General features: G+C 43.4%; 1 protein-coding gene across 1 annotated transcript; it reads left to right on the forward strand.

The window, feature by feature from the left end:
• Positions 1-13119: 13119 nt before the first annotated feature.
• On the forward strand, positions 13120-221138 carry LOC148029357 (uncharacterized). Its single transcript, XM_087688149.1, has 19 exons — positions 13120-13837; positions 51130-51388; positions 51985-52261; positions 52390-52489; positions 52610-52723; positions 60584-60839; positions 60974-61038; positions 65746-65841; positions 66008-66081; positions 66195-66236; positions 118336-118408; positions 121400-121536; positions 195005-195071; positions 203231-203296; positions 218954-219033; positions 219113-219200; positions 219270-219380; positions 220273-220390; positions 220627-221138. The coding sequence occupies exons 1-19, from the start codon at positions 13250-13252 to the stop codon at positions 220773-220775; spliced, it is 2760 nt and encodes a 919-aa protein (XP_087544275.1). The 5' UTR covers positions 13120-13249; the 3' UTR covers positions 220776-221138.
• Positions 221139-288358: the final 67220 nt, after the last annotated feature.

Consider the following 288358-nt stretch of genomic DNA (forward strand, 5'->3'; position numbering starts at 1 on the left):
AAGGTTGTGATTGCTGTGGTCCTTGATTGGAAGTAGCGGTGGCTAGTTCAGTGGACTGGCTACCATTGGAAGATTGCGGTGTCAAGTCCTTAGGCAGATCAGAAGCGATCGTGTCTTTTGTTGCCCTTTGCGCATTCACTTGTGCAGATTGAGCAGCGACACGAGGTTGTTGCTGCCGTGCCTCCCATGTCCATTTAGGTGAAGAGGATGTAGGAGATTTAGGACTCCTACATGGGCTTGGCACTAACTGGAGAATTTGCTCATGATTGTTAGACGATTCTATCATTAGCTTTGTTGAGCAATCAACCTTATCATGAGCAATGTTGTGCATGTGGTGCTCATTATCCTCTTGGGAAGTCAAAGGCTTCTTGGGCACTAGTGGACCTTGTGCATGCTTGATAGTTACCTCTGATATTTGCTTGCTAAGCACGCTAGACTAAGGATCTAATTTTTGATAGGTCATGTTTGGTTTCTTGATTTCAATCCTGAGGGGCTCAATCACTCCAATATTTTTGGTTCGAGACTTGGATTTTTGTTTAGGTTCCCTCCTACGCCTCTTTGCTTTTGACATAACTTGGGCTTCTGACAGAGGTGGTTTAGCAGGGGGTTTTGGTATCCAAATCCATCGGTTGCCTGCATAATACCCTTGAGCACGAAGCAACGCCTTGGATATCCATCATGGCATTATGCTAGCTCTCCATCGATGCCTTCTTCTATAAGGCTTGGGCTTCTTTCATGGTCTTCTACGATATTTATAAGTCCAAACCCTATACTTGGCCTTTTCTCCTAACCTTTTTGTTTCAAGTATGGCCTCACTCACTAGTTCTCTCCGTTCAACCTGCGCTTGTATCAACTCTTTCAACAACTCCTTGCTCTCGTTACTAGGCTTGCTTGGTATGTCAGAATGCTCCTTGCCCTTCCCTTGAGGTTTGGTGAGGTCACCCTTGCTAAAAGTCGTGATTATCCTCACACCTGGTAGTGTTAGGTGCATCCTCTGTGCTATATAGTCTGCTTCACACTTCGTTGCCTTTTTGAAGGGCCTTCCTAGGAGGATTTCCTTTCCACAATTCTCGCTATTTGGAGAAACATAGAACAGGGCTGGCAAGCTTTCTGTTTCAATAGTTACAAGGATTCTGCACTTCCCTAGAAGTGCTTGTGGGTGTTCCTTGTAAGGATTAAGAGTTGCATTAGTCGGTTTGAGCTCTGGTTGACCTAGTAGAGTCCATGCTTTGTAAGTTAAGATATTGAAATCTTCTCCTTCATCAATGAGAGCATCAACACTATGCTCTCTTTTTGCGGTGAGTTTGACCCTAAGATAAGCAGGTGCACTATGTCTTCATCTTCCGAGTCTTGGTTAACAGCTTCAAGCCTTCAGATACATGCCTTTGAGTCCCTAACTGCACAATCAGATGTGGATTCTCTATTGAGGTCTTGGGTCATCTGTGCAGTGCAGCTCAAGGTACATCTATCGTCAGGACTGTCATGTCTAGTCATCCTCGCATTGATAGCTTGATGATGTTGCATTCTACTTTGACTAGATGCAGTTTAAACACAATGTACATGTGTTCTTGTGGTGTGGCATTTTTTCCCTTGATGGCTAGATTGGCCCATTGAGGTTCTAGGGTCTTTGTTTGGGTATGGGCTTTTGTTTGCTGCTTTGCAAGTGAAGATCTATGCTTGTGTAGAGCCATTACTACACTAGGGCCTAATCCGGAGGACCTGTTGCGGCGCGCGTTTTCTCTCCTACCTACCGAGGGAGGTGCGGAGGAGCCCCCTCTACAGGGGTCCGGGGGGGGAGGGGGGGCAGTCCCCCCCCGGTCCGAAGGGCCGCTATAGTAAATACCATACATGATTGGGATGACCTCTTGTAGCTAATTTTGGAACTATTTGCTGTGGATTTTAGACTAGTGATAGATCTATGATGTGCCTTTGGCTCTATACGATTTCTGGAGTCTATTTTGGTGGTGGCAACTTAGTTTCTGGCCAAAATGGAATTCTAGAAAAATTGCAATTTTTGGGCCGAGTCCCAAATTCGGTTGGCCAATGGCCAAGGGTCGAGTGGGCCGAGGGCCGAATTTGGATGTCTGAGGGCCGAGTGGGCCAAGCTGAGGGCTGAGTGGGCCGAGCCGAGGGCCGAGAGCCGAGTGGGCCGAGGGCTAAATCTTGATGTCTAAGGGCTGAGTGGGCAGGGCTGAGGGTCAAATGGGTGTAGGCCGAGGGCCAAGTGGGCCGAGTGGGCCGAATGGGCCGAGTTGGCCGGGCCGAGTGGATCGCTCGGACAGGCTGAGTCGATGTTAGGGCCGAGTTGTCCGGGCTGAGGGCCGAATGTGAATGGGCCGAGTTAGTCAGTCGGGGCCGAATGAGTTGTTGAGCCGAGTTAGTCGGGCCGAGGACCGAGGGCCGATTTTGGGGTTCGGCCCAGAATGGCCGTCACTTGGACGGGTCGAATGCGGCACAGTTTTGGCAGATTTGACAAATAATACTTCGTTTTTTATGATTTTGGTCTTGAGGGGTCACACAAACTTCCAAAATGTAAGAATATACATGAATGAAGGATTCTATACCCCTGGAATAGCAAATAACCTCCAAAGTACAAATCGGCAAGCAAATCAAACCCTCTTTCCTTGTTTTGACAGCAGAAACCCTAATGCTTATTTTCTTTGTTTTTCTTTGTTTTCTCCTACTCTAATGCATCCAAATCACAAAGTAAATACCTACACTACTCCATCTCACAACATAATTCTCAAAAAAGCAAAAAAAATTTACTTGCCAAGGAGATCGAATACCATCTTCAACCCCCTCACTTCCTTCTTATCTCAAGCACCGGTTCGGGGAAAACCCTACTTCAATGCTCGATGTGGAGCGGGCAAGCACTGAAGGCTTGAATTCGTTGGTCTCGCTCAACCACCAAGTCCCACGGACCGCTTATTACTTCAAGCGTTTCAAGCCAAATGCTAATGGTTACCTCTCACATAGCCTACGCGCTCTCATGCCTATCGTGTGTAGTGAGCTTACCTTCATGCCGATCGAGTTGCCTCCTTTCTCGCACACTCCGGTAGCTCCATGATCCAAGTGCAAGCTTCAAGCAAGCTCAATCCTCCCGCTCCAAGCTCCAAGCTCCATCACCACGAGCAAGATAAGAGAAGAGAAGAAAAGAGAAAAAGAGAGGAGAAGATGGAGAGCTTCTCCACCCCACAGTCCCTCACCCTCACACACTCACTCCCTCACACTCTCACACTCCCTCTCTCGAGCACAAGCTCAAGCAAGCAAGAAGAAGAAGAAGAGAGCTACTTTTGGCCACACACAAGAATGAGCTTCTCATTCACTTTTCAACTTTATATACAAAACCCTAAATCCCTTTTGGGCAGTCGTCCGGCAATCGTCCCCTTTTTACATGACTGGCCATTGGCCTAGGTCCTCTTTTCCTATTTTCCTTCCTATCCTTCTTGCTTCTTCTCCACTGCCTGTCTATCTTTACAATTTGCACAGGAGAGAGCCTGGCACTCTTTTACAAGATTTCTGGGTGCACCTTTTTATTTTAAAATGCACCTTTCCCCTTTTGCATTTGCCTTGGACTTTTAAGGTTGCCCTTGCGCTTTTGGCCTTTCTCCTCTTCTTTCTTCAGTCGGGCTACCTTTTTTCCGCCTTTGCCCTGTGTCTTTTTTTATTTCCTTTTGCTTTCTTCGTGTTGGGGTTAACACTCACACTCACTCCCTCACACTCTCACACTCCCTCTCTCAAGCACAAGCTCAAGCAAGCAAGAACAAGAACAAGAAGAAGATAGCTACTTTTGGCCACACACAAGAATGAGCCTCTCATTCACTTTTCAACTTTATATACAAAACCCTAAACCCCTTTTGGGCGGTCATCCCCTTTTTGGTCCGCCAGGCTTGGCCCATTCCTCCAATCCTTCTCCTCCTTTTTCCCTATTGCCATGGCCTCAATCCGTGCCTCTAACCATTTACAATTCGCACTAGTGAGAACCCGTCACTCTTTTACTGAACGCCTTGTGCTATTTTACAAAAGTATTGACTTGCACTTTTTCTTCTGTGCCTCTCTCCTTGATTTAGGACTTTTTGCACTTCTTGTGTTTCCAGATTTTCTTGGCACGCCTTCGTCTTCCGTTTCACTTTTGCCTTGGCATTTTCTTCTGCTTATATTTTTGGGGTTTCCACCTTGTTCATCTCAGGGTTAACATATTTCTCTACATCTTTGTTGATGCTGCAGGATGCTAGCTATGGTGAATAGTGAAGGATGTTGGCTATGGTGGATGGTGCAGGTCAGCATGAGTTAGTACCCTCTTCTCTCTCCCTTTTTGTAGAAACCTCTCTCTCTTCCTCAAACTCTCTTCTAGATAGTTTCTTCCCCCTTCTCTATCTCTCCCATCACAAAGCAGACAACACATCATGGTATCTCTTTATCCATCATGATGTCTCTCTCGCGTGTTTGTGTGTCCCATAGTACAGTGTGTTATCTCTACATAAGGGCTCAAACAATGTGATACATTGCATAATGGCTTTGCATGCCAGCGAGGCATAAATACCAGGGTGCAGATTGCATGGCTACAAGCCACTATGGTAGCACGACTCTTTGCATGGCAAAGCGCTCAACTTGTTTGTCATTTGATTCAAAAATCTGTACAACATGGTGCTTCTACACATTGTGGCAACATGCCAATGTGGCTCTCTGCATAGGGAGTGGCATTGTGGCTCTCTACAATGTCTATCAATGCCATAATGTGGCAACTTGGTGTACACATTGTGGTATCTTTATGCACTAGCTCTACATAGAAGCATCCAACCACATGCTCATTGTGTGTGGAGTTTGTGCCATATCTATTAGTGACATAGCGTGCCAACTGATGCCATTTCTATGCAAATAGCCTACCACATTGTGATAGAGCATAGGAGAATTGGTGTCATCTCTTTGTACCATTTTTGTATGTGGGTCTCACTAAGCATGTCTGTGTGTGGGTCTCTGTCTCTGCAATGCACGTGGAGTCATTGATGTCTATTTGTGGCATATTTGTGGTATGTGTGTACGGCTCACGTGAGTGTAATTACAACATGAATGCATCTCTTTGCGATGTCACTGCATGTGTGCGGATCTCTATAGAGAGTGTTAGACAGAGTCCTTAATCACGAGCAAGTCTGCTTATCTTTGCAAGCTAAAACTCTTGTAGCCTCTGTTGTGTTGCTTTTCAATCTCATCCCTTGCAAATTAAAACAAAACATGCCATGATTCATGTGTGTGTGTGAGATAGCCCACATTTGGTCTTTCGTAGATGTGTGTGTGTGTATATATATTATATATCTCATATATACATACATACATATATATATGTATGTATGCATGTAAGTAAAAAGACCAAATGCGGCCTATGAGACAAAAACATTTTTGTCCAATGTCATCTCATGAAAGTGAAAGAAAAAAGCATCCTGGTATCAGGCTAATATCTAAAGATCTCTATGTCTAAAAAACTGAATATACAAAATGTCTAGCTATAGTAGGTCCTCTCTAAATATCAAGATTAACACATGATTCGAACCATGATGTGATCCATGGCTGCCCTGCTAATGTATCGAGGGGTGAGTCTCCCGTGTCTCATAATGATTTCTCTAATCTAACTATAGTATGGGCCTGTTAGATGTCAATTGTGTGGTTGAGGTTGTTGTGCTTGACAAAGTGCAATGGCCTTGTCTAGTGTGACTCCATGGCACGGAGTACGGGTAGTCTAGCGAGATGGATCTATGTCTACTAAGTTAGTAGTGCATGTGGGCTTTGATGAATTGATACATAAATTGGGTCACCCATGCTACCCAGGTGTTGAATACCATGATTTTGGTTTTTGCAAGATTCACTATGAGATCTCTATCTTTGCAAAAGGTATATAGTGCATCCAAGTGACATTGTAAGCCCTTCCATGACTCTAGAATGAGCACAATATCATTGGCATATAATAGTATCGGTATTAACACTCTAGCTAGGCTAGCTCCACCTCCACTCCTCTATCAATGTAATCAAACACCTCATCTATGTTTAGTCCAAATATAGTGAGTGAAAGTGGACATCCCTATTTTACTCCTATGGTGCTATTGATCCTCTTAGACATCCCCCAAGTGTGCACATATGGCTCGTCGCTTTCTCACATACAATGTATAAATGCTCCACTGTATACCTTTTGGCACTCAAAATTCTTAAATTATGCTCCCCTACCTTGCATCTCAACCCATGCACTAAGTTCATGCTCCAATATCGATCTGCATATCTTAGCCAATGAGTGACCAATCATGATGGTCCTATAGTTATTGGGAATCAAAAGGTCAACACCCTTAAAGAGTGGGAGTATAGTATGGTTTGACCATATTTATGGGAATCCCTCACATACTACTTTGTTGAACATACTTGCCAATATGGGTGCCAGTGTGTCATATGCATGTGAGACGTGCTTTGCCACTAGACTGTCCTCATCGTGTGCCCTCCCATTTTGTAGTTTGCAGATCACATTTTTAACGATCTTACTAGCGAAGAAGGAAAACTACTTTGGTTTGTAGACCAATGGAGGTTGTATGGGTGTCTCTCCTAGTACATCATTTAATTGTCTCCCATAATGGAACCAAGCATTAGGTGATGAAATCTATATAGAGGGCTATCTCGTATGAAACATTCTCCATGTTTTGCTATCCTGTCTAAAAAATAGTTGGTATATCTCTATCTCAATTTTTGCTAAGTAATCTCATTTCTTCTTCCACACTAGGTGTTTGAAGAGCATCCTTGCTTGGCTATGTGTCTGAGTGCCCAAAGCAATCTCTCTCTGTAGCAATGTACAAGTGTCCCTACACTCATCATCATACCATCCATTCTAGGGTGTCGTAGAGCATGGCGGTTTGCATGGGGGAAAGGTGTGTGAGAATGCATACATAGTTGAAGTATGCAAGGCATCCCAAATCTTTCGTGCGTTATTCTCATGATGTACTCAAATCTAGCATCTGTAATCTATTAGGCACAAAGCAACCATATATATGTGAAGTCTCCTCTCCAAAGTGTTATCTAGGGTGCTTGGGGAGCTATGGTGCAATGTCTATCATGTATCTATAAGAGACTATAAAGATCAAGATGGCATGATCTAATGCTATTCCTATCAGTCTCCTCGAGATCTCAAAGTTCTTAATGTCTAGTATTAATGATGGTGATCCTATTAGGTAATCCACTGTACTTGCCTCTCACTCATGGTGTCAAAGCATCTAATCCTAGCCAACATGATAGACCATTGAAGATGGCTAATCTATGTGCACTTCCTAGAGCTACTAAGTGCATCCCATAAGTATTCACTTATTTGTCCTAGACCATCCTATGTAGACCCACCTCATCTATATTAATCTCTTTGAACATGCTATCCTCATGCATGTAAAAGTCGCTTTGCCTGGCTCCAGTGCATTAAAATCCCCTAACAAAAGGACATCCCCTTTGACTTATTATATGAGAGGTCTAGCAAGAGTAGCTCGACATCTAGCAAATGCGTACATGCTTTTTTTAAGTTTGCACAAATGAATCATCATGAGAAAGTGCCTCTCATGATGATAATTAAAGCCTAAGCACACACAATGTGCATGCTAAACTATTTCAAGTGCAACAACTCTACAAACCCTACAAACATCTGTTTGGAATTCTAAGGTGCAAAGAACAATATCGCGATCATACAATCCATTCTCCATGAAGCAAGTTTGACCACCAACCATCATTAAAGGAGGTCTGCATTCCAACATATTTTTATAATAGTTAAACCGTAACATCATATCATGTTGCATCACAAGATAATAAACTCATAGCAAACAATTTTACAAAATTTATATGCAATATGAACAATTTTCATAAAAGATAAGCATATATTCACATGATTTCACAAATTGGAGAGAGAGAGAGAGAGAGAGAGAGAGAGAGAGAGAGAGAGAGAGAGAGAGAGAGAGAGAGAAGAACAAACAATTAAACATTAAAAAACATGCGAGGAGAGAGGATTAATAAACAACCCTTGAATTCCATCACAAATAGAAATGTGACATCTAGTAACAAATGTGTTTTCTTAGGGTGCTAAGACATGACATTAGTGTCAATGAACTTGTGGCCCATTTGTGAGAGTAAGGCATTCAAGCTTTCCCCAACCACTTTCAAATATGTAACCTCCCCATGCATGGTATCCACATTACTCTTGAATTGTGAGAAAGGCAAAAAACAATCTGCATGGTAAATAATAGGTCCTCGCTCATGGACTTCCTCAAAAGAAATGTCCGAATATCATTAAAAATCGTATGTGTGAAACCATTTGTCTCCTTCGCTATTGTTGCGAAAACCCCTATAGATTGTTGCAATTCGGATGACAATTTATTGTGTGAAATATCTACATCCCAACAAAGGTCCCTATTCTTCACACTGAAAGCATCCATTTGCTTTTGAATGGCTTTCACCTCATGGATGCACCGAAGGCTCCCCTTGCAATTATTACCCAATGGCTTAGTAGAATGTGCAAAGCACAAAGGTTTCTTTCTTTTAGCAATGGCTTTCATCTCTCACACATTGTTACATGCACAGGTAGAGGATGCAAGCACCTTAGCTACATCTACATGGTCTTTTGTATTGGACACTTGCCCTTTCACCATTTGATCAACCTTTTGTATAATAATTGAATGCATCAACACACAAATGAATCAATAAACGCTATTTTTAAACAACTATGTTAATATCGAAACACCACATTGAAAATGTTGAAGAGAACACTCACATCCATGTTGAAGTTAAAGAAAAGTTTTTATTTTTTTTCGAAGTGGCAAGGCAATTTGAAGAACAATCGATGGGAATGTTAAGAATGTTTGGAGTATCAAATAACATACACTTGAATTGTCTTTGCAACATGAAAGGAGGCGCCCAAATGATTATTTCTAATGTTATAGATCAATGACTTGGAATGGAGCAAAAGATTGACTATTAATTAATCAACCATAGACACATGACTCAATATATACATTGATTATCCAATTGATTATTTATTGGCCCAAAGGTTTCCTCGAGGCTTTGGGCCTAGCACGAAAGGATAGCACACAAATAATGCTACGAATTAAAATAATGGCAACAAATAGGAAAAATGGAATCCACAATTAAGATTTCCATTATTTTGTATTGGAAAACAATACAACATATTGATCAATGTTTTTTGGTGCATGTAGGACTCTTTGTAGAGAGAGAGAGAGAGAGAGAGAGAGAGAGAGAGAGAGAGAGAGAGATGAGGAGCCCTTTTGCTTCCTATTGTGCAAGCTCTCTCTCTCTGTCTTCATCTCTCTTTTGCTTCCTATTGTGTAGTCTCTCTCTCTGTGTGTTCATCTGTCTTTTACTTCTTATTGTGCAGTAGCTCCTCATATATATATATCCCCACTACTTGTGCTCATGTTTCACCATGTCTAACTGTTTCTTTGCATCTCTGCTACTGCAAGATGCTCGCTATGGTGCATAGTGAAGGACATTGGTTATGGGGGATCGTGCATGATAGCATGAGTTAGCACTCTCTTCTCTCTCCCTTTCTACATAAACCTCTCTCTCTCTCTCTCTCTTCCTCAAACTCTCTTCGAAGTAGTTTCTCCCCCCTTCTCTATCTCTCCCATCACAAAAAGTAGAAAGCACATCGTGGTATCTCTATGCTCATCATGGTCTCTCTCTAACATGTGTGTGCGTGCCATAGCACAGCGTGTTGTCTCTATATAGTGGCTCAGACAAACTATGTGGCTTTTAGCATGGTAGCATGGCAGCATGGCATCACGACTCTGTACATCTAAATATCTCTATGTCTAAAAAACTAAATATACAAAATGTCTAGCTATAGTAGCTCCTCTCTAAACATCAAGATCAACACATAATCCCAACCATGATGTGATATAGGTCCACCCTACTAATGTATTGAGGGATGATTCTCCTGTGTCTCGTAATCATGGCTCTAATTTGATTTTAGTATGGGGACCTTAGTCATCGGTCGTGCGGTGAAGGTTGTCATGCTCGACAAAGTGCAATGGCCCTATCTAGTGTGACTCCATGGCATGGAGTAGGCATAGTTTGGCGAGATGGATTTGTGTCTGCTAAGCTAGTAGTGCTTGTGGGGTTTGATGAATTGATATATAGATTGGGTCACCTATGCTGCCAAGGTGCCATACACTAAGCTCGTGCTCTAGTATCGATCCACATTATCTTAGCCAATGTGTGGCCAATCATGATGGTCCTTAGTTACTAGGAATTGGAGGGTTGCCACTCTTAAAGAGTGGGAGTATACTATGGCCTGACCATATTTTCTAGAATCCCTTACACATACTGCTTTGTTGAACATACTTAATATGGGTGCTAGTGTGTCATATGCATGTGAGAAGTGCTATGTCATTAGACTATCCTCATCTTGTGCCCTCCCACTTCGTAGTTTGTAGATTGCCTCTCTAACCATCTTACTAGTGAAGAAGGACCACTACACTGGTCTGTGGACTTGTGGATGTTGTATAGGTAACAAAACCAAGCATCAAGTGATGTAATCTGTATAGGGAGTTGTCTCTCATGAAACATTCTCCATGCTGTTTTGCTAGGTATATCTCTGTCTCAATTTTTGCTAAGTGGTATTGCTTCTTCATCCGCACTAGGTGTTTGAAGAGTGCCCTTGCTTGGCTATGTGTCCAAGTGCTCAAAGCAATCTCTCTCTGTAGGCATGTACGAGTGTCCTTGCACTCATCATCATACCATCCGTTTTAGGGGGTCGCAAAGCATGGGGGCAAGGTGTGTAGAAATGCATGCATAGCTTAAGCATGCAAGGCCTTCGCCAAATCTCTTATGCATTCTTCTAGTGATGTATTCACATCTAGCATCTGTAATTTGTCCCGAACAGAGCCACTATATATATGTGAAGTCTCCTCTACAAAGTGATATCTGGGGTGCTTGGGGAGATACGTGCAGTGCCTCTCATGTGTATGCAAGAGACTGTAAAGGTCAAAATGGCACGATCCACTACTATTCCTACTTAAGATCTCAAAGTTCTTGATGCTTGGTATTGATATTGGTGATCTTATTAAGTAATGCATCATACTTGCCCCTTTCTTGTGGTTCCAACATGTCAAAGCATTTGATCCTAACCAACACGATAGACCATTGAAGATGGCTAATCTATGTGCAATTCCTAGAGCTAGTAAGTGTGTCCCGTAGGTACTCACTTCCTTGTCTTGGGCCATCCAGTGTAGACCTACCTCATCTACTTCAATCTCTTTGACCATGGCGTCCTCATGTATATAAACGTCACTTTGCTTGGCTCAAGTTTGTACATTAAAATCCCCTACCAAAAGTACATCTCCCAAACTAGCATATCTCATGATATCCTCGTATAATGCATTAAAGGGTGACCCATCTCTAAAAGCATAGCCTGAGTTTGCAAGGATAAAAATATCACATGATCACCTTGTGTGGATCCTTATCCACATGTATAATGTGTCTTCATCTTTATGCATCACTTGCACGATATCTTGGAGACCCTCTCCAAAAAGTATGGCCATGCCCCTAAATCCCCTAGTGTCACCATCCTTTCTAGCTTGTGGAGGGAATTGACTTTCCCATCTAAACCCTTGAACATCTAGTAGATGGCTCCCTTTGCATTGATGTGGCTTTGTATACATGGCTATGCCTATTTTTCTAAAACCATGCTCAAAATACCTCACATCCAACCAGAGTGCTCCATTGCGATTCCATACAGACATCCTAGGTGTCTCATAGGCCACACACCGTCATTGCGATTGATGTTTAGCAATAATCACCCTACCATCTCTGTATACTACGTAGTTTCCCTCCTTATGTGCCTCCTAATATATTGGGAGAGAGAGAGAGAGAGAGAGAGAGAGAGAGAGAGAGAGAGAGAGAGAGAGAGAGAGAGAGAGAGAGAGAGAGAGAGAGAGAGAGAGAGAGAGAGAGAGAGAGAGAGAGAGAGAGAGAGAGAGAGAGAGAGAGAGAGAGAGAGAGTTGACTTACCTTGTACATGTAGGTTGTTAATAGAATTCTATGCGATTGGCTCCATCTCTTATAAAGGCTTATGGATGTCAATATGTTTGGCCAGTTGAATGATAGCAACATGGAAGAAATAGAGGAAATCATTGTTGTCAATGACAATCATTATGCCACCTTCCTTATTTGGATGTTGGTCAACTGGCTACACTTTACACTTTTGCCCTATTTGGGATGTAAAATCTTGTTGGTCCCCATTTTTAGGTTGAAGAGAACTCGGCACTCTTGAAATACTTTGTAGACTGAAATTATTGGAATTTCACAGTTGGATATTTGATATAAACACAACCTTTTTTTGGATGCAAGATATTAATGGTCCCCTTTTTAAGGTAGAGGACTATTGAGCACTCTTCATGTACTTTGGAGAGAGAGAGAGAGAGAGAGAGAGAGAGAGAGAGAGAGAGAGTTAGTTGACTTACCTTGTATATGTAGGTTGTTAATAGAATTCTATGCGATTGGGTCCATCTCTTATAAAGGCTTATGGATGTCAATATGTTTGGCCACTTCAATGCTCGCAACATGGAAGCAATAGAGGAAATCCTTGTTGTCAATGACAATCATTATGCCACCTTCCTTATTTGCATGTTGGTCAACTGGCTACACTTTACACTTTTGCCTTATTTGGGATGTAAAATCTTGTTGGTCCCCATTTTTAGGTTGAAGAGAACTCGGCACTCTTGAAATACTTTGTCGACTGAAATTATTGGAATTTCACAGTTGGATATTTGATATAAACATAACCTTTTTTTGGATGCAAGATATTAATGGTCCCCTTTTTAAGGTAGAGGACTATTGAGCACTCTTCACTTACTTTGTAAATTGAAATATTTGAGATTGAAGGGTGGATCTTTCATTTATCTTCATTTAAATGCAGCCTTACATTATAATATATTTTTCATCTACTTTTAAATATTACAAATTGAAAGGTGGTTTGCTCGGAGGCAGCCATGTAGGCTTGGGAAGAATGTGGTGCTTGGGTGAGGTACCTTGGGTACCTACTTGTTAAAAGATGGAAAGGGTGTAATAGATTGCCCATTAAACGTTCCTCTTGGCGCCAAAATTTCGGACAAGTTCAGGATACGAGAAACAGGGCTCAAGAAATCTCCTTATTCCTGGGCTCATTCAACCGTCAGCTGCAGAGGTGTTTGGGAAACATTTGGATGCATCATTTCTTGATAGAGTGATGAAGCTTGCTCCTCATTCTGGTCTTCATTCTCCATTGGTTGCTTCACAAGGTGAGACTCTAGGCAGCTCGAAGCTCTTTCTCAATGGAGACCATCCCCTCAGCAGAGCACCCCTGTCACGCCCCCTCAGTCCAAAGAAGCAGAGAATTGCCCACCTCAGAGCTTGCAGCCGTCTAAATCCAAGCTCTAGTACAGTGTATAATCATGAATTGGCCGCCAAGTTGCAGTGTTTGGAGCTAGTAAAACAAGGGGCCTTTGGGAACTATCCGGATGAGGAAACCCTTTTCACCATTGCAGATTTGCACTTACACCATCTCACAGAGGCGGCTTCTATGGTTCGAGATCGAGGTGTCTACCCCCAAGTCATAAGCTTCTCCCCTAAAGTATTTATTCCTCTGACTCGTGCATGCAGAGATGCTTGTGGATATTGCACTTTCGCATTAGCACCCACGCCCGGCCGGGCCATCTATATGACTCTAGATGAAGTATTGGCGATTTGCAGGAGAGGAGCAGATGCTGGATGCACTGAGGCGCTTTTCACAGTTGGTGATAAGCCTGAGCTTCTCTATCCTCAAGCAGCTAAAGAGGTTGGCTCTTATCTGCACTCGCTGTTTGAATATGGACATAATGAGGTTCCCAATTCCGATCTTGTCTACTTGTTGACAATTTGATTGGCATCTTAAGAGCCCCAGAAATATATAGTTATTCTTAAGTTCTGCACAGTTTTGAGCTTTACTCCAGTCAGTATAAGACCTGCCAAGCTTTTCTTATGTGAAGTTGTTATAAGGACCCCATATTGTCTACTTGTAAAGAGGTTAGCTACATGTAACTGCAGTCAGAGCTACTTGTGTGATTTGATCGCTCATAGACGGTTCAGGGAGAGCATCAATGTACTATTGTGAATACATACTGTTTTGTATAACCTTCAACGTGTAATGCACAAATCATTCTCATGCAAGAGGACCAAAAGTATAACGTTATGAGCCCATATCGGAGTAGTAATTCCACTGATCTGCTTGACTGCAAGGTGCTCAAGCTGTAATAGCATAGAATAAGGCTTTTTTGTTTGCCTAATTCACAATTGTGGACTTGATCTCTTGAGTCTGTAAGCCGAGGTTAGGTTACATATTAATGCTTCGCTTTCTCTCTTGTGATTCTTTCTCTGACTTTTCTTCTTTGGATTGAGTGCAGATTGCAAAATATGAGGTGTCCTGCTGGGGCTATAAACAGATTTGGCAGGAAAATGTACCCTACCTCTCCAAGTCTAGGATGCCATGCTACTAATAGCTTGTGGACACTGCATGATGTGCAAAGAAAAAAGTACACTGGATCCATGTAGAAATCTGGAAACATAGGACCTGGCAGTAGCGTCCAGGCTCAAAGCCTATGCTGCCAATGGTAACAACACTATAAAGTGGTCATTTGCAAACAGAAGTAGGCTGACGTTGCATCACGCTTGAGTAAAGACCGTCTAAGAAGCTAAATGTGTGATCAGATAAAAGTTGCTCCAGTTCTTTCTTTGAAGTGGTGCATTAAATGGTACCAAGCACCAAGATGTCAAGTTCAACGAGCTTTCAATAATCGGTTTGAAACGGTCTTGAAAGCACTGATGTAGGTGGATGCATCTTGGCACTGTGACAAACAAGAAGCTGACCAGCAATAGTTCAAATGACATGCAGACAGTTTCTCTACATTTTCACTGTATCAAGTGGTAAGCTGTCAGAATGCAGTGAAGGCGGAAGTGTATGACCTGACTGAAAGAAAGAAGCAAACACGGAGAGAGAGAGAGAGAGAGAGAGAGAGAGAGAGAGAGAGAGAGAGAGAGAGAGAGAGAGAGAGAGAGAGAGAGAGAGAGAGAGAGAGAGAGAGAGAGAGAGAATGCAGTGAAGGCGGAAGTGTATGACCTGACTGAAAGAAAGAAGCGAACACGGAGAGAGAGAGAGAGAGAGAGAGAGAGAGAGAGAGAGAGAGAGAGAGATGCAATTTATGGGGATTACGTAAATCCCGGTCATGGTGGAGGGAAACTGTGATGGCGGGCTGGTTGAACAAGACACCCTTCAAATGTAAAGTTTTTCTTTGGAGAATGATGGTTGGTGGTCTTCCGCTTGCTTCGGCTCTCTCCAAGCGACGAATCTCCAATGGCCACTGTTTCTTTTGCACCACTGCTGTGGAATCCGCCCGCCACCGATTTATTTCTTGCCCCCTCGCAAAGAACGTCTGGTTATTTATGTCGGCTGTTTGGCAAGGAGTGGTTGGTCCCACCCTGCGCCCCTTTGATTGGGTTTTCGGGCAGCCCAAATACCCCGCTCCTGCACAGCCACATATGAAGCTCGTGTTTCATTTTCTTCGATATTGGGGCTGCTGGCATAACTGGACCGTCCGGAATGCTTTTCTTTTTGACTCCGCCTATAATATTCAGCGGCATATTGCCAGGCTTAAGGGCCTCTTGTATTGGCAGTTGGATCTTCTCCGGCATTCTGATTTGCTCTCTAGGGAGGACTTACGTCCCTGGCATAGGGCAATTTCCTCTGCATCTTTGCCATGACGTTGTAACTTGTAGCACTTAGAATCTCTTCACATGATGACTTAGATTGTCGTCATGTATCTTGTAATCAAGTAATCGTGTATTTTTTTCGTAATTAATATAATTACCTTTTACGAAAAAAAGAGAGATGCAATTTACGAAAAAAAAAGAAGAAGAGAGAGAGATGCAAGACCAACTCCCTCAGCAGATGATTCAGAGGCTCGTAGTTGATCTTGAGCAGCTTTCCCAACATGGTCGTAATGAAGGCAGGAAGGATGTTTCCCACGGTGGTGGAGAGCGTGGTTCGTTTGCGGACGGGTGGAATTTGTCTCTTCGGGAGGATTCATGGATTATATTGTGGTTTGTCGTAATGCCAAATAAGATTCTTGCTCCGCTCTTGCCCATCCTCCGCCGCCCCCAAACACTCAAACCTTTCAATGTAGAGGTAGGGGGTTTTATATGAAACCCCAATCTTCGTGTGCTCCGGCAATAGAAGATAAAAAGCCTTTTGATTTTGCTTTGCGCTTCGATGCGTGTGGGAGGCTTATGCCTGAGGTGAAATGGAGAGATTCCAGGCTGCCAAGACTATTGATGTAAAAGGGAAAGGGAAAGCGAGGGTTCAACAGTTTTTCTCATTTGTGATTAATCATGAAAATTGATCTGTGAAATGTGAAAGGTATGTCTTCGAGTAGAAGCTTTGGCTGGATCTTCATATGTATATAAGGATTATGCAGTTTTCTTTAGTGGTCGTTCCCCGCACGGATCGGGAGTTATGTTGGCTGTCAAATCCTCCCTACAACCATCGTTGGTCTCTCAAGGTCCTCGTGGCCGATTTTTGATTCTTGAAATCATTTATGAGGGTGACGTTTTATGGATTGTAGGTGTATATGCGCCTTCTAATGCAAGGAAACGTCGTCAACTTTGGGATGACTTGCACTGCCTTGCCATGGCCCGTCAAGGTTTTGTTATGGGTGATTTTAATGACTATGTTTTTGCAGATCAAGCGACCTCTTTGCATTCGGTTATGGATAGTCTTGAGAGACAAGCTTGGGACGCTCTTGCAGCAGCATCTTTGAAACAGGATATGTGGTCCTGGATGTATCCATCACAAGCTAGATACACTTATCATTCTTTTCAACATCTAAACACTTGGGCCAGATTGGATAGGATTTACATCTGCCAAAGTGACTCCTTTCTTCTTGCAATCATTGATATGCGCATGGAACAACATGTTTTGTCAGATCATTACCCTTTGGTCTTGGAAATGAGCCATAGACCTATTCATGCATTTAAGACTCCTAGCCTGTTTGCCACTTCAGTTTAATTAATCTTTTTTGCGGCAAAATCAGTTTTTGAAAGGTGTTCAATAACTGATAGCCTCTTTTAGCTCGAGGGTTCTATCTACAAGGATGGAAGTATGGGTGGTTTTTAGGGATAATGCGAGTGTTATCCTGACAATATGGTATTCAGCATGCCTCCTGGTTTCGAGCTGAATTGTAGCATGCTCAATCCTTATTAGCTCATCCGTTGTCTCTGTGTCAAACTGGGGATTCCAATGATGACTTGTTCATATGCATTGAATGTCTCAAAGATAGGGTCTAATCTCTTCAGGAAGAGGAATATGTAAAATACAAACTGTTGGCCAGAGTTGAAGCTTTATATGATAACAAGTGTCAAGCTCATCAATTTTTTGCTCGTCTGCATTAGAAATATGCTCGTGAAAATATTGTGCGCTTAAAGGATGGGTAAGGTGATATGGTGACCGATCTTGCCTCTATTATTCAGACGAATGTTGACTTTTATAGGGCCTTGTTGGGTCTGCAAGAGATTCTTTCCGATGTCGTTTTCTCTGCTCGTGCATATGTTTGTGACCTGGTTAATAATCACGTTAAACTAGAATGGGTGAATTTAGTGGAGATTGATATATTTAAAGATGAAGTGGAAGACGTGTTGTCTCATTTGCCTCGAAGGAAAAGTCTAGGCTGGGATGGGCTTCCTAATGAGCTGTTTTCAGCCCATGTGCAACTACTTAAGGGCCCATTAATTCGCTTGTGTCAGCAGGTGTGGAACTTTGGTATGATGCCTTCAGATTGGAAGATTACTGTCATTAGGTTGTTGCCCAAGGTTCCTTCTCTGACCTCTTTGAAACAATGGAGATCCATTTTTTTAATGGGATCGTTATATAGAATCTTCTCTAAAATTATTTCCAACAGATTGCAAAAAGTTTTTCCGCATCTCATTCATCCACCTCAATATGGTTTTATTAAAGGTCGGAATATAATGCACAACATTTTGAATGTTCAGCTCGGAATTGACTATGCCAAAGCTTCTAGCCAGCAGGTTGCTATGCTTCAGTTGGATATTGGGAAGGCATTTGATCATGTCAACTGGTCTTTCTTGTGGCAATTGATGTCCACAATGGGTTTTGAGCCCAGTATGATTTCTCTAGTTGATATCATTAGTGAGGGTGTTGTGGCTCGTATGGCTCTTAATGGAGAGATTGCGGAGGAAATTGCCTTGTCTCGGTCCCTTCAGCAAGACTGTCCTCTGAGACCTTTACTGTTTTCTTTGGTAACTCACCCCATGCTCTCATTATTGGATAAGTTGGCAGCTCAAGATGAGATAGTTGGCTTAACTCTTCCTTGCGGTGACCAGCTTGTTGGTCAATCTTTGGGAAATAATTCTTTTATGTTCCTTAAGGTGGATCGTATTAATGTTAATCGGGCAATGGTGGCTTGGAATCTTTTTGCTTTGGCATCGGGTCTTCACATTAATACTTAGAAATCCACCCTTCTCTCTTGTACGGAGAATGATTTGCAGGCCTTGGGCTGGAATGGAATTGTGATCACAAGGGGTAATATAATCAAACACTTGGGATATCCTATTGGTGTGGAGGTTGCTCCTCGTGCCTTGCTGGATGGGATGGCCTTCCGAATTCATGACAGGTTTATGTACTGGAAATCTCAGAGTTGGCCACTACATGTTAGACTAAAAGTGGCTTAATGGATTATGATCAGTATGATCTCATTCTTTTTGCCATTGCTTCTTTGGACTAAGAAGTTTATTTTGGATTTGGTTTAGCCTATTAGATTTATGCTTTGGAAAAAGAAAGGCAATTGTTTGGGGCATGTATGGATCTCATGGTAGCATGTGACCACTCCAAAAAGGATGGGGGGTGGAGCTTTGCTAGATGTCAATTTGCATATGGCCGCTTTGAGGCTATCCTTGTTGTAGAGTCTATGTATTCAGTGTCATCCTTGGTCAAATATTGTCAAATTCTTCATAGAAAAGACTGGCATCGCTCATGGTAGCACGGTTATTCATCCTTCATGGTGGCATGCGCTTAATTTTACGAGGCCTTTGAAGGTCTCCCAGTCTTTTCTCCTTTCTCACTTGATAGCTTTCTAGCAAGAGATGCTTCGTTTTGCAGTTTGGCGTTCCTCGAATATTCGTAAAGAGAAAAATTCGATGCAAGGAGAAATACTGGCTTTCTCAAGGTTGGATTGGCCACAAAAAGATTTGCATCGAGACAAGTTCAATTGGATGGCTAGGTCGGGGTTAAAGATAGTCAGTGATGGTGTTATTCTTGGGCAACTTCGTCTTTATTCCTTTAGGCGTATTCATCAGTATTTTAGGGTGCCTCGTGGATACAGGGACATTTGGTCGTCCGTAAAAGACAACCTTCAGAGGTTCTTTCCTTTACTTGCATTACGGCCATTGGATCCTTGGCGTGATTGGATGTTTGTGCTTCTTGATGATTTTGAGAAAAGGTCAGCTAATCAGATATATCATCAGATGGTGGAAGCCAAGAGATGGGTCATGGGGAAAGTGAGTAGCTTATGGTATCGTAGGGATAGTAAAAAGAAGTGGCGGGAAAGATTTATCAAGCTTTGGAAGTCTAAGGTCTTGTATCAGGACAAAGCGTTCATGTGGTGATTGCTCATTGGGGGCCTTCCAATGGGAGAAGTGCTTTGTGCCCGAAAGATTTCTGTTGGGCGTTGTGTTTTCTGCACTACGTGTGATAAGACATTGCTTCACCTCTTTGTCTCTTACCTTGTTGTGTGACAGATCTAGAATTTCATTTCTTGTGTGTGGTCCTCGGTGACTCAGCACTGCCTATTAGTTCGCTCGTGGATTATGGGAAATATGTCCTCCATGTCCTCTTTGAGTTCAGATTGTTCTTGCCTATTTCATTTCTTAGATGGACAGCCATGTGGCATATATGGCGTACTCGCAATGCCTTTGTGTTATGGCAAATATCCTCTATGATGCCAACGGACTTGGTTCTTTCAGATATTGCTGCTACCTGGCTGGCGATTGTTTGCTCTACTCTTGTTGTTCCTTCTGTGTAATCTATTAGTACTGTTCATGTAATAGGTTGTTTTGTGAGCTTGCAGGCCTCATGTAAATATTAGTTTTAGAGAGAGTGAGAGAGAGAGAGAGTACGCTGACCTGATGGTATGATGTAATAGAAAGTAAGAGATACTGAGAGAATGTTGACCCGATGGTCTGATGTAAATTTTCACTTCCTAATTCATTTATCTTTATGGAGAGAGAGAGAGAGAGAGAGAGAGAGAGAGAGAGAGAGAGAGAGAGAGAGAGAGAGAGAGAGAGAGAGAGAGAGAGAGAGAGAGAGAGAGAGAGAGAGAGAGAGAGAGAGAGAGAGAGAGAGAGAGAGAGAGAGAGAACAATAGCTGTGATACTCTTCTTCACTGGTCGAATCCCGCTGCTTTCCCGTATTCGCCAGTGGCTGCACAGTCTGCTACAAGGGGAATGTGTTGAAGAGATTTTTGTTGGGTCCCGAGGTTTTTTTGAGGTCGTGTTGAAATCGGAGACGCACCGTGCTGCTCTCCTATCTAAACTGCCTTTGTTTTTTGATCGCCGGTTGGTTCATGTGGTTCCATGGCGCCCAATGGCAGATTTTCAGCGTCTGCTGCAACGTGAATGCCCTGTGTGGGTAGAAGTGAAAAATTGTCCGGCTGTTTATTGGCCACTATTGAAGGATGCTATGGCCGCTGTGGGCACTGTTCTGGTCCCTTCCAATCTCAGGGCTGTGAATCGCAACCGCTTGTGTATGTTATGGGACATTGCAAGAAAAAGGTCTACTTGGTTACGCCTCAATTGCTCTGGCATGCATCCGTTACACTTTCGTTTGAAATGGGGCAATTTTGCAGGACATTGCTTTTCCTGTGGACAGTTGGGGCATTTTATGGCCGAATGCCCGGAACAGCAACACACTTCAGATGTTGGCCATGTTGCGCCGCCCATGGAAGATATGGTGTGTGATGCTCCGTCGCTGGATACTATCCACCAGCCCCAAGTTCTGGCCAAAGGTAAACAACAGGTTTCGGGTCTGGATTTCCGTGCCACTGATTGGGTTGAAGTATGTGCAAAAAAAGGCAACAGGGTTGTTGCTGGCATGGAGAATACTGTGCCTACTACCTCATAAGATTCCATGCGTACATATATGCGCAGGAAGGAAACGTTGTCTTCCGAGCGCTTTGCTCCTGCTATTGTTTCCTTTGCCCCCCGTCCTCAGCCCGCCAGGAAAATGTATTCGGATCGTCCAAAGGGTCCACCTGCTAAGCTGGCTTTTGATACCAGAGGCAACGTCATTACCCCGTGGGACCGTCGTTATCCCCGTTCCAACCCCAAGCCAACAGATATGTCGTCTATTTCCAAATCTGGTCCTCAGAACTCTTTTGCGGTGTTGGCGGCTTTCTTGGACGAGGGAGTCCTGGACATTCTCGCCGACAAAGTCAAATCGAGGCAAGCTGTGCCTCGTACCTGATTTTGTTTTGAATACACATGAAAATAGCCACGTGGAATGTGCGAGGAATTTGTTCTCGACACAAGCAACATGCCATGTGGACTGTATTGTATGAGAATCAGTGGGATGTCCTGTGCGCTGTTGAGCACAAGAGTCACGGTGAAGCCGGAAAAGTTGTGGATTGCCATGGCTTTTGTTTGTTTTATGCAGGGACACAGGCCATGCATTATTCGGGTGTGCTCATGATTGTACATGACAAATATCAGCCTGTTCTTATTAAAAATGATGTTCATGGCCGCTTTTTAGTGATTGAAATTTTATTCGAAGGGGAAATCTTATGGTTACTTGGCCTCTATGCTCCGAATGATTCGTTATCTCGTCGGGAGCTTTGGCAGACTTTGCAGACCTCCTTGTCACTTGGCAGACGGGGCTTCTTCATGGGGGATTTCAATATGTGTGTTGATTCTTCCCAGTCCATATCGGAGCATTTGGTAATGGATGCGCCGGAAAGTCGTATATGGCATGAGCTGGCTCTTGCTGTTCTTAAGCAAGATCTCTGGTCCTGGCTACACCCGTCTTCTACAAGGTTTACTTTCCATTCTGCCCAGTATGCAACAACATGGTCGCGATTGGACCGTATATATATCATGCAGAATGATGATTTTCTTCTCGAGATGCTCGAAATAAAAGTGTTGCAGCAATATGCCTTGTCGGACCATTTCCCTCTGCAGCTCGAGCTGCTTGCACAACCCATTGTACATTTCAAGCAATTTCTGGAGAGACTCCCTTTGCGTTTCAACTCGTCTTACTTGAAGCATGCAATCTTTCAGGGCTATATGCAGCAATTGATTGACAGATTCTTCTTGGACTTCTCCTCTCAGGGCACTGCGTCATTTGAAAGATTGCTCTCTAATGTGCAGTGAGTTGCTTGGCAGTATGGGATCTATCATGCCTCTCTTTGTCGGCGGCGTCGCCAGGCAGCGGAGGACCTGTTGGTTTTGGTTCGTTCTCTGCTGGTGGACACTCCGGATGATGCATTTCTGCTCGCACTGGCCATGCGGGTGGCTGATCTTATTAAAGAGTTCCAGTTGAAATTATATCAGCAGGCCAAACTGCGACATCTGACGGAGACTTTGCAAGATAGTGCATGTCAGACCCATAAGTTCTTTCGAGCTCTCCACGCCTCTCCTGCTCAAGAGAATATGACCAGACTCGAGGATGCAGAAGGCCACCTTATCCTGGATCCGCAGACTATTGTGCATATGTGTAGGAATTATTTTCGTGACCTTCTCGGTTCCACTTCTCCACCTTCAGCCCAAATTACTCAGGCCCGTTCGGTTTTTTATGACCTGGTGCGCAATCAGCTTCTGCAGGACATGCAAGCTACTATGGAGTCAGATATTTGTGAGGCAGAGGTTATGGATGTCTTGTTACACTTGCCCAAGGATAAAAGTCCGGGTTGGGATGGTCTCACCAATGAGTTCCTTGAAGCTTTTGCTACCCAACTGGCGAAACCATTGCAGGCTTTGTTTCAGCAGGTGTGGAAAACGGGGATCATGCCTTCCTCAATGTACAAAATCTTTTCCAAAGTAATGGCGAATCGGCTCCATAAGCATCTCCCTGTCATTGTGGACCCTCTACAGTATGGTTTCATTAAGGGCCGAAATATTCTGCACAATGTATTGAATGCTCAACTGGCAATTGATTATGCAAGGCATTCTAATCAGGAGGTAGTACTGATTCAACTGGACCTGGAAAAGGCTTTTGACTATCTGGACTTGTCTTTCGTTGCTGAACTTATGTCTGCTATGGGCTTTGGTGCTCGGATGTCTCGTCTAATCTACACCATTAGCGCTGCAGCGTCTTCGCAAGTCATGCTGAACGGGTGTTACTGAGCCATTTGTCCTTGCCCGCTCTGTCAGACAAGGGTGCCCTTTGAGCCCTCTATTCTTTGCCCTTGCGACACATCCAGTTCTTTCGATGTTATCTCATATGGCAGCCTCTTCTCAGTTGGCCGGACTGTCGCTTCCTACAGGACAGCACTTCATTAGCCAATCCTTGGCAGATGATAGTTTTATGATTTTGCGTGCGGACAAGGATAACCTTCGAAAAGCATTGGATGTTTGGGGTCTCTTTGGTCAGGCGTCCGGCCTTCGTATCAATGCGCTCAAATCAACCATTCTCAGTTGCACGGAGTCGGATTTGTAGTCCTTGGACTGGCAGGGTCTGGTTGTTCCTCGTGGCTCCATTGTCAGCAGGCACCTTGGGTATCCTTTGGGTGTTGATGTTCCCCCAAAGCAGCTTCTGCAGTGGATTTCTCAGAAAATGGTGGCTAAGTTTATGTATTGGAAGTCTCAAGCCTGGCCCTTTCATGTTCGCCTCAAAGTAGCCCAGACAATTATGTTGCCAATGTTCACATATTTCTTGCCATTGTTGCCCTGGACTACTACGACTCTGAATCCTGTTACTCAGTCTATTCGTTTCATGCTATGGAAGAAGGATTCATTGCATGCAGGTATTTCCTGGATCTCTTGGTCGCATGTGTGCACCCCCAAACGCATGGGTGGCGGAGCTATTTTAGATGCCCAAACTCACATGCAGGCACTCCGTTGGTCTCTTTTCCGCGCCATGTGCTCGGATCATCATCCATGGGTCGATATAGCCCGTTATTTCCTTGAGGGCCATGGACTTCTGCATGGCAATACCCAAATCCGGAGTTCTTGGTGGCATGTTCTTAATGCTGATTCGCGATTCTCTAGTTCTTCTTCGTCGCTGTTTACTCATTTGGTATGTTCCTGGAAACATGTCTTCCAGAAGGCTCAGTGGCATCCAACGGAGGATTGCTTAGCTACTAACTCTTTTCAATTGGAATTGCTGGCAGTCTCGCGTTTACTTTCATGGGAAGGTAAACATGAGCTTAGACCACAATTCAACCGGATGGCACGTTTGGGCTTGTCTTTAGTTGCGGATGCCACCCTTGCCAGTCGCAATGCGCTTATATCGTTTCGTACAGCTAGGAGGCTTTTCAGGATCCCTCGTGGATATAGGCCTTTATGGGAACAGCTTTTGAGGGTGCTCCAGAGCAGACAACCCTTTCCTGCCCTTGCTTCGGATCATCCCTGGCAGGATTGGGACCTACAAGGCCGGCTGAATTTAAGCAAAGCTTCTGCTAACCAAGTGTATCATCTTCTGATTAAAGATCATCAATGGCTAGTTACTAAAGCGAATGCTTTATGGGGATTGCGTAAATCCCGGTCATGGTGGAGGGCAACTGTGATGGAGGGCTGGTTGAACAAGACACCCTTCAAATATAAAGTCTTTCTTTGGGGAGTGATGATTGGTGGTCTTCTGCTTGCTTCAGCTCTTTCCAAGCGAGGAATCTCCAATGGCAACTGTTTCTTTTGCACCACTACTGTGGAATCCGCCCGCCACCGATTTATTTCTTGCCCCATCGCTAAGAAAGTTTGGTTATTTTTGTCGGCTGTTTGGCAAGGGGTGGTTGGTTTCACCTTGCGCCCCTTTGATTGGGTTTTTGGGCAGCCCAAATACCCCACTCCGGCACAGCCACATATGAAGCTCATGTATCATTTTCTTCGATATTGGGGCTGTTGGCATAACTGGACCATTCGGAATGCTTTTCTTTTTGACTCCGCCTATAATGTTCAGTGGCATATTGCGAGGCTTAAGGGCCTCTTGTATTGGCAGTTAGATCTTCTCCAGCATTCTGATTTGCTCTCTAGGGAGGACTTACGTCCCTGGCATATGGCAATTTCCTCTGCGTCTTTGCCATGACGTTGTAACTTGTAGTACTTAGAACCTCTTCACATGATGGCTTAGATTGTCGTCATGTATCTTGTAATCAAGTAATCTTGTATTTTTTTCTTAATTAATACAATTACCTTTTACGAAAAAAAGAGAGAGAACAACACTGAAGGCCGGATGTGAATATTCCAATATTAATATACACTCATTCATGAAGAACAACACTGAAGACTGTAGAGAATGTATGCTGAATACAAAAGGCAGTATGTACAAAGGGTCGTAAGAGTATGAACAGCTGGAGCACTCTTTCAATCTGCACAACCAAAAGATGAATGTGATTGGGGGAGGCATGTCTAAATAGGCAAAATTAAATGCTAAAATATGATCAGATTGGCTTGTAAAAATTTGCTGACTGCTGCATAAAATGGCCAAATAATCAGCCTACTGCTGATCTGCCTGTACAGGCTGCCACGTGGCACCTGCCTGCTGTGCCACTATTGCTGCACCCTGTCCTACCTATCTTGCTTGCTCGGAACACTGTCTAAAACGTTGGCAACTGCATATCTCCTGCCAGACCTGATCCCCTATACGGTGCGATTGCATAAACTGCTGTAAACTGCCTTGAACATGCATATGCCTATTTTGGAGGTGACTAAATCTCCAACACCCCCTCTCAAATCTTGGACGTAGCATAAGGCTTAGGGATGCTGGATGTTGAGGATGAACGGCTTGAGAAAGTGTCCTGGTAAACAAATCTGCCACATTATCATTTGTCTTACAATACTTGACATCAATGGTTCTGTCCAAGATCTTCTGATGAGTAAAGTGATATTGTATTTGGATGTGCTTGATCTTAGCATGAAATACAGGATTTTGTGCCAATCCTATGCAACTCTCAATTGTTGTATACTAGTGTGGTGGCTTGTGTTTTGAACAACCAAGCTTCTCCAACAACCTTCGAAGCCAAATGGTCTCACAAGTGGTAGAACAAGCCGTTCAATACTTGGCCTCTGTGGATGAAAGGGTAGTTATAGATTGCTTCATGTTGCTCCAAGAAATCTCACTTGTATCTAGAAGGAAGCAATAGCTTGTAGTCAATGCCCTGTGATCAACATCACTAGTTTAATTTGAGTCTATCCAACCTTATAACACCAAAGCCGAACCACTTGTACCTGTTGGATAGAATAAGTTGAGAATCGAGCGTCCTTCTTGGGCTCACTTATGAAATTTGCAAGTAAACCTATTGAAATGCACGAATCAATCCGAGTAATTAAAAGCCTAATCAAGGACCCAATCAATTGTCAATATTTGGAGATATTTACCATTAGTGAATCAACATGAGCTAAAGCCTTCTAATTTGGATCCATGGGAGTAGAAATGGGTTTGCACTGTCATCTCAAAGGTAGTCAAGAGCTCTTGCATATGCTCTTATCAAGACAGAAAGATCCCCCTCAATCTACCATATCTCATGACCTAGGAAGAAATGAGGAAGCCTCATATTTGTCATTTGAAACTTTGTAGAAAGTGCTTCCTTAATCTACTTGACCATTTGGGAATGGTCACATGTTAGAATGTAGAACGAGATCATCCACATAAAGCACAAACATTGTGTTGCCCCCTCTAGTTGATGTGTGGACATACAAATTTAGGTCAGAGGAGATAGATCTTTGATACGCTAACCTCTCTCGAAGAAAGGAGTTGATCTTCTCATTTCACACACGAGGAGCTTGTTTGAGGTCATAGAGGGTCCTTTAACTTGTAAATCTTACCATCTAAGGAAGAAAAGCTAGGAGGTTGCTCAACATGGATCTTCTCTCCTTATCTCCCTCTGCAATTGGAAACTCCATGAATTGTACATCTCGGCTTGTATTAGATATCTTGTGAGATGGGATCATAAAGCTTAGTGTAGTCAAAGAACACCTATCTCCAAAAGCTGGTTCGAATTTATCCTTTGCTACTTGGGGACATGAATGTAAGTGTCACACTAGAACACTTTGAAATAAGAAACATTTGGTTTAGTTCCAAAATATGCCTTAAAAGAAGTCATATTGCCAACAATGAATGTGGGCGACCAATTTAGGATATTAATTGTGGTGGCCATTGCTTTGGTCCATAGACATCTAGTTGTTTATCGATGCTCCATGCTCCAATATGCCATTCTCTTGAGAAGTGCGAGTGTTGGCACGGAACCGAGCTAGTTCATTGGAGACAAACCCTCCATCCAGATCTCATAGTCTCAAGCTTCCATGTTGAATGGTTCTCCTCGAAGATAAGCCAATCTTTAAAGTGAGAGAAAGCTTTTGATTTTAATACCAAAAAATACGTCCATGTCATCTTACTCCACTATCAACATAAAGTAAAGACTCCTTAAGGGACTTGTCCGTATAGGTCCACATGGAATCGCATCTCTATGCTATTCACCTTAGATGCAAGATACACATGGTGGGTGGCTCACCCCAGCTCACCCCAACATCTAGCAATCCATACATGAGGTGGTCGCAAGTTGCCTTCCAAAGGTACTTGTAGTTGAGGTAGTCGAACTGAGCATGCCACAACTCAGTCTAAAACTTTGGAGAGAGAAGTAAGGAAGGAAGGGCTATGGAACTGTGCATCTTGTTGATACCATTTTGCTCATGCCCTTGGCACAATACCTATCTAGTCTTGCGATCAAGAATTTTGAAGAAATCTACATCAAACTCGACCATAAAGCCAAGTTCATAAGTCTTATTGATAGAAAGAAGATGATAGCCCAAGCATTGTAGATAAAGAACCTCCAAAGTGTGGGCATTGCCATGCCCATCTGAAATAAGCTCCATATCAGCTTTAAAAGACATGGTCACTCGAATAGCTTGCTTAAGAAAATGGGTAGCCCCCTTTGACTTCAAAAAGATAGTGTGCTAGGGCTTCCTTCACTCGTCTTGAACATGTCTTAATTGTCGGAGGTGATTAAAATTTGTGACCTCTTGCAAAAGGCCGAAGACACATCCTTTCCTCCTTAGATAACAATTCTTGCTCAAAAACAACAAATTAACTTCCTTCTCGAACGTCTTTGCTCGCTTTAGCCTTGTGTTGATGTGCAGCCCTTCCTCTCGCCTTGGAACATTCAGAACACAACCTTGGTCTCGTGTTAAAATCTCCTCGTCAAGTTTGTTACCCCTTGAACACTGCTCTAATATCATGTAAGAGTGTAGTATATGCAAAAGTGTATTGAAAGAAAGAAGTGAACACGGAGAGAGAGAGAGAGAGAGAGAGAGAGAGAGAGAGAGAGAGAGAGAGAGAGAGAGAGAGAGAGAGAGAGAGAGAGAGAGAGAGAGAGAGAGTGAGCGAGTGAGAGAGATCGAGAGCCACAGAGCGCGAGAGAGAGTGAGAGAGAGGATTCGTCGCCACAGCCACCATCGGACGGAGCAGCCAGGCCTCATCGCGCGATACACGCAGAAGACTTCCGTCGCATTCCAGGTCGCAGCTCGCCTATCCCGCCAGGACGTTAAGGGGCTGGACACGAGGCTCCTTCTCCCCGGTTGCTTCGAACGACAGAGACCCTTGCCGTCGCCTTGATCTGTTGATCTGCGTCAGCGCTGCCGCTGGTCGCTGGTGCTGCGCCAGCGAGCAGCGCCCCTCCAAGCTGCCCCTCGACGCCTGGCCTGCGCCTGTCCCTCTGCCCCCTTCCACGCTGTCCCCTCGACGCCTGGCCTGTGCCTGACCCTTTTACGCCTCGCCTGCCCTTTCGACGTTTGCCCGGTGCAGAGCCCTCTGTTTGTGGTCGGCTGCACTGCGTCAGCGTGGAAGCCTGTTGCAGCCGCGTTGAAGTCTCACTGTCCTGTTGCTGCAGCCTGGTGGTTCCCTGATTTTGCAGGCCTGCGGGACTTGCATAGAGAGAGAAAGAGAGAGAGTAAGGGAGCGAGCGAAAGCGAGAAGCCAGCAGTATGGCTGGCCTGGATATGGATTTTCTCGACCGGACGGTGGCAGCCCTTGGCCCTGATTCCGATGCAGAGGAGTCGAAGGACATGGTACCATGCACGGAGGAGCCGCCTCCGGGTTCTGAACTGCCGCCTGCAGGCAAACGCTCCAAGCATACTTCAGACGAGCCAATGGGTCCTCAGGACCGTTCCTATGCGCAGGTTGCCTCTGAACCTCTAGATTCGCAGGAAATTGACTGGGAACATTTGCTGGACTTTGCCAATACTCTGCTTGGCGATTATGTCCAGCATAATAATGAAACTTTCTTTGCTGCGGCTGCGGATGATGTGCTGGAAGCCACGGTGGACCCAAAATCAGTCTTGCGGTCCTTCTCGGTGTTTTATGACCGGGCAGTTATACTTTTTTTCACTGGCAGGATCCCAGTGCTCTCACATTTCACCAGTGGATGCACCATTTATTGCAAGGGGAGTGTGTTGAGGAGATCTTCCTTGGACCTCGCGGCTTTTATGAGGTGCTGTTGAAATCGGAATCGCATCGAGCTGAGCTCCTGTCTAGGTTGCCACTGTTCTTTGATCGCCGCCTGGTCCATGTGGTACCATGGCGCCCTATGGCTGACTTCCAGCGTCTGCTTCAACGAGAATGGCCGGTGTGGGTGGAAGTGGAAAATTGTCCAGCGGTATATTGGCCATTGTTGAAGGACGCGATGGCGGTTGTGAGCACAGTGCTGGTTCCCCCAAGCCTCAGGGCTATGAACCGAAACCGTTTATGCATGTTATGGGATACGGCCAGGAAAAGTCTTGCGTGGCTTCGCCTCAATTGTTCTGGCATGCATCCTTTGCATTTTCGCCTGAAATGGGGCAATTTTGCCGGCCACTGCTTTTCATGTGGTAAATTAGGGCATTTTATGGCCGAATGCCCGGACCGGCAACCGTCCTTTGAGGCGCCGCAGGTTGTGCAGCCCAAGGATGACATGGTACTTGATGCCCCGACGCAGGAGACCCTTCAGCCACCTACTGCCATAGATAAAGGCCAACAACAGGTCCAGGGTTTGGATTCCCCTAGCACTGACTGGATTGAGGCACGACAAAAAAAAGGTAAAAAGTTGGATGCAGGCCTGGCAGATCCTGGGCCTAATGCTTCCCCGGATTTTGTGCGCACGTACACGCGCAGGAAAGACATGGTCACCTCACAGCAGGCTGCTCGTACTATGGCCTCGTCCGCCCCCCGTAATCCGGCTTCAAGGAAAGTCTATTTAGAGGGCCCGAAGGGCCCACCTGCTAAGCTAGCGTTTGATGCAAAAGGTAATGTGATTACTCCTTGGGATAAAGCAAGAAATGGTGCTGGTTTAGTTGGACCTAGAAAAAGCCTTTGATCATTTGGAATGGTCTTTCCAAGGTCAGTTGATGCAAGGCATGGGTTTTGGTCCGAGAATGTCTACACTTATCAATACTATCAACATAGATTCCTCATCAAGAGTTTTGCTCAATGGTGGTGCCATGGCACCCTTCCTCCTTTGTCAATTGGTTAGGCAAAGTTGCCCGCTAAGTCCTTTGTTCTTGGCCTTGGCCATGCACCCCATTTTGATAATGCTATCTCGCGTAGTAGCCAATGGTGGCGTGGTTGGACTCTCTCCCTTTGCAGGTATTGTTGGTGGGCCAAGCCTTGGTGGATGACACATTCATGTTTCTTAAGGATGATTCGGATAACATACAAAGAGTGATGGCCACATGGGACTTATTTGCCCTTGCCTCGGGGTTACATATTAATGCATCTAAGTTGGCCCTTACTAGTTGCACTGAGAGTGACCTCCAGGCCTGGCAAGGCGAAGTGGTGCTTAAAGGCTCTGTTTTCAGGCACTTGGGCTATCCTTTGGGAGTGCAGGTTTTGCCCAAGATTGGATCTCCTCAGGCATTATGGATAAGTTTGTGTATTGGAAATCACAAGCTTGGCCTTTCCACATGAGATTGAAAATAGCTCAAATAATCATGATATTGATGGTTTTATATTACCTTCCCTTGCTCCCTTGGCTGAAGTTTTATTTACAGGAATTCACTCAACTTGTTCGATTTTTGCTTTGGAAAAAATATTCTACTATGATGGGTATCTCTTGGATTACCTAGCACCATATTTGCACTCCCAAAAGAATCTCTTGGATTACCTAGCACCATATTTGCACTCCCAAAAGAATGTGTGGTGGGGTTGTTTTAGATTTGGAGACACATATGCTTGCTCTTTGTTGGTCATTGTTCCAAACCTTGTGTGAGCGTAGGCAACCTTAGTCCTTGATTGCAACATTTTTCCGTGAGACTCAGGGTATCAAGCATGAGAACACCAGGATTATTACCTCACGATGGTATGTGCTTAATGCCGTGAAGAGCCTATCCATTTGAAGTCTCCATTGCTGTTGAATCATTTGGTTCACTCGTGGAGATCAGTTCTTGCTAAATCTTCTTGGCACCCACCTTCGGATCGGGAGGTGGCCAACTCCCTAAGAGCGGAAGTGGTGGTAGTTTCAAAGCTGCTCTCTTGGCAAGGCAAAGAGGGACAAAGATGGATGTTGAATAGGATGGCGCACTTGGGACTTGTCCCTATTGCCAACACTCTCCTACTTGTCAATGGGGTTGCTATGCCCTTCAGGTTGGCTCGACGCTACTTTCATGTCCCCTAAGGCCATTGCAATTTGTGGAATGCCATCTCCACCTCTTTATTGGCCATGTAACCTCTCCCTTCTTTGGACTAGGAGGCCCCTTGGCAGGACTGGTTGATTAATGGTAGGCTCCTTTTGGGTCGTGCTTCTGCGAATCAAATATATCATTTGCTTATTCGTGATAAGGAATGACTTCTTCAGAAAATCAATGCCACCTGGGATATCTAGAAAGGCCAAGTGTGGTGGAAATATATGGTGATGACAGGTTGGCTTAACAAAAAGCCTTTTCCATTGAAGGTTTTCATTTGGGGAGTGTGGATTGGTGCGCTTCCCCTTGCGTTGGCACTATCTGTCAAAAGATGACGTACCAGCGAGACAGTAGGGTTGGTGGGGAGGAACACGGAGTGAACTTGGCAAACATGGAGAAGAGAAGAGAAGAGAGAAGAAACTCTGATGAACGGAATGATGAAGTTTTGAATCATGGAGTGAATGCGATACAAGGGAACAAGGGTGCCGTAGCACAAGGAAGATGATGAAGACAGCCACGAACCACGAACCGCAATGTCCTCTTGAAGGGGTGTGAGGGTATTGGAGAGGCTGGAGAGAAGAGGTGACGGACTGAATGAATCAGCCGTGAGGAATGAATGAGAGTGTGGCCTATAAATAGACATAGTCAGTCTAGGATGGCACCCCTTTTTGGGGCTGCAAACCCTAAATGCAAAACGCAGAAACACAAAAACGCAAACTGCGGGTGAAGGGTTTCTCAACACCCCCTCTCAGGCCCAAAAAGGGGAACAAGAGAAGAGTGAGGTGGAGATGCAATGTTACATGTTGAAGAATGCTCATGCAACAGGTGCCACTTGGACAGTGTCCCTCGTGGGGAAATTGTTCACTTGTCCAAGTGCCCTAGTACAAAGATGATGAAAATATGCAATGCGTAGGAGGAATGTCGGACTTTGTGTGGTGCCGAGAACCATATGCCTGTACTCGATCTTGGGAGGTGGCTCCATGCTAAGCAAGTGACCAAGGCAAGAAGAGAAGAGGAGGAAGAAGATGTAGAGGATCCCTAAGATCGAAGATTTCCACCGGAAAGGGAACCTGTAGTAAAGACCAGTAGCCAGAGTGAATTGGAGAACCCGAAACACAAACTTGGGAGAGATCCCTAAGATCCAAGATTTCCACCGAAAAGGGAACCTGTAGTAAAGACCAGTAGACAGAGTGAACTGGAGAACCCGAAACACAACCTTGGGAGAGAAGCCACGAGCTCCGTGCATCCATGTTGGAAGGAATACGAAGGCCTTGTCACCAAGTCGCGGTTGAACCTTCGAGGTCTTGATCTAGGTGGTACCTGAAGATCCTGGGTATCAGTAGAAGAGATGATTGGTCGAAGACTGCCACTCCAAGAAAGTAGAGGATGGGTGAAGAACTTCATGTGGAGTAGGTTTCCCCTCTGAGGTGGGAGGTGGACGGGTCCCCGCTGAAGTTGAAGAAGTAGGTGCCCCCTCTGAGGGCAAAGAAATAACATTCCCCTTTGAATCTCCCTTCGAAGTAAATAGGGAATCCAAAAACTCATGGATCACGGACTCCGAAATGTCTAATGACAAAGGAAGTGCCGCCGGTCGTGCTGAAGAAGGTATATGGGGTGCTAAAGAGTTCCCAGAGGTAGCCTCTCGAACTTGAGTAGTCGAGGGTGGGGAAGGGTGGGGCTCAGACTGAGCAAGAGGTGGGCAACAGTCGCTGTCTCTCAGTGGAGCAAATTGGGTAACCGAAGAAGAGGAAGGAGTCAAGGAGCCACTGTCTCTCCAAGGAGCAGACTGATGAGGAGATAGTATCAAACAATCATTGTCTCTCGATGGAGTGGATTGCAGATCCGTAGGTTGTGGAAGCCACTGTACGTGAAAATAAGTGGGAGAAGACTACTGCTGACATTGCGACGATCTCTAGGAGGTCGTAGTGCCAATCAATCCTCCATGTGCTCGAAAGGACTTAGTGCGCATCGGATGCGTCTTATTGCCTTGAGTATAGTACTTTGATAGCCGATGCAAAACGATCTCTGTGGCCCAGAAAGAAGAGGTGGCACAAGGAGTGCGTGGTGAAAGACGCATATACTCTGGGGGGGTGGGGAGCAAAGGTCGAAGTCGGCAAGCATCGGTGGTGTGTCCGGTGATGCCACAGTAGGAGTACCTAGTAGTCTGGACATCTGTTGGTAAAGAAGCCATGGATACCAGTGTGCCTTGCTGAAGAAGGAAGAGGTCAGCATCCACGAACCACGAACCGCAATGTCCATCTCAAGGGGCGTGAGGGAAGTGTGAAGCACGAATTGCAATGTTCGCCTCAAGGGGTGGGAGGGTAGTGGAAGGGCTGGAAGTGAGCTGCCAGTGGGAGGAGGATGTGATCAACAATAAGAGACTGCAACCAGTAGGAAAATGTAGGTGAGGAGAGAGAAAGACTAAAAACGTAGGCAGGACAGCCTGCAGGAGAGAGAGACTAAAAACGCAGGCAGCAGGTGAGAGAGACTAAAAACGTAGGCAGGACAGCTTACAGGAGAGAGAAAGACTAAAAACGTAGGCAACAGGATTGTGGTGACGTGGTAGGCTGTACGACAACAGATCTGCACAGGAGTAGCAATCGCCTAATTGAAATCAGCTCCAAACTGCGTGAAGAGGGTTGGAAACCAGGCGCCAACTGATGAAGACAGCAATGGACAGCTTCGGCTGAGATGTTCTCCGCGAACGGGGTATGGGCAACAAGCTGAAACACTTGAAATCTGCAAAAACGAGATTTCGATGTAGCAGAAAAAGAAGAGAAGTGGATGCCGAACTTGCCACCGATCTTTGCCTTCACTGGAGTGGAGGATCTTTGCTGTTGTTTGAGCAGATCCAACTCTGATACCATATCAAAAGATGACGTACCAACGAGACAGTAGGGTTGGTGGGGAGGAACACGGAGTGAACTCGGCAAACATGGAGAAGAGAAGAGAAGAGAGAAGAAACTCTGATGAATGGAATGATGAAGTTATGAATCATGGAGTGAATGTGATACAAGGGAACAAGGGTGCCGTAGCACAAGGAAGATGATGAAGACAACCACGAACCACGAACCGCAATGTCCTCCTGAAGGGATGTGAGGGTAGTGGAGAGGTTGGAGAGAAGAGGTGACGGACTGAATGAATCAGCCGTGAGAAATGAATGAGAGAGTGGCTTATAAATAGGCACGGTCAGTCTAGGATGGTGCCCCTTTTTGGGGCTTTAAACCCTAAACACAAAACGCAGAAATGCAAAAACGCAAACTGCGGGTGAAGGGTTTCTCAACACTCTCCAAGCAAAGGATTTCCAATGGTTGCTGCTTTTTTTTGTCAAATGTCGGTTGAAACTCCTTACCATTGGTTCCTTACTTGCCTGATCACGCAAGGAAGGTTTGGTCACTACTATTGGCCATTTGGTTATGAGTGGTTGGGCTACCGATGCTTCTAAAATACTAGGTCTTTGGACATCCCAAGTTTGTGGATGCCGCACATGCAAATATGAAAGTGCTCTTTTCTTTTTTGTGCTTTTGGGGTTGTTGGCATATATGGACCATGAGGAATGCATTCATATTTGATGCTTCATTGGGCAGAGTCATATAGGCCGCTTGAAAGGGCTTCTTCATTGGCAGCTAGACTTAATTGAGTTAACATATATTCTCCCTAGATAGGATCTACTTGCTTGGCACATTGCAGTTTCCCTCCCTCCACCCCCCCCGAAACAATCATTCTGCTTCCTTTGTACCTTCACTATAACGTCTTTGATTTTACGCATGACGGCCTAGAGCCATCATGTATCTTGTAATGTACTTTTTTCTATAATAAATACTACCTTTTATCGTGCGGAGAGAGAGAGAGAGGCAGCCCCTTGAAAATGCAAAATTTGGAGGGAGGGGGGGGGGGGGGACATTCTTACTTTACCATCTTTGTTCGGGTTTCTTATACCTAAATTTTGATTGCTAGTGAAGCTTTAATGTGAGCTACTTCCTTTCCTTGTGGACACGAAAGACCACAATCCATGGAGACACGTAGACTCTGCACTCCCAAGGAGGTTTGTCATGGTGCATGTGCAGGTCGAAACTATCGCAGACAGGTTGTGGTGAACATGGCATGATAAAGTTGCACACAACATGTGAGTAGGCGTAGGCAGGGAGATGTCATGAGCAGGGAGGCCCAAGTAGATTTTTCCATGCAGACAAAGAACAAATAGGGTTTGCATTGCGAGTTCAAACTTCGTTTCAAGTCGTGGTTGCAGACTTGTCTTGTGCACCCTAGCATAGCTTTGCAGACACACAAGTCTTCGGATGACTTATAGTAGACAAACAAAGAGGGGGAAAGAATGAAATGGCTGTTGGAGGATCGCCACCCCTCAAATAGGTTTTCATTGCAAGTTTTGACACGTTTTCAGGTTGTGGCCGCAGGCTGGGACTACAGACCTGTCTTGTGTGCCTTAGCACAACTCTACATACACGCGGGTATACAATACCTCCTTCAACGACACTAGCACATTGTCAACTCTTTATATTTTAGGTCATGGAGTTTTCAAGGGCTACATGACCTAGCTGTTGGAAAGGTTTTCATGTGATTTTCCACCACACGGATGGGATTCCTTCAATGGCGGACTGATTTCAAATGTCCCGAAGGTGTCAAGACAATATGGTATCTATCATGCTTTGCTTAATATGCAACGTTTGCATGTTGCGGAAGACATGTTGGCCTTGGTCCCGTCTACTATTGCTCGATCTTTCGCATGATGATTTTTTGATCTCATTGGCAACTCGATTGGGCAAACATAATCAAGGCTTTCAATTGTGGTCTTACCAACAAGCTATGCTAAGGAATTTGACTGACATTCTTCAAGATAGTTCTTGCCAAACTCACAAATTCTTTTGGGCCTTGCATACACCCTTGATGCGGGAAAATGTGGTGAGATTGCAAGATGTAGAAGGTCAAATGGTCATAGATCCCAGATCCATTGTGAGTATGTGTAGGGAATACTTCGTAAACCTTTTGGGTTTGCGATAGATATCTTCTTTGCAGGTTGCGCGAGCTTGTTCGCCTTTTTATGCCTTTGTAAAAAATAAGGTTTCCCATGCCATGCAAGACTTCTTGGAAGTTGATATCCATGAGGGCAAAGTTATGGAAGTCTTATTGCATCTGCCAAGTGATAAAAGCCCTGGTTGGGATGGCATCACCAATGAAATCTTTGGCACCTCCACATCCCTTTTAGCAAAACCCTTGGTTTCCATGCGCCAACAGATTTGGGCATTCGACAACATGCCTTTATCGTGGAAAGAAGGGGTTGATCAAGTTGATTCCCAAAAGTCCCCTCCCCGTCCAAACTTAGCCAGTGGCGACCCATTTAATTGATGGGCTCCATGTATAAGATGTTCGCGAAGGTGTTGGCAAACCATCTCCATAAACACTTGCTTGATCTTGTTCATACTCATCAATATGGGTTTATTAAGAGCAGAAATATTCTTCATAATATCCTCAATATACAGATGTCCATAGACTATGTGCGGCGCACGCAGTAGGAGGTGGTTTTGGTGCAATTGGACTTGGAAAGGCCTTTACTTCTTGGAATGGACTTTTGTTGTATATCTCATGGAAGCTATGGATTTTGGACCTTGCATGTCAAGGTTGATCTACACCATTAGTATGGGTGTCACCTCCTGCGTCATAAATGGTGGAGTCACAAAGTCCTCTTCCCTCGCACAATTGATCCAACAAGGCTGTTCGCTCAGCCCACTTTTCTTTGTACTCGCTACTCATCCCATTCTTTCCATGCTATTGCATCTTGTAGATATGGGGCAATTAGTAGGTCTTTCTCTACTTTTGTAGTGACCATTTGATGGTTAGGCACTAGTTGATGATACTTTCATGATTTTGAAAGCTAATGCTCTCAATCTTTGGTCAGCCTTGGATGTATGGGAGTTATTTGGGCATGCGTCGGGGGCCTTCGAATCAACGCTACCAAATCTTTTCTTATTGATTACATGGCCTCCAATCTGCCAGATTTAGGATGGCAAGGTAAGATTGTACAACATGGTGATATAGTTAGGCATCTTGGTTACCCATTCGGGGTTGATGTGCGGCTGAAAGTCTTGCTGAAATGGATATCGCAAAAATTGGAAGCCAAGTTTGTGTATTGGAAATCTCAAGCTTGGCCATTCCATGTGCGTCTCAAAGTAGCCCAGACCTTTATGCTTCCTATGCTCACCTACTTCTTGCCACTGTTGCCTTGGAACCTTAAAGGATGTCACCCACCACTTCTGTTTCATGCTTTGGAAGAAGGATTCTTTGTAGGTGGATCTATGTTGGATATCGTGGAGTCATGTTTACATTTGAAATCCATGGGAGGTGGGGTTGTTTTGGACATGGGGACCCATATGATAGCCCTTTGTTGGTCACTATTTCAGGCATTGTGTATTGGTCAACAACCTTGGACTCTTATTGCTTGTGCTTTCCTTGAAGAACGGGGCTTGTGGCATGCCAATACTGTGAACATATGCTAGGGTTTGCACTGAGGAAACACAACATGTACGACCAGGACTGAAACACAAAGACTTAGATAGAGACACAAGCAAAACTTGAACCTAAACGCAAAAACTCAAGACTCAAATATAGAGAGAAAGAAACTTTAAAGTGAATGAATGCTATAAATGAATGTAGGAGTGTACAAAACGTCCAAGGATAGAGCAATACAATGTCGGAGAGTAATGTCCATTGAAGATGGATCCCAAGTGTTGTGACCACTAGCTGAAGCGACGGAGTGAGAGAAACACTAAACGCTGATCACTAGAGTGTGAGGAGATTGAGGTGGTTGTAGAGGATGATGCTTGATGATATGGGCGAAGTGGCAAAATGTAGCAGTAGAACGCTGCAATAAAACACGGTAGTAAAACGCAGCAGCAGAATGCCGTAGTAAAATGTGACAGTAAAACATAGCAATAGGGTGCCATAGTAGAGGAGTAGACAAGGTGATGGTAGTAGTCGTGAAGGTTGGATTGCCACATGGTGGGAGACTAATGGTGGAGAATCTGCACACAAGGGTGAGAAACCTGCATGGAATAGATAAGGCTAAATGGTGGGCAACCTATCTATTTATAAATGTTGAAGGGTGCTCCAAAAATTAGGGTTTTGGGGGATCAGTAAAACTCTCTTGAACTGTGTATCGAATTTGTGTTGTTCATTAATTGAGTGTGTTTTAGGGTTGTTAAAAAATGCTACTTAGTTGTAAAGCGTGATTTAGCTCAACACCCCCTCTCAAGCCCAAAACTAAGTCTTAAAAGGAAGGCCAACAATGTTTACCCTAAGGCGTCCAACCTCAAAGCAGCTAGGGTATCGGACAAAGGGTGCATATTGGTTGCCTAGTGGCCTATCGGTACTACAGAGATGATGGCTATCTTACCAAGGGAATCCAAGTAGTCACCCTAGAGAGAACAGGGTATTGGACAAAGGGTACACATCAGCTGTCTAGTGGCTTACCAAGCCCTACAAAGGCGGATGTAACCACATTTAACTTTTTTTTCTTTTGTTTTTTTGTTTTTTTTTTGGTTGGTGGTGGAAAGTTAATATTAGGGGTGGCAGCCGATTAAGTAACAGTGACCCAGAAGACGGAAGGAGTAGGGATGGTACACTCAACACATCACAAAACAATACAAGCTTACCCATCCACTCAAGGATGTCGATGATGAGGGAAAGAGTGGTGAAGTATCATGGGAAGAAGGATGGTGGTGTAATTAGTTGATGGAAACAACTTAGGATCCATCCAGTGGTGCTCTGCACAATGGGATGCATAGTATGCTATATGGTGAAGAATGCTCATGCAGCAGGTGCCACTTGGATAGTGTCCTTTGTGGGAAATTGTTCACTTGCCCAAGCGCCCTAGTACAAAGATCATGAAATCGTGCAATGCATAGGGAAAGGTATAATAGGGAGAGAAGGGCCAATGCCGAAGACAAGTGTTAAAACTTGTAGAATACCAAGAAGGATAGGAACCCCCTCTCGACCTAGATGTCGATGTCAAAGAAGGAAGAGGAGCCTGAGGATGTCGGTCTTCATGTGGTGTCGAGAACCATGTGGATGAAGATAATGAAGCATCCCTATTGCAAGAGCAAGGATAGAAGTAACTGCCATGGTAGCATCAAGAGAGATGCTGTACGATCTGTTGCGAGAGGGGAAGCCTCCATGCTAATAGAAGAGCAAAACTCCAAGTAGATGGAATCATGAAAGAAACAACGCTCATCTCCTTTCTCCAACTTAGGAAGGGTTGGTGCAAGCTTGTATATTAGCCCTGCATTGAAATAAAAAACACTGCAAAAGAGAAAAACATTTGCATGTACAAAGATTTGAAAATAAAAGAAAGCAAAGCTAAGTGCAATACAATGAGCATGTAAGTATACAATGGAAGTCTAAAAAGGGAAAGGCTAAGTGTGTGGCCACCATCGTGTACAATGAGGTGGGAAAGTGGTCCTAGAAGGTGCAGTGGATGTCCTATGAACGAATACATAAAGTGCAATAGGTGAGCCACTAGCAGACCAATTAGCCAATCCTTCACCACTTGGTTGAACTTCATGCAATAAGTACTTGAATCTTAGGGGCTCTCCATTAGCTCACCTTAATCACATCCATCAATGGAGAGTCCGTACAAAATGCCCAAGGGCAAAGCAATGTAGTGTCAGAGAGTGATATCCATCAGAGATGGATCCCAAGTGCTGTGACTACTAGTCGGAGTGACAGAGTGAGAGAAACACCAAACGCTGATCACCAATGTGTGAGGAGACTGAGGCAACTGTAGAGGATGATGCTTGATGATGTGGGCGAAGCAGTTAAATGCAACGATAAGACGCCACAGTAAAATGCGATAGCAAAACGTAGCAGCAGGATGCCGCAGTAGAGGAGTAGATGGAGTGATGGCAATAGTCATGAAGGTTAGACTGACACGTGGTGGGAGACTGATGGTTGAGATCTGCACACAAGGGTGAGAAACTTGCATGGAAGAGATAACGTTGAACGGTGGGCAGCCTGTCTATTTGTAGATGTTGAAGAGTACCCTGAAAATAAGGGTTTTAGGAGACCATTAAAATGCTCTCGAATCGCACACCAAATTTGTGTTTTTCATTAGTTAACTGTGCTTTGGGGCTGTTAAAAAATGCTAATCGGTTGTAAAGCGTCTTTTAGCTAAAAAATTACAATGATTCAAGGCTCGTGGTGGTGGCACATGCTTAATGCTAAGGCTCACGTTTCTATGTTTGCCTTGGGTCTTCTTGACCATTTGGTGTCTTCATGGAAAATCGTCCTTTCCAAGGCTCGTTGGCATTTAGCAAAGGATAGACAGGTAGTTTATTCATTGCCAATGGAAATTCTAGTAGTCTCTTCTATTCTTTCATGGGAAGGTAAATCGGAGGAGATACCTAAAATTAATTGCATGACACACCTTGGATTGACCTCGGTGGTCGATGCCACCCTCTTGCCTCGAGACACCTTGATGTCCTTTCATACCATCAAAAGAATCTTTCGATTACTACATTGCTACAATAATCTTTGGGGTAGAGTCCTTGAGCTCTTGTAGGATTGGCAATCTTGTTGTGTTTTGGATTCTAATTGTTGTTGGCAGGATTGGGATCTTGCAGGGTGTTTGACCCTTTAGTCCTCTTCAGTTAATTAGATCTATCTTCTCATGATCAAAGATTGCGTATGGATCACCACCAAAGCCAATTCTCTTTGGGGATTGCTCAAATCTAAGCTTGGTGGAAATTAACAATAATGGAGGGATGGCTCAATAAGATGCCATTCAAAATGCAAGGTATTCATTTGGAGAATGTCGGTGGGAGCCTTTCTCTTGCATCTCCTGTTATAAGGACGTGAAATTTTATTGGTTTGCTTAGTATTTGATTAAAAGTTAATCAAATGTGCTAATGTGACTCACACATGTGAGATGCATGTCAATTATTTCTTAGTGTTGGACCTAGGACCTTGAGATATCAGTTGCCAAAGGCAAAAGTTGTAGTAAGTTATGCTTGACAGGTACTAGGTAATACTCGGTGTCAGATTTTGGCCTAGACCAATTTATTAGCTACTAATGTCGGTGGTGACATTAGAGACTAGGCATTAATTAATTAATTCATGTTGGTCTAAGGGCTAGTAATTGCTTAGGGATACTTGGAACACAAATTAGCCTAGCCAATTTAATTATTGGTTGGTGAAATTAATTTTTTGATACTAGAATAATTATTTAACTAGTTTTTAAAATTATTATTCTAAAAATTAATTTAATAAGTTGGATAATGTTGGAGAATGGGATTAGAAGGTTGCTACTTGGTAAAACTTACCCATGTAAGTGGAAAAAACGTTTTCAGGGACGGATGGAAGTCTATTTCAACCATTGTGAGGGAGGAGGTTGTTAGAGAGCAAGGAGAGGTTGCTGATGTGATTTGCAGCCACCAAGGATCAATCCTACAGCAAGTGACAACAATCAGAGCCCTCCAAGAGTAGGTGATAGCAGCCCAAGGTCCTTTTAGTATAGCTGATAGCATATTGGAGGGGGCAACAGTCTTTTTGGTGGTCCTAAGCTATAGATGATAGATTTTATGGCTGTTTGAGCAGGGCAACAGTTGTTTTTCAGCATTTCTCATAATGAAACTCTGAATTTTCTCTCTCTACAACATTTTCTCTCATCTCCTAGCCATTTCTCAAGTTATCTTAACATTTTTCATCAGTTTGAGCCATCAAAGGAAGAGATTTCAGTCAATCTTTGTTGTAAACTTTAATTTACAATAGAAATTAGGGTTTTGGTAGCTGCCTTGGAATGCATACTTAGAATTGAGGGCCTATAAATTTCACCAGTTGAAATTGTGAGAATTTCAGGGAGATTCAAGAGGTCAGCCAACCAATATTAGATTTGGGACTGAATTTGTCTTTCAAGGAGCGGGGAGAAGGCTAATCCCCAAGCAAACCAAGGGGCAAATTAATTTGGTTTGGAGGCTTGCTGGCTAATTTTGATAGTAAGAGGCACTTGGATTAGTGAAGAAGATCAGAGGATCTCACTTGTACTCCTTTCATTTGCAATATAAGATAAAGAAATACCGCAAGGGGCACCAATTTTTGGGGCTAACCAAGTGTCCAATGTCTAAGATCAAAGTGGTAAAGTGTACATTTTCAGTTTATTTGAATTTTGTGCTTCTTGTAATTTGTGTTAAATCAGGTTATCTACAACCCTATTCGAGGAGGAAGGCCGGTTTCATGGTTCCATTGTTGTGATACCATCAATTCCCTTGAATTGGTGGGCCGGGAGGCACCTGATTGAATGTCAGAAGCTTTGCTCTAGTGTTGAGATTGTATTCAGCTGAGCATTACAACAATAATGTCTTCAGATAGTGAGATGGGGTCAAGCAGGGATTCTTAATTTGAAAATTCATAAAGTGTTGGGGGAAATGCAATGCGTAATCTTGAACAAGGCACATAGCATGGACAACAAGTTGATAATGTTGGTTTAGACCCAAATGTGGGTCTTTCTAGACCTTCAGAAGCTAATGACTAGCAAGAGCAAGAGGAATTCAATGATTGTTTAAGAATTAGCTAAGGACAGCAATTGAAATGTTTATGCAATTGGCAAATGATCCTTAGTTCATGTGGTTTTTTGTACCCTTAAAAGAGGGCAGCAAAGGGAGGAAGAGAAAATTGTCTTCAAGAGCTTCATGATAGCAAGATGCTTGGAAAGAAGAGCCAATACAATAGCATGATGTTCTTAATGTGGGTAGTGAGCATAAGCAAATGATACCGGTGGGGCAATTGATGCAATGTAAGGCCAACTTGGAAGTGCCAATCCAATGTTTTTTTGACAGCAGGGCATGCATGCAATCAAGGGGCAAGTAGGTTACTTTGGTGGTCTTTTTTCATAATAGGTAATTGTATTAATTACGAAAAAGCACAAGATTAAATGATTACAAGATATAGAATGGCTCAAAGGCCATTGTGCATAAACTCACTTTATAAAAGATCAAATAACTAAAGGAGTACAAAAGTCACAACAAAGAAGCAACAAAGATAAGACGCAGAGATAGACTAACAATTTCTTGCTAAATATTTGTCAAAAAAGTCCAAAGTTTCCTAGCCAAAGGGCAAGAAATAAATCTATGATACGGAGATTCCACATTGGTTGTACAAAAAAAGTAGTTGCCTGTTGAGATTCAGTGCTTAGAAAAGACCGAAGAAAGGGAAAGGCCACCAACGATCACTCTCCAAATAAAGACCTTACATTTGAACAAGATCTTGTTCAACCATCCTTCTATCATTGACATTTTTTTTGGAGTATTTGTTTGGTTATTTTCCCTCAAGAGTCAAAGGGCCACCCTAGAGAGGCCAAGGCATTGAACAAAGGGTGCTTGTTAGCTGCCAAGTGGCCTACCATGAGTACAAAGGTGATGTGTTAACCGCTTTGAGCATTTTTTTTTGGAGTTTGTTTCCATTGTAGGAAAGGGATTGTTGGCTCACAAATCACAAAATAGAGAGCATGCAAATAGTCATATGCAAGGTTGTCAATGATGAAGTAAGGGGGAAGATATATGGAGATGGAGATTGCCTGGGATCCAATGTGAATAAGTTGCTCACGAGTGCTTTGCACCATGAGATGCATAGACTAATGCTACATGATGAAAATGTACATGCAACAAGGTTCCACTTGGACAATGTTTCTTGTGGGAAAATTGTTTACTTGTCCTAGTGCCCGTTTACAAAGATGATGATCATGCAATGCAAAGGGGAGATGTGATGGGGAAGGGATGTGGTTGTCGAGGACAAGAAGGCAATGCTGAAATCTGAAGATAACAAATGAAGGATAGAAACTCCCTCTCAAACATGGATGTCAATGCTAAGTGAGGAGGAGGAATATAATGTTGGACTTTGTGTGGGATTGAGAATCAAGATAATTGATGTAGCCTAGTGTAAGCTTATGTGAAGGTAAACTTGACACCCCTCAGTTTGGAGGTAACCATCCGGGCACTTGAAACATGCATGTGCTTGACCTTGAGAGAGGGATCTTGTGTTGACTAAGTGGCATAGGCAAGCATGAATCTCAACCTTGAAAGATTGAATCAAGAATCGCCCAAATAGTTGTCCACCATGCAAATGGACCAAGTGGTTGAAGAAGGAAAACCTAACACTCCCTGATAAGTAGAGCTAGTGGGAGAATTAGCCACCTAGGTAGTCTAGATGTACCCGTACTCAATCTTGGGAGATGGCTCCAATGCTGACCAAGGTAGACATGCTTGAAACTCGACCTTGAGAGATGGCTCTCGTGCTAGTCAATAATGCAAAGGCACAACCACTAGGGTAGTAGTCCACCCAATATGAAAATAAACAAACTACCGCTATAGTAAGTGATGTCAACTAATAAAAACATCATAACTAAAAGAAAAGAAAGCCGGCAGCCATGATACATGGCAATGATGCCCATAACCCAATCTTGGAATAGAAGATACCATCTTCATGTGCATATTGGTCAATGATATGGAGGCCATCCTCACCAAGGTGTAATAATAAAAAAACCACACCTTCAGCATAGTTGGGATTGGTAGATACATGCAATGTTAGTCCCGAACCGAAATACAAAACCCAACATACAAGTATTAGGAGAGAAACTGGGTTTGACGTACTAGTTGTTTCATATTGAGATGCTTTTGGTACTTTGCTTAAAGCTCAAAATGAACTTGAGTGAGTGTATGTGCAGCGGAAGTAAATGAAGCATAAGTGAATAATTGTGTAGTGGAAGGCAAATAAAAGAATGCTAAAGTATAGCTTAGTCTTTGTGGTCTAAAGTGGCCAAGGTAGCTATTACGAGGACGTGAAAATTTGATGCTTTGCTTATGTTTAATTGACATTTGATTAAAGGATTAATCAAATGTGCAATTAAAAGATGCACATGTGTTGCACATGTGAGGTGCAAGCTACTTTTTCAGAGTTGAAGGCCAAAGGACCTTGTGCAAAAGATGGGTGTCAAAGGCAAAAGTTGTAACAAGTTACACTTGTTAGATTCTAGGTGAATTTTGGTGTCAGTTTGCCCCTAGGATCATTAATTGGCCATTAAGTGTCAGTGGGACACTAGGGACTAGGCATTAATTAATGGATTAATGCTTTTGTCCAAGGGTCAATTAATACATGGGATCACTTTGGGTTGCAAATGGCCTAGGCAATTGATTTTTGGATGGGCAAGGTCAATTTTTTGGGCATGGATTAAGGGCTGAATTAATTTTCAGAATTAATTAATTTTGAAAATTAATTAAATGACTGGAAATTGCTGAAAATGGATTAAAAAAGCTGCCACTTGGCAAAACTTTCCCATGTAAGTGGGGGAAAGGCTAAATAGGGCTGAAGGGAGGGGGAAATCTCGTTTTTTCATTTTGGAGCTGTTGGGAAGAGGTGTTGGACTGTTGTTGTTAGCTTTTGGGGCCAATTCCCAGCCATTGGAGACCATTTTGGTGTTGGAGATTGCATATTCTTGAGCTTGGGAAGCTGGCAATTGCTGCTGATGCACTTTCTCTTGAAGATCACAATCTCTGATGCTCCTATTGCTGTTGGTGCATCTGTTTGGGGCTGGTATAGCAGGGCAGCAGCAGATTTTGATCAGTTCATGACAAATCTCAGAATTTTCTCTCTCTACAGCATTCTCTCATCTCCTTCAGCCTATGCTCAGCCATTCTCAGTAATTCTTAGCCATTCGGAGATCTCAGCCATTTTTGGTGGGCTGATCTGTAATTTCTGCAGTAAACCCTAATTTACAGCAGAAATTAGGGTTTAGGAGTCACCTTGGGATCCATGCCAGAGATTGAAGGCTCAAGGGACTGAAATCAGCAACTGATAATTGAAGATTATCAAGGGATTTCAAGAGCTAGCCCATCCCGAATTGATTTGGGGCAGCATTTGGTCAGCCAAGGGTCAAATTGGAGAGAAGTCGTGGGTGAATCAAGGGGCAAATGACCCAAAAGGCTTGCTGGTCATTTATGACAGCAAGAGCAATTGGTTAGGAGGAGGAGATTGAAGAATCTCAAGTTGTACTCCTTCCAATTGAATGAAAGCTAAAGAAATACCGCAAGGGGCGCCTGTTTTGGGGCCAACAAGGAGTCTACTATCCAAGAATGTTATGGTAAAGTGTGTATTTCATTTTATTACATTTATTTATTGCTGTAATTAACTCTTAAATCAGGTTATTACCACCCATTCCAAGAAGGAACTGTGTTTAGGATCAAGGAGGGGGTAAGACTAGGTTTTAGTGTCTAGATGATTGCTTTCCATTTCCAATGTCCCTCAAGGAAGGAGGTGATGCATCAGCACAAGAGTAGGGTGTTATAGTGTGCGGGAGGGGGATGTCCCAAATGATTGGACTAGAGGAGAGTATAAATCACTTGCGGGTAGGTGGGAGGTGCATAGTGTATGGGTGGGATTCTTGCAACAAAGCACAAGGGTGAAAAGTGGTACATCTTTGAGCATCTAATGATGGCCTAAAGCCTAAATGTGGACAAAAACATTACGTGCTAATATTGGGTACCCTTTAATAGGTCTAAAGTAGGATCCTAAGTTTAATATAGATGAATCTAAATGTTTATTGAAATTGGAACACTGGAATGGAAGGGTGGAAATTATGAGAAAAGCACCGAACTCATACTTGACTAGGATTATCTTTTGAAGAGCTTCTATGATCATAGAGTTTTCTCCATATCTATATTGGTATTGATTAGGGTCTCTATGGTGATTTATAGATGATTCTTGCATAACAGAAGGAGCGTCATAGATAGGATCAAGATCGCTCAAAATGGATTGTACGAACTTGCCATTGGGCTTGACTGCGATGAAGACTTTGGACTTCCGGTTGTATCCCAAGTGGATTGTCTTTCCTCAATTGAGAGTTGATGAATTTTGTTAGTTGAGTTCCCCAATTGAGATGCACCTTGTGAAAGAATATGAATAGAAGAAGAGTTGGGCTTGGGTAATGATCCCTAGAAGAAAATAAGACGATGATGGTAATGGCGTGTTATCCTCCACATCAAGACCATAATGCCTCAACAACACCTCTATTGAAGGAGTGGCCTAAGAGAACATCAGAGGATCCCAAGATGGAGTGCTTAAGCCTTTGCGGGTCAATGGGTGACAATATGTACTCAAGAACAAACTAAGCAATCCACAATAGCCTCAAGATACTCTTTAGAAGAGCATTAGCTCCGATGCTATGTGGAGTTACACTAGAGTTTGCAAAAGAAAACACAGAGTGTACGACTGTGATTGAGCCATAGTGAACACAAAAATGCAAATTGAAGAATGAAGATAAACTGAGTAAATGAAAACTGCTGAATAATGAATGAATAAATGAATGAATGTGTATACAATGCTCAAGGGCAGAGTTGTCCAACAGCCAATGGCTCTTGTGGGAGCGGGCTGAGGGAAGAGTCATTCCTAATCACAATATTTTTGTTTGCATCAGCCTGCTAGGGGATGATCTAATAGTCAATATGGCTTAATATCAGCTTTTACTTGATGAGTTTGCCACCATTGACTTGCCAAAGTCAGATGATGATTGTGTCATATTATTTTTAAATAAGCTTCCTTCTAAAAATTTCTACTTTACATAGGTGGAGTTTAACATTTTGGTACTAGATTGGATCTTATGCATGACTGAAGGAGCCTATAGCTTGAGTCGAGGCCAAAATTGAAGCTAGGATTGTTTGGCAATAGTTGTTAAACATAACTAGACATTGCTTGTGAGATAGGAGACATAGGCCTGCCCAGATACATGGTGGACTCAATGTTTTCAACATCCATTTTTATGTGGAGGCTAGAAAAGCAACCATGGTGGTCATTTTCTTTGCTGAGGAGCAGTCTTGGAAAGTTGTGAGAGGTACTAGGTGCTCTATTCTGAAATGAATGCATTTGGTAATTGAAATTGTAATTGCTTAAGAATTATCATATTGGTTAAGCTCATTGTTAGGCATGTCCTTTCAAGTGAGGAGCCTTGGAAGGTGCTATGGAGGCTTCAGTCTATTACACCTACACATGGAGGACCATGCCAACTTAGTCTTCACTGGATGTTTCCAGAGGCTAGGACTAGAGACTTAGGAACGAGTTTTGATGTCAAATTTGCAGCTGCTAAAGCCACAGATCTTTTTGTACTTCTTCACCTAATTGCTTTTATTCTTTGATAGTCTCAAGTATGTGTGGTTTGATTCTTTTGATATCATTAGGACATGGAGATCATCCCTCTCATTTAAAAGTGAATTGAGAGGTCCCTTGAGTGCATAGTGAGGTGAGTTTGGGGGGTGGAGTGGATGAGTTGGGGATGATAGGCAACAAATAAAAAACTACAATGCTTCTTTCTAATGCAGTGCCCACAGCACCTCCTACCCTGACTTAGAACCCAGCATAGAGATCTAACTATTCCAAATGCAAAGGGAACAAATGACATGAATGCATCGATAACAGTGAAAAAGTCTGCCAAATGATAAATCCTCTTCAATCTTTGATGATTGACAAGGATGGTGGATTCTGGGGTTTCAACTTTTGAGGCCGGTCTAGTTTCTGATTGAAGTGGAGCAGTAGTTTCAGATTCACGACGCTAAGGCCTGTCTTGAAGGGCTTGTTGCAATACTCCATAAAAACTTGACGAGGACAGGTGTTACTGAGGAGCAAAGCTATCTCCTTGGGCCTGAGCAAAATTAAGGCCAGTGAGATGGCCTGTATCCATTGGCAGCCTGTGTGTTGTGGTGGCAAAACTATTTTGGCAGTAACAATGAACATAAATCCTGAGATGTGTTTTATTTCATGGGATTTGTTAGGATTACCAAAGATATTAGGTCTAGGCTCACATCACCCACTAGTTGACTGAATGATGTCTCAAATAATGTGACCAGCATTCAACCAAAAACTAATCCATGTACCAATGCTATGAAGACTGAAATTTCCATGCTACTTGAAGATTTGGAAGAAGCGGATCAGGATTAGTCCCCATATTTTAGCAGTCATATCTGGAGAAAAGATTCCAAAACTGTCCAATTATTTTCACTATGACAATCCAAGCATTGTTCTGCACAGGATTCCCTAATCATGATGTAGAAGATTTTACAAGGGATAGGGCGGCCTTTTCCAGACCTACGTTTAGACTCATTTAATCTCAGTTCTTGTTAATGAAGTTGTAGTCTCAGAATGATTCATGCTACATGCCATTTCTTGCTTTCTTACATGATGTATGCTGGTCGTCCATGATCCTTTCTCATATGAGGGTAGCTGCTTTTCAGAACCAGATTTCCTCAAGTAGCATAAGAAATTTGTGTCAAATAAGTGGCTGTCATTGGAGCCCAATTTGAAGATGAAATGGTTTGGGCTAAAGTATTTCTGAGGAAGCTATGTGGGTTTTTAAAATACAATACCAATTTTGCATGATTACAGGGTTGTGGAATGTCTGTTAAAGGACACCATTATGCAAGATAGAAGGAAGCACTTGATCAGACATCATGTTCCTGGTTTTATCCTGCATATGTCAGTGTTTGGTTCATATGCAGCTTTGATTGTCAGTATAGTCCTAACCATGTTGACATAGTTGGCTAAGTTGCTTGCAATATCAGTCTAGTCCTTGCCTAAGCATGGACTCTGCTTATTGCTGATTGCATTGTGGCAGCTCAGCCTTTTGTATTGCTGTGTACGGTGCTAAGGCATGACAAAGCTTTGGTCTTACAGTTGGTGGACTAAAAGGTTGACTTTTGCTGTTTGCATGTTGTACATATTCCAGATCTCATTGTGAGTCCTGCCAATAGCGTTGTATGCAGCCTACTGTAAGCATTTGCTGTTGATCCAGAATTCATCTGGATGCTTCTACTACAATCCTGTGCATTTGCCATGTAGTAGTTGCATCTGTTGGCATTGTGATGAGGTCAACTGCCTGAATCTTTGCTGCAGTTTACATGTTCAGGTCTAAGGCTCAACTCTTGCTTGACAGCTAGTTTCAATTGGTTTTCTCAGCATTCCTTAGCTAACCTTCTAGCAATGGAAAATTCAGTTCCATGCAGATGCTCAGTCCTGTACTAGAAATAAGTGCCAAAGGCTGTGACTTTACTGTTTGATATTCATGTTCTTAGAGCTGAAAAATGGTTAGTTTAGAGGGGTTTATCATTTAAAAAAACTGCATTATGACTGTTTTATGCTGTTTCACCTGTGTCAAGGTTTTTAAGTTACATTTTTGCACATTCTCAGCTTGCTATGCTAGGCCATTCCACAACAGTTTCCTATATAGCTGAAGTTGCAAAGATAGTATACCAAGAGACAGGATTACTTCCACATATCAACGCTGGAGCAATGCCCCAATCAGACATTGCCTGTCTCAGGCGTGTCTCTGCCAGTCAAGGTTTGATGCTTGAAACTACGTCTGAAAGACTTTTAAAGCCTGGGGGTGCACACTACATGTGTCCAGATAAGGTCCCATATGTGCGAACAGCGACAATTTCTGCAGCTGGTAAGTTTCATCCACTGGAAACTTTATTGTCTTAAAAGTGCTTAGGATATCAGGCTGCCTTTGGTCAAGAATGTGTAATGCAATGCTTTACTAAAGATGCCTGGGCTCTTATGGTATATGTAGCTGTGTGCAATATAGGGCAATCTTATACTATTATCTCAAATTCTGTATAGGTAATGCTAAAAGTGGGCAGTGCAGATTATTACTGAAGTTTTTTAATAGAATCTCAAAAAAAGGTGGCAGTGCATAGTTTTGAGGAAACTTAGTTCTTTATGTTCCTTACACAGTCTCACACAAGGCTTACATAAGAGCAAAGTTTCTCCCCTTCCGCTAGTTAGGTACTAGCTAACACATCTGATTATGTGAAACTAACTGTTCTGCTATACTTCACTTTCCCTGCTTCATCTGCTGCCTTGATCTTCTTTGCTTTGGGATCTTGTAAGTTTTGTGGCTACATATTTAATATTGCATAATCTTGAGCTCTCCTTTCCTATTTCCTTGTATTTTCTAGATACTGCTATTCATGACACACTTTTCTGGTGTTTTTGATCTGTGAGTAACCTTGTGCAATCTGGAAATTTTGATGATGGTTGCAGGGAGAGAGTATGTACCATTTACGTCTGGATTATTAATAGGAATTGGAGAGACAAGAAAAGAAAGAATCAGGAGTTTGCTTGAACTTCGCAGCCTTCACAAAGAATATGGACATTTACAGGAGCTTATTATACAGAATTTCTGTTCAAAAGTGGGAACCCTAATGCAAAATTTCCCAGAACCATCTTTTGAAGATGTGCAGTGGACTGTAGCTATGGCACGCCTGGCCTTTGGACCCTTCATGAATATTCAAGCTCCACCTAATCTCTCTCCTACACTGTAGGTTACATACTGAAGGAAGGAAAACAAGATCCAAACTGTTGAGTTCTGTTGTGGTTCCACCATGTCCTTTTTCAATTCGATGTATTGTATATTCTCATCAAGTCATTTGCATGAATCCTTTGCAGTGGTTGTTGTAATGCTGAGGTGTGGATAGCACTTATTAAAGCTGGCATAAATGATTGGGGCGGAATCTCACCAATCACAAAAGATTGGGTCAATCCAGAGGTATCATGCAAGGACTGATGATTTTGGTGCTCTGTTTGTAATTTATATTTGAAAATGTATTTGCAACTTTTCATCTCCCAGCAGAAGCAGACATCCTGTTGTTTTGTACACTTTCTGCAGGCTCCATGGCCACATTTATCTGAGTTGGCTGCTGCAACCTTAAAAGCAGGGAAATTGCTTGTTCCAAGGCTACCAATATATCCAGAATTCGTTCGAAATGCTTCAAAGTGGCTGGTATGTGCATTTAGTTTTTTTAAAAAGGTTGACAAAAAGTTGATAATGAGAGATCTTTCAGAAGTCCCTTATGGTAAATCTTGATGACATGATCCTTCTACAAATATTTTGTCACCCTCCTGGTGGCGGGGCTGGCAGGTGGCCCTGCTGATGGTGTTGGCAGGTTGGGTGGCTGGTGGGTTGGTGAACCTGCTGCTGTGCTGCCAAATGGAAGAGCTCTTTGCTTGAAGGAAAGAAAACCCAGAAATTGAGAATGTACAAGGGTATCATACCTATCTTGTATCAAGTCCACTTGTGAGCAGGACTATCATGCCAGATTTCTCACAGGCAGTATGGACTCAATGACATTGTCATAGATGGGAACTCATAGCTAGCATTGTTGCTTGGTACATTTGGACGGCCAGATGTAGCTAGGCTATTGATTTTTGGACATATCTACTGCAGAGACTCTCTCCACGATCTGGACAGAGATTGTATGTATCCTTTGTGGGAAATGGGAGAGACTACAAGGCAGTTTGGATATTATGAGGAGGAGAGATGCTTTTTTGAAGACATGGGATTCTGACACTTTCTCCTTTTCCAGATCCACATAGTCTGGCATCATAGACCTCGCAACTGGTTATTCATTCAGGCTTTGCAATAGACTTTCCCTTGTTATATGTGTTTTTTGATATGGAAGTCCTTTACAGGGCTGCTTTGTATTCTGTATTTTGCCTTGGGATATTGTTCCGAGGAGTCTTATTATTAAATTTATTTCTTCTTTGGGATAAAAAAAGAAACCCAAAACTTAGATGAAGTTGTATTCCATTCCTCTCTCTAATCATCTCCTTGAGGAGATGATCAACACAATACACTTGGGGTTTTGACTTGGTCATGGCACAATGACATCCCCTTAAGATTTCCCTTATTAATCTCTAGCCTCTGCCAATGTCCCAACTCAATTGTAGGCACTTGCCATAGACTTACACAACATCTAGCTGTTGCCCTTATGTCTTGGGCATCACTCGTCTTCCAGCTGGTGCACATACATTAGCTTCTGTTGTAATTCGTTGCAAAAAAACATCCATTAATTTTTAAATTTTAATTGGGAGTCGGTCAACTCAACTTCTTTTTAACTTCAAATCATTTTTGTTACACAAGAATGTACCAATGCTTTTGAGAAATCTTCTTCTAACTCTAGGCCCTAACAGTTTGGATGCTTGGATCAGCAAATCCTCAGCTCTTAAGTAACATTAGGATTAAGATGACTTCCCACTTTCCACCCTTGGGCTAGGGATTCAAGTTTTGAATTGGGTATGGTGAGTTAGGCCTTTTACGTATATTAAGCTGCTAAGAATAATTACGGTTTCTCGGGTTTTAATTATATATCCTAGTTGATTTCCAAAGCCTTTAATGCCTATTTGGCTGTAGATTCTTGTAGGGACCATCTCAAGGAATGCTTCAGTCATTCAAGCTAATTTTATGGATTAAGCCTATTGATGTAGTAACTCAACCATAAAATTTACAGGGCTTATAGCAAAGCTTAGACCAGCCTTTAACTTCAAAAAGGCATTAAATAGGGACCACCAAACATAACCACGGATTGACCATGAAAATAATACTCCATTAGTAATTAATAAAGAAGAGGATCCTAGACATTTCAGGAACCATTCGCCATTTTAATAAAAGTGTGGATTAGATGTGCGAATTCCTATGCTCAATATTGATTGGCATAGGCCTTATCTCTATGTCTATTTGTTCCCAACTTGAATCTTTTATTGCAAATGACATGAGTCCTCTTTCTATCCAACAACTTGGCGCCTAGAGTTTTACTTTGTCCATATGCAAATAAACAAGGCTTCACATCCATTATCACTAATTCTTGACTCTTTGTGCAGTTGTAAGCCATGTAAAGTTTGCATTGTCTTTTGGCTTGTGGCTTATTAGAGCTTTGGAATACCTAGTTGGTAAGAAATGAGCTCCCTCTCTAGTTTGTTAGACAATCACATTAGGTTTGGTTTTGCGTAATTAAGGTCTTTGTTTTTGAGTGCATGATATGAACCATCTTTGATCAATCCAAATTTACCACATGTCAAAATAAAAATTGGGACCTTGCAATCATGTATCCCCAAAAACATTGAGCCAAATCTAGTGTCATTGTCTAGTGATAGGTTGGAGTGTTGGCTTGCTTTGACCAGCTAGTTGCCAACTAGGGCATACCCAATGTCACAACTTGGCATACTTTGAGATTAAGAGATCATGTTGTTGTGTGATGTGTGACCATCAACCTATCTCAAGTTGACACTCTTTGAACTTGAGTAGCTATAGCGCAACTTTAGACGTTGAAAGGATTCTATTATATCCTTGGACATCTGGATGGGTGCTAGCAACATTGGTCACAGTGGTCATAAAGTGATCTACTACTAATGCATTAGGAGGACTTTGGGTCTAGGGCAAATGAGTCCTCTCTCTTTCTCTCTCTCTCTCTCCATACACAAGCTTTATCTCTTTGATCCTCATCTTCTCTCACCATGACATTTCATTTCTCACCTTGACACCTTTTGCTCAATATAGGTAGTAAAACGCAAATATGAGTGTCAGAGTTGTCAAACGTAGGGAGAGCAGCCTAGATGCTGATGCTAGGTAGATAATGATGATGCTAGATGATGGAGGATGAGCCGAGCTGCAAAAAGGCAGGTCCCAATAGCCATTGTGACATACGAGTGACATCAGGTGATGGAGGAGGAGCTAGGTTGCAAAAACGCAAGTCCCAATAGCCTCTATGATAGACGAGTGTGCTAGGTGACGGAGAAGCCAAGCTGCAAAAACGTAGGTCCCAACAACCCGTGTGATAGACGAGTGATGAAATAACTGACACTCGGTGATGGAGACTATCGCCAGAGGCTAGGATGCTGACGCCAAGTTGGAGATGATGACGCCAGGCAAGGAGGTCGTCTCCATGCTGAAAAACGCAGGTGAAGGTGGAGCTTGATGGAGAAGGGTGCTAATGCCAGGTGAAAGATGCTCCAAACGCAAGGCTTAATGATGGAACAAGGTGCCTGAAGCAAAAGAGAAAGGGTAAAGGCAGCCACGAGCCATGAACTGCTATGTGCTCTTGAAGGGGGTTGAGGGTAGTGGAAGGGGCTGGTGAGAGAAGGGAAGTGTGGTTGACCGAAGAAGGTGGTGAAGAATGACTGAAGAGAGAGTGAAGAGTGAATGAAGGGATTGCCTATTTATAGGCATAAGCTGTCTAGGGTGGTGCACCATTGTGTGGGCGCCCATTGAAAAAGTGGCCAAAATGTGGACACCAGCCCTTTTTGGGGCTGTTAGTGTGAAATCCTAAATGGAGTGTGTAAATTGAAGAAGTGGTTTCTCAATAGGGGGAAGTGTTGCATCGTTGGATATCTAGATGGGTGTGACCTGGTTATAGAATGACCTAGTGTGAATGCACTAGGGGCACTTAAGGGTTAATTAAGTGTTCAGGTAGTCGAATCCTATTTAAAGGACTCAAGGCCCATTTGTGCTTGTCATTGTGTGATCACTAGTTTTGGACTTTAGGTCCCCTTGGTTGACACATTTACATATTGGGATGTCTATAGTGGTTTTCATAGTACTAGATTTTCAAAGATGCACAATAGGTTACTAGTTAATACCACATGCCGAAGGAAGAGGTTTGGTGATTAAATATGCTGTATGCTGAAATTACTGATGTACGAGTGAGGACTTCTAGGTACAATAGGTGGCATAATTGATGCATAGTACGGGTGATGCAAGGTAGGTACAAAATAAATCGCTGCACTTGACATGGGATTTTTCGCCCTTATTGCTGAGCATGAGTTCTAGGTAGCCAAATAAAGCATTCATTAGGGGCAGCCTTTTAGGCACCATGCAATCCCTTGAATATCCTTTGTTATAGAATGTACATAACCAATGTGGCAAATTAGGAAGCATGGGGGCTTAAATTCGAGTAATGATGTGCATATAGGACATGCTTATTCCTATTGAAGCTCTCTCACAACAAGATACTGTTTTGCCACACCCCTCCCCCCTCCCCAAAGTGGGGAAAAGAGATTTCTATTAATAATACCTTGAAGAAGTCCCCTTGAGGTAAATTTTTTTGTAAAGAGTGTCTAAGTAAATCACAAATACAATGGTTGTGTGAACCATCAATTTGGTGCTACAATGCTAAACCATGTGAGGGGCCATATGAAAGGTGTTTGAGTCTCGGGTCCATAGGAAGGCCTCTCTCTTGTTCCTCATCCTCTCAGTGTTGCCTTGCATCCTCTCCCATCTCTTGCAAAGAGTGTGGATGATCTCCACTAAATCCTTGAAAGATTCTTTGCTCTGGATACATCCTGAAGGTTTGTGGCATGATTGCACCTTGTGGTCGAGATATACTAGGCTATAATACTAGCAATCAGCCCCCATCTAAATAGTATCTATGATAGTATCCTTGGGTCCAGTATGTGTTCGAGTAGTATGGAATGTGAATCTTGTTCGGATGCTGTCCAATGATGATGAAAAAGAGGCTCCACTAAACATCTTCATAACCATATGCTAGACCTCTATTTGTGAACCAAGCTACATTTCCCTATGTTGCAACTACGGTCTCTATTGTGGTGTGGAATATCCTCTTGAGGGCTCTCCTCCATACCTCCTAAGCTTTAGGACAATCCCATAGGCAATGTCTTTGTGTCGCACTAGTTCACCACACCTCACACATGCCACTAGGTCCTTGCCATGCTCATGCCATGTGCCAACTACTAAGCTCTTGTGAGCTAGTAGGAGGGTTGTCTCCGTACGGTATGGTATAGTATGTATTCGTATGATTTAGTACAAAAAATATGCACTTTTTGGCCACTCTCCTTCAAGCCTACAACTTTCTTTTTTTTCTTTCTCCTTTTTTTTTTCTTCTTCTTTATTTCTTCTTATCCCCCCCCCCCCCCCCCCTTTCTCAAGCTTGTTACACCCTCTTTCTCAAGCCTCTCATCTCTTTCTCTCTCTCTCTCTAGCCTCTCCGTCTCTCTCAACCTTCTCTCTCTCAAGCCCACACTTCTCTTATTTGTATGATCATTCATGTATGAGTATCCACTACCATCTATGTAGTTGTAAGTTGTAGGTAGTAGTAGTGCATGTTGCACATGCAACATCGAGTTTTGGCATGTTACCCTCAAGTATTCATCTTATATACTCTAATAGCATTTCTATTTAGACTTGAAACATCTATTCTATTATCTTTAGTCCAAAATGATCAAGACAATTTTTTTTCCATACTAATATCATATTGTACCTTATAAAATCTTAAGGTACCATTTAGTACCATATCTTACCGTAACGTACCGTATTGTATCTTTTGTACTTGACAAGTATGGCTAGTAGCTAGCCTCCTCCAAAATTTTGATAAGAAATGGTTTGATATGTCCTATTTGTGCCAATGGGAGGTGGTGGCTGGTTGTGCCTTGATCTTGCTCATCTGAATCCTCCTCCCTAGCCTAGTACTGTAGCCCAAGAGGGCCACATCACATGGCCTATCAAGAAATGGATCCCTCCACACCTTCTCTTCTAGATCCCACTATGATCTTTTGTAGAGGCATCCTCTTGATAAGCCCAATACCTCTATTCGTTTGCTAGATAGGTGGCTAGGTTTGAGTCGATGTACCCACTCCCTCTCATAGTGTACCGCTACTATGATCCTCCCTCTGGTGCATCCTATGAACAGTGGTGTCCAAGTCTTGTCATTGGAGACGTCCATCCTTTTCAACCCAAAAAGTGAAATGTAATGCCTTTGCTAGTTGGGATGATTGCTAGAAGGATATCACCTTTGGATAGAGACCAGCCTAGGTCTTACAAGTGTTTGCATCTGTCCTCCACTTCTAAGATACTCCCTTTGTCATAGCCTCAATCATAGGTATGGCTTCCTTGATACCCTATAGTCTCTGCCTTTGAATCTTTGGTAGTAGCTGCTGGAATGCAAACCAGTCTCCTATTGAGGTTGCAACATGTATAGAGAATCTTTCTCAAGATAGGTAAGTTCTTTGTCAAATAGTGTGCCTTGACGCTGATCTCAAGTAGTGATCAAAGAGAAGAGGCTGCCTCTACTTCTCTTTGGCTGCTGTGGTCAGTGGTAGCTGATGAAGGCCGGATGAAATAGATCTCCATGCTTTGATAATGGTCAATGCAAATCTGACCTCATAGTTCTTGCCTAAGTCTCTAGTCTTCATCTCTTGAAAAATCAACAAGTGCTGGGTTGCCATGGCCCTCCATGTATGGTGTGACAGATTGAAGCCTCCTTTCAGAAGCTTCTTCCAAGGCTCCTTGCTTGGAAGAAGACCCTTGACAATGAGCTTAGCCATGGGTTGCCACGGTCCTCCACGTCTAGGTTTGATAGATTGAAGCCTCCCTTTCATAAGCTTTTTCCAGGGCTCCTCACTTGGAAGAAGACCTTGGCAATGAGCTTAGCCAATAAGGCGTTGCTTTGGCAATCTAGGTTTATGATCCCTATGCCCCCTCTGGATCTGGGTTTTATGATAACATCCCAAGCCATCTTTACTCTAGTGAAGCTCCAATCTCCTCCTGACTGAATAAAGTTCTTGATAAGGTGCCTCAGTTGGCCAATGCATGACTTGGAAAATGCCCAACAGGAAGTGATTCACCACATGGTTGCAAGAAGAACCAGGTTGGTGACCACCACTCTCCTTGCTAACGAGAGCCTTGCCTAGCTCCAATAAAGGAGTTTTTGTTTGATGCTCAGAAGAACAGGTGCCAACCGCTACTCTAAGGTAATGTCAATCCCTGCATGGCATCCAAGATACCTCACTGCAGTCAGGTGGGGAACCCAAGTGAACACCTTGTGTGGTTGCCATTCTGGCTGCCTAGTGTCACATACCCAAAAACCATAGGATTTGTGCCAGTTAATTAGGGCACATGCTGCTCTGCAAAATATCTCCATGGCTGCTACAAAAGCTCTGAAGTTACTCTCATCCCCGCCCAAATAAACAGCCATGCCATCAGCAAACTCCACATCAAGAAGCTCCTCAAACTCAAGGATGGGTAACCTGATGCTTCTGATACTTGTGGATCTTTCTCTCAAGAAGGAGCTCCTGGCATCTGCACCAAAAAGCAGGCCTAGAAAGAATCAATAGTCAGGCTTCCAAAAAGTATAATGTAGAATGCTATCCGGTTTTTTCTTAATGCAGTTTTTATTGATTAATTGTGCATCATGTCCAGACTTTAAAAGGTTTACAGTTATCATTTCTTATCACTCAAACAATCTGTTAAAATACCATTGCATGCTGTATTTTGAAGACAAGTATGAATGGAATTGGTGGAGGTACATGTCTTAGACATGGTTGATATCAGAAAGTGTTTCTGTTCCTGACTTACCTTTGGCTTCTTCTGATTAATGTGGTCTTTAAGAGTTATATGCAGTATCCTGCATCACGGTAGTCACTCCACATTTAGCCATGCTAGGAATAAGACATCCTGCTGTGATAAAATTGTATTGATGCAGTCACCTTCATCATGGTAATCTTCACAAGATTATTGAACTTTGCCTTGTTTTGGTGGTCAGGTGAACCTGTATCTTTGTCCATTTTGTCACAATTATGGTGGTTATTGGCACTAATGTGTTGAGCTTGTTCCTCACTCAACAAGATTCTTCTCTGGCATGCAGCACTTTTAATTTAGGATTGGAACATTCATTGACCTTAAGTTCTGCAGTATGCCAAGTTTCACAACCATTGTTTGATTAGGCTTACAACTTCTTTGTCATTTAAGTGCAATTTTCAATTCAACTTCTATGAAGAATCTGTGTATTACAGGGAGGGAAAGTGTTCTTTTTACCTAACGTCATGTCAAGGACAGGTCAATATGCTTTTGTAGGATCCAGGTATTCTTAAGTGGGTTCTAGAAAGTTCAAATAGTCTTGGCTATGGGCGAGGAGAGTTATGGTCCCCAGGAATGGATTTGCAAGATGAAGAATCAATCCAAGAATTATGGCTGTCAAAAGCTCTCAATAGTACTGCTGACAAAAGAACTGTCACTTCACTGTTTTGTGCTAGAAAGGAGGCAAATAAGGACAAAATTTGCATTGGAGTAGATGGAACTCTATCATTTCAATGTGCTGCACCTATCAAAGGTGAATGTTTACTTACTTTTCTATTCAAGTTTGCTGAAAATAGTCTTCCACCATTGTGGAAGTCACTTGTTGCAACTGTGGATCACTAAAACTGGTCTAGCAAATCATCTTGTTACAATTGTTCTTTTTTGCAGTGCCATTGTCGACACACACAGATGCTATCTTACAGAACATAACGGCGGAAAGGACTCTGAAAGAGGTACGTGGGTTGCTGCTTTCCGCATATGGCACATGAAAATGCATCCATAAATGTTGCATCTAGGCAAGTTCTGTTCTAGAAGGGGTCTCTCTGAACCACAATGTTTTCATCCACACCATGCTGCAGTGGCACCCACCATTGGACGTGATCAAGTGGCTGCTAGCTAGGCTGCTTGATAGCATTAGGTATTGAAGGCTCCTGTGACAACATGACTCTCGGGGAGGCACACTCAGTGGTTCAGCTTGTTTGGAAAATCTTAGAATTTCCTGATAAGCATACACCTAGCATCCTAGAACATGAACAACCTCCACATCATGGAGCATTAGGTCAAAGGAAGATAATTGTCTGGTAGGATTTGCAACAAGCAATTGCAGGTTGCATTGATATCCTTCTTCAAGAGCATAGGCTTTCCCCACTTGTTGGGCCATCAGAGTTAGGAAGGTGTTTCCCAAAGGGTCATCTTTTGGGAGTACTCTATTGGCACCCATGGTTGGATTGGAGGAGCAGGTCGCATTGACATCCTTCTTTAGGAGCATAAGCTCTCCCTACTCAAGCTAGTAGAGTTAGGAGGGTGTTTCCCAGAGGGTCAACTTTTGGGAGTACTCTATTGGCAATGGTTGGATTGGAGGAGTATGTACCTTGATGTTCAAGCTTATTATCTTGTTTGCAAGATCATGGGGCTATTGCTGCACATAGAGCCTTATAGGTGAGGCTAGAGATTGGGAGTTTTGGATTGGAATCCTCTATGTCTATGCACCTACGGATGGTTCAAGCACATGCCAGGTTTTGAATAGAGTTCGTGCTTGAATTGCTTGGGGTAGGCTCTTGGTTTGTTGGAGGAGACGTGGACAACTTGGGGGCTATTGAGGATTAGTAGGTCAAAGGCATGGACTTCCAAGGTATAGTGGATGATGAGTAGGAGGCTTGGGAGGTCTTCATCTTCACAATATTATGTTTGGAGGGACCCAAACTTTTGCAGATGCGATGCCTCATTGCACTTCTCTTAGGGTAGGTGGTTGGGGTGGGATTGGCATAGTTCATCACAAGAGGGCAGATTTGACAATTGGCAGGGACCACTTGTTGAGCCAATAATGCATCACAATTCGATTAGGTCTTTAAAACAACCCCAAAAAATGTAAATTACCAAAAGTGTCATGAAACAGGGAGCGGTTCTAGAGAGTTTTTGTGTCCCACATGCAAAACCCTGATTTTGGAGTATCCTTCTGCATCTATAAATAGACAGGCTGCCCTCCATTCAACCCCATCCTTGTCTTGTAGGTTTTAACTATCAGTCCTTTTCCACTAGCTGTCCAGCCTGCAATGCCTACTTCTACAATTGTTGCCCAGCCTCCCACTGCTGCCGATGATCAACTGCCATCATCTTTAGGTTGTTACATTGTTGCGTTTACCAATTTCAGCCCCAGAGACTGCTGCATTGTGGTTTTCAGCATGCTGCCCTTCCATTTTCCGCATTGGCCTGATTTGCGTTTGCATCTATAGTAGGTTATTTTTGTGTTTTCAACACTTTTCTTCATCAGCCTTTGTTCCAATTGGTGGTTATTGCACTCGGGATTTGTCTTGGGTGGATGACGCGTATTGACACCTCCCTTAGCCGGCTCCCACGAGAGCCATTGGCTGTTGGACAGCTTTGCCTTTGAGCATTATGTACATTCTCTCATTCATTTACAGCATTGATTCATTCACTTTAGAGTTCTTTTTCTTCTCTATTTGTGTTTGTGTTTTTGCATTTTGCATTTTGCATTAGCATTTTGTATTTCACATTTTGTGTTTAGGGTTTGTGTTTATTGCGTTACTGTTTGAGTTATTGTGTTTCAATCATGTTCATAGATTCTGTGTTTTCTTTGTGCAGACCCTAGCATATCTTTGCATCACCTTCTCACCTCCTTTCTCTAGATACACTTGCTTCAACTCTTGACCCTTGCTCATGTTAGATATTGGATTTGGATTATGAGCATGAGGAGATGCAGAGACAGATCGGACAACTTTGGTCCAAGGATTGGGTGCAAGGTGGAGGGATTGCAAAAGTAGCATAAACACTAGGAGAATCGAATAGGATTTGTTCAATGGGCAGCCCTCTATGTGAGGCAATAGTGTGGGGTGGATGAGAGCGCCTTGTAATGAGATTTGGCATCCATTTGAAGGTTGCTATAGGAGTCCCTTGGTGACTACACCCTCCTTGCCCAAGGGCTATAGGTATGGATAAATGTAGTGAGCTTAGAGAATAGGACGAAGTCTCTTTTCGCATCTCAACCACTTTTTGGGCATGGAAAGGGGACACCATGTGTAGAGAGTTGTTCCAAGTGCACTAGTCTTACACCTCGGGAGATTGGATCTAGAATTTGCATGGCCAGTATGGGAGAGTGAGATTTGTTAGCCTACCTATTCTATGTATGTTAGTTTGTCATCTCGTGGTTGTGAGCCTTGTTAGAGTTTGATAGAGACATTGGAGCTCTGGCTATGTTTTCTTCCAGTTTTGTGTGCATTTCTTTCACCTGCGCACAATTAGTGTGCATTATTTGTATTTGCTAGTTAGTGTTGCCTTCACAGTCAGCGATTTTGCTCTAGGATGTTGTGAGTTTTCCTAGAGTGTCCATGTCAGCATTTTTCACATTATTTTATTGCTGTCGATTGCATTAAATGCAGTTGGACTATCCAAAAAGCTATAAAGGCATGTACTTGACACTCATTTCAATATAATGGAACTATCAATTTGAGCTACTCAAGATTGTGTTTATGAGTCCAAGCTAATCTATCTTGGAACCTCATTCACTTGAGTTACAATCTCTAATTCTGTGCTTTAAATTGCCTAACATGGCATGACCTGTTCAACTGCTTGTTTTCCCTTCTTTACCCAAAGAGGACTTGCTAGATGGTTCCAAGTATTTGCTTTGGTCCTGTAAGGTCGGATGCATACTTGACACCTTCGATCTTTGGGAGCTTGTTACCCTACCTATAAGCTCATGAAAAGGAAGGATCAGACTCGAGAATTGAGCTAAACTTGAGTTACAATCTCTAATTCTGTGCTTTAAATTGCCTAACATGGCATGACCTGTTCAACTGCTTGTTTTCCCTTCTTTACCCAAAGAGGACTTGCTAGATGGTTCCAAGTATTTGCTTTGGTCCTGTAAGGTCGGATGCATACTTGACACCTTCGATCTTTGGGAGCTTGTTACCCTACCTATACCTTGTCCTGTGAAGGATCTTTGTGAAGGAACAACAATGGATCACACAACCCTATGGAATTAGCTCAATTCTCGAGTCTGATCGTTCCTTTTCATGAGCTTATAGGATTTTGTCCTAGTGCATGTTCGCAGGTTGAAGACAATGGTGGAAGTATGGCGTCTTTGTAACATCAAAAGATGTTTGCCCACAGGATTTCTCTCGAGAAGAAACTTCGGATGCTCAGTGTTGATGACTTCCCCTTTCTTGAAGGATCACATCAACAAATTGGAGGACATGAGGGATGAGCTTTTATCCCTTGGGAGGACTACATCTTCAGACGATATGGCAATGATTCTCTTGACTCAGCTGCCATCTCCAAAGTTTGATGTGTTTTATACGAGTCTTCGTATCTCTGAGTTCTCTCTTTGTAGTGTTCCTCTATTCTTGGCAGTCTATTACAGCAGTCTCTTACACTTCTGTTGTTGCAGCCAATTTTGACAAGGGCTCCCATTTACAGTATGAGATTGAGGGGCATGATACAATCTTCATCATTGAGGTTGGCCCATGTGCCTTGGCAGGCTTAGAGGCTTTTATTAGACGCTAGATATTGGAGCCTATGACAATACAATCAGAAATTTGGGAGTTAATTGGGAGTCTCACAGGGTGGCACATCTGGAAGGCATGTTGTCAGATGATTTTTAGCAGTGAGAACCTTTTGGCATACTCTACTTTGGTAGAGTTTTGGTCTTTCATGATCCATTCACTTTGTGGCTCCTTGAAGCAGCTATAGGGTAACTTTGATGATGGATGGGAGGTTCAACAGCAGTTCATGGTGGCCATGGCCTATGTTTTGTGTTACAGGATGCCATCCTATGCGGTGCTACATTCCTCCTCCATGGCTTCTCTCCCTAGTCCCCATCCTCCCCAAACCACATTGAGAGGTTTGTACATATGAGTGGCAAATGGGGGCTATATTAGCAGCAGTAATAGGCTGTGTAAAAGGTTGCACATTTTTACCAACAGATTTGATAGAGCTGTGTTTTACCTAGGTGGGGAAGTAGGTCTCAGGAGGCCGCACATTCATCAAACAGGACAGCAGATAGCTGTGCATTTTGAAGCAAGGTGGCAAACAATTGGAGTTTCATAAGCTAAGTGTGAGCTGTGTTTCGCCCACTCAGGTGTCAAAAGGTTGCATTCTTACTTCCGGCTATTGTTCGCACAACTGTGATTGTCACCATACTAGTCTGTGATGATGAAGGCAGTTATGACCATCACACCCTCCAAAAGCACCATTTGTCTAGCACAGTCATTGTTTTGACACCAACTCCTTGATGAAAATAGGTATTTCTATGGGATTTTTTTTTGGGGGCTCATAATAAGTATGTTTTAGATATGCATACACATCCAACTTTCTTGGATCAACAGTCCTGAGCTGGTTCTACATAGTATGCTAAAACATTCCACAATCTGACCTCAATATAACTAAATTATTTTTCTTTAGTCTCATTGGAACATTGACTGCAGGCTGAGATTGTGCAGCTCTTCAGATCAATGGGACATGAATTTGAGCGTATATCTGCCGCAGCTGATGAGTTACGTTCATCTGTAAATGGCAGCAAGGTGAGCTAAAAAAAATCTTATTTTTCAGTTTTCAGTTGATCAATTTATGGAAATGTGCAGATAATATGTGAAACGATTTTATTTTGGGAGGAACAAAACCCAAGAAATGCACTGACAAAAATAGATACATTTTATAACTTGATGTTTGCTGAAACTCTCGTGACAGGTGACATATGTTGTTAACCGCAACATTAACTATACAAACATTTGCAGTTACAAATGCCAATTTTGTGCATTCAGGTTGACTCATATGTAAAAGCTAAGAAATCTGTGAGAATTGTAAAGACTAAAGTTTTACCTGGTCACTATGGGCTCAGAAATATCTGACTATGTAATAACTGCATATTTTTCAGCAAAGGGAAATCCAATGAGGTATTGCGAGGGAAGCCTTACTTGTGAGTCGATCCCATCCTGGTGCCAGTCTTGATTCTATGCGATATTTTCTGAAGGTTTCATAAAGTTACATCTCTGTAAACATAAAACACAGGGGTATCCTGCATTTGTGGCTATAAAACTTAAGGCATACTTGCAGTTGTGTGTTTCAAATGTGTAGTTGAATTTTCCTTTCAAAGTGCAGATCTTGAATGGCAGTTGTAATGGCTCAAGTGGCCTTGGCCAGCTGCATGGCAGCTCATGTTTATGAAAAATATCTCAGAATGGGAAGTCTTTGATGAAAGGCAGAAGTATCTTTCTTGCTTAATTGAGGAAAAGGAGCAGATTTTAAACAAGGATGTGTAAGTTAACAGATACTAGGATTTAGAGCATACAAGGATGCGAAAGTAAACGGATACTAGGATTAAGAGCATGGATGCACTTATTAAGAGTTTGAATGGCTCATCAAACCGAAAGTGTGCTGCAGGATATAGGAAGAGCTAATTCGAAAAATAGTTGAGTAAAGGACTAATTACAAAGGAGAGAAAGGAGTACATTGACATGCTTCAGAAATTTCCTAATCTATTCATTACCTTGTATGAGGAGATTAGCAGATTCGCTGAGAAGAATATATTCTCAAAGAGGGTTTCAAGGTGAGGATCACTATTCAAAAAAGGGAGTCAAACGTCTGTGGTATCATAGGGAGAACTGCAGACAGAAGCATTAAAACAAAGAAATAGAAAGAGTGTGTAAGGCAAGCTTTATCTATCCAATGGAAACTTCATAGTGGGTGAGGTCTTGTTGTCATACTTCCTAGGGATTAAAATCCTCCACCGTTCGTGGATCAGATCTTGGATTGAAGGGCTGGCTGCATAATGTATTTGACGGCCATGCAAGTTTCCAGCTTTCTATAGCTCTAGAGGATCAAAAGAATAGAGCATTCATTTCACCTTGGGGATGTTGTTGGCATAAAATGCTTTCTTTTTGGATACTGATGGCCCAACTTCTTTGCAGAGAGGGCATAAATTGAATTTGTACTTGGGAATCTTTCAGGTTTTTCTTGATTTTTTTGCATCTAGTAAAACGTTGGAGCATTATTCTCTTTGAATTGACTTGTCCAAAGAACTTGGGGCCAGTTTGGCTAGCAAAGAGTGAAGCTTCTTGAACATTTGATTTCAGAGCATGTCACTGAGGTGGACTCAGACAAAGTTAAGCCTTGCTTGCACTCATTTATTATGGACCTGAAGACACCAGGCAACTTATTGACTCGAAGAGCTGAAGACACAGCAAATTATTGACCATTGCCCTTACTTTTTCTGGATCCATGTTGATTCCCTCTTTCGAGATAATATGCCCCAAATATTTGACCTCTTGTGCAAAGAATTCACATTTAGTTTTCTTTGCATAAAGGGAATGTGTTCTTAACGGTTGGAATACTGATTGTAAGTGTTCCAAATGTTCTTCTCTTGATTTACTAAAGATCAAGATATCATCCAAGAAGACTACTACAAAATGTCCTAGATAGGGCCGTAAAACATTATTCATCAGCTTCATAAAGGTAGCTGGTGCATTAATGAGGCCAAAAGGCATCACCAAAAAATCATAATGCCCGTATCTAGTACGAAATGCTGTCTTGGGAACATCTTGTGCCTTAATTCTTACTTGGTGATAGCCTGATCTTAAATCTATCTTTGTGAAGAATTTTGCCCCTTGTAATTGATCAAAAAGATCTTCCATTCTGGGCATAGGAAATTTATTCTTCACCGTTATTATATTAAGTGCTCTATAGTCTACACAAAGTTGCATAGAACCGTCTTTTTTCTTTACCAATAAAATTGGTGAAGCCCAAGGTGAATTAAAAGGTAAAGTACATGCTCATTTATTATTTTGACTCCATGGCGGTTGTATGGTCTTTGATGAACACTAATTTTTACTTGGAGAGGATGATGTAGAACTTGTTTTAGGTGTGGATTCAGTGGTGCAACAAATAGCTGCCTTTCATGAGAGTGATGCCCATTTCTAATTGACAGGTCGGGTTCCCATGCTTGGGTGTGTATATGGGCATGGCTTGCGGGTGACTCGGGTGTTGGTAGTGAGGAAAAAGTTGTACTAGAAGATATCTTTGTTGGTCCTAAGGATTTCTTTGAGGTCTTGTTCCATATATCATAGTGAGAGTTATTTGTTGGAAGAAGTGATCCATCTCATCTGTGGTGTTTGCTTCCACTAGTTTGGGATCTGTTCAGTAGCTGTCTCGGTCAAGCTTCAATTGGCTTCCTGCAATAGGAATAAGGCTTGATTCTCGAGATAAACTTGTGATATCAAGAGATACTTCTCATTGTCAGCTTGATATGTATATCCTTATATAATTTAGCTCTAGGGGGGTTAGTTTGCAAACAATATGTTGGGAATTGAGAAATTTGAAGCTTGGAAACAAGCTCAAGATACAGGAAAGGTCTTGTAGACTCCCATGCAAGCAGATCTCAGAGATGAAGATTACACCACAGAATATTCAAGGAAGTTTATTCCCAAATTAAGCAATACAGGATGCGGTAAGCTGTCATTGAAGGAAATTGGGATGTTTTTGGTGATGTTGAGCATAAGGAACATGGTTTTTGGAGGCAACACTTGTGCTCATAAGGATTAAAAGGTTTTAATAGTGGCAATGCCTTCTATTGAATGGGGGTTATGATCATCATCCAATCATTGTTGCAGCCTTCTTTGATGTAACAAGATATCGATGTAGAAACTAGATTTGTCAATGGCCTAATCTCAAATGTCTTGCTTTGGCTTGTCTGGGTAGGTTTTGGGAGACTTTAATATCTGTGAAAATTTAGACCATGCTATGTTGCCTGATTTGTGATGGATGGCTTGGAGTGCCAAGCATGGGATATATCGCAGCTTTATGTTTGAAACAGGACATGAGGTCCTTTTTGTACCCCTCAAAGTCTAGGTATACTTACCATTTTCAACGACATACTCATGCTTGGGCTTGTTTGTATAGGATTTACCTATTTCAAAATGACTTTATCTTCTAGAAGTGGATGGAAAGACAACATGTTCTTTCTGATCATTATCCAGTAGTACTGGAAGTCTTGCATCAACCATTGAGGCTTTAAATCTTTCTTGGGGTGTTTACCATTATGCTTCAATCAGATTTTCCTCTAATTGGTTCTTTAGTTCAGCAAGATACATCTAGAGGGCTTAGATGTTTGGCGAATTTTCAATAAGAATGCCCAAAAGCTGGCCTATGAGCATGGAACATACTTCAGCGAATAGAGCTCATTTAGAGCATTTCTAGAGTTTATTGGCAGTATTACAAGAATTGGTCGAGGCTGGTGCCTCTTGTTTAAATTTAGAAACTTGTTGCAATGGTTGACATGCCAAGTGGTCTCTATGTAAGAAGTTAGAATGACAATACGAAAAATGTAAGCTGTTCGCATCACACAAATGCTTTGAGAGATAATGATTAGTGCTCTCATGATTTCTTTGCCAAGTTGCATTAGAGGTGTTCGCTAGAGAATATTGTGCACTTATTCCTAGGATCTAATGGTCATGTAGCTACAAACAATTCTTAGTCAACATGGCATTGCTATTCACATGGCCTTGCTGTTCTTGCAATAAGAGAGAAACAAGTTATTTGAAGGTATAGTTGACTCAGTTTCCCATACTCACTTACCTTAGGTAAGGTTGTTGAGAACGTTATATACATGGGTTTTTCCGCATTGATTGTATGGCTTCAAAATGGTTAATTATCTTCTCAGGGGAAGGTAGGTAACCTTAAATATTAAGTGAGTGGTAGCAAAACCTTGATAAGGTTTGGGCAAACCATTCAATATAGTAGACACAAGCTGATTATTAGGAACAACTTTCACCAATATTAAATATGTGCTCTCTAAGATCCTTAATACTTGTTAGATAAGAGTCAGTATTACTACTTTCCATGCAAAGGTCTTATAGCTGTTTATAGAGGTAAGCAACACGTGCCTCATTTATGCGCCTCATAAAGAGAAGCAAGCTGGTCCCAAGTTTGGTTAGCTGACTTGCATGACTTGATATGAGGAAATACTTGTCTCTTCATTGAAAAAGCAATCAATGCATGTGCTTGGCCATTAGGACCGTCCCAATGAACCTATTCTTGAGTAGGAGGGCCTGAAGTAGAAGAGGAAAATTCAGCATCATGAGTACCACCTCTTGATGTGAAGCTGAAAGTGGATGCTAGGGTAAGTGTGGCAGACATAGGCTCCACCTCAGTGCACATAACAATATTCCATGGATTCATGACCATGACGAGGAAATGCCTCATTATATAAGCCCACACAAGGTAGTTAGAATTTTCAAGCTTCTCATCAGCCCCAAATATTCCCAATAGATCACTATTATTACTGGTCATGATGACGGGTCAGCAAATAATGATGCCAATAGGCGAAGAGAGAGAACATAAGCACATTGGATAATGGGGGTGGCCAACCATGAACAAATTGCTGCCCATGAAGGATGCTAGATCCAAATACATGTGAAGGTATGCTAAAGTTTGCAAAAGAAAACACAGATTCAATACATGTGAAGGTATGCTAAAGTTTGCAAAATAAAACACAGATTCTACAACCATGACTGTAACATTGTGAACTCAAACACTAATGCAAAAATGTCAAAAAACACAAAATGAAGATAATTGAATACTGAATGAATAAATGAATGGAAATGTATAGAATGCTCAAGGGGAGAGATGTGCCAAAAATGCAAAAAGAACTTGCTGCAGATGCAAACACAGATTAGGATGATGTTGAAAAGTGTTGAATGTTGAGAAACCGCATCATTCAATATAGTTTCCCTTCATTCCCATTTTTGGTTTTCGTTTCCAGCCCCAAAAAGGCTTTCTAGGGCCTTCCGAGAGAGTTGGAGTGCCTCTTGAGAGACTTCAGTGGGCAAGACTTGAGACTGTTTGTGCCTATATATAAGGCACCACTCATTCATTCACCACACATTCTTTCATTCATTCATGAGACCTTCATCTCTCTGTCCTCTCCTTACATTATCTTCATCTCCTGCTATCAAGTGCTAGCCTCCACCATCTCTTGGGTTGCGTTTTGGTGGCAGCCACCCTCCTCTTCAACTGGTGCATCTTCCCTATAGTTGGTGATAGCACTTCTCTCTTGGCATTAGTCCTCCATAGCCAGTGACCTCATCCACCTAGCAAGCGTCACCCTTCCCATAGTGTTTGGCAGCTTGGTGGAGTTCTCTCTTGCAGTAGCTGGCAGCCTCCCTCCATTGTGACATCAGCATTCTTCATCAATCTTCATTAGAGTGAGTTGGTAGCTGTGTTTTGCACACTGGCTGCCTCCTCCATCATTGGCGTCACTATCATCAATCGGTGTCTTCACTATTAGGCCCTTGCTTCTTGCATTTTGTCGGCTTTTGGCTCTTCCATTACACTTGCATCACTCCTAGTAGTTGGCGTTAGCTCATTAGGCCTACGTTTGCAGATTTAGAGGCTTCTTCGGTAGTCTTCATGCTCTAGAAGACAACAATCTTTATCCCTGCGGTGCAGATTCAGAGGCTCCTCACCCTTTGATGGTAGTCTCCTTGCTCCAAGCCACACCTCACCATCCTTGCGTTTGTAGACTCAGAGGCTTCTTTGGCAGTCTCCTTGCTCTAGGGCATCTTTTGTGCTATGATACCCTTGTATCAGATTCACTTTATTATTTCAGTCCTTCATCATCTTGTTCATTTGAGTTTCTCTTTTCTTCTTAGTGTTTGCCGTACACACTTTGTGTTTCTCCTTGCAAAACCCACTGTCTCTCTGGTTGCTCAATCATTTCTTGACACTCAAGACGACAATTGACAGCAAGGTAGCGTGTAGGGAAGAAAATGCAGCAATCTACCATGTTGTAATGATTAGGGCAGTAGTTGAGAACACTCAATTGGGGGTTGTAGTAGTAGAATAGAGGGTTGGAGTGATGGTGACAATAGCTGGAATTAAATGCAAGTGTGGGTAACCTTTGGATAATCACAACAACAATTGGAGATGATGAGGAATGAGTGGACAGCAACAAGAGGAGCTGGCGGCCACATGATGAATTGGGGTAACTTGTAAAACAATGGATGCAAATGGCTTAGCACACTCTCAATCAAGTTATAGATGATAAATTGACCAAAAATTGGGGAGTTTGCTTATGGAACATTGAAACATATTGAGTGCATTTGAGTTTTGGGGTTGTTTAATGAGCTAATGAAGGCTTAATGTATAATGTGCCTTTTTTAGCTTAACATCCTGTCTCAATCCCAAAACTGGAACTAGAAAGAGATTGCAAGCAAAGCTCATCCCGTGTATACCTTGAGACGCCTTGTCCCAAGAGGGTCCAAATTATTGGACAAAGGGGTGCTGTTGTTAGTTACCCAATGGCCTACTATGACCTACAAAGGTGATATTTAACCACTTTGAACTTTTTTTTTGGATGTAATAGTGGCCATGGGGGGGAAAAAGGGATGGTTGGCTCACAAATTACAAAACATAGAGTTTGTACAAAGTCACTCGAAAGGGTGTTGATGATGAAGTAAAAGTGAAGAGGTATGTAGGTGGCCATGGGGGGGAAAAAGGGATGGTTGGCTCACAAATTACAAAACATAGAGTTTGTGCAAAGTCACTCGCAAGGGTGTTGATGATGAAGTAAAAGTGAAGAGGTATGTAGGTGGCTGAACCATAGGTGGAGATTGCTTGAGATATGATGTGAGCAAGGTGCTCATGGCTGCTTTGCTCAATGAGATCCATAGAGTAATCCTACATGACGAGAATGCGTATGCAACAGGTGCTACTTGGACAGTGTCCCTCGTGGGGGAAATTGTTTACTTGCCTAAAGTGTCCTTTTACAAAAATGATGATCATGCAATGCAAATAGTAGGTACAATAGGGGAGGTGGATGTCGAAGACAATGCGGGAACTTGTAAATACCAATGAATGGTAGAAATCCTCTCTCAACCATGGATGTTGATGCCGAAGGTAGAGAGGATCTGATGTTGATGAACTTTGTGTGGTGCTGAGAACTAAGATGAAATGATGTATGCTGATGATGAAGGTAGACATGTTACCCCTTGTAAAGAAATAGTTGTTTATAGATAGCAAACACAATTGTAAAACAAAGCATAGACTAGTAAAAGAACTCACTAGGGTTAGGGTAACACAGAGACAATGAACACAAAAGTTGAATAAAGAATAATGAATGAATACAATGCTCATGCAATAACACACTATGCAGAGTGAATACAAAATCTCAAACTGACTGAGGCAAAGAGAGTGAGGTGGAGAGAGTGTCATCCTCTTTACAGATCTTGAAAACATAGTAGACAGCCTTTGAAAGTGTACGATAGTAGCAAATGCAGATCTAGAGAGTTTGGATCAGTGTCGCAGATAGGTCTCAACAGCTCAAAAAGCGGCCACAGCAGGCTGTAATCAATCAGGATAATGCAAGCAACAGCTGTATAAAATGCAGATCTGATGACGTGGTTGGCTGTATGCCAGTGCTGGATAGTAAACATAGGTGTAGATGATAACATCAACAACATGTGATAGCTGCATAGTGGTGAATGCAGGTTGGAACAGGTAGACAGCAGCCAAATGCAGCCTGTGGATGATGGCAGCAAGCTGGAAAACAGTCATTGGCAGTTCAGATACAGGTACTAGCTGGTGGATAGCAGCCTTGAATTATGATATCCATTGGAAGGGCTGTGGACAACAAAGAATAGGTGCCAACTATCTGCAAAACAAGGATGGCTGAGTGATGGGCAGCTTGCCTATTTATAGATGAGTGGATCCTTCTACATTAGGGTTTGGCTTATGGAACACAAACATTCTCTATGAATACATTTCTTTTTAATGGAAGTTTGATGATAATTAGGTTTTGGGGCTGTAATAAAGAGTTAATTAGTTTATAATGCATTTTTAAAAGCTCAACAATGCCCACTTAGGCCCAAAACTAAAACTGAGAAGGGGTTGTAAACATAGCTCAAGCCCATAATTACCCCAAGGCATCCCACCCCAGAGCAGCTAGGGATTCGGGCCAACAGTGCACATTGGCTGCCCAAGGACCTACCAAGACTATAGAGGCGATGGCCATCTTACTAAGGGGGCCCAAAGGGTCACTTCAAAGAGGTCAAGGCATCGGACAAAGGGTGTTCATTGGCTGCCAGTGGCCTATCGGGACATGCAGAGTTGGATGGAATCACTTCGAACTTTTATTTTGCTTTGCTTTTCTTTTCTTCTCCTTTTTTTTGCCTTTTCTTTCGGGAGTGTTTTCTTCCTACCAAGCTTTTGTGACCCAAGGGAAAATGAAAGGGATGGTTAGATCCAACACATCGGTGCCACTTGGACAGTGTCCTTGTAGGAGAATTGTTCACTTGCCCAAGTGTCCTTTTACAATCATAATTATCTTGATGATACAAATAAGGATAGGAAGTATAATAATAATGTCCGTGAAGCAAAAAGTTGTAAAAAACTTGTAAACACCAAGAGAAGAAAGGTGCCCTCCCTCACTACTAGATGGTGGTCTCAAGCTCCTTTTCCATGGCCTCTCGCCATTGGGGATGTTGTAGAGCCTTCTACTAAGAATTCGGTTCAAAGTGCGTGATGTAATTGCCGTAAAGATAGACACAAATGAGGCAATAGATGCAAGATTGGCAGATCTTCTTGGGCCCTCCAAAATGGAGTCTAGTGGAAGGATCCTTAAATCTTGCATGGTCTATTGACACCAATGAGGTAATGGGTCCCTTAGAGGAGGCCTAGGAGTGGAAGACTTTGTAGGTGGATCAAGAGTGGGTGATAGACCTAGTCACCTGGCTCAGATGGCACGATCTCAGGCAATGTAGGGCAAGGAATTGGCTGGGAGGCCAGTGTAGTAGGTTACACAATATCCCTCTCATCACCTACATCTCTTTGGGCAATAATTTTGTTTGTCCTAGGATCAAACAAGCGGTATGCTTTTGCCTTGGAGGAGTAATCTACAAAGATCAAGAGATCAACTCGAAGCTTGAGATTTCTAAATTTATGATCAAGAGCGTGCGTGTAAGTACGACTCTCAAAGACTCTAAGGTGGAAACGAAGAGGCCGAGTGCCAAAGAATACCTCGAGGGGTTTTTTTTGAGGGATTGCCACGATGCGAGCACCAATTGAAGATGCACACTGAAGTGTTAACATCCTTAGTTTTCCATAAGCGCTTGAAAAGCTCTGCTATGATCAACATAGAGCGAAGAAGCGTGGTCAGGCAAGCCACCTTCATATGCTCACTTGGGAGCGTTTGGGTGCGAGGCATTTGTGCACATTCGCAAGGAAGAACGCAACAAACTTGAGCCAAAGTCCTGTAAATGTATTTTTCTAGGATATGGTGATAAGGGTAAAATGGGGTATAGGTTATGGGATCCCGAAAAAAGAAAAATTGTACCCAGCAATGATATTATCTTTTGGGAAAGTCGCATGCACAAACAACCTGAAAAGATTGAGGAAGTGAGAAGGGTTGTATTCTAGGAAGATGTACCGATATGACAGAAGCAAAAATACTTGCTGTAAATGGCCCTGAAAATGCGGGGAATAATGCTAAAAATGATCAACAAGATATTGCCCAAGGTGTACCACAAATTCAGCAAGAATAGATGCCTTTGGAACAACCAGAACTAGGTGTACAGCATGCTGAATCTACAGAATAACAAGTTGTTAATGCAGATTTGCACGGTGAACAACCAACAAATCTTGATCATTGGGTCCGTAGGTCGATTAGAAGGCAAAGAAAGCCAAATAGGTTTGGTCTTGGTGTGAATTATGTGGCTGATTGTGTCATGGACAGATTATAGTGAGCCGTCATGCTTCAAGGAAGCAACGGATAGAAAACATAGCCAGAAATGGCATAAGGCTATGCTATTAGAGATGGAATCTCTTATGAAAAATGACACTTGGGATTTTGTGCATTTGTCTAAAGGGTAGAAAGTGCTACTATACAAATGGGTTTACAAAATGAAAGTCACTTTGGTTCTTTGCCAAAGTACAAGGCACGAATGTTTGCTAAAGGGTACAAGCAAGAACATAAAATTGATTTTGATGAAATTCTTTCTCCTGCAGTCAAAATGATTACTTTGCGAACCATTTTAGGCTTGGTTGCATCTGAAGTATGGAGCTCATACAGATGGATGTAAAGATAACTTTCTTCCATGGTGATCTGTATGAGGAGATCTGTATGCACAGCTTGAGGGTTTTGTTGCGTAGGGGAAAGAGCACATGGTATGTAAACATAGATCTCAAGTTGATCATTGCTTACACACCAAGAAGGCAGCAGATAACAGCCTTATTCTCTTGGTTTTGTATGTGGATGACATGCTGATTGCAAGTAGGGATGTTCATGCCTTGGATTCCTTAAAACAAAGCCTACATAGTAGTTTTGATATGTTGATTGCAAGTAGGGATGTTCATACCTTGGATTCTTTAAAATACCCGTCTCGAATCTATGCGTCCATCTGATCTTCAGGATGCACTCATTCGAGTGGCGCCTATAATTCAGGAGGTGCAAGCTAGACCAAGGAGTAACAAAACTTGGTCTTATAACAGAGGAGCATTCAGACCTCAAATGAAGAGAGTTCAAGGTCATAATCAGGGACAAAGAAAGAAAGCAAGGACAAATAACGTCAACAACTTTGTTCCTACTCAAAGTAATGGTCGAAACCTCCGTTGTTTCCACTGCAACGAACCCGGTCACTTCAAGAGGCAATGTCCCAAGCTCAGCGGAGGACATCGCCAAGCGCCTTTCCAAGGAGCAAGCCGTGGTCAAGGAGTCGCTACCCGAGGAAGAGGAAGAACCGCATGCATAGCTAATAGGCAAAGATGCGAAGAAGAAGAAGAGGAAGATCCGACCATGGAAGCAGAATTCGAAAGAGCGACAGTCCATGCCGCTTTACACAAGAAAGGACCGAATCGCCAGTTCTCGGTGATTCAAACACCGTCGAACTATCAAGGTAAAGGTTTCAAAACCTTGATTGATTGTGGCAGTACACATTCCTTTATCTCACCAGCATGTGCAAAAAGATTAGGAATAGCCACAGTAGAAGCACCTACCCTGCTTGTGGAATTGGCAAATGGTCGTGAGGTAACTTGTACCAGGCAAACTGCTAAGGTGGAATTCTTTCTGGGAGAAAAGAAGACTTCAGTTAAATTCAGAGTTATGAATTTAGGTATCCATGAGTGTTTACTCGGAATGGATTGGCTTAAGCCCAATGATGCCCACATTCACTGTGGAAAGGGTCAAGTTTCCTTTCGAAACACTGAAAGGGAATTTGTCACAACTCAAGGTAAGGCAGGAGTGCGAAGAATCCAATTGGCCAAAGTATCTTGGATCATAAAAGGGGTTAGAAAAGGATTACCCGTTTACTTGATCAAACTCAACAAGTTAGATCAAAAGCAAGAGTCTCATGAAGGACCTCCTTGGCTAAAGGAATACGTTGACGTATTCCCTGAAGAATTGACCGAACTTCCGCCTCAGAAGTAGATCATGAGATTAGGTTAGTACCTGGAGCTGCGCCAATTGCAAAGAGACCTTATAGAATGTCCATACCAAAAGCAATTGAGCTGAAGGAACAACTCAAGCAACTCTTAGATCAGGGCTATATCCGGCCTAGCAATTCACCATGGGGAGCTCCAGTGTTATTTCAGAAAAAGAAAGATGGGACACTTCGACTATGTATTGATTACCGAGGGTTGAATCAATCAACAGTCAAGAACAAGTATCTTATTCCTAGAATAGATGAGCTTCTTGATCGTCTTCAGGGTGCAAAGATCTTTTCCAAGATTGATCTCAGGTCAGGTTACTATCAGATAAGGATCAAGGAAGAAGATATCCCAAAGATGGCCTTCAATACAAGATATGGGCACTTTGAGTTCCTGGTTATGTCATTCAGCTTACGAATACACCTGCCACCTTCAATAGATTAATGCATGATATCTTTAGGCCATATCTTGATGATTTCGTGCTTGTCTTCTTCGATGACAGTTTAGTCTATTCTAAACAGGAAGAAGATCATGAACCTCAACTGCGGATTGTCCTTGAGACAATGAGGTCACATAAGCTGTATGTAAAAATGAAGAAGTATGCATTCTTCAAGCGTCAGATTGAATATCTGGGATTCATAGTATCATCAGGAGGAATATCAGTAGACCCAGCCAAGGTCAGAGATGTGCTTGAATGGCCAATACCAGTATCCGTCAAAGAGATACGTAGCTTTCTTGGATTGACAGGATGGTATAGGGTCTTCATAAAAAACTATGCTTTGATTGCAGCACCTCTTACAGACTTACTAAAGAAGCAGACTTCCATTACATGGTCAACTTCCGAACAAAATAGCTTCGACAGATTGAAGCAAAGTTTGGTATCAGCACCTATTCTAAAACTTCCTGACCTCAATAAGGAGTTTGAGGTAGTAACTGATGCTAGCATTCTTGCCTCGGGGTGTGTACTTATGCAGGAAGGTCATCCAGTAGCATACTCTTCAAGGAAATTGAAGAGTCATGAAAAGAATTATGCTACGCATGATCTGGAATTACTAGCTGTCATCCATGCTCTAAAACTTTGGAGACACTACCTGTTGGGTAACAAGTTTACTCTAGTAACCGACCATAAGAGCCTCAAATGGATCTTTACCCAGAACGAGCTTAACATGAGGCAACGTCGGTGGATTGAAGTGTTGGAGGAATATGATTTTGAAATCAAATACTGACCAGGGAAAGAGAATGTAGTTGCCGATGCACTTAGTCGCAAGGCATTTCTAAATTCCCTAATCTTGCAGAATCCATCAACGGCCAGATCTCTAGCTACAAAAGTATCTATGCCAAACAATCCAATACTTGAATTAGCTAGAGAGGAAGCATGCCATGATTTGGCCTACCAAGCCATACTAAATGAGATTTCTACCAAGGAGCAGAATCAAAAGTTGAAAGCTAAATATCAAGAATTTTCCATTGATAATGGACTTGCCTACTACAGAACAAGGCTATGTATATCAGCAAGTCAGTCACTTAAGCAGAAAATAATGTGGGATGCTCATGATTCTCCTTTCGCAGGTCATCCTGGCTATTCTAAGACTCTTAATGCAGTTAGGAAGAGCTACCATTGGGAGAGGCTCAAAGGTGACGTTCTCAAATATGTCACTGAGTGTTTGTCTTGCCAACGTATCAAAGCCGAACATGTCATGATGCCAGGGAAACTGCAATCGCTTGACATCCCCCAAATGAAATGGGAATTCATCAATATGGATTTTGTTGTAGGCTTACCCCAAGTCCAGGGAGGATACAACTCCATCATGGTTGTAGTTGACATGCTTACTAAGGTTGCATACCTTATTCCAGTAAAGACAAACTATAAGCCTTCGACATTGCAAGATTGTTTATCAAGGAGATATTCAAGCTATATGGTTTACCTAGAAGAATCATTAGTGATCGAGATTCTCTCTTCACATCACACTTCTGGAGAGCTATCTTTGAAGCTATTGGGACTCAACTCTGTTTTAGCAACGCCTACCATCCCCAAACGGATGGCCAAATATAGTGAATAAATCAAGTCATTGAGGATATGCTTAGGGCATATTGCTGTCGAGAGCCGAAAATGTGGATTCAATACTTGCCGTTGGTTGAATTTGCCTACAATGCTTTTTACCAACAGAGCATTCGGATGACTCCTTTTCAAGCATTGTATGGTCATGATTGTCGAAGTCCTCTAAACTTTTCTGATCCAACCCTAAGGGTTGAAGCGTCAAGGCAGATGTTGGAAGAGATGAATGATCAAATAAAGTCAATAAGACAAGACATACAGGCGGCCAAGGATAGACAGAAGGCATACGCGGATTTGCAACGTCAAGAAAGAGTCTTTGAAGAAGGAGACATAGTCTTCATTCGCGTACGCCCTAAAAAGAGTTCTCTATCCCTAGGAGATTGCAAGAAGCTAAGTCCAAGGTATTGTGGGCCGTACAAAGTCCTCAAATGCCTAGGACCCAATGCTTATAGATTGCAACTCCCTGAGAACCTAAAAGTTCACAATGTATTCCATATCAGCCTATTGAAAAAGTATGTACCCAACCCTAACCATATACTTGATGACCAATAAATTGTAATGCCTAGCCAAGGAGTCCTTGAGTTAAGGCGTGATAAGATCTTAGATGTTAGGGAGAGACAGTTAAGATGCAGAACCTTGAGAGAATGCCTCGTCCAGTGGAAAGATTATCTCGAAGAGGATGCCACTTGGATAGATGAAGACACTCTCAACCATCAATATCCCCAGTTTATCTCGAGATGAGGACATCTCGATTCTTCTAAGGGGGAGAGGATGTAATGTCTCGCCCTCATTCCGCCCTCACACATTCCAAGGAAACACATTTTTTTTGACATTGGCGCTCACCTCCGAGGATCGGAACTAGTAGTGGTAGTCAAAAAATTAGTAGGCGTGTTAGTAAGGTGAGATCGAAGGAGTTAGTTGATTAAGTAAGGTTAGTTAGTTAGTAAGGGTAAATTAAAATGTTAGAAATTTAGAATATGTTAGTATAGGTTAACATTAGTAACATACTATACATTAGTAATATACTATAGTATAGTATATAAAGCTTCTAAGACGGGTGAACCCGCCACCTCCGCAACGACTGAAGCCGACGTCCACATCATCATCATCGTCGTCAGTGCCAACCTCATTCTCATCCTCGTCATCGTCTCGAGCTGGCCGTCCATGCGAGAGGACACGACTGCAAACCTGTGTACTCATGCCACCCGTCGGGAGCATGAGGAAAGCAACCCTCCCCCCCCCCCCCCCCCCCCCCCCCCCCCAACTATATAATAATCCTTTTCCCCCCCGTTGCAGAGGTGTTCTGACCTCCATCGCCTGTGCCTTTCGCTTGTGGTAGGCAGCCGTCAACAATCCTGGGCCTCGGCTTGCACTTCATTTTGTTCCCTTGCAAGGTCTCCAGTGTCGCCATCTCCCTGCAGCTTCGTACGGGTCTTTCTTTCCCTCCCCGTGGACTATCTGCATTGGCGGCAGCCTGCCGGGACGCTCCGTCACCTAGTCCACGTGTTTTCCCCCCCACTGGGTCAGTCTGCGGCGGCAGTTCTACGGGCCGCTCCGCCACCGAGCCCCGTGATATTTTCCTTTCCCCATCATCTTGACGCAGGCCACGTAGGGCTTCTGACCCTGGTCAACCTTTTTCCCCCTATCCCGGGCGTCACGGACACCCCCCCCCAAGGCCCCAATTCAAACCACCATCATGGACCTCGGATATTGTTCCGTGAGGAGTAAGAAGGAATAGGGTGGGAGAAGATAAAGAAGAGTAAGGAGGGAAAGAGAGGAGTGAAGGAGGAAGAGTAGAGTGAAATAGGGTGGGAGAAGATAAAGAAGAGAAAGAGAGGAGTGAAGGAGGAAGAGTAGAGTGAAAGAAGGAATAGGGTGGGAGAAGATAAAGAAGGTAAGAGAGAAGGAATAGAAGGAGGTAGAAGAGTAAAAAGGAGGTAAGAAGAGGGGTAAAGGAGGAAGAGTAGGGAAGAAGAAGGAAAAAGGCAGAGGAAGTGCAAGAAAAGAGAATAATTCCCTTTCTATATCTTTTGCCCCAAGCCCAAAGTTCTCCAAAGGTTCATGTGGTTGCAAAGCCACACTCACCCATAACCTTTTTGCCAAGTATATACCCTATAGGGCCTTCTTAGGTTTTCTAAATCTTTCCTCTCTTCGAAGAAGCTAAGAACCTAAAGGTCTTATTATTCCTTCTCGCGATCAACCATTTAAACGGCCCCTTGCCTCGAAAGAGAGACGGTGGAAATCCAGAAGAAAGAGTAAAAACTGCCTTCACGTTCGAACTGCGATGCCGCCTAAGAAAGTCCAAGGAGTAGCTGCGGGAGGGTCATCTCTCGGTATCCATGTGGATATCTCACCCCAAAACCAGGTTTTTCCTTCTTGGTTTTATATGGGTTTTAAGTTAATCATGCAAAGATGAATTGTTAGGGATAAGATATATTTTTCCGAGTTTATTTACGATGAAGGAGTTTAGTTTAATTGAACAAATGATAATGTATAGAACATAGTTTCCTTCGAATAGTATCATGCGTTATAACGAATTACGAACAAGATTATCTACTTACTATAGTAGTATATTTCAGATAAATCTTGAAGGTATAAAAATTGCATCTTGCACCATTAACCTTATTTTTTTTGCAACAAATCATCATGAAATTCATGAAAGGTTTTTTTTTACGTTGCTCAAATTACTAGGAAGTTATCATTGCTAATTGCATATCTTAGCAAGGAAAAGATTGTTATTTGGCATAAGTTTCGTTTGTAAGAAAAAAGGAAGATTAAATTGAATTTACCGACTGAAAAATCAATTGTCAGAAGGATAATAAATCGTGACGAGGTGATCAATATTACCTTCCAAAAGATAACCAAACCAATCTAAACTTAGAAATACCATGTTGTAAAAATATGCCTTGGAAATGATTTAAAAGACAAAAAACATTTATACCTTAAGCACTTGACTACCTTCCCTGATTGTAGGGTCAATAAATTCGTAAAGGTAAAAGAACTAGGGTTTGCCCCTGAGGTTCTTAAAAAGAGACCTAGGTCCGACAAACGTCAGCTTAAAGAAACTAAAACGGATTTTTCATCGCAGGACTTGCGCAGCAAGTACGAAGTCATATAGTCTTATGATTGATTCACAAGAAGAAAGGGTAAATACCCTCAACAAGGATGGCAGATCCTTACGCAAATTATCTTGCAAAAGGATGTATTCTGGGATATCCTTCTAAATAAGGAAAGTTATAAACCGGAAACTAAAGTATCCAATGAACTTTAGGGTTGACCAAGTTGGGCTAATAAGGTACGCCCTAACCCGGAATATAAAGGATCTTGCCAAGTTGCAAGACACCTTGGAACGAGTGTTGATACATTTGAAAGGAAAGAATAATTCCTTAGCAGTTGCCAATCAACAAGGTCGATTAATGGAAATGTTTGTGCTTGCTAGAGATTTTAGAGCACTGTTTGATTTATGAATTACAAATTAAATGAATACCTATACTTCAGGATGAAGGCTTGAAGGGAGAGGCAGTTTCAGTTACTCTCGACTGCCTGCCTAACCCTAACCAAGGGGGTTGTTGACCGCGCTGGGAACGTGAGGTCTCTCCATTGAGCTCCACTTGGAGCAAGAGGACGCTTGGGTGCCAGGGGGGGCTCTGGCCGTAAATCCCTCGCCCTCCGGGTCTTGCACAAGAGGCTAACGTGACTCGGGATTGGATCTCGAGGCCCGCATACTAGTCTACGGGCAGAAGCTTGAAATAGTGATCCCTGTGGATTACTGGATAGCCTTCGGGCAGATTATGGACAAGCCTACGGGCGGAAATCCTTGTATTTCAAAGATAAAATGATGAAATGTTAATAAAGAACTTGTTTGATATTGTTTTTCTATGTCACGTGATAAGATTATGTGAAGGAACCAATGCTTAACGGATTAATTAAAAAAGCTGATTGTTATATGTCAAATTAATGTGTTAGATAATTACATAACTAAAACAAATCGAGGAAAGTGCGGAGGATGGGCCATGGGTCCGTCCTATGGTTGGATGGTCCCGGTTAGCCGGGAACTTTTCTCAAAATCTCGAAGAACAGCGGAATGATTGTCAAAGAAAATGAATAACGAAAGCAATGACCTAGAGTTATGTGTTAACCGATTTACGCTGTTTTAGGGGAACGGAATGTGACTATGCCTTATGGTAGAGAGGTTGAGCTTTGCATCCCTCTCGTTTCCCATTCTCCTTGAACTAAGTGCAGCGTAAATCCGCTTCGGATCTGGCGTTTCTGCGTAAAGTAGTACGCTTGGGTTTGACGCTAGTTGCTGTTAGATAATGACCAATCAGGATAACCCTAATTCCGGTCGATCCTAGGTGGGAACGGCCAGGATACTTCCGCTACGTGGCAGACGCGGAAAGACCGAGATCGCAAATCCCGTAACATTCCATGGGAGTGCCGGGCAGAGCTTTCTAGACATCCTTTTCGATGGACTGCTAAGACGTGTCTTGGATGATTCTAGTGGACACGTCAGAGAAGAACAGTGAGGCGGATGTTGTGGCCTCAGAATAGGCTTTTGTGGCATGACAGAAGTGCAAGGGCAGTCTAGGAATGCTCCATAGAGTTTTGGAAGTTCAGGCACTTCATAGAACAACAAAAAGCAAGGGGGCACGCAAGTCAAGAAGGGCAAGTGCCATTATTATAAAAATCTTGGTCACTTCATCATAGAATGTAACAAACGCATTGCCAAGGAGAACAATAAGGTATTTGGGATGTTTGTTTCTGATGCATCTTCTATTGCTATTGCTACAGAGTCCGCATCGTTTGTTGTTGACTGTGACTACTATTTTTACACTTGTAGTCATGATTCTTCTTGGACTGTAGAGCATTTAGCTCTAGAGAGAATGCTAGCACTTGGTTCTTTGACAGTGGTGCTTCTAAGCACATTACATCCTGCAGGGATTTGTTTAACTTTGTCATAGAAACATGAAACGGGGAACGGGGAGAGGGACGGTGACGAGGATGCCAAACTTAGGAAATGGGGACGTGGGAATGGGAACGGTATTAAAAATTTTAAAATTATTTTAAAAAATAATATTTCATTCATAACTCATGTGGAGTATTAAAGCCAAGGTCTATAATTCACAATGACAAATTAATATTTCAATCAATTCATGTAGTGCCGTGGTTAGAGCTAAGACAGGCACATGAGTGCAAGACAGGCAAGCTACAGGTGAAGTTGGCGGGAGATAGGTGTATGATTCGGTAGGTGGTAAATTGGAGCAATCAACTGGTCACTTTGCAGGTAAGCTTTGTGCCACGTTGTCATATTTGATGATGACAAATGCATGGTCAGAGATAAACAATTCTTGACTTTGGTACTTAGTGGCACATTATGTCATGGACTCCATGAGTTAGATGCTCATTCGATTGATTAGTCAGTCTATTTGGCATCTATTATTACTCTTGCTATGCCACAGGTAGAGTTATGACATGCTTGCACGGGGCATGTTAACTATGGCAATTTTATACAGCATACTTAGATATTAGATGGTTTATCTCTCTTGGAGAGGCCTCTTGAGTATATTTATGAGGGATGCATTTTGGGAAAAATGCACCGACTCTCTTTTTCTTATGATGTTGCTTTTAAGGCAATGGCTAGGTTGCAGGTTGTGCATTCGGATGTATAATCACCTATGCAGACAAAGTTATTGGGTGGATGTTATTATTTTGTCACCTTCAGATGACTTTGTTGGCTTTTGTTGGGTCTATATAATGCATTTTCGGCTTTTATTGCACTTGTGAAAAATCAGTTTGGTTGTCGGATAAAGACTCTCCGTTCAGATCGAGGGGGGGAAGACATGTCTCCTTTGCTAAATAATTTTTTGAAGCAAGAAGGTATTGCCCATTAGTATACTACTGCATATACTCCATAGGAGAATAGGGTGCAGAAAGGAAGAATTGGTTGCTCATCGAGATGGCCATATGTATGCTGAAAGCTAAAAATCTACCACATGGTTTTTGGATGGAAGCAGTTATGCGTGCTTGTCATGTTTTGAACATGTGTCCTACCAAGGCATTGAAAAATGTCACGCCTTTTGAGGCTTGGAACAGCCGTAAACCTTTAGTTGGCCAGTTTCGTACTCTTGGGTGTCTTGCATATATGCTCATATTCCCAAAGTATTGAGAAAGAAGTTGGACAAGAAGGCTGTCGAGTGCATATTTGTGGGGTACAATAGTGAGAGCAAAGGTTACACATTGTATTTTGTTTCCAAGAAAGTCTTTGTCGGTAGGGATGTGATTTTTGATGAAAAATCAGAATTATCTCTTGTTGGTTTTGACACACGTCAAGCTGCAAATGATGTGTTTGAAGGGCTGCTACCTGTTTCTTTTGATGATATAGCGGGAGCCTCATTAAATGAACAAAGTATTCAGCCAGCTGCTCCATTAAACAATGCAGAAATTCAACCTATGGCTGATCTGAATATTCAGCAAGATGCTGAATTTCAGGTTCATCAACAGCATGTACATAATTAGGAGGCTAACATTTGCCTAGATGGTACTTGCAGACTGTAAAAGTTAGTCATTTGGATGCTCCTCTTGCTGGTTGTACTAGAAGACAAACATGTCCGGACGATCATGCTAATTCAACGGAGCTTGTTATGGTAGCACACACTCGATGATGAGGAGCTTGATTGTTTTGAGGATGCACAACAGAGTGCATTGGATGGCAGCAATGCAAGCTGAATTTGATTCTATCATGAAGAAGCTAACATGGGATCTAGTTACATCTTGTTGGAAAGAAAGCTATTGGTACTAAATGGGTCTATAAGCTGAAAAGAAAAGCAGATGGATCCATTGAGAATTACAAAGCTAGGCTTGTGGCAAAAAGCTATGTGTAAAAGAAGGGATTGATTATGAGGAGACATTTGCTCCTACATCCTGTATGACCATCATTAGGTGTATTGTTGCTTTGGCTGTCCATTATGGTTGGATTGTGCCCCAACTTGATATTAAAACTGCTATTTTAGATGGGCAACTTCAGGAAGAAGTGCATGTTCAGCAGCCCATGGGTTTTTACAGTCGAAGGATCTGAATACTTGGTATGCAAGCTGAAAAAGGCTTTGCATGGTTTAAAGCAAGCTCCACGAGCTTGGTATGCAAAAATTGATGCCTTTTTACTTAGCCAAGAGTTCATTAACAGCCCATTAGAGTCTACTCTTTACATATGTAAAGAGGGGGGATCCTTGCTGGTCATTTGTCTTTATATGGATGATTTTCTACTCACAGGGACACATGTTGATCAAATTTCAGCATTCAAGAAAAATTTGCAGCAAACTTTTAAAATGTCAGATTTGGGGCCTTTACATTACTATTTGGACATTCAATTTATTCATGATGCTGGAGGCATTGGATTGTCACAATCGAGATATATTGATAAACTCCTTGAGAGATTTGGCTTCCAGGATCGCAAGCTAGCTAGCACACCGATGGAGATTGGACTCAAGCTATCTTTGCATGATGAGAGTGATCTGTTTGACATTCATACATATGCTCCATTTAGCACACCGATAGAAATTGGACTCAAGCTTTCTTTGCATGAGGAGTGTGATCTGTTTGACATTCATATGTATGCTCCAACAATAGGATGTTATTTATTTATGCAACACAAGGCCAAATATTCAGTTTGCAGTTTTAGTCCTGAGCAGATATATGCACAGCCCATGCATGGCACATTGGCAAGCTGTAAAGTGTGTTTTTCGTTACTTAAAGGGTATTGCGACTTTTAGATTGCTGTATGCCAAGGGGGGACCATTGCGATTACATGCTTAGAGTGATTCAAATGGGGTTGGTGATTTTGATTCACGTCATTTTGCAAGCGGAAACTGTTTCTTTCTTGGCTCATATTGCATTCCTCAGCTTAGCAAGAAACAATCCACTATTGATATATCGTCTTGTGAAGCTTGAATACAAGGCAGCCCTAAGGTCTAAGGATTGTACTTTGTGCTTTCACCCACACATTGGGAATTGGATTGTGTGTATACTCTCACTCTCTCTCTATTGTTCACTTTGTTTTGAGTTGATAGTTGCCATCTTCATCTTCAACTCTATAGAGATGAGGTGGGCGTGTGGTCTAGTAGGCCAATTAGACATGTTCTCTAGAGTTGAGACTGATATTTATTGTGATGGCTGACTAGTGGTAGTGTGGATATAAGTCTACCATTGTTGCTGATTTTGTTTGTTGCCACTACGCTACGTCCCTTGTGGGGGTTACTTAATTGAGGGGCGGGGGACTTGATTCTTAGGGTTGGATTGTGTGCCCTAGTCTTAGAATGAGACTCATTCAAAATGGCCAACCTTTTGATAGTGTTGGCAATACCTATTTTTCTTAGGTACATTTTGCCACGTGGGTTTGAGAGATGACTAGGTGTTTCTTTGTGATTCACTTGATTGATTCTAAGTTTGGTTTTGATTTGGATTTTGTGCCTTCTTACCTTTCCCTTGATTCCCCTTTTGAAAAGTGAAACTTTAAAGAGTGAGTGGACGTGCTATGAAATTGGTCGAACAATTGAGCATAACAAAGTAGTCAATACTCCAATTTATAGCATATAGGCATGGTGAGTTGTGAAATCACTTGTTGAACAAAGTGAAATTATTTCTTGGGAAGCATGTTCAGAAACAATGTGACTTGGGTGTCAGGGGATCTAGGATCCCCTATAGTGGAGAACTCGCTAAGCAATCACTTATATTCAACCTGCTTGACCTTAAGGTCATCCCGGTCTGGGATACTAAGTTCTTGGAGCTCATAGTTGAGATTGATGTGTTACAATATAGGCATGGCAATTCACCCTAAGAAAGAGTCTATGAGGGCAAATGGATGTGAATGGCCTTTAGGGGCAGGGAAAACCCTAACCCTAGCTTGGCAGAGGCTATATAAACAACCTATGGGTCACTATCAAGTGTGAGATAGAGTGTACCCAAGTTGTACTTTGAGCAACTTAGTAAGCAAGATTTTGTTCTTGTACTTTGAGCTCTCACCTCCCTCTTGTGCACATTCTTCTTGTTGCAAACTCTGATTTTCCACATGGTATCAGAGTCTCCTCTGATCCTTTTAGCTTCTTCTATCCTCAGCTTCACTAAGTACACAAGAAAAGCTTCATTTTCTCATCTTGGATCTTCAACCTCCATAGCCAGCTTGACCCCCTGACCTTGGAGGACCTGGGGAAGCCAAAGGAGGGTATTTCAGCTCCTGATTCCTTTTGGAGATCTTCTTTTCAGCTCAAGGCGCTTCATCATGGGGCATTTAACGCAGGGATTAGTCGATGTGGAGGGCAGCATAGCTCAGTTCTAGAAAACGGCACAGTTTTAGGCAGCGTGAAGTTCTAGAGCATGGGGTGATCTGCAGGTGGCGCAATCTTCCTGGCCACCATAGGGCTTTCAAAGCCCCCCAGTGGGCTATCTCCCTCTAAGAGGGTTTGGTGAAATTCCTCCTGTGGTGGTTTCAATTAGTCAAACGCTAAGTGTCTGTTTCTTGGCAACCATAGCCAGGAAGCTTCAAGCTTTTCCATTCTTCAAAATGTTCAATTTTTGAGCACTAATAGTGATTCTAATCACGGATTAATCTTCTCCAAAGTTAGTTGAAGGTTTGAAAGCTCTATTTCAAAGTTCTTACCCTCGGTGGATCTCTTTAATTCATCAAACAATCCACATCTTACATCTCAAGTGGCATAAACCTTGAGATGAGTGCTTGTAAGCACTAATGTTGCATTTTACAATCATGTTGCTAGTTGGATATTGACTCAATCTGGTTTCTTTATCTGAAAAAATTAAACCCATGAAGTGCTTTATAACATTTATCTCTTTTTGCCTGGTTGTAAGGCTATGTATACAACTATAAACATACAGACTATATCCCAATATTAGTCTGTTGGTATATCAGAGATATGAGTATTACTGTACTCTCCTCTAATTTATCCAAGAGCATAGTCTATAGAGTTGATCGATAAGCTGTGCTCCACCAAGAACCCCTCTAATAAGCCACATTATCGAGAAGAGCCTGAAGTCCAGTCAAAGCTCACCTCGTTGAAACCTAGAAAAACAGTAAAGCCTAAATCAAGGGTTATTTGAAAAACAGGACCTCCTAAATCCTATCTTGAGATATTGCATATGTACGATTTCCAACCGTTTTCAACTCTACAACTTTAAAACTTGGCTATTAGTTTTGTTATTCGGTTGTACTTGGCCACGTGTAAAGGACTAGACACTTCCTTTGTTTAAGGGAAATGGTAAGACCTTCCTATAATGGCCATGGCCTATGCAGATGTAAGGCGTCAAATTCACAAATTTAATGGAAAAGATTTCCATCCTTGGCAAGTCTTGGTAAAATACAAAATGATGGAAAGAGGCTACTGGCCCTTCATAAGAGGGACCAAAGTAATTGACCCATCCAATCCCCTTGATGTAGAAGATGATGAATGGGCTTAGGCCATCATCATGCTTCATTTAGATGAATCTTTAATTTACCATATTGACCAACTCTCCACCGCCAAGGAAAAGTGGGATGAGCTTGTAAGGCTCTCCGGTGCTACAAGGAAGAATTCCAAGATATTTCTCAAGATTGAGTTTTTAAGGTTGGAATACAAACAAGGAGAAGATCTAAGTAAGTTTATTTCATATATGAAGGGGCTCATGGCATAGCTTGCCTCCGTTCAAGCACCCATTCATGATGAAGATGCCATTGCTATCCTGCTAAAGTCTGTGAAGAAGGTTTTTCCAACCCTTGTAATTATCCTAACTAATATCCCAAACCCAACCTTGGCAAGTACCATCCAGTCTTGCCTAGATGAAGAAAAGAGAAACCATACTGAAGGAATGCCAGCAGTCACTTCTCTGAGCAAGTGTTAGTCCATACCACCTCTACTAAGTGCTCCTTCTGTCACAAAAAAGGGCATATTGTAAGCAATTGCTGGAAGAAATACCCTGACAAAATGAAGTGCAACAAATGCAAAAAGACCGGGCATATCACCAGTAAGTGTCCCAAGGGTCCACCTGCATCTAAGGAATTTGAGGCCAACTTTGCCTCCCAATCCACAGATGATGGACTCTTTTGAGTCTTGTAACATCCTCTACCTATGAATATCCTTGTAGCCTGATTTATAAAGGCATCCCATTTGATTGAGGGGGGAACTTTAACATGTCTTGTGATGCAATGCCACCCTGGCATTGAGGGGGGGTGTTACAATGGAAATTCACCCTAAGCAAGGGTCTATGAGGGCAGATGGATGTGAATGGCCTTAAGGGGCAGGGAAAACCCTAACCCTAGCTTGGCAGAGGCTATAGAAACAGCCTATGGGTCACTATCAAGTGTGAGATAGAGTTTACCCAAGTTGTACTTTGAGCAACTTAGTAAGCAAGATTTTGTTCTTGTACTTTGAGCTCTCATCTCTCTCTTGTGCACATTCCTCTTGCTGCAAACTCTGATTTTTCCCAATATGACGGGTTCTCTCTCCAGCCACATAGTGGTCAGTCAAGTGTTCCCATTGCTTGGATGCAAGGTCAAAATGCTGAAGTTGTGAGTGGAATTTAGGAAGCAATCCTTGCATTAGCTTAATGATGGTTGGAGCATTATGTGCCTTCCAAAAATGGACAATCTTATGTGGAACAAGGCAAGGATCTTGTGGGGGTGCTAGCCCTTGTACAACAAGTTCAGTGAGTCTAAGACATGTCTTGTTAGTGAATGCATGCTTGGCTGATGAGGACAAAGAACTGAGGTATTGGGTAAGAGGGGTAAGGAGGATAGGATGGGTAGGTAAATCTGGGTTGAGGGTTTCCATAAGTTGCTCATGGAGGAGGCACTAGGACCTAATAACCTTGACCTACTATCTACCGGGGCACCAATACATAACGAGAAGACCCAATAGGTATAGCCATATGGGCAAATTGTGGTACCAAATGGTCTACAATCAGGAATGATTGGGAGGATATCCTATGTGATGAAAACCCCAAAAAGTGTGTAAGATGGAGGATGAGCCTCCCCCATAGGTGCATTTGCACCACCCAGATGTGTGAACATAGAGTTTTAAAGGTTATGCCTATGTTTGAAGAACCCCTTGGTGTGATGTTAGATGTCAAATGTAGTGTGTGAATAGGAGATGTGAATGCAACGGAAGAGAAGGTCGGGATGGGTGGCATTTGAGATGTTGAGGGGATTGTACTGAATGGTGATAAAGTGAATACATTAAAGTGATATTCTCATTTTAATGGTTGAAATTGAAATCCGGATGATGATGGAAATGAAGAACAAGATAATGTACCAATTCAGATTGACCTTAAGAAACTAAACTTGAAGATAAAGAGGGTGAAGGAAAACTTACAGAAGGGTTCATTGATTTTTTCTTATATGCACCTCTTCTTGTGTTTACATAAAGATAACAGTTCTCTTTAGGACTTAGATAGTTATGAATAGATTGAAGAGTCCTTGATTATCACCAAAATCTTGCAATGAAGTAGAAACATCCACTGTTGACATAGGAGTAGATGGAGGAGAAGCGAAAGTAGGCTTGTACTCCGTGTTAGTTTTTCCAATAGGATGGCTAGTTCCAAGTGAAGGTTCCATCCTTTGCAAAATCAACAGGTTTGTGCAATGAATCTACAGGGGAATAATCAATATTACCTTCTCGTTGTTGTTGGGCTCTATGCATGAGGATGAAGTTGAACTCAGCCCATGAAGTCTCAAATGGTTTGTAGGCTTCATGGTAGTTTGATGTCTCTCTAGTGTTAGAACCTCGTAGTGCAAGCTATGAAGCCTAGTCCTACTTAGTTCATGGCATAGGCTGCTTTGGAGATTGCAATGATGAGAGGGAAATCTTATTTTTGATGATGAGCTCTCCAATTAGAATCCTAGGTTTCTTTAGTGTGAGTACTTAGCTCTAATACCATTCAAAGAAATACTCGTTTCAGATAACAAACACAATCGTACGACAAAGCACAGATTGATAAAAGAACTCTGAGGATTAGGGTAACTCAGAGACAATGACCACAGAAGATAAATGAATAATAATGAACAAATACAATGCTCATGTAGTAAACACACTATTGCTGTCTCTAGAACTAGGTGAGAGAGTGTGAGCTCGAGTGTGTGTTGTTCTCTGTATGGATTTTGAAATGCGGCAGATAGCCTCCGGAAGTGTACGGCAGCAGCAAACACATACCTAGAGAGTCTGGGTCAGTGCTGGAATAGGTCTTAACAGCTCAAACAATGGACAGCAGGCTGTAATCAGTCCAGGATGATGCAAGTGACAGCTGCTGCAGTCAAGCACAGGAGATTTGATGACACAGTTAGCTGTATGGCAGTGCTGGACATAGTAAATGCAAGTGTAGATGATTATGTCAGCAACGTGCAACTGCTGCAAAGTAGTGAATGTAGATTGGATCAGGTAGACAGCAGCCAAACACAGCCTGTGGATGATGGTAGCAGGCTGCAAAATAGTCACCAGTAGTAGGAGATAGTTTACATGTAGGTGCTAGCAGGTGACAGAAGCCTTGTACTGAGATATCCACCGGAAGGGGTGTGGACAGCATAGAATAAGGGCCAACAATCTGCAAAACAAGGATAGGTGGGTGCTGGGCAGCCTGTCTATTATATATGAGTGGATCCTCCTAAATTAGGCTTTGGCTTATGAGAGACATACACTCTCTAGGAATGGATTTAAAAAAAAATGAAAGTTTGGTAATAAGTGATTTTTGGGGCTGTAATATAGACCTAGTCACTTTAGAATGCATTTTTAAAAGCTCAATGCCCCTTAGCTAGAAGAGCGAAAGGAAAATCAGCCATCTGGGATGCAGAACATGCTCATACTCAATGGATGGAGAAGGACGACTTGACACTCCCCAATTGGAAGAGTAGGAGAAGAGTCAATCATCAAGGTGGCCGAGACCGGCATGTCTTGGGATATGGCTCCAATGCTGACCAAGCGTTGTAGGCTGCCTAAGTGTTAGTCCACTTGACATGGAAAAAGAAACAAGCTAGTAGTGTGTAGTAAATGATTTTAAGTGGTAAAAACATCTTAGTTGAAAGGAAAAAAGACAGTTGCCATGATAAGGGAAAAAGATGTCCAAGACTGGATCTTGGGAGGGAAGATACTACCTCCTTTTGATGAGCATAACTATTGTCAGGTGGTTGGGAAATTGCTATGGCTCATTCACATCGGCCTCAATCTCTTCGATCTTGTTTGTGTACTAAGCAATAGTTCAACGCACCTAAGCAATCTTATTGGGATATTGATATACATGTGTTGTGGTAGACTCATGGTACTTTAACTAGAATGCCATTGCATTAGTTTGGTAAACATATTTCTTCAAGAAAAACAAACATAGAGTCCATTACCATTTCACTAGAGAGCAGGTGGAAAAGGGTGACACTTGCATTGTGTTCATGTCATCAATGGAAAATCATGCTAACTTGCTTGGGAAGTTAGCGAATTGATTGATTCTCAAGCATCTTTGACATTGGATTGATTTTGGTCCACTCTTCTCATTAACATCTTCATGATGGGGAGAAGGGGCCACATAGCTTTCTCCTTCACCTTTTTGCAGTGAGAGGGGGTGGCTCATTCTGTTGGTACTTATAGAAATTTAGTCATTGTATGTATGTCATCATGTATTCACATAGTTTTCCATTTCCTTGTTGGATGGAGGGACTGGATAGCTCATTCTCTTGCTACTCCTAAGAATTTGGTCATTGTATCTATGTCATCATGTATTCACATCATTTTTTGTTTGTATCAGGATGATCATCTTTGTAAAAGAGTGCTTGAGTAATTGAAGAATTTCCCTTTGAGGCCACTATTCAAGTGGCACTGTTGCATTATGTAGACCCATTTTTGCATCACACCTTGCATCAACTGTGCATTGCATTGCATTGTGTTTATGCTAAGTAGGACATTTGGAAGGGATGAATACCTATGAGGGTAGGCTCTTCGAAATGAAAACCCTTGCATTGTGTAAGTATACACCCTTTTACCTTGTCAACGAGCGGTCATTGGATACCCATGCATAACAGTCGCATTGGCAGTTTACATTGTTAGTTACCTTTTCATTACTTCTTGCAAACCTCTTCAATGACACCCTTGCTGCATGGTTCTTTACGGGGGATCCTACCAACTATATATTGCCTTCTAAAAAGTGAAAGAAATGTAAGATCCATTAACTTGGGCTATCCAAAATAAGATATCGATAGCCTTTGCGATCTTGGTAGGCCGTATGAAGATATGCTAGGTTTTGCATTGAGGAAACATAACATATACGGCCAAGACTAAAACACGAAGACAGAGAGAGATTGAGACAACCAAAACTCAAATCCTAAATGCAAAATGCAAAATACAAAAAACGAGAAACTCAAACACAAAGACAAACACAGAGAGAAGAAACTCTGAAGTGAATAAATGTTGTGAATGAATGTAAGAATGCATAGAATGCCCAAGGGCTGAGCAATGTAGTGTCGGAGAGTGACGTCCATCGGAGATGGATCCCAAGTGCTATGACCACGAGTTGGAGATGAGAGAATGTTGAAAAATGAAGGGCAACAACAAGTTGGCCACCAAAACACAGTAGTTGGAGGCTGAAATTTGGTAAACGCAGCAGTGTACCACTAAAGGAAGGTTGAAAATTGATCACCCGAGCATAGAAACATGAAACGGAGAATGGGAACAGGGACACCAAACCTAGGGAATGGGGACGTGGGAATGGGAACATCATTTAAAAAATTAAAATTCATGAAAAAAATTTAATATTTCACTCATAATCCATGTGGAATGTGGAGTGTTAAAACCAAGGTATATAATCTACAAGGACAAATCATTTTAAGTTTTAACATTAAGATATCATGCATCATTCTAAAACTACTCGTTAGAAATTGAATTGCAACTTACAAGGCTCAAGAGGTAAGCTATTCAATTACAAAATGCATAATACATATGCCATAAATGATAAATCAATGAATAATGAACTAAACTTTAAAGTCTAAGCTGAAAGATCTTCCTATGGTCCCATTGCCGAAAAACTTTAAAGATTACAAATATAAAGTCTAATATTTGAAAGAACATGCTCATTGCTCCAAAAAAGACTACAAAGATAAAGCCTAATCTCTAGATTGAAGAAAAATGCGGCATGCCAAAATAGCCTAAAGGGCAACTGTAAGACTACAAGTACAAATATAATATTGGCATGGCATAACAGTCCAAGTGTCACACTGTCATCAATGATCATAATATCATATACAATGTACATGTGTCATGTATCATGAGACTCATGATAAGTAAACTAAATCAAAGATCATCATTATGATCTGAGACTGCTCTAGCTACTCCTGAAGTGCTAGCCTCATGATCATGTGTACCATAAATTGTTGCATCTCCCTCAACATCAACATGTGTCTCCTATTCTTGTTGCATCTCCCACTCTGTGAATGGATCGGGCTTTGTTGTTATACTATTATATCAAATCCTCAAATCAACACTAATGAATATTAGATCGTTTGCTCTCTCCGCACCAAGACGGTTCCTCTTCTTCGAAGCAATATGAGCGTATGAACTCCATAATTGCTCCAAACAAGAGGAGCTAACTGACTGACTCAAAATACTGATGGCTAGTTGCTGCAACTCAGGACCATCCAAACCATAGTCCTCCCACCACAAAGCTGCCCCAATCTTACAGTGATCCTCTTGTGCATCCCCACAACCAAAAGAATCCCAAAAGATCTTATAACATGAAACCTAATCTCTGATCTTTCGTCTAGTGCCATGATCAGGCACTAGACGAGACAATGTAAGTCTCCATGCATCCATAATCTTAGTGTCATTCTCCTGTCCCTTGCCTTGGAACTCAAGATCCACAACAAATGCAGTTGCATGCATGGGTGAGCTATAGGAGTTCCACCTCGTCACAACTAAATGGTGTATCTGCTCATACACCTCATCATTTGGTGCCAACTCCTGCAACTTTTTATTCAGCCTATCCATAGCCTCATATACCTTGCCAATGCAAGGTTGCATAGCATCCATAACCCTCAATAAATGCACAATAGGTGATACCATAACATCTATCTGCTTTACATCATCCCAAAAAGTGAAGTTATTTACTTTCTCCAAGCATAAGATACTTGTAGGAGTATTTGCCAATGTTGATGAGGTGAACTCATCAGTAAGAAATAACTGCCTCAAAGCACCACTGCATTCTCTTAATTTGTCTAGCATGAAGAAGTTAAAAGGAAAATCTAGTATCAGAGTATTTTAAAAGTGTCTTCTTCGACCGCAAAGAGAAGTGATGGCAAAGAAATTGGTGATTCAAAACAAAGCGAACCATTTGAGCTCCTTGCTCTATGACAGGTGCAATCCATGACAGGTTACCAATATCCTTTAGTAGGTTGTTCAAGCAATGAGCCATACAATATGAAACTATGATATGCGGATAATATCCCTGGATAATAGCACATGCTGCTCTATTTGCGGGCTCTCCATCTGCAACAAATGCCACAATATGCTCTGGGCCAATAAGCTCAATACTTGTAATCCACTCTGCTGCAAGTACATCTGCTGACTTCCCTGTCCCCGATGCATCATGTGAAGATACAAAATATACTTTCCCATGAGAATAAGCAACCTACCATGAATGGATCGCTTGTATGTATCACTCCAACCATTAGCAATCAAAGAAACTCCATTTTTAGCCGACAGGCTCTTTCCAGTCACTGCTGCTTGCTCAACGAGGCGCTTTTTCTTGTCGAGCAAAGTGGTGCGTAAGGTCTCTGATGATGGAGGTACATACGAAGGGCGATACTCACCAATCTTCTTGCATATCAATTTAAAATACTCTGACCTGATTGCACGAAATTGAATGTGGTCATGATAAAGAAAACGTGCCACTGATGTATCCACCTCTTTCTTCTTGGGATCCCAACTAGCATCAAGTGTGCTCTGTCTACGTGCAACATGTGGCGTTGTTGATGCCATAGCTGATGCAATGCTTGTAGTAGGTGTGGAGGTAGCACTTCTTGATACTGACCGTGCTCTAGACACATGATGGGGATGGTGTCACAAAAGTTGCACGGTAAATTACAACACGTCGTGGTCTAGATGCAAGATAAAGTTGTTGACTTGCTACACAGTCATGAAGCTCCCTTTGCTTCTCCAAGGTCACATGCGGACAAAACTGTACCTTTGAATTTGGCTCATGTAGGAGATGAGCTCGGACTTGATTATGCATAAAACGGAACAAGTGACAATTGGTATTCCATATTCTACTATTAAGTAGCTTTGAAAAATTAAAATTAAAAAAAATTCAAAATACAAATGCTCGGCTCAATGGATTACCTTGTTTGCTCCACTAGTTCGCTTGTATGGGCAAAGCTTGCAAGTCTATGGTCAAGATCCTCCACTACTCAATGAGCGGTCAATATTTACTTCTTCCCACTATGATCAATCATCAGACCTTCTTCCTCGACCATCAGCCCGGTGAGTGGGGCGGGAAGACGAAGACATTTCAGGCTGAAAATTGAAATAAAAATGGCTCGAGAGAACTAGTTCAAGAGAAGGGAGAAGGCTCAAGAGTCAAGAGTCAAGAGTCAAGAGAGAAGGGAAAATGAGAGAAGGGAGAAGGAAGAAGAGAAGAGGAGAAGGATGGAGAACTTGGAACTTGGAGAAAAGGAAAGACTCAAGAGAAGAGGAGAAGAAGGAAGAGAAGGGAGAACGTCCAAGGAAGAAAGAAGAAGAGAAGGGAGAAGTAAAGAGAAGGAAGAAGCGAAGGAAGAGAAGGAAGAAGAAAGAAGAGAGGTTGGAGGTAGGAGGAGATTGGAGGATTGGCGGCTGGCCACTGATGGGGGAATAGGGAACAAGCACCGTGCAGGCTGGTCACTAGGGGCGGGAATGGACAGATGATCGGGTGGGAGCAGTAGGTAGGAGAGAAGCGGGCGGAAACGTGCAGAGTCGTAGACGATCGGACGAGAGTAGCGGCTGGCCGAAGGTAAGTGGGTGCCATGTGGTGTTTCTTGTCCCGTTTCAGACAGGGAATGCAACAGGGACTAAAATGAGACAGGGAACGTTCCATGGAATTTGCAATGCGTTCCATGACAGCTTCGTGCCAAGGACAATGATTCCATGTGCCGGGGGGACTGTTCCGGCCGTTTCTTGTTTTTATGCACTCGAGGCAGAGAACTGTCAGGTGACAACAGGAGAGATGTTTACTGATGTAGACGGCTTGTTGGACAGCAAAAACGTAGATACTACAGCAGTTGCTTGGTGGGAGAGACTGTAGCAGCCTGTCACGTGGCACTAGATGTTGAAAACGTAGGCTAATTAGGTGTTATGATGACGCAATAGATGAAGATCTCCAAACAATAGGGCGATGGCTGAAAACAGGCGGCCTAGGATAGCGATGGGTTGCAGTCGATGATGGTTGGACATTAGATGGTAGGTGGTTGATGACTGAAATTTGCATGGTAGAGTCACAAGCTTGCATTTAAGGATGAGGTTGAATGGTGGGTAGCCTATCTATTTATAGATGTTGAAGTGTGCCCAAAAAACATTAGGGTTTTGGGGAACCATTGAAATTTTCTCAATGAAACTTTTTGGAATCGCACATCAAATTTGCGTTTTTCATTAATTGAGCATGTTTTGGAGTTTTTTAAATATGCTAATAAGTTATAAAGCGTGTTTTAGCTCAATACTCCCTCTTAGGCCCAAAACTGAGTCTAAAAGGGAAGGCTTGCAATTGTTATCCGAAGGCGTCTGTGTCCAAAGCAACTAGGGCATCGGACAAACGGTGCACGTCGGTTGCCCAGTGGCATGCCAAGACTACAGAGGTGATGGCTATCTTACCAAGGGAGTCCAAGTAGTCACCCTAGAGAGGATAGAGCATCAGACAAAGGGTGCTCGTTGGCTATCCAATGGCCTACCAAGCCTTAGAAAGGCAGATGGATTCACATTGAATCTTTTTTTTTTTTTGGATAGAAAGTTAATTTTAGGGGTGGTGGCCGATTAAGTAATAGTGATCCATAAGATTGTAGTAGAGATGGTGCACCCAACACATCACATAATACCTAACCACTCAAGGATGTCAATGACGAGAGAAAGGTAATGAACTATCATGGGAAGAAGGATGGTGGTGTAATTCGTCGATGGAAACAACTTAGGATTCGTTTAGTGGTACTGTGCACAATGGGATGCATAGTATGCTACATGCTAAAGAATGCGCATATAGCAGGTGCCACTTGGATAGTGTCCCTTGTGGAAATATTGTTTACTTGTCCAAGTATCCTAGTACAAAGATGATGAAATCATGCAATGTATGGGGAAAGGTACAACAAGAGGGAAGGGCCGATGTTGAAGACAAGTGCCAAAACGTGTAGAATAACAAGAAAGATAGAAATCCCCTCTCAACCTAGATATTGATGCCGAAGAAGAAAGAGAAGCTTGAGGATACCATATGGATGAAAATGATGAAGCATCCCTATTTGACTTTGGGGAGCTAGTAGTGGCAAACTCGGTGAGTAACCATTGATATTGGAGAAACTTGGCTTTTAGATCATCCCCTTTCTTAATGGAAAACTCCTAAAGCTCAAAATCGAGATTGATACATTGAGTGCGATCTTGAGCCACATAGTGGTCAATGAGATGATTCCAATGCTCGGATGTGAGGAGAAAATGCTGTAATTGAGAGTGAAACTCAGGAAGTAGCCCCTACATTAACTTAACATTGGTTGTGCCATTGTGGGTTTTCCATTGATGGATGTGAGCAGGGTGAGCTAATCGAGAGGCCCAGTACTAATGATAAGGTCTTGAAGTCCTTGAGATTCAAGCACTTGTTGCGTGAAGTTTGCCAAGTGGTGAAATTTAACTTGTTAAAAGGAGTCTTATCCATGAAGGCATTCTTGGCCGTTGCAATAGGAGTGGTGCTAGGAGTTCGAGAAGATGTGTAATGGGGGTAGGGTGAATAGAGTGCATAGAGTGGGGGAGTGGAGTACACTTGGAAAGGAATCCTAGAGTGCCCACTATGAATACAAGAATTGTGCAGAGCGGGTCCAAACGTGGGCAAGGGCAGATTGGATATGGGCATGGTAACTGCGTGTGGAGCCCAAGATAGAGGGATAGGAACATGGGGAGCAGAGGATGGAAATCCCTATGTAGGGATGACCCAAGGGATGTGTGACGATAGTCCATAAGCAAAGGATGGATATCCCTACGTGTGAAAGGTTGTGTGAGGGGGTTGCGAGTGTTCAGGGGTAGTGAGGGGGATGCCCATCACAGTCCTCCCAGCGTGTAAGGATGTGGCAAAGCCGGGGTATGTGGAAGGTAGAGTATTAAAGGGTGGCATTCCGCTTAACGATGCACCAAGAGGTGGAGTGAATGAAAGGTAGGTAGATTGTGGGATGGTGAATGAGAAGGTGCTAGGAGTTGAGATGGAAGATCCAACCCCTAGTGTGCTTTGAGTAAAAGTGGAATGTCATCCTAGGCTTTGGAATGAAGATGTGAGTAGATTAGAATGGGAGAAGATAGTGGTGGGATGGGAGGGAGTTGAGAAGTATGGTTTACTTGGTTAAATGAAATAGATGGCAAAGATATACCTGATGAAGGGTATTTGCTTTGAGAGCCTCCTCTATTAAAGTTAACACTGGAAACCATCCAGATCTTGCACACCAAAAGGAGAAACATAAGAGTTTTGGCTCATATGACTCAAAAGGGTTATAAGAACCTAACACAAGGCCTGGTCGTGATGAAGGAGACGGATCACCAGATGCGCCGAATGTTGTGGTCTCTCCAAGATCAGGGAGATGACCAATCTCACCAATTGGTCCAAACGGAGTAGTAACACTCATTGGAGGAGTGCAAACCAAATTGTACGTGATGTGCAAATACTTCTCAAACTCTTCATTTGTAAGATGACCAAAATGAGAAGAAGAAGATGCTAAAGGTGAAGGTGTGTCTATCTGCTCCTAAAAACCATAATTCCTTCTCAGAGCCTCCAACGATGGAGAACCCGAATAGGGCATCATAGGATTCCTAGAAGAAGGTGCATGAGACATTATGAGTAGAATCGAGTTGCCTATGAGTCTCGCACAAAGACTAGCCTTCACAATCACCGTTGGGTACTCTTTAGAAGAGCATCGAATCTGATACCATGTGAAGATATGTTAGGGTTTGCATTAAGGAAACACAACATGTACAACCAAGGTTGAAACACAAAGACTTAGACAAAGATAAGCAAAACTCAAACGCAAAATGCAGAACACAAAAAACTCAAAATTGAAACCACAAAGACAAACATAGAGAGAAGAAACTTTGAAGTGAATGAATAGTGTGAATGAATGTAAGAGTGTACAAAATGCCCAAGGGCAGAGCAATGGAGTGTCGGAGAGTGGCGCCCACCGGAGATGGACTCCAAGTGCTGTGACCACCAGTTGGAGATGAGAGAGTGCTGAATAATGAAGGCAGCAAGCTGATCACCAAAAGACAATAGCCGGAGGCTGAAATCTAGTAAATGCAGTAGTGTACCACCAAAGGAAGGCTGAAAATTGATCACCTGAGGCAGAGAACTATCAGGTGACAATTGGAGAGGTGTTTGCTGATGTAGACGGCTTGCTAGACAGCAAAAACACAGGTACGACAACACTCTCTTGGTGGGAGGGATGGTAGCAGCCTATCACTTGGCACTGAATGCTGAAAGCGTAGGTTGATTAGGTGCTATGATAGCTAGAAGATGGAGACCTCCAAATAGTAGGGTGATGGCTGAAAATAGGCTGCCTAGGGCTGGATAGTGATGGGCTGCAGTTGGTGATGGTTGGATAGTAGGATGGTAGGTGGCTGATGGTTGAAATCTGCATGGTAGAGTGAGAAACTTGCGCAAAAGGATGTGGCTGAATGGTGGGCAGCCTGTCTATTTATAGATATTGAAGGGTGTCCCCAAAAATTAGGGTTTTGGGGGACCATTGAAACTTTCTTGAACTGTGCACTAGATTTACATTTTTCATTAATTAAGCGTGTTTTGGGATGTTTAAAGATGCTAATAAGCTATAAAGTGTGTTTTAGCTCGACAAGCCCTTGGGGAGTCCATTGTGACACCCTTGATCTTATGACTTGGTCTCTTTGGGGTGGGTTTGACGGTGGTGTAAGATTGTTTTTCCTCATGGATCCTTTTAGGCTTGAGAGGGGGTGTTGAGCCAACAAAATTAAGGCATGCATTAACACAAAATTGTGATGCATTAATGTTTGAAGGCTGTCCCAAAAAGATTTGTTTGTGAAAGAGCTATTATTTTTAACAACAGAATGAATGTCTACAAATTCTCTATAAAGGGACATGTTGTAGGCATTTAATCTCATTCCTCATTGTTTTGAAATCAAAGTGTATAGATGGAACAAGATTGCCTTTTGGAATGGGAGCGAGGGTACAAAGTATATTTGGAAATGCCATGTCACTGTAGCATATTGATGAGCTTTGCAGCATAAGATGATACAAATGTATAATTGTTTGGATATAGCATTGCATGGCACTCATGTGATTAGGAAGTGATTCAAGTTTTTGGATCTCCATATACACTCTAAGATAGCTTCATCACAATATGCTTGTTACTGGACAAGGAATAGGAATAATGGCATTTATGGAATAGGCTCACCATGGAATGGAGTTCCGCGTGGCTAGCCATTGCCCTCTCCTCAGCTGCCCATACGCCATTTAGGAGGTGCTGCCCTACTGTCTAGAGGTGCCGTCCTATTGCTTGTAGGTGCCACCTTTTTGTCTAGCTTGTCCTATAGCTGCTGAATGTTTTTGCCCTCCCTTGGGATCGCTAGCCATCTAGAGGTAATTGCCATCTACAGCCCGGCCTGTCATCATCATTGATAGGTGCTGGTTAATGTTTGCCACCTGTACGACCTGCTGTAGGCTGCATTTTGCTGTGTGTAGCATGCGTTTTGTGCACACAATGGACAACCAGCTCACAGCATCATTTTTCCCTGATTTGTTGTGAAGAATTACCCTAATGTAGAAACATAAATGAAAGCATACGACAAAACATAAACTCAAAAGAACACAGTCATGGTTAGGGCAAGTCAGAGACAACTAGTATAGTGGAAATTTGAATGAATGACCGAATACTGAATATACTGAATATACAATGCTCATGTAGCAAACAAACCATGCAGGAATGAAAACTATACACTGAACTCTCGTGTCTTGTGGATTGAGGTAGAGGTCTTGAGCAGGAGAGCATGTCCTATTCCTAATAGATCCCAAAACACAGCAAAGGCAGCCTCTAGATGTCAGACAGGAGCAAACTCAATAGTGTGTGGGGATAGGCAGGGGAGAGAGAAAACAGCAAACATAGATTTGTTGATGACATGGATTGTCAGGCGGTAGCAAAAACTGGTCAAACACAGCAAAATGATGATGCAGATTGTAGGATGGCAGCTGGACTGGTAAACGCAGTGTGCGTGGGAGTATAGACAGCAAATACAGCCTATGATCAGGCACTGCTAGGTTGGCTGCAGCATGTCTAGAGAAGGACTCACAGTTGGCGGCGGAAAAGAGGGTTGAAGACGTGCATAGGGGTTAGAAACAGGCCATTGATGGATGTGGGTAGCAATGGGCAGCTTCGACTGAGATGTCCTCCACGAATGGGGTGTGGGTAGTGAAGCTAGAGGCCTTGAAATCTGCAAAAACGAGAATGGGACTGAATGGAGGGCAGCACGCCTATTTGTAGAAAGCTTTAGGACCTCGTACCGTGCAATGGTTTTAAAACTCTTTCGAACTGCGCATATTTTAGGGTTTTCATTAATTAAGCATTTTTGGGGTTGTCTAAGTGGCCAATTTAGCATGTAATGCTTATGGTAGCTCAACACCCCCTCTCAGGCCCAAAAAATGAGCTAGAAAGAAAGGCAAACCCAAAGTTGTGAGTGTCTTTGTTTTTATGTGTTTTTACCCCAAGGCGTCCCACCCCAAAACAAACAGGGCATCAGACAAAGGTGCACAATGGTTGCCTAGTAGCCTACCAAGACTACAGAGGTGATGGTTATCTTACCAAGGAAGTCTAAGTGGTGATCGTAGGGAGGCCAAAGCATCACACAAAGGGTTATCGTTGGTTGCCCAGTGGCCTACCAAGTCTTGCAAAGGTGGATGGAACCGCAATGAACTTTTTTTTTTGGGTGGTTTAATAAGGATTATTTCAAAAAGTAGAGGTGGTGGTCAATTAATGGATGAGAGACTAGTAGACAAGCCCAAAGGCTTTCATGAAATAAGCAAGCTATCCCTATCACTACTAGATATCTACGACGAAGAAAGAGGCTAGTGTATATGTAGCCGATATAGTGGGTATGTGGAGAGGCAAAAAAGATGCGTGGATTTTGGAAGCAAGATAGTGAAGCTAAGCAAGCAAAGGAGACATCCTTGGAGATTGCCATGTGCAATGTCACGAATATGGTGGATTCAGAGTCAACCACTCAGAAAGACTGAAAAGTGATAAATATGCATAGATGCATGTTTACATAATAGAATGCCAATGCACTAGAGTTATGTAAAAGGTAGTGCGGGTGTGATCATGCTCATGCAAAATGCTATGCAAGGGTCCTACTTGGACAATGCCCTCGCAAGGGAATTGCTCACTTTGCCAAGCTCCCTTTTACAATCACGTCATCTTGATGATATGGATGAAGCTATAAAATACAGTATACATAATGTCTTTAAAAAAAAACATAAACAATATCTTGTCACCACTAAGAGAAGAAAGCCATCCCCTCTTGAATTGGAAGGGAAAGTTGGAGGGAACACCCTCTCCCCATCAATTTGAAGTAGGGGAGGGTGTACCCAAGCCGATCTTGGGTAGAATATGTTGCAACATTGGCCAATTGATAGCCTTGGTCAATATCTTTGTAAAGTTGTTAGAAGAAGGCACAAAATCTAGGTGGATGGTGTCTATCTCAACCTGCTCTCTAGTGTCGTGGAAGTGGACTTCCATATGCCGTTTGTGGTGTAGTGATTTGATTCCCCGCAAGGGCAATGATACTCTAGTTGTTGCAATAGACAACTGTGGGAGAGTTGCATAGGAATTGAAGTGTTGCCAATAAGATCCTCAAATAGGTAGCCTCCATTGTACCATTAAAAGAGCCCAATACTTGGCCTTGGTTGTGGAAGGTGCCCTGTCTCTTGCTTATAGCTAGCCTATGAGATGGGTGTTGTGCGTAAGGTAAAATGGTAGCTACCATGGGAATGATGGGTGTTAGGATCTCCTACCCAGTCAAAGTGTGTACCTTGACAAACATAAACCAGATTCATAAGTTAGGCCATAAGAATAGGTATAGGGCAAATATCTCAAAACACAAAGACATGCTATCTAATGTGACATCCTAGGTGCAATGAACTACTAACTAAACAAACTAATTGAGAAAGTTAAATTTGGCCTAGTGTGGATCAACCAAAGAAGCATCTCTACTATAGATCTATAGGTGTGCTCATCGAAGGGCTCACCTAAGGTATCCTTAGAAAGATGGATAGTGCAATCAAGGGGTATGGCCACAGGCTATGCCTGATGTGGGTCCACTAAACTGAAGAGCATACTTTTGTTGTAACGCATTAATACTACCCAGATCGAACTAACTCCATCCCTAAAAAGTAAGACAATAAACCAAGGTTTGTCATCTTGAAAATTAACAAAGCTGGACCTTTATTTCTACTATGGCAGCAGAATCTAAGCAAGTGATAAGTAAATCATCTACGTATGATAGAATATAGTTGACCCTCTCTGAAGTAGTACGGACATATAAGTTCGGGTCATAAGGGGTAGAATGGTATCCATGAGTTCTTAGAAACTTATCCATCCTTTGAAACCAAAACCATGTTGTTGGCTTTAGTCCGTAAAGGGCTTTCTGCAAGCGAAAGACCTTATCTTCTTGGTTAGTAGAAGAAATCCAAGAGGTTGTCCCACATAGACTTCCTCCCCTAGATAACCGTTCTGAAAGTCACATTTAATGTCCATTTGATAGGTCGGTCAACTGTAGTGAGCGACTAACTCAACCAACAGATCAAAGGATGTCAACTGTGCAGTAGGAGCAAAGGTCTTTTCATAGTCCATACCTTGCTTCTGTCAAAATCCTTGCACCACAAGGATTTGTCTAAAGTCCCATCAGCCTTTAGCTTAGTTCTATGGTTCGGATGATCCACCAAAGTCCAAGTCTCATTTTGGTCAATACTCGCTAACTTCTTTTCCATGGTCTCTCGCCATTGGGGGTGTTGAAGACCCTCTTGCCAACTCTTTGGCTCAGAATGCACTGTGTAATCAGCTGTAAACAATGACGCAAATGAGGTGTGAGGTGCAAGCCAAGTAGATCTTCTAGGGCCCTTGAGAGTAGAATCCAGTGGAAGGATCTCTGAATCTTGCATGGTTTGTTGGTACTAGAGAGATAATGGGTCTTGCGTAGGGGGTCAGGAGCGGGTAGTAGATTTGGCTCAGAAGGCACTATCTTTGAAGGAATAATGTGAGAAAAGGGCACGGAATTTGATATAGAAGATTGCACAATATCTCTCTTGTCAAACATTATATCTCTCCCAATGATCACCTTGTTTATCTGAGGATCGAATAGACGATAGGCTTTTGTTTCAGAGGAGTATTCAACAAAAATCAAGAGATCAGCTTGGGGAGTGAGCTTGTCTATTTTATCATTAGGGGTGTGTGTGGAAGCACGACTCCCAAAGACTCTAAAGTGGGAAACTACAACTCAGAGCCAAAGAATGCGTCATATGGAGTTCTCTGAGGGATAGCTGTAGTTGGACACCAATTGAGGATGTACATCAAAGTGTTAACAATCTCGACCCAAAGACACTTAGGGAGCTCTACTATGAATAGGATAGAGCGTGCCATGTTCATGATGGTCCAATTCCTACGCTCTATGACTCCATTCTGTGAAGGGAAGTTGGTAGAGATAAATTGGCATGAAATATCATGCTCTTATAGAAACTCGAAAAACTTATGGGAGGTGAACTTGCCCCCACTATCACTCCTCATATATCCTACACGACGACATGTTTGGTTATGTACCAGCAGCACCCAAGCAGAAAAATATGTGAAGGCATTGGATTTATGCTTGAGAAAATACACCCACATATAAGAAGAATGATCATCCACAATTAAAAAGAAGAACAATGTGCCATTCAAGGTGGCGGGGGATGTTGGCCCACAAAGATCAACATGAATCAATCTAAGAGGCGCCTAAGCTCTATGTGTAAATTGTTGAGGGAATGGGTTATGGAGCTCCTTTTCGATTTGACAATCTTTATAGACATCCCGTAATAGCTTCATGTATGGAAGGCCATCAACCATCTGTTGGTACGACAACTCATAAAGAGAGTTGTATTTGAGATGTCTTAAGTGAAACTACCAAAGATGCTTAGTACTTGTAGGCTCTTGTGTAGTCGCTAAAGCTTGGAAGCGGTGGGACTCAAAGCCCTCAGCTGTCAGCTTGGAAAGTAATTGTAACATGTAGTACATGCTACCAGGCTATGCCTTATTGCGAGCAATTACTAAATGAGTCTAAGAGTCAAGGATCTCTATTGTGGTTGCTATGAAGAAGATTGCTTGACCAATTGGCAAAGCTACTAAACGGATGATAAGTTAACCCCTAGTTGGGGAACATAGTATACATCATCCAATGTGGTGCAATTTGTGCCTTGGTTAGTGCAAAACTAATGTGACTGTAAGCTTGAATCATGAGCAAGGAATTGTTCTCAAGCTGGACGTGTTCGATTGCAAGGGCTTAGAAAATGGAAATGTCCTCGATGGGGGTGATATGATGGGTAGCTCCATTGTCCACAATCCAAGGAGTAGTTGAAGTACTCAACTTTGTGACAAGTGGGCCTTTGCAATCACCTCATTAGGAGGCAATTATAGATGTGGATGAGACTCGCATCCTCAAATGTCTCTAAGAAGACAAATGTCTCAAGTGTGATGAGTGGGCCTTTGTAGTCACCTCATTAGGAGGCAACTCGTAGATGTGGATGAGACTTGCATCCTGAAATGTCTCTATTGAGACAATGTGGGCCTCTGCGGACTAGTTAGACAAGCCCTCTATTGTCGAGAACATTGTCGACAGTGATGGCGGATTGGTAGCAGCGTGGGTCTAGCCTCGTCATTGCCCTTGTTGAGGGTTGCTACCACCTTGCCTTCCGTGCTGGGGGTTGCTTGATTGAGGGGCTGAGACTGAGTCTTAGCTTTTGGTGCTATGCCTCTTGCCTTTGATTGACACTCATCAAAGTGGCCAGCCGTTTGAGAATATTGAGAATATTGATTTTCTTTGGTACATTGTGTTGCGTGGCTTTTAGAGATGATTGGGAGTTTCCTTAGGTCTCACTAGTTTGATTGTGATTTTGATTTTGAGTTTGTTTTGACTTTGATTGGAATTTTAATTTTGTTTACCCTTCCTTCTCTACCCCTTTTGAGAAGAAGCAACAAGAGTCCCCTTTGTAGAGATCAAACTATGAAACTGATTGAGTAGCCGAGCGTAATGTGGTAGTTGACACTCAAGCTCATAAAAAAGTGGGCAATGTGGACTATGAGATCACCTGATTCACATAATGGAAGTATTTTCTTAGTAACTTGTTTAGAAACAGAATGGTGAAGCATCGACGACTGCGACGTAGTGAGACTGTTGACGGCCGCCAACCTTGCGTTGACCTTGGGGAGAATTGATGCGTTACCTGCGAGTCCTTCCGCCGCCTGTTGGCCCTTCAACCTTGCCTCATCAACCTTTATGTTCCCCCTTTCGCCTTGCTGGTCGACTGCCACTGCCGCCAACTCCCTGTTCCTACTGCCGCCTCACCTTCCGCCTCCTCTATGCCACCATAGCTGCCTCCCTGGCTCAGAGCAATCACCCTACCTATCATGCCTCAACGTGCTTTGCCCGTACTCTCTCCTTGCTTCGCAGCCATGGACACTTCCTCAGTCTCCTCATCCACCCTTGCAACCTTTGTAAGATTCCTTGCACAAGCAATATCCATCTCCCCTTCCCTCGCACAACCCCAATAGGCAGACCAATGGCTATACCTTGCACCAACAAACTAGGAAGCAACCGCAAACATGGAGCTAGCATATCGCTCGATATTGCAGCCGGTCTTCCACCATCCCCAGGAGGTTTTTGTGCAGCCCCCTGCATACACTCGACCGATGCCTTCCCACCGATCCGCTTTGCTCCGGACACAAAGCTCGCACTCAGGGAGAGAGTGACATCCCTAGAAGCATCATCCTTTGCTGGCAGAATGGTTAGAGATCGTCCACCTATCCACAGTCTTAAGGACTCCATCCAGTTTGCTCTTACCGGCACCCCATCCAAGATCACACGAGTGGTGCCCCTTGGAAAGGGATGCTTCAGACTCTAGTTCAACTCACCCGAGCAGACGGAGGCAGCGCTTGCTGCCAGCCCGCTTGATGTTAGGACCTCAGTAGCATACTTCGATAGATGGATCGAGGGCCAGGATTATTCATTGCTTGGAGATGGCACTGCCATCACCATCTCTTTTCTTGGCATTGACGAGTATTTTACACCATACCTTTCTAACATTGGCAGTGCATTCGGCCACGTCATATAGAGGGATAGGACCTTTGCTGACGCAGTCTCAGAAGGCCCATATAGATACCCATCGGTTCGAGTGATAACGCCCACAGAGTCTTTGCAATGCCTTCCCTAGAATATTAGAATTCCCTCCATTCATGTGGGCTTTCTTATCCAGCTAGTCTCTTATACAAGCCTCCTTGGTTAGTGCTTTGCTTGTAGGATGATTGGACATCTTGCAGCTGAATACCCAGGACATGCTGACGCTAGAACTCCTTCAAGGATGAGGGAGATGGTAGACCTGAGATGCATCAGAGGAGTGATGTAGAGCGCCAGAGACGGCACAAGGCTAGACAAAGGAGGAGACAACACCAGTAAAGAGAGCACGTTGATGAGAGGCAGAGGCACGAGGGCCTAGAGTCGAGACGGTGGAGAGTGATTAGGGACCTCAGGCTGCCAGCCCATGCAGATCCAGTGCATCCCCACACTGCTCCCATAGACGCTCCTCTGGATGCTCAAGAGCCAGAGGTCCCACATCTACTGATAGGGGCAGCATTGCAGATGGATGTGATTCAGCCCACGGAGGCAGCAACACTACTAGCTTCTTAGGAGCTACAATAGGCTTCAAATACGTCAGAGTCCGCTAGACCATTTCTCCATCAGGTTGAGCTTCTCGAGCTTAGCCCATCTTAGGTACCCAACACACAACAAGTAGGGGAGGCCGTGATAGCCCAGGACAATGAGCAAGAGGTAGAGGACTCAGATGCCTACTCTGAGGACTTCCCCCCATTACACCCCGCACAACAGAGATAGCGGAGAGGACACATGATCGGGTATATACTAGGAGGCAACAGAGGGAGGCATGGGCTATACAGCCACGCCGGTCCGAGAGGTTGAGACACACTCCATGAGGATACTCTCATGGAATGTACGAGGCTTCAAAGGTCGTCAGTTTAGGCAGGGCCGGAGCCTCATGCGACAAGATTTGCACAGAGCTCTAGTAGGAGGATCGATTGATTTTCTTATGTTACAAGAGCACCATCTTTCTGCAGACAGGATATCCCGATGTTGCGGGAAGCTATTGCTAGGTCAGAGTCACACTTATTGGGCAACAGTTGTAGGAGCTACCGAGATATAGATTGGAGTATGTATATGTGTTGGGGAGTAGTGGACTCAATTGGTACATGGCTGGGGTATTCTGATTCCAGGGAGAGCCATGTGGGTCTCTATGAGAGTGGAGGAGGCACTCGTTGGTTTATTGGCCATTTATGCCCCGAATGGCCAACGAGATAGGAGACAGTTTTGGACCACCCTCAGTCAGTCTCTACCACAGGTTGATCACTGGATGGCTGCTTGGGAGGAGTTCTTATTTTAGATTAGAGGCCAGGACCCATGGTTAGCAACAGAGTTTGGCAAGACCACATGCTCACTTTAGTTCTCGAGGAGAGACAGGGCGATAGGAGGCAGGACTTTCTCCAGGATTGATCAATTTTATGTGGATGACTTGGCCTACGACAGAGGTGGCCTTACAGGCATCATACTTGGCGCGACCCTCTCGGACCACTCACCGATTCAAATACTTCTTCTTGAGAGAGTAAGGGAACCCCATTCTAGTGTTAGGATTCCAGAGCACTTGTTTTATGAGGATGATCTTAGAGAAACAGTCACATTTTGTGTTTCTGATGCACCTTCTATTGCTACTAGTACAGAGTTCGGGTCGTTTGTTGTTGACCGTGACTATTGTTTTTACACTTGGAGTTATGATTCTTTTTGGGCAGATAGAGCATTTAGCTCTAGAGAGCATGCTAGCACTCGGTTCTTTTGACAATGGTGCTTCTAAGCACATTACATCCCACAGGGATTTGTTTACATTTGTTGTTGTAGCTCTTGTTGGCAAATCTGTGCAATATGTCAACCATGCATCTTATCTTGTTAGAGGTGTTGGAGAGATTGTCTTGAAAGCCATTGATGGCGCTATTCTCTGTTTACAGGATGCATTATATGTGCCACACATAAAGAAGAATTTCTCGTCCATTTCTTCTTTAGCCAAATGTTGAGTGTAGGTCACATTTGATAATAACAAATACATGGTCAGAGGTAAAGAATTCTTGACTTTGGTACTTATTGGCACACTATGTTTGTTACGGGGATGTGAAATTTTTAGATGCTTTAATCTTGCTAGTAATATTTGATTAAGTTACTAATCAAATGTGCAAGGTTGTTTAGCACATGTGATGCACATGGCAGTTATTTCATGGGAACAGGCCAAGGGCCCCGAGGATGCAGTGGGTGTTAAAGGCAAAAGTTGTGTTAAGTTATGCCAACTGGGTTTTGGTGGTCAGTTGGTGCCAGGTTGGACCCTAGGACAATTGTTTGGCCATTAAGTGTCAGTGGTGACACTAGGGACTAGCATTAATTAATTAATTAATGCTAGTGTAAGGGTCAACAGAGGTTGGGAATCACTCCAAGTTGCAAATGGCCCAGCCAATTTCATTACAGATGGGCATGTTTAATTTTGGGCAGGGTCAAAAGGGCTGAAATTAATTTTCAGAATTAATTAATTCTGAAAAATTAATTTAATGGCTGAAAATGCATTAGGAAGGTTGCCACTTGGTAAAACTTTCCGATGCAACTAGGGAGAAGGCTGTTGGAGGGTGGTGGAAGTGGAATTGCAACCGTTGGGAGCTTGAAAGAGGGAGAGGATGCGATTTGATTTGACTCTGAGAGGTGACGATGACTGATCGCGCGCTACGACAGGATAGGGGGCATCAGGATTTCTCTTCTGCCTCAAGAGAGGCGGCGGTAGAGGAGGAGGGCTCGCCAATTGAGCTGGTGTTTTACCTCCCTTTTGAAGCTGTTGGTGCTATTAGATTTGTCATCAGAGCTACGAATCAAAAGGTACATTTCAGCTGATTTTCTCTCTCTCTACAGCATTCTCTCATCCCCTCCAGTCTATGCTCAAGCATTCTCAGTAATTCTCAGCCATTGGTAGCAGAGTACAGCCAAATTTGGTGGACAGCAGAGAGTTTATTGTTGTAAACCCTAAATTACAATAGTAATTAGGGTTTAGCAGCCACCTTGGGACCCGTGCCATCAGTCAAAGGCACTGTACACTGAAAGCAGCATCGGAAATTCGTGGAATTGTGAGGATTTTAGATGCCAGCCCATCTATTGTGAATTTGGGGCAGCATTTGACCAGTTAGGGTTCCATTAGAGCAAGTCCTGGGTGAAAATCAAGGGGCAATTTGCCCAAATGCTTTGTTGATTATTGGAACAGCAAGGGGCTGTTGAATCAGCCAATGAGATCGTGAAATCTCGGCTTGTAATTTATCCATCGTCAATTGAAATTAAAGAAATACCGAAAGGAGCGCCAGTTTTGGGGCCAACAAGGTGTCCACTGTCCAAGTGTATGAAGGTAAAGTGAGCATTTCAGTTTATGTTCATTTGCTAATTGTTGTAATTAAGTGCTTAATCAGGTTAAACCACCCTATCCGAGAAGGAAGGTTGGTTACAATGTCACAGACTCTATGAGTTAGATGCTCGTTTGATTGATTAGTTAGTCTACTTGGCATCTACTTTTACTCTTGCTATGTCTCTCGCAGAGTTATGGTTGGCTCTCATGGGGCTTGTTAACTATGGTAGTTTGATGCTTATGCAGTGTACTTAGATGTTAGATGGTTTACCCCTCTTGGAGAGACCTGAGCATATTTGTGAGGGATGCATTTCAGGAAAAATGTGTTGGTTCTCTTTTCCTCGTGATGTTGCTTTTAAGGGAAGGGCTAGGTTGCAAATTTTGCATTCGAATGTATATGAACCTATGCAAACAAAGTCATTGGGTGGATGTTATTATTTTATCAGCTTCATTGATGACTTTACTTGCTTTTGTTGGGTCTATTCATAGGTGAAAAAGCAAGAAGTGTATGATGCATGTTTGCTTTTATTGCACTTGAAGAAAATCAAATTGGCTGTCGGATTAAGACTCTTTGTTTGGACTAAGGGGGGAATACATGTCTATTTTGTTGAATAATTTTTTGAAGCAAGAAGGCATTGCCCATTAGTATAATATTGCATATACTCCACAACAGAATGGGTTGGCAAAATGGAAGAATCAGTCACTCATGGAGATGGCCAAATCTATGCTGAAAGCTAAAAATCTGCCACATGCTTTTTGGATGAAAGCAGTTATGTGTGCTTGTCACGTTTTGAATAGGTGCCCTACCAAGGCATTGAAAAATGTCACGCCTTTTGAGACTTGGAATAGCCATAAACTTCAGCTGGCCAGTTTCGTACTTTTGGGTGTCTTACATATGCTCATATTTCCAAATTATTGAGAAAGAAGTTGGACAGCAAGGTTATCAAGTGCATATTTGTGGGTATAGTAGTGAGAACAAAGGGTATAGATTATATGATCTTGGTTCCAAGAAAGTCTTTGTTAGTAGGGATGTGATTTTTGATGAAAATTCAGAATTATCTCTTGCTGGTTTTGACATGTATCAGGCTGCAAATGATGTGTTTGAAGGGCTGTTGCCTATTTCTTTTGGTGATATAGTTAGAGCTTCATTAAATGAACGAAATGTTCAGTCAGTTGCTCCATTAAACAATGCAGAAATTCAGTCTATGGTTGATCTAAATATTCAGCAAGATGTTGAACTTGAGGTTCATCATGAGCATGTACATAATTAGGATGCTAGACAAATGCCTAGATGGTACTTGCAGACTTTAAAAGTTTGTCATTTGGATGCTCCTCTTGCTGGTCGTAGTAGAAGACAAGCACGTTTGCATGGGCATGCTAATACATCGGAGTTTGTTATGGCAGCACACACTCCATGATGAGGGGCCTAATTGTTTTGAGGATGCACAACAAAGTGTGTATTGGATGGCAACAATGCAAGCCGAATTTGATTCTATCATGAAGAATCAAACATGGGATTTAGTTACATCGTGTTGGGAAGAAAGCAAGTGGTACTAAATGGGTCTATAAGCTGAAAAGAAAAGCAAATGGATTCAATGAGAATTACAAAGTTAGGCTTGTGCCAAAAAGCTATGTGCAAAAGAAGGGATTGATTATGAGGAGACATTTGCTCCTACATCCTATATGACCACCATTAGGTGTATGGTTGCTTTGGCTGGTCATTATGGTTGAATTGTGCACTAGCTTAATATTAAAATTACTTTTTTAGATGGGAAACTTCAGGAAGAAGTGTGTGTTCAGCAGCCCATGGGTTTTGCAGTTGAAAAATCCGAACACTTGGTATGCAAGTTGAAAAAGACTTTGTATGGTTTGAAGCAAGCTCCACGAGCTTAGCATGCAAAAATTGATGCCTTTTTATTCAGCCAGGGTGTGGATGATTTTCTACTCACAGGGACACATGCCGACCAGATTTCAGTATTGCAAGAAACTCTTGAAATGTTAGATTTGGGCCTTTGCATTACTATTTGGGCATTTAGTTTATTCATGATGCTAGAGGCATTAGATTGTCATAGTCTAGATAAATTGATAAACTCCTCGAGAGATTTGGCTTCCACAATTGCAAGCTAGTTAGCACATCGATGGAGACTTGACTAAAGGTGTCTTTGCATGATGACAATGATTTGTTTGACATTCATATATATGCTCCAGCAGTTGGATGTCTAATTTATATATGCAACACAAGGCCAGATTTTTAGTTTGTAGTTTCATCCCTGAGCAGATATATGCACAAGCCATGCATGTCACACTAGCAAGCTGTGACGCATGTTTTTCATTAGTTGCAGGGTACTAGGACGCTTGGATTGCTTTATGCCAGGGGGGAACTGCTACAATTACATGCTTACAGTGATTCAGATTGGGTTGGTGATTTTGGTTCACATCACTATGCAAGTGGAAGGTGTTTCTTTCTTGGCTCGTCTTGCATTTCTTGGCTTACCAAGAAACAATTTACAATTGCCACATCGTCTTGTGAAGCTGAATACAAGGTAGCTTTCACTACTACAATTGAATGTGTATGGCTCAAAGATTTGTTGATGTTTGTGAAGGCGAATACAAGGCAGCTTTCACTACTACAATTAAATGTGTATGGTTGAGACGTTTGTTGACTGATCTTGATGTATTTTTTATGGAGCCTACTCTTTTGTTTACTGATAGTCAGAGTGCCATTGCAGCGGCACGAAACCCATTGTCTCACGCATGCATGAAACACATTGAGATCCACTATCACTTTGTTAGAGAGAGGCTACATGCAAGAGATATTAGCCTTGTCTACTATCCTACTAACAACAATGTGGCAGACATCTTCACCAAAGCTCTTCCTTGTGACAGATTTAACAACTATAGATTAGTGTCGGACATGCAAAGCCAGCAACAATGATGACGTGGACTGTAGTGCAGCAGCTATAGACTGGTTAAATGCAGCCTGCCTGGGAGTGTAGACCACAAATGCAGCCTGTAATGAGGCTGCTGGGTTGGCTGCAGCCTAGGGCTGACAGCTGGAGGCAGTAAATAGGGCTGAAAACTCATGCAAGAGGCTGGAAACAGGCCACTGATGGATGTGGACAGCAATGGGAAGCTTCTGTTGAGATGTCCTCCATGAATAAGGTGTGGGCAGCGAAGTTAGAGACCCTGAAACTTGCAAAAACGAGATTGGGACAGAATAGAGAGCAACCTGCCTATTTGTAGAAAGTTTCGGGACCTCCTATCAGACGCAGATTTAAAATTCTCTCGAATCGTGCACCATTTTAGGGTTTTGATTAATTAAGCATTTTTGGGGTTGTTTAAGTGGCTAATTTAGCATGTAATGCTTATATTGGCTCAATATTTGTGACCTGATTGGGCTCCATTTTCAGCTTTGCTCACTTTGCATTGCTACTCATTGTTGACATCTTTCCGACCAGAAACACTGTGTTTCACTCCCTCCATTGATACCCACATCATCATTAGCCTTGGTGGCCTATGACTTCTGTGTCTTAGGTCCGTCTCAAGTATGACACACTCTTGGAGCTGTTCTCAATGTCTCTAACACCACGCTTAGCTTACCTCTACCTTGGTCCTTGAGACAGGTTCGAGGTCCCCTTTGTATCATTTACATTCCTATTAACTGGACTTCATTGAGCATTCATCAGAATGTATTCATTGTGTTGTCTAATTGTTTGTGTGTCTTTGTGTTTGCCATAGCATTTCTTTACAAATATGGTCTGCAAGTTTTCTAGTAGTGGTAATATTAGTGAGCATGAGGCTTATGACATGGAGTTTGTAGATGAGGAGATGGCTGTGGATGAGGATCTTGATGCTGACTCTTGAGGCTTTGTAGGACTTTGAATTAGGGCTGTAAATCTAAGATTCATTATCGTTTGAACATGTTTACCAGCAATTATCATGTGATATGGATTCATTTTGATGTCTCACAAAGACATGGATTGTTATAACTATTTAACTTGATTGCACTCTGCATGTTTGAGCTATTCCGTGTTTAAAGTTATCGTTGGTCATAGATGATGGGTGGTAGAACATGGTGCATGTAAATTGCTGGTCTACTGGATGTTACCAAAATTTATAACTCTCTTCTTGAATGAAACCCATCTTTTAAATTTTTGAAACTCGTATATGAAATCTTTGAACCCCGTTTCACACCTACCTTTTTGAAGCCCCTGTCAAATATGGACTCAGGCACCTTCTTCTACCTAGCGATTCTTGGGATGGTTTGGCATTTCAAACTGCCATACTGGTTATTTTGCTAGTCTTTGTATTAGGTACTTTCCTTGAGAGATCTAAGCTGGACAACGTCTGTTCCCTATGCTTATGTTTGTTTCATGTCTTTGGGATTTTGTATCATTTTTGCATTCAAGATGATTGATTGATTACGGCTTTAATGTAAAGTCTCGTATCTTGAGACAACATAGACTGCATGGTCATTTAGGAAGAAGATATGTTCAAGCAGACACATTGTACTTGGTGCTATTGCACTTGCTGATGTGCTTAATTTAACACTGCTTGGGTAAATGAATGTGGTCTTTAGGTTATCTTTAGAAGAAATTGCAATTCGTGTCAAAGAAGCCTGGGATAGGGGTGCTACAGAGGTCTGCATGCAGGTATGATGAGTGTCTTTCTTAATTGTTCTACTTGTTTACTGTTCATGTTTTAGTAGCTGAATCTGCCACATAAACTCAACTGGATGACAGATATACCTTTTTTTCCATAAATAAGGTTTTGTTTAACATGAGGTGTTATCCGTTGCATTATATCTGCAAACAAGACCATCCCATCTGATCCATCCAGTGTGGTTGGATCCGTCCGATCCGTCCAGACTAGTCTAAAGAAGTGGACATTGCCTGTTTTAAAGCACTTGTTTTGAAAGCCATCCATTTCTAGCTATTGGCAAGTCTGTTTCTCCCCCTTTTTGGCTGCTTGGAGTGTAGGGTTGGGCTATTCTTTCTCCAAAAGTCATCCCTTGCTCTCATCTTTCCATCCTTAAGCACCACCATACTCTATTCCTTAAATCTCTCAACTCAAGTGAGCTCCATCCTCCGCTCCTCAAGCTTTCAAGCTTCATTCTCTACCTGTCAAGCAAGCTCTTCCTCTTCCTCTTAAGTCTTCCTCTTCCTCTTCCTCTTACTCTACTAGGTTAACCCTTAACTTCGCATATATTCTGTAATGATCATACGAAAGACAATATCTTTTCTGAAATTTTTTTGTATACGTTCAGTACCATACTAAGTCTGTGGACTGGATGCATCAGATGGATCGTGCCTGACTACCTTGTATGGCTCATTGGTCTTGAGTCATCAGAAAATCCAGTATCCTGTATATCCATTCTTCGTTATGATATGTTTTCCAGGCCTTAAGCTCAGAATACCATGCATTGTTGGCAACTTGGTATGTATTGGCATCCTTTATTGCACAAGTTGTAAGAATGGACTATTGGCATTCCATAAGTCCATGTTGTATCCACTCATTCAGATGAGATCCTAGCCTTATTGAGCTGCCTTGCTTGATTGGAGATTATCTACTGTATTGTGGCATGTTAATAACTAGGTGGGCCCCATGTCTCCAGTAGCAGGTCATCCTATGTTAGGAGCTTCATTGCACACTTATAGGTGGTTTTGTAAATATCGTGCTTTTGTAAAAGCACCACTTTACTATAGTCCGCTCTAGATTTAAGGGCAATATTCTGTTGTAGAATGTTAATGGCTAGGTGGGTCCCATGTCCCCAGTAGCTAGACATCCTTTGTAAGGAGCTTCATTGCACACTTATAGGTGCTTTTGTAAAGATTGTGCTTTTCTGAGAGCACCATTGTAGTATGGTCCCCTCTAGATTCAATGGCAGGATTTGTGGCACTCAGCCATAGTTGTCTGCTACCATTGGTCCTTCAGGCCTGGAGGTATGTGTATGTATGTGGTAATTGCCCATTGATGCTGTTGGTCGTGGATGGTGAACACTTCACTATTTTGAGTCCTTATGTTTTCCACGTACAGACTTTTGGGACCATTCACTTAGCTATTTTGAGTCCTTATGTTTTCCACGTACAGACTTTTGGGACCATTTAGTCATAGGTTGCCTACAACAGATGTGTCATGGAGGCTTCAACATGATAGAGATGCTAGAAGGCTTTCTTGATGCCTTCCTACAAACCATACTCAAATATTAATCCATGCTTCAACATGATAGAGATGCTAGAATACTTTCTTGGTGCCTTCTTACAACCAATACTCAAAGATTAATTCCATGCAAGGGAGGAGCTCATGTTTCAATATCACTTTCGAATCCTTGGCTTGTTCTGAGTTTGGGTATATGTCAGGTCCATTTCACTTGTAAGTTCTAATCAGTGTGTCCTAACTCTTGTGTGTCCTGTATTGACATGTTTTGGTTGATTGAGGGGCTTCACAATTTGGTATTCTTGTGAAGCTGCATTTATCAGCCTCGTGATACGAAAAGGAACCAACAAGGTGATACCCAAAGGTTTCATCTTTGAGTCCACCAAAACAAGGTCTAGAGAGTGCCAATCTTATTGCATGGCAACCCACAGACAGTCTGGAATATGCTCCTAAAGATACTGAGTGGAGATCAAAGCAGCCCGTAAGTTTCTCTCCTTCTGACAGTGCTATCAAGCGAGTATGAGCTGATTCTCTCAACATATGCTGACTTTTTTTGGTGGGGCTCTGCCAAGACAGATGCAGCATGCGGCATGCCCAGGCTAACGTCTAAAGAACACTCATAATTAACATGCTGTTCATTGACATGATCCTCAATGAGACTATGAGGTTAAGATTACACAGAGTGCGGGAGAGTCAAACAGCTTCCATATGATTGGGGAGGTTTGAAAAATAAGATCCCAGAAGTGATCCTTACCAATCCTTCTTTCTGAAACACCCAATCGTCAACTTAAAACCTATCATGCATGAAAGGATAGCCCCACGGGATTGTTTGGATTGAGAATAAGTGAATTTATGTGAAGGGTGCCCGAACTCTTAAGAATGAAAAGTGAAAACATATAGGGAGACCACTTCTGTCTTTTTTGTTTCTGAAGGTCATCACTGACTGCATGTCATACATATCCTTGTAAGTTGTAACCAGCTTATCTTGAAGCCTGTGATTTCAAGGGTGGTTCCTCTTGCTTTTTCCTGTGATGATATAGGTGTTAGAGACTTTTTATTCAGCTTGTGAACTATGTGACCTGATTATTTCTGAAGGAGCTTGCTATTAAGCGACCTGTGGAAGTTGTACTTCTTTACACCCTATTCTCTCTTGAAAGATTCCAGCATTACACTATCTTGTGCCAGTCATGATTGCTGTAAGCATGAAACCAATGTGATATAAGGGCGAGGTGCCTTTGAAGAGGAGGATGAAGTCTTTAGATTACTAACATGAACTTGTGTCTTTAGTTTATAGAATCATGCTTCCTTTAGGAAATTGTCCTCTGATTCCTGAAGATTGTAGAGTAGTAGTTTTATATATACGATGTTGATTTTCTTCTGTTTTTGATGATTATTGGCAACATGCATGTTTATGACAGAGAATGCTTTTTTTTGGGGGGGGGGTCTTTTCTTACCATGAAAAGATTGTATACTGTTGAATGCCACAGGGTGGAATACATCCTGATTTTAGTGGTCAAACTTACTTGGACATTTTGCACTGTGTGAAAGCTGCGGCTCCTGGGATTCATGTTCATGCCTTTTCACCCCTTGAAGTGTACCAAGGTGCCAAAACATTAGGTGTCAGGTTGTATCTTTTTTCTCTCATTTTCTATGGAATCATTTGGTTTCTTTGGTTCAATCTTTCAACTGACTAATGTTTAGCCTCATTCAACCAGCCTGAAATTTTTATGTTGGATCAACATTTTGCCCTTGAGGACTGTGACCAACTCTGTCAAGGGGATATGTTGGATAGTAGAAAGTGGTAGAGGCGTTCAAGTGGCAAATGCTAGATGAAACTTATGATTACAGCATGTGTGTTTCCTCTCTTCTCTTGAAAGAAAAATGATTCCATTAAGTATGAAAATTTGTCAACAAATAGAAACTTTTGTGACTTTAGTGGGGCTTGAAGTAGGTGAATGGAAAAGATGGATGGTGGTGTCCTTTTTTCATTGCTACTTTTTGCTCCACAACTAGAATCAGAGTTGCAAAAGGTGACCACTGCTCTAACCTTTCATTGAGGGATTCTTGATCTAAAGTGGCTTGGTAGATTCTCATAGACCTGGACTAGTAGGGGCAGGCCTTGTTGGGCAAGCCGGTGCTTCATGGCCTCACACTAGGCAGGCGAACTTGGAAGTTTTTTTCCAAGAGGGCTTTCAAGAGTTACGGCCACACAATGGATCTTTGCCAAAACACCTGCTTTTCCTTGCTTCTCCTTTGTATTCAGATTTCTGCACATTTAGTAGCACTTGTGCAGTGTTGCAGCACGGTTCTGCAGGATTCTAATTGGAGATTGATAGACAACCAATTTTTCAGACCAGGCAGATTAGGGACAGGGTTGGCTTGCAGCTTAGTGGCTTTGGAAAGGGGCCCTGCCTCTACTGATGAGGAGGGACATCTGTTGGTTGGTTGATGATGCAGTTCTGAAGTAGGTGGTGGGGAGTAGTAGACATGTGGGAGATCGTAGGCAAAGATTGACACTGTGATTCCTGAGTGGCTTGCCCATGAATGGGGCCAATGTGTGTGGGTAGAGGTGTGTGATAGAAAACATGAAACTGAACACACGCAATAAAACTATGTGCAAGGAGCTGAGCATGGATAACAAGTCCTAGTTGAGGCCACAATCACTGCCGTGTGGCTTGTAACAGGCAAGCACAAAGAGTCTAGAAAGCCATGCAAGACAGGTTTGGTGCAGTAAGATGTGATGCTATGATAGTGATGTGTGAATGGACTAAGGATTACTCAGTTTTTACCTCTTACCTCCTCAAGAGGTTTTTCCCCCTAGGGTTAGTAAACACTTATCCTAGTCCATTTTAGGGTTTTATATCTTTTACATCTTCTCTTTCGTTATCTTGATAGTAAAGTGGCGTGCTTCCTTTTGCTCCATTGCTCTTCCATCACTGCTTGCATTCTTGCTTTGCCTTCTTGCCATTGTTTCCAATTGGTATCTGAGCCTCTATTCCAACCCCCTTTGCAAACCTCTCTCGCATGGATATCAAAATAATCAATTTGTTGTGCTGTTTGTGGTGGACTCAGGTCTTGAGGAGGCATGCATTCTAATCTGTAGACTGCATTTGCAGCTTGTTTCACAAAAAACATGCGTTTTGGGCTTTGCGAGTGTGATTTCGGAGATTTGAACTTCCATTTAGAGCTTCGAAGTTTAATAAATTTACTCTCATTGCTCCCAATATGGTCTTTTCTATATGCTACATCAATTCTTTCTTCCATTTTGCAACACTAGGTATAACAACTCAACAGTAGTTGTGTTTAGAGCAGACCTGTTGCTTCTGTGATTTAGGGATACTTCATAGTTGTGCATTGACCAGTTTATTGATGCATTTGAGATACCAAATGTCTGGGTACAATGATGTATTTGTTGGGTATTTGACTCACGCCTTACTTACGCCTACGCTCATATGGGAGTGTCGGTGATCAGTAGGACACTGGGGCACTTTTTACTCTCGGTAGGAGAGGTTTTTTCCCCCAGACTTATGGTCTTATTGTCGTATGTACTTATGTGCTTATGTTACACACATTTGGGCACTGTGTGTCGGGTGTGAACACCCCCCTACAACCCTAAGGTTTAAGGGTTGTACTTTGTACTTTCAGATTACACTCATTCAGTCTATTTCTCTTGGGTGTCGTGCTTCAACTCTGTTTCTCATTCTCACACTGTCTACTGAATCTCTGCTGTACCTTGATCCTCTGCTCTCACATTTGGTATCAGAGCGGTCCTCAGTCAACAGCCAGCAGTCCCCGCCAGTTTTGCCCCCGTGTCGCCAGCTCCAATCGCCAGTCTGTCAGCCCGTCAGCGCTTGACAGCCCGTTGTCAGTACTGTCAGAAGTTCGTAGCAGACAGTCCGCCCGTCAACGTCATACGGTCTGCGCAGCCTGACTCCTCCCACAGATCGAGACTGTTCGATTGTCCGCCTGCAGTCCGACTGTTTGTGTAGCCTGTCGTCCGCGTTAGCAGCTGCGTCGCCTGCTTGACCACGATCAGCCCTTCGTCAGACGACGCCCGCTAGACGACCTCGCCTGGTAGGTCGTCAGCCGTCACAGGCGACTGTCCTGCGCCTGCCCATCAAGGTCATACAGTCCGCTCGTCGTCACACGCAACTGTCCTGCGCCGCCAAACTGCCCGCTGACTTAAAGTCCACGTCAGCTCTGCTCGCAATCTCGGCTGCCTGTCTGACCAGCACACGCCAGTCTACTCTGCAACAGGTAAAATTTTCAACATATTTTTTTAAATTCAGCCCAGAACACTATTCTGGAAGCGGAGGTTCACACGCGGTTGGCACAGAACAAGTGAAGGGATAAATTTCATGCAAATTTCTGGACTGGGTCATCAGAAAATTTGGGGCTTTTGTGTATTTGGAGGACAGTTGCATTTGAACTGCTGATACAGTCACAGAAAGACTGTTTTTGACAGAAATTTTGGCAAAAATTTTGGGGATTTTGACATAATAGTGTTGCAGTGCACTGTTTGCACCTTGGGAAGCGTGCATTAAAAGATAGTTTTCTGACAGAGTACGCCCTTGCACATTAATTGCAGAAACGTATTTGCTGCAATTTCTGGAAATTTGTAGATTTCCAGTTAATACTGCTTTGACATTGCTCATTTTGTCTTTGGAAATTTGTCATCATGGCAAATCAGGGAGGTGATGTTTTTACGTATGTATCCAAGGAGGACAGACTGGACGGAAACAACTATTCCCTTTGGTCATTCATGATGAAAAATGTATTAGCGGCCAAGAATTTATGGGATTATGTCAGTGGAGAGGAAACTCGACCGAGAGTTGTAGCTCCCGCTACTTCTCCTCCCCATGGCGCACATGGACAACGGGGACCTCAGTCCGCTCCACCTCAGCCACTTCCTCCAAGAATTGCAGCTCAAAAAGCTTGGGATACCCGTGATGCACAGGCCTTGTCGCTGATTGCTCTGGCAGTTTAGCGGTCCATCATACCTCATATCCGTTCGGCATCTTCTTCACGAGATGCGTGGTTGACGTTGGAGCATATGTTTGCAGGAAAGAATGAGACTCGGATCTCTTTCTTGAAGAAAGAGTTGGAAACTCTGAAGATGCATGAAGGTGATTCTATGCAGGATCACTTAAACAATATTCAGGACTTGAGGGAGCAGCTCATGAATGTAGATGAGTATTTTTCGGATGCACAGTTGATATCCACCACCTTGAATTCCTTACCTCCTTTGTACTTGTCTTTTCATACTGCATTGAACCTCACCATGAGGATTGCTGAGCACCCACTCACTTTTATTCAGCTGGTTAGCTTGCTTCTAGAGGAGGAGCAAACACGGAAAAATAGTGGTGTGGATGCTATAGTCTCTGAGCAGGCTTTTGTGGCAAGACAGAAAGGCAAGAACAGCAAGGTTAAAAATGCTCCACAGAGTTCTGGCACTTCTGGCACATCGCAGAATCAGTCACAAGGAGGGATGCAAGCAAAGAAAGGAAAATGTCATTATTGTAAGAAGCCCGGCCACTATATCACTGAGTGCAGAAAGCGCATTGCCAAAGAGAAGAAGGAGTCAGGAATGTCTGTTTCTACTACTCCTTCCACTGCTAGTGAGTCCGCGTCCTTTGTTGTGGACAGGGACTATTGTTTTTACACTTGCAGTTATGACATCTCTTGGGCCGATAGAGCACTTAGCTCTACAGAGGATGCTGACACTTGGTTCTTTGACAGTGGTGCTTCTAGACATATCACATATCGCAGAGATTTGTTTGCTTCAGTTAGTGCACCTCCCGTTGGGAAATCGGTACAGTGTGCCAATAATGCATCATACCCTGTTCGTGGTATTGGGGAGATTCAGCTCACAGCCATTGATGGCTCTATTCTCCGCCTGCAGGATGCTTTGTTTGTGCTTGGAATAAAGAAGAATTTACTTTCTATTTCTTCTTTGGCACGTTGTGGTATGCAGGTCACTTTTGATGATGACCGTTGCATGGTTCGAGAAAAAGAATGCATGATATTGGTCTTGACAGGATCTTTGTGTCATGGTTTATATGAGTTGGATGCTCTTTCAGTAGATCAGTTAGCATACTTGACATCCACTCTTACTCCTGCTATGATATAGATAGAGTTATGGCATGCTCGTTTAGGGCATGTAAACTTTGGCAGCTTGATGCTTTTACAGCGTACTCAGATGCTGGATGGCTTACCTCTCTTGGAGAGACCTCCTGAGCACTTATGCGAGGGATGCATTTTGGGGAAAATGCATCGGTTCTCATTTCCTCGTGATGTTGCTTTCAGAGCAACAAACATATTGCAGTTGGTGCATTCAGATGTTTGTGGGCCTAGGCAGACCATGTCATTCAGTGGTTGTTATTATTTTGTGACATTCATTGATGACTTCACACGTTTTTGCTGGGTCTATTGTTTGAAAAAGAAGTTAGAAGTGTATGATGCATTTTTGGCTTTTAGTGCACTTGTTGAAAACCAATCTGGATGCCACATTAAGACTCTCCGTTCCGACCGAGGGGGGGAATACATGTCCTCTATGCTGAATTCTTTTTTGCAGCAGAAGGGCATAGTACATCAGTATACTACAGCTTATACTCCACAGCAGAATGGGGTAGCAGAGAGGAAAAATCGGTCACTCATGGAGATGGCCAGATGTATGCTGAAGGCAAAGAGCTTGCCTCATAGTTTTTGGATGGAAGCAGTCATGTGTGCTTGCCATATTTTGAACAGATGCCCTACCAAAGCCTTGAAGACCATTACACCATTTGAGGCTTGGAATAGCCGTAAACCTTTTGTTGGTCACTTTCGTACCTTTGGGTGTCTTGCCTATGTCCATATTCCACCGGTACTTAGAAGAAAATTGGACAACAAGGCTGTTAAGTGCATTTTTATGGGATATAGCAATGAGAGCAAAGGCTACAGACTGTATGATCTCGTTACGAAGAAGGTTTTTGTCAGCAGGGATGTTGTATTTGATGAAAAATCAGAATTATCCTTGGCTGGTTTGGACACATATCAGGCTGCCCATGATGTTTTTGAAGGGCTGCTGCCCATTACTTTTGGTGATTCAGTTGGAGGTTCACAAAATGAACCTAATGTTCAGCCAGCTGCTCCTATGGAAAGTGCAGAAATTCAGCCATTGGCTGATCGGAATACTCAGCATAATGCTGAAAATACTCAGCATAATGCTGAAACAGAAATTCAGCAAGAGCTTGCACACAGCCAGGATGCTAGACAGCTACCTAGATGGTATTTGCAGACTATGCAAGATAGTCCTTTGGATGCACCCATGGCTGGTCGTACTAGACGGCAAACTCGCTTGCATGATTCAGCACATACCATGGAGTTTATTATGGCAGCAAGTACTTTTGATAATGAAGAGCCTGAATGTTATGAGGATGCACAACACAGTGTGCATTGGATGGCAGCCATGCAAGTTGAATTAGATTCTATTACTAAGAATAAAATTTGGGATTTGGTGTCCTTGCCATTTGGGAAGAAAGCCATTGGAACAAAATGGGTCTACAAATTGAAAAGAAAAGCAGATGGATCCATTGATAAATACAAGGCACGACTGGTAGCTAAAGGATACACACAGAAAAAGGGCATTGATTATGAGGAGACATTTGCTCCTACTTCCCGTATGACGACCATCAGGTCTATGATTGCTTTGGTTGCACATTATGGTTGGACAGTACATCAGCTAGATATCAAGACTGCATTTTTACATGGGGAACTTCAGGAGGAAGTTTATGTACAGCAGCCCATTGGTTTTGCAGTTGAAGGCTCAGAACATTTGGTATGCAAGCTCAGAAAGGCACTATATGGTTTAAAACAAGCTCTTAGAGCTTGGTATGAAAAGATAGATGCTTTCTTGCTTGGTCAGGGGTGTCTAAACAGCTCATCTGAGTCTACCCTTTACGTATGTAAAGAAGCGGGATCTATGCTGATTTTATGTCTTTATGTTGATGACCTTTTGCTCACTGGAACACATGCTGATCAGATTTCAGCATTCAAACAAAATTTGCAGCAAACTTTTGACATGTCTGACTTGGGAGTTTTGCATTACTACTTGGGTATCCAGTTCATACATAATGCTCGAGGTATTGGGTTATCACAGTCAAGGTATATTGGGCAGCTTCTTGAGAAATTTGGCTTACAGGATTGCAAGCCAGTTAGTACTCCCATGGAACCTGGACTGAAATTGTCATTACATGATGACAGTGATTTGTTTGATATACATACATATGCTCCTGCAGTTGGATGTCTTATCTATCTATGCAATACTAGGCCAGACATACAGTTTGCAGTTTCAGCTTTGAGCAGGTATATGCATCAGCCACGTATGTCACATTGGCAAGCTGTCAAGCGTGTTTTTCGCTACTTGCAGGGTACTCGTTCTCTTGGGTTGCTTTATGCCAAGGGGGGACCACTGCATTTACATGCTTACAGTGATTCTGATTGGGCTGGTGATTATGATACATGTCACTCTACTAGTGGCAATTGTTTCTTTCTTGGCACTTCTTGCATTTCTTGGCTTAGCAAGAAACAATCCACTGTTGCCACATCGTCATGTGAAGCTGAATACAAGGCAGCTTTCACTACCACAGTTGAATGCGTATGGCTTAGACGCTTGCTAGCTGATTTGGATGTATCTGTTATTGAGCCTACTCCATTGTTCACTGACAGTCAGAGTGCCATTGCAGTGGCACGCAACCCAGTGTTTCATGCTCGCACGAAACACATTGAGATTCACTATCACTTTGTTAGAGAGAGGCTACATGCAGGTGATATCAGCCTTGTCTATTGTCCTACCACCAGTAATGTGGCAAACATCTTCACCAAAGCTCTTCCTCGTGACAAATTTGAAGCATTTTGCGATGCTTTAAATTTGATATCCTTTGGTGGCGGATGATCCTTGTACTCTTGATCACTCTTCACTCCAGGGGGGTTTGTTAGGTATTTGACTCACGCCTTACTTACGCCTACGCTCATATGGGAGTGTCGGTGATCAGTAGGACACTGGGGCACTTTTTACTCTCGGTAGGAGAGGTTTTTTCCCCCAGACTTATGGTCTTATTGTCGTATGTACTTATGTGCTTATGTTACACACATTTGGGCACTTAGTGTGTGTCGGGTGTGAACACCCCCCTACAACCCTAAGGTTTAAGGGTTGTACTTTGTACTTTCAGATTACACTCATTCAGTCTATTTCTCTTGGGTGTCGTGCTTCAACTCTATTTCTCACTCTCACACTGTCTACTTAATCTCTGCTGTACCTTGATCCTCTGCTCTCACAGTATTCAACAAATTGTTGTCAATTGATGGAGAGCTTGATGGGACCAACCAATTGTCATCCTATATGATGCAACATGGGCTGGTTGCCAAAGGTCTTTGGATGGTTACTGCAGGTATTGAGAAGTGGCATGAGTCTCTTGCTACAGTTGCTGCTGCAGCATTGCTTCTAAAGGCACAATGGAGTATGATGTAGGTCCTAGAAACGTGGTGCCAGATGTGCCACCTACTAAGCAAATAATGTAAGTGGGATTCAAAGGATATTCATGCATCTTATTTGCTAAACTGCTAAGGAGGCCTAGGATGCACTTACCAAACTCTATCAATTGCATAAAGAGGCACACATTGCCTACTTGCATAAGCAGTTGGATTCAGAGCATATGAATGAGGGTGATTCCATATATGTCTCATAAGAGTCAAATATCTGAGGGAGCAACTTGCCACAGTTGATCAAATCTGGCCAAATGGCACATTAGTTACCAATGTTTTGTATGCCTTACCAGACCCTTACCAAGGTTTTGCATCTGCACTTCAGCTAATGATGAAGGACAATCTCAATGCCTTCTCATCTGATGAGTTACCTTTAGTGCAGTAGAATTGTTCTTTGATGTGTACATATGATCAGACATTTGTTGTAGGCCACAACAAAGCAAAAAGGAAAGGTCTCATTTGTTGGTGGCTCAAAGCCTAAGTTTGATTATGCACAGAATTCTAGTAAAAATGATGAGCTTTTATATCATTATTGCAACCATGAAGGTTACATTATCAAGGACTATAAGAAGTTGCAAATAAAGGAGGGGAAGAAGAAAGAGCAGGTTTTGGCAGCTATAGATGTATCAGATCTAGTTTTAAAGAGAAAGATGCTGTGCATCATGTCTAAGAGTGTTATGCATTCACCCTACATTGCAGTAATGATCCTTCTATTCACGATATGTACGTCTGTTTCTGAATATGATGTTTGATAATTTGACAATGGTGCTGCTAGCAAACATATTTCATCTCATGAGTTGTTTTGCTTTTTGGAAAGGCCTTCGTAGAGGGACTCTGTTCAGTGTATCCACAACATGTCATACCCTGTTCAAGATGCTGGTAAAAGTGCATGTTACGACTAATGGTAGTATATTTACATTCTGGGTGCTTTATGTGCCTCCCATGAAGAACCTATTGTCAGTTTTTGCAATCACAAAGGCGACTTTTACAATGGAAACACCCCAAACAATGTAATATGATAAAGCCATTTTCACTATGATGAGAGATGTTTTCATAGCATTTTGTGATGTCTGTTGAACATCAGCTAAAGATGGAGTATGGTAAATTAATTAATGTCTCTTGGACTGATTTAACCAATCAAAATGATTGAATTATGCAAGCGCAGACTTGGAAGACTTGCTTATTAAGTTGAGCGACTAAACACTTCATAACATATTTGCAAACATTATAAATACATGCTAACGTAAGGGTATTCTCTGAGTAGATAGAGCTAGCTGAATTTGTGAGCCACTTGACATTTTATTTGTGTTGAATACTTGATTTGAGGCGACTCACGTTTAGTTCCACTTGTTTTTTGTTCCAGCCGATGTTGAGGCTTGTAAACGCGAAGTATTGGTGGCACTCAAAGGTCTTGGTAGGAAGGACTCCTTGTTTAAGGTTGTAGCCAAACATTTGAAGGGTAAATAGCTGAGTCATTAAAGTGTTGTTCAGCCAGAGAAAGTATAAGGGTTTTATAGAAGAACGAGGGATTGTTTGCAGCTTTATCAATCCCTGCAGTATTGAAATCAATGGGAAGTTGCTTAAGCCCTTTCGGTGGGAAGCTAGATTTGTCTTGCAGTGGAGGGAGAGGGAGTGAAGCGAACGGACCATTGTCAGATGGGAGAGGATCGAGGTGCAGCTGAAGTGCAGTAGACAGTGTGAGAGTGAGAGACAGAGTTGAGCACGATACCCAATGCAATAGTACTGAATAGAGTATTAGCTGAAAGTACAAATGATAACCCTTATACCTTAGTGTTATAAGGGGCTGTTCACACCCGAACACAGTAAGTGCCCGTAAGTGTGCACCACAAGCACATACAAAATAGTACACATAATCTGGGGGGAAAAACCTCTCCTACCGAGAGTAAAAAGTGCCCCAGTGTCCTAGTGATCACCCGCACACTCCCATATGAGCGTAGGCGTAAGTAAGGCGTGTGAGATACCCAACAAACCCCCCTGGAGTGAAGAGTGATCAAGTGTACAAGGATCATCCGCCACCAAAGGGCGTCAAATTCAAAGCATCGCGAAATGCTTCAAATTTGTCTCGTGGAAGAGCTTTGGTGAAGATGTCTGCCACATTGCTGGTGGTAGGACAGTAGACAAGGCTGATATCACCTGCATGTAGCCTCTCTCTGACAAAGTGGTAGTGAATCTCTATGTGTTTCGTGCGAGCATGAAACACAGGGTTCCGTGCCACTGCAATGGCACTCTGACTGTCAGTATATAAAGGAGTAGGCTCCGTAACAGATACATCCAAATCAGCAAGTAAGCGTCTAAGCCATACGCACTCAACTGCAGTAGTGAAGGCTGCCTTGTACTCAGCTTCACATGACGACGTGGCAACAGTGGATTGTTTCTTGCTAAGCCAAGAAATGCATGACGAGCCAAGAAAGAAACAATTGCCACTAGTGGAGTGACGAGTATCAAAATCACCAGCCCAATCAGAGTCACTGTAAGCATGTAACTGCAGTGGTCCCCCCTTGGCATAAAGCAATCCAAGAGCTCTAGTACCCTGCAAGTAACGAAACACACGCTTCACAGCTTGCCAATGCGACATACGAGGCTGATGCATGTACCGCTCAAAACTGAAACGGCAAACTGTATGTCTGGCCGAGTGTGGCATAGATAGATGAGACATCCCACTGCTGGAGCATAAGTATGGATATGAAACAAATCACTGTCATCATGTAATGACAGTTTGAGCCCAGGTTCCATGGGTGTACAAACTGGCTTGTAATCCTGTAAGCCAAACTTCTCAAGAAGTTGCCCAATGTACCTTGACTGACATAATCCAATGCCTCTAGCATCATGTACAAACTGGATGCCCAAGTAATAGTGCAAAATACCCAAGTCAGACATGTCAAAAGTTTGCTGTAAATTATTTTTGAATGCTGAAATCTGATCAGCATGTGTTCCAGTGAGCAAAAGGTCATCTACATATAGACACAAAATCAGCATGGATCCCCCTTCTTTATGTACATAAAGGATAGACTCAGATGGGCTGTTTACAAATCCCTGACTAAGCAAGAAAGCATCTATCTTTGCGTACCAAGCTCGTGGAGCTTGTTTCAAACCATATAGAGCTTTTTTCAGCTTGCATGATAAATTTTCTGAGCCTTCTATTGCAAAACCAATGGGCTGCTGTACATACACTTCTTCCTGAAGTTCCCCATGTAAGAATGCAGTCTTTATATCCAGCTGATGCACTTTCCAACCAAAATGTGCAGCCAAGGCAATCATAGACCGAATGGTCGTCATACGGGAGGTAGGAGCAAAGGTCTCCTCATAGTCAATACCCTTTTTCTGTGCGTAGCCTTTAGCTACCAGCCGTGCCTTGTACTTATCTATGGATCCATCTGCATTCCTTTTCAATTTGTAGACCCATTTCGTACCAATGGCACGCTTGCCAACTGGCAAAGACACCAAATCCTAAGTATGATTCTTATGAATAGAATCCAATTCAGCTTGCATGGCTGCCATCCAATGCACACTATGTTGTGCATCCTCAAAACATTCAGGCTCCTCATTATCATGAGTACATGCTGCCATAACAAACTCCATGGAATGTGCTGAATCATGCAGTCGAGTTTGCCTTCGAGTACGACCAGCCAAGGGTGTTTCCAAATGACTATCTCTCATAGTCTGCGTGTACCATCTAGGCACCTGTCTTGCTTCCTGACTGTGTACAAGTTCCTGCTGAATTTCAGTTTCAGCAATGTGCTGATTTACTGCATGTTCCATAGGAGCAGCTGGCTGAACATTAGGTTCATTTGCTGAAGTACCAGCTGAATCACCAAATGTGATGGGCAGCAGCCCTTCAAAGACATCACGGGCAGCCTGATATGTATCAAAACCAGCCAAGGATAATTCTGATTTTTCATCAAATACAACATCCCTGCTGACAAAAACCTTCTTGGTCACGGGATCATAGAGTCTGTAGCCTTTGCTTTCGCTGCTATATCCCATAAAGATGCATTTTACAGCCTTGTTGTCCAACTTCTTTCGAAGTACCTGTGGAATATGGGCATATGCAAGACACCCAAAAGTACGGAAGTGGCCAACAGAAGGTTTGCGGCTGTGCCAAGCCTCAAAAGGTGTGACGGTTTTCAAGGCCTTGGTAGGGCATTTGTTCAAAATGTGGCAAGCGCACATGACGGCTTCCATCCAAAAACTATGAGGCAAACTCTTTGCCTTCAGCATACATCTGGCCATCTCCATGAGTGACCGATTTTTCCTCTCTGCTACCCCATTCTGCTGTGGAGTATATGCAGTAGTGTACTGATGGATAATGCCCTTCTGCTGCAAATAAGAATTCAGCATAGAGGACATGTATTCCCCCCCTCGGTCCGAACGGAGAGTCTTAATCTTGCAACCAGACTGAGTTTCCACAAGTGCACTGAAAGCCAAAAATGCATCATACACTTCTGACTTCTTTTTCAAGCAGTAGACCCAGCAAAAACGTGTAAAGTCATCAATAAATGTTACAAAATAGTAACAACCACCCAATGACTGTGTCTGCATGGGCCCACAAACATCCGAATGCACAAGCTGCAATCTGGCTGTTGCTCTAAAAGCAACATCACGGGGAAAAGAGAAACGATGCATTTTCCCCAAAATGCAACCCTTGCATAAATGCTCAGGAGGTCTCTCCAAGAGAGGTAATCCATCCAACATCTGAGTACGTTGTAATAGCATCAAGTTGCCATAGTTTACATGCCCCAAACGAGCATGCCATAACTCTGCCTCTAACATAGCAGGAGTAAGAGTGGATGTCAAATATGCAGACTGATCTACCGAAAGAGCATCCAACTCATATAACCCATGACACAGAGAACCTGTCAAGACCAATGTCATGTGTTCCTTGTCACGGACCATGCAACGGTCATCATCAAAGGTGACCTGCAAACCACAACGTGCCATAGAAGAAATGGAAAGCAGATTCTTCTTAATGCCAGGCACATACAAAGCATCCTGTAGGCGGAGAATAGAGCCATCAATGGCTGTAAGCTGAATCTCCCCAATACCACGAACAGGGTATGATGCATTATTAGCACACTGAACAGACTTCCCAACGGGAGGTGCACCAAGAGAAGCAAACAAATCTCTACGAGATGTGATATGCCGTGAAGCACCACTGTCAAAGAACCAAGTGTCAGCATCCTCTGTAGAGCTAAATGCTCTATCAGCCCAAGAGACATCATAACTGCAAGTGTAAAAACAATAGTCCCTGGCTGCAACAAAGGACGCGGACTCGCTAGCAGTGGAAGGAGCTGCAGAAACAGACATCCCTGACTCCTTCTTCTCTTTGGCGATGCGTTTCCTGCACTCAGTGATATAGTGGCCAGGCTTCTTGCAGTAATGGCATTTTTCTTTCTTGGCTTGCGTGCCCCCCTGTTTCTGACTTGTCTGTGAAGTGCTACTACTACCAGAACTCTGCGAAGCATTTTTCCCTTGGCTGTTTTTACCCTTTTGCCTTGACATAAAAGCCTGCTCAGAGGCTATACCATCCACACCACTGTTCCGTCTAGTTTGCTCCTCCTCTAGAAGCAAACTGACAAGCTGAATGAAAGTGATGGGCTCTTTCGAAATCCTCATAGTGAGGTTCAAGGCAGTATGAAAAGCCAAGTAAGAGGGAGGCAGTGAATTCAATGTCGTAGAAATCAGCTGCGCATCTGAGTAGTACTCATCCACATTCATGAGTTGCTCCCGCAAGTCCTGAATTTTGTTGAGATGATCCTGCATAGAATCACCCTCATTCATCTTTAGAGTCTCTAGCTCTTTCTTCAAGAAAGAGATGCGAGTCTCATTCTTTCCTGCAAACATCTGCTCCAATGTCAACCAAGCTTCTTGTGAAGAAGCTGCTGAACGAATATGAGGAATGATAGAACGCTGAACTGCCAATGCAATCAGCGACATAGCCTGTGCATCCCGTGTATCCCAAGCTTTCTGAGCTGCAGTTCTTGGGGGAAGTGGCTGAGCGGGCTGAGGTGGAGGGGGCTGAGGTTGCCCTCTTGCACGTCCTCCTGGAGGAGGAGTAGCGGGAGCCACAACTCCCGGTCGTACTTCCTCTCCACTGACATAATCCCACAAATTTTTGGCCACTAATACATTCTTCATCATGAAAGACGAAAGGGAATAATTGTTCCCATCCAATCGGTCTTCCTTGGACACATAGGTGAATACATCTCCTCCCTGATTTGCCATTATTTCCCAAAAGGCAATAGAGCAATGTCAATGCAGTACGGGCTGGAAATCTGCAAATTTCCAGAAATTGCAGCAAACACAAGTCTGCAATTAATGTGCAAAGGGTACTCTGTCAAAAAAAAACTGTCACTGATGCACGCTTCCCAAGGTGCAATTAGTGCTCAGCAGCACTAAAACATCAAAAGCCCCAAAATTTTCTGCCCAAAATTTCTGTCACAAATGTCTGTTACAAAAGCCCCAAAATGTGCATTCAATGTGTCACAGACTGACACAGCACGTTTCCCAATGTTGAAAACTGAACCTGCTGTTCAGCACGTTTCCCAATGCTGAACCTGAACCTGTTGCATGAACTCCTGTGTAAAAGAAAAGTGCAGAATGTTACCTCTGCGTGTTGACGACGGGCACGATTCCCGAGGTAATGACTGCTGGGTACAGTCGGACTGACGCACAGGTACAGGGTACAGGATGGCGCGTCAGGACACAGGCGGCACGTCAGGGCACTGGTGGCGTGTCAGGAGACAGGTGGCGGGACAGGGTACCAGTGGCAGGACAGGGCGTCAGATGGCGGGACAGGGCATGAGCTGGCAAGGACATGACAGGGCGGCGTCAGGAGGCGGCGTCAGGTGGCGCGTTAGGTGGCGACGGCGTCTGCAAGTACAGGAGGCGCGTCAGGTGGAGCTTCTCGCAGACAGGGCGGCGCTGGTCACGAACTGGCACACGCAGGAGCAGGGCTCGTGACAGACAAGGCGGCTTCAGCTCCAGGTCCAGGCGGCGCAGGCAGCTGGTGGCGCTGTCTGACGAGCTGGCGCTAGGGCACAGAGGCGCCAATCTGGCGGGGCTCCTGGCGGCGCTGCTACAGGAAGGAGATGGGCTGACTGACGAGTCTGCACAGGGCAGACAGATGCAGGCCCAAACCTGAGCTGACTAGCGACGGCGGCTGAGTCCTCGGGAGCTGTGCAGAATCCTCGGGAGTTGTGCAGAGCTGCTGACCAGCTCTGATACCAAATGTCAGATGGGAGAGGATCGAGGTGCAGCTGAAGTGCAGTAGACAGTGTGAGAGTGAGAGACAGAGTTGAGCACGATACCCAATGCAATAGTACTGAATAGAGTATTAGCTGAAAGTACAAATGATAACCCTTATACCTTAGGGTTATAAGGGGCTGTTCACACCCGAACACAGTAAGTGCCCGTAAGTGTGCACCACAAGCACATACAAAATAGTACACATAATCTGGGGGAAAAAACCTCTCCTACCGAGAGTAAAAAGTGCCCCAGTGTCCTAGTGATCACCCGCACACTCCCATATGAGCGTAGGCGTAAGTAAGGCGTGTGAGATACCCAACAACCATGTGGCACTTTAATGCTGTAAAGGGCATTGAATTGCCATATTTGTGCATTCACGGTGCTGTTAGAGGTGGCAGCCATGATTCATCCATGCCGGCCCATGAAGGTGGCAAATGCAGCCCCAATGAGGTAGTGAGAGAGGACCAAGGCGAGGGTAGTTTGCAATGCATAGAAAAATGGAGAAGCTATGGAGCTTGACTTTTGCGCAGCCACCAAAATTGAGTCAAGTCGATATGGTGGTGGTTGAGGAGATTGTGTGAGACAATATTGAGGAGTTTAGTGAGAAGTGAAAGAATACCACGAAGGAGTCAAACGTGAAGATCCACAAAGCCCTGGTTGCTTTTGCTATGAGAAATCAAGAGGAGTTTTGCTGATTTCTTTGGTTGTGTTCCTCAAGAAGATGAATTTGGAGGCGGAATAGTAGATAGGGATGTACTTTGCAACATCCCCAAGACTTTTTTGGAGCTGCATTTCCCCCTGAGCTTTAATACTGTTTTCTGTCTAGACTTCTTTGGACTTGCTTTTTTCTCTGGACTTTATAGCATTTCCCTCTGGATCTCTATTTCTCCTTGTAGATAGCTCCTTGCATCTCTCTTGCATTTCACGTTGTACTTCATCCTACATTTCATCTCTCTCTAGACTTCTACACCTCCTCTAGACCTGCATTTCTGCATTCCCTCCAGTGTTCCATGGAGATTTTGAATTTTCTTGAGCATAGTTGCATTCGCTGTAGACTTTCTTGCAGATTTTCTGGAGCATACTTGGGCCTTGGCCCTCGGCACTTTGTGGAGACTAGCTCCCTCTGTAGACTTACTGGAGTTGGTTTCACCAAGGTTGAAACGTGAAACACGTTCCACTACTGAAATGTTCAATGTGCAGTGTTTCACGCATTCATTTCACTCCAAGAGCATAGAGAAATTCCTATTAACAATTTGCTGAACATATGTGCTTTTAATGTGTTATTCTGTTGTTTCACACCACATTTCTTAAAGGAAGTAACTATGGGTAAAACATTTCAGGCTGAAGCACAATGTTTCAAGAGTGAAATGTCTTAGGGGTGAAATGTTTTGCGTTTACCTTGGCAAAGTTTCCAAATATATTTTGGTAGCATTTCTAGTTATATTTATGCATATATTTAGGGGTGAAATGTTTTGCAGTTACCTTGACAAAGTTTCCAAATATATTTTTGTAGCATTTCTAGATATATTAATGTATATTTCGTGATACATTTTTGTAGCATTTCCAAAGACTCTCCATTGTACAACAAAGTGAGCATACTACTTTGAGGAACTGACCCTAGCATGCACACCTATTCTAGAGGCTCTCTCTCTTTTTTTTTCTTGGTAAAGGATAATTGTATTAATTACTAGAAATGTAAAATACAAGGGTCATGAGGAAATTATATTGTTGGCAAAGGACGATCCGTAGCAAGGGCAGGAAAGGGTTGTCTGCTTTGAAGCACCCTCAAAAGCTGTTCCCATAAAAGCTTGTATCCACGAGGGATCCTGAAAATCCTCCTGGCTGTACGAAACGACATGCGCATATTGCGACTGGCAAGAGTAGCATCCGCGACCGAAGTTAAGCCCAAACGTGCCATACGGTTGAATTGTGGTCGAAGCTCATGTTTACCGTCCCACGAAATTAACCGCGAGACTGCCAACAGTTCCAATTGAAACGAATTAGTGGCTAAACGATCCTCCGCTGGATGCCACTAAGACTTTCGGAGGACCAGTTTCTAGGAACACACCAAATGGGTAAGCAGAGATGAGAACTGGAGAACCAAGAATCTGCATTAAGAACATGCCACCACGAACTGCGGATGTGTGTATTACCATGCGGAAGCCCGTGATCCTCAAGAAAGTAACGGGCTATGACAACCCAAGGATGACAATCCGAGCACATGTCGCGAAAAAGAGACCAGCAGAGTGCCAGCATATGAGTGTGGGCATCCAAAACAGCCCCTCCACCCATGCGTTTTGGGGTGCATGCATGTGACCAAGAAATCCAGGAAATACCCGCATGCAAGGAATCCTTCTTCCATAACATGAAACGAATAGACTTCGTAAGAACATTCAGTGTCGTAGTAGTCTAGGGTAGCGATGGCAAGAAATATGTAAGCATTGGCAACATTATTGTCTGGGCTACTTTGAGACGAACATGGAAGGGCCAAGCTTGAGACTTCCAATACAGAAACTTAGCCGCCAGTTTCTGTGAAATCCTTTGTAATAGCTGCTTTGGGGAAACATCAACCCCCAAAGGGTACCCAAGATGCCTGGCAATGGAGCCACGGGGGACAACCATGCCCTGCCAGTGCAGTGATTGCAAATCCGACTCCGTGCAGCTGAGAATGGCCGATTTCAAGGCGTTTATGCGCAGACTAGAAGCCTGACCAAAAAGAGCCCAAACATCTAATGCTTTGTGAAGATTATCTTTGTCAGCATGCAGAATCATAAAACTGTCATCAGCCAAGGATTGACCAATGAAGTGCTGTCCAGAGGGAAGCAACAATCCAGCCAACTGAGTAGAAGCTACCATATGAGATAGCATCGAAAGAACCGGATGAGTCGCAAGGGCAAAGAAGAGAGGACTCAAAGGGCACCCCTGTCTGACCGAGCGGGCAAGGACAATTGGCTTGGTAACTCCTCCATTCAACATGACCCGCGAAGATGCTGGAACACTAATAGTATAGATCAGACGAGACATCCGGGCACCAAAGCCCATAGCAGACATAAGTTCTGCAATGAAAGACCAGTCCAGATAATCAAAAGCCTTTTCCAGGTCCAATTGAACCATTACGACCTCTTGATTTGAATGCCTTGCATAATCAATTGCCAGTTGCGCATTTAAGACATTGTGCAAAATGTTTCTGCCCTTAATAAAACCATATTGGAGAGGATGCACAATGGCAGGAAGATGCTTATGGAGGCGATTCGCCATAACTTTTGAAAAGATTTTATACATAGAACCCATCAAAGAAATTAGGCGCCACTGTTTCAACATGGATGGCGAAGGAACTTTTGGAAGAAATTTAATAAGACTGTCTTTGCAAGAGGAAGGCATAATCCCCGTTTCCCATACCCGCTGAAACAAAGCCGTCAAAGGTTTCGCGAGCTGGGTGGCAAAAAACTCAAAGAACTCATTGGTAAGACCATCCCAGCCAGGACTTTTATCCTTAGGCAAGAGTAACAGAACATCCATGACCTCCGACTCACAAATATCTGCCTCCAGAGTAGATTGCATGTCCTGAGAAACCTGATTGCGGACCAGATCATAAAAAATTGAACGGGCATGAGTAATTTGACCTGAAGGAAGAGAAGTAGAACCAAGAAGGTGGAGGAAATAATTTCTACACATATTCACAATCATCTGCGGATCAAGAACCATTTGACCTTCTTCATCCTGGAGCCTCGTCATATTCTCTCGAGCAGGAGAGGCATGGAGAGCTCGAAAAAACTTATGGGTCTGACAAGCACTGTCTTGCAGAGTGTCCGTCAGATGTTGCAATTTGACCTGCTGATAGGATTTCAACTGAAACTCTTTAATAAGATTAGCCAGACGCGTTGCCAGTGATAGCAGAAATGCGTCATCGGGAGTGTCCACCAGCAAAGAACAAACCAAAGCCAGCTGTTCCTCGGCTGCTTGTCGGCGCCGCCGACAAAGAGAGGCATGATGGATCCCATACTGGCGAGCAACCTGCTGCACATTGGAGAGCAATCATTGAAAGGAAGCAATGCCCTGGGATGAGAAATCCAATAAGAACCGATCAATCAATTGTTGCATATAGCCCTGGAAGATTGCATGCTTCAAATAAGACGAGTTGAAACGCAACGGGAGTGTATCTAGAAATTGCTTGAAAGGAGCAATTGGTTGTGCAAGGAGCTCAAGCTGCAGAGGGAAATGATCCGACAATGCATATTGTTGTAACACTTTCATTTTGAGCATCTCAGGAAGGAAATCATCATCCTGCATGATATAAATGCGGTCTAACCGCGACCATGTTGTGGCATACTGCGCAAAATGGAAGGTAAACCCTGTAGAAGAAGGATACAGCCAAGACCATAGATCTTGCTTAAGAACGGCAAAATCCAAGTGCTGCCACGTATGTCTTTCCGGCGCATCCATGATCGAATGTTCTGATGTGGACTGTAAAGAATCAACACATGAAAAGCAATTTTCCACATGAAAAGCAATGTCCTGCAAAGTTGCCCCATTTCAAACGAAAATGTAAAGGATGCATGCCAGAGCAGTTAATGCGTATCCAAGCAGGCCGTTTTCGAGCAGTGTCCCATAACATACACAGGCGGTTGTGATTCATGGACCTTAGGCTTGGGGGGACGAGAACAGTGCCCACAACAGCCATGGCGTCTTTTAGCAGTGGCCAATAAACAGCCGGACAGTTTTCCACTTCCACCCACACAGGGCATTCATGTTGCAGCAGACGCTGAAAATCTGCCATGGGGCACTATGGCACCACATGGACCAGACGGCGATGAACGAACAAGGCAGTTTAGACAGGAGAGCAGCACGGTGTGTCTCGGATTTCAACAGCACCTCAAAAAAATCCGGGGGGCCAACAATAATCTCTTCAACACATTCCTCTTGTAGCAGACTGTGGAGCAACTGGCGAATATGGGAAAGCAGCGGGATCCTACCAATGAAAAAAAGTATCACAGCACGTTCATAGAACACTGAAAAGGAACGCAAGACATGTTTCGGATCCACAGTGGCTTCCAGAACATCTTCCGTTGCAGAGTCCGAAAAGACTTCCTGATTATGTTGAACATAATCGCCGAGCAAAGTGTTAGCAAACTCCAACAGGTGCTCCCAATCAACCTCCTGGGAGTCCACAGAGTCAGAAGCAATTTGAGCATAGGAACGATTCTGATGATCCATTATCCCTGTCGAAGTATGCTTGGTGCGTTTGCCCGCTGGCCGGAGGTCAGGAGTAGGGGGCATCTCGTCTGTGCACGGAACCATGTCCTCTGGTTCCTCGGTGTCAGAATCCGGGCCAAGAGCTGCCACCGTTTGGTCTAGGAAAGCCAGATCCAGGCCAGCCATATTGTATCAGTACGTATGTCGGACAGAGGCCGAGTGAAAAAGCCGCAGGGGCCAGAGACACACAGGCTTCTCTCTCTCTCTCTCTCTCTGTGCAGAATCCGCAGCCCTGCAATACCAGGTCACCATAGGGCTATAGCCACAGGGCCGCAAGTGGGCGTCGGTACAGAAGCAGACGGACTCGAACAGGTGAGCCCCAGATCAGCAGGGCGGGTGAAAGCCGCGGGAGTAGGCGTAGGAGGTAGGCGCCTGCGTCAACAGGTCGGGCAGGCACAGGTGAACCCCCGACCAAGGGTGCGTGAGAGAGCAACGGGCGGCCGCAGCGCTGCCCAGGCGGCGAGAATCTGGACGAGATGCTCTATTCGTCTGACACCCGTCACGATTAGGGTTACAGCAGGAGGTCGGCCCTTCTGCAAAAACGAGCGAACGCGAGTAGGAGGGCCAGCGGACAGCAGGACGATCGCGTCAGGGCAAGCGTCTGCAATCCTCTCTCTCTCTCTCTCTCTCTCTCTTTTCGTGAAGATAATTGAATCAAGTAGTAAATTTTTACATCAGACCATCATGCCAGCAATAACAGACATAAACTCTCTTTCTCTGGAGATATTTATATCAGTCCTTCAGGCCAACGAAACAAGAAGGAAACAACTATAATGAAGCCAGCAGGCCTTCAGAACCTCCTATTACACGAGTAGCACTAATAAATCACACAAAAAGGACAACTGGAGTAGAGTGAACAATAGCCAGCTAGGAAGCAGCAATATCCGGAAGAACCAGGTCAGTTGACATCATAGAAGAGATTTGCCATAGCACTAAGCCACGCACACGGGCCACATTTCCATGGATGCAAGATGCTGAATCAAAAATAAAGGCATTTGGAGTACGCCATATATGCCTTAGGGCTGTCCATCTAAGGAAATGGAAAAGGCAGAAATAATCTAAATGCAAAGAAGACATAGAGGACATATTTTCTATAATCCATAAACGAGCTCGTATGCCGTGTTGAGTTGCCGAGGACCACACTTGGGAAATGAAACTCCAAATCTGTGGAGCAACAGGGCAAGAGACAATGAGGTGAAGCAATGTCTCATCACATGTTGTGCAGAAAACACGACTTGCAGAGATCTTTCGGGCACGGAGCATATCTCCCTTTGGAAGATCCCCAATAAGCAACCTCCACATGAACACTTTATCTTGATACGAAGCCTTAGACTTCCAAACCTGGATAAATCTTTCCCGCCACTTCTTTTTGCTATCTCGAAGATGCCATAATTTATTAACTTTCCCAATGACCCATCTCTTGGCTTCGACCATCTGATGATATATTTGATTAGCTGACCTTTTCTCGAAATCATCAGGAAGCACAAACATCCAATCAGACCATGGATACAATTGCTGTAACGCAGGCAAAGGAGAGAACCTTTGAAGAGTGTCCTGTATGGACGACCAAATGTCACTATATCCACGAGGCACCCTAAACTATTAACGAATACGCTTGAAAGAATAAAGACAGGGCTGCCCAGGAATAACACCATCAAGGATTGTCTTCAACTCCAATCGAGGCATCCAACTAAACTTTTCTTGCTGCAAATCTTTATTTTGGCCAATCCAACAACCTTAAGGAAGCCAATACTTCTCCTTGCAACAAATTTTCTTCTTTACGAATATGAGGAGAGCGCTAAACTGCAAAACATAGCATCTCCTGCCAAGATGCAATCAAATGAGAAAGGAGAAAAGACTGGGAGACCTTAATAGGCCTTGTAGAATTAAGCACATGCCACCAAGAAGTGTGAATAACTGTGCTACTATGAGAGATACTTGTCTTTTCTATGAAGAATTTAGCAATATTTGACAAAGGATGACTCTGAATACATAGACTTTGCAAAAGGGTTGGCCTCAAAGCGGCCATATGCAAATTAACATCCAACAAAGTTGCACCCCCCATCCTTTTCGGAGTAGTCACATGCTACTAACCATGAAATCCATACCTAACCCAAATGATTGCCTTTCTTTTTCCATAGCAAGAATTTGATAGGTTGAGAACCAATTCCAAAAGGGACTTCTTAGTCTAAGGAAGCAATGGCAGAAAGAACGAAATCATATTGATCATAATGCGTGGAGTGACTTTTAGTCTCACATGTAGAGGTCAACTCTGAGATTTCCAGTATATGAACTTGTCATGAATCTGAGAGGCCATCCAATCCAGCAAGGCACGGGAAGCTACCTCCACACCAATAGGATATCCCAAGTGTCTGGTTATATTGCCCCTTGGGATTACAATTCCATTCCAACCCAAAGCCTGTAGATCATTCTCTGTACAGGAGAGAAGGGTAGGTTTTTGAGTATTAATATGAAGACCCGATGTCAAAGCAAAAAGATTCCACGCCACCATTGTCTGATTAACATTAGTGTGATCAGCCTTGAGGAACATAAAAGAATCATGTATCAAAGATTGATCCACAAACTGGGCATCGCAGGGAAGAGATAAGCCAACTATCTCACCTTGAGCTATATACTTATCCAATAATGAGAGCATTGGGTGAGTTACCAAAGCAAACAACAAAGGGTTGAGAGGATAGCCTTGCAAAAGAGATCGAGATAAGGCAATTTCCTATGTGATTCCTCCATAAAGAGTAATACGAGCCACCGCACCTTGACTAATGGTATCAACCAGAGAAATCGTGCGGGGGCCGAAACCCATTGTAGACATTAATTGCCGCAAAAATGACCAGCTAACATGATCAAATGCCTTCTCAATTTCAGCTGAAGCATAACAACCACCTGGCCAAAAGCTTTGGCATAGTCAATTCCTAGATGAATATTCAAAATGTTGTGTATTATTTTCTGACCTTTAATGAAACCGCATTGATGTGGATGAACGAGGTGCGGAAATACTTTCTGCAATCTGTTGGTAATAATTTTGGAAAAGATTTTATATACCGGCCTCATAATAGAAATGGGTCTCCATTGTTTCAAAGAGGTTGGAGAGGGAACCTTGGGCAACAACCTAATGACAACAATCTTCCAAGTAGAAGGCATCATACCAGAATTCCACACTTGTTGACATAGGCTAGCTAATGGGTCCTTAAGCAGTTCCACATGGGCTGAAAACAACTCATTAGGAAGCCCATCCCAGCTAGGACTTTTCCTTCGAGCAAGTGGGACAACATTTCTTCCACTTCATGTTTTGAGATATCAACCTCCATTAAGTTCACCCATTTTGATTTGACCTGATTACTAACCAGGTCACAAATATATCTTCGAGCAGAGAGATCAGCATCGGAAAGAATCTCTTACGGATCCAACAAGGACCTATAAAAGTCAACACTCATCCGAATGATGGAGGCAAGATTAGTCACCATAACACCTTGCCTATCCTTTAAGCACATAATATTTTCTCGGACATATTTCTGATGTAGACGAGCAAAAAGTTGATGAGTTTGACAGTTATTATCGTGTAAAGCTTCGGCTCTGGCCAGTAGTTTATATTTTGCATATTTCTCTTTTTGAAGAGATTGAACCTTGGCTTTCAACCACTCAATGCATGTGAGCAAGTCATCATTGGAATCCCCAGTTTGACACAGAGACAAGGAATGGGCTTATAAAGATTGGGCATGCTACAATTCAGCTCGAAAAGAGAAAGCATGCTGAATACCATATTGTCGGGATAACACTCGCGCAGTATCCCTAAAAACCGCCCATGCTTCCATCCCTCAAGATAGGACCTTTGAGCTAAAAGAAGCTATCAGTTGCTGAACACCTCCAAACATTGGTTTTGTTGCAGAAAGATTGATTAAAACGAAGAGGAAAACGTCAAGGAGAGCCTTAAATGCATGGATAGGTCTGTGGCTCATTTCCAAGACCAAAGGGTAATGATCTGACAAAACGTACTTTCTTTCCACCCACATATCAATGACTGCAGGAAGAAAAGAATCACTCTGGCAAATGTAGATCATATCCAGTCTGGCCTAGGTATTTGGATGTTGAAAATAACAATAAGTATATTCGGCTTGTGATGGATACATCCAGGACCACATGTCCTGTTTCAAAGACACCGCTGCAAGAGCATCCCAAGCCTGTCACTCAGGACCATCCATAATTGAATGCGGAGAAGTCGCCTGATCCCTAGATGCACATGCATTGAAATCACCCATGACAAAGCCTTGATGGGCCATGGCAAGGCAGTGTAGGTCATCCCAAAGCTAATGACGTTCCCTTGTAGTAGAAGGAGTATACATATCTACAAGCCACAAAACTTCTCCTTCATAAATTATTTCCTGAATCACAAATCGGTCGCAAGGGTCTTGAGAAACCAATGATGGTTGTAGGGAGGATTTGACAGCCAACATAACTCCCGATTTATGTGGAGCTTGACCACTAAAAAAAGCCACATACTCCTTGTATACATAAGAAGATCCAACCAAAGCGTGCTATTTGTGCTCCACAACACAAGAAACATTCCAATTTTGAGCTAACACAACTTTCCACAATTGATACTACTTGCTACCCGAAGAAATACCTTTCACATTTCACAAAGCAATTTTCATGATCAATCACAAATGAGAAAAACTAATGAACCACTGCTTTCCCTTTTCCTTTTACATCAATAACCTTGGTAGCTTGGAATCTCTCCATTTCACTTCGGATAACATCGATAAGATCTGCCCTTTGCAAACTTGCAATCGAAGCACGGGAAGGAAAGTGCAGTTTTTGGGAATGGAAAACATCCCGAGGAGGGTCAAGTCTCCCATGCGCATCAAAGTCTGCCACGATGAACCACACTGACCCAAGAATCCTCCCGAGGAGACAAATTCCGCCCAAACGCAAGCGAAGCACACTCCCCACCAACGTGGGAAACATCCTTCTTGCCTTCATCACGACCATGTTGGGAGAGCTACTTTGGATCAACTATTGGCTGTTGAATCATCTGCTGAGGGTGGTGTTCTTGCATTTCCATATTTGGATCCATAGTGCACTACACTACCTCCCTATTTTTGTCGCATTTCGAAATACAATGGCCCAACCGGCCACATCTGAAACAGTGTCTTGCAAAAGTATCCCATTTCAACTCATACATCAACGTTTGTAACCTTGGAACCTCAAAACGAATTTTTGTCGGGCAAGGTTTTCATGTATTCGAAAGCATACATGACCTATTCCTATTGCAAGAAGCTAGCCGAGGTTTCATCAAGACCTCCCCAAGGGTTCTCAAAATGAGAGGGAGGAGTCTCCAGAGATGTGTACGGAAATCAACCACCTCTACCCAAATTGGGCATGCATGTCTCAGCACCTCTTGAAACTCAGCCATGGGCCTCCAAGGGGCCACATGAACTAGTTGCCCATCCATAAAGAAAGGAATGCGTTGCATAATAAGAGCCCGTACTTCTGCGGAACGAAAAAGAACCTCAAAGAACCCCTTCAGACCACTATAAATCTCTTGAACTAGGGGGACTTGCATACGCCTTGAAGCATCATTTGAGCATAGTTCAAAACTAAGAAGCATTGACTGCAGCCAAACAAGAATTCTAGTGATCAAAGGAGTCCTTCCAATAAAATAAAAGATGGCTGTGAAGGCAACTGCTAGGTTTTGCACTGAGGACACATAGAGTGTACGACCAGACGAAAACACAAAGAGACAGACATAGACATAGAGGGCAAAACTCAAACCCTAAACACAAAACTCAAAACTCAAACACAAACAGAAGAAGGGAGAGAGAGAACACAACTCTGAAGTGAATGAATGCTGTAAATGAATGTAAGAGTGTACAATGTGCTCAAGGGTAGAGCAATGTCGTAGTGTGACGTCCATCGAAGACGGATCCCAAGTCTGTGACCACCAGTCGGAGCGTAGGAGTGCTGAATAGTGAATGGCAGCAGGTCAGTCACCAAAACACAGCAGTTTGGAGGCTGGAAATTGGTAAATGTAGCAGTGTACCACTGATCAGAGGCTGGAAATTGTGCACAGGGTGCTGTAAACAGCAGGCTGAAACAATGTTTGAGAGTGTCAGGGCTTGCAATGCTGAAAACGTAGGCTGATTGGCCCTGGAGATGATGGACAGTAGGCTGAACAGTAGTCCCGGACAGTTTGGAGCAGCCGCCAACAGCCGAGAGCTGTCGCCTACAACAATGGACAAGCTGAAGATAATGTGGCTGCGGTCGATGATGGTTGGACAACAGATGGAGTCGGGCTGCAGGTTAGAAACTGGGCGCCAACAGCAACAGAGGGTGTGTGGGCTGGTGTAACCTGCAAACAAGGATGATGGTTGAATGGGGGCAGCCTGTCTATTTATAGATGTGGAAGGGCGCCCCAAAAATAAGGGTTTCCACTAAACTCTCTCAAACCGCTCCCCGTTTTAGGGTTTCCACTGAACTCTCTCAAACCGCTCCCCATTTTAGGGTTTTACTCTAAAATAGTATTTTTAGTGTGTTTTGGGGCTGTTTAAGAGGCTAATTAGCAAATAATGCATATTTTAGCTCAACACCTCCTCTCAGGCCGAAAATTGAGCTGAAAGGTTAGGCCAACCATTGTGATGTTTATGTACCCCAAGGTGTCCCACCCCAAAGCAGCCAAGTCATCGAACAAAGGGTGCATGTCGGCTGCCTAGTGGCCTACCAAGACTACAGAGGCGATGGTTATCGTACCAAGGGAATCCAAGTAGTCACCCCATAGAGGATAGGGCATCGGACAAAGGGTGCACGTTGGCTGCCCAGTGGCCTACCAAGCTCTACAAAGGCGGATGGAACTACATGGAAGGTTTTTTTTTTTTTTTTTGAATAAGTGAAGTAAATTTGATGGAATGGGGCCGATTGAGTAAAAGTGACCTAGAAGACGAGAGTAGGGAGGGTACACCCAACACATCACAAAACAGTACAAGCTAACCCATCCACTTAGGGTGTTGATGACGAGGAAAAATAGGTGATGAGATATCCATGTGATGAAGGAGGGTGGTGTGATAACAACCACCGCCGGTGGAAACAACTTAGGATCCACACAAGTGGCTCTCTGCACAATGAGATACAAAGTATGCTACATGTTGAAAAATGCTCATGGAGCAGGTGTCACTTGGACAGTGTCCCTCCTGGGGAAATTGTTCACTTGCTCAAGCGCCCTAGTACAAGGATGATGTAAGCATGCAATGCAAAGGTTAAGGTACAACAGGGGGAAGATGCCGATGTCAAAGACAAAGTGCTAAAGCCTGTAGATTACCAAGAAGGGTAGGAACCCCCTCTCAACTTGGATGTAGATGCCAAAGAAGGAAGAGGAGCTTGATGTTGGTCTTCATATGGTGTCGAGAACCATAAGGAATGAAAGAAGATGAAGTGGATGAAGCACTCCGCTAGACGAGCAAGGTAGAAGTCACCGCCATGATAGTATCGAGAGAGATGTTGCACGATCCGCCTCAGGAGGGAAAACCGCCATGTTGGAAGAAGAGCAAGCACTCCTAGGATGATGAAACCATGAAAGGAACGGTGCGCATCCCGAGGTCGCTAGCCCAAGTAGGACCAAAGCAATCTGCAAGTTAGCCCTACACTGAAATACAAAACCCTGCAAAAAAGATGAGAATCTGCAAACACAGAGGTTAGTGGTGAGATGCTCCAAAGAAAAATAGAACAGAAAGAAAATCTAACTCAAAATAAATGCAATGAATGTGTATGTGTGAGGGTAAATGCGGCGGAAGACAAAAAAATGGAAAAACTAAGGAGAATGAATCCTATGGCCCAACTCTAAGAGTGCGAAAAATGAATACTAGACTGACCTAGGGTATCCGAAAGGACCTAGAGACATGCGAGTCGAAGGAGGTGGCTACCATCGCGTATGTCCAGTAGGAGGGCTTTGTTGGGGGAACGCTTGACGAGGTGGAGAGGAAGGTGAGATGGATGCATGAAGTGCAACTGGATCGGAACCGGCAGACCAATCAGCCAATGCCTCAGGGGTAGTGAAAGAGATGGGCCGCTGAGGCTGTACTCAAGCCACATGTCGAAGAGCAACAACAACGGGTATTGAAGGAGTAGATGAAGCAGGAGCAGAGGGCGTAGCCCCACTGAATTGTGTAGTCGCAGCGGTTTGCGGAGGCTTTTTAGGTGGAAGGCCTTGGGCCTTGGAGCGACACTCCTCGTCCATATGTCTTGCTCTCTGGCAATGTATGCAAAACTGGTTTTTCTTAGGGAGTTGCAGCCAGATAGGTCTAGATTCTTTGGTTCCAGTTGAGGAAGAGGAGTCACCCTTTGATTGGCTTACCTTCGCATCTCGTGAGTTCTTGCCACTAGTGGTTGTCCCTCCCGAAGAAGAGGCAACCAATCCCCTGTGCTCTGAATAAGACTGTGATGAGGATTTTTTGTGGACTTGATCATACAGCCTCGCGTAACGCAAGAACTGACACTCAAACTCATAGAAAGTTGGCAATCTAGGTTGGGAGATGATGTGTTGAATGAAATTGAAGTACTTGTCGGGTAACTTATTCAAGAAGAATGTAACCTGATCGTTATTTGACTTTGGAGTGCCAGTAGTGGCGAACGCGGCAAGTAAACGCCTATATTCAGCCAGCTTGACTTTCAGATCATCCCCTTCCTTAATAGAGAACTCTTGAAGCTCAAAGTCGAGATGGATGTGCCGAGTACGATCACGAGCTGCATAGCGGTCGAGAAGGTGACTCCAATGCTCCGATGCAAGCGGGAAGTGTTGCAATTGAGAGTGAAACTCAGGAAGCAATCCTTGCATCAGCTCAACATTGCGTGTGGCATTGCGGGCTCTCCATTGATGGATGTAATCAGGGTGAGCTAGGTCCAACATAGGCTCTAGATCAATGACGAGATTCCAAAGACCCTGAGACTCAAGCACTTGTTACATGAAATCAGAAATTTGACCCGTTAAAACGTGTCTTATCCGTGAAGGCATTCTTGGTTGTTGGAACAGGAGTGGTAGTACTTGGATATGGATAGTGTGAAAAAGTTTAGTGTGGGTAGGATCGGAGAGTGGAGTACACTTGGGAATGGGCCCCAGAGTGCCCACCAAGCATGCGTGTAGTGTGCAAGGTGGATCCATAGGTAGGGATGGGTTGACTAGGCATGGGCATGGTAGCCACATGAGGAACCCAAGGAGGTGGGATGGGAACACAGTGAGCAGACGATGGGAACCCACCCTTGCATAGGTGTAACCCAAGGAGAGTGTGAAGACGCACCATAAGCTGAGAATTGAAATTCGTGTGTATGAGTGGTCATGGGAGATGTGAAGCTGGGGATAGTGAGGGGGATGCCCATCACAGTCATCCTAGGAGTTATGGGTGTGCTCATGTGTTGAAAGGTGAGAGGCACTGTGTTAAAGGGTGGCACTCCTCCTAACAAAGTACCATGGTGCAAAGAGGTAGAGAATGGGGTGGAGAAGGAAAATGTGCTAGGAGCGGAGATGGAAGATCCAACCCCTAGGGTGTGTGATGCAGATGTGGAGTGTAATCCAAGGTTTTGGAAAGATGATGAGAGGTGTGATATAGAAGAGGGTGGGATGGGAGGGAAGTGAGAAGTGTGTGTGATATGCTCAAATGAATCAGAAGCTGTAGATGTACTTGAATTTTGTCTACTTCGTGAGCCCCCTCTATTGAAGTTCACATATGAAAAGCCATCCGGATCTTGTACTTGAAAAGAAGAAACAGGCGAGGGTTTTGATTCGTGCAAAATAAAAGAATTGTACAAACTTGACATTGGACCTGGTTGAGATGATGAAGATGGATCGCCAGACGTTCCGAATGCCGTATGTCCTTCATGATGCTAGAGGTGGCCAACCTCACCAACCAGTCCAGATGTGGTAGCAAAACTGGTAGCAGGGGTGTAAACATCACCATACTTGTTACAATAGTACTCCTCAAAGTCCTCTGTCATGTTAGTGAAATCTGGTGAAGGTTGAGTGTCGTCCTCCTCACCGAGTCTATAATGCCGTCTTAGGGTCTCCAGTGATGGAGAAGCTTGATAAGACATGATAGGAACTGGAGAAGAAGGTGTCTATAACATTGTGATTCGGTTATGAGTCGTATTGTGTGCCTCGCACAAAGACTAGCTCTCCACAATATCCGCAGGTTGCCATGACTTTGTAACTCGTAGTACTGGAACCTCTTCACATGATGGCTTAGTGTCATCATGTATCTTGTGATCAAGTAATCTTGTATTTTTTTCGTAATTAATACAATTACCTTTTACGAAAACGAGAGAGAGAGAGAGAGAGAGAGAAAGAATTTTGTGTTCGGAATCTGGCTCTGCTATGGCTAATCTGTAGGAATCTAATGGCATCGATATGGCCTTTCTCGATCAGTAGATTGAGCAAGGAATGACAAAGACTTCGCCGATCCCGATGGTGATTCCTCGGCTGATGAACTTGGGCTGTTGCAAGATAGTGAAAAGATGGGCAAACGTCGTAGGATGTCGGTTGAAGAACCGGTCTCGGGCCCAAATTTGTCTCAACCAGAGGTTCATGTTCCGTGTTCACAACCTGATGGATCTTTACAGTTCATGCTAGCCATTGCCAATCATCTTATGTCAGATTATGTCCATTGTAAAGAGGATAAAGCTAATGCACTACTGGATGGGGATCAAGTAGTTGCAGTCATGGGAAGCAACGTGGTTTTACAACAGATAGCTTCTTTTCATGAGAGGGCAGCCATATTTTATTTTGCTGGAAGGACTCTTTAGATCACCAGAATTCGTGCTTGACTGTAGTCTATGCTTACAAGTTTTGAATAGTGCTCCGAAGATGTTTCACGGTGTATGCAAGTCCCCCTAGTGGAAAAGATTTATGATGGCCCGAAGGGGTTCTTTGAGGTTCTTTTTTGTTCTGCAGAAGTACAGGCTCTTATTATGCAACACATTCCTCTGTTTATGGATGGGCAACTAGTTCATGTGGTCCCTTGGAGGCCCATGACTGAGTTTCAGGAGGTGCTAAGATAGGCATGCCCAATTTGGGTAGAGGTGGTGGATTTCCCTGTGCATCTTTGGAAACTCCTCCCTTTGGTTTTGAGAACCATTGCGGAGGTTATGGTGGAACCTCGACAGCTGGCTTCCCGCAATTGGAATAGGGCATGTATGCTTTGGAATACAGGGAAACCTCACCCGACGAAGATTCATTTGGAGGTTACAGGGTTACCAATATTGGTGTATGAGTTGAAATGGGGTACTTTAGCACGACACTGTTTCAAATGTGGCCACTTGGGCCATTTCATTTTGGAATGCAACAAAAATATGGAGGTAGGGAAAACGCCCTATGGACCCAGATATGGGAATGCAAGACCACCTCCCTCAACAGACGATTCGGAAGCCCGTGGCTGATCCTAAGCAACTTTCCCAACATGGTCGTAATGAAGGCAAGAAGGACATTTCCCATGGTGATGGGGAGCGTACTTCGCTTTTTGCAGGTGGGCGGAATTTGCCTCTTCAGGAGGATTCATGGGTTACAGTGATGCATCATAATGCAAGACAGGATTCTCGCTCCACTCTTGCCCATCTTCTGCCACCCCTTATCACTCAAACCTTTCAACGTAGAAGAAGGGGGTTTTATATCAAACCCCAATCTTCGCATGCTCCAACAGTAGAAGATAAAAGGCCTTCTGATTCTCCTTTGCACTTCAATGTGCATGGGAGGCTTGTGCGTCCTCGGGATGTTTTCCACTCCTAGCAACAAAACTTCCCTTCCCGTGCTTCCATTGCCGGCTTGTAGAGGGCAAATCTTGTTGATGTTAATCGAGGTGAAATGGAAAGATTCCAGGCTGCTAAGACTATTGATGTAAAAGGCAAAGGGAAAGTGGCGGCTCAGTAGTTCTCATTTGTGATCCATCATAAAAATTACTCTGTGGAATGTGAAAGGTATTTCTTCGGGCAGAAAGTAGTATCAGTTGTGGAAAGTGGTGCTAGTTGGAAAATGGGATGTTTTCTATGTTGTGGAGCATAAACAACACGCTTTGGTTGGATCTTCATATGTATATAAGGATTATGCAGTTTTCTTTAGTGGTCGTCCTCCACACAGATCCGAAGTTATGTTGGCTGTCAAATCGTCCCTACAACCATCGTTGGTCTCTCAAGACCCTCGTGGCCGATTTTTGATTCTTCAAATAATTTATGAGGGTGAGGTTTTGTGGATGGTAGGTATGTATGCTCCTTCTAATGCAAGGGAACGTCGTCAACTTTGGGAAGACCTTCACTACCTTGCCATGGCTCGTCAAGGCTTTGTTATGGGTGATTTTAATGTCTGTGTTTCTACAGATCAGGTGACCTCTCCGCATTCAGTTATGGATGGTCTTGAGAGATAGGCTTGGGATGCTCTTGCTGCGACATCTTTGAGACAGGACATGTCGTCCTGGGTGTATCCATCACAAGCTGGATACACTTATCGATCTTTTCAGCATCCAAATACTTGGGTCAAACTGGATAGGATATGCATTTGCCAAAGTGACTCTTTTCTTCTTGCAGTCATCGATATGCGCGTGGAAAAACAGCATTTTTGTCAGTTCATTACCCTTTGTTCCTGGAAATCAGCCACATACTTGTTCATGTATTTAAGGCTCTCCTTTGCCCTTTGCCTCTCCGGTTTAATCAATCTTTTTTGAAGCAAAATCAGTTTTTGGAAGGTGTTCAGCAACTGTTAGCCTATTTTAGCTCAAGGGTCCTATCTACAGAGATGGAAGCATGGGCGGTTTTTAGGGATAATACACGAGCGTTATCCCGACGATATGGTATTTAGCATGCTTCCTCCTTTCGAGCTGAATTGCAGCATGCTCAATCCTTATTAGCTCATTCCTTGTCTCTCTGTCAAACTGGGGATTCCAATGATGACTTGCTCACATGCATTGAATGGCTGAAAGGCAGGGTCCAATCTCTTCATGCAGAGGAATATACAAAATACAAACTGTTGGCCAAAGCTTAATTCTAGATATTGCTGCTCCCTAGCTAGCGATTGTTCGCTCTACTCCAACTGTTCCTTCTGTGTGATCTATTAGTACTGTTCATGTAATAGGTTGTTCTGGTTGTTCTGAGAGTTTGCAGGCCGCATGTAAATATTAGTTACATAGAGAATAAGAGACACAGAATATGCTGACCTGATGGATTGATGTAATAGAAAGTAGGAGATACATAGAGAATGTTGACGTGATGGTCTAATGTAAATATTCACTATCTAATTCAATTATCTTTATGAAAAAAAAGAGAGATTGCCACAATCAAGGGTCTCCTATATTGGCAGTTAGATCTTATCCAGTATCTTGATCTTCTCTCTAGGGAAGATTTACTTCTTTGGCATACGGCAATCTCGACTACATTACCATGATTTTGTATCTTTTCCATATCTCACTTTTGTATGGAGAAATTTTTTGAGTATGTTGTATCTGGTTTGTGCATGATGGCCTACAACTATCTTGCATCTTGTAAACTTGTAATCTTGTACTTCTTTTGTAATTAATACAATTACAGAGTATTGGGGGGGAGGGGGGAAGAGAGCAATAGCGATGTGCAAGCATCCTTCCCAAGGATGACTTGCTTTCTTGGAAGGCTATAATTTCTTTAACTTCCTTCTATAAAGTTCAAATGTAACTCTTGTATTTCGAGTTTGTAGTGACTAATACAATTACCCTTTACAAAAATATTCGGTTTGCACGGGACCGAGGGAGAGAGAGAGAGAGAGAGAGAGAGAGAGAGAGAGAGAGAGAGAGAGAGAGAGAGAGAGAGAGAGAGAGAGAGAGAGAGAGAGAGAGAGAGAGAGAGAGAGAGAGAGAGAGAGAGAGAGAGAGAGAGAGAGAGAGAGAGAGAGAGAGAGAGAGAGAGAGGCATGAGAGAGAGATGCCGAGAGGTCGCGGACGGCTATGGAGGAGCTCGATCTGACGCCGACTCGCCCCTGTACCTGTGCTGCTGCTATCTGCCGCCGTCTGGCCGTCGCCCGCAGGCCCGTCGCCTGCCTCTGAAGCCGCCGTCGCTCGCAGGCCCGTCACCTGCCTTTGAAGCCCGCCGTCGTCAGTGCCTGTTCGTAGCCGTTTGCAGCCGCCGTCTGGCCCGTCGTCCTCGCTTCCTGCTTGCAAACGCCTGCCTGCGCGCGGGCGCCTCCCTGTGGAGGCGCAGGTTTCGCCGCCGACGCCCGTGTTGGCTAGGGCAGCCCGTCGTTTCCTGCAGTCGTCGCCTGGTTGACCTGCGGGTCCTGGTCGGTGGTCGCTGTCAGGCCTGGGCGCTGTCGCCCGCCTGCTCGCCACAGATCGTCCTCTGGTTTGCGTCACCTCTCAGCCCGCTACAGCGACTTGTCTTCAGCTTTGCGCCCCTGCCTGCTTGCGCAACCAGCACCACGTGCCCAGGCCTTTGCGACTCTGTGTGGTCCCCTGTGCGCAGGGCTCAGGCAGAGAAAGCGAGAGAGAGAGCAAGCAAGTCGGGGCTGCTGTCACCTGTGCTGGCCCTGGGCGCCCGTCAACGTCACCTGCACACTGCCTACCTGGCGCACCAACGTGACCTGCACACTGTCTACCTGTAACCGTGCTGCGCTGCATCGTGGAAGCCGTGACCAGAGAATCGCCAGGATCAAAGGGTGTGCTTGCAGAATACGTCCCTGCACAGGCCGGGACACGACAGTTTAGGGACAGGCAGATAGACATTTTACAAGGACAGATCTGTGCCGAGGAGGCAGCAGATTATTGAAGAGCAGAGACTGTAGACAGTGCATCCTGCTGCTGCAGTGAGGGAGCGAGCGAAAGAGAGAAGACAGCGGTATGGCTGGCCTGGATATGGATTTTCTCGACCGGACGGTGGCAGCCCTTGGCCCTGATTCCGATACCGAGGAGCCGGAGGATATGGTGCCATGCACGGAGGAGCCGCCTCCGGGTTCTGAACTGCCGCCGGCAGGCAAACGCTCTAAGCACACTTCAGACGAGCCAATGGGTCCTCAGGACCGTTCCTATGCGCAGGTTGCCTCCGAACCTGTGGATTCGCAGGAAATAGACTGGGAGCATTTGCTGGACTTTGCCAATACTCTGCTTGGCGATTATGTCCAGCATAATAATGAAACTTTCTCTGCTGCGGCTGCGGATGATGTGCTGGAAGCGACAGTGGACCCAAAATCAGTCTTGCGGTCCTTCTCAGTGTTCTATGACCGTGCAGTTATACTTTTTTTCACCGGCAGGATCCCAGTGCTCTCACATATTCGCCAGTGGATGCACCACTTATTGCAAGGGGAGTATGTTGAGGAGATCTTCCTTGGCCCTCGCGGCTTTTATGAGGTGCTGTTGAAATCCGAATCGCATCGAGCTGAGCTACTGTCCAAGTTGCCACTATTCTTTGACCGCCGCTTGGTCCATGTGGTACCATGGCGCCCTATGGCTGACTTCCAGCGTCTGCTTCAACGCGAATGCCCGGTGTGGGTGGAAGTGGAAAATTGTCCAGCGGTATATTGGCCATTGTTGAAAGACGCGATGGCGTTTGTGGGCACAGTGCTGGTTCCCCCCAGCCTCAGGGCTATGAACCGAAACCGTCTATGCATGTTATGGGATACGGCCAGGAAAAGGCCTGCGTGGCTTCGCCTCAATTGCGCTGGCATGCATCCTTTGCATTTTCGCCTGAAATGGGGCAATTTTGCCGGACATTGCTTTTCATGTGGTAAATTAGGGCATTTTGTAGCTGAATGCCCGGAACGGCAACTGTCTTCTGAGGAGGCGCAGGTTGTGCAGCCCAAGGATGACATGGTGCTTGATGCCCAGACACAGGAGACCCTTCAGCCCCCTACTGTCATGGAAAAAGGTAAACAACAGGTCCGAGCTTTGGATTCTCCTAGCTCTGATTGGATTGAGGCACGACAAAAAAAAGGTAAAAAGTTGGACGCAGGCCTGGCAGATCCTGGGCCTCATGTTTCCCCGGATTCCGTGCGCACGTACACGCGCAGGAAAGACATGGTCACCCCACAGCAGGTTGTGCGTACCATGGCCCCGTCAGCCCCCCGCAATCCGTCTTCAAGGAAAGTCTATTCCGAGGGCCCCAAGGGCCCACCTGCTAAGCTGGCGTTTGATGCGAAAGGCAATGTGATTACTCCTTGGGATAGGCGTTATCCCTGCCCTGCTCCCAAGGTAGTGGATTTCCCTTCTACCTCTAAAGCAGGTCGCCCGAATTCATTTGCAGTATTGGCTGATTTTCTGGATGAGGGTGTCCTGGATGCCCTCGCGGAAAAGATGCAATCGAGGCAACAGGCGCCTCGTTCCTGACTTCCTTTGTTTGAAAATATATGAAGATTGCCACGTGGAACGTGCGAGGCATTTGCTCTCGCCATAAGCAGCATACCATGTGGTCTGTCTTGCATGAAAATCAGTGGGATGTATTATGTGCAGTGGAGCACAAAAGTCATGGTGAGGCAGGAAAGGTTGTGGATTGTCGTGGATTTTGTCTGTTTTATGCAGGGACACATGCTAAGCATTATTCGGGCGTGCTGATGATTGTTCATGAGAAATACCAGCCTGTTCTAGTTAAAAATGATGTGCACGGCCGCTTTCTGGTAATCGAAGTCCTATTTGAAGGTGAGATTTTATGGCTGCTGGGACTTTATGCTCCCAATGATCCCACATCCCGACGGGATCTATGGTTGACTTTGCAGGGCTCCATGGCACTTGGCCGCAGAGGGTTTTTGATGGGAGATTTCAATATGTGTTGACTCTTCGCAGTCCACCTCAGGGCATTCGGTAATGGATACGCCAGAAAGCCGGGTGTGGAACTCCTTTGCTTTGCACATACTTAAGCAAGATCTTTGGTCGTGGCTTCACCCTTCTGTTTCAGGTTTTACTTTTCATTCTGCGCAATATGCAACCACTTGGTCGCGATTGGACAGAATGTATATCATGCAGGGGGATGATTTTCTTCCCGAGATGCTGGAGATGAAGGTCTTGCAGCAATATGCGTTGTCGGATCATTTTCCCCTCCAGCTTGAGATGCGGGCACAATCTGTTGCACCTTTTATGCAGTTCCTGGATAAGCTCCCTTTACGCTTCAACTCCTCTTATTTGAAGCATCCAATTTTTCAGGATTATATGCAGTAACTGATTGAGAGGTTCTTATTGGACTTCGCCTCTGAGGGCTTGGCTTCGTTTGCACGCCTGCTCTCTAATGTGCAGCGGGTTGCTCGGCAGTATGGGATTCACACTGCCTCTCTTTGTCGCCGCCGTCGACTTGCAGCAGAGGACTTATTGGCCTTGGTCCATTCCTTGCTCCTGGATTCCCCAGATGATGATTTTCTGCTGTCATTGGAGCTGCGTTTGGCCCATCTTATTCAAGTCTTTAGCTTGAAATCTTATCAGCAGGCCAAGCTGCATAACTTGACTGACACAATGCAAGATAATGCCTGCCAGTCTCATAAGTTCTTTCGCGCCTTGCATGCTTCTCCGGCTCGCGAAAATATGACTCGACTTCAGGACTTGGAAGGTCGCATGGTCACTGATCCGCAGACCATTATCAATATGTGCAGAAATTATTTTATGGATCTTTTTGGTTCTTCATCCTTGCCGTCTAGCCAGGTTACGCATGCCCGCTCGGTCTTCTATCAGCTGGTCCACCAGCAGGTTCCGCTTGATATGCAAGCCTCTTTGGAGGCGGATATTTGCGAAGAGGAGGTTATGGATGTGTTGTTGCACCTGCCTAAGGATAAAAGTCCTGGTTGGGATGGTCTCACTAATGAATTTTTTGAGCACTCAGCCACGCAGTTGGTAAAGCCTTTGGTGGTCATGTTCCAGCAGGTTTGGGAAACAGGGGTCATGCCTTCTTCATGGAAAGAAGGCCTCATCAAACTGATCCCCAAGGTCCCTTCGCCGTCAAAGCTGCAACACTGGAGACCAATTTCGTTGATGGGCGTGATGTATAAAATCTTTTCCAAAGTGCTGGCAAATCGGCTTCACAAGCACCTTCCAGCTCTTGTGCACCCCCTCCAATATGGTTTCATTAAGGGACGCAACATTTTGCACAATATCTTGAATGTGCAAATGGCTATTGATTATGCGAGGCACTCCAATCAGCAAGTGGTCTTGATTCAACTGGACCTGGAAAAGGCGTTTGACTGTGTGGACTGGTCTTTCCTTGCAGAGCTTATGTCTGCTATGGGCTTTGGGATCCGCATGTCCCGATTGATCTACACCATTAGTACTGAGGCTTCTTCAAGAGTTATGCTTAATGGTGGGGTCACAGAGCCATTTCTCCTTGCACGCTCGCTCAGACAAGGCTGCCCTTTGAGTCCTCTCTTCTTTGCCTTGGCGACTCACCCGGTCCTTTCAATGTTATCCTCCATGGCGGCTTCTGCCCAGCTGGCAGGGTTATCTCTTCCTTTGGGGCGGCACTTCATTAGCCAATCCTTGGCTGATGACTCCTTTATGATTTTGCAGGCGGACAGGGATAACATTCGCAAGGCATTAGATGTTTGGACGCTCTTTGGTCAAGCTTCTGGTCTTCGCATCAATGCCTTCAAGTCAGCCATTCTCAGTTGCACGGAGCCTGATTTAGAGTCATTAGGCTGGCAGGGCCAGTTGGTTTCTCGTGGCGCGATTGTCAGGCATCTTGGATACCCATTGGGGGTGGATGTACGGCCAAAGGCCCTGCTGGAGTGGATTTCACACAAACTGGCCGTGAAGTTTATGTATTGGAAGTCGCAAGCCTGGCCGTTCCATGTCCGCCTCAAAGTGGCTCAGACAATTATGCTACCAATGCTGACGTATTTCCTGCCATTACTGCCATGGACGCCCAGTACTTTGAAGGCTCTTACTCATTTCATTCGTTTCATGCTATGGAAGAAAGATTTACTGCAGGCAGGCATTTCTTGGATTTCATGGTCACATGCATGTACCCCTAAGCGCATGGGTGGTGGAGCTATTTTGGATGCAGAAACTCATATGCTGGCTCTTCGTTGGTCTCTGTTTCGTGCCATGTGTGTGGATCATCACCCGTGGACCATCATAGCCCGTTATTTTCTTGAGGACAGCGGCCTCCGCCAGGGTAACACACGGCTTCGAGCCTCATGGTGGCATGTCCTTAATGCTGACGCTCGTTTCTCCAGTCCCTCTTCCTCTTTGTTAGTGCATTTGGTCGGCTCTTGGAAAGTGATGCTCCAAAAGGCCCGTTGGCATCCTGTAGGGGACCGCGTGCAGACAAATTCTTTTCAGTTGGAATTGTTGGCGGTATCCACATTACTTTCATGGGAAGATAAACATCAGCTCAGACCAAGATTTAACCGCATGGCCCGTTTGGGTGTGACTTCGATTGCGGATGCTACCCTTGCCACTCGCAATGTCCTTGTATCATTTCGGACTGCTAGGAGACTTTTCAGGATCCCGCGCGGATACCGTGATTTATGGGGGAAGCTTTCCTCGGAACTTCAGGGTAGGCAACCCTTTCCTGCCTTGGCTATGGATCGCCCTTGGCAGGACTGGGACCTTGCAGGCCGGTTGAGTCTGGAAAAGGCCTCTACTAATCAGGTGTATCATCTTCTCATTAAAGATCACCAATGGTTGGGCGTGAAAGTTAATGCTGTTTGGGGTCTGCGGAAATCACTGTCATGGTGGCAGGCAACGCTGATGGAGGGATGGCAGAACAAAACACCTTTCAAATGCAAGGTCTTTCTGTGGCGGGTAATGATTGGTGGTCTTCCTCTTGCCTCGGCCCTTTCCAAGCGTCGAATCTCGAATGGCACTTGCTTCTTCTGCACCACTTCGGCGGAATCGGCCCGACATCGTTTTCTTTCTTGCCCGCTCGCCAAGAATATCTGGTCACTCTTGTCACGAATCTGGCACGCGGTGGTGGGGTCTTCACTGACTCCCTTCGATTGGGTTTTTGTGCGCCCGAAGTATCCCACACCACCACCGTTACATATGAAGATCTTATTCCATTTTTTATGATACTGGGGATGCTGGCACATTTAGACCACCCGAAATGCTTTTCTCTTTGATTCGGCTTCTAATGTACCGCGACATATTGCAAGGCTTAAAGGGCTCTTGCATTGGCAGCTAGATCTCATCAGGCACTTTGACTTGCTCCCTCGGGAGGATTTGTATTCCTGGCATTTGGCAATTGCCTCTGGGTTCTTGCCATGATTGGTGTAACTTTTTAGTACCCTAGTCCGGGGATTTCCCACACGTTGGCCTATGGCCCTCGTGCCTCTTGTACTCGTGTAATCATGTAATCTTGTACTTTCTTCGTAATTAATACAATTACCTTTTACGAAAAAAGAGAGAGAGAGAGAGAGAGAGAGAGAGAGAGAGAGAGAGAGAGAGAGAGAGAGAGAGAGAGAGAGAGAGAGAGAGAGAGAGAGAGAGAGAGAGAGAGAGAGAGAGAGAGAGAGAGAGAGAGAGAGAGAGAGAGAGAGAGAGAGAGAGAGAGAGAGAGAGAGAGAGAGAGAGAGAGAGAGAGAGAGAGAGAGAGAGAGAGAGAGAGAGAGGACGGATAGGTGTGGGAAACGGGGGTCATGCCCTCCTCATGGAAAGAAGGCCTTATCAAACTACTTCCAAAGGTCCCTTCGCCGTCAAAGTTGCAACACTGGAGACCAATCTCTTTGATGGGCTCCCTGTATAAAATCTACTCCAAAGTGCTGGCGAATCGGCTTCACAAGCACCTTCCAGCTATTGTGCATCCTCTCCAATATGGTTTCATTAAGGGCCGCAACATTCTGCATAATATCCTAAACGTGCAAATGGCTATTGACTATGCGCGGCACTCCGGTCAGGAAGTGGTATTGATCCAATTGGACTTGGAAAAGGCGTTTGATTATGTGGACTGGTCTTTCATTGCAGACCTCATGTCAGCCATGGGCTTTGGTACCCGAATGTCCCGATTAATCTACACCATTAGTGCTGAGGCTTCCTCCAGAGTTATGCTTAATGGTGGAGTTACAGAGCCATTTGTCCTTGCACGCTCGGTCAGACAGGGCTGTCCTTTGAGCCCTCTCTTCTTTGCCCTGGCAACTCACCCGGTCCTTTCAATGTTATCCTCCATGGCAGCCTCTGCTCAGCTGACCGGGCTGTCTCTTCCGTTGGGTCAGCACTTCCTCAGCCAATCCTTGGCTGATGACACCTTTATGATTTTGCAGGCAGACAGGGACAACATTCGAAGGGCATTAGATGTTTGGACACTCTTTGGGCAGGCCTCTGGGCTTCGCATCAATGCCCTTAAGTCAGCCATTCTCAGTTGTACGGAGCCTGATTTACAATCCTTAGGCTGGGAAGGCCAGGTGGTTTCCCGTGGCTGCATTGTCAGGCATCTTGGATACCCATTGGGGGTGGATGTACGGCCAAAAGACCTGCTGGACTGGATTTCACAAAAACTGGCGGCGAAGTTTATGTATTGGAAGTCGCAAGCGTGGCCATTCCATGTCCGCCTCAAAGTGGCCCAGACAATCATGCTTCCAATGCTAACGTATTTCCTGCCTTTGTTGCCATGGACGCCTACTACTTTGAAGGCCCTCACTCATCCCATCCGTTTCATGCTGTGGAAGAAGGATTCACTGCAGGCCGGCATTTCCTGGATTTCATGGTCACACGCATGTACCCCTAAGCGTATGGGTGGAGGAGCTATTTTGGATGCACACACTCATATGTCAGCTCTCCGGTGGTCCCTTTTTCGTGCCATGTGTGTGGATCAGCACCCATGGACCATCATAGCCCGTTATTTTCTTGAGGATAGCGGGCTTCGCCATGGCAACACACGGCTTCGGGCCTCCTGGTGGCATGTCCTTAATGCTGACTCTCGTGTTTCCAGTCCCTCTTCCTCTTTATTACTGCACTTGGTCGGCTCGTGGCAAGTGGTGCTCCAAAAGGCCCGTTGGCACCCAGTTGGGGACCGCTTGCAGACTAACTCCTTTCAGCTGGAATTGTTGGCAGTGTCCCGACTCCTTTCATGGGAAGATAAACATCAACTCAGACCAAGATTCAATCGCATGGCCCGTTTAGGCGTGACGTCGGTTGCGGGTGCTACCCTTGTCACTCGCAATGTCCTCATATCGTTTCGGACTGCTCAGCGTCTCTTCAAGATCCCGCGTGGATACCGTGATTTATGGGAGCAGCTTTCGTCGGAGCTTCAAAGTCGGCAACCCTTTCCTGCCTTGACTGTGGATCGCCCTTGGCAGGACTGGGACCTTGCAGGCCGCCTGAGTTTGGAAAAGGCCTCTACTAATCAGGTGTATCATCTTCTTGTTCAAGATCACCAATGGCTGGGAGAGAAAGCTAATACTGTTTGGGGCCTGCGGAAATCACTGTCATGGTGGCAGAAAACGCTGATGGAGGGTTGGCTAAATAAGACACCTTTCAAATGCAAGGTTTTTCTTTGGCGGGTGATGATTGGTGGTCTTCCTCTGGCCTCGGCCCTTGCCAAGCGTCGCATTTCGAATGGCAATTGTTTCTTCTGTACCACACCGGCGGAAACGGCCCGACATCGTTTTCTCTCTTGCCCGCTCGCCAAGAATATCTGGTCACTCTTGTCGCACATTTGGCGCGCGGTAGTGGGGTCCTCGCTATCTCCTTTCGACTGGGTTTTTGTGCGCCCGAAGTATCCCGCGCCGCCACAGTTGCATGAGAAGCTCTTATTTCACTTTTTCAGATATTGGGGATGCTGGCATATTTGGACCACGCGCAATGCTTTTCTCTTTGATTCGGCCTCGAATGTACCCCGACATATTGCCAGGCTTAAAGGGCTCTTACATTGGCAGCTAGATATCATCCGACACTCCGACTTGCTCCCTCGGGAGGATTTGCATCCGTGGCATATGGCAATTGCCTCTGGCTCGTTGCCATGATTCGTGTAACCTTTTCAGTGCATTACTACGGGGCTTCCCCACACGGCCCTCGTGTATCTTGTAATCAGAAAAAAGAGAGAGAGAGAGAAAGAGAAAACCTCTTCACATGATGGCTTTGTGTCATCATGTATCTTGTAATCCAGTAATCTTGTACTTTTTTCGTAATTAATACAATTACCTTTTACGAAAAAAAGAGAGAGGACGGATCTGACGATGGCGTCCCTGCGTCGCGCCGCCCTGCCCTCGCCTGATCCTGCGCGCCCGCTCGTCCCCTTCATCTGCGCTGTCGCAGCGTGAAGCCTCGTCCGTCTCCCTCGAAGCGCCCGCGTTCCGCCCTGTCGCTGCCCGGCGTGACGTCCCGCCCAGTCGCTGCCCGACGTGCCCAGTTGCTGCTCGCGTTCCGCCCAGTCGCCTGCAGTTCTGTGCATCCTTGACCTTCTTTGTGCTTGTTCCCTGCGCCGCTAACGACATCCATCGCGACCTGTTCTTCACGCCCTACGCCTGCCGCCGCCTTCTTCGCTTGGCGCCCTGTCCACCACCGCCTCTGATGCCCTGCTTCAAACGCCCTGTCCACGGTCGCCCTTGCTGCCCTGTCCCTTGACCTGACGGATTCCTGCCCGGCACCTCAGCCTGTCCCGTCGACCTTCTGCCCCTGCACGGTGCCAGGTACAGCTCAGCTTTTATTAGCTGTCTTTGCAGAATACACCCTTGGACAGCGCATCTGTACAGACCAGCGGGCGAGAGAGAGAGCGGGAGAGAGACAGGGTCAGTCCTCCTTCAAGATCAAATTGTCATACGATGGCTGGTTTGGATCTGGATTTCATAGACCAAACAGTGGCAGCACTTGGCCCGGATTCTGATGCCGAGGAACCTGAGGACATGGTTTCGTGCAATGAAGAGATGCCCCCTGGTCCTGACATTCAGCCTGCGGGTAAAGGTCCCAAGCATACTCCGGAAGAGATAGGTGTTCCTCAGGATCGTTCATATGCTCAGGTTGCTTCGGATCCTGTGGACTCCCAGGATGTTGACTGGGAGCATTTGCTGGAATTTGCCAACACGTTGCTTGGCGATTACGTTCAACATAATCAGGAAGCCTTTTCCGACTCAGCGCCCGACGATGTTCTAGACGTCACCGTCGACCCAAAAACTGTCCTGCGCTCCTTTTCAGTATTTTATGATCGCGTTGTGATACTCTTCTTCACTGGTCGAATCCCCCTGCTTTCCCGTATTCGCCAGTGGCTGCACAGTCTGCTCCAAGGGGAATGTGTTGAAGAGATTTTTGTTGGCTCCCGGGGGTTTTTTGAGGTTCTGTTGAAATCAGAGACGCACCGTGCTGCTCTCCTGTCTAAACTGCCTTTATTTTTTGAACGCCAGTTGGTTCATGTGGTTCCATGGCGTCCAATGGCAGATTTTCAGCGTCTGCTGCAACGTGAATGCCCTGTATGGGTAGAAGTGGAAAATTGCCCGGCTGTTTATTGGCCACTGTTGAAGGATGCTATGGCCGCGGTGGGCACTGTTCTCGTCCCTCCCAGTCTCCGGACAGTGAATCGCAACCGCTTGTGTATGCTATGGGACACTGCAAGAAAAAGGCCTGCTTGGTTGCGCCTTAATTGCTCGGGCATGCATCCGTTACACTTTCGATTGAAATGGGGCAATTTCGCAGGGCATTGCTTTTCCTGTGGACAGTTGGGGCATTTCATGGCTGAATGCCCGGAACAGCAACATACCTCCGATGTTGGCCATGCTGCGCCGCCCACGGAAGATATGGTGTGTGATGCCCCGTCGCTGGATACTATCCACCAGCCCCAGGTTCAGGCTAAAGGTAAACAACAGCTTTCGGGTCTGGATTCCCGTGCCACTGATTGGGCGGAAGTACGAGGAAAAAAAGGCAACAGGGTTGTTGCTGGCATGGAAAATACTGTGTCTACTCCCTCACAAGATTCCATGCATACATATATGCGCAGGAAGGAAATGTTGTCTTCTGAGCGCACTGCCCCTGCTATGGTTTCCTCTGCCCCACGTCATCAGCCCGCCAAGAAAATGTATTCAGATCGTCCAAAGAGTCCCCCTGCTAAGCTGGCATTTGATACCAGAGGTAATGTCATTACCCCATGGGACCGTCGTTACCCCCGCTTCAACCCCAAGCCAGCAGATATGCCGTCTACTTCCAAATCTGGTCCTCAGAACTCTTTTGCTGTGTTGGCGGATTTCTTGGACGAGGGAGTCCTGGACATTCTTGCTGACAAGGTCAAATCAAGGCAAGCTGTGCCTCGTACCTGATTTGGTTTTAACTACACATGAAAATAGCCACGTGGAATGTGCGAGGAATTTGTTCTCGCCACAAGCAACATGCCATGTGGGCGGTATTGCACGAAAATCAGTGGGATGTCCTGTGCGCTGTTGAGCACAAGAGTCACGGTGAAGCCGGAAAAGTAGTGGATTGCAATGGCTTTCGACTGTTCTATGTAGGGACTAAGGCCATGCATTATTCGGGGGTGCTCATGATTGTACATGACAAATATCAGCCTATGCTTATTAAAAATGATGTTCATGGCCGCTTTTTGGTGATTGAAATTTTATTCCAAGGGGAAATCTTATGGTTACTTGGCCTCCATGCTCCGAATGATTCGTTATCTCGTCGGGAGCTTTGGCAAAACTTTGCAGACCTCCTTGTCACTTGGCAGACGAGGCTTCTTCATGGGGGATTTTAATATGTGTGGATTCTTCCCAGTCCACATCGGAGCATTCGGTGATGGACGCTCCTGAAAGTCGTATGTGGCATGAGTTGGCTCTTTCTGTTCTTAAGCAAGATCTCTGGTCCTGGCTACACCCGTTTTAGGTTTACTTTCCATTCGGCTCAGTATGCAACAACATGGTCACGACTGGATCGTATGTATATCATGCAGAATGATGACTTTCTTCCCGAGATGCTCGACATCAAAGTGTTGCAGCAATATGCTTTGTCAGACCATTTCCCTCCCTCTGCAGCTTGAGCTGCATGCACAACCCATTGCACCTTTCAAGCGATTTCTGGATCGACTCCCTTTGCGCTTCAACTCATCTTACCTGAAGCATGCACTCTTTCAGGGCTATATGCAGCAATTGATTGACAGATTTGTCTTGGACTTCTCTTCTCAGGGCACTGCGTCTTTTGAACAATTGCTCTCTAATGTACAACGGATTGCTCGACAGTATGGGATTTATCATGCCTCTCTTTGTCGACAGCGTCGCAAGGCAGCAGAGGATCTGCTGGCTTTGGTTCGTTCTCTGCTGGTCGACACTCCGGATGATGCATTTCTGCTTGCACTAGACATGCGGGTGGCTGATCTTATTAAAGCATTCCAGTTAAAATCATATCAGCAGGCCAAACTGCAACATCTGACGGAAACTTTGCAAGATAGTGCATGTCAGACCCATAAGTTCTTTCGAGCGCTCCATGCCTCTCCTGCTCGAGAAAATATGACCAGACTCGAGGATGCAGAAGGCCACCTTATCCTGGATCCGCAGACTATTGTGCATATGTGCAGGAATTATTTCCATGACCTTTTCGGTTCCACCTCTCCCCCTTCGGCCCAAATTACTCAGGCCCGTTCGGCTTTTTATGACCTGGTCCGTAATCAGCTTCCACAGGACATGCAAACTACTATGGAGTCCGATATTTGTGAGGCAGAGGTTATGGACGTCTTGTTACACTTACCTAAGGATAAAAGCCCGGGTTGGGATGGTCTCACTAATGAGTTCTTTGAAGCTTTTGCTACCCAACTGGTGAAACCTTTGCAGGCCTTGTTCCAGCAGGTGTGGGAAAGGGGGATGATGCCTTCCTCATGGAAAGAAGGCCTCATTAAACTGCTTCCAAAAGCTCCTTCGCCATCTAAGTTGACACAGTGGCGCCGAATTTCTTTGATGGGCTCAATATACAAAATCTTTTCCAAAGTAATGGCGAATCGGCTCCATAAGCATCTCCCGGCCATTGTGCACCCTCTACAGTATGGTTTTATTAAGGGCCGAAATATCCTACACAATGTATTGAATGCTCAATTGGCAATTGATACTTTTATGATTATGCGTGCGGACAGGGATAACCTTCGAAGAGCCTTGGATGTTTGGGGCCTCTTTGGTCAGGCGTCCGGCCTTTGCATCAACGCACTCAAATCAGCCATTCTCAGCTGCACGGAGTCCGATTTGTAGTCCTTGGACTGGCAGGGTCTGGTTGTTTCTCGTGGCTCCATTGTCAGGCACCTTGGGTACCCTTTGGGTGTTGATGTTCCCCCAAAGCAAGTGCTGCAGTGGATTTCTCAAAAAATGGTGGCTAAGTTTATGTATTGGAAATCTCAAGCCTGGCCTTTCCATGTTCTTCTCAAAGTGGCCCAGACTATTATGTTGCCAATGCTCACATATTTCTTACCATTGTTGCCCTGGACTACTACGACGCTCAATGCTCTTACTCAGTCCATTCGTTTCATGCTATGGAAGAAAGACTCATTGCATGCAGGTATTTCCTGGATCTCTTGGTCGCATGCGTGCACTCCTAAACGCATGGGTGGCGGAGCTATTTTAGATGCCCAAACTCACATGCAGGCACTCCGTTGGTCGCTTTTCCGCGCCATGTGCTCGGATCATCATCCATGGGTCGATATAGCCCGTTATTTCCTTGAGGGCCAGGGGCTTCAAGATGGCAATACCCAGATCCGGAGTTCTTGGTGGCATGTTCTTAATGCTGATTCGCGGTTCTCCAGCTCTTCTTCGTTGCTGCTCACTCATTTGGTGTGTTCTTGGAAACACGTCCTCCAGGAGGCCCAGTGGCATCCAGCGGAGGATCGCTTGGCTGCTAACTCTTTTCAATTGGAGTTGCTGGTAGTTTCCCGTTTACTTGCATGGGAAGGTAAACAGGACCTCAGACCACAATTCAACCGGATGGCCCGTTTGGGTTTGTCTTCCGTTGCGGATGTCACCCTTGCCAGTCGGAATGTGCTGATATCTTTTCGTACAGCCAGGCGGCTTTTCAGGATCCCTCGTGGTTACAAGCCTTTATGGGAACAACTTTTGAGGGTGCTCCAGTGCAGACAACCCTTTCCTGCCCTTGCTTCGGATCATCCCTGGCAGGATTGGGACCTACAAGGCCGGCTGACCTTAAGCAAAGCCTCTGCTAACCAAGTGTATCATATTCTGATTAAAGATCATCAATGGCTCGTCACCAAAGTGAATGCTTTATGGGGATTACGTAAATCCCGGTCATGGTGGAGGGAAACTGTCATGGCGGGCTGGTTGAACAAGACACCCTTCAAATGTAAAGTTTTTCTTTGGCGAATGATAGTTGGTGGTCTTCCGCTTGCTTCGGCTCTCTCCAAGCGACGAATCTCCAATGGCCACTGTTTCTTTTGCACCACTGCTGTGGAATCCGCCCGCCACCGATTTATTTCTTGCCCCATTGCAAAGAAAGTCTGGTTATTTATGTCGGCTGTCTGGCAAGGAGTGGTTGGTTCCACCCTGCGCCCCTTTGATTGGGTTTTCGGGCAGCCCAAATACCCCGCTCCGGCACAGCCACATATGAAGCTCGTGTATCATTTTCTTCGATATTGGGGCTGCTGGCATAACTGGACCGTCCGGAATGCTTTTCTTTTTGACTCTGCCTGTAATATTCAGCGGCATATTGCCAGGCTTAAGGGCCTCTTGTATTGGCAGTTGGATCTTCTCCGACATTATGATTTGCTCTCTAGGGAGGACTTACGTCCTTGGCATAGGGCAATTTCCTCTGCATCTTTGCCATGACGTTGTAACTTGTAGCACTTAGAATCTCTTCACATGATGACTTAGACTGTCGTCATGTATCTTGTAATCAAGTAATCTTGTATTTTTTTCGTAATTAATACAATTACCTTTTACGGAAAAAAAAAGAAATAGAGAGAGAGAGAGAGAGAGAGAGAGAGAGAGAGAGAGAGAGAGAGAGAGAGAGAGAGAGAGAGAGAGAGAGAGAGAGAGAGAGAGAGAGAGAGAGAGAGAGAGAGAGAGAGAGAGAGAGAGAGAGAGACAGAGTCGATGAACGTGACGGGGAGCGCGATGTCGTCGCCTGGTCGCCTCGCGCGGCCTTCGGCTGCCTGACCCGCGCTCGTCCTGCGTGTCGGGGACCCTGCCGTCGCCATCTGAGTTGGGAGCCGTTGCCTGTCAGCCGCCTTTCGACTTGCTACAGTGTTCGTGCTTGCGCCTCTGCCTTCTGTTACCACTTGCGTCTACGCCTGGCACTCTCCAAATCGTCCTGCGCCCCGCCTTCTTGCGATTGTGCTACGTGGCAGATTGGAGGTAACGACAGCACGGCCCTGTCCCCCGCTGACACCCTAGTCGTCCTGCAGTCGTGTGGGATCTGTGTTTCCACAGGCCTGCGGCAGTCACAGTTCAGGAGCGGCAGTGCCTGAGGAGGATGATTGTCCTCCTTCCTTCCTGTGGCATGTGACTCAACGAGTGCGAGAGCCAGAAGCCAGTTCACAGCTACTGCACCTGTGCACAAAATTTTCATATCGGGCCTGAAGAACGGAGTCCAGCTCCTGTAAACCCTAAATCAGGCGCTTGTCAGAGAGGCGGCATCCTGAACAGCGTGCCTAGAGTTTGATGGACAAGAAATCTGCTCTTGTGATGGAACATCATACAATGCACTAGCATGTTCATGCCATACCGTAGGTGATGTCAACTGAATAGGGGGTCGTCTACCATGAAATTTCCTCCGTGCCTTCTTGTTGTCCCTACTCAAAAAGAGCCGATACATCTCATAGTTTGGCTAGATAATCCCTCTTCTATTTCCACACAAGATGATGGAAGACATTTGGTGCATGCTTGTGTATGCATGTCCACAATATAAATCCCTCTGTAGGCAAGTCCTAGTCTATCTCCACTCCATCATACCAAGCATTTTGAGAGGCAGTGCATCTGCGTGGTGCAGTAGAGCCCATCTTACATGGAAATGCCTCTGTAGTTGCTGTATGTAAAACCTTCGCTAGAGATTTAGTGACATCCTCCAATGGTTCATGTTGGTCTAGTTGGCTTAAACCATCTCGTATTGCATCACTATTGGATTAAACCTTTGCTAGAGGTTTAGTGACATCCTCCAGTGGTTCGTGTTGGTCTAGTTGGCTTAAACCATCCTCTATTGCATCACTATAGATGTGCGAAGTTTGCTCTAGAAATTCATGGTGCAAGAATGGGTGTACTCGTGTGTATGTTTCCTATATTTGACCACATTCTAGGGTGAATTTTAGGATTGTATGGTCGGCCAATCAGCTTGTCAAATATCTCAAAATGCTTAATGTCTAGAAACAACGCTAGCGAGCCCATTACATAGTCCACAATGTTGGCCCCCTTTTTGTCGTTCTAACAAGTGAAAGCATCCGCTATTGGCCATCTCGATAAGCCATTGAATATAGCTAATTCATGAGCACTTCCTAATGCTAGCAAATGGGATCCATATACTGTCATCTTCTTATCTTGAGATGTCCTATCAAGTTCATCCAATGCCAACTCCTTCAACATCTCATGTTCAATATCATAAAAGGATGACTGCTCCCTCCCTGTTTAAGCATTAAAGTCTCCCAATAGTAGTATGTTCCCGATGCTTGCATACCTCATAACATCCTCATGTAGTATTTCAAATGGTGATCCCTCTCTAGGGGCAAATGTCGAATAGGCAGGTGGGAAGTAACATATTGCAACATAAAGATCCCTTAGGCGCCCTATCCTTAGCCTTACCCATATATATCTAGCTTGCACATCTCGTGACACCACATGAATCATGACTTGGAGACTCTCACAATAAAGAATAGCCACCCCACTCGACCCTCTGGTTCACCCTGGCCTACAAGGCTGAGGCCTGTAAACACTCTCCCATTTGTATCCCACAACATCTGGTAATCTAGAACTTGTACATTGATGTGTCTATATATATAGCAATGTCTATTCCACGAAAAGCATCCTCAAAATACCTTGCATCAAGTCTCATTGAACCATGACAATTCCAAACAGACATCCTTACGTCTCATAGGCCGCATACCATCATTCCAACCTTCGTTTTGCTATGATTACTCTACCATCTCTATACACAGCATACTTGCCTTCCTTACATGCCTCCAACACCGTTGGCATGCTGGCCCTTCTATGCTCTAATTGTGCGGGTGTAAGATCCTCATCAAGATAAACCTTTTCGCCTTTCAAAGCCTTTCTGTTTGAGAGGAAGGCCCTCGTACTATCCATGTCCTCAAATTTCAGCATGAGGATCCAACCTCTTTTGTCACTTTGATCACCCACCCTCCAAGCATCCATAATGTATGTCTCATTTCGCACCCATCTTAGCGCAAAGTGTTTTAGCATCCTCTAGGGGGGTTCCTTTTTCAACCCACCCCACCCCACCACACGCACACGTAATGCACGGAGTTTCCTTTTTGCTTCCTCTTCTAGTGTTGTGTTCATCATTTCTACTTTGTTCTAAGGAATCCCTTTGTTTCTTTTGACTACCTCAATAAATTGTGCATTTTCTCACATTGTATGCTCAAGATTTTCTACTTTCTTCTAAGCTCCCTCTACCACATTCACCCATGTGTGCATGTCCTTTTTTAAACTTTCCACCTCTTTCTTTAATTTCGGTGCAACTAGCATTGATGTTTGTGCATCCATCATTGACTTGTGGGTCGCTAATTCTTTCTTACATGCCTCTAACTGCCTTTTCACCTCAGCAATCTCCACCTTGGCTGCTATGCGTGCATTTGTATCAGATTTCAATGTATCCATATCTACTTTCCAAGCATCCCTTACTTTGTTCAAGTTATCTGTCATATCCACATACAAGTCAGCCCTAATTTCTTTGTATTTTGCATCATCCTAGCCATTAATGCACCATTTCCTGTCTGCATCTATAGCAGCACTTAGTTCCCTTTTGAATGTCTCCTGCAATTTGTCATATGTCTTTTTGCTTTGTATCCATGTCGTTCATGAATTTTTGTTGCATGCTACCCCACATCTTCATACATGCTCTCAGGTTTGCATCCATTTTAGCATTTAACTCCTTTCCCCATGTTTCCTGCATTGCATTCATGTCACTTGTCACCTTGTCAATCATTGGCATACATATTGCTGCAATCTCATCTCTTATGAGGGCTTTCACCTCATCCAAACCGTTTGTTGCAATCCGCCTTTGCATCTTTGTCCATCGCTTGACAGTTGTGGGAGTGGCATTTTCACGAGCTCTCCTTTGTTTTGTCTATAGTAAAACTTTTCATCTTTAGTTGGAGTCTTGTACCACCCCTTTGATGCAGTGCCTCATGTGGTCAGCCCAATTGGTTATGTGTCAAGTTCGGTCTCATATCCACTAGTTTCTCTTTTAGTAGTCTTTGCCATCTAGCAATATAAGACATCCACTCAATGTGAGGCAAGCAGTTCCCCCTGCCTATTTAGATGATTAGCAACCCCTTGTAGAGAGAGAGAGAGAGAGAGAGAGAGAGAGAGAGAGAGAGAGAGAGAGAGAGAGAGAGAGAGAGAGAGAGAGAGAGAGAGAGAGAGAGAGAGAGAGAGAGAGAGAGAGAGAGAGAGAGAGAGAGAGAGAGAGAGAGAGAGAGAGAGAGAGAGAGAGAGAGAGAGAGAGAGAGAGAGAGAGAGAGAGAGAGAGAGAGAGAGAGAGAGAGAGAGAGAGAGAGAGAGAGAGAGAGAGAGAGAGGGGGGGGGGGAGGGATGGAGATCGCGTCGCCTGTGCCTGTCGCGCTGCCATAGCCTGTCCACGTCGTCGTCTGCTGCTGTTTCGCCATCGTCCGTCGCCCGCCCCTGCAGTTCCGTCGCCCACGGCTGCAGTTCTGTGGCCCGTCGCCCGCGGCTGCAGCTCCGTTGCCCGTTGCCTTTCGCCCGCCCCTGTTGTTCCGTCGCCCGCGGCTGCCCTTGCCGCCCTGTTCCATAGCCCCCATGCTCCGTCGGGCGCGACTGAGTCCCCCGCCCCGCTGCTGGCCGGCCCTTCGTCAGCGGCCCCTGCCCTGCTGTCGTCTGCCTAAGTGGCGGGCTCTGCACCAGCACTTTGCTCGTTTGCCCTCTGTGTTTAGGGTTTCTGCTGGCGAGGCCCCTGCCCTGTGCCCTCGACTATTCCGCGCTGCCGTTGACTGCCAGACCTGTGTTCCACCCTCAGGCCCCTGCACTGTTAGGGTTGCGGCCTGCCACACGCGTTCTTGGGACAGGCCACGACTCAGGCTGACAGGAAAGAAAGAGAGCAAGAGCGAGAGAGAGAGCGCGAACGAGAAGACAACAGTATGGCTGGCCTGGATATGGATTTTCTTGACCAGACGGTGGCAGCCCTTGGCCCTGATTCCGACGCAGAGGAGACAGAGGATATGGTGCCATGCACGGAGGAGCTGCCTCCGGGTTCTGAACTGCCACCTGCTGGCAAACGCTCCAAGCACACTTCTGATGAGCCAATGGGTCCTCAGGAACGTTCCTATGCGCAAGTGGCCTCTGATCCTGTGGATTCGCAGGAAATCGACTGGGAGCATTTGCTCGACTTTGCCAATACTCTGCTTGGCGAGTATGTCCAGCATAATACTGAATCTTTTTCTGAAGCGGGAACGGATGATGTGCTGGAAGCTATGGTGGACCCTAAATCAGTCTTGAGGTCTTTCTCGGTTTTTTATGATCGTGCAGTTATCCTTTTCTTCACTGGCAGGATCCCGGTGCTGTCACATATTCGCCAGTGGATGCACCATTTATTGCAAGGGGAGTGTGTTGAGGAGATCTTCCTTGGACCCCGAGGCTTTTATGAGGTGCTGTTGAAATCGGAAATGCATCGAGCTGAGCTCCTGTCCAAGTTGCCACTATTCTTTGATCGCCGCCTGGTCCATGTTGTACCATGGCGCCCCATGGCTGACTTCCAGCGTCTGCTTCAACGAGAATGCCCGGTGTGGGTAGAGGTGGAGAATTGTCCGGCGGTCTATTGGCCAGTGTTGAAGGACGCCATGGCGGTTGTGGGCACGGTGCTGGTCCCCCCAAGCCTCAGGGCAATGAACCGGAACCGTTTATGCATGTTATGGGACACGGCCACGAAAAGGCCCGCCTGGCTGCGCCTCAGTTGTTCAGGCATGCATCCTCTGCATTTTCGCTTGAAATTGGGCAACTTTGCAGGGCACTGCTTTTCATGTGGGAAATTGGGACATTTCATGGCTGAATGCCCTAAAAGGCAACCGTCTTTGGAGGATGCACAGGTTATGCTGCCCAAGGACGACATGGTGCTTGATGCTCCGCCCCAGGAAGTCATGGATAAAGGTAAACAACCGGTCCTGGGATCGGATTCCCGTCGCATGGACTGGATTGAGGCACGTCCCAAAAAAGGTAAAAAGTTGGATGCCGGCCTGGCAGATCCTGGACCTCCTGTTTCCCAGGACTCCATGCGCACGTATACGCGCAGAAAAGAAATGGTCACTTCACAGCAGGCTCCGCGTACTACGGCCCCGTCGGCCCCCCGTAATCAGGCTCCAAGGAAAGTCTATACTGATGGTCCCAAAGGCCCTCCTGCTAAGCTGGCTTTTGATACCAAAGGTAATGTGATTACTCCCTGGGATCGGCGTTATCCCCGCCCCACTCCCAAGGCAGTGGATTTACCCTCTACCTCTAAAGCAGGTCGCAAGAATTCCTTTGCAGTATTGGCTGATTTTCTGGATGAGGGCGTCCTGGATGCTCTCGCGGAAAAGGTGAAATCGAGGCAACACGTGCCTCGTTCCTGACTTTCTTTTTTGAAGAGATATGAAGTTAGCCACATGGAATGTGCGAGGCATTTGCTCTTGCCATAAGCAACATGCCATGTGGACCGTCTTACATGAGAATCGGTGGGATGTATTGTGTGCAGTTGAGCACAAAAGTCACGGTGAAGCAGGAAAAGTTGTGGACTGTCATGGATTCCGTCTGTTTTATGCAGGCACCCATGCTACGCACTATTCGGGCGTGCTGATGATTGTCCATGAGAAATATCAGCCTGTCCTTATTAAAAATGATGTGCAGGGCCGCTTCCTGGTTATCGAAGTCTTATTTGAAGGCGAGATTTTATGGTTACTGGGCCTCTATGCGCCGAATGATCCCGCATCCCGACGGGATCTTTGGTCCACTTTGCAGGCCTCCATGTCACGTGGCCGAAGGGGGCTTTTGATGGGAGATTTCAATATGTGTATTCACTCTTCTCAGTCCACTTCAGCGCATTCGGTCATGGATGCGCCGGAAAGCCGGGTGTGGAATTCCTTTGCTTTGCATGTTCTTAAGCAGGATCTTTGGTCCTGGCTTCACCCTTCCTTTTGCGGGGTTTACTTTTCATTCTGCACAATATGCAACTACTTGGTCGCGGCTGGACAGAATGTATATCATGCAGGGGGACGATTTTCTTCCCGAGATGCTGGAAATGAAGGTCTTGCAGCAGTATGCATTGTCAGATCATTTCCCCTTTCAGTTGGAGATGCGGGCACAATCTATTGCACCTTTTATGCAGTTGCTAGATAGGCTCCCGTTACGTTTCAACTCCTCTTATTTGAAACATCCAATATTTCACGGCTATATGCAGCAATTGATCGACAGGTTCTTATTGGACTTCGCCTCTGAGGGCTTGCCTTCATTTGCACGGTTGCTCTCTAATGTACGGCGTGTTGCTCGGCAGTATGGGATCCATCATGCATCGCTTTGTCGCCGTCGTCGATCTGCAGCAGAGGAGCTACTGGCTTTGGTCCGCTCCTTGCTCCTGGATTCCCCAGATGATGATTTTCTGCTGTCATTGGAGAGGCGTTTGGCCCATCTTCTTCAAGTATTTCAGTTAAAATCTTATCAGCAGGCCAAGCTGCATACCTTGACTGACACATTGCAAGATAGTGCTTGCCAGTCTCATAAGTTCTTTCGCGCCCTGCATGCGTCTCCGGCTCGCGACAATATGACCAGACTCCAGGATCCGGAGGGTCGCATGGTCACTGATCCGCAGACCATTGTCAATATGTGCAGAAATTATTTTATGGATCTCCTTGGTTCTTCTCCCTTGCCTTCTAGCCAGGTTACGCATGCCCGCGCGGTCTTCTATCATCTGGTCCGACAGCAGGTTCCATTGGATATGCAAGCCACTTTGGAGGCGGATATTTGCGAGGAGGAGGTCATGGATGTCTTGTTGCACCTGCCGATGGATAAAAGTCCTGGTTGGGATGGTCTCACTAATGAATTCTTTCAGAGCTCAGCCACTCAGTTGGTGAAGCCATTGGTGGTCTTGTTTCAGCAGGTTTGGGAAACAGGGGTTATGCCCTCCTCATGGAAAGAAGGCCTTATCAAACTGATTCCAAAGGTCCCTTCACCGTCAAAGCTGCAACACTGGAGACCAATCTCTTTGATGGGCTTCATGTACAAAATCTACTCCAAAGTGCTGGCGAATCGGCTTCACAAGCACCTTCCCGCTATTGTGCATCCTCTCCAATATGGTTTTATTAAGGGCCGCAACATTCTCCATAATATCTTAAATGTGCAAATGGCTATTGACTATGCGCGACACTCCGGTCAGGAAGTGGTATTGATTCAATTGGACTTGGAAAAGGCGTTTGATTATGTGGACTGGTCTTTCATTGCAGATCTCATGTCTGCTATGGGCTTTGGCACCCGAATGTCCCGATTGATCTACACCATTAGTGTTGCGGCTTCATCCAGAGTTATGCTCAATGGTGGGGTTACTGAGCCCTTTGTCCTTGCACGCTTAGTCAGACAAGGTTGTCCTCTGAGTCCGCTCTTTTTTGCCCTGGCGACGCACCCGGTCCTTTCAATGTTATCCTCCATGGCAGATTCGGCTCAACTGGCAGGGCTGTCTCTTCCTTTGGGCCATCACTTCATTAGTCAATCTTTGGCTGATGACACCTTTATGATTTTGCAGGCGAACAGGGACAACATTCGCAAGGCATTAGATGTTTGGACGCTTTTTGGTCAAGCCTCTGGACTTCGCATCAATGCTTTTAAGTCCGCCATTCTCAGTTGCACGGAGCCTGATTTACAGTCATTAGGCTGGCAAGGCCAGGTGGTTTCCCGTGGCTCTATTGTCAGACATCTTGGATACCCAGTGGGGGTGGATGTACGGCCAAAGGACCTGCTGGAATGGATTTCACACAAACTGGCGGCAAAGTTTATGTATTGGAAGTCGCAAGCGTGGCCCTTCCATGTCTGCCTCAAAGTGGCTCAGTCAATTATGCTCCCAATGCTATCGTATTTCTTGCCATTGTTGCCATGGACGCCTACTACTTTGAAGCCTCTCACTCACCCCATCCGTTTCATGCTATGGAAGAAGGATTCTCTGCAGGCAGGCATTTCTTGGATTTCATGGTCGCATACATGTACCCCTAAGCGCATGGGTGGTGGAGCTCTTTTGGATACAGAACATCATATGCTGGCTCTCCGTTGGTCCCTTTTTCGGGCCATGTGTGTGGATCATCACCCGTGGACTATCATAGCCCGTTATTTCCTTGAGGACGGCGCGCTCTGCCATGGTAACACCTGGCTTCGGGCCTCTTGGTGGCATGTCCTTAATGCTGATTCCCATTTTTCCAGCTCCTCTTCCCCTTTGTTACAGCACCTGGTCGACTCTTGGAAAGTGGTGCTCAAAAAGGCCCGGTGGCACCCGGTAGGGGACCGCTTGCAGACTAACTCCTTTCAGCTGGAATTGCTGGCAGTATCGAGACTACTTTCATGGGAAGACAAACATCAGCTCAGACTGCGATTTAACCGCATGGCCCGTTTAGGTGTGACGTCGGTTGCGGATGCTACCCTTGCCACGCGCAATGTCCTCATATCCTTTCGGATTGCTAGGCGACTTTTTAAGATCCCGCGCGGATACCGTGACTTATGGGGAAAGCTGTCGGCGGAGCTTCAGGGCAGGCACCCCTTTCCTGCCCTGGCTGTGGATCGCCCTTGGCAGGACTGGGACCTTGCAGGCCGGTTGAGTCTGGAAAAGGCCTCTTCTAATCAGGTCTATCATCTTCTTATTCAGGATCGCCAATGGCTGGGTGACAAAGCTAATACTGTTTGGGGTCTGCGGAAATCGCGGACATGGTGGCAGACAACGCTGATGGAGGGCTGGCTGAATAAGGCACCTTTCAAATGCAAGGTCTTTCTTTGGCGGGTAATGATTGGTGGTCTTCCTCTTGCCTCGGCCCTTGCCAAGCGTCGCATCTCCAATGGCACTTGCTTCTTCTGTACCACAACGGCAGAATCAGCTCGACATCGTTTTCTTTCTTGCCCGCTCGCCAAGAATATCTGGTTACTCTTGTCGCACATATGGCGCACTGTGGTGGGCTCCTCGCTAACTCCTTTCGACTGGGTTTTTGGGCGCTCGAAGTATCCCACACTGCCACAGTTGCATATGCAGATACTATTTCACTTCTTCAGATACTGGGGATGCTGGCACATTTGGACCACCCGCAATGCTTTTCTCTTTGATTCGGCCTCTAATGTACCGCGCCATGTTGCCAGGCTTAAAGGCCTCTTGCACTGGCAGTTAGATCTCATCCGACACGCTGACTTGCTCCCTCGGGAGGATTTGCTTCCTTGGCATATGGCAATTGCCTCTGGGTCGTAGCCATGATTCGTGTAACTTTTTAGTACACTACTACTGGGATTTTCCCCACGTTGGCCTACGGCCCTCGTGCCTCTTGTAATCAGAAAGAGAGGGAGCGAGAGAACTTCTTCTCCTGATGGCTTAGTGTCATCAACTATCTTGTAATCAAGTAATCTTGTATTTTTTCCGTAATAAATACAATTACCTTTTACGAAAAAAAGAGAGAGAGAGAGAGAGAGAGAGAGAGAGAGAGAGAGAGAGAGAGAGAGAGAGAGAGAGAGAGAGAGAGAGAGAGAGAGAGAGAATCCTTTTACGAAAAAAAGAGAGAGAGAGAATGAGCTTGGAGAGAGAGGAGAGATGGCGGGGCTGTGGTGGTAACGCAATGAGGACCCGCGTCGTCTTCGTCTGACTCGTCGTCGTCACCTGCTGTCACGTCGTCGTCGTTTGCTCGTCACCGCCTAGAGACACCTTTTGCTCGTTCCTCACAGGTCTATCGCTTGCCCCTGACGCCTTTTGCTCGTTCCTCACAGGTCTGTCGCTTGCCCCTGACGCCCTGTCCACAGCCGCTGAGTCCCCCGCCTTGTGTTCAGACGGCCCATCGCCTGCGCCCCTCACCCGTCTGAGCTGTGACCTCTGCGCCTGCTTCTCGCCCCTTCGCCTTGTCAGTTAGGGTTTCGCTGCCGACGGATCCCTGCCCTGTGCCCCATCCTATCCCGCTCTGCCGTTGAGACCGCCAGGCCTTTGTTTAACCCTTCTGCCCCTGCACAGTGACAGGTAAAGCTCCGCTTTCATTAGCTGTCCTTGCAGAGTACACCCTTGGACAGCGACTCTATACAGAAAAGAGGGAGAGAGAGAGAGAGCGGGAGAGAGAGAGGGTCAGTCCTCCTTCGAGATCAGATCGTGATACACGATGGCTGGTTTGGATCTGGATTTCATAGACCAAACGGTGGCAGCACTTGGCCCGGATTCTGATGCTGAGGAACCTGAGGATATGGTTCCATGCACCGAAGAGATGCCCCTTGGTCCTGACATCCAGCCTGCGGGTAAACATACCAAGCATACTTCGGAAGAGATAGGTGTTCAGCAGGATCGTTCCTATGCTCAGGTTGCTTCGGATTCTGTGGACTCTCAGGATGTTGGCTAGGAGCATTTGCTGGAATTTGCCAACACTTTGATTGGCGATTATGTTCAACATTATGTTCAACATTATGTGACGATGTTCTGGAAGCCACCGTGGACCCAAAAACTGTCCTACGCTCCTTTTCGGTGTTTTATGATTGCGTTGTGATACTCTTCTTCACTGGTTGAATCCCGCTGCTTTCCCGTATTCGCCAGTGGCTGCACAGTCTGCTACAAGGGGAATGTGTTGAAGAGATTTTTGTTGGGTCCCGGGGTTTTTTTGAGGTCCTATTGAAATCAGAGACGCACCGTGCTGCTCTCCTGTCTAAACTGCCTTTGTTTTTTGATCGCCGGTTGGTTCATGTGGTTCCATGGCGCCCAATGGCAGATTTTCAGCGTCTCCTGCAACGTGAATGCCCTATGTGGGTAGAAGTTGAAAATTGTCCGGCTGTTTATTGGCCACTATTGAAGGATGCTATGGCCGCTGTGGGAACTGTTCTGGTCCCTCCCAGTCTCAGGGCTGTGAATTGCAACCGCTCGTGTATGTTATGGGACACTGCAAGAAAAAGGCCTGCTTGGTTACGCCTCAATTGCTCTGGCATGCATCCGTTACACTTTCGTTTGAAATGGGACAATTTTGCAGGACATTGCTTTTCCTGTGGACAGTTGGGGCATTTTATGGCCGAATGCCCAGAACAGCAACACACTTCAGATGTTGGCCATGTTGCGCCGCCCATGGAAGATATGGTGTGTGATGCCCCGTCGTTGGATACTATCCACCATCCCCAAGTTTTGGCCAAAGGTAAACAACAGGTTTCGGGTTTGGATTCCCGTGCCACTGATTGGGTTGAAGTACTTGCAAAAAAAGGCAACAGGGTTGTTGCTGGCATGGAGAATACTGTGCCTACTACCTCACAAGATTCCATGCGTACATATATGTGCAGGAAGGAAATGTTGTCTTTTGAGCGCTCTGCTCCTGCTATGGTCTCCTCTACCCCCCGTCCTCAGCCCGCCAAGAAAATGTATTCGGATCGTCCAAAGGGTCCACCTGCTAAGCTGGCTTTTGATACCAGAGGCAACGTCATTACCCCGTGGGACCATCGTTATCCCCGTTTCAATCCCAAGCCAGCAGATATGCCGTCTATTTCCAAATCTGGTCCTCAAAACTCTTTTGCGGTGTTGGCGGATTTCTTGGACGAGTGAGTCCTAGACATTCTCGCCGACAAAGTCAAATCGAGGCAAGCTGTGCCTCGTACCTGATTTTGTTTTGAATACACATGAAAATAGCCACATGGAATGTGCGAAGAATTTGTTCTCGACACAAGCAACATGCCATGTGGACTATATTGTATGAGAATCAGTGGGATGTCCTGTGCACTGTTGAGCACAAGAGTCACGGTGAAGCCGGGAAAGTTGTGGATTGCCATGGCTTTCGTTTGTTTTATGCAGGGACACAGGATATGCATTATTCGGGTGTGGTCATGATTGTACATGACAAATATCAGCCTGTTCTTATTAAAAATGATGTTCATGGCCGCTTTTTGGTGATTGAAATTTTATTCGAAGGGGAAATCTTATGGTTACTTGGCCTCTATGCTCCGAATGATTCGTTATCTCGTCGGAAGCTTTGGCAGACTTTGCAGACCTCCTTGTCACTTGGCAGATGGGGCTTCTTCATGGGGGATTTCAATATGTGTGTTGATTCTTCCCAGTCCACATCGGAGCATTCGGTAATGGATGCGCCGGAAAGTCGTATGTGGCATGAGCTGGCTCTTGCTGTTCTTAAGCAAGATCTCTGGTCCTGGCTACACCCGTCTTCTACAGGGTTTAGTTTCCATTCTGCCCAGTATGCAACAACATGGTCGCGATTGGATCGTATATATATCATGCAGAATGATGATTTTCTTCCCGAGATGCTCGAAATAAAAGTGTTGCAGCAATATGCCTTGTCGGAGCATTTCCCTGTGCAGCTCGAGCTGCTTGCACAACCCATTGCACCTTTCAAGCAATTTCTGGAGAGACTCCCTTTGCGTTTCAACTCGTCTTACTTGAAGCATGCAATCTTTCAGGGCTATATGCAGCAATTAATTGATAGATTCTTCTTGGACTTCTCCTCTCAGGGCACTGCGTCATTTGAAAGATTGCTCTCTAATGTGCAGCGGGTTGCTCGGCAGTATGGGATCTATCATGCCTCTCTTTGTCGGCGGCGTCGCTAGGCAGCAGAGGACATGCTGGTTTTGGTTCGTTCTCTGCTGGTGGACACTCCGGATGATGCATTTCTGCTCGCACTAGCCATGCGGGTGGCTGATCTTATTGAAGAGTTCCAGTTGAAATCATATCAACAGAGCAAACTGCAACATCTGATGGAGACTTTGCAAGATAGTGCATGTCAGACACATAAGTTCTTTCGAGCTCTCCACGCCTCTCCTGCTCGAGAGAATATGACCAGACTCGAGGATGCAGAAGGCCACCTTATCCTGGATCCGCAGACTATTGTGCATATATGCAGGAATTATTTCCGTGACCTTCTCGGTTGCACTTCTCCACCTTCAGCCCAAATTACTCAGTCCCATTCGGTTTTTTATGAGCTGGTCCGCAATCAGCTTCCGCAGGACATGCAAGCTACTATGGAGTCAGATATTTGTGAGGCAGAGGTTATGGACGTCTTGTTATGGTGGCTAGGTTTATGTATCGGAAGTCCCAAGCCTGGCCCTTCCATGTTTGCCTCAAGGTAGCCCACACAATTATGTTGCCAATGCTCACATATTTTTTGCCATTGTTGCCCTGGACTAGTACGACTCTGAATGCTCTTACTCAGTCTATTCGTTTCATGCTATGGAAGAAGGACTCATTGCATGTAGGTATTTCTTGGATCTCTTGGTCGCATGCGTGCACCCTCAAACGCATGGGTGGCGGAGCTATTTTAGATGCCCAAACTCACATGCAGGCACTCCGTTGGTCTCTCTTCCGCGCCATGTGCTCGGATCATCATCCATGGGTCGATATAGCCCGTTATTTCCTTGAGGGCCATGGGCTTGTGCATGGCAATACCCAAATTCGGAGTTCTTGGTGGCATGTTCTTAATGCTGATTCGCGGTTCTCCAGTTCTTCTTCGTCGCTGCTTACTCATTTGGTATGTTCCTGGAAAAAGGTCCTCCAGAAGGCTCAGTGGCATCTAGCGGAGGATCGCTTAGCTACTAACTCTTTTCAATTGGAATTGTTGGCAGTCTCGCGTTTACTTTCATGGGAAGGTAAACATGAGGTTAGACCACAATTCAACCGGATGGCACGTTTGGGCTTGTCTTCAGTTGCGGATGCCACCCTTGCCAGTCGCAATGTGCTTATATCGTTTCGTACAGCTAGGAGGCTTGTCAGGATCCCTCGTGGATATAGGCCTTTATGGGAACAGCTTTTGAGGGTGCTCCAGAGCAGACAACCCTTTCCTGCCCTTGCTTCGGATCATCCCTGGCAGGATTGGGACCTATAAGACCGGCTGAATTTAAGCAAAGCTTCTGCTAACCAAGTGTATCATCTTCTGATTAAAGATCTTCAATGGCTAGTTACTAAAGCGAATGCTTTATGGGGATTGCGTAAATCCCGGTCATGGTGGAGGGCAACTGTGATGGAGGGCTGGTTGAACAAGACACCCTTGAAATATAAAGTCTTTCTTTGGAGAGTGATGATTGGTGGTCTTCCGCTTGCTTCAGCTCTTTCCAAGCGACAAATCTCCAATGGCAACTGTTTCTTTTGCACCACTACTGTGGAATCCGCCCGCCACCGATTTATTTCTTGCCCCATCGTTAAGAAAGTCTGGTTATTTTTGTCGGTTGTTTGGCAAGGGGTGGTTGGTTTCACCCTGCGCCCCTTTGATTGGGTTTTTGGGCAGCCCAAATACCCCACTCCGGCACAGCCACATATGAAGCTCATGTATCATTTTCTTCGATATTGGGGCTGTTGGCATAACTGGACCATTCGGAATGCTTTTCTTTTTGACTCCGCCTATAATGTTCAGCGGCATATTGCGAGGCTTAAGGGCCTCTTGTATTGGCAGTTAGATCTTCTCGAGCATTCTGATTTGCTCTCTAGGGAGGACTTACATCCCTGGCATATGGCAATTTCCTCTGCATCTTTTCCATGACGTTGTAACTTGTAGTACTTAGAACCTCTTCACATGATGGCTTAGATTGTCGTCATGTATCTTGTAATCAAGTAATCTTGTATTTTTTTCGTAATTAATACAATTACCTTTTACGGAAAAAAAAAAAGAGAGCGAGAGAGAGAGATTGGGACAGCAGGCGTGCTTCCCTACCCTGTGCGCAGCCTGAGATCTTCCCTCAAGGTTGCGCAGGTTCTATTCGGCCCTACGTGCAGAGGGAACGAGAGAGAGAGAGGTGCCTCGCACACCTTCGATTCTCCCATCCTGTTCCAGCATATGGGGCAATATGAGCTTTGGACGAGCAGGAGCAAGAGGAAGTGTGGGCGACGGCAGTCTCTTGTCGACCGTGTCTGGCATGGAGGAGGCTAAAGCGCTACTTTCGTTTTCTTTTTTCCTTTTCAGTTTACCTCAAGGTCACGCCTGACCTGCCTGCACACGTTGTTCTTTCCCCTGCGCATGCAGTATTAACTGTCGACCTGGACCTCTATGGGAATTCTGCAGGAATGTAATGGTATCGATATGGCCTTTCTCAATCAACAGATTGAGCAAGGGAATGACAAAGTCTTGGCAAACTCGGATGGTGATTCATTGGCTGATGAGATGGGCAAACGCTGTAGAATGTCGGTTGAAGAACCGGTCTTAGGCCCAAATTTGCCTTAGCTAGACGTTCATGTTTCGTGCTCACAGCCTGATGGGTCTCTTCAATTCATGCTAGCCACTGCCAATCATCTTATGTCGAATTATGTCCATGTTAATGAGGGTAAAGCTAACTCATTACCGGATGGGGATCAAGTAGTTGTAGTCATGGAAACAAACCTGGTCTCATAGCAGATTGTTGCTTTCCATGAGAGGGCAGCCATTGTTGAGCTAAATTATGCATTATTTGTTGATTAGCCTCTTCAACAGCCCCAAAACACACTAAAAATGCTATTTTAGAGTAAAACCCTAAAACGGGAAGCGATTCGAGAGAGTTTAGTGGAAACCCTAATACGGGGAGCGGTTCGACAGAGTTAGTGGAAACCCTAATTTTTGGGGTGCCCTACCACATCTATAAATAGACATGCTGCCCCCATTCAGCCATCATCCTTTTTTGCAGGTTACACCAGCCTTGTTGGCACCCAGTTTCCAGCCTGCAGCCTGCTTCCATCTACAGTCCAGCCATCATCGACTGCAGCCACATTATCTTCAGCCTGTCCATTGCAGTAGGCGACAGCTCTTGGCTGCTGGCGACTGCTCCAAACTGTCCCAGACTGCTGTTCAGCCTGCTGTCCATCATCTCCAGGGTCAACCAGCCTACGTTTTCAGTATTGGAGGACGTGGCACTCTCAGACACTGTTTCAGCCTGCTGTTTACAGCAGACTCTGCATAGTTTCCAGCCTCCGATCGGTGGTACACTGTTGTGTTTACCAGTTTCCAGCCTCTAGATTGCTGCCTTTTGGTGACCAGCCTGCTGCCATTCACTATTCAGCACTCCGACTGGTGGTCACAGACTTGGGATCCGTCTTTGGTGGACGTCACACTCCGACATTGCTTTGCCCTTGAGCACACTGTACACTCTTACATTCATTTACAGCATTCATTCACTTCAGAGTTGTGTTTTCCCTCTCCCTTCTTCTGTTTGTGTTTGAGGTTTGAGTTTTGCGTTTAGGGTTTGGGTTTTTGAGTTTTGGGTTTAGGGTTTGAGTTTTGCCCTTTGTGTCTGTGTCTGTCTCTTTGTGTTTCTGTCGTGGTCCTACAAGTGCCGGGCGGATTCCACAGTAGTGGTGCAAAAGAAACAGTTGCCGTTGGAGATTTGTCGCTTGGAAAGAGCTGAAGCAAGCGGAAGACCACCAATCATCACTCTCCAAAGAAAGACCTTATATTTGAAGGGTGTCTTGTTCAACCAGCCCTCCATCACAGTTGCCCTCCACCATGACCGGGATTTACGCAATCCCCATAGAGTATTCGCTTTAGTAACCAGCCATTGATGATCTTTAATCAGAAGATGATACACCTGGTTAGCAGAAGCTTTGCTTAAATTCAGCTGGCCTTCGAAGTCCCAATCCTGCCAGGGATGATCCGAAGCAAGGGCACGAACATGCCATCCGGTTGAATTGTTGTCTAAGCTCGTGTTTACCTTCCCATGAAAGTAACCGCGGGACTGCCAACAATTCCAATTGAAAAGAATTAGTAGCTAAGCGATCCTCCGCTGGATGCCACTGAGCCTTCTGGAGGACATGTTTCCAGGAACATACCAAATGAGTAAGCAGCGATGAAGAAGAACTGGAGAACCACGAATCAGCATTAAGAACATGCCACCAAGAACTTCGGATTTGGGTATTGCCATGTAGAAGCCCATGATCCTCAAGGAAATAACTGGCTATAACGACCCATGGATGATGATCCGAGCACATGGCGCGGAAAAGAGACCAACGGAGTGCCAACATGTGAGTTTGGGCATCTAAAATAGCCCCTCCACCTATGTGTTTGGGGGTGCACGCATGCGACAAAGGAATCCAGGAAATACCTGCATGCAAGGAATCCTTCTTTCATAGCATGAAACGAATAGACTGAGTAAGAGCATTCAGAGTCGTAGTAGTCCAGGGCAGCAATGGCAAGAAATATGTGAGCATTGGCAACATAATTGTCTGGGCTACTTTGAGGCGAATATGGAAGGGCCAGGCCTGAGACTTCCGATACAGAAACTTAGCGGCCATTTTCTGAGAAATCCATTGCAGAAGCTGCTTTGGGGGAACATCAACATCCAAAGGGTACCCAAGATGCCTGACAATGGAGCCACGAGGAACAACCATACCTTGCCAGTCCAAGGACTGCAAATCCGACTCCGTGCAGCTGAGAATGGCTGATTTGAACGCATTGATGCGAAGGCCAGACGCCTGACCAAAGAGAGCCCAAACATCCAATGCTTTTCGAAGGTTATCCTTATGTGCACGCAAAATCATAAAGCTGTCATCAGCCAAGGATTGGCTAATGAAGTGCTGTCGAGAAGGAAGCGACAATCCAGCCAACTGAGTAGAAGCTGCCATATGAGATAACATCGAAAGAACTGGATGAGTCGCAAGGGCAAAGAAGAGAGGGCTCAAAGGGCACCCTTGTCTGACAGAGCGGGCAAGGACAAATGGCTCAGTAATGCCTCCATTCAGCATGACTCGCGAGGACGCGGCAGCACTGATGGTATAGATTAGATAAGACTTCCGAGCACCAAAGCCCATAGAAGACATAAGTTCAGCAACGAAAGACTAGTCCAGATAGTGAAAAGCCTTTTCCAGGTCCAATTGAATCAGTAGGACCTCCTGATAAGAATGCCTTGCGTAATCAATCGCTAGTTGCGCATTTAATACATTGTGCAGAATGTTTCGGCCCTTAATGAAACCATATTGGAGAGGGTGCACAATGGTAGGGAGATGCTTATGGAGCCGATTCGCCATTACTTTGGAAAATATTTTATACATAAAACCCATCAAAGAAATTGGGCGCCAATGTTTCAACGTAGACGGCGAAGGAACCTTTGGAAGCAGTTTAATAAGTCCTTTCCATGAGGAAGGCATGATCCCCGTTTTCCACACCTGCTGAAACATATCCTTCAATGGTTTCGCCAGTTGGGTAGCGAAAGCCTCAAAGAACTCATTGGTGATACCATCCCAACCCGGACTTTTATCCTTGGGCAAGTGTAACAAAACGTCCATAATCTTTGTCTCACAAATATCTGACTCCATAGTAGCTTGCATGTCCTGCGGAACCTGATTGTGGACCAGGTCATAAAAAACCGAACGGGCCTCAGTAGTTCGGGTTGAAGGTGGAGAAGTGGAACCAAGAAGGTCGTGGGAATAATTCCTACATATATGCACAATAGTCTGTAGATCAAGGACTAGGTGGCCTTCTGCATCCTCGAGTCTGGTCATATTCTCTCGAGCAGGAGAGGCATGGAGAGCTCAAAAGAACTTATGAGTCTGACACGCACTATCTTGCAAAGTCTCCGTCAGATGTTGCAATTTGGCCTGCTGATACGATTTTAACTGAAACTCTTTAATAAGTTCAGCCACCCGCATTGCGAGTGCTAGCAGAAATGCATCATCTGGAGTGTCCACCAGCAGAGAACGAACCAAAGCCAGCAGGTCCTCCGCTGCTTCTCGACGCCGTCGACAAAGAGAGGCATGATGGATCCCATACTGCCGAGCAACCCATTGCACATTAGAGAGCAATCTTTCAAATGAAGCAATGCCCTGAGAGGAGAAGTCCAATAAGAATCTATCAATCAATTGCTGTATATAGCCCTGAAAGATTGCATGCTTCAAGTAAGACGAGTTGAAACGCAAAGGGAGTCTCTCCAGAAAATTGCTTGAAAGGTGCAATGGGTTGTGTAAGCAGCTCAAGCTGCAGAGGGAGGTCCGACAAGGCAAATTACTGCAACACTTTCATTTCGAGCATCTCAGGAAGGAAATCATCATTCTGCATGATGTATATACGATCCAATCTCGACCATGTTGTTGCATACTGGGCAGAATGGAAAGTAAACCCTGTAGAAGACAGGTGTAGCCAAGACCAGAGATCTTGCTTAAGAACAGCAAGAGCCAACTCATGCCACATACGACTTTCTGGTGCGTCCATTACCGAATGCCTCGATGTGGACTGGAAAGAATCAACACACATATTGAAATCCCCCATCAAGAAGCTCCGTCTGCCAAGTGACAAGAAAGTCTGCAAAGTCTGTCAAAGCTCCCGGCGAGATAAAGGATCATTCGGAGCATAGAGGCCAAGTAACCATAAGATCTCCCCTTCAAATAATATTTCAATCACCAAAAAGCGGCCATGCACATCATTTTTAATAAGAACAGGTTGATATTTTTCATGTACAATCATGAGCACACCCGAATAATGCATGGCCTGTGTCCCTGCATAGAATAAACAAAAGCCATGGCAATCCACAACTTTTCCAGCTTCTCCGTGACTCTTGTGCTCAACAGCACACAGGACATCCCACTGATTCTCATGCAATACAGTCCACATGGCATGTTGCTTGTGGCGAGAACAAATTCCTCGCACATTCCACATGGCTATTTTCATGTGTATTCAAAACAAAATCAGGTATGAGGCACAGCTTGCCTCGATTTGACTTTTTCTGCAAGAATGTCCAGGACTCTCTCATCCAAGAAATCCGCCAACACAGCAAAAGAGTTCTGAGGACCAGATTTGAAGGTAGACGGCATATCTGCTAGCTTGGGGATGGAACGGGGATAACGACGATCCCACGGGGTAATGATGTTGCCTTTGGTATCAAAAGCCAACTTAGCAGGTGGACCCTTTGGACGATCCAAATACATTCTCCTGGTGGGCTGAGGACGGGGGGCAGAGGAAACCATAGCAGGAGCAAAGTGCTCTAAAGACAACATTTCTTTTTTGCGCATATAGGTATGCATGAAATCTTGTGAGGTAGTAGGTACAGTATTCTCAATGCCAGCAACAACCCTGTTGCCTTTTTTTGTGCGTACTTCAACCCAGTCAGTGGCACGGGAATCCAGACCCGAAACCTGTTGTTTACCTTTGTCCAGAACTTTGGGGCATAGCATCCAGCGATGGAGCATCACACACCATATCTTCCATGGGTAGTGCAACATGGCCAGCATCTGAAGTGTGTTGTTGCTCCGGGCATTCGGCCATAAAATGTCCCAATTGTCCACAGGAAAAGCAATGTCCTGCAAAATTGCCCCATTTCAAACGAAAGTGTAACGGATGCATGCCAGAGCAATTGAGACGTAACCAAGCAGGCCTTTTCCTTGCAATGTCCCAAAACATACACAACCGGTTGCGATTCACAGCCCTTAGACATGGAGGGACCAGAACAGTGCTCACAGCGGCCATAGCGTCCTTCAACAGTGGCCAATAGACAGTCGGACAATTTTCCACTTCAACCCACACAGGGCATTCACGTTGCAGCATACGCTGAAAATCTGCCATTGGGCGCCATGGTACAACATGGACCAACGAACGATCAAAAAGCAAAGGCAGTTTAGACAGGAGAGTAGCATGGTGCGTCTCAAATTTCAAGAGCACCTCAAAAAAACCTTGGGGCCCAACAAAAATCTCTTCAACACATTCTCCTTGTAGAAGACTGTGCAGCCACTGGCGAATACATGAAAGCAGTGGTATTCTACCAGTGAAGAAGAGTATCACAGCGCGATCATAAAACACCGAAAAGGAGCGCAAGATAGTTTTCGGGTCCACAGTGGCTTCCAGAACATCGTTAGGTGCAGAGTCAGAAAAGACTTCTTGATTATGTTGAACATAATCGCCAAGCAGAGTGTTGGCAAATCCCAACAAATGCTCCCAGTCAACATCCTGAGAGTCCACAGAATCCGAAGCAACGTGAGCATAGGAACAATCCTGATGATCCATTGTCTCTTCCGAAGTATGCTTGGTGCGTTTACCTGCAGGCTAGATGTCAGGACCAGGGGGCATCTGTTCGGTGCACGGAACCATATCCTCAGGTTCCTCGGTATCAGAATCCGGACCAAGCGTTGCCACCGTTTGGTCTATAAAATCTTGATCCAGACCAGCCATATTGTATCACTGCATATACCGGACAGAGGCCGAGTGAAGATCTCACGGGAGGCAGAAACGTGCAGGCCGCTCTCCCTCTCTCTCTCTCTCTCTCTCTCTCTCTCTCTCTCTCTCGCTCTGTGTACAGGCACAGATCAGCTCTCTGATCTGTGCAGGGTTGCAGTCGCGTGCTGCCAGGTGATGGCTCTCTTACTCTGACTCGGCACAACAAACTGCAGAGGGCAGACACCCACGGACAGCAGCAGCAAGCAGTGCTCTCAGCACTGTGCCGTCTCCTTCCAAGGCTCGCGGTAGGACAAAGCGCAGCTCCTCTCTGCACTGTATGTGAAAGGCGCCTCACAGGCCCGCAGGTATACAGTGCGCCATGGACAGCATCACGTTTGACAAAAGGCGACTCTGGTCGAAACCCTAAAACGCACAAAGACGCAAGCAGGAGCAGGCAGTCGTCAGGCGGGTGGGTCTTCAGCCACGCAAGCAGTCATCAGGAAGTCGTGAGGTGCGCAGACAGGCGTCAGGTTCAGGCGGCAGTCAGGCATCAGGCATCAGGCGGCAGTCAGGCGCGCAGGCAGTCGTCAGGCGGCAGGCGTCAGGTGGGAATCGTCAGGTGGCAGTCTTCAGGTGACGATTGGACGGGACGCCAAACAGATCTCTCTCTCTCTCTCTCCAGCGCACTGACCCAGGGAAACGTGCAGACGCAGGAAGTCATCGTGCAGACACAGCAGGTCTTCATGCGTGCGGGGGCTTGCGGGTGGTCAGGTCAACGTCATGCCGTCCGCCATCGTCTCTCTCTCTCCCTCTTTCTCATTCTCTCTCTCTCTCTTTCACTATACAGGGGCAGGTTTGCTCTCATTATCGATGTAGAGTGGCAAATTGCACGTGTGATAATGTTTGGTCCCAGGCTTTGGATAAGGGCGCTCAGAGGATGTGCAGCAGACTGTGCAGGACAACAGGTCGGTTACTGCCTGGGTGCATGACGGCTAGCCACGTAGAGGCGGGGCAGAGCCGTCCCTTCATGTGGCATAGGGATTGTGACTGAGGAGCAGACTTGGGGGAAACTCTGATCGCAGAGCAGAAATGGTAGCGTCAGATGACAGTCGTGAAGGGGCAAGGCTCGCGGAAAGTTGGAACGGGCCGGGCAGAGGCATAGAAGCACAGTGCCCTGTCAAGTTGGAACGGCAGAAGCAAGAGACAAAGAGCACCATTGAGCGTGGGTTGCAATGAACTGGAAAGGTAGGGGCACGAAGGAAGGTGGGCGCAGACAACACTGGGCTTTAATGTGGAGCCCCAAGACGGCGGACTGCACGAACGAAAACGGAAGACGCAGAGTCAACAGACGAAAACCCTAGGCGGGTCCCGTTGCATCCCCACCATCATGCTCGCCATCTCTTTTTCTTTTGGCAATCTCTCTCTCTCTCTCTCTCTCTCTCTCTCTCTTTTTGTGAAGATAATTGAATTAAGTAGTAAATATTTTACATAAGACCATCAGGTCAGCTTTAGAAATAACAGAAAATAATAGACATAAAGGAAAGTCTATACAAACTCAAACACAGAAATGTCACACTGAAAGTACAGCTGGTGTGGAGCGAAGAGTGTCCAGCCAGGGAGTAGCAATATCAGGAAGAATCAAATCAGTAGACACCATAGAGGTGATTTGCCATAACACTAAACCCCGAATTTGGGCCACATGACCATGAATACCAGATACTGAATCAAAATGAAGGCATTCCGAGTACGCCAAATATGCCACAAGGCTGTCCATCTAAGGAAATGGAAAAGGCAGTTGAACTCAAAGAAATTGTGGAGGTCATCTTCCCCAAAATCCACGAACAAGCTGAAATCCGGTGTCGAGTCAACAGGGACCAAACACGGAAAATAAAACTCCAAATCTGCCTTGCAATAGGGGAGGAGACAAACAGATGAAGCACTGTCTCATCACATGTAGAACAGAATATGCATCGCTCAAGAGAGATCTTACGAGCTCGCAGCACATTCCCAGTAGGAAGAGCCCCAATAAGTAGCCTCCACATAAACACTTTTCCTTGATACGGAACCTTAGATTTCCAGAGCTGGATGAATCTGTCGTGCCACTTCTTTTTGCTCTCTCTCTCTCTCTCTCTCTCTCTCTGTGTGTGCCTTAGTCCTGGAGCTCTGTCCACCAGAGCTTCAGCTGTGCACATCCTACACCATAATTTCTAACATATGATATCAGAGTGGGCCAAGGAGTAAAGGTTAAGCCATTGTGAAGGAAGCACTTGATTTGAAGAATAGAACAATAAGATGAAGAGGAGAAGCCTGATGATTATGCAATAAGCTGCAAATATTTTGGGTGACAATGACTACAATTTTTGTATGTCTAATACCAGATCTATGCATCTCATGATTTTAAATGTGATGAAACTATCAAGCTGCATAAAAAGAGCTAGTGTGACCAAATATCATAGTTAGTGCTGTTCTTAAGAGGATGGGGTGTGATCTCATCAGGCTCCTGAATTGCTGCTACACGGGTTGAGTATTCCTTTGTGACCAATTGATGCTTCTGGTCTTTTGTTGGTGTTAATAACTGGCATGTGTAAGGAAATCAAGAGATGTAAAATAACAGGATTATATTGAGTGATTATTGCACGTGTTTAAAAACTAACAAGATATCCTGCCTGTAACATAGTTAAATACTTTAAACCACACCTATACCTTCTGTGGCCTCATAATTTTCTTAGTGCTAAATGTGTTGAAGTGGCTATGTCCACAAATGTAACAAGCCATTACTCATTTTTGTCTTGTAGCCTGAGAGATTTTCTTTATGAGCTGAAGAAGGCAGGACTTGGCTCTCTTCCAGGCACTGCTGCCGAGGTAAGGATATAAATAGTGTTGGAATCCATTCAAGTTTTGAAAGGAAGTTCATGGCTGCGTTTTTTCTACTTTGACTATAAGAGCCTATTTTGAGTTTGTATATTGTATCATCGGTAATGGCTCAATGCTTCCCTATGTAACTCAAGCTAGGGAATGAGCAAAATTATTTTATCAAATGTTGGGGAAACACTAGCCATTCTTGTTTTTTCATCAGCAAGATTTGCTTGATCTGTTTGGCAGTCTCTAATCGTGACTCAAAAGTATAATGTATTCTCACTTTTTAATCGTGTAAAACATCTAGTAATAGAGCTTTAGAGTTAGGCTTTTGTCATGTACTGCTTTATCCTCTTCAAACGTATACATATGAGATATCACATGAGAGTGGAGCTCTTCTGATGGCTCTCACTACTGGTATGCTCTGTAAAGGTTTAGTCAAGCTGCACCTAGAGGCTTACAAGACTGAATATACACAACCGCCATGCCAATGAATTTGTTGACACTTCTTTATATGCTCTCATGTTTTGGTGTCATCCTAGGAGGTGCTGTAGGAAATCATGCCCTCAGATTATGAACTATGAAGGAACGACAAATGTTGCTTCTGATAGCAGCACTGCAGGATCTTTTTTTCTTTGCAAGTAAAATGTGGCTGATTATATTACTCAAAAAAACTGATTACAACAGAGTGCTCATGCTCGATAGACTAGCTGGAGCTGGCACCAGGTCATAAATACATCATGTGTACAAGCCTCTCAAGGTGGTCTGGGGGGGATGGCGGCAAGAAGCCATGGGGGGTATCACCATCTGGGGCTGCCTGCATGCATTTTGAAGAAGAGGTCCTAGCCGCTCTAGGTGTGCATAAAGTGAAAACGAAGCTTCTGACGAGCTTGAGACTCGCCTTGCACCTGGTCCCATCGGACACGGAGGGAGTGGACGATGGAGGTCCAGAGCTCTACCAAAGTCGCATATACTAAAAGTCTCTCTCCACCAAAAGCCTCCTGACACCGCGCCTTCCAAATGTGCCATCTAGTAAGACTCTCTATGATCTCCCATACCTCAGAGCGGTCTGTTGTGGGCTGCACAACCCAGTCTCAATTATGAAGATCGTGTCCTACATCCTAGTCTCATACAAAAGGTGATAGCCCTGGCTGACTGCTTGCCAACAGAAAGCTCCCCATGAGATACATCCAAGGCTGGGTGCTAGATGGTGGAGAATGCGGCATGCTTCTCTCCACACGAGCTGTGCCACCTCACACGACCAAAGGTAGTGCTTCTGCTGTGTGCAACGTTTACACCCTCCATCCTTCTCCATCTAAGCTAGCCAACTACCTACTGCCAGGCCTCCATGTGCTAACAACCATAAGAAATACGATACCCTCCTCGGCCTCCAATTGTCCCATAGGTGGCACCAAAAAGTTCATCTTGCTGCTCTCTGTCAAGGACTAGACGCCCCCCCTTCTCCTCCATGGTGAGAAAAGTCCCATGTGGGTGCCGCCCACTCTACCTACCACCTATAGGGGGATACCTGTTGGTGAAAATCTTGCGGCCCCTATCTCACTAGGCTCTATCGGCTCTCATATTGGGGGGTGAAGCCACTCTTGTGGTATCGTTGCGTCAATCTCCCTTCTCCTCAACTCAACTCCTCTCTGACAATGTGATGCATGCTGCAACACCTCCTGCTTCACTATCCTGTACACCTCCCGCCATGTCCTGATGGTATGACTAGAGCCGGCCTCCCAACCCAGCCCACTGGATGTGGGGGCGCTCGCCAATCTGTATCCCATTGCGATCGTTGACCTAGGGGTTCCAGATCTCTGACCTAGTCATACCATGTCCTGATGGTATGACTAGGGCCGGCCTCCCAACCAGCCTACCTGTACCCTATCGCGATCTCTGACCTAGGGGTTCCAGATCATCGGTTGGCGGTCTATCTCCTCCTGGCAACTTGGGGGGCTCTGAATGACGGCCAGGCTCTGCCACACACGAAGTAGGCTACGGAGGAAGGAGAATCTCAAGGATGGCCTCCAGTCACCGCCAAGCCTCAGTCTACACTCCTCGAGATCGTCCTACAATAGGACCTTCCAAGTCTACCCTCTTGGTGTGAGATTGCGGACTACTAGTTTGCCCAAAAGGGCCAGACTCTGATACCCTGGGTCGATGATCCCAAGCTCTCCCTCTAGCCGATGTGGATGATGGTCGCCCATGCCACCTTGGCCCGAGAGTCCGTGGAACCGTTTGATAGAGAAAATTCCGCACTAGGCCGTAAAGATGAACTACACAGGACGAGGAAAAGCACCAACACGAGGCGATGTACCAAGTGGTCACTAGGAGGACCTGGTTAACGACCAAGGATCAGCCTTCTAGGGAAAGGCGAGCAATACTCCAGTAGGTCAGCTTCCGTAGAATAGAGTTGAGGACCGGAAGAAACTGTTGGGCAGGAGTGATGTCGAGTCTTACTTGGAACCCTAGGTAACGGATAGTCTGCCCTCTGTACACCCATCTGAATCCCAAGTGGACGCCCCACTCCGTGCTAGAGTCCGGGTCCGTAAGGAAGCCAAATGACTTTTGCCAGTTGATTTTCGCTCCCGCTGCAGTGCAAAATACCTCGAGAGCTAGTCTCACTCTCTCCAGCATCAGCTCATTGTCTTCTATGTAGAGTGTTGTATCATTTGCATACACTGAGTCTAACAGCTCGGTCTCCTCTCTCATCCGAAGTCGGAGGCCACGTAACTCGCTCATACATGACTTGAGGAAGTGAGACATTGCCTTTGCAAAGAGTAGGAACATATACGGGGCAAGAGAGCAGCCCTGTTAGATTGATCTCTCCAGTCGAAACTTCTCCCCCCGCCTGCCACCTATGAGAACCCTGTTGGTAGCTGATTTGTAAAGTACAGAGACCTGAGGGATCCATGCTTGGGATAAGCCCAACCTCACCATGGTGCTCTCTAAGAAGTCCTAGTCAACCTTGTCATAGGCTTTCTCGAAGTCCAAGAGAAGTACCGCCAAACCTTGACCACTGTGTTGGGTCCACTCTGTCGCCTCAAAGAAGGTGAAGACATTGTCTAGGATGCTCCTATCAAAACCTGCCTGTGTGTCATGAATGATGTCTGGAAGCACAAGGTGGAGTCGCCTACCAATCATCTTTGCCAGTGCCTTATAGGCCACTAACAACAGGGTGATCGGTCTCCACTAGGATAGCTTCAACCGATCTCTCCCTTTGGGAAGGAGATTGATAAGACGTGTTGATAGACTCCCTGGCATTTGTCCTAAGGTGAAAATCTCTTGAAAGGCCAGTAGCAGGGGATCCCTCACCACCTCTCACTAGGTAGTGAAAAAGGCCTTAGAAAGACCATTCGCTCCTGGGCATCTTTGCCTGTCCTGGGCATAGAATCTAGTTCCTTCTCTATGAAGGGGTCTAGGAGGGAGCGTCCCACCTCCTTTGTGACAAGGGATGGGATGTGGTCCCAGACCCGTTGTCCACATTGCTGTCCTCTGGCTCAGGTTGTCTCCTGCTGGAAAAGGTGTCTATAGAAGTCAATGGCAATCTCCATCACCTCATTTGGGCTAGAGCGAATCCTCCCATACTGATTTTGAAGGTTGCGTATTTGCTCTCCTGAGGTGCGGGGCTGATGAACCTGGAAAAACTCCCTACACATCATGTCCCCCTTCCGCGCCCAAAAGGCTGTTGAGGTGTGGAAGGAAAACTTCGAGTGCTTGTCCTCTAGGCCGGCGAGGGCTGCTCGTGCACGCACCTCCTGTGCTTGGAGAATGGGATCCCTTGGTGCCTCTTGTAGTAGTCTCTACGTGGTTACTAGGTCCCATCGGAGTGTTCTCTCCTCCTCCCAGCTCTGATGCTTGGCATGTAGGGTTGTCTCTTGGCAGATACTGCTCGACTCGGCTAGGACCTCTGCAACCTCCTCTGTAATCCGGTCCCTCATGTCCTACTCCCTAGTCAGGGATCCGACAGAATTGTGTGTCTAGGGCAGAGGCTAAGGCATCAAGTGTTAGGAGAACCGGGCAATGATCAGATAAAGTGGTGCCAGCCAATTGCCCTACCTGGCCTCCGCAAGATCATCCCCACTCTCCCACATGAAACTTGTCCAGCGGCTCCAGCAAAACTCCGCCTAGTCGCCTGTATCCCCAAGAGAAGTTTAGCGATCTCTCCCTCTTGTGGAAAGCTGGGTCTCTCCAAGCATCACGTGCTCCTACTGTTAGTAGGAAGACCTCCCATGCCTCCTGCTCCTTCCTAGCCATGCCCTAGTAGTTTCTACCTCTGCCCTTTTGGTCCTCTAAGGCCTCAAGGTTGTTGAAGTCTTCTCCAACAATCCAGGAGTCCACCTTCGAGAGTCTTGCTGCAATCTCCACCTAGAACTTGCTGCGTGCCCTAACCTCAGTAGGGGCATAGACGTTGAGGACTGCAAGACACGAATCCCCAATATCCAATGTGATCCAAAGAACCCTCCCTACCACAATCATCTTGTGGTCATGTGCACAGGCGGTGAGGCTTAGGCCAATAGAGGTCCATACGCCTCCACTCCTGCCGCGGGCGCCAATGGCGTGTTCCTAGGAAGTGTGTGAATGGCTTGGGAGTACCTTCCCTACCCAATGGGCCTGGGCGGGAGTGAGCTTGTGCTCCTGCAAAAGTAAGATGTCGATCCGTCTGGCGAGAGCACGCTGTAACTCCTGCCGAACAATCAATTTTCTAGAACCACGTGTCCCATTGTAGTGGAGGTTGTTCACATTCCAGGATGCAATATGTAAACTTATAGGGAAACCTGTGGCTGACCAAACAGGCATCTGTTCGGTGTGGAAGCTGCTGACGAAGAAGAAGAGCTATGGGGCATGCAGATCCGCTTTGTTGTAGGCTTGGACAGTGAACTCCATTCCCCCATGGTGGCTGTCGGGCGGGACCATGGGGGTGATAGATACTCCTGGTGGTACCACAAGGGCATCTATCAGCAAGGCTGAGAGGCATAACTCTATATACTAGTAGAAATGGGTTGCCTATGCTAGGGGCCACTTGATCACATCCATCGGAGCTCTCCACTGTAGAGGGGCTCGAAAGATAATGCTCAGATGTGGGACCTTAGCTCCAGCCCACTAGTTAATGTCCATCATGCAACCTGGCCATTGTTGTGGAAAAAGAGGCTAGTCCTCCTTCTCCCATGGACTGGGAGGTGGATGTGCGGGCTGTGGGCCCTCGGGTGAGGTGGCTTGTGACGCCTCCATGGGAGGTGGATGTGGAGGCTTGTGGTCTTGCCGGGTGGGATGAGAAGGGGGGGCCGCGGGGTGCTCTGCCGGGAGGGTGACGCTCGCCCTCTTGCTCCTTGCTGCCGTGGTTGTGTTTGAGGGGCTGATTGTGGCTCCTTCTGCCGTCTCCCTCTCTGTCGTCTCTGGACCCGTGTAAAGTCGTCAGTGTCCACCTGTGGATCTATCGGCGAAGCCGCCTTGGCTTCAAAGCATGTGCAATCTAGTCCCTGATGCCCAAAGTCATGGCAATGCAGGCACTGCCCTGACTGCCCGGTCACAATAACTTGCTGCTGCCTAAAAGAGTGTCTGTTTGTCTCAATCTCCAGAAACTATGGTATATTCTGTCTCTTTCACTACCATCTGTACCTTTGGGACTCCTACGGCTGTCAGTGTGTTCGCGAAGGAGGCGGGAAGGACAGTGCTGAAGAGCCGTCCAAAGTCCTCCACTAACTGGCGGTACTCTACTGCCAGTCGGGGAAGAGTAGGGTGACCGGATGTCTAAGAATCCTGTTATGGAGCGTGAATGCCTCCACTGTGAAGCCACTGTACCAGGGAACCTGTTATGGAGGGAGGGGGGTTAGGGAAGGCTGGGCGACAGGAGGGGAGGAGGCGCAACGCGATGGGAGGAGGGGGGGGGAGAGCTGGGCGCGATGGCGGGCAGCAGTGCGACGGGCAGGTAGCTACTCGCACTGTAGGATCTAGACAAGTAAGTTAAAACATCCAGAGTAGTTTCATCCCCAGGAAACTCTGCACACATTATTGGCATCATCTAGAGCAGAGAATTGGCACATCTATCAGTCTCTCAATTGGAAAGGCCTGCACATCGTTTGCCTGCACAGTGTGTAAGCAGGGACACAGAGAGATGTTTTAAACCTTTGTTTTTAGAAATTGAGGCATATATGCATAGATATGACCTGCACTGTTGCAAAACAATCCACTCTTGTGATAGATCTACAGTTAATGTATCCTGCTAGTTTGAATAAGGAAGTAGGGTAATAGACTGCATATAAGCTGTAGGCCTATGCCGCAATGGTTTGCTTCTCCATATTTCCACCTTGTTGTCTATGATACTCCTTGACATCCTTGTTCTCTCTTAGTGCTCTGCTGGACAGTTAAGTTCTTTCTTGGGGCTTCTCCAGAGCTAATGGAAACTAACAGATCTTGCTTGAGCTGCTAGGGGGTACTTGCCTTTTTATAGAATTTCCTGGCACTGGATGATAACCAAACCCCATGTGACATACTTCAACTCCTCTTTGGTGTCTTTTTAGCTGTTTGAGACTTTTGTATAGAAATACATCATTATTCGGGGTTTTTCTGAATAATAGTTATATACCTGAATAAAAAGTCTTTCAAATTAAAAGCTTTTGATTGAAAATGTTTCAATCAAAATTAGTTCTCTGGAAATGATTTTTTATCGAAAGGCAGTCGATCAAAAAAACTGGCTACATAAATGTAGTCCATTAAAGATTTTTGAACTTTTCCATTTCTTCTTGAGCTCTTGTTAAGCCCAAAACATCCCAAAAGTAAGTTTTTATAAGTTTTTTATTTCTTTAAATTAAAATTTATACAACACTCGTTTTTTATATATTTGTTGTGTTAGAGGTTTACCTCACAACGAACAACCATCAATTTTACTTTTGGGATAGGACCATTTCGACCTTAAATATCCACAATCTCTGCATCAACTATTGATATACACAATGCACATCTATATTCAGTGCACTGTCAATCGGTAGCAAATGCTGATTATCAATTATTACATGACCGTAGGCTGTCTAGAATTTCCAAGTACTCCAGCTGTGAGTCCGAGCAGCATAGGATGTTTAGATGTGCTACAATCTGGATAGAAAAATCTCTGAAAGGAATGAAAATCAGCTACATCCTGATAAGTAATGACAGACTTGATTGGTCCCAAGAATCCTGATAAGTAGAGAAAAGTCAGGCCCATCCTGGTAGGTGAAGATGTAAGTGCCAAAGAAGAGAACCTTAAGTATCTTGAGCCATACCCGCTGATCACAAAGGTAATCCATAGGAATCATGAGCTCTCTCTAGGAATTCTCTACAAAGATGGAATTTGGCAAAGTGGGCAATATGACTGAGCCAAATGCCCATGGCAAAGCTACAATGTGCAACAAAGCGGCAAAATTATTGCAAAACCTATTCCATAGGGTGTGCCTGAACTCTGTAAAGACTAATGCCTGGCTATGTTGATGATTAAGAACAGCAGGGGTATGAAGAGGGGAATGAGGATATCTGTGAACCCAACTGTATGGTATACTGGAAGACAGGAAATCCTTAGTGGCGAGGAGGGATGCGAGAACTTGCCAATACCACTGCCAAGGATCCCAAGCATCCAATGCAAGGGCCTTCACTCAAGATCCCAGTAGGTGACAACAAGCATCAGAACACAGTAGACTTAGGCTAGGATCAATGTGCAATTGATTGTTATGGAGCTGCAATCAATACCCTCTGCACAGTGCACCAATGAAAATCGCTGAGATGAACAGTGGATAGTGTAAGGCATCCATTAGGATCGAGGATGAACTGCTTGTTGCTTTGCCTTGATAGGAATTTAAAAGCTTCTCTGTAGAGAGGACATGGCAAGTTGCAACCTTGCTTCGGGATATGCCTATTCTAATTTTCATACTGGGCCATAACTTGCCTCCAACTTGCCCAATGTCCCTAAGTACTTAGCTGACGATGTTAGAAAAAAATTAGATTCTGAAATTTCAGGATATGTAATGGACTACAATCACTAAAACTCAAGCCACAATCCTGCATGCATTTGCGTTTTGTGCATACATTTGTTATGTAATGCTATGTGTACTTGATGCAATGTTAAAATCTGTCAATTATTTCCTGAATATGGCAGTGTTTTCTTATTGACTAATTATAAACCCTGTTTGAACAAGATTTTAGATGATGAAATCAGGAACATAATTTGCCCAGACAAGATTACAACCCAAAAATGGCTTGAGGTAACATATTAGATTGTGGCTTTATTATCTCTATATGTCATGTTGTACTGTGTGGTGAACCAATGTTATAACTCATAATTTAGGCTTACAGGAGAATATTTCAGTTACAATTTCATGAACTTCAACTCTTTTATTATTTCCATTAGTTAAGATTACTTTCTTCAAAATCTTACAGCTACATTTTGCATAGCAATGCCATATATTTGTGTGCGCCCAGCTTGTAGACTGTCCAGCCAAGGGTGTTCTAATACTTGCTTTTATCTTGTTACATTGTACTTGTAGATTTGTGTGCGCCACCTTGTTTACTGTCCAGCTAAGGGCATGCTTGTATCTGTTTCTGTCTTGTTACATTTTACCATGCACATTTTAACTTTAGTAGAATCCCTTTCCAGAGAGTTGGCCCAATAGAAAATGTTTGAATTGTGATCTGTAATGTCTTTTGCCATAAATGTACTTAATTTCTTTTTTCCAAGAAAAGAAGATTCTATCAATAACACCTTGGAAAAGAACTGAGTTAAAATGCAAGTACAAAAAGTCTTGTGAAGGACTGCTAAGTACATTATAAATTGAATAGTTGAGTAAACTATGAACCAGTGGGCTGTAATGCCAGACCATGTGAGGTGCTAAATGGAAGAAGGTCCTAAAGTTCCAAGTCCGCAGAAAAGCATCTCTCCTCCTCATCCACTTGGAGTCGCTTGTAGTCTCTCCCATTTCCCGGTGGAATCCATAGATTTGGTATAAGGACATGCTGAAGTTGGAGGAGTGCACACACCGGTCTGTCCTGGAGAACTGAAGAGAGCATGTGGATCTTCCATGCTTTGCTATGAACCAAAGATCATGACCTCTAAGGAAGTTGAACTCCTCCCAAGCATTGTGCTGTCCTCCTCTGATGATCTCTATGCTCTTGCCTCTCCTCTAGGGCCTCCACCATATTGAATTCTCCACATACTATGCAATGTAGTGGGTGTGAGAGGAAGGACAGATCAGCTGAGAGTACAATTGATAGTGTAGAGTGTAAGAGTGTGAGAGCAAGACACCCAAAGCAATAATCTGAAGTGTAAGATGCAAGTACAAAGTACAACCCTTAAACCTTAGGGTTGTGAGAGGGAGTTCACACTTGAAGAGTATAAAAACACGATAAGTGCCCAAATTGTGTAACATAGGCACATAAAATGAAAGGAATAAATCTGGGGGAAAAAACCTCTCGTACAGAGAGTAAAATGTGTCCTAGTGTCTTATTGAAGATCATCGACACTCTGTGAACGTAGGCGTGAGTCAAACCCAACAAACCCCCTTGGAGTGAAGAGTGATTAAGATACAAAGGTCATCTATCAAGGGAGATCAAATTTAAAGCATTGCGAAATGCTTCAAATTTGTCACGAGGAAGAGCTTTGGTGAAGATGTTTGCCACATTATTGGTGGTAGGGTAGTAGACAAGGCTGATATCACCTGCATGTAGCCTCTCTTTGATAAAGTGATAATGGATCTCAATGTGTTTCGTGTGTGCATGAAACATTGGGTTCTGTGCACTGCAATGGCACTCTGACTGTCAATGAATAAAGGAGTAGGCTCCATGACAGATACATCCAAATCAGCTAACAAGCATCTAAGCCATACACATTCAACTATGGTAGAGTGAAAGCTGCCTTGTATTCGGCTTGACGTGATGATGTGGCAACAGTGGATTGTTTTTTGCTAAGCCAAGAGATGCAAGATGAGCGAAGAAAGAAACAATTGCCACTAGTGGAATGACAAGAATCATAATCACCAGCCCAATGAGAATCACTGTAAGCATATAAGTGCAGTGGTTCCCCCTTGGCATAAAGCAATCCAAGAGTCCTAGTACCTTGCAAGTAACGGAAAACATGCTTGACAACTTGCCAATGTGACATGCGTGGCTAATGCATATATTTGCTTAGGGTTGAAACTGCAAATTGTATGTCTGGCCTTGTGTCGCATAAGTAAATAAGACATCCAACTGCTGGAGCATACATATTGATATCAAATAAGTCACTATCATCATGCAATGTCAGCTTCAATCCAGGTTCCATTGGTGTACACACTGGCTTGCAATCCTGTAAGCCAAACCTCTCTAGAAGTTTGTCGACATATCTCAACTATGACAATCGAATGCCTCTAGCATCATGAATGACTGAATGCCCAAGTAATAGTACAAAGGCCCCAAATGTGACATCTCAAAAGTTTGGTGCAAATTTTGTTTGAATGCTGAAACCTGATGAGTATGTGTCACTGTAAGCAAAAGATCATCAACATATAGACATATGACTAGCAAGGATCCCCCCTCTTTACATACGTAAAGGGTAGACTCGGATGAGCTGTTTACGAACCCTTGGTTGAGTAAAAAGGCATCGATATTTGCATATCAAGCTCAAGGAGCTTGTTTCAAACCATATAAAGCCTTTTTCAGCTTGCAGACCAAGTGTTCGGATCCCTCAAGTGCAAAACCAATGGGCTGTTGTACATACACTTCTTGAAGTTCCCCATATAAAAATACAGTCTTTATATCAAGCTAATGCACAGTCCATCCATAATGGGCAACCAAAGCAACCATAGACCTAATGGTAGTCATGCAGGATGTAGGAGCAAATGTCTCCTCCTAGTCAATGCCTTTCTTCTGTGTGTATGGCCACAAGCTTGGCCTTATATTTGTCAATGGATCCATCTACATTCCTTTTCAGCTTATAGATCCACTTTGTACTAATGGCTTTCTTCCCGATAGGCAAAGATACTAAATCCCATGTTTGATTTTTTACGATGGAATCAAACTCAGCTTGCATTGTTGCCATCCAATGCACACTTTGTTGTGCATCCTCAAAACATTTAGGCTCCTCATCATTAAGTGTATCCGTTGCCATAGCAAATTCCATGGTATGTGCATCATCGTGCATACGAGCTTGCCTTCTAGTACGATCAGCAATAGGAGCATCCAAATGACTATCTTTCATGGTCTGCAAATACCATCTAGGCATCTGCCTAGCCTCTTGATTGTGTACAAGCTCTTGCTGAATTTTAAATTCAGCACCTTGTTGAATATTCAGATCGGCTACAGGTTGCTTTTTTGCATTATCCAATGGAGCAGCTGGTTGAACATTAAGTTCACTTGCTGAAGCTCCAGTTGTATCATTGAAAGAAATGGGCAGCAGCCCTTCAAATACATCATTGGCAGCCTGATATGTGTCAAGACCAGCAAGGGATAATTCTGATTTTCATTGAAAACCACATCCCTACTGGCAAATACTTTTTTAGAGACAGGATCATATAATCTATGTTCTTTTCTCTCACTGTTGTACCCCACAAAAATGCATTTAACAGCCTTGTTATCCAACTTCTTCTTGAGTACCTTGGGAATGTGTGCATATGCAAGAAACCCAAAAGTACGAAAATGCCCAATAGAAGGTTTCCGACAGTTCCAAGCCTCAAAAGGTGTGACATTCTCTTATGCCTTGGTGGGGCACCTATTCAAGACATCGCAAGCACACATAATTGCCTCCATCCAAAAATTGTGTGGCAAGCTCTTTGCTTTCGGCATACATGTGGCCATCTCTATGAGTGATTGATTTTTCCTCTCTACAACTCCATTCTGTTGTGGAGTATAAGCAGTAGTATACTAATGAACAATGCCCTTCTGCTTCAAAAAAGAATTCAACATAGAGAACATGTATTCCCCCCTTGGTCTGAACGGAGAGTCTTTACCCTACGGCCAGATTGATTTTCAGCAAGTGCTACAAAAGCCAAAAATGCATCGTATACTTCTGACTTTTTCACCAAAGAGTAGACCCATCAAAAACGAGTAAAGTCATCAATGAAAGTGACAAAATAGTAAAAGCCACCCAAATCCATTTTCACAGTCTCAAGCTCTTTCTTCAAGAAAGAGAGCGTGTCTCGTTCTTTCCAGCAAACATCTGCTCTAAGGTTAGCCACGCTTCTCATGAAGCAACTGCAGACCGAATGTGAGAGATGATAGACCGTTGAACTGCCAATGCAATCAGTGACAAAGCTTATGCATCCCGTGCATCCCATGCCTTTTGTGTTGTTGATCTCTGGGGAAGTGGCTGAGCTGGAGTGGGCTAAACAGGCTGAGTTGCCTGTTGTCCATGTCTTTCTAGAGGAGCAGCAAGAGCTACAACTCCGGGCCTAACTTCTTCACCCTTGACATAATCCCAAAGATTCTTTGCAATTAGCACATTCTTCATCATGAAGGACCAGAGGGAATAGTTGTTGCTATCCAACCTATCCTCCTTGGATACATATGTAAATACATCACCTCCTTGATTTGCCATGATAAATGTCACTGGTTAGAGAGCAAAACAGCAATCCTCAAGCTGAACAAACATGAAAATCTCAAAATGTGCAGAAATTACAGCAAGTACTTTGCTGTAATTAATTTAATCACACTCTATCAAAAATTGTTTGAAATGCATGCTATCCAAGGTGCAATAAATGCTCATCATCACTGAAAATACAAAAGCCCCAAAATTTCTGTCCCAAAATGCACAAAATCAGTCTATTTCAGACTGTCACAGATATACATTTGCCAATCTCTGAGCTGACTGCAAAAGCCCCAAGTGTCTGACCCAAAGTTCACAAAATCTCTGCAGTAATTGTGTCCTAGACATGTGTTGGAACAGAGATTGCCTGCCCGGGCAAAAGCCCTTTCCAGAGAAATAAATTTGAATAAAAATTGACAAGTTTTGCATTTGGTTACCTCTGATATGGACTGAGCAGGGCAGGCGGCCTGGCCTTTGGTAGTAGAGCTGCTGGAGTAGGTTGCAAGCGCAGGTGGGGGAACAGGCGGGGCAGCAGCCAGGTTGCACAGGCAATGGGCAGGTGTAGTCAAATTGTGGCAGTGATTTACAACAAACTGGTGGCGTCTGGGGCACAAGAGGTAGAGGTGAAAGAGGCAAGGGGTGCTGCAGGCGAAGGCGCCACTTGCTCAGGCGGCGGTCTTGGCAAACTAGGCACTCCTGGGGCAGGCACACTGCCTATGGGGCAGCGCTGCAGGCACTGAGGAGTCCTGGCAGTGTTGGCGGCCTTGGTGGTCCCGGTGGTGCTGGCCAAGAGGACAGTGGAGACCCGTGGACGAGCCAGAAGAAGCTGGAGCTGTGAGCTGGCTCAGTTGGTGGTGGAGCTGATGATGATGACCGGGGAGCTGCTGACAATGGCCGAGAGGTCAGCTGAGCTGAAGCTCAGCTCTGATACCAAATGTGAGAGGAAGGACAGATCGAAGCTCAGCTAAGAGTACATTTGATAGTGTAGAGTGTAAGAGTGTGAGAGCACGACACCCAATGCAATAATCTAAAGTGTAAGATGCAAGTACAAAGTACAACCCTTAAACCTTAGGGTTGTAAGAGGGTGTTCACATTGAAGAGTGTAAAACCATGATAAGTGCCCAAACTGTGTAACATAGGCACATAAAATGAAAGAAATAAATCTAGGAGAAAAATCCTCTTGTACGGAGAGCAAAAGGTGCCCCAGTGTCCTACTGAAGATCACCAACACTCCTATGTGAGCGTAGGCGTGAGTCAAACCCAACAGTTGGTATTCCAAAATTGACTCCCGTCTCTTTGGCTATTCGGGGCATAAATGACCAAAAAACCAGTAAGTGCTTTATCTTCTCTCAACAGACCATTAGGATCTCCTTAGAATCAAAATGCCCCAACCCTACACGGCCTGGGTCCTCTGCTTTCTAAGATAAGTACATACTTGCTTGAATATCTTCCCCCTACTGTTGGTGCCCAGTAAGTGTACCTTTGTCCTGGCAAAAGATCCTCACAGCATTAGGATATCCTCTCTGTGAGTCTGCTGAAAGTTGATGCTCTTGAACCATGAGGTCGATGGATCTTCCCAATGGTGATCTATGTATAATGCAAGTCCCATCTCATCAGGCTTTGGCCCTGTCTGAATTCGTGGCCGCCGAAGCCTCATATGTTCTGTGAGAGATCCTCATGGGGCCAACTGAATCTCTGGACTGGCATGGCTCAACACTCTATGCCTGCCTTTGCTTTCTCCTAAAGTAAACCCTGCCAAACCTTCTATCTGCTAGTTTTGCTGGCTCAGATAAGGCAGGGAAATCCTCAAAAGTTCCATGAAATATCCGACTCATACATCTATTGCTCTAGAATGCATCGTCTTTCTCTTAAGAATGGGCGGAAACTTTGGGTGTGCGTAGAGGTTGAAGAACCAGTTCTCTTAGCTGAGTGGGCAGCAGGTGTATCACTCCCACTGTTGGGGTCGGACTCCACTACCTCCTATGGCTGTGGCATGACTGCTGGTAGGGTGATTAGGGGGCAGGAGACTGAGGGAAACCTCCTAGAGCTGCTGATGACAGTGACTGGGTGCTGGCATTGCCTCTCTGGCAGCAGGTCTGAGATCTGTCACTACTGTCTTCACTAGGTCTCTGGCTGCCATCACTGTTACTAAGGACCTCCAGTAGTTTATATCTAGTATGCATAAGTTAAACAGCTTGAAATTTGTAATGCACCTAAACTGTCTCAAAGCCAACAAAAGTAGTAGTTTTGTCTTGGCATAAGAAGGTGGCACTGGTAGTAGATATGGTCAGGTACACTAGAGCATCATTTTACAAGCTTGAGTGTCCTTTTTAAGGGATTGTGTGTCTTTGGAAGAAAGTGTTCCATCCGCTTTGCCATTAAAACTGCAGGAAGTTGTAGAATCCTTATGGTTTTTTCTTGTCCTTACAGGCAGCTGAAGATAAGAATGAAGGCCTTGAACCAATTCTCCCATCTAATTGTTGGGAATAAAGGGCCATCGTGCCTTTCATATGTGCACAGGTGTGAACACACCCTTAGCACATTGTACTTTCATACATATATCTATTTAAAACCTAAAGAGGTACACTCGTCATTGTACCAAAAAACGTGTTCACTCTCTACTCCGCTCGCACTCACTCTCTCTGTCTCCCTCACTGAGCGCAAGGTCTGTCGACCTCTATCTCCGTGCCTAGTCAATTCCTTCAAACTGGTATCAGAGCGTAAGGTGCTGCAAATGATCATCAGTCAGACTGAGGCAGTCATGAGCTGCAAAAAGCGGACAGGCTGTGGAGAGTGTGCGAGGGCCAGGCTCTAGCTGTGCGCCAAGGCTCCGGCGTATGTGGCGGAACGGTAGATGCGCTGCCTTGAGGTGGCAGTGAGGCCACTCGTCATCGGGCGAACGTGACGGGACGAGCAAGACAAGCAAGGACAGGCGTGACGAGGCGCGCGATGCTAGCAGGCAAGGACAAGCCTGAAGGGGCGTGCGACGCGTGATGGTACCAGCGGGACAGGCGAGGACAGGCCTGACGGGTCAACAGACCTGTCATCCAATTTTTTTTTTTATAAAACCTTTTTTTTTTTAACTCCTCTCCTACAGGCATTCGTGCGCGCAACCACAGTGTGCAGATTTGTGCAAAATTGAGCCAGAGATTTGGGGCTTTTCCCAGATTTGGGGAATTCGATGCAAGACAAGCAAATCTGTCTGAGAAATTGCAGGAATTTGTGACATTTTGTCCCCGACATTTAGGGCTTTTAATGTACATGTGCAATTTGGGCTGAAATTAACTCAATTTCTCGACATTGAGGCACATTGGACCCTATGCAATTTGGCTTTTGCAATTTGGGCAAAATTTGTGCAACATTTGGCCATTTTATGTACATGCAGGTTGAATTCCATGAAATTTGGACATCAACACTCGGTGAAATTTGGGGGTTTTGCTGAAATTACTTTATTTTGGCAAAATTGGACAGTCCTATGCATGACAGAGGAAATGCAGATGTGTGTTTGATGCTTTTGAGCACAAAATTTTGGGGCTTTTGACCGTTCGTGTCAAATTTTATGCCCGTGGGTACACGTACAACAGAAATTGCAGCTGAAATTTTGGGATTTCTCATGTAATGTGATGCACATGCCCTTTGGAATAGCTGTAATCAGTTGGATAAGGCTGTAGCACTTGGTTTGGTGCTTCTGAAAACTGAATTACAGATCTGAAATCTGTACTTCTGCATGGTCATTTATTGTTGATTGGTACTTGTTTGTACCTTGGTCACTTGGGTGACAATTTGGGCCTGCATTTACTGGTTTTTTGGTCACTTTTGAGCTGAAAACCATGGCTGGCAGCAATGACAGCAGTAATTTGATGCATATAAAGAAGCTTGAAGGCGCACATAATTTTGTAGTGTGGCAAAAAACAGTGCTACAATATCCTGTTACAAAAAAAGCAGGCAAAGCCGATCAAAACTAAAGGGGCAAAGCCTGCGGACATGGATCAGGACCATTGGGATGAGTTGAATGAGCTTGCACGCTCAACCATAGAGGTATAGATTTCTGATGCCTTGCTCTTTAACATTGAAGGTTTGGATTTTGCATATGCTATATGGACTAGACTGGAAGAATTGTATGCACAGAAGAGCGCTACATGTAAAGTGTATCGGCTGAAAAAGCTTATGGATTTGCATATGAAAGAAGGTACAGCAATGTCTACTCACTTGAGTGAGTTTAACTCCATTTTCAGCCAGCTGGTTGCCTTGAAGTTCATGATTGATGAGGAATTTAAGGCTACTTTCTTGCTTTGCACTCTATTAGAGAGTTGGGATACATTCGGGACTGCTATGAGCAATTCTAATGTGATCCTTTTGTATGCTGATGTAGAGAGTGCTCTACTTATGGAAGAGATGAATTGGCAGAACAATGCATCGAGTCTTCCAGTGCTTTGCATACTAGGGGCAGATCATAGCAAAAGGGCAAATATGATGGCAAGAGACGCAGTAAATCACGTGGCAAAGATGTTGAATGTCATCATTGTGGCAAGAAGGGTTACTTTAAACGTGACTGCTACAAATGGAAGAAAGAGAAAGGAAAAGGCAAGAAGACAGATGATTGCAAGGAAGAGAAGGACAGTCAGCCTAAGAAGAGCAGTGTAAAAATTGAAGAGGTGAATGTAGTCACTCATGACAGTGACAGTGGGAGTAATGTACTCTTTGTCTCTTTACATTTTGGTGCACATGCTCTACTTGCAGATACAGATGATGACATGCATACCTGGATTCTTGATTCAGGTGCTTCCTTTCATGTCACCCCTCATCGTGAGTGGTTTTCCGCATATACAGGGGGTCGACATGATGTTGTCCATCTTGGGGATAACTACACATGTGAGATTGCAGGTATTGGCAGTGTGCAATTACAGTTTCAGCATGGCTCTGTCTTTACACTTCAGCATGTACGGCATGTACCTCAGCTCAAGAAGAGCTTGATATGCACAGGGCAGCTAGATGATGATGGTTTTCATACCACCTTTGGTGATGGAAAATGGAAGATCTGTAAGGGATCTAGGGTTATTGCTAGAGGTTGCAAGAGTGATACGTTGTATCCACTTCATGTATCTAGTGTGCGTGACCATGTTGTTGCCGTGACCGAGTGGCCAAGGGTTTCTTTGTGGCATGGCGGTTGGGACACATGAGTCAAACAAGAATGAAAGTGCTTTCTCGTTTGGGTTACTTGCCTTGTCTTCGTTATGTTGATTTTAAGCACCGTGATCATTGTATTTATGGCAAATGTGCAGAGACTTCTCACAAAAAGTCTCTTTCTTTGAAATCTTCTCCTCTAGAGTTAGTACATTCGGATGTATGTCAAATGCCAGGATTATCTTTAGGAGGAAAGAAATATATTGTCACCTTTGTCGATGATGCTACACATATCCAGAAGTGGACTTCCTACAGTTCGCATGACCAGCATAGTCTGCATCCGTAAAGCCAACAACAGATGCCTTCTACTTTCCAAAGCAGATGCACAACTCCTTTGTGCCTTTGAGGTATCTCATAATACCTTTCACTGCATCCCAATGCTTCTTGCTAGGGGTTGCCATGTATCTGCTAACCACTCCCACTGCAAAAGCAATGTCAGGGCGTGTAGCAACCATAGCATACATCAAACTGCCAACAGCTGAAGCATATGGTATCTTGGCCATTTCAGCCTTCTCATCATCAGATGTAGGGCTGTCCTTTGCACTGAGTTTCACATATGGAGGCAATGGAACCCGAATTGTTTTCTCCCCTCCATATTGAAACGTTGCAAAACTTTGGAGATATGCTCCTGCTGAGACAGATAGAGTAAACCTTTAGACCTATCTCTGAGTGTTCGCATGCCAAGAATGTGATTTGCATCACCCAGATCCTTCATGTCAAAGCTGCCATGAAGACTTTGCTTCAATGAATCCAAGGCATATGTTTACTTTCACAGGAGGAGCGGTCTCTTGGATCTCCAGGCTATAAAAGTGTGTTGCATTGTCTACTACAGAGGCAGAGTATGTAGTTGCCACTGAGGCATGCAAGGAGGCTTTATGGCTTTCACGTTTGGTGGGAGAGCTTGGCATCAGAGAGTTACTTGTTCTCCATTGTGATAGTCAAGAGTGCTATCATGCTAGCACGGAATCTTGTCTTTCATGCAAAGACAAAGCACATGCAGGTGAAGTATCACTTCATTAGAGATGTACTTGACAACAAGAGCATTGAGCTTGTCAAAGTGCATACAGATGATAATCCTGCAGACCTTCTCACGAAGGGTCTTCCAGCAGAGCGGTTTGCTCATTGCCGACAGATGATGGGAGTTGGATAGATATATTTATTTCAGCTTTGTACATACTTAAGACTTAGTTGATTCTTTTCTCCTCTTGAGGCACATTGCCTTTAGGTGGGAGGGTTTTGGGAATAAAGGGCCATCGTGCCTTTTATATGTGCACAGGTGTGAACATACCCTTAGCACATTGTACTTTCATACATATATCTATCTAAAACCTAAAGTGGTACACTCGTCATTGTACCAAAAAACGTGTTCACTCTCTACTCTGCTCACTCGCACTCTCTCTGTCTCCCTCATTGAGCGTAAGGTCTGTCTACCTCTATCTCCGTGCCTAATCGATTCCTTCACTAATATAGGTTGAAAAGGAGTTGGAAGGAAGTTTGTTGGGTTGCACCAAAATTGAACAGCACATGCTCATTCTTGTTTGAAGGATGGTTTCCTATTTCAAGTGCACATTCTCCAAGAGGTTGAAAAGGAGTTGGAAGGAAGTTTGTTGGGTTGCACCAAAATTGGATAGCACACGCTCATTCTTGTTTCAAGGATGGTCTCCTATTTCAGGTGCACATTCTCCAGATTGGTGGAGGGGGTGTAGGCTTAAAGGATCAACACCCACAAGTCAGCCCATGAAGAAATGACAAACTGAGAACTTGCATTTTCACAATTGAATACTCCAGAAAAGAGTGGTGGTTTCAAGATATTAGGAAGACATCTGTTTGGATTCATCAATGCTTTTTCATTGAGGTTGATGCATAATCTATGTGAGGCACAAGAAACCTTGCGCAAGAGTTTTGAGATACCCTCCTTTGGGACGCCCTTCAGTTGGGAGTCATAGCAAGGGACTAACTTTTTAGAGAACTAGTACTTTTGGGGTCTATGTGCAAGAAGGCCAAATTGTCTGGCTCTTGATCTGGCTGCACACTCTCTCACTTGTAAGGAAGAACCCCCCCATGTATTGACTAGTAGGAACCTCCAAAGCTCAAATACGTGAAAGTGTGTTCTCTAGTATATTTGTAGGAATTGGAGGCACAAGTATCTCGATAGGCAGTTAGGGTGCAAACCGTCTGGGGAATTTGCATCAGATCTAGGAACTTGAGATGTAGATGCCATGGTAGGCAATTAAGCATTGACTATCTCAAGCTCTAGAGCATTTGCCTTGGCCTCATAAGCTTGCTTTCTCTTAGGCCAACAAAATTTGAAAGATGTTTGCAGGAGGCCCCTACACCTGTTGGGAGTACTCCTTCGGCTTCTCATGGTCTGAATGTGCACCTTGATTCATTCCAATCTATTGTCCTATGTGCATGACTATAGGGCTATTGGTGCAGGATGAGCCTTATGGATTAGGCTAGATAATTGAGGGTTCTTGCGGAATCCTCAATGGCTATGCACTACCAAAGGTTTTCAGCATGGGTTGGTCCTTGGATAGACAAGATGGATTCTTCAATTGTTTGAGGTGACTTCAGCAACCTAGAGACCCTAGAGGATTGTTAGGTTAGAGGTACAAACCTCCAAAATCTAGGAGAGTGATGAGTTGGGGACTCACGAGACTTTTATTTTTGCAGGAATTCGGAGAGACCTATAGGCATGATGGATCATTGGACTTCTCCTTGGGCTACAGGCAGTTGGGAGGCATCATTCTAGAGTAGTTGGACAAGTTCTATGTTTGGGGCAACTCTTAAGGGGCGTAATTGGATCATGCCCCAGTCCTTTTCTTTGGATGCACCTGCTTCAGCCCTTGAACCACCTCATGTTAAATTCTGAAATTAACTTAGGAGGGAGAGGTGTGTAGACAGATCAACCAGCTTTAAGCCAAAGACTAGACACAGGATGGAGGGATTGCAGAGGAGGTGGCACAAACTCTGGGAGACTCGAGCAGGACTTGTTAGGAGGAGGCCCTCCATGCAAGGCAACAATGTTGCAAGGAGATGCTCAACGAGGTTGGGCAGCCATTCAGAGGTTGCTAGAGCATTCCCTTGGAGACCATACCCTCCATGCACAAGAGCTACATGTACAAGCAGCTCTAGCAAGCTTAGAGGATAGGAGACTAGAGTTCTCTTTCTGCACCTCAGTTGCCTTCCACGTGGGTTGGGGGAAGGGGGGGTGGCAAGATGTACAAAGAGTTTTTTCAAGTTTATTAGCATAGTGTCTTTGGAGATGGGCAGATCCATAATTTGCGTGATTAGTATGGGAGACTTTTCTAATTGGAGACGGTCTTGACTAGTGTATTTCATTGCAAAGAGCAGGTGTGGGATTGCATCCCGTCTATGGAGGTAGGGAGATGGGATGCTCACTCCTTCCACCTTTCATTGAGTAGGTGTCTCATGCCTTCTAGTCACAGGATGGCTAGAAGTGCCTAGGAGAGAATGGGCTCTCCAGGGCTTTTTTCTTCACCTATTGGGAGGAGGTGAAGGCTCACTTGTTTTGGGTCTTTCAATAAATTTTCAGCTCTGGCAGGATGCCAGGCTGTTTGTTTGCTGGTCTAATTTGTATTCTCCCTCGGGGTGGGGCCTTGTGGCACTCGATCACCTTATTGTCTAATGGCCTATTGACACACACATAGGTTTTGTCCAACATTGAAGCATCTTGGACTACATTTTCATGTTCTTTGAGGCTGTAGAGTGCCGCTATGGACAGAGGATTGTAGTGCTTTTGGACTTTGAGAAGGCCTATGACTGGGTGGATTGGGGTTTCTTGGAGGGCACATGGCTTGGCTAGGCTTTCCTTAGGAGTGGATTAGTGGGGTCTTAGTGCATTATAGGTCTACCAATAGTTGAGTGATTTTAGGGGAAGAGGGAAGGTGCAGAGTCTGCATGGGGGATCGATTAGATAAGGTTTCCCCCTTTCTCCCTATCTCTTTTTGTTCTTTGTGGAGGCGATGCCCTACTTCCTCTAGGCAAGAGTCAATGAGCTAGCATGCCTCACGTTGCCAATGTGGATGAGGCAAAGCTATTGGACTTAAGAGTACACAGATGACATGGCCCTTTACATTGAGGATGATGAGTTGATGCTAGAGTGAGTGAGAGTGGCATTGGAGGTGTTTTGCACAACAACAAGTACGAAATGAATTGGCAAAATTTAGTTGGATGCCTTACAGATCCTGGCTCCAGCATTGATTGGGGAGTTCACTTGGGTTTTAAATGGGTGAGCAAGGGGCAAACAATTATATCCCAAATGAGACTTAACAGAACAACAGCTCAGTGATTTATACCAATGTTGGATTCCATCTGGCACAGGCTGACATACTGGAGCACGGCCCCCTCTCCCTTGTGTGTAGAGCCCTAGTGATCAACTGGGTCTTGTTGGCAATGACCTAGTATATAGCCTCTTGTTGTTGCTTCTTGCCATCATGTGTCACTTGATTACACCGCTAGTCTAGAATTTATTGTGCTCTCAGATTGGTCCAGGGACTCATGCACTCAGGTGGCATGGTAGACCATGATCCAATATTGCTCAGAGGGGGGCTTGGGGATTATTGATCTAGAGTTCTAAAATCAAGCCCTATTGGGCAAGCTGGTAGTCAGAGGGCTAACACCAAGTAGACATACCTGGAAGCTCCTCCTTCATGTGGGTCTCCAAGAATGTTGACCCCGACTGGAGGCAAATGGAGACCATCTATGAGGTCAAAGGTGGATGGATCTTCACAACGATACTGACCACCCTACCCAAATCATCCTCTTTGCAATTTTCTGCAAGTTTAGCTGGGATGGTGGAAGGTCCTACAGTAGAGGTGCCTAGGTTTCCAGGACAAGATTGATAGACAACAATTCATTTGGAACCCACAGTTCCAGGATCGAGACAAGCTCGAGGAGCTTATGCACAGCTAGTGGGCAGGTTGGGAGGCTAGATCTACCTGTTCCATTAGGGTGTGGAGAGACATCCATGTGGATGTGGAAATGGAGGTATTTCTGCACATAGCAGGTTCTTGGAGGGGGGTAGAGGCCAAGAGATGGGAGATTGATGCAATAATCCCCTGAGATTGGCTAGCCCCTCCTCATCAAGAGCCTATGTAGCAGGGCTGTGGGCTTGCAGCATAGTTTTCACTTATCGACATCCGAGTGCAAGTGGCTGGTAGAGTTAGAGGTGCCCCCTAGACACCTTCAATGTGCAGGAGGGTGGCTGGCTAGCGCTGGACATAGGGCAATAGGATCTTGCCTTCCCCAACGTCCTTTGAAAGAGGATCAGAGTCAGCCTCCAAGGGAAATTGTGGCAACTGGATCCACACAACATGGCCAGATATCCAGGAGTGCTGACATTGGATATAGGAGGATAGAGCCCTGGATGACTTGGATTGGGGCCCTAGAGTGGTGCTGGCCCGCTTGGGGAGCGGCCCAGAAGCCAATAAGCTTCTTTGCTTACACAGCCCAGATTGCCAGATATTTTTGTTGCAGGATGACATCGATTTGGACCCCATCATGCAGTAATTGGGCAGAGCTTAGCCTTTCGCTTGACCTTCTAGTGACACTTTTGCGATAGCTGGTCATGCATGGGGGTTTGGCAGTCCGCAGTTCATTGACTCAGATGCAGCAAGACGGAGTCTGCTGATACTGCCCACTACAGTGCTCGGAGACTCTGAAGCAATGCCTATGGTCATGTGAGTTGGCAGAGCTGGTGTCGAGGGGTGCCCTACTACTCTGCTGGGTAGAGTGCAGCCTGGGGTGTATCTCATGGGAGGCTTTCTACTAGCAGTCAATCAGTCATGACCACCACCTACTATATGAGGTAGAGATGCAGGATATGATCTTCACGTTGGACTGGCTCATGTGTGGTGGTGGTGGTGGAGGCTTTTCCCAGCCGCCAAGCACTGGAGAGAAAAGACTAAATGTATTCTAGGGTAAACTAAAATAGGTTGCTTAGGGATTGTTTGTGGATGTGGATAAGTGAATCACTGGTTGCTTACTTCCAATGCACTGTTTATGCACAAGGCTGGTGGTTTTTTAATAAACTTAGTAACTTCTTTGTACAGCGTTAATGGAATAAAAGATGGTTGATATTGAGGAACTGGAGTGCATTTACACTGTTGATAGTTCCAGGTCATCCCTTCGCTTTTTTGTACATCAAAATTGTTTTTAACAGATAATGGAGACTGCTCATGAGATTGGTCTGAAGAGCACTGCTACAATAATGTTTGGTCATCTTGATGGCCCCCAACACTGGTAATACTTCCACACTCCATTCCTTTGAGCAGGTTTCATGAAAGATATCGGTATACCTTTTTACTGATTTGATATGCAGGGCGAGACATCTCCTTTGTGTGAGAGAACTTCAGCAAAAAACAGGGGGATTCACAGAATTTGTGCCGTTGCCTTTTGTGCCCATGGAGGTATGGTTGTCTTTCTTTGTATGGAAAGTTGAAACCAATATACTTGTGGTTGATGTGTATCTTGTGCAGGCTCCAATATATCTGAAAGGAAAATCCAGAAAAGGTCCCACAAGACGGGAGTGTATACTTATGCATGCTATTTCACGACTTGTGCTTCATCCCCACATTACAAATATCCAGGTGAGTTGTTGGCAGAATAAGTTAACTCGTTCTTGCACTTCAGGTACTAAGATCACAACCGAAAGCAGAGTAAGTTCATTGCCATAACCCATCTAAGTTTTGGTTTCCAAACAGCTTCCATTTACTTTGAAAAACATGCCTAATATTGTTCTAGTAATTGTTCAATGCCGGGGATGTGTTGGTTCAGTGTTGGATATGCATAATCAGCTAACTGCGTTCTGGTAGTTTTCTACTGCTATACTGCTTGTTTCATACGGTATTAGTCTGTTCCTCTGAAGGCCTGAACTAGTATTATGAATTCATTTCTTGGAGGCCTGTCACTTAGATGGCATCCCTAGTGTTACATATCTTGCAAGCCCGTAGAAGATATCATACACTGTTGTATCTTGCAACCCTACATTCATGTACCTCATTTGCACTATAAACCTTTATTCAGTGCTCAGTTGATAAACAATTGGTACATATGAATTCAGAGGAATTCAGCAGTGGGAAAAAGGCAACCTGTAGAATCCAACAGAAGCATCGAAAAGAGCTGCAACACCACCTAGACTCTGTCCACAGGTGACAGTAGTAGAATGGTAGCACCTCTTACATCAAACCACCTCTCCTGTGCCTGATGAACTTTCAATTTTGCAAAAGATGACCTGATCACAATCCATGTTACACAAGGGTGTAGATTCCACTGATTTAGATACTGCTGAACTGGACATTCCAGAGCACGTAAGCATCACAAAAACAGTCAACCAAAGCTTATCGCAAGTATAACCTGCATGAGCAGCAACTGACTCTTCTTTCTTACTTTGTTATCAGTGCCTTTTTTCAGTTGCAGATCCACTGAGATACTCCTTCCAATCCGGTTAAATTTTTTTGAAAGCTGCTCGTTTGTGTGCAGGCATCATGGGTGAAATTGGGACCAAAAGGAGCACAAGCATTGTTAATGGCAGGTTGCAATGACATGGGTGGTTCTCTTATGAATGAAAGCATAACACGTGCAGCTGGAGCTTCATTTGGTAATAGAATCCTTACTCATATGCATCTTTTTGTTCCAACCTATTTATAGACATGTTTTGCGCACATGATGTAGGATATTGACGTTGGGCTTTATGCTTGCATTTGGATATGTGCACAGATCATCTGTCCATGCATGATTCACCTATATGCATACATTCCATCACATAGGTGCATATCTTTCTTGATAACGATTTAGTCTATCTACAAAGATGAGTGAAAGGAGGTGTACTTTCAGGGCAAGAGCTCTCTCCTCAAGAAATGGAAGCTCTGATTACTTCTATAGGAAGGTTTCCTGAGCAAAGGACAACTTTATATGGTATTGCTGATCCAAAGCAGACAATGAAATCTTTGGCATGTGCTCCTCTTTTGCAGACTTACAGTTAGGACATTGTACATAATTTGGAGATTGTACACACAGCTATCTGTCTTAAGGCCTAATCACCTCATTCACATAGTGTATCTTTTTCCCCATGTAATCTAAACACTCAGAATGTTTTTGTGGTTGGTCAAGATACAAGAGTCTCGTATCACAATGCACTTCAGACAATCCTTTTCACAATGCTCTGTTCAGTCAAATGTCTGTTGCCATTTGTGCTGTTTGTTTAAAACATTCTCATTCAGGAAACTGTTTCTTTTCACAATGCTCTGTTCAGCCATTTGTGCTGTTTAAAACATTCTCATTCAGGAAACTGTTTCTTTTTGTGCTGTCAATTAAGAATGGCAATGTTAATGCCCATTCCTTCGGAGAACAAAGAAAAGAAAAACATGGTGGGTCATGATAATAGCAACTCTTTAGCAAATATAGAGTTATAGTTATAATTTTGTGTGGTTTTATTGTGGTTTTCAATTTCTTTTTTGGACATGGTCGACTATGATCAATCCTCAAAGGGGAGTAAGCTTAGGTGCAACACATTTAAATGAATCAAAGTGATTAGCACTAAAAGAGATTAGTTTTCAATGCTTGCATGACAATCTTTGGTTGGGTTTAAGGTAAATGTTAATCAACTTTTAATGTTTTTGGGTCCTTTTGTTGGTAATTGTTTGAAGTTTCAAATCATTTTATTGAACAGAATGGTAATGATTGTTCTTACATGTAAGGCTTTACCATTGTATGCCCTCACAAGTAGTTCTTAATTTTCCTCCTTTTTTTGCCTCTTTCATTTCAACTTTTCTTTAACTAATTCTTCCATTCACTTATTTATAAACATTAGACCATAACCAGTCCTTTAGCTCTTATATTCTTTTCAAATTGTGTACAAGTAATTTGCAAAAGTAATGTTTGCAAGAAAAGTTCGTTAGAAACACCCAAACCTAAACTACCATAATTGGTTAGGAGTTCATGAGCTTTACATGCATCCTAAAAGTGCCACAAAGAGTGATCAAAAGCGGTATCATTAGGCACGCCAAGTTGTCCTTGAATGTTTGAAGGTGGCATATAAAAAGTGAGTAATGAATATAAATTAATCATTATTATTGCTCCCTTACAAAGTTAGAAGTGCAAGAAAAGGAACTTGTCTTGATGCTCATCTAAAATATAGCTTTTCTTTGGGATTCTTCTAGACTAATTTAGTGTAGTCATTATTTGGAATGAAGTTTTTGGGTATTTAAAGAATCAATGAATTACCTGTCATATCAATAGGTTGAACTCGTGTAGAGCAAGAGTGATATGTCTTGTTATAGGTGTCTTTATTTTGTCATCCCTTATTTGTATATTATCAATGATCTTTTACTCAATGTTGGCAAGACAAGATGATTAGAGCGAGTTGGCATAAATGTAAAAGTGGAAAAGACATTGAAAAGAAATCCCAAATAATGCAAGAGAGCTAGGAGGTGTGCTATAAACATTTTTAATGCTTAATGGTAAGCAAGTTTGAAGGTGCAAGCCTATCTAGGGTGGTCACTTTATAAGTGTAATAATCGATCATGTTCAACATAAGTTGTCTGTGATAATTGTTTCGCAGATAGGAATGATTGAATTAAGGGAGTGTACAAAGACTCTTCCATGAATAAAGGACATTTCCATCATTAGGGATGTAAAAGTTGCCTCATAATGTATAGAAGGGATTTGAACGGCGGCTTGAATACATGTGATATGTGTATCTTTTTATATAGTAATAAAAACAAGAGATACAAGTAGGAGATTAGTCTTTAAATAATCTAAACCTTGTACACACCAATGGTATTAATTGTTAGTGTCTTTTTTGGGATATACAATTGTTCTGTGTGGTTTTCAAAACAATCAAGTGAAGAATAAAACCTTGACTAGTTAATTGGAGCCAAGACATTGATGTTCTTGGGAAAAGGGAGCTATTTACATAGTCATGTATACTTATGAATAGAACAACTTGAGGAAATCAAAGGTTGAAAGCAACTCATAACGTAAGCTCTTGTATCTCACTTATTCTAAAAATTTTGGTGTCTATGTTAGCATCAGTGATTGATTCTATGGATTGTCGCATGGTTTATATAGGTCTATTATTATTAAAAATGCTCCCAAAGTCAATGTCTCACATTTGAGAGTGTCAAAACTCTACTAATAAGTGTCTTGCCAAAACTTTACTTAAGTTTGTCTGCATCAAGGTGCATACTGCTCTATTTTGAGGTTGATTCTCGCTTTTGCATGATCTTGCAAGACCTTCCAATCCGATCAAATGAAGAATATGTCCCCAAGTAGTTAATTAGAAGTAAGATAAGTTCGAACGCTTGCTATTGATTTGGACAAATATATGAGTTTGCAAGGTTTATATTTCTTTCAATAAGGTTTTACTTCTAAAAAATGATATGGTATTATTGATATTGTCGACCAATCTATAACATCAAGATTGTATGGTAATGGTTTTCTCAATGTTTCATATTAAACATGAATGTTTTTCTCAAGATTGTCATGACTTGAGCTTGAACTTTCTTTCTGGTAGTAAGGGATGGTGTTCCACGTGAAGCGACATGGAGTTCAACTTATTGGGTGATATGTAAACCTAGGAAGTTATTCATCACTGGCTTGATAATACTTCTTATCACATGTTGGAATGCCATTCTATACCCAACATAAATCATTGCTTAACTTACACCAACCCATGCTTAGAAAACATGCATCTTAACTTGAGTATCTTTCTTAGCACCAACATCTTAAACATGGTTAAGGTGGTAGATTTTGAGGCATGGATTGACACAAGTTAAGCAATCGAGTATGTAGGTTCTAGTATTATGATTGACTATGACATATGAAGTTTAGCTAGAGCCCCAGATGCATAGCTGCTTGATGGTTAAACATTGCCCCATGAGCTGAACACAACTCAAGGCATCGAAACAACACATTGAGGCATGACAAATTTGGATGGAACATCCTTGCTTATCACACTTTGCATCAAGAGGACAAGTATCATGGGAAGCCCAATTTGTAAGCATGTAAGCTCTATTCATTAAACTTGTGTGTTTCTAAATTGAAATCTTTTTCTCATTATTGATATGTAAAATGTTTCATTTGTATAGACACGATGCAATGAAGAGGGAGAGGACAAAGTAAGAATGAGTAAGCCTAATGGTTTTAATGAAGATAGTAGATGGGACACACCATGTTAGGTTATAGTTGTACTTTGTAATGGAAGCCAAAATTTGGCTTTCAAAGTTTTTAGTACACCAATGGTCATTTGTAATGCCACAAAGGACATTATCTGGTAACTTTGAGCTCTCCTACCTTATCTACAAGCCAAATTTTGGCTTCCACTACTCTACGTGCATCTATGCATATCTTTATAATGCAATAAAGACTACTAGTTGGCCATTCTTATTCTTGTTTTATATGTGTATTGTACTTTTTTTAGTATCAAGCTATCTTATTATTTGTAGTTTTTAGTATGTGGATTCAATTCATATTAATAATGTTCAAGGAGCTACTCATTGTAGAATTGTAAGTATTGCATCTATTACCACATTTACATGTGTTTAAAACTACATGAAAATTCTAGAAGAGATCGTGTTTAAAAGGGCAGTTGGATATACATTTTATATCAAGTAAAAGTTATAGTAGGATGTGTGTATAGACAAGGGTCTTTTGACTTGATTGTAAATGCATGTATACATACGTCCATGACTTTTTTCCTATTTTACAAAACATGTCCATTCTCTTTCACATAGCCTTATTTTCTTAGAGTGTTACTTGTCCTAGTTCACAAAAAATATGTATATTTGCTTGTATATAGCTCTATTTTCTTAGTGTTAGATCTCCTAATTCTATGCCACCCTAGGCCCTACATATTGACTTGACATGTAGACTCTTTACCAAACTAGGAGACCTACCTTGCCTACACGATGCTTGCATATTGACTTTCAAAGGCAATCAATGTGTGTTGCATTTGATAGTGCAAGTAAGTACTTTACTTTGGTGAATGATTGCTCAAGCCTAAAGAATTGACTTGATTTTAAATTCTACTAAACGAAGGATCATAACTTTGTTTCATGTTCTTCTAAGAAAAACTTGAAAAAATGTCCACTTTTCCTTAGAGGGAATTTTGTTTTGTTTTTGTCATCCTTCTCTCTGATGAAGTAGAGAAGCTTTTGGAACACCACGAAATAACTCATGTGGTCTCTATCTTCATAGAAAAAATGTCATTTGTATGGATATATATTTGCATGATGACATACTTATATATGAGTAGTATTTATATCGCATGTATCAAAACATGTTTGATCAATCTTGCATATGTGTACTTGAATTATTTGGTCCACTTATTTCCATCTTAGTGAATAAGATCACTAATTTTTGAAAGTAAACAAACCTCACATTTCAAATAATGCAACTTAGTTTTTTGGGCAAGCCATTCGTAGAGCTTTTGGATTCTTGTCCTTTGTATATCCCAAGTGTTAGGCCATGGGTGGAACTATTACATGAAGAAAACAACCCGTCAAGGTAGGTATGAGACAAGTATGATGGTATTATAAGTGGTAAGACACTTCTTGAGAATAACTATAGGATATATGCAACCATTAAGATAAAATACTAGGGAATAACTCAAACTAATTACATAATGTAATTGCCTCATGATCTGAGAGGCCAAAATAATGACCATGCCACCAAACTTGACCCAAAAATCGTGAGATCATAGCCACAAGCTTAGGTATAAGAACATGCCTAATAAATATCACCTTATTGGCATCCATGTCATCTATCTTGTGAAATAGCAGACCTAGCGGTACACAAAAGTAAAATGTTGTAAATGCACATATATTGAGCTAAGCTAGATATGCACCAAATATTTCATGCATATTACGTTAAAGAAAAAGGAGCATTATTAATGCCAAACCACATTATGGTACAAACATTGAATCCTCACGTTGTAATGAATACAATTTTTGCTCTATCATCCATACTTGGTTGTATCCATTACATACAACCACCGAGTACATCTTGTGTCATATCGAGTCATCTAGGATATTTTCATCGTAGGCTAATTCTTCTTTAGGTAATCTACATGAATGTCCATGCCCTTATTCTTATACTAAACAATGACAATAAGAGAGATCCACTCCAAGCAATTAACGAGAGTAATAAAGCTTGGGCATAGCATGTGTTCAAGTTTGCCTTTGACTAGCTTGACCAATTGTAGAATCATCTACTATTGGTGCTACTTATTGGGGACTATATCAAGTTTCACAAAATATTATACTAATAGAACTTCCATTTCAAACACTTCATATCAATGCAATCCCACGTAAAAACATAGTTCAACTCTTTTAGCAAGGCAATAAGCTCCTTTTGAAATACTAGTTCCAATTAGACATTGTGCGTTTCCGCGTGCGTGCATGTGTGTGTGTGTGGGGGGGGGGGGGGGGGGTGGAAACGAGTCTCTAGCAAGATAGAGGATTGTTTGGTAACCTTTGAACCACACAACTTTGTAATCATCGGGAGATTTGCTAAACACATATGAACTAGATCCTAGTTGGCACCAAGAAAGTTGGATATTTCCTTCATCCAAACCCTTTACTATACTACTTGTGTTGATAATAACAAGCTTGATGATAAAGGAAGACTATTAGTAGATATTTATCGAATAGAAGCTTTCATTTGTGCTTGTTGTCAAAATTGTGTTTAGCTTTAGCCTACTTGAGCTAGGCTCTCCTCAATAGCACTTTAAAATCTTATTCTAGTTGGGACACACATAAATTGAGTTTGTGTGTCCCAACTACATTAAGCTTTAGCCTACTTGAGCCACACTCTCCTCAATGGCAGTTTAAAATCTTATAACAATCATTCCAAGTTCATCAAAACTAAAGGCACCAAAGTAGGGAATCTTGAAGCTTCTAGTTCCAAAGATTCAAATGAAGAGTGGTATTGGGTCATTCCATGAAGCCAAACTCTTAGCAAGCAATAGATAATTCACTCTCAAACCACCATCTTATGCAAAATCATCTCTAACACTTAACAAGAATCACTAGAATGTTGTTGTCAAAAATCATTGGAATGTTAAAGTCAAAGCCACCATCAAAGAAGACCCAACTAAGACATAAACTACTAGTATGTTATTATTAGAAACTAGTAGCAAGGCCACATGCTCTTTTTGGATTAAGCCCACTTATGGATTTATTGCTAATACAAGGGATCCCAAGAACTAGGTCTTAAAAAGAAAGCACCAAACTAAGTATTTTTTTCATGATGAGTGGATTAGATGAGATGTCCATATCAAAAAGTTGGAGTCTTGCTATCAGTACCATTGGTATAGGACTATCCATTTACGTTGAATTTCTAGTCCCACCCTCTTCACGATTATCTTGATGAAAGACTTGAATTCACTTGATCTACAACAAGAAGGCTTTCTTGGATTGCCTATTTAGTAACATGATTCTAAACTTTCTCTCAGGCTAGCTAGCCTAGCAAGTCCTCCTACAACAAGAAGGCTTTCTTGGATTGCCTATTTAGTGACACAATTCTAAACTCTCTTAGGCTAGCTAGTCTAGAAAGTCCTCTTACTTATCTACCTATCCATTAGTTTAAATGTGGGAAAAAGCAACGTTGATTGATGGCGGCTCTTCCAAGTCCACCACTTGGATCATACTTACACTTGACATAAGTATCTTTCTTTTCTTAGCCTTTTTCTTCTCTTTTGGGGCATCATTGGTACCTTCCTTTGAACACTTCGACCACCGATCACCTTTTCTAATTATAATAGGGTATATAGTTGGGGTGAATTTTGAGCACTATGTTTTTATCCTCAGTCCCGCACAGCTATCATGCCCATAAGATATGCCTTTCTCAAGACCATTATAATCAAATATATTTCATGAGTAGAAAATAGAAGCCATATGGAGGTCGTTTCCACCACTTTTCTAATGGAAAAGAAATCTTCCCTAGAAGTGTCATTATTGGATGTTGTTTAAGCAATGTTTGTAATGAAAAGACATTGTTCATTCAATGTGTCATGTGTCACTTATGTGGCATGAGGTAGAAGCATCTCTTAAAATGATAACACTTGATTTCTTTAAATTAATGTTGCTTTAGCACCATCTTGCAAAGCATCACTTAAACAAATATTCTCTCTCTCTCTCTCTCTCTCTCTCTCTCTCTCTCTCTCTCTCTCTCTCTCTCTCTCTCTCTCTCTCTCTCTCTCTCTCTCTCTCTCTCTCTCTCTCCATGTGTGATGTACTCCACTATCAAGACAAGAGTAGACAATTACATTAAGAACATAAAATTATGACCTTATTTTTGCACAAGATTGAAAGATCAAATAATTAGGGTTGAGAAAATCAAATGTACAAGAACCTCAATATCTATATGTATGTGTAAATGTGAACATTGTGCAATTCATGTTAAAATGGCACTACCATACTGCCACACATCAATACAAAAGCATGTATCAAGACCACATAATTAGTCATGAGAAGGATGATGTGTTCTAATCATTTGGATCTTGCAAACCCTCTACCCTCCCTCATCTTATGATTTGTCCTCCTTAGCAAATGGTATAATGATGACTAAACCTCTTGAGATTTGATGAGCTACCTCATTTCTCATATTATGACTCCTACATGAATTAATAATCACATTAACTAGTTATTTAGTGTAAACCAAAAGTAAATTATATGGCAATTTATTGGAAAAACTAATACAAATAAGTAATAATACTTACATATGGATGCAAAGGAGATTTGTTGTGCTTTACCATTTTATAGCAATGCAATTGTAAATACAACTAGTAACTACTTAAGAAAAGACCATACATGAATATCATTTGGATTCAACTAACAAGTAATGAAGAAATTGTAGAAAGATTACTTGACATATTCTATAGATTCCATTAAAGATTCATACACAAGGCTTTTTATGAAAATTTTATGACTCCCATTACTCATAGTTGGATGGAGGGAGAGGAGGGGAGAAACACAATCAACTTTCAATGAGATGATGATGGATAATTGACTATTATTTATGTATGTGTGTGCACAAAGAGAGAGAGAGAGAGAGAGAGAGAGAGAGAGAGAGAGAGAGAGAGAGAGAGAGAGAGAGAGAGAGAGAGAGAGAGAGAGAGGGAGGGAGGGAGGGAGGGAGGGAGGGAGGGAGGGAGGGAGGGAGGGAGGGAGGGAGGGAGGGAGGGAGGGAGGGAGGGAGGGAGGGAGAGAGAGAGAGAGAGAGAGAGAGAGAGAGAGAGAGAGAGAGAGAGAGAGAGAGATGAAATGAACTTTCATATTAACGTTTGCAAAGGTCAAAATGACCTATGAGACCATGAGTAAAAGAACAATAAGTATAGAAGAAAATCAACTAAATAAGCCACAATAAAGTGATAAACCCTAGCTGATATAACCTATGGTGTTAGAATCCTACTATACAAAATCCACTATAATCTATGAGGTATAAAGCCATCGATATAGGATATCATGGAGGAACATTTGAGGGGGATATCATGGAGGTGCATGTGACGTCACTTTGGCTTGAGCAATGATCACTTGTGACCACACATGTGTGTGGCACTACCATCTATGTTGGGATCTAGGGTGGAGGGATTGGCCAAGCTAGACAACAGGATCAAGCAGTGTCCCTTGTGTGGATGTAGGCTGTAGTAGTGTCAAGGTCTTCTTGATGATCCTCCTATCCTAGGACTATTATGGGGTCTCCTAGATCTCCCTCATGAAGAAGTTTGTAAGCGGCCTCCATCTTGGGGCTATACTCTTAAGGAGCATCATTGTAAGCCGCCAAATCTCTAGGAAGAAGAGGCCAAGGCATCTTTAGTTTGCATAATCCATGACTCAATAAATAGTGAAACCCTCTAAATAGATAGTGAAAGCTACCTCGAATCTCGTAGTAAGTTGGGAAGTAGTAGATATATTTCTCCTCAATCTTTGGATCAAGCTGATAGATGTGGCATATGTGCTCTTTAGGTGGTATGGATCTATATCTATTGATTTCAATCTCTAATTGATGTGATGATGTGTACAACTGGCTGATAGCACATTTGATCCCATGAGAGATGTGAGAGTCCATGTATCTTGGGTAGGAAATTAAGCCATCATCTTTAGTGTAGAAAATATGCTCTTTGTAGAAAACCATATTTGTCCCTAACTCTTGCACTAGTGCCAACCATGTCCTCCTAGTGTCAAGCTGGGTGATGTCAACCTTGATGATCTTGTTGATCTCTAATTGACTCAAATCAAGGGATGACACATAAAGGGAATACTGAACTAGGGGTAGTTTGTCCATGTTGAGGCCATGCAGCTCAAACCATGCTAACATCTATGCATACCAACATGACAAATCACCCTCTCTAGCAAGCTGATAGGAGGACTCAAGATCTAGTCGGGTGGTATCTATGTGCAGGGGTAGATTCCATAGGTTGTGTATGTAGGTGACAATCAGGCCTCTACTATTATCGATGTGTGGGATTGAGGCCTTTTTAGAGATCGTGGATATAAGGGGTCTCTCCATCAATCTCCATCTATAGATGTGACATGATCAATTGTAGTGATCAAGGCTAGGCCCGCATATCTATATTCCACAAAGCAATGTAGATGTGACTTATGTATCACATAGCCATAGCTTAGTGCGAGGTTCTTAGAAATAGGCCTATGAGCACATCTACTCCAAGCCTCCTAATGATGTGAATCCATTGGTCAATATAGTATCTGCTACCTCTCTCTCATAGAGAAGGTGAGGCATGTTAATAAAACTCCCATATGTACAAGAGTACACAAACTGCATCTTTTCCTGCCCATAAGTGAACGTAGGTGCTGATAATTTGATCCACTACGGTGTGGTGCTAAGCATCACGACCTTACTTTTACCAAGGTTCCCACTATCTTGCACTTAGCAGTGTAATCTATCCAAGTGTCTCTATAACCCATATGGAGAATAAACTATCAATACAATGTCATTTGCATACAATAAGAGAGTTATCCAAGTACCAGCTAGTGGGGCCCCTCTAAATAAAACTCCCATATGTATAGGAGTACACATACTGCATCTTTTCCTGCCCATAAGTGAAAGTAGGTGATGATAACTTGACCCACTACAGTGTGGTACTAAGCATCATGACCTTAATTTTACCAAGGTTCCCACTATCTTGCACTTAGAAGTGTAATCTATCCAAGTGTCTCTATAACCCATATGGAGAATCAACTATCAATACAATGTCATTTGCATACAATAAGAGAGTTATCCACAAGTACCAGCTAGTGGGGCCCTTCTATCACCTCTTTGTAAGATGTACTAAGAGATCCTGTCAACAGAGAGGTCAAATAATGTTGGACAAAGGGGGCATCCCTACTTCACATTTATGGTGGATTGGGCGGGTTTTGAAAGGTATTTAGGCGTTTGCACTCTACTAGTAACCCTCTCCTAGAGTGTATGAATCCTTGAAATAAACTCCTTAGGTACTGTCATGGCATATAGTCTATGCAACAACTTGTCTCTTGGCATTGTATCAAAATCTTTGTGGAAATCCACAAAGTAGTATTGAATCTACTGGCCATGAGCTCTACTCCTCAATAATCGCCCTAACTATGAGGATGTGATTCGATGTGGAGAAGCCTTTCCTAAAGCTCGCCTATCCTTGTGCTCTAAGCACCCACCTCTTTGCCCATCTACTAACTCATGCTAAAGAATAGATGCATATAGCTTCGCCAGTGTTGTGACGAATCATAGTAGTTCAATAGTTATTAGGAAAGAAATGGTCTCGACTTGAGGATATGCACAATGGTATTTGTGATCTTGCTCTCTGGGAATCCTTCACATCGCTTTGTTAAACATGTAAGCTAGTGGTCCATCCACCAAATCTTTGGCACGAATCGAGTGCTTCACCACTAGTCTATAATGGTCATGTGCCCTCCCTCTGTTGAGTGTATAGATAGCCTCTCGAACTCTGTCCTCTATAAAGAAAGTGAAAGTTTTTGGACAAGGCTTTGGTGGATCTAAAAGAGGCTAACATGCCACTATGTATAGGTTGGTTGTGTACTACTCCCATGTAGCAAAGGATGTAATGGGTGTGGCTAGTTGATGCTCTCTAAAGAGCCTCCAAGCCTCTCTAGAGTCCTAACTCAAGAACAACTACTATAGATCTCGCTCTAATTGGGCCAAGAATGCTCTCTTCTTCTATCGCATGAGGCATTGGAAGAGTAGATACACCTCTCTCTAGGTGGTGGATCCCAAGGCTATCTCTCTTTGTAGGAGAGAGAGATATATATATATAGATAGATAGATAGATAGATAGATAGAGATAGATAGATAGATAGATAGATAGATAGATAGATAGATAGATAGATAGATAGAGAGAGAGAGAGAGAGAGAGAGAGAGAGAGAGAGAGAGAGAGAGAGAGAGAGAGAGAGAGAGAGAGAGAGAGAGAGAGAGAGAGAGAGAGAGAGAGAGAGAGAGAGAGAGAGAGAGAGAGAGAGAGAGAGTGTGTGTGTGTGTGTGTGTGTGTGTGTGTGTGTGTGTGTGTGTGTGTGTGTGTGTGTGTGTGTGTGTGTGTGTGTGTGTGTGTGTGTGTGTGTGTGTGTGTGTGTGTGTGTGTGTGTGTGTGTGTGTGTGTGTGTGTGTGTGTGTGTGTGTGTGTGTGTGTGTGTGTGTGTGTGTGTGTGTGTGTGTGTGTGTGTGTGTGTGTGTGTGTGTGTGTGTGTGTGATATACATATTACATGGAGCAAGTATTCTTGCAAGGATGTGTGGAAGTGGAATCTTGTTCCTTGACTCTTTGTAGGCGATGGATCCAAGGCTCTCTCTCTCTCTATAGGCAAGATTTACTGAGAGTTAGATTACATGGGGCAACTATTCTTGCAAGGATCTATGGAAATGGGATCTTGTTCCTTGACTATGGAAAGGTATCACCCATGTGAGTCACTACTTTGTACTTAATCTATGGTATATTATCATTTCCTCATCGAATGGAAGAAGATAGATAGAAAGACATGCAAACATGAGCATTTTGCATGCTTAGGGATTGGACCCTCCACCCCCATGTCATGTGTAATATGGCATAATATCTAATCTCTTTCTCATCAACCCCCCTAGGATACATGTACTAACCTACATTGCGAAAAAATTTACACACTTGACCTATAGGAAATCAAGTGCCATGCATTGGAGTGTGCAACAATTATGATCAATGCAAAGAGTGAGTAAAGGGCACAATCAAGAATACTTAATCAATACATTATGAACGTGCACAAATATACTTTGTACTTTCAATGTATGCATCTAGTAAGTGCTTCATTCCTATTATACTAAACCAATGGCACTAATACTTTCTTTCTCATGCTATCATGGTCACACAAAGATCAGATACATCATCCAAGTATGCCAAAAGTCTAGCAAGTGCAAGATTTTTATTCATTGAGAATGTTTCATCTAACACATATACACTTACATACAAGGAGTGGCACTAAAACTAAATCTATGCAATCAAACCCAAAATTTTGCACTTGATCTTAGGTAGTGGATTTTCTTATGTATTTCATGATTGTAGGGAAATCCTCTAGCTTATTACTAATTATTGGTATTTTTCGATACTTTTCTTGTATACTTAGATTTTTTTCTTATATTAAGTAGCAAATTTCAGAATGCAAACTGATATAAACATGGAAACCATAGAAGAGAACATATTTCATTCCATCGAGACACATAAGAACCTCATTTTATCAAACTAGGTAAAGATTAAGAGTACTTATGTATAAATTTTGCAAGTTCTTGTAATTCATGTGATACATGGACATGCAGCAAGACTCTCTGAGCATTGCTAACACACTCTTTAGAGACTCCATCATGCTTTGGTGATTTACTTCCATAGCCTTGACCACTTCCTTTGCATCCCACTCTTTTGAATATGCACCCCTCACCCATATGAACATGCATTATGCATAAAAGGAGGGAAGAGAAAGAGAGACTACATGAGAGAAAAATCATTTTGAACCCTAAAAGCTACAATAATAATACTCATGGACAAAGAAGGGTCATTGTCATAAGAATGGATGCAAGGATGTTTAAAATAAGCCAATTATACATTGCTTATGGGATCCATGTTATTGAAAAGATGAGAAATTAGGATGGGATTTGGATGTAGCAATAAAAAAATGTCACACATATAATGTTATGATACATGTGCCCCTCATTGCACATGTAAGGATATTTAGATCTTTACCTTTCGACTATCAAACATTATTAATTATTCTCTTCCTCTATAAGACAATTCTATTCATGTGTACTTGCAAGTCCATAACTTACACGCGCACGCACGTGCACACACACACACACACACACACACACACACACACACACACACACACACACACACACACAACTACAATAGACTTTGTATTGCCACACATTCTTTTTCAATTTATGCATGGATGTGGACATCAAATGATGCAAGTATGCTTAGAGACCAGTGGTTACCCCTTCATGGCAATCAACATGTTATATGGAACAATTAGCATGGATGATTTGATAGTGATCTAAGCCTGTTGATTTTCATGACTAAGATTTTTGTAACCGTTGGATCAAACTTGGAAAAATGTAGCTTTGCATTAATTCTTGCAAGGCTTGGTTTTTTTAGTCAAATGTATAGTTATTTGCATGGTTCTAGTAGTTTTTAAACTCTTGATTTAGGTGAGATTAGTGACTAGTTGAAGATAGTGAATGTAAAAATGTTGACCCATTAGCATAGATCAACACTCCCCCCCTTCTCCCCATCCCTCTATAATTTTTGTCAAATTCAAGATTTCTCCAACTCTTGTGTTACTTGCCTTTATGTTTGCCTATCTTACTTACCAATACCCTCTAAAGTTAAGCATATAGTAAGCATTGAAATTTGTAGACCTAGATGGATTACCCAAGTCATAGGATATGCCAACAATAGATTTTCTTATGAAGCATTAATCTTTTTTGAATATATGGAATTCATGGCATCCTTTCTAGATGATTATACAATTGTTTGTGTCTTAAATATTTGCAGGGTGTTGAGGCTGCTAGAAAAAAAAATTAGAACAACACATAAGAATTACCAATAGTGGATTGGAAAGGGAGTAAAGAAGTGCTTGCTTGTCTCAATTTAATGCAACTAAAAGGCTTATCTATGGATACAATCATAGTTTTGCTCTACTTGAAATGATGTGATAAAAATGGAGCCTCAAAAATAGGCCCTTGAAAATAGACTGGTGAAATTAGAAATTCTAGAATCAATTTTTTTCTCAAAAGAATGTTGATGGCTATTTATATGGCCAATGTGGTTTGCTTGTATAAGGTTACCTAAGAGGAATTGGACAAGATGACTTCACAAGACAAGATGACTTCACAATGTAGCATCATGGAGCGCATTAATAAAGATGTATGGTGAGCACAATAAATGTAGAAGGGAAAAGTAGATCCTATAGTGTTTCCTTGTTGTCTTTTTGGTGTGTGTTATCACATGGTAAATTGGGAGGGTGCAATGATATTGATATTGTTAGACATGCCATTGCAAGGCATTTCCATGTAAGAGTGTTTGGATTGTCATGACCACTAGAGGCCTTTGGGATTGCAAACTGCTAAGTGGTGGCTACCAGTGAGTTGTTGTTTTTACTTTGTCTAGATTGAGCACTATTGATGGTTCCCATTCTACCTCAGTAAAAGGAGTGCAAACTTAGAAAGGAATCTCAACTATTGGTACTTAAGAATAAACATCTTGTAGTTTACCAAGTTAAAACTATGAGATTGTATATTTGTTAGGCACCCAACTAAGTAATTTCATGGAATGTAACTACCAAAATGGTGAAGATATGACACACATGCTGCCACCTATGGTGTTACACATCTTCCCCTACCTGTGCATTGCCTTCCTATGATTGTCAGATAGTTGATGAACTTTCAATGTTCATATGGTTGTTATGCATTAGAGGCTATTGGATGTATGAGTTTCAAAGGCTACTATTTCCAATTAAATTTATGGGATGATTTTGGAGCATTAAATAAATTTCCAACACTTTTCTTATTGGCATTTAATCCAGGCATAAAATCTTGGATGATGTAAGCAAGCTGTGACACACATTACTAAAGCTATATATTGTCATGATGATGAAATAATATTATCATGGTGATTTGTGTCAAGTGGATAACTTCATGTAGGAAGTTGCCATTTCAACAACAACAATAGTATGCAAATCGATTTTATGAGAAACAAGCCATGTGTAAAGGAGAGATCCACCAATGTGTTATGGGATGTTAAGGGGCTCTATGAATTTGAGGATGGAAAAACATATGCAATCTCGAGTGCAAGAAGTTGAGACACAACAATGGTGGTTTCAAGTGAGTCCTCTACTCATGACAAACATTGGCACTAAAATAGAGGCATGCATGGCTATTTTATAATTTGATTGAGCAAGTGAAATCTAGTAGGTGGATGGGTATTCTTTTATGAGATTTTTGTTTCAATTAGTCCATGATCTATTATAGGTTTTGATTTTGTTGGTACATTGCAAAATCATAATGACCATCTATGAGGCAATAAGAATGAACCCAAGTTATTCTTAGTGGGGAGGATTACCATTCAATACTATACAAGTCTATTTTATATTGGTTTTTAAATATTTCATGCTATCATGTGCAGGTGTTAATAGATATTCTTGTCAAGTATGGAGAATTTCATGTACAAGTATTCATAAGGCCTAAAGTTTTGGTTACTTGGCCAAAGCAAGTGTACTAATTGAGCTAGGAAATCTCTTTAGGATTCCAAGGGTCGAATTTTTCTAGTCTAGTGAAGAAAGTACTATTTATTTCATGCAATGCATGTTGAGAGACAATATTTAGCTTGGGTATCAATTTTATATTGGCACTAGGATTCAGAAGTTTTGATCTATGTTGAATAATCTTCAAGGACTTCATGTGACTATAATATCTATTGCAAAAGTCATTATGTTTCTCACTATGAATGGACAATTTTATCTTAGGGTTGGGTTATGTTGATTCCCATGTATATATTGGTTGGATAATACTAATAACACCTTGGCTTGTGGCACGTTGTTTGGGTGCTTGTAAAGTCATAGCACGATGATGTAGAAGGCCTTGGGATGGTTGAGAATGATATATGGCAAGGATGAAGTATAGGTGTAGGTGATGGATGAGGAGTAAGGATGCGTGGCTTTGCTATTATGTGATACCTTTGTGTGAGAAGCCAACCAAGGCAAAAATACACTAATTGATAGCACACTTATTGGCATGTTTTAGAAATTTTTCTCTTTCATAGAAGCATACCAATATTTGATTTGTTGAAACTATGGGATAGTCTTGTGGAATGCCCTAATTGTACCTTACAGTGATTGTGAATTTGATGAAGAAGTGGTGAACTCTTTACTGATCTTCCCAACTAGAGGATTCATCTCATGATGCGCATGTCAACATTTATACTATAGGTTAGCAAAAGGGGATGTGAAGGGGAGCTTCATGTCACCAATGAAATAATGGATATTTATATCAAAGGTAACTTGCTTGCAAAAGCATAAGATGTGCTTTATATGATACGAATTTTTGTGGGTTGCCATATCAAAGTGCAATCTCCTAGAACTTGGCAAAGAAGCACTAAAAGTTGGTTTAAGGAAATACAAATGGAAGCATTTCCTTGGATGTAATTACTAGCTCTTACAACTTGAAATCTTGCCTCATTATGGAATCATTGAAGTTGGAAACAAGTCAAGCTATACATGTAGACATAATGAAATCATACGAGATCATTTGCACAATTGCTTTTATGTTCTCAAGAAGAATAAGAAGGAAAACAAAATCTTGTAAGGTTGAGATCATAAGATCTCAATGGGCTTCTACAAATATGCACACAATATCAATCAGAGTCATGGCTTATTTTGAGTGGATTCATGCCATGCAAACCATGGTGAATTGGGTTTAACAATATTGTCAAACTCTTCAAAGGCGTTACAAATCCTTTCACTTTGTTGAATTTCAAGATTCACTATGTTAACACCTTCCTATCATCTTGAATGCATATTCTAATACTTAGTAACACCATGAGGGAATTGGTAACTATTGCTAAGAAGACTCATAAGAAAATTCTTGAGGTTAAAGCACTAATAGTTTCCAAGAATGAGATTAAAGGTTTTTTGAGCATAAATTTTGAAGGAACTCTTGACTATGGTATCATATACATTCCAAAACTTGTCTTGTGGGGAACTATGACTTAGACTATGTAAGAGGCAATGATTCCAAGAAATGAGTTTGTGGTTATTATTCTTATCTAGGTCTAAGAATCTTCTCTTAGATCAGTAAGAAGCAACTAGATAGTGGCAGTTTCTTGTAATGAAGTAGAGTACAAGATAGCTTATTTTGCTACATATGAAGTAGTATGTTTAAGAAGGATTCTATGGCATATGGGAGTGTAGGATAAAGATCCATCAAATGTTTCATAAACACAACAAACATATAGAGATCTAGTATCACTACGTGCATGATTTGAGCAATGATAGGATATAGAGTTGTGTATTATCCCCAATGGAGAAGAATGGAGCATATATCTTCACTAAGTCTATTACAAGGGATCCACTTTTAGTCCACCTTTAGAACTTGTAGTTGGATGGAGGATGTAGTTCACCTGTGGGTGGGTATTAAGGGGAGGTATTAGATATGGTACCACCAATGGTCTATGGTGCTCGAACTTGTAAGGCCCCCTTATGAGAAGAAGCCATGTGTATGCATGGATATTGGTTGGGTCCTAACTTGTATATTAAATGAGATCTATGTCACCAGATGGCAAGAAGGTGACCTTTGTAGGTCTAGCCTTTGGGTTAGATAGGATCTTCACACTTGGAACGCTAAAGTGTATGCATTGTGCATCAAAATTAATATTGCACATAGCCACCTGCATGAAAGGTCTTCTAAGGAGAATTTTGTTCCCAACATCCTCTCATGATTTGGGAGAAAATAACATATTATGGGCATGCTTTCGATTTCTATTGACATGAGAATCTTATGCATTCCTAGCATGGATTGATAGTCATGTTTGTTGGCACAATTTCGGGTTGTTTGTTCACCATAATTGGAGTCTTCATCAATAAGAGCATCCACTGCATGATCTCTTTGCGATATTAATTTGACCCTAAGATTTGTGGTGGTATTAGCTCTTTATAATCAAAGCTGATTATTGTGGCCTTAACCTTTTTTATTAAAATATAAGACCCCATATAGGTCCAATGGTAGTACTACTAGATGCCTTGTACCTAGGGCAATTACAATACATAGGAGTGATGTTGCACTCGTTGTACTTTTTTTAATCTTATCTTTATAGGTAGTCTTTCTTTTGTGGAAAGTTTCTTAATATATGCCCAAGTTGACCCGTTCGACTATCTTGCAGGGTTGGCTCGTGCCTCTTCCTTTGCCATATCTTAACATCATGATCAAAATTAAGTTGTCCTCCTCCAGTGGCTCTTCAATGAAGTGTATAGGAGCATGTGTGGAGGATCATTTATGATTGGCCCCAAAAGTCTTGGCATCCTATAAGGATTAATCTTTGCTCTTAAAGCCATTGGTCCTTGGCCAGGTGGGACTAGTAAGCAAATTATTGGGATCTTTGGTAGAAATGGCCACAATTTATTATTGGAATCCAACATTAGTAGGGTAAGGAAGTCTCCTTGGGGCTCAGTAGAGTAGTAAGTTATCTCATGATCAAAGTGTCCACAATTTTCTAAACTTGATTAAGACTAGGGGTCTAATTAGTAGATGGTTCCCTTATAATGTACATATTGTACATTCTATCGATAACCTCTTTGTTGCTTTAAGCTTCCCATGAGTTTTAGAGCTTAAGCTACTACTACTTGAATGTAGCTAGGATATTGAGAGTTATATTAAAGTCTCTGAAACTTTTGTTAGGTTGGCTTTCTCGTGAATCCATGTCCCCTTTTTATCTTTGCTTCTCTCCTTATGGATATCATTAATCCTAATCACCTCATCTAGCATTTTATTGATGTTGGATCAATCTATCATGATTTGATAACCATGACCCCATAGTTTCTGACATCTTGTAGAATCATGTGCCCTTGATGAAAGCCTTGGTTAGTGTTTATTGCTCACATAATATTGGTATGTTGAATTGATTTTTTTTTTAGTTATCTTTCCTCTTTGCGACATTCGTAAGCTACCTTAATCGCTCCAAATCTACTTAATCTCTTCTTGATCTAATTTTGATTCCCCAATTCATAGATTGTACTTTCTAACTAGCTATGCACTTTTTACAACCACTCATTTCTCTTTAGCATACATAGCAGCATTCATAGCAAGAATTCTAGCATCTAAAGTGAACATGCAACTAACTGTACTTCCTCTTGCGACCAACTTGCACTTATCATTAAAGTCTTCTACAAAACAACCTTTTGCATTAATGTGAGGTGTCCACTAAGCTCATTCCAAGGCATACCTTCTTGTAGTCCATCAGTAGGTTTTCCAAATGACGCTGCCCGTCGCTCCCTTGGAGTATCATGGGGTTTGTCACTAAGACTCTATTGAGTCTACATCGCAACAACGGAAGAGTTCGGACTGAACCCACTAGGATCGACCTGAATTTTTGGGTTTCTAAAATCAGTAGGGTCTCCTAACAGTCAACTAGCATCAATAATTTCGAGTTTCCACTTCCTACAGGATTACTCAAACTGAAGCGGTCTTGCCATTACACTTAGTTCAAAGAGGATGGGGGATGAAGGGGAGTGTGGTATGTCAAACCTCCTACCCATAAGGAAAAATTCCAATCTGGCCCCCTAAAACAATGCAAGTCGGTTCTACCTAGTGACTAATTGGTCAATTTATCATTTTCCTATTTCTATCGCCGATTTAGAAAAGCTCCCAGCTAATTGGGACCACCCTACTGTTGGGTGGACCTGTCAGGGGTCACACCCACTCGCGTTCCTTTGATGATGGTATTATCTCTAGTTTCGTAATTACTTACAACACATTTATTGAAACATATACAATCAGCTTCCTTATATAGTCCATTAAATCACAAGTTCTTTCACGTAATTTATCTCACGGACATGCATACAATTCAAACAAACCTTGAGCAAAACAAATTCCTTTATTATATTGGAAGTATATTACAATTTCTATCTTTTCGATCTTGTAAAAGATATTCAGAACTCCACGAGGGTATTCTGCCCACCAAGATTCCACCCTTGTAACTAGTATTAGGGCTCTAGGATCCCTAGGTCACAAACGGGCTCGTTAGATTCTAGGAGTAATGTGGAATTTACAGCCAAAGCCACCCCTAGCATCCACATTTCCTACTACTCGAGACTATCCCTACCGATAGGCCTTTCCACTATGGAGCCAATCTAAACCTCTTGAAGCGATAACCATGACCCCCTGGGAGTTGGGTCTCGCAACTAGCTTGGGGGTAGCTTAGTGCGATCTTTCCTTTTATCCTGTTTATCAATGTTTTTAATTAGAGATCTAGATTCTAGCAAACACAAACAATCCTTTCAAACATATAATGGTGCAATGGCAATCACACCATCGTGCAGCTATGCATGTACTAATACGCTCTCTAGATGAAAGCTATCATTTCATGTAAGTGTAAATATGGAAGCTAATTCTAACAAGTAGTTCTTGTACCATTTAATGCAAAAGTTAACATTTTATGTAAATTTTTTGGTAAAAATATTATTATTTTATGTGCGGATATAAAAATAATAACCTATTTCTGAGTCATGAATAACTTGGTTTGGTAAGATGACATTGGGAATTTCGTATTTTCTTGCACTCGCATTCGCCACACCCGATGTTCTGTTGGTAGTGTCAACTCCAGCAACATCGGGCACTCCCATATCTCTAGCAATACCCATTCTTTGACTGGTTGCGATGGATCTCATGGTCTTTGCACCTTGTTGATTTGGAGCCATTGTTCGCGAGCGGGTTCAAGAGATAAAGAAGAAGTAATAAATTCGAGATGGGAGAGCATGAGAGAAGATTGCCTAGTTGAAGACCGAGAGAGGGGGGTTGAGTTATCTCTCTCTCTCTCTCTCTCTCTCTCTCTCTCTCTCTCTCTCTCTCTCTCTCTCTCTCTCTCTCTCTCTCTCTCTCTCTCTCTCTCTCTCTCTCTCTCTCTCTCTCTCTCTCTCTCTCTCTCTCTCTCTCTCTCTCTCTCTCTCTCTCTCTCTCTCAAGGTAACACACACACTCTCTCTCTCTAACTCCCTCTCACAGCCTCTTGGGGTATCCTTCTCCCTCCACAACTGAGTAGAGGGCATGCCTTTATATAGGTAGAAGGGAGTGCATGTTGCCTCTCCCTTCCCTTCTCTTTATCCTCTCTTTATGTCAAAACAGCTCCTTCACTTAGAGTGGGAGATTCTCTCTCTTTTATTATTATTATTTGATTTTCTCTTTTTCTTTAAAGGGGGGTTGTGAGGTTGTTGATGCTGATTATGGTGATAAAGATGGTGACAATGATGATGATGATAAAGATGATGATGATGATGATGATGATGATGATGATGATGATGATGATGATGATGATGATGGCGACGATGACGACGATGATGACAATGATGATGATTGGAGGCAGCTATCTTTTCAACGATGATAGATCAGTCAACGTCTCTTTTTTTTATCTTTTTCTTTTAAAAGAACGTTAGTATGTTAGTTGTAATGGTTAGTAATTAAATACTAACCTTACTAAAATGATAACTAACTTACTAGCTCATAACTAACTAACTTACTAATTAACTGACTCATAATCTTAACTTACTAATTAACTTTACTAACTTATGAACTAATGTATAAACTAACCTTATAAACTAACTAGAATTTATTGGAGGTGCGAGAATATTATAATTAAATCGAACTTGCAACCCTTGCTCTACCAGTTGGCCAACAAACACTAATGGTGGGACACTAGATGGAGACTCTTATTTGTTCAAGAGCTTGACTCACTATTGGCTCAACTATCTCTCACTTGGTTGGCTTGTACCCTAGCTCTAAACCATCTGGCCTCAATGAGAGCTTAACAATGGGACATTGGAAAAAGACTCCTATTCATTCAAGAGATTGACTCACTATTACCTCAACCATCTCTCACTTGGCTTTTAGTCTAGTTCTAAACGATCTAGTTTTACTCTCACACTCTTTGTAAAAGCAAGAAAATAAAAGAACTCAAGACACATAGGTAAACTCACCTACTTATCCTTACCATGTTTTAGTCTCGATACCTTCAAAAGTTTGATGGTAACCTCACAATCCATGTGGTGCACTTCAATCCATTCCTCTACTCCTATCAATGCAATTCACAAGGCTCTAGTGATTGAGAGAAAGAGATAGAGAAGAAGGAGGAGGAGAGAAGAGGAGGCTAGAGAAAAGCTTATCCCAATGGTTCATCACTCTCACTCTCTTTCCTTCACTCTCAACATCTCATTGTCCTCCTCACCTTTCAAGCTATAAGGAAATGGGAAAAAAGAGAAGGGAAGAAAGACAAGAAGATGAACTTTGGTCTTACAAGTCCCTAACTCAAGCTCTTGCTCTTGCTTCCTCACTCTCACATAACGGTGCATAAGAAGATAAACAAGAAGGGGGAAGAATGGAAGCTCCAATTTTTGCACACTCAAGAATGAGCTCTCTATTTACTTGGGGATTTTATTTTTGCGAGCTTTCATTTTCGTTCTTTTGCAATCAATCCTTTTTTTCAAGATTTTTCGTGTGACATACCCATTCTACATATGAATATTTTTCATGCAACATACCCCCACATGGAAATATCCTAGGTCATGCATGGTTTGCGTGCGCACATTTATAGCACGATTAGTAATTCATAGTCATAAAAACTATAGATGTGAAGTGGCATGAAAAGAATAGCACAAATCAAATATCTTAATATATGAAATCTCATAGATGAAACTGGACAGAGTCTCTTTTGTACTAGCAAACATTTTTCAACATAATGTACCAACCACCCTCGCTTGGGCTTCCACATGGAACTTAAGGAAAAGTAATGATAAGGCAAGAAAAACAATATTCACATCCCAACCACATAGTCACATGGTATATTATCAACACAACCAACTACAAAGCAAAATGCCAAACTAAACAATATAGTAAGGTCGCATGGCATACTCCCAACCATATAGTCACATGGCATAGTCATCAATCAAACTATACTCACGTGACAAAGTAAATGATAAGCACATAAAAGTGGCAACAATATGAAATTCCTAGAGTCTCTCAAAAAAATACTCTCTCTCTCAACATGGTATTGGTCCACACACTATGATGGACAAACACTTCCCATAGAGCACATCATCTAGCTCGTGAAACATGCAATGTCTCATCTCCTCTATGTTGACCAATGCCAAACCACCGCACTCTACAAACACATCCAAAACATAGTCATAGCACTGTGTAATATAGCCAGTTACCAACTAACCATATCGCCAATCAAGATACAAAATGTTTACAACCATGCAAGTAGAAACAATGAAAACACCATACAAGGCAATCTGAGAGCAAAAATATACAAGACTACTTACCAATAGAAAAGATGAGACCTCTACACCCCACCTCTAACAATGACACTAGGAATGTCTACCAAAAAGGCACAATCATCTAGTATGTAGCTACAATATGTTGGAAAGAACATCTAAAATATTCTCCCCAAACTTTTTGTCATAGTGGGGCACAACATGACTAGTACTATGCCAAAAACGCACGGTAGGATCAAGTACCTATTCACACGAGTGGTAATAGAATAAGTGATCCAAGTTTATATTTAAAGAATGCAACATAAATCTTGTTTATAGCATATACAACAATATACTCCAAGCATCCAACTTTGTTATATTACCGCCGCTCTAGCCAACTCTCTCAGCCAAGAGATGACTATGCAACAAAGGAGGTGGTGAGCACCATAGAGGACTCCAACACATTTTTTCTGTGTGGATCTATGGATATGCTTGGTTGTACCATAAGCCCTTTACCTCTCTTGTCAATAGTGCTAGTAAGAGGAGTAGTAGAAGCTCCGATCCACTCTCTTGTGAATTTCAGACTGCATCCAACCTCTTCTCTTCTACACATTGTAGTATCCACTTGCAAAATTCTTGATACAAATGCAATCTCCTTAATTATTTTGGGTAGAGTCTCCTTTGTTCAAGAGACTAATTTCTAAATAATAAACCAACCACCCAACCTTGGGCTTCCACGTGGAGTTTAAGATAGACAAATCAATAACATAAATAGGCTTCCACTCACCATTTCATCCACTTCATAACGACCAAAGCACTTACCATAAGAGACGAACGCATAACCATCAAATTAAACGAACCACCCTCACTTGGGCTTCCACTTGAAATTTAAGGTGAAAAGTTTAGAACAAATGCTCCTTTCATCAAAACCATTGTTTTAAAGTTCAAACTTGAGAACTAATTTAGATATAAACTTATAAATCACACATTTGGCTGAAAACAAAAGCTCTAGCATCTTCTCTACAACATCGAAAGACTCACACCATATCCAAGAGATGTACAAAAGCCTACGCCCATTTTACAAACACCTAACATCAGCACATACATATTTTAAGAAAACACTAAGAAAGCACAATGAATGTATTTCTTTGAGTCAACCTGCACAACATGATGCTTCAAGTTAAGCTTGAAAAACTCCTCAAATGAATCTGGCAATTATGGACCTTCTACTTATATACTTTGTATCTAAAGTAGTGCCTCTAAATGCAAATGAGCCCAATATGTATCTTTCTTCATGTAAATTTGAAAGAGCTTGTTATCACCAAAATGAGGGTATTGGGGGTCTTGGAACTTTGTAAGGCTCAAAAGATGCAACAATATTTTTTTCCTGCACATGCATAAGAATATACACAAATAGGAAGCATTGAAGAAAAAAGTAACACACTCACAACTTGCATTATATGTACAAATTACCTCTCTGCAGAGATCTTTGAGCTTGTGTAAGACAATACAACTTGTGTCTTGTGATCTTGTACATGATCACATCATTCCACTTTAGGCCAAAAACACCTTGAAGAACTCATCCCCATTTTGGGGATTGGCAATGGATAGGTACTTGAGGTGCTCCTCTTCCACTCTTGTAGCCTTCTCTAAATGTTTCTTCGTCTCTGCCTCATCTAGACCCAAGAGCCTCAAGCTTCATAGTTTCTTTTGAGATGAAGGCATGGAATCCATCATATCATTTTAGAACAAATATAAAACCATAACTAAAGATAGAAAAGAACCTACCATATACAAGGGAGTTAGAGATAGAAAAGCGCCTTTCATATAAGCTAAGATATTAAATTGCAAGGAGAGTTATACAATGGAGTTGAACCATGATAGTACCTTGCCTTTATACTCATCTCAACATCATCCCACTTCCTCATGTTCGGGATCAACCTATTTAGAATGGAATCTATGTTTGCAATACCAAACTTTTGGAATATATACACCTCATGTGCAATTTTTGGAGTAGCATGCACCCTAGAAATACTAATGGAAATAGACATATGCATAACATGAGAATGTAAGCATAACATTTTTCCATGAGGAGCATAGTTAAAAGAAGAATTATGCATTGGTGGTATCCAGTGTGAGTAGTAGCTCTGTTTTCTTTTCCTTTGGCACCTTAATGAATTGACATTGTATACTAACATGGTAGCCAACACTATCACAGTACTCCGTAATTGAAAACCAACTAACATAAGAATGGAATACAAACATTCCATGATTACATGTATAATGGACAAAGTATAAATGATTACTTACTTTATTTGATGCATATCCACCATGCTTTTAGCATGTGCTTTCCATCCCAAACCAAGAACTTCTTGCCCTTCTTGCCACTCTCTCCCAAGAGCCCTCTCAAACTCCTCATTTCTTTGATGCCAAATCAAACCCTACTCATCTAGATTGCTGGATGTCACAAGCATGGTCTCCTCTCTAGAACGTATAACTAACTCAAGGAAGTGTCCCATAATCTCAAGATGACTAGTGGAATCAAAGGAAGGAATCAACCACTAGGCATCATCAATGGTAAATCTAACTATCTCATGAGCCACCAATCTAAAGAGGCACATAAGGAGGCAACGTCCTCTTATTGACATAAAATTGGCTCAACACATCCTTCATCAAGCCTAAAGAGACTTTCTTGCCTAGGTGCCTTGAGTGCATCTTTGCTTTTCCAACCTCATCTTCCCCTTGACCACAATCATCACTCACCTCTTCATTATCATCTAGACCCTCGTGGTGCACATTAGTCTTTATAAATGCAAATGTTAGTAAAAAATAATGAAAAACAATAGCATTAAAAAAATCACGCATAAATGAAAAAAAGACTATGAATAAAAATAAACAACAATAAATAAAGAATGATGTATAAATGAAATGGACATATAAGTGACTACCTGTGTGCTTAGCAACTTCATCAATGGTATTGGAGCCATCATCTACCTATGCTTTGTCGTCGTGAAGACACATCCTTTTTTACCACGTCCTTTCTTTGTTGGAGGAGCGTCCAAGTGTCTCACATGTGATGATACTTTCTTGTCTATGATCCACGTGGGAACACATCTTCAATGTAGCTTCATGCTCACTTGACAGCTTCCATGAGGTGAGATACATTTCTCTCTTGTCGAGCACTCTTTTAGGTGCCATAGTATGCAATCTAAGCATAAAGCATAAAAATTTCAAAATCTATTATTTTACTACTCTATCAAGGTTTAAATAGTTTTTGATACTTCGTTTCATATATATAATGGATAGAGCAATATGGTTTTTGCCAATTAAGGTGGTAAAACAAGAATCAACAATTGAAAATTTGTAGCAACTTGAAAGTTCAATGCTACACACCTTCCCCTTATCCATAAGTATGAGATTCATCCTTTCTAGATGGATTAGTGCATGTGATTAGTTTTGAGGGCTTAAAACCATTCTTTTAAACTTGATTGACAAAGCTTGACAAAATTCTAGAGGTACCTTCTATTGAACTTAACTTGAGAGTGACTTGATTAATTTCCTTTAACTCATCTTCCTTCACCCTTTTAAATACCTACAATTCTCTTTTATGAGTTGTTTCATAACATCCATGAATTCCTTAAGGGAAATGGATCCACTTCATCTCAAGTTTGGATGTTCTGCAATAAAATTTTCCTCCTTTAGATCGCACAACATTTGGCTTCACCCCAACCAATTCTTAGGATAAAATACTGAGAATGTGATTTGCTCATATCCATTTTAGATAAAGCCTTCAGTTCTAGATTGGTACACAATAAATATCCTCCGTAATTGCATATAAAACTTCTATTATGTGAATCTCTTTGACCGAAGTGGGTGAAATCTCACAACCATGTTCTTGCAATTAGCCACTAGTATATATATTGTTCTTGATCCCATCATGTTTGCTACAAGCATGATGTGGCGAGGTTCTATCTAGAAGCTCTAGACAAGATCCATGTATTTTTCTAATGGCTAGGACCACTAGTAATCCATCAAAGAAAACATGTGGTATTTTTGAAAAAACACTACAAGTTATACCCAACACATTAACTTAATATTGATAAGATTTAATATTCAAAACAAAATGAATATGCTCATGTTTAGTTAGCATAAAGTCCTTAGATATTTGTTCAACAATTAGATACACTCTAGATCCACCATCTAGAGCCATCCTTTACTAATTTTCCTTCTAATCCACTAATAGAAAATGGATTTCTGTGATATCCCGACTTTAATTTAAAAAATTTCCAACTTCTCGCAAAATGGACTTTAAGAACTCTAAAATCATTAAATAGAGAAGATCTCAAGCAAAAATACCCAAGGATCGTAACCCAACATTTTCTAGATTGACAAGGACTATAGCCACCCATCATGGAAGTTATCACGTGAATGAGGGTTATGAGCCATATTAGTCATTAGTGTCAATGTATATAATATGGATGGTCCAAAAATATTAGATTTTTGGACAAGACTAGCATATTTTAGATATTATTTATTATAAATATCCTAAAAATATATTAAATTTTCTAGAACAAGATGTCATGTTAAAAAAAGTAAGTGGTTTTTTTCAGCCAGTTTTGGAGATTTAATGCAAAAAAAAAGGATTGGCAAAATTGCGCCCGTCGCGATCGCAGTTTACAAGAAAACAACACTTCAAATAGGGAGAAAAAGGAGTGCTCTATAAGATTTCTAAGCAAGTGTCTTGGGGTTTTACCCCCCTTTCGCAGCCAACAAAACCATCATATTTGTGATCTGTGCATTAGGTTACTGATTTTGCCAATATCCCCTCCACAAAAAACTATTCTTCTTAGCCACAACCCTTCCTCTCTAATTTAGCTATAAATAAGAGGCACGAGGAGCCATTGAGAGTAATCCGAGCAAGAGGGGAGAGGCCCTTCTCAGGAGTATAGAACAAGAGGGAGTGAGGGAAGAGAAGCGTGAGCATGGGAATTTCTCATCAAGAAGACAAGAAGGATACTCCGTGAGCTCTCAAATTCAATTCCTCCATCCCTTCTATCCTATTCCTTCATGTGTATGGAATCAAAACTTTTCTCGATTTCTCAAAATCTTTGGTGATCTCTTTCCCCCCTCCCTCCTCGGTCAATCAAAATTCCATCAATCTAATTATCCCTAAGCTCCTTTGCCAAATTCCCCTCTTTTTGTGATCTCGAAGGTAGGAGGTTGCAGAGGCAGGAGCTGCCAATAAGTGTGGACACAATTACTACAAATGGAATGGTGAGTACAAGGATTACAAATGAAGCCACAAATACCATCAACCAAGCACCCGTCATGGATCTTCAGGTACTACTTTTCTTAAATAAAAGCAGCTAGTAGGCCTTTATTCCATGAATAGGCAACAGAATATGCATGTAAAAAATAATATTTTATTTGATTTATGCATATAATTTCTTTGAGGAATTCTTAACCGTGAATTCCAATGGTTAACTTGGGTCTGTACAAAATGAACCTATGCAAGTACAAGGAAAGTATTGTGTCCCTAAAAGATTTAATCTTTCTTATTTTTGTGTTGATCAAATGAAATCTCTAAATCACAAATGCTAATCCTTGGTATATAAGAGACCTTGAGATGCAATTACAAAATGATACTGTTCGTAATTGAACTAATCAAGATTTTATTTTATTGTGAGAAAGACCCACGAAACTCTAAGGGAGTTATCCTTAAGTATGAAATTCTTGCTTAAATTCAATCTTAACTATCACAAGGAAGAGGGAATCCAAGAAGTCTATTGGAAGGTATTGCCACTTATGTTGATTTGTCTCGAAGTCATTTTGCCACTTATGCTGATTTGTCTCGAAGTTATTTTGCCACAAAGTTATTTTGTCACTTATAGTTATTTTTTCACTTATGTTAAATTGCCTTGATGCTATTATTTTTGAAAAGAAAAGATTTGTCTTGGAAATAAACTTATTAAGAGTTTATTTATAATACATTCAAAATAAGATGTTTGTGATTATAAGCTAGGTACTGATCTTTCCTAAAATCATCAAGCTAAAAGATGGATGGCTGAGTACAAATCACCAACTATGAGGCAGTATTCTAGTGAACACAAAATGCCGATTGAGGTAGTGTTCTTGATGGCTCTAGAAAGGCCAGCATGAATAAAGCCTGCTCCAAGGGGTTTTTCTTTTTCTGTTTCACGTTAATGAGTTACACCAATCATGACACAATAGGTCTTGTCGTAGGGAACTCTGGTCAGAAGGAGGAGGTGAGGATACCAGGGGGCTCTAGTCATAAACTCCTTAGGCTTTTACAAACTGCCAACTACCCTTTGATTTCCAGACTGTGTTCTAGAAGTTCCAATACTAGTTGGGGAACGGAACTTGGAGAGAATAATACTTCGAACAGAAAACATTATAAAAGTTATTTTTTTGAAAAAAACTATTAAGAAGAAATTGCTTTAATTTGTTTTTTTGTCGTAAATTAAAGGTGTGTAATGAATTTGTATCAAGAGATAAATCAAGGAAGGCTGATTCTATATGTTGAATCTAAAGTGGTAGGTAATTAACTAAAACTACTCTCTCAAGGGAAGCGAGAGGATGCGGATCCAAATCTATGGTTGGGTGGTCTCGGTAAGCCGAGAGCTTTCCTAAGAAGGAATAAAAATCGCATTAGCCGCTAGTAATAGATTAGACAAGAAAAACTCAGGTTGATCCTCATGGGAGTGACCAGAACTTCCACTACAGGGTAGACTCAAGCGAGCCTAGTTAGCAAACTTTGAGGGTTTTATCAAAATCCCAGACGACGCTTCCGAGGACATCTCTTGATGAGCTACTAAGATCATACCGCCAAGGAATAGCTCGGGCGGCATGTTACAATTTCTAAATCGATGATCTAGACTACTTCATCAACTTTGGCTAAATATTGTCATTTCATTAGCATGTGAATCTCAAAGTGAGAAGTATCGTTATCCTTAGAAGTAAATGCAGTTTCCAGTGTGAGATTGGTTGAACCTAATATTATTTTCTTTGTTTTAGACACTTATGTAATAAACCTCCCACCATCTAGACAATATTCAAGACATTGTAAAACATGTCTCCTTGCTCCAATTATTACATTACTACACACTACTCCTAGTGAGAAGAGTGTTATGTTGCACAATATTATTACACAATGCAGCACATAAAAAATCCACCTAAAATCATTGTGATCCACATATATCTATGTAATCAAATAGTCCCTTAAGCTTCTAAGTAGCTCTACCTTGCAATCCTACCTCTCCACTAGAAAAAAATTTCACCCATTGTGTACAACTTAGTCATCACCCATCTATAATAGCAATATGTGAACAAAACTAAATCAAGTATAGAACTCAAAGTAGAAGCACATGTCCTTGTAGGAGACCTCTGAATGGTTGACAAGTAGGGGGTGGGATGCCCTTGAATAGTGGTATAAGAGCAAGGAGGCAAGCTACCATCACATACCTCTCTCTCTCTCTCTCAATGGTGATGTACATCAATTAAGCAGCCAAATACATGACCTCAACTAGAGAAGAGTGAAGAAGGGTGAGAGAGGATGCATGCACTCTAATCAACACAAAGTAAAATGCATGTGGAGGATGTTTATGGCTAGCATCCCCAAGGACCTTTAGAACATGCAAGATAAGAATGGAAACACCCAAAAGTGAGGCATGCCATTTAAGTGTCACATGATTGCCACCCACAACCATTGCCAACCACCTAGTTGACCTTAACACTTGAGTGGCTTGTAAATCATCTCTCTTAAGTCAGCTACTCAAGATTTACCGCTCAAAGTACACCAACCTTTATAACACATGATTCCAAGCCTCAACACCTTCCAACTATGCTAAAGCTTGGAGCTTCCCTCTCCTCCTTAGCCTACCCTCTTTCATGTTCCACATCATCTCAATGACCTCACCTTCATAGTCAATGACATTTTTTATAAGGCAAGGGGCTAAGCACAGGGAAGCAACTAGGAAGAATAAGCTAGTGGTGTGAAGGGAGTGAGCTCAGAGTGGAAGCACACGAGTGGAAGTAAGAGCTATGGAGAGAGAGAGAGAGAGAGAGAGAGAGAGAGAGAGAGAGAAGATGTGGGAACTCCAAAAATCATAGACTTCCTACTATCTGCATGTTTGCATAATTAGAGTCAATATGCCCCATGATTTCTATATCCTAGCCATCATAACATATGCACATAGCTATTGTGGCTTTTAAGTATCTCGTGATACCCTTGATGGTAACCCAATGTCGTTTGCTAGGTGTAGCTATATAGCATGCCACAACTCCTACTACAAATGCTATGTCAAGATGAGTAACTATCATGGCATATATCAAACTACCCCCATGACATATGCACAAGGTATCTTGGCCATCTCTGCCTTCTACTCATTAAATTGTGGACAATTGACCTAACTAACCTTCATATGAGAAGGTGGAGAACATCCAATAGGCTTACCATCCTGCATATGAAATCGCTCAAGGATTTTCTCGATATACTCATTTTATGATAGACAAAGGAGCCCCTAAAGCGATCACATGTGATGTGCATCCCAACAATGTGTGAGGCTAGGGCCCATGTCCTTCACCTCAAAGCTCTTCTTGAGCTGAGTTTTCAAGATATCCATCTCTCCTAGCAATAAGCATACCATCTACATAGAGTAGCAAATGATGAGAGGTTGTAGCATGGTATGCACCCCAAGAGCTATGGTAGCCAAGCGTATTTACCCTTTTAGATGGTGGGAGGTTGAGACCTCAAACATAAAATGTTGTAAAATGGTAAAAAGATCCTAGTCGAGTTACAACTTAGCCTTTTATACTTAACCCTAGTAGGCTAAATATTGGCTAAGGCATCTAGGCATTTTACCTATTACAAGCCATCCCGACCTAGAAGAGCTTTGTCCTCAAAGATGAATTTGGGAACAAGATACAAGGATAAGTATAAGAATATCTTGACATAGATGGAGTCATGTTGAAATAGGAGTCAATGCTGAAAAAGACCAAATAAGTCAATGAAGGAAGACCATGTAAATGGAACAGACTACTTTAGGATGTCCAAAACATGCTACAATATAAATCTGGTCATATCTTGAAGTAAAAGTGTACAATTTCCATGTATGGGACAATATGTAGTATCCAACCATGCCATCAAAATCAAATTTTGATGAAGATAGAGCATTTAACTTCAGAATAGAAATTTATAATAGTAAGCTGTTTACTGTCTAGTCAATGAACTATCCTCTTGAAGAAGTCATGGAAATTGTTCCAAATATGAAGCATGTTGCCAAGAAGATTCTTCCATAGGCAAACCCTTCCACTTAATAAGATACTCCACAATAACTCAGTTTCTTAGAACTTTATCTCACTTACTAATAATCATTTTAGGTTCATCAATGATCAAATCAAGGGGAGGTAGTTCTTCAAGAACTTGGATTTCAGGGCCAATATATTTCTTGAGCTAAGATACATGAAAAACATTGTGGATACGTGTAGTTGAAGGTAAATCAAGTTGATAGGCAATATCTCCAACTCTCTTAACTATTTGGTATGGATCATAATACCTATGAGCGAGTTTATTATGTCCTCCCTTAAGAGAAGCATAACGGGATTTTGGAACCTTCAAGAAAACCTTTTTACCTTTATTAAACTCCATAGGTCTTCTTTTCTCATCCGCATAGGCCTTCATTGTCTCTTGAGCTATTCCAATGTTGTCCTTGCATTGCTTCATAAGAGCCTCCATCTTCTCTAACTCTTCTCACGAGCATTAGGATTTACATCATCATGAAACAATCCAGAAGGCACTTGAACCTTGTAACCATATAATGCTTCGAAAGGAGACATTCCAATACTCATGATGAGTATTATTATAACAAAATTCCACAAGATGAAGCCAATGGTCCCATGCGTTGTGTGTGTCATGGCAAAAATGATGCAAACAAAGTTCTAGCCATTTGTTGACCCTTTTGGTTTGCCCATTTGTTTGTGGATTATAAGCTATACTAGGAGTCAAAATAGTCCCCATAGAAGAGAACAAACTCCTCTAAAAGCTGCCCATAAACTTGCTGTCACAATCGAACACAATCTTCATTGCCATTCCACGAAGCTTAAAGACACATTCCATAAACTGATTAACCACTTGCTTTCCTATAAATTGAGCCTTTGTTGGAATGAAATGGGCTAATTTAGTCAACCAGTCTACTACCACATAAATGCTATTCACCCGTACTTTGTTGTAGGCAATCCCGTTATGAAATCCATGCTAATATCAATCCACTTTCCATGAGGAATATGTAGTGGGATTGAAGTAAACCACTGGATAGAAGTGTGGAATCCTAATTTTTTTGACACGGAATACAACTCATGATATAGTTTTTAACATCTCTTCAAATCCCTTTCCAATAAAAGCTCTTATGAATATTATCAAATGTTTTGAACAAACCATGATGTCTCGCTAAAGGTGAAGAGTGCATCTCTTGCAAAATGCGATATTTGAAATATTATTGAGGAGTCAAGAAAATCCGCCCCGATACTATAAAAGATCATAATGCCATTTATAATTTGGATGCTCTTCTCCTTTGCCTTGTTGAAATTCCTTCATCATTTTGGATGCTTGCTCATCAAGAAAATACTCTTCTTGAATGTCATGGATCCAATCCTTATGCATAGTTGAAATGATAGAGATAGAACATGCCCACATTCTTGATAAGGTATCCACCACCACATTATCTTTTCTAGCCATATAAGATATCTCAAAGTCATATCCTTGAAGAGTAGCTAACCATCTTCATTGCTTGGGAGACAAATTTGGTTGTGAAAGGAAGTATTTCAGCACACGATGATCGCTTTTGACCTTGAAATGGCTGCCATAGATATAATGATGCCACTTTTTAGTAGCATGCAACATTGCCAACATCTCTTGATCATAAACATGTAATTGACACTCCTTGTCATCAAGCTTTCGGCTTTCTTAAGCTATGACTCCATGGTCTTGACATGTAATTGACACTCCTTGTCATTAAGCTTTCTGCTTTCATGAGCTATGACTCCATGGTCTTGACATAAAACAGCCCCAATTCCTCTTCCACTAGCATCTGCATATACGATAAACTCCTTAGAGAAATCCAAGCATACAAGGATAGGTGCTGAAATTAAGAGAGATTTCAGCTCATTAAAACTTTGATTGGCAATGCAGTCCCAAAAGAAAGCCTCCTTTTTGAGTCTATCCATCAATGGAGCCACCACATGGGCATAATTCTTGATGAATCTCCTATAGAAGGATGATAACCCAAGGAATCCTCTCAAAGAGGTTGCATTTGTAGGAGTAGACCATTCTTTAATACATTTCACCTTGTTGGGATCCACTCTAATGCCTTGCTCTCCCACAAGATGACCTAAGTATTCAACTTCATCTTCCATGAAAGAACACTTTGTCATCTTGGCAAAGAGTATGTGTCTTCGTAGTGTGTCAAAGACCTATCGTATATGCTTCAAATGCTCATCTTGGATTTGCTATAGATAAGGATATCATCAAAGAAAATGAGAAATATTTTGAATAAGAAGGGCTACAATATTTTATTCATGAGGGCTTGAAAAGTAGAGGGTGCATTAGAAAGTCCAAATGGCATAACCAAGAAGTGGTATAACTCTCTTTCAGTCCTAAAAGCTATTTTGAACTCATCTCCTTCCTTCATTCGAATTTAATAATAACCCACTCGAAGCTCTATTTTGGAGAAGATCTTTGCATCTTTAAGCTCATCCAAAAGATCAATTCAAAGAATAGGATATCTATTCTTGACCGTTGACTTGTTTAAATCCTGATAATCAATGCATATGCAAAATGATCCATCCTACTTCTTGACTAAGAGCATGACAGAGGCAAATAGTGGTTGACTTTGCTGAATTAAATCCATTTGCAAACAACAATTCTTTGACTTGTCGCTCCACTTCTTCCCTTTCAAAATTGGACAAGTGATAGGGAGGTTTGTTGTTGATGGGCTTTGTGTTGGGTAACAAGTCAATAGGATGGCCAACCTCTTGCTTTGGAGGTAAAGATGATGGTCATTGAAATAAATCCTAGTATTCCTCCAATAGCTTTTCCAACCTTGGATCCCTTTTCTTTGTGGAAGAAGATAGCTAATTTGATGATTGCTCTTCATCTACTTTCACAAGCAAAAGAGTGAAGATGAATGACTTGTCATTGATTTCTTTTCATAATTTCTTCATGGAGATGAGTTCTATATGTTTGTGGTCTACACCTTTCAATTCTATGTGCTGACCTTGCCAATTAAATTCCATTTGCATTTGCTCCAAATCTAAAGTGAATTTGCTAAGTGTCTTTAGCCAATTACATACAATAACAATGTCAATAGCCACTTGTTTTGTGCAAGAGGGCGATAGCTCGATTGAAGTATATGGATACACTTCTTTACTAGACTTATATGCACCATTGACAACTTGTATCTACAAGGAGGGATTCATATCAATGGATAGCAACTTTAGCCCGTTCAAAGATTCGATGTTGACAAAGCTATGAGTGTTTCCCGTATCCACTAAAATATGTGCAACCTTGCCATTAATGATACATTTGAGTCTGTATACTTTCCCCTTTGCAACTGGCCCATACATCATGTGAAATGGTACATAAGGAAGCATGAGAATCATGAGTACCACCTAGATCAAATGGAAATCCATCGATGGGATCATAGAATCCTTCATTAGTGGCATTATCTTCTTCTTGAATCTCTTTAACCATTGGGTAAGCATCAACATGCAGTAAATTTCCCTCTTGATCTTCTTCTTCTTCAACTTCCACATGTTGAGTGATCACCATATTTATTTTTGAGTTCTTAGCTTTACACTTCAACTTATGATCTTGTGACCACTTTTCCCCACATTTGAAGCATAATCCTTTGACGTGCATTTCTCTAAGCTTATCATGAGGAAGGAAGTTGCTGTTAGAACTATTTTGGGACAGTTTAGGAGCATTTTTAGCTCTTGAAAATTTACCTCTTGTCTTAGCCACAATGTTGAAAATGTGCCCTTGTTTTTGTGCATAATGTCTACCCTATTTAGAGGTATAAACAGTGGAAAAATTTGGTACTTTGTTGCTATAATTATTTTGACTATTATAACCTCTATTTTCTTGCTTTAAAGAGTCTCTTGATTGGCTGAAAGCTCGTCCATATTTTGTAGATTGATTGGAAATATTATTTCCCAAACTTCTTTACTGGAAGTTTCATATATCTTTCTTGTACTTCAAGGAATATCTTTAAGCAATTGTATGGCCTCATGTAAAGTTTTTGGCTGTTGAGCTTCTACCTCTGATGATAGGACAAGGTCAAGAACAAAAATGTATTTATTCAGCTTAGCAAAATCTGAAATGCCTTCAACATACATGAAGAGATTCAAGTGGGTGTTGGAGTAGTCTCTAACGGACATTCCTCTTTGAGCACATGCATACCATGTTCTTTGGAGCCTTTTTTTCCAATGGAGAAACAAAAACATCAATCATTGCTTGCTTGAACTCCTCCCAAGTGAGAAAGTTTTGGCCAATCTTGTGTATGTAATGCCACCAAGTATGGGTGTAATCTTTAAGATGAAGAGCTGTGAAATAAATATTGGGTTCTTCACTTCTAGGATAAAGGGTGAAGTAAAATTCAAGCTTATTAATCCACTCTCACTTTAAAATTAGTGATATTGATATTTTTCTTATATTCTTTTTCATTGTAAGATAGTTTTCCAAAAGAATGATGCCTCCATGAATCTTTATTCCATGAGTTTTGCCTAAAACTAGGCGGCCCAAAACCATGAGATGAGGGTTGATCATTTGAAACATGCTCTTTGTTTTGGATATTGTGGGATGATCTTCTCTCATCATACCTTCCACCTTCATAAACTTTATTGTTGACTACATTTCCTTTTTGTACATTTGGAGGCTGATGGTAAAAAGACTTGTAGAAGGGGTCGTATCCATGATAATCATCATCCCATCGATTGTGGTCTTGTTCCCCTTCATATCCATGAATATCTTTTGGGTTGGTAAACTGAGGCCTTGGGTTATGAATGCCATGGATTTGTGAAGGGTGATGGTTGCCTCCCTTACTCTAGATGGTTCTCCCCTTTCAAAAGAATGCATAACTGATTGAGAAATTTCTTTGTTTGGATGGGGAGGATTGCCAACAAGAGAACTTACATGTGGATCTTCAATAGTTGGAGGTTCCCTTTTCGGCTTGCTCCCGATTTCCTTTATGACTAAAATGAGTTCTTGGAATAAAGATTTGTTATTTTGCTACAGATCAGAGATTCCCTTGTTTACTTATGCCATTCCTTGCAAAAAACCTTGATTCATATGTATTAAGCCTTTATTCAAAGTCTTGAAATCCCTAGAAAGGCCTTCCTTCACATGTCCCAACTCTTTTGAAAGTAAAACGTAATCATTCACTGCATGCACTTCATGTGTGTCATTCCTTCCCTTGGTGTGTGTTGTAAGCAATCCTAATACTTAATTCTTCATCTATTAGTTCAACATTATAGTCTTCATTTGTGTAATTTTGATCCTCTTAAAAGTTCATGACACCATCATTTAATGTTTCAGTAATGGGGTCTTTCTTCTTATTTTTGGCCATTAGGTGGCAGTGCGGTAATAGTAGACATTTTGTCAATAAATCCCTTATTTCTCTCAGAATATAACACCAATCCCAATGCTTAATAGCTCTATGGGGATATATCAAATTTCAAAAGATATGGACTTGGGTTGGAAACTTTGGGTGGAACAATGACAAACATTGTCCCCCCTATATGATGTCTGGATACTGTCTCACTATACCTAGCTCCCAATATTAGTTTGGATCAGGATAGAAATTTTTGTACTTGAATCTTCAAGTCTGAACAGAAGTTTCCTACGTCTTGTCCACCACTTGTAAGTACCTTGTTTGACCGTGTGGGAGTACCCTGAGTGGAGAAATCCATTATGAACCTTTGTAGCAATCTAAAGAGGGTTATGGGGCACGTGAGGGCTCAAGGATAACCTGCACATTGGTAGGTACCTACTGTAAGACTTGTAAAAGCTTTGACCACCACTTGTAGGTATCCTGAAAATAGGAGATGCTTTGCACCTCTTCCAATCTTATTCCAATGGAACCTTCAACCACTTGTGGTACCCTGAATAGGGCTGATCACTACTGTATTACTGCCAAACTCTGACAATGGGGAATGTACCTGCACCTAAATTTGAAAATTGCATGGGCTCCAAGACTTGAGGGGTGTGCAAAGTTTCTCCTCAATCCAGGTTGTGCACCCCTTCAGGATCATAATTAGGAAGGGAGGGTCACCTCTCTTTTGTCTTCTTGACTCACTTGGTATCCACTTTTCCTCGTGGAATTTAACATGGCAAGTACATTCTAATGGCTAATCAAACAAGGATGCTATGTATCAATTGAATAAGCCTTTAAATTCTTCAATGAAATGTAAGTGGGTATTGGAAAATGACTCAATTGAAAAGGCTATGGATATGGCATTACCCTTTTGCAGTGAATCACTACTTTTACAATATTTCCACTTACCATTTTCATCATTATTTCAGTCCTGTAGCATCAATGTCCAATCATCCAACAAAAATCCAAGTTAAGTAGGTAGTAAGTAGCATTTATAAAATCAAATCAGCATCAACATTTGAATGGGTAGAAAAGAAATTCATCAAGCAATCATAATTAGTCCTAGACTGAATTCTACATGCCCTTCAATGGGAATTAAGACTATTACACTCAATCTCTCTTATGAACAATAGGTCTAGTTCAACAATTGGATGAAAAGAGAGATTAAGCTGAAAGCAATAGAATTATCTCTTTAATGTTGATGAAGAGTAGTAGATGAATCCAACTAATCAATATTCAGCATAAACCACTATCAATGGACCAAGATTGAAGATTATAAGACTAGCTTCAAGAAAGTTTTGTCCAATACGATTGCTTCCATGTTTTTTCAGGTCCCAATCAATAAGATTGCTCCAATGCTTCAAGAGAATCCAATGACTTGATAGAAGTCTATAATGGCTTGTTGGAGAAGATCCTTTGAACTTTGAAGAGTGTAGATTCTTGTTAGAATCAACGATACCTAAGAATTTTTAAACATTGACATGTTCAAGAGGCTGAAAATGCCTTCAATCTTGAAGAAATTCTTCAATGTAAGCCCAATCTTTATGGAAGACCTTCAAATTAAGCCATCCAAGGGTTATAAACAACAAAAGCCCCATGAATTGAAGCCTCAAGGAAGCAAAATGTGATAAAGATTGATGGCTGCCTTGTTTTTCCCCAATTTGAGATGAGGAAAATGCTTCAATCTTGCTTGGAAGCTCCAATGTTTGCCGATTGTAGATGCTTGATTTTCACTTTTTGAAGTTAAAAGACACCAAGATTGACTCAAAACTTCAAGAAATTGTTTAAATCTTCATGATGTCCATTTTCAGCCATAGCTAGGGTTGTGAAGGAAGCTTCAAGGCTAAAGGAGAGTGAAAGATCAAGCAATAGAGTATAGGTACTTCATATCATGGCTGCCAATGATCCAACAAATGAAGGAGAAGCTCAATGATGGAGAATAATGATGATTTCCAGGACAAGAGTATGCTGAAAAAAATTAGCGCAAACTACCAAACACCTCCTCTTGCATCATGTGATGAGAAACTTGATAAAGATCAAGCAAATAGGTAGTCAATAGGTTACCCAAGGTATCAGGAATCATCCCCTGTAGGTTGCTTGAAGAGAAATGACCATGGCAGAGAGAAATGAGAAGAGATCTCCATGGCAGTTTTCAGCAAGAAGCTTGGAAAGAGGAAAGAGAATCCATGCTCCAAAAATTATCCACGGTTTAACCCTTCTAAACCTTATTTAGGCTTCAATTAGGTCCATGATTCTTCAAAATGGCCCAAATTGACCAGGAACCACCAAAATGAGCATGAATCTGCCATTATTTCTTCAGACATTCATCAAGACCATCAAATCAAGTCACGACTTATTGTAGAGACCTTAAGTAGTCATGGTCTTAATTGTGTCAAATCCTGTGACTAATTCTTGTTTTCCAGTTACTCTATGCCTAATCTTCTAACCAGATTCATCATGAAAATGACCTTCCCATTGGATCAAAGGTGTGCTCTGATACCAATGTAAAGAAGCTAATTCCCACAGGATGCCATTAAATTGAAAATATAAAGAAATAGACTATTTTACCAAGAAACCATAGCCAAGGTGGCTGGCTAGGCATGAAATGTTATTATATCATTGTTGGCAGAGAATCAAATGATGACAGGTTGCAACATGGTATGCATCCCAAGCTATGGTGGCCAAGAGTATTCACCCTTAGATGGTGGGAGGTTGAGACCTCAAACATAAAATATTGTAAAATGGCAAAATATCCTAGGCTAGTTATAACTTAGCCTTTTATACTTAACCCTAGTAGGCTAAATATTGGATAAGGCATTTAGGCACTTTTACTTCTCAACCAACAATGGTAATATCATTTCATGCCTAGCCACCTTGGCTATGGTTTCTTGGTTAAATAGTCTATTTCTTTGTATTTTCAGTTTAATGGTTTCCTGTGGGAATTAGCTTCTTTACATAAAATCATAAGGCTACCATCACAAGCCTTCTCCATATATAAACATGAATCCATAGCACTACCACTATATCCCTATGAATGCATAAAAGCATCAAACTTGTGGTACCATTTCTTAGGTGCCTGCTTAAGGCCGTAAAGGCTTTTTCTCAACTTGCACACTAGGTATTCCTTGCCTTTTTCTTCAAATCCCTTAGGCTACTACATATAGATCTCATCATGCAAGTCCCTATGTAAAAGAGTCATATTTACATCCATTTGATAAACGTCTAGATCTAGATGAGCACCCAATGCTAGTATCAAGCATAGGGTCATCATTTTGACCATAGGAGAAAAAAATTCATCGAAGTCAACACCATATTCTTGCTTGAAACCCTTAGCTACCAATCTGGCCTTATAAGTAGGCTTGGGGCGTCTAGGGATACTTTTCAACTTGTATACCCACTTGTATGGTGGTGCTTTCTTACTAGTAGGCAAAGGAACCAAATCTCACATATGGTTAGTCTATAAGGAGTCAAACTCCAATTGTATAGTCCTATCCTATAAGTGACTATCATCTCTATACATGGCCTCATCATCATAAGAGAGAGACTCACCTATATATGTTACCATAATATAATACATGGAGGGCGTAAAGTGCTCAAGCTCACGTCTAGCTCTAGTAGAGCATCTCAAAGCATGCAAATCGTGCACAACATGCAAGGCATGAACCACTAGAGCATCAACTGTTTCAAGCTATCTAGCTAGTTATATGCGATCAAGAGGCTCCTCTTGAAAGATCACCCTATGTATCTCAACCACCTGCTCAAGCTGCTTATGCATATTTTTCTTATGGAAAATGACATCATGGCTACAGATAACCTTGTGAGCTTGCAGATCTAATAGGCAATAGTCCATCTCACCTACATTTCCATAATCAAGAAAGATGCATTTCACAAACTTAGGATCCAACTTATTGTGCTTGCCTTTGGGAACATGGTAGAATGCCTCACAACCAAAGATACACAAATGAGCATATGATGGAGGTTTCCTAGTCCAAACCTCCCTTATAACCTAGAAATCAATAGCAATGCTACAAGGGACCAATTAATCAAGTGTATATCAATAGTAACTATCTCAGTATAAAATTATTGTGGTAAGCATGCATGGCTAAGCATACTACAAACTCTCTCTTGAATTGTCCTATTCATGCATTCGATAATGCCATTCTTGAAAGGGCTATAAGGGGCAGTCAATTGATGTTTAATGCCTCGCTCATCACAAAACTATTCAAAGGCTTTTGAGACATACTCATCCCCATTATCAAATCTTAGGCATTTCAACTTATACCCAAAATGGTTCTCAACAAGAGAGCCAACATTGAAAGATAGACAAGACATCTGATTTCTGCTTAATAGGATAAGCCTAGACCTTATGTGAGTAATCATCAATGAATGTGATAAAGTACTTCGCACTACCTAATGAGATTGGCAAGACATGAGACCATATACATCTTAATGAACAAGAGCCAAAGCTTCACCCATGTGCTACATGCTAGACTTCTTATGCATAATGTACCTTCCCCTATTATATAAACAACTATCACAAGACTCAAAGCACTTACAGTCTAGGAGAAAAAGATACTGCAAATGGGTAAGTATTTTCATTCCTTTCAAATACGTGTGCCCAAGGTGATGATGCCAAAGAGATACTTGTGGAATTGTAGCCATAGCCAAAACGTGGTCAATAGACCCAAATAGAAGCAAAGGATACAGTGTACTAGACTTAGCACCATGTGTAATAACAAGATTTCCACGGGTAATCTTCCATATGAGGAATCACCAAAAGGGATAACATAACCTGCACCATCCAAGTGCAAGTAGAGATTAGGCTCTTTGCGACAACAGCCAATACATAATGTGCATCATGAAGAGAAAACATTATATTTGAACCAAAATACATATGGACATCACCAATACCAATTATCTCCAATGCCAAGACATTACCCAAACGAACATATCCAGTCATACTATGATAGAAATGAAACCATTCTCTATGAGGGGTCCCATGAGAGGGAGCCCATGAATCTATCAACCAACACTGAGTATATCCTGACAAAGCATTAGCCATGTGTGAAGCATCCAAATAAGAAGCTACCAAGATCAGATCATCAAATATATCAAATACCTATACATTGCAGGTGGTGGGCATCCATCATTATCACTTCATTCTCTATTCTTTTAATGACATTTGAATAAAGGGAAGGCTGGTCACACATTGTGACTATTGGAGTGCCCACATCTTGTGTGTGTCTTTCTCTTGCTCTTGCTCCTTTCACCATAGCTTTTGCTTCCACTCACATGCTTCCACTCTGAGCTCACTCCATCTTGTGTGTGTGAATGTGTGTATACCCTCATGCACACACATGCTAAGCAACATGTTGCAAAAAAATTATATATAGAATGCATACATTGAGTAGAAATAAAATATTTTTATTTGGAATTCATATCCATAAATATATACTTACACAATAACCAATACCTTCATCCACACTCGGCTAGGTGGCTACCCTTCTCACTCTAATCCTAAATCTTATGACAATGTAACAAAATATAAAATCATGATATAATATTTATGTCCTACAATAATTATTCATTTCCTATATATTTGGAGCACAAGATACCTGAGTATAGCTCTATGAATTGTTAATATACCACCTTGATCTTCATTAGAGAGAGAGAGAGAGAGAGAGAGAGAGAGAGAGATTTTGTGTGTATGCATGCATGCATGTGTGTGTAGATAAAAATGCATGCCTACATGTCCATATGTTTCCTCCTTAAAGTAGCTACAACATGGATCAAGGCTCCCTTCCACTGATATTATTTTGCAAATATAAATGTTACTATTTTCAAGATATTATTAAGCATATATATGCACATTTTATATCCATGTGAAATAATTTGTGAGAGAGAGAGAGAGAGGGAGGGGGAGGGAGGGAGGGAGGGAGGGAGGGAGGAATCATACTTTCGTGCTAGACATTTTACATGCTGAGAGAGGGAGGGAGGGAGAGGGAGGAATTAAACTTTCGTGCTAGACTTTTCACATGTTGAGATATAGAAAAGGAGCCACCAGGGATCATACTTCCATAGTTAGACAACCATTCTAATACCAATGCCTCTAGGGTTAAGCATGTAGTCCTAATACGAAGATTTGGCCACCTTTCAATTTAGAACACCTTAAATGACTTCTCTTCTCTTTATATAGGAATTGGAAGGGTACACAACTATTTTTTAAATTTATTGTTATTTATTTGAACACTAATAGGGTAATACCCCTTTGAAGGGTGTTGCGATTTGCTTGATGGTCTTGCGCTTTCTTTAAAAAATTCATCAAGGCTAAAGCTCTATTTTGGTATTTAATCCATAAAGTAATCATTTTGATAATAGAAAGGTTGTTTTGAAGCATAAATTATTGTAGAATAAAATCAAGTAACTCTACATTCACTTTGACATGCATAACTCAAAAATACTTCTTATATGCACTTAATTAAGTCATAACAACACACCTATGTAGGTATTGATGTGACATAATGAGGTAGTATTGACTTTTAAGCTTTGAGTGATGTAGGGAGGATCATTGAAGTGTTGGGGGTAAAGGCGCCTCTGCCTAGCCGCCCGTGTATTACTACACTAACAGTACCTGCCACTCCACACTGCAGGTGGCGGGTGCCGTCACCATCACTTTATTCTTTATTCTTTTAGCGACAGTTTGACACTTAAGCTTTGAGTGATGTACGAAGGATCATTGATGCTTAAAAGTGTTGGGGGTAAAGACACCTCTACCCAGCCACTCATGTATTATTACAGTGATAGTACCCACCACTACACACTGTAGATGGCGGGTGCCCATCGTCGTCACTTTATTCTTTATTCTTTTAGTGACAGTTTGAATAAAGGAAGGCCTTGTCACACATTATGACTATTGGAGTTCCCATTTGTGTCTCTCTCTCTCTTCTTGCTCATGCTCTCTACCATAGCTCACTTCCAAGCAAACTTCGATCCATCTCACCTTTCAACTACTATCAAAGCTTGGCTTCCTGACTTCCTGAGCTTGGTTTGTGGCATTCTCAACTTCTATTCAAATACCTATAGGAGTGGGTCTCCTTCCCAGCAGTCATAGCTAACCTTCTCAAGCTCTCGTCACTCCCTGAGATTGTTGTGTGCCTCCTTGGGAACCCTTGGAGCCTCTAATCATTGCCATTGAGGCCACGTGGATGTACAATAGCATAAGAATACATCAACAAATTTGCACCATTTTTGGATGATTCATGGACATCATAACATAGCAACACACCTACTCCTTAGTGATGGCTATGTCATGCTTCTTCGGGCTTGGCAATGCACTTGGCTATGGTCTCTAACATGTGTCATGACTATGTCATGCTTCTTTGGGCTTGGCAATGCACTTGGCTATGGTCTCTAACATGTGTTGAAGCATCCTTAGTGATGGCTATGTCATGCTTCTTTGGGCTTGGCAATGCACTTGGCTATGGTCTCTAACATGTGTTGAAGCCTCCTTGATCATTGGCATCGGATTTGGGTCTGATCTCTACATTCCCAGGATTGTTTACTGCAGTCCCATAGTCATGTTATGCTGAAGTAACATTGGCAATCGGTTTGGTACCTATTAATGCCTAATTGTTTGGGAGATGCAAGCCACATGTTATGCCATCATATTGGACTGATTTTGAAGGAGAATACGATAATGTCTACTCATTTGAGCCAGTTCCATGCTATTCTCAAGAACTTTACTTCGCAAGGTATTACCTTTAATGATGAGGTTACTCTGTTGTTTTTGCTTGGGACTCTGGGTGAGTCACAAGATGTATTCCGCACTGCCTTATGTGCTCCTGTTACTATTGTGAACTTGCCTCATATAGAGAGTGCTCTTTTGCAGGAAGAGATTAATTGTAAGAACTTGGATGTCTCTCTTGTGTCGCATACTTTGACTGTTAGAGGCGGAGATGGTACTGGAAAGAATGATCGTGGGAATGTGTGTGGCAGAAACTCGCAGAAGTCTAGGTGTAAGTTTTTGTGGTAAGTTGCACAACAAGTATGTGGGATAAATGCTAATGTGACATGCCATCATTGTGGCAAGAAGGGTCATATACACCCACAATGTCATGAGTTGCGCAATGAGAAGCGCAAAGAGAAGGGGAAAGACAAAGTACATGAAAACTCCTCCAATCGCAGCATGGTGCTTGCGAAGTCCTGTGTGAAAATCGAGGCGATAAATGTCATGCAGCCTGATGACTGCGATGCGGAGTACATACTTGTAGCTAGTTCTTGTGATGCTACCCTGTTGAGCAAGGTTCATTGACCAAGGTTCACTCTATGTATGCATAGTGTTGGCTTTTGGACTCTAGTGCTTCATTTCATGTTACACCATGTCGTGAGTGGTTTCACTCCTACTGCACTGTCTCTGGTTCACTTCCCTTGGGTGATGATATGTTACTTGCTATTGTTGGCATTGGGGATGTACGCTTGCAGTTCTCTAATGGCAGTACTTTTTTGTTATACGATGTACATCATGTACCTGTGCTTACACACAATCTTATGTCTGAAGGACAGCTTGACGGTGCTGGGTTTCATGTTTCATTTGGAAATTCTGCCTGAAAGATCACCCGCGGTAGACTGGAGCTTGCTAGAGGTGCCAAGACTAGCAGCCTCTATCCTCTTGTAGTTGATGGGTCCTCTATTGACCATGTTTTTTCAGTCAGTTCCATCCCACGTGTATCTCCTTGGCATGCTCATTTGGGCCATATGTCCTTGAAGGAATGAAAATGCTTTCTGGTTTGCAATACTTACCGTCCCTTGACTATGCATGCTTTGATTCATGTGAACATTGTCTTTATGGCAGAAAAACTAGGAATACGCATAACAAGTCTGGTAGGACACACATGAGTGAGCCCTTGGCATTGGTATATTCGGATGTCTGTGGGCCCGTGCCCTATCAATCTATGGGTGGTGCAAAGTATTTTGTGATGTTCATTGATGATTTTTCGTGTAAATTTTGGGCTTATCCCATTAAGCTTAAGTCAGATGTCTTGGCTATGTTTCAGAGATGGCTTGCATTAGTTGAGAATCAGACTGGGCATAGGCTGAAATGCCTTAAGACTGACAATGGGGGAGAATATATGTCACATGCTTTTGAGTAGCTATGTGACGAGAGGGGTATTAAGCGTTAATTGACCGCCCCCTATACCCCGTCCCAGAATTATTTATGGCTGAGCGGATAAATAGAACCATCCACGAGCATGTATATAGTATGCTTAGCCATGCAGGCCTACCACAAAGCTTTTGGGCTAAGGCCATTAGTACAACTGTGCATATCATAAATAGATCACCTTCCAGTGGTTTGGATTTCTAGGTTGTAGAGGAGGTATGGACTGGGATACCTCCATCTTATGTGCATCTACGTGTCTTTGGATGTGAGGCATTCTGCCATGTGCCTAAGGACAAGTATACTAAGCTAGATCCTAAGAGTGTCAAATGCATTTTCCTTGGGTATGGGGATGCAGGCAAGATGGGTTACTGCCTTTGGGGTCCACAAGCACGAAAAGTCATCCGCAGCCACATGATGTAGTCTTCCATGAAGACAAGATGCATAGGTAGCCCGAGAAGGTGGTAGAGATACGCAAGGTTATATTCGAGGAGGAGCCACATGCTCTTGTACAACCAGTTTGGCAGCCTGCAGCAGTAGCTGGCACACATGGCCAAGGTGTTGGATAGGATGCTACACATGTAGCAGAGCCTGCAGTGAGACTATCTACTAGAGCTAGATGTTCACCTGATAGATTTGAGCCCTTAATACATTATGTATTGGTTACAAATGCAAGAGAGCCCCTCACCTATGATGAGGCTATGTGCAAGGGTGATAGTCACTCCTGGGAGAGGGCTATGCAGTCCGAGATGGACTCTCTGCATAAGAATATGACTTGGGATTTGGATGCATAGCCTCACAGCAAGAAGGCTTTGCCATGAAAATGGGTGTACAAGCTGGAAAGTACCCCTGGAAACCCCAAGCCGGCTTATAAGACAAGACTTGTCGCTAAGGGTTTTAAACAGGAGCACGGAGTTGACTTTGATGAAGTCTTTTCTCCTATGGTCAAGATGACCACCCTATGCTTAGTTTTGGCCTTAGTTGCACAGCTTGACTTGGACATGTATCAGATGGATGTTAAGATCACATTCTTGCATGGGGATTTTCATGATGGGATATGCATGGAGTAGCCTAAAGGCTTTGCAGAACCTAGCAGGGAGCACCTAGTGTGCAAGTTGAAGAAAAGTCTTTATGGCTTGAAGCAAGCACCTAGGGAGTGGTATCATAAGTTTGATGTCTTTATGCAGTCACAGGGCTACATCAGGAGTGCTATGAATCCGTGTCTTTACACGAAGAAAGCCAGTGATGGCTCATTGCTTATTTTGGAACTCTATGTAGATGATATGTTGATAGCATGGACAACTCATGATGAGCTGGATACTCTTAAATCTCAGCTGAAGAAGATCTTTGAGATGAAGGATTTGGGATAGGCCTCTCAAATTCTTGGTATGCTCATTAAGCGCGACAGGCATCAGGGACTACTCTACCTCTCACAAAGGGAGTACATTCATAAAGTCCTTGAGCGTTTTCGCATGTAGGATGTGAAGCCTATTGGCTTTCCATTACCTTCTTATGTGAAGGTTTCACAGGCCAATTGTCTACAGACAGATGATCAGAGGGCCGAGATGGCCAAGATCCCTTATGCATCAACCGTGGGTAGTTTGATGTATGCCATGATAGTCACTCGTCCAGATAGTGCCTTTGCAGTTAGTGTTGTGATACGCTATATGGCTACACCTGGCAAGAAGCATTGGGATGCCGTCAAGGGTATCATGAGATACCTAAAGGGCACAATAGATATGTGTATTTGCTATGGTAGTCAGGATACAAGAGTTGTGGGGTACACAGACTCTGATTATGCAGGACATGCAAAAAGTAGAAAGTCCAATTTTGGATATGTATTCATCTATGCTAGAGGTGTTGTCTCTTAGATGTCCAAGGTTCAGAAGTGTACTACTCTATCTACCATTGACGCCGAGTATGTTGCAGCCACCAGGCCTGCAAAGAGGCCATATGATTAGGCCTTTTGGTTCATGACCTTGGGAATAATGTTATGCCTACGCTGCATTCAGATTCTATGAGTGCTATTCAACTAGCCAAGAATTTGGTCTTCCATGCAAAGACGAAACACATTGAGGTGAGGTATCACTTCATACGTGGGGTCCTGGAGGACAAAGCTATTGACCTTGTCAAGATGTCCACTGACGAAAATCCTACATATCTACTCACGAAAAGCCTTACTACTGAGTGCTTTGCCTTCCTCAGGAGATTGATGGGCGTTGGATGAGATGACATTTTTCCTCATCCTGTTGTACATGTGTACATTGTACTATCTTTTCTTTTTCTTTTCAGTCCTCACTGGGGTAGATTCACCTATAAGTGGGAGGTTGCTGGGGGTAAACTCGCCTCTGCCTAGCTGCTCGTGTATTACTACACTGACTGTACCCACCACTCCACACTGCAAGTGGTGGGCACCGTCACCGTCACTTTATTTTTTATTCTTTTAGTGACAGTTTGAATAAAGGAAGGCCCGATCACACATTGTGACTGTTGGAGTTCCCTTTTGTGTCTCTCTCTCTCTTCTTGCTCATGCTCTCTGCCGCCATAGCTCACTTCCAAGCAAGCTTCGATCCTTCTCACCTTTCAAAAAGGCATAACACTATGATGAAAAAGAACTATGGCATTACATTATGTATTTAGAAATTAAATCCTTTTTGGGCATCACAAGAACAAGATGGAAGATTCCAAACATTGCAAAGCCATGTAAAATGTCAAACAAATTTATTTCCAACACAAGAAAATAATAGGAATTTTGTAAGATTTCTAGCAGTTTAATGGAATCACTCCATCATAGGGACTTTGATAACATACAAAATGCCATTAGTCCACTTTATAAAAACATGTTTATGTGTGCTTTGTGTTCTTCTGTGTTCATTGTGTGCATTGTGTGTGTGTGTGTGTGTGTGTGTGTGTGTGTGTGTGTGTGTGTGTGTGTGTGTGTGTGTGTGTGTGTGTGTGTGTGTGCGCGCGCACATTTGCACGCTCATACATGTATGCGTGTGTGCATGCATGTGTGCATGCGTGCGCATATGCGTGCATGCGTGCGCATGTGTGTGCGCACACATGCACACGTGCGTGTGCGTGTGCGTGCGTGCGTGTGCGTGTGCGTGCGTGCATGCATGCGTGCGTGCGTGTGTGCATGTGTGTGTGTGTGTGTGTGTGTGTGTGTGTGTGTGTGTGTGTGTGTGTGTGTGTGTGTGTGTGTGTGTGTGTGTGTGTGTGTGTGTGTGTGTGTGTGTGTGTGTGTGTGTGTGTGTGTGTGTGTGTGTGTGTGTGTGTGTGTGTGTGTGTGTGTGTGTGTGTGTGTGTGTGTGTGTGTGTGTGTGTGTGTGTGTGTGTGTGTGTGTGTTGAGTTGGGTGACTATAAGCATGTACATATAAGCATTAAGAACTACTTATATTTGGACACTTCAAGCCTCTTAATTAGTTGAAAACTTGGGTTGATCCTATTTCGTTACTCGAGGAGCTATAATTGTCATTTTTTCCCCTTTGGGAGACAAATATATACTTATTGACATTTGGAAACTCATGTAAGTCTATATGTTTTGGGGATTGGAGCTTTAAACCACATAGTCATGGATCACAAGACATTGGATTACATCTTCTTCTAAATGTTGAACACCTTGTCATAATGCAATCTATTATTTCTTCTATGTATTACTTATTATCCTTTAATTGAAGCAACCAGACACACTAGAAGCTAGTGAGAAACTTAAATTTGGTCTTCACAAATAAATATTGCGATGTTGTTGCATGGGAGCAAGTTGCCTCCTATAAGGAGGATGGTGTCTTGAGACTCAAATTATCTCTGCTCCATGACAATAAGGTTTTACATTAATTGGGTCAACATGCTTGTATTGAACTAGCATTGGGGGATTATCTTTAGATAGTGGACCAAGGATTCAAGAACCCTTCACTTAACATGGCAAAGCTTGGGTCAAAGTATGAGGGCTTCCATTGCCTCTCTAACCTTAAGATTAAAGACTCGATGATAGCTCCAAACATTTTGGAATCTTAATGTCACCTGGGAGATAGCTATTATTACTTTTTATGTGGTTGAGCAAGATAGCTAATAGTATATTCAGTTGAGTACTAGGATATTCCTAAGTCTTCATAGAACTACTTAAGATTTTTCTCCGTTGTGGCTCATAGTTTAGTTTGATTTATCCAATTAGGAAGCCTATTTTATTGGTGAATTTGTTAATAATAAAAATGGTTGTTAGGTTACCTCAATTATCCTAAATTCTAAGAAGCCTTCTTGTAAGTTTTGGGGTGATAGTATAGATAAACATCTCTAAAGAATATGATTGATTTTAAAAGATCAAAATCAATTTATCCATGAGGCTATAAATGAATGGAGAAACTAAGTTCCCCATAATAGTTGTGCCTCTTGAAAGAAATGAGATTTGATAGGTCTAGAAAGTTACTACTAGCCACCCCTTTTAATCTCTTTTATGAAGAATTATATTGAATAAGTTACCAATGAAAAAAAGGGATAACCAATTTTCATAGTGTCTTTTGTTATAGGAAGGAGAAGAGGACCTAAGCCATCTCTTTTGGAAATATTATGAGGTTGGATAGACCTTTATGAAATAAGTTTAGTCATATCATGTATAAAGCTAGCCTTTACTTTGAAATCAAGACAAGGGAAGGATAAATGAAGACTCAAGAACCATGCAGAATATAATTTGGGCTATTTTTCTCAAACACATGTGGAGTCTAAGGAATGCTTCTATCCATGGTCATCTCATGTCTACCACAAAGATCATTTCTAGCTTTTGAAACTTAGCCTACTTTTGCTTAGTTGGCAAGTAAAACTCATAAAGCTACCTTCTGTCTTAAGTGTGCCTCTCCTTTTGGGTTTTTTTCACCTTTTCTTTAGGAGATTTATACATAGTTATCTTTTTGGGCATCTCTTAACATATCACACTCACATTAGAAAATGAAGTTCTTATCATATACGATTGAGTAATACCATACTTGAGTGATAAAATTCATCCTAAACATTGGTGTGAGAGAGCTAACAAAGGGCTAATCCAAAATATAAGATACACTGTTTTTCTTAAGAACTAAATATCGAAATGAGGTTTCAATACAAGTTTCTTGAACCACCTCCAATTCAATAAATGCAATATTTTTTTAGATCACAAACTCCTAGCAGAAATCTACTAGAGCTCTCCATGCTAAGGTTGCACAAAAGGCTCTCATAAAATTTAAAACTTTATAACGAATTAAGGAGTAATCCACAAAAGGCTCCCTCTTATGCTATCTTCAAGCAATTAGGATTTATTGAACGTAGATATTCATCTAAATACATTGCCATAATATACATGATAACTAAAATACATCAAATGTTTTTGTATAATAAACCATCAATCTGAAAAGAAAAGATATAGCATGTGTATAACAACAAAATCCAAATACATGACTAGTATGAGGAATGAAAAATCAAAGCCATTGGCCATGAGGGGGTCTATTTTGGATAGTGTATGTGTTATTGGGAGCTCCCAAATGGTGATGCATGCATGATATATCATATATCTTCATGTTAAAAAAGAGTGGTAGTGTGTGGCATGCATGACCTTTGTGTAGTGCGATGTAAGGTCAATGTCATTTGTACAGAAAATCCAAGGCGTTTTGAAAAATCTCAAAAAAATCATCTTAATTGCAAAAGCACAAAATTGCAAGCTTGCAAAAATAATGCACTCTGTTCACTTTTACATATCATATGTAAAGATTTTCTTGAGTGGGTAACCTCCATCTCAATTCCCATCTTCTCTTTTACATGCATTCACTCTATAGTAGATGAACTAACTTGTTCACATATCCACTCATTTTATGCGTCTTATGGGTACGAATAGAATTGTTTTAAGTACATGTTTATGAATCCAACAAATATTACAATTTTCATGAGAGTGAGTCCAACTTTAACATCTATAATAACCCTATGTTGCCTACTACAAGAATTCGACAAGTCACTCTAGCTTTTTGTGAAGTAATTTCAATTGTGGTAAATGAATAGAGATAAAATTTAAAGAGATGCGATGGCCTTAGATATCTCTAAACATTACTTTGTTATTTCTTTAGGCCTTGCCTCAAGTCTCTTCTTGCTATTTCTTCCTAGCTATCACTTACGATTTTTTATAGTTACTACTATGGCAACTACTATTTATGATTGTGTGTAAAGATTATGCTTACTATAACTCCTAATACCCTTCGTAGTGTCTTTCACAATTTTGCCTCTTGCAATTTCTATTTTTATTCATTTACTATATTTATTCTATGATATTTTTTACAATTCTTGAATTAGTGGTTCCTCTTGATTAGGTTGGTTAGAGCAAGTCTCCTAAAGGTATTCATCTTGCAACAAGATGTATAGTATCCAGAATTGAGGAAGTTGTGGTACAAAATTCTAGAAATTTTTCAAGATTGCTACTGTTAACCCCAAGTCGAGATGGCGAAAAATGGCAAAAAATGAAGGAAAAAGCGGAAAAAGCATGGAAGAAGAGCAAAGACACTCAGGCGACCTCTAAAAGCTAAGCCGAGACCAAAGGCTCAATTTTAAATGAAAGGCGCCTCAAAAAACTTGGAAAACTCTTGTAAAAGAGCTCCAGGCTCCCTCCTGTGCCAATTGTAAAATATTAGACGGGCATAGGCTAGAGGCATAAGGTCAGAAGAGGGAAATGGAAAAAAGACCTTGCCACAATGGCAAGTCATGTGAAAAAGGGGATGGGTGCCCATGGGATTTTAGGGCTTGTATATAAAGTTCAAAAAGTGAATGGAAGCTCATTCTTTGGTGTGTGGCTAACAAGAACTCTCTTTTTCTTCTCTTCTTCTCTTCTTCTTGCTTGTGTATGCTCTTGAGAGAGGGAGTGTGAGAGTATGAGGGAGTGAGTGTGTGGGAGTGAGGGATCAAGAGGGTGAAGCTCTTCACCATCTCATCTTCTCTTCTTCTCTTCTCTTCTCTTCTCTTTTCTCGCGCGCGCGGCTATGGAGGATGGAGCTTGGAGATGGAGGAGGCTTAAGGATGCTTGAGCTAGCATCAAGAATCCTGGAGCTACCGAGGTGTGTGAGGGAGGAGGCTACTCACATCGGCATCAAGGTAAGCTCACTATACTCGTAGGATCGACAACGCGTCGGCTAGGTGAGAGATAGCCATTAGAGCTCGCTTGAAACACTTGAAGCAATAAGCGGTCCGTGGGTCTTGGAGGTTGAGCATGAGCTCCCACTACATTTTGGTTCCGTTGCCAGGACAACGGATTCAAGCTTGAGCACTTGCACGCCTCATATCAAGCATCGAAGTAGGGGATTCATCCCCGAAATGGAGCTTGAGATAGGTAGGAAGTTTGGGTGTTTTTTATCTTCAAAACAAGTAAGTATTTTGGGATATTTTGGTTGTTTGATGATTGGAAAACATGGAGAATTTATTTCAGTTTTTTGCCTTCGATTTTTGTTGCATTTAGCGTAGATTAGAATTAGAAAATCGAATCGGATAAGGGTAGGGTTTACTGTTTCAAAACAGGGCAAAACAGGGCAAAAATCGTGCAAAATTTGGTAAAACGCTCGCTAGTGATGCCTAAGATCGGCAAGTGAGTGATTGGGGGCATCAACACCACACCCGGGAAGGGGTATAAGAGCCAAGAGGCCAAGGGAGAGCTCATTTGTGCCATTTCAGTGTGTGTGTGTGAGAGAGAGAGAGAGAGAGCTCCAGCCCGCATCGATTCGATCGCATCACTGACGCGCTTACCGGCCCGTTCAGGTATATGAATCTCTCCCTCTACTCCCCTAGATAGGATCTGGAAGTGCATGGCCATTGTGCTTGCTTAAATCTTGTGAATCGATCAAATTTGTGTTCACGTTGTTTGCGTGTGCCACACTCGGCCCGTTCGAGTGGCCTTTTCTAGGCCAAGTCCCAGAATCAGCCCTCGACCCTCGGCCCCTGTCACTCGGCCCACTCGGCCCAAACTCTAGTCAATCCTCGGACATCCGAATGACCTGTCCAAGTCTCAAATTCCGCCCTCAGCCACTTTCACATTCGGCCCTTGGCCCAAGTGCCTCAGCCCGTCCGAATCACCTTGTCCGGTCGAACCTCGGCCGTATGCCTCAGCCCGTCTGAGTGACCTACTCGGACCCTGCAATTCGGACCAGTTGGTTCGAGTGCAATTTTTTATCAAATTTCTCAGAAATTTGACCTAACTCAGCTAAAATGCAGCAGCGCAAACTGTCAAAACCCTTCGGGCGCTCAGAACTTGATTCTGTCAAAACCCTTCAGGCGCTCAGAACTTGATTCTGGCAGCCACTTAGCAACTAGAAGTAGGCAGTTGCGAGACCCAAGGACTTAGACGCGAACCGATGAGCTGTAAAACCTGACTGACCAAAAACGAACAAGGCGACATACGAGAAAAACCCTAAACCCTGACAAAACGGCCAGAAAATTGATCTACAAGCCTATCAGGCCCGAAACAAGCGAGAGTGCGTAAGACGCTTAGGAATTGCTTGCTGCACTCACATTGAATTTCCGCACTTGAAGTACACTTAAGAAAGCTGAAAGCCTGATTGAGCACAGGTGCACAAGAAACAACACACGCACTGAGTGATCATAAATTGAGGTTTGTATTCAATAACTAAAGGAACTCACTCAGATAAACCACTCAAGGAACCCACCAATAGGAGAGGACCCAAGACATAGACAAACCATCAAAGCGCAGATTAGGACCAAGCAAGGGGCGCCAACGATGTGGATTTAACAAGTCTACTGAACCTGATCGACAACTTGGTAGAGCAAGACAACTCGACAATGGCAGAGGAAAGCTCAGACCGCAGGTCTAATGAGGAACTCGATTTGAATGTCTTCCCAGATGCTATTCAGCAACAACTGGTAAGCAGTTACGATGCACACGCCCGATATGAGCATGGCCGTAGGATAGAAGACGCTATCATCGCAGATCTAGAAGAGGAGAGAAAGCTAGCCTGCAAAGCATTGCAAAGCATAGCTAAATACAATAGGGATCAGCAGGCTGGAAGCCAAAGGCAAAGTACGGAGTTGCATGAGGTGCAGCGAGTGTTGAACTTAGCAAGTAGGAACCGAACATATCACAAGAGAGCCCTAGAGGGGGACTTGATGTTGAGCAAGCTTCTCATGAAGTGACTGCTAGATAACACGCCTGTAGAGCAAAGTGCCGCAGCACTAGCTACATCGCTGCTCGTAGGACTAGGGGAGAACCAAGGCTCAAAGAGCCAGTCCAAAATATCGATCATTGCCAAGCAACTCGACAAGTACCAACCCCATGGCGACCCATACAGCTTTGTTGAGCAGTTTGAGCAAGTCTGCGAAGCCAACGGCCTCAACGACCTAACTCAACGCTCGCAAACATTCGAGCTTTGCCTAGGCGACAAGGGTAGGACGTGGTATACGAGCCTAGATGCTGTAGAGCGAGCCAACTTCAATGGCCTCAAGGATCTCTTCATTAAGAGATTCGCCGAGCCCGGATACTCCGATAACCTACTAGTATGCTTGATGAACGTCAAGCAGAAAGAGGAGGACATTCGCGACTACGTAACCCATGTGAGGAGTCTCTTCAAGAGAATCCCTCTGGGCAAGCGACGACTGAAAGAGCAATTTCGGCTGTATTCATCAGCGGAATTCGAGACGAGGAGTTATATAAGGCTTTGGTAGGCAATTCAAGCTTGTAGCGAGACACGATAGCTAGAGTGTTTGAGGAAGCCATCAGAGTCGATGATCAGCTGAAAGAGCGGAGCTCCAGGAGCTCGAACGTAGAGGAGACCAACTCGCGAGGTTCAGAGAGAGCGTCAGCCTCTAATGAGCGATCAATCCCATCATCCCAAGATAAGGGGAAGGCCACCCAGACAGACCAAGGCTTGGCTGATGTCAAGATGGAACTAGCCAAATTACAAGACATGTTGAGACAACCAACGTGCCCGCACATCCAATTGCGTGTACTGTGGCGGAAACCACTTATCAGTCGAGTGTCAAGACCCTAGGTCAAGACCTTGTGCTAATTGCAATAGGTTTGGCCATGCCGTCGCGCATTGTAGATTACCAAGAAGACTTCCGTACTCGCAACCCTATGGCCAGCCTTTCCTAGCGAACAGGCCGCAACCATTCTTTGGAAGGGGAGCCCCATTGGCCCTTCCAGTGCCTAATGATATGAAGCCAGCTATTCCTAGGATGGAAATAAATCCTACGAGCATCCCTAGACCGCCTGGTCCTTATGTGACCCATCCACCGAGCGATGCTCGAGTCCACTACGTGGAAGAGCCAAGTCAGTAAGAAACTTGCATATACCCTTACGTCTCGCATGACGACGAGGGCAGCGCTGTCCTCATGGACTATCGACCCGTGCCAGTGATGGCGTTAGGAAGAGGATGAGGTAGAGGCCTATGAGGGCAGACGCAGGATCCAATCATCTGTTGGACTTGTGGTCACCCCGGTCATGTCTCATCACGCTGCCCTGAAAGAGAGTAGCAAAACAGAGACAAGGCTGGCCAAAGGTGCACAGAGTGCAGAATCACCCATCTCTTCGTAGATTGCCCAAAGCGAAAGCCATCTTCTAGCTCAGCCAAAGTACCATCTGTCCCATTGGGGCTGTTTGGTGTCGAAAACCTCGATGGGGAGCCCACACCTATCCCATTGCGGGTCATGACCCGAGCCCAAATGAAGTAGGCCGGCATCTCTCTGCCAGGACCTAGCAATCTTGACGCAACCTCGATAGGGAAGGAAAGCCATAGGCGGAAAAAGAAGAGATCGGAAGCTAAAGTCGCACTAAAAATAGAGAGTGCTACGACTTTGCCTGCTGGAAAGAAGGTTTCAGGCGCAGAGGTAGAGACTTCAGCCCCCCTAAGACGGCTGAAAAGGGAAGCGCTAAGGTAGGGGGATACCCGCATCCGAAGCGACAGTTAGAGGCCATAGAAAAGGTGAAGGAATGGGTGAAGGAGGCTCAAGAGCATCTCAAGGACGTTGAGCCCGTCATAGAGGACAAGATCGATGCTCTCTCCAATGTAAGCACGCCAATATCACCACCTCAACCTAAGTTGGCAGAAGAAACCGCACCACAAGCAGTGCCGCTAAGACCAAGCCTTGATGCTACAAAGCCACAGATCAGTCACGGCCATTGGCCAGGACAATCTAGGTTAGGGGAGAGATGAGTATCCAACGATCTCCTGACCATGCTAGTGACTACCCCTGTAGCACTTAGCCTGGGAGATCTGCTTAGGCAGCATCCTACCCTATGGCAAGATCTTAAGTAGTGGGTCAAAGGGTCACGAGAGCAGGTCACAGCAGACCCTCAAGACCATAACGTAGAAACGCAAATACCGAGTTTGACGTTGCACTCTATGTCTAAATCCTTGCACATCAATGCCTTCTGGGAAGGTTCTGAGATGCACGCAGTCTTACCAGTCCTAGCCCTAGGTGACACAACAAGAAAGGGAATCATAGACATACGAGCTGGGGTTAGTGTGCTTAGCCACGTAGTGCTTCAGACTTGGGGAAACCCGCCTGTCGAAATGCTAGGTTTAATGTCACACTAGCAAACGGTATGAGAGTAAAGCCATTCGGGGTACTTAAGAATTGGCCAGTGAAGATTGCAGGCATCCAGTTCTTTGTTGACTTTATAGTCATGAAGGGAGTGGACTACAATATCCTATTAGGCCGACCCTGGATGTGCAACGCTAGAGTCATCGAAGATTGGGGTAACGGCTTGATCTTCCTTGGCAATAGAATAGATGCCGTAAGGATAGAGATGAATACTTGGAAGACCTCACCAGTCGATCTAGAATCTATCTCTGCTATGTTCAAGGGTAACACTCAGGTCAAGGAGTCCTATGGGCCCTTGACCAAGTATATCCCATGCCTAGAGGATGAGCGGGATTGGATGCACATTCTTGCTACAATCGACCTGCCATTCTCCGATCATGAGGTGTATGAGCAAACCATCAAAATGATCGGCAAGCCTAGCGACACACTCTCCGTACCAATCTGCATGATGGCAAAATCCCTCCGGGGAAAGCCTAAGCTTGTCAACTTCCAAGTCCCAACTAACAAAAGGGAACTCCAGGAGATGCTGGAATACTTGACAGACAAGCTAGCTAGCAATTCAGCTGCAAACTTCAAACCACTCCAGGATCTCTTAGGTGAATCCAAGTGGCAATGGACCAGAGTGCATGACTTAAACCTCATGTATAACTGGGCCCTACTCCCTGACCAACAACAAGAGGTGTACCAAGCCCTGCGAGATGACGAGCAGTCTGATGAAGGGGATTCTAACGACGAATATGAAGACTACCAATCCTTCAGTGATGGAACTGAGGGTGAAGTAGATACCGTAGAATACGACACTGAAGGACAAGAAATAGAGCAAATAGGAGCAAACTCCAAGCCGCAGAAAAGAAATATCTTTAGGATAGAGAGAGGGGTCATGCGCATGGAATGTGATCGCGCCTGATTGGAACACGTAGGAGCCATAGACCTTGAACAAGCAGGCTTAGCCCAGCCAGGGACAACACCAGTCCTTAGGACAGAATCGCCATCTGAACTACATCCACCAGGGGAGACTACCTCTTCTAGCGAAGACGGGGAGTTCGACTTTGAGTCGGAGGTTAGTTCGGACAGTGATCCAGAAATCCCTAGGCCGCCCACGACTAGACGCACGAAGGGGGACCTACCCATCCACTTGAGGCGCAGACGGTTAAGGCAGGAAAAGGTAAAACAACCCAAGGATACGCGAACGAAAGAACAGCGAAAACCGCAGGACCTCCCTAAGCGCTTCACGAAATTCAAAAAAGGGGATAGGGTAGTAGTTCTGTTAGGTGCCAAACATCAAGGACAAACCAACGAACCAATCGAGGGACCAGCCAAGGTCAAGGAGGTGAATCTAGCCCAGGAAGGGGAAACACCCCGACCAATCTTCATTGCTGATGACTTGACTGAGGAAGAAGAAACTAGTCTTGTCGCTCTCTTGCAAGAGTACATAGATGTATTCGCCTGGTCCTTAGAAGATCTTAAGGGGGTAAATCCGAGTGTTGTGACTCATAAAATACCCATGACGCTAGACTCAACGCCGATCAAGCAGCGATTGTACCCTATGAATCCAAAACACACTCATGCTATCAAAGAGAAAATTGACAAGCTGATGAGAGCGGGATTCATTTACGAAATTGGGCACACAGACTGGGTATCACCCATAGTCATCATGATGAAAAAGAATGGAAAAATCCGAGTGTGTGTCAATTACAAGAAGGTGAACGCTGCTACGAAGAGGGACAACTATCCATTGCCATACACCGAGCACATGATTGAGAGGGTGGCAGGCAAGGAATCCTACAGTTTTCTGGACGGCTTCTCAGGGTACAACCAGGTGCAAGTGCATCCTGCGGATAGGCACAAGACCGCCTTTGCCACTGAGTGGGGCGTCTTTGCTTACATAGTCATCCCCTTCGAGTTGACTAATGCCCCTGCCACTTTCCAATGCCTCATGTGCACCATCTTTAAGGACATGCTTTGTAAGGAGTTAGAAGTCTTTGTCGACGACCTGTGTGTCCATTCGACCTGGATCGAACACTTAGACAAACTCCGTGTAGTCTTTGAACAATGTCGCTTATATCATCTCTCCTTAAACCCCTTAAAGTGCCAATTTTGGGCAAAGCACGGATGCATCTTAGGGCACGTGGTGTCGAAGAACGGCATTGCCACTGACTTCTCGAAAGTCAGGGTTATTGTTGACCTTCCACCCCCAATTAATTACAAGGGAGTTCAATGCTTCTTAGGCCATACAGGGTACTATCGGCGGTTTGTACTGAACTATACGTTGATCGCCAGACCATTGTACAGGCGTGCTAACGAGCGTACAAAGAGTTGAAAAAGGCTCTAACGACAGCACCAATTCTATGAGCCCCTGATTGGAACATTACCTTCCACGTGCACATCAATGCTTCTAAGTTTGCCATGGAGGCAATGTTGTGCCAACCTGGTGAGCACAACTTAGATTATCTAGTGAGCTTTGCTAAGCAGACAACTCACTGAGACGGAAATGAACTACTCAACAACAGAAAGAGAGGGATTAGCCATGGTGTTTGTTGTGAAGAAATTTCGGCATTATCTATTGGCCACACCCTTCATCTTTTTTGTGGACCATCAAGCCCTGCTCTATCTAGTAAACAAACCTTGTGCTTCAGGATGCATAGCTCGATGGCTCCTTCTGCTCTTGGAATTTGATTTCTCCGTGGTTGTGCGGAAAGGAAAACAGCACTACAAGGCTGACCATATGTCACGCATTCACATGAGAGAAGCCGCTAGACAAGGCATCATTGATGAATTACCCGACGCCCATCTATTCCACCTGTCCAACGAGAGAGATTTATTTAAGGCTCATCTAACGCCATATTGGGCGGATGACATAGTCCAAGTGCTTGAGCACGGACTACCCGAGCGACCAATAGAAAAAGCCCGACTTAGGTGATTAATCCTTAAGATCCAGCCCTATCAGTTGATTGCAGGCCAACTCTATAGGCTGGGCAAGACGGATTGCTACATAGATGCATATGTGAGCTTGAGATGCACGATCTGCTCTCAGAGGCACACAGCGGCATTGCGGGAGGACACTTTAGTGGAGACACGGCAGCACGGAAGGTGCTGCAGTCTCAACTATGGTGGCCCACTCTTTTCCGCGATGCCATGCGATTCATCAAGCATTGTGACGAGTGCCAACGGACAAAAGTCCAGATTCGCAAGGATCAGATGGAGTTGACCCCAATTATTGCTCGACAACCCTTCGAAAAATGGAGAATCGACTTCATAGGACCAATCAGTCCTATAGCGCAGTACTCACAAGCCAAGTACATCATTGTGGCCACAAATTACCTCACGCAATGGGCAGAGGCAAGAGCCACATGTAAAAACGACGCTAGGACAACTGCCAAGTTCTTATGGGAGCAAGTGATCTCGCGATTTGGCTGCCCCATCGAACTGGTTAGTGACCAAGGCACGCACTTCATCAACGAAGTGATAGCGCATCTCCTGTCCACCTTTCTCATTATCCATCGCAAATCATCGCCATACTACCCTCAGGCGAACGGTCAGGCAGAATCCACGAATAAGATTCTCGTCAATGTCCTGACCAAAGTAGTCTCAGCCTCACGTAGCGACTGGGACAACAAGCTTATGGCAGCTTTGTGGGCTTACCGTACAGCTTATAAAACGGCTGTCAGTCAAACCCCGTTCAGGCTGACCTATGGAACAAAAGCAATCCTACCCTTAGAATTCTTGGTTCCTAGCCTGAGAATAGCCCTTCAAGAACGATGGGAAGGGAAGGAGGCATGGACACAACGCCTGGTCGAGCTTGAACACCTATCAGAGACCCGTCTTCTAGCCACCCATGCACTTATATATGAGAAGGCTCGTCAAAAGAGTTGGTTTGACAAGCATGTCAAGCAGCGTGACTTTGAACGCGGCGACTTAGTGCTCCTCTACTCCGTTAAGGGACATAAACAGAAAATGAAATTTCGAGGCCTTGGACCCTTCAAAGTTCGTGCAATCAGCCGCATGGGCAATGTCGAATTCGAAACCTTAGACGGTGAGGGAATAGGCTTCTTCAATGGCAATCGTGTCAAGAAGTACTACCCTCCCACCCATCCTTTGCACGAGCCCCCGATGTTAGAACCGCCTGTCAAAGTACGAGTGGCCACAATCACTGAGATTGATGACGAGGATGAGGAAGCCGTAGAGCCCGCATACCTCCATATAACGGTCACTGCAAAACAAACCTGCGATTTCAACGCTTTGATCGATGAGGGAGCAGACTTCAATGTCCTAACTCACAATCATTGGACCGAACTTGGCAAACCACCACTTCAGCCCACGAATGCTAAATTAAGCCCATCTGGGGTCCATTCCTACGCACTCCTCGGCAAGTGCAAAGTAGCCATTTCTATAGAGTCTAAGACTATCGCAATGATTTTTTACGTGTTGCCAAATGCCAAAGACGCAGGCACGAAGTCGCTACTAGGGCGCACTTTCAAAAAGCAAACTCACCGCAATGTTGATTATGAGTCGTAGCGCATCCACCTCACAATAGGAAACGTTCGCATTGTCACAGCTTTCAGCAAGGGCTACGCGACTTCATCGCCGTCCGCAAAGCCACCGATAGAATTCTCCATAACCAAATCTAAGGAGGGGGGTAGTGCGCGGCCGCCACCTTCCAAAATTCAGGAATCACAGTCCACAATAGCAAAACATAAGGCTCAACAGCCTAGATTTCAATGGAAGCCTAAGTAGCGGCAACTGCCGCCTACTACGAGTCGACACTCCTATCCTCATAAGACCAAAAACTCTAAATCTAGGAGGCCAAGACACAGTCACAGAAAGCGCCGCATGATCAAGCAAAGATGGGTCCCTAAAGCCCTCTTACGTGCGCAAGGCTACTACGAGGGAAATACCTGGCTATGGATCCCTAAGGCCCACATGGCCAAAGGCACCATTCATACACCGCCCTGAAGCTTGATCAAACTGCGTTCCATAAACCCTCAAAACCATAAGCCGCAGTGCTCTCCTGAACCACAACCATCCGCCTCATCCACGCCTAGGCCCAAGAGAGTCCCACAAGCCTACCGGCCCAAACCACAGGCTCTGTCACAAGAGTCATCACCCGCCGAAGCCAATCCGCCTCCCCAACTCCAACCTGAATGCAGCAGTCCGTCCGCCATGGCTGCTCCTAATCCACTCAACATCCAAGCGGCCCAACCACAAACTCATGAACCCTCCCAACCACCCATCTTCGTTATCAAAAGCTCTTGTTCTGTCAAACCTCAACCACCTGTCGGCCTTACGCCCTCCTATGAACGAAAATCCTTTTTAGCGCTAGCCGCTGACCTCGCTGACGACACCGGGGATGACATGGTGGATTGTATTAAAATACTAGATGACACTTTCGTGTCACTCGGGCTAAGATACAACCGCTTGGACTTAGGTCTATTAGAAGAACCCTTTGCAACTAAAGTGCAAAATATGCCTTGCTCTTGGGAAACCTTTGAATTCGTGTTTGCAAAAGCTTCTCGCTCCGCTTCTGCTGAGTTGCTTAATAGCGAAATCTCCAAGGAGCAAGCCATCAAACAGTGCCTTATCACATCATACGATCCACGAACCACTTCTACTATCACTGACCAAGAAATCGCGGAGTTATCACAACTCGCTGATACTGTATCACCTTTCTTGAGGCAGTGGTACGCTCTTAGGTTGCAATGGGAAGTTGAAGGATGTCGCATACCAACACTGAGCAATGCCGCACCATCAAAACAGCAGAGTATGATCCTACTTGCGTCGCGCCCACCTCATATAGAATGTTAACCACTCTTCGGGGCTGACCCATGGAAAAACACATCAAAGGACACCCCTACCTTGATCACTTGTTGACTGAGGAAGAGTTACACATTGCTAGCCGTGTCGACTCTGGTGACTTTCTCACAGATGTTCTCACATACATCACGCACGTGGGGATTCGACCCTTTGATTTGGACCGCGAAGCTCAATTGGAATACAATCCAAATTTCTATACTTGGCTCCTTCACAAGTAACTCCTACACCAACATGCCGAAAGCCCTTGACCTTTTGACCCTCAATCCTAGGAAGGATTCTTCCCAAGATGGAAGGGGAGGGGGTAAGGTGAAATGAATCATATGAGAAATGAATCAAAGGGGGTAAATCAAAGCAAAATCAGTGAAAAACATAAACATATATTATGAAAAAACGGATGGGATAGGAAAACGGGCATGAAAACTTTAAAGTAAAGGGAAAAAAGTCCAAGTCTGAAAAGGAGAATCTACATTGCTTCTTAATGAATTCATTCAAAAAGCATAGAGTTTTTCTTTTCCAGCAAAATCAGCGAATTAATATGTGGAAAGCACTAATGAAAGTTACGATTTATGGCAGGAACATAAAATGTCACAGCAAGACCGCGGCCACCGACTCCCGTTCACAGACAAGGAAAGAGATCAATACCGCATCTACCTAGAGAACCGCGCCTTCAGCCAGCTTAAATTTCGAACCATCCACAACGTAGAAGTTGTGGTGGCCAAGGAGGAAGTAGCTAGGAGGGTGGTTGAACAATGCAACCTCACGAAGTATCTTGAAAAGTTCTCGCATGAGCCAAACCACCTGACGTGCGTGGAGTTCCTCAAAACGTACAACCCAGATCAAGAATGTGGCATTGTGATGGTGGGCGGAGGAGAAAATGCAAAGCAGGTACAGGTCCGCTTAGACCCAGCCTTGGTGGAGAAGGCTTTGGGGTTGGAGCCAAAGACAGAGAGGAAACAGAAAAGGGATGTTTATGCCATGCTTAAAATGAAGAGGGAAGATGTGCTCACAAATGATGGCATAAGCATCCAAGATATCCCCGACGCAGAAGCCAGGATGCAAGCAAAGCTGATACATGTGCACTTCTCCAGCCAGCGCTACAACTCATTGATGCATCGAATTAGCGTACCTGTGCTGGAGAATGTAGCAGCCCATACCCTAGATGAATTGGACCGGAAAGGGTATGTGTGAAAAACGATCGACCAGGCAGCCAAAGCATTGGCCCTAGGAAGTGTGCCAGCAGGAAGAGAATCTCCAGCCTCTAAAGCTACAGAAAGAAAGAAAGCCTCCTTCATCAGGTATGGAGGTGTCTTGAGTGCGCTCATCCAGAAGGTAGTGAAGGAAGCACAGGATGCAAAAGAAGGAGAAGGAGAAACACCAGAAAGGTCGCCTCCTCACTAGGGCAAGGATAGGTCCACCGATAGAACTGAGACAGAGGAAGAAGGGGAAGAACAGACAAGCAAAAAGACAACCAAAAAGCCCAAAAAGAAGACAATGCAGAGAAAGAAGAAGGATGACGAAGGCAAAAAGAAGGAGAGAGAAGACTTGGAAAGGGCAAAGCATGAGTCCCTAAAAGAGGCCAAGGAGAGAGAGAGGAAGAAGAGACAGGAGGAAGAGAAGGAGAAAGAAGAATTACAGAAAGCAAAGAAGGCATCGAAATAGGAAGCAAAGGAGAAGAAAAGAAAGGAAAAAGAAGAAAAAGAGAAAAAAAAGGAAGAGCAGAGAAAAGTAGAGGAGGAAAGGAGAAGAAAGACTAATGAGGAAGAGGAAGAACTAAGAAGGAAGGAGGAAGAGGACCTGGTTGAAGCCACACGCCGGTCCATCGAGCAACAAAGCCGAGCTGATGAATTGGGAAACTTGAGCCCACACAGAGAAGAAGGGCTAGGGTCTAGCACACAGGTGCCGAAGATCGTTCCACATGCAGTCACTGAGGGCAAGGGCAAGGCTCCAATTCATCCAATTCCTACCCTCCTGGTGCCTTCCATTGAACCCACCACCATCACCCCTAGCATCTCGACTAGTGCCGATGTGTCAAATTTTGTGGCATGGATGCAATACTTCATCAACAAAGAGATGGCCGAGGGACAGAGCACAGAAACCACGGCCACAGGACAAAAGAGGCCAGCTACTGATGCGGAATCCAGGCAAGATCCTAAATGGCAGAAGGTGGAAGCCTCAACCTCACCCATCCACACAACCATGATGCCATCGGCTAACTACGACGAGTACGTCGCCGAGCTGCTCTCCCGATTGGAGAAAGCTAAGGAGGAACACAAGATAGCCGTGGCTGAGTTGGCAACTGAGAAGGAAGCAGTAGCCACCTTCCAGCTGGATAAAACAAGGATGATAGCCATGCAGCAAAGGGAGATCGCAGATCTCAAACAAGCAGTCAAGGCTAAGGATGACAGGGAGGAGCACTGGAGACAGCAGCTCGAGAACGAAACACAGGAACTAGTAAAGATGCAAAGAGCGCACAAGCTCCTAATAGTGCAATACCAGGAGCTCATTACGAAATCCGCTCAGGTTGACACGCTTGTGGCTGAGATGAATGCCAGAGATGAGGAGAGAAAACAAGACATAGAGGAGCAACAAGAAGAGATTGAGCGCCTGACAGATCAACTAAACTCTGAAAAAGAAGAGCAAGAGAGACTGGTCAGGGAGTTGGAGGACCAAAAGCAAAGGCTCATGATACTAACCCTAAAGCAAGGAGAGAGCATGGAGGAAATGAACAAGAGAGCAGAGGAGTGGGCTGTGCATAATGAAAAGAGGGTGAAGACACTGGCACGATGCCTTGCTCTGGTAGAGAAGGAGAAAATCATTGCAGAGAGCAAGGCGGAAGCCGCCCAAGTGGCCTTCGGTGCCCAACAAAAAGCCTTCCTCGACACCATCATGGACACC

The sequence above is a fragment of the Lygodium microphyllum genome, chromosome 11, assembly GCF_053477565.2.
Source record: "Lygodium microphyllum isolate KBCC chromosome 11, Lygodium_microphyllum_v1.1.10, whole genome shotgun sequence".
Lineage (NCBI taxonomy): Eukaryota > Viridiplantae > Streptophyta > Polypodiopsida > Schizaeales > Lygodiaceae > Lygodium > Lygodium microphyllum.

Bases quoted from the DNA above. Each gene is read 5' to 3' on its own strand.
- LOC148029357 (XM_087688149.1), top strand. From the start codon at position 13,250: ATGAAGCTTGCTCCTCATTCTGGTCTTCATTCTCCATTGGTTGCTTCA. The intron at 52,262-52,389 runs GTAGGTTACATA...AATCCTTTGCAG, and splicing joins CCTAATCTCTCTCCTACACT to TGGTTGTTGTAATGCTGAGG. The intron at 219,201-219,269 runs GTATGGTTGTCT...TATCTTGTGCAG, and splicing joins TGCCTTTTGTGCCCATGGAG to GCTCCAATATATCTGAAAGG.